General features: G+C 41.8%; 7 protein-coding genes and 1 long non-coding RNA gene across 17 annotated transcripts; 5 read left to right on the plus strand and 3 right to left on the minus strand.

Annotated features, from left to right (window-relative positions):
* Window positions 1-25,164: 25,164 nt before the first annotated feature.
* Window positions 25,165-50,930, plus strand: LOC124142300 (forkhead box protein K2-like). The gene is made up of 8 exons (XM_048392736.1): window positions 25,165-25,609; window positions 33,075-33,272; window positions 35,267-35,558; window positions 35,923-36,116; window positions 38,392-38,600; window positions 41,179-41,379; window positions 41,789-42,072; window positions 43,568-50,930. Exons 1-8 carry the CDS (start codon window positions 25,251-25,253, stop codon window positions 43,682-43,684), a joined length of 1,854 nt encoding a protein of 617 aa, XP_048248693.1. The 5' UTR covers window positions 25,165-25,250; the 3' UTR covers window positions 43,685-50,930.
* Window positions 50,931-55,465: 4,535 nt separating this feature from the next.
* LOC124142298 (coiled-coil domain-containing protein 33-like) lies at window positions 55,466-92,915 on the minus strand. Its single transcript, XM_048392737.1, has 22 exons — window positions 92,648-92,915; window positions 91,594-91,905; window positions 89,632-90,140; window positions 88,406-88,572; window positions 87,611-87,744; window positions 86,588-86,697; window positions 85,179-85,283; window positions 84,798-84,889; window positions 84,282-84,402; window positions 83,389-83,521; window positions 79,695-79,828; window positions 79,374-79,445; window positions 78,480-78,695; window positions 76,300-76,338; window positions 66,543-66,724; window positions 64,845-65,083; window positions 63,960-64,048; window positions 62,703-62,886; window positions 61,942-62,018; window positions 60,307-60,411; window positions 59,633-59,752; window positions 55,466-58,812 (listed from the first exon to the last, which is right to left on the minus strand). The coding sequence occupies exons 2-22, from the start codon at window positions 91,850-91,852 to the stop codon at window positions 58,762-58,764; spliced, it is 3,138 nt and encodes a 1,045-aa protein (XP_048248694.1). The 5' UTR covers window positions 91,853-91,905; window positions 92,648-92,915; the 3' UTR covers window positions 55,466-58,761.
* Window positions 92,916-96,908: 3,993 nt separating this feature from the next.
* On the minus strand, window positions 96,909-98,272 carry LOC124142297. The gene is made up of 2 exons (XR_007219992.1): window positions 97,321-98,272; window positions 96,909-97,245 (listed from the first exon to the last, which is right to left on the minus strand). It is a non-coding gene; the product is annotated as an uncharacterized LOC124142297 (long non-coding RNA).
* A 945-nt stretch (window positions 98,273-99,217) lies between these two features.
* LOC124142296 (tether containing UBX domain for GLUT4-like) lies at window positions 99,218-113,861 on the minus strand. Its single transcript, XM_046510695.2, has 18 exons — window positions 113,760-113,861; window positions 113,249-113,307; window positions 112,650-112,862; window positions 112,115-112,196; window positions 111,694-111,767; window positions 110,772-111,258; window positions 109,754-109,885; window positions 109,161-109,207; window positions 108,931-108,955; window positions 108,383-108,452; window positions 107,824-107,899; window positions 105,625-105,773; window positions 102,688-102,750; window positions 101,917-101,969; window positions 101,368-101,419; window positions 100,723-100,795; window positions 100,260-100,399; window positions 99,218-99,572 (listed from the first exon to the last, which is right to left on the minus strand). Exons 1-18 carry the CDS (start codon window positions 113,835-113,837, stop codon window positions 99,562-99,564), a joined length of 1,884 nt encoding a protein of 627 aa, XP_046366651.2. The 5' UTR covers window positions 113,838-113,861; the 3' UTR covers window positions 99,218-99,561.
* An 82-nt stretch (window positions 113,862-113,943) lies between these two features.
* Window positions 113,944-140,953, plus strand: LOC124142295 (centrosomal protein of 95 kDa-like). 5 transcript variants are annotated; one of them, XM_046510690.2, is made up of 24 exons: window positions 113,944-114,078; window positions 114,662-114,722; window positions 115,301-115,423; window positions 115,963-116,184; window positions 116,815-116,962; window positions 119,396-119,469; window positions 121,421-121,582; window positions 121,969-122,063; window positions 122,394-122,583; window positions 123,298-123,469; window positions 124,336-124,542; window positions 124,644-124,776; window positions 132,319-132,416; window positions 132,562-132,738; window positions 133,519-133,753; window positions 133,969-134,061; window positions 134,471-134,576; window positions 136,095-136,187; window positions 136,759-136,931; window positions 137,184-137,258; window positions 138,505-138,657; window positions 138,954-139,087; window positions 139,560-139,644; window positions 140,028-140,953. In XM_046510690.2, the coding sequence occupies exons 2-24, from the start codon at window positions 114,674-114,676 to the stop codon at window positions 140,190-140,192; spliced, it is 3,162 nt and encodes a 1,053-aa protein (XP_046366646.2). In that variant the 5' UTR covers window positions 113,944-114,078; window positions 114,662-114,673; the 3' UTR covers window positions 140,193-140,953. The 5 variants fall into 5 exon arrangements, with proteins under 5 accessions (XP_046366646.2, XP_046366650.2, XP_046366649.2 ...); XM_046510694.2 differs by having other exon boundaries at window positions 122,394-122,517; XM_046510693.2 differs by having other exon boundaries at window positions 121,466-121,582.
* Window positions 140,954-146,305: 5,352 nt separating this feature from the next.
* On the plus strand, window positions 146,306-176,213 carry LOC124142294 (DNA excision repair protein ERCC-6-like). The gene is made up of 22 exons (XM_046510689.2): window positions 146,306-146,440; window positions 146,863-147,151; window positions 147,603-147,702; window positions 147,820-147,943; window positions 148,106-148,211; window positions 148,494-148,946; window positions 149,996-150,164; window positions 150,577-150,723; window positions 150,901-151,053; window positions 151,324-151,459; window positions 151,746-151,916; window positions 152,290-152,466; window positions 163,630-163,746; window positions 163,895-163,990; window positions 164,606-164,821; window positions 166,442-166,552; window positions 167,649-167,863; window positions 168,088-168,587; window positions 169,532-169,651; window positions 169,954-170,140; window positions 172,428-172,515; window positions 173,106-176,213. The coding sequence occupies exons 2-22, from the start codon at window positions 146,914-146,916 to the stop codon at window positions 173,496-173,498; spliced, it is 4,017 nt and encodes a 1,338-aa protein (XP_046366645.2). The 5' UTR covers window positions 146,306-146,440; window positions 146,863-146,913; the 3' UTR covers window positions 173,499-176,213.
* A 3,777-nt stretch (window positions 176,214-179,990) lies between these two features.
* Window positions 179,991-195,661, plus strand: LOC124142293 (fidgetin-like protein 1). Of its 3 annotated transcripts, none has more exons than XM_048392738.1 (19): window positions 179,991-180,069; window positions 181,217-181,371; window positions 182,273-182,358; window positions 182,982-183,035; window positions 183,516-183,598; window positions 184,073-184,439; window positions 185,479-185,552; window positions 186,011-186,103; window positions 186,425-186,531; window positions 186,859-186,924; window positions 188,009-188,120; window positions 189,021-189,121; window positions 190,801-190,880; window positions 191,176-191,246; window positions 192,365-192,526; window positions 192,999-193,054; window positions 193,779-193,942; window positions 195,137-195,237; window positions 195,481-195,661. In XM_048392738.1, exons 2-19 carry the CDS (start codon window positions 181,217-181,219, stop codon window positions 195,604-195,606), a joined length of 2,058 nt encoding a protein of 685 aa, XP_048248695.1. In that variant the 5' UTR covers window positions 179,991-180,069; the 3' UTR covers window positions 195,607-195,661. The 3 variants fall into 3 exon arrangements, with proteins under 3 accessions (XP_048248695.1, XP_048248698.1, XP_048248697.1); XM_048392741.1 differs by having other exon boundaries at window positions 185,485-185,552; XM_048392740.1 differs by having other exon boundaries at window positions 180,012-180,080.
* Window positions 195,662-210,044: 14,383 nt separating this feature from the next.
* Window positions 210,045-236,419, plus strand: LOC124142291 (ethanolamine-phosphate phospho-lyase-like). 4 transcript variants are annotated; one of them, XM_046510680.2, is made up of 10 exons: window positions 210,045-210,200; window positions 226,458-226,576; window positions 227,055-227,214; window positions 228,866-229,040; window positions 230,315-230,523; window positions 232,046-232,140; window positions 232,506-232,630; window positions 233,602-233,756; window positions 234,409-234,498; window positions 234,998-236,419. In XM_046510680.2, exons 1-10 carry the CDS (start codon window positions 210,148-210,150, stop codon window positions 235,281-235,283), a joined length of 1,467 nt encoding a protein of 488 aa, XP_046366636.2. In that variant the 5' UTR covers window positions 210,045-210,147; the 3' UTR covers window positions 235,284-236,419. The 4 variants fall into 4 exon arrangements, with proteins under 4 accessions (XP_046366636.2, XP_046366638.2, XP_046366637.2 ...); XM_046510682.2 differs by lacking the exon at window positions 210,045-210,200 and adding an exon at window positions 224,420-224,500; XM_046510681.2 differs by lacking the exon at window positions 210,045-210,200 and adding an exon at window positions 224,524-224,820.
* The last annotated feature ends 5,594 nt before the right edge of the window (window positions 236,420-242,013 follow it).

Consider the following 242,013-nt stretch of genomic DNA (forward strand, 5'->3'; position numbering starts at 1 on the left):
ACGTTCTATTTCACGGACGTATTCTTCAGCCTTTTGCCATACCTCTGTGTGATTCTAGCATTAGCTGCATTGAACAACCCTTTAGCATGTGTGAGCCTGAATGTTTTGCTATGTCTTGCCACGAACCCTTTACAGTTACCCCAGCTAAGCTCAATAGGGTTGAGTCCAAAATGTCTGACTGGCGTACGTATACAACGACCATGTTGTGCCGCCAGGACATGTCTTGTACTTTACCGGTTTATTTATCAGGCGAATTTTCTCCATGAGTTGAACGTTCGCTTCAGATGGTCTGAAGTCGACATTGCAAGACGTCAGATATTCCTGCGTTGTCGCCTTCAGTTTACTCATGGTTGGCACGACAGTATCTATCTGGTTCAGGGGCGTTATGGTAACTGGTGTTATCCATGACAGTGGCACTAGGGTTGTTAAAGATTGAGCAGTAGCTGGTGTTCCAACCAGTCTCTGAACATATCACCGTTCATTTCCTTATGATAATCACCAGTTTTCTTTTCGCCTCGAAAACTAGTCCACATCCATCAATAAGCACCATGGATTCCGGTGTGCAAAACAATGACACGATTACTTTTGCCTGATGGTACCACGGGTGCTTTTCATCCATCTGACGGTTGCCACATGTACTCAGTGGAATGACTCTTATTCACCCCGGTTCCATCAAGGTAAATGATCTGGAAGCCCTGACTGCGGTAGTCGATTGGTACCTCGTAGACAGGATGGAATATTTTCCCCTGAAAACTTGCAGTGTCTCGAAATCAATAGTTAATGTAGTCCGGCAACATTAGTTGTGTCTTTAATTTCCTCCCGAATTCTACTACAATTCGGGGGTACATTCTGCTCACAATGCTTTCACACTTTACGCTAATCACCCCCCCCCCCCCCCCCCCCCCCCCCCCCCCCATGTAGGTTCATACCATAGGCGACTTGTCTCATCAAACAGTCCGTCAATAGCTCATGTAGGTTTATACCATAGGCGACTTGTCTTATCAAACAGTCCGTCAATAGCTCATGTAGGTTTATACCATAGGCGACTTGTCTTATCAAACAGTCCGTCAATAGCTCATTGTAGGTTCATACCATAGGCGACTTGTCTTATCAAACCAAAGGTTTATATCATAGAAGACTTCTCACACGCTTATGGCTTCATAAAACAGGCACACACCCAATAAACCGCCAGTAACAGCCTTTGTTTGTTTTGAAGGTCGCACTCAGCAATATGCCAGCTTTTTGTAGGCGGACTGTAAGCATCGATTTACGCAATTGGGATACCATGACATGCATCAGTCAAAGTGCATATCCAAATCAAATCAAATATATACATTAATCACGAAACAATTTCCTTGTAACCATGTCAGTTTTGTAAATAGTTACATGCACAATATGCAATACTTTGCACTTTAAAATGTCTATATCATCATTATTATTCCTTCCAAAACTGCAATGAATTTCTTTTGGGAAAAATTAACAATTTCAGAAGTAAAAACAGTAATGAAATTTTTCGCATCCTGTAGCAGAGTATGGCAATACAGTATCCTTATCAGACAAGTACTTGTGTGTTGTTTACATGAAGAGTATAATTGGCCCAACCAATGAAGGTTGTTGTTTTGGTTTGTTTTTTTTGGGGGGGTGGGGGGTTGTTGTTTAACGCCACACTCAGCAATATTCCAGCTATTTGACGGCGGTCTGTAAATAATCGAGTCTGGACCAGACAATCCAGTGATTGATATCATGAACATCGATCCACGCAATTGGGATCGATAACATGCATCAACCAAGTCAGCGAGCCTGACCACCCGGTCCCGTTAGTCGCCTTTTACGACAAGCATAGTCACCTTTTACGGCAAGCATGGGTTTCTGAAGACCTATTCTATCCAGAATCTTCACGGAAGAGTATAATTGGCCCCACCAGGGCAAATTTGTAATCCGTGCAGTGTCTACAAGTTCACAGGCCTTCCATTCTTTCAAGGTGAAAGAAGTGGCGGTTCAATATGTATGAATGTGTGCATCAATGGTTACGTGAATATGCCCATGTACATTTCGAGCAACACCTGTGTATACTGAAACTGTGCATAGTCGGTGCATAACACACTGGTGAATAAGATGGACTCCTGTTTAAGCCAGTTGTCACCTGGCGTGTGTGCATGTATGCCTGACCCGTGAAGATCCAGGTTAGAATAGGTCTTCAGCAAACCATGCTTGTCGTAAGAGGCGACTAACGGGATCGGGTGGCCAGGCTCGCTGACTTGGTTGATGCATGCCATCGAAGCTCGTGATGATGATCACTGGAGTGTCTGGTCCAGACTCGATTATTTACAGACCGCCGTCATGTAGTTGGAATATTGCTGAGAGCGACGTTAAAAAACAAATAACTGCATCTGTAAGTCTATATATTGCTGGCCACAGACATCTGCATCTATAAGTCTATATATTGCTGGCCACAGACAACTGCATCTATAAGTCTATATGTTGCTGACCGCAGACAACTGCTGCATCTATAAGTCTATATATTGCTGACCACAGATAACTGCATCTGTAAGTATATATTGCGCACCACGGACAACTGCTGCATCTATAAGTCTTTATATTGCTGACCACAGACAACTGCATCTATAAGTCTATATATTGCTGACCACAGACAACTGCATCTATAAGTCTGTATATTGCTTGCCACACACAACTGCATCTACAAGTCTTTATATTGCTGACCACAGACAACTGCATCTATAAGTCTATATATTGCTGACCACAGACAGCTGCTGCATCTATAAGTCTATATATTGCTGACCACTGACAACTGCTGCATCTATAAGTCTATATATTGCTGACCACAGATAACTGCATCTATAAGTCTATATATCGCTGACCACAGAAAACTGCATCTATAAGTCTATATATTGCTGACCACAGAAAACTGCATCTATAAGTCTATATATTGCTGACCACAGACAGCTGCTGCATATATAAGTCTATATATTGCTGACCACAGACAGCTGCTGCATCTATAAGTCTATATATTGCTGACCACAGACAACTGCTGCATCTATAAGTCTATATATTGCTGACCACAGACAACTGCATCTATAAGTCTATATATTGCTGACCACAGATAACTGCATCTGTAAGTATATATTGCGCACCACAGACAACTGCTGCATCTATAAGTCTTTATATTGCTGACCACAGACAACTGCATCTATAAGTCTATATATTGCTGACCACAGAAAACTGCATCTGTAAGTCTATATATTGCTGACCACAGATAACTGCATCTATAAGTCTATATATTGCTGACCACAGACAGCTGCTGCATATATAAGTCTATATATTGCTGACCACAGACAACTGCTGCATCTATAAGTGTATATATTGCTGACCACAGAAAACTGCATCTGTAAGTCTATATATTGCTGACCACAGACAACTGCATCTATAAGTCTATATATTGCTGACCACAAACAACTGCATCTATAAGTCTATATATTGCTGACCACAGACAACTGCATCTACAAGTCTATATATTGCTGGCCACAGACAACTGCATCTATAAGTCTATATATTGCTGACCACAGACAACTGCTGCATCTATAAGTCTATATATTGCTGACCACAGACAACTGCTGCATCTATAAGTCTATATATTGCTGACCACAGACAACTGCTGCATCTATAAGTCTATAATAACAAACAAACAAACGAACGAAAGCATGTATGCCTACGTGAATGCGTCCAGGGACCCCTTCCACAAAGCGATCTTATCACTCAGGCGATGCTAATTACCAAACTGTGTCACAGACTTGTCCCAATCATAGGCGCACGCTCCCTTTGTGGAATGGGTCCCATAGTGTACCAGGTATATATGAACATCATATCCACTTTGTGCAGATGGCATGCATGTGGGTAAGTCGGTCGGCAGGAAGGGTACGCCTCGTGAATGTTGTAATAGCCCAGTACAAGTTTGATCGGCAGGTTTCAGTGTGTGACGTTGATGGTCGTGTAAATATAATTGCCATCTTTCCGAGGCAAGGAAGTTTTCTGACTGTAAAAGTCCAGTTTCCACCCTTGCCGAACTAAGCTGGAATTATGGAGTAATATTTTGGCTTGATTAACGAGTCTATGTATAGTCCAATCAAAATCGCGTTACGAAATCGACATCCGGTTCGAAAACAACAAGGATTGCAGCGTGCAGATTTCGGTCGACTGCATGATTTGCCAAGCATGTGTACCGCCAACTTAGCGTCAACATATATTTTCCAAATCTTTTCATGTTTTTAATCAAGGTGCTCACGTGATATGATGCACTTCGCAAAGTAAGACCGGTTTTATTACAAAATAAATCTTGATTATCGATCAGATCGTCTTCACTGGCGACACCATTTTATTTCAAACAAATACAAGTGATACATGAGAGGTGGAATCTGACTGGTCAATAGGAGAGACATATAAGGGACATGACTCAATCGTAATAGCCACTGGTGGCGCTACGACCGAGTCCAGAAATTCCAGCCTAGTTCGGTAAGGGTGGAAACTGAACTCTTACAGTCAGTTACTTCCTTTGCGTCTGGAAGATGCATTATTGCTCGAGCTGTTACCCACTGTTTCTGGCCCAGGGATATCTACCGGCCGAGGTCAATAGCTGGACTATTGCCGACTAAATCAGCATTCACTTGTGCTGTTATTTGAAGAGGATTGACTTATCGCCATAATGAGATTCCTATCTTCAGATTATCGCCCGAAAATGGTGACAATGGCCTGCAAATGAGTATGAGCGGAGTTACCTCCCTTCCTCCATGCCCGATTTCTCCAGCATTGCTTCCAACACATTATTTGGCCGCCTTCCCTTCAGTGTCTGTACCCACCGGTAATAAATGTAATATTATGATATGTTGCCAAGTGAGTGCGCCCTCGTGTGTTAACACAGTGTCAGATAGCCTGAAAACACTGCAAGGGGAATACAATGCGTTCATTGCAGCGAGGACCAGGCAGACGCACAACATCTCATGTTGAATAACTATAATACAAGATCGCAAACAGACCTTGGAAAAGCGCCAGTGAATTGAGGATTATAAATGTATGCTTTCCTTTTGTGTGAATGGTTTATGGAGGATCAGTTTTCACCTTGAACAACTAAATGTTGGTGGTATTGAATAAAAATATAGTATATAAAAAAAAGTATATAATATACATGTTTTGATGCGTTGTGACGGTTGGTCAGTAAAAAGTATGTCTAATAATGAAATACGAACAAGTGGTAGAACGAGGACAGGTAAAACCTGTGCATGCTCTCCAGATTATATTTTAAGCAGTAATAATTATAAACCTTACAAACAAGTTGGATTTGGCCTAAAATGGTGGCCAGATTTAACTTACAGCTGTGACATAAGCACGTGACCCGCCATCTTTTGCATGTTGCAGGTGCTTTGTTGATGCATGTCGTGTTCTGCACGCACCTGTTTGACATGAGAAAATACAGCAGTTTGTCTTAGTTAAAGCTTGGGTCAAAGACTGTGTATGTTTGAAAAATATTTCCTCAAAACGCCTAGAGGGAGCACGGGTGGCTCAGTCGCTGTGCAAAGTTGCGTCCCTTGGGCACAGCAGAAACCTATGATTGTAGGTTCGAATCCCGGTTCGCCCCGATTATGTTTCTAGGTTTGTCAGCACCATACTCGTGCTCGTGGGTTTCACCGTAGTGGTAAACGTCTGCATCAATTCGGGCTTTCCTCCCACATAAAGCTAACACGCCGTGATATAACTGGAATACTGTTAAAAGCGATGTTATACCCAACTCACTCACTCACTCAAAACTTGAATATCTGGAGTAGAAAAGGTCTTCAGCAACCCATGTATGCCGTAAAAGGCGACCATGCTTGTAAGCGGCGACTAACGGGATCGGGTGGTCAGGCTCGCTGACTTGGTTGATGCATGTCATCGTATCCCCATTGCGTGGATCGATGCTCATGAACAAATAAACATACAATGGTGCGAGAAAGGCACTTAATACACACCGCCCTCTCGCGGACAGGCCAGGTATAACCTGTAATATGTCTGTATCTCTTCCCATGAACGTGACCAACAGATGGGGCGATAACTTTACTTACACTATGACGCATCGATTTGTTAATTGTGTGATGAGTGACCGATTTCCAACTTCTAAGTTCTTACTTGGATATACATTTCTCAACCATTTGAGCTGCAAGCATTTAATTTTCCTACTTCCTACTTGTCATTCACTGGGATTGTTCAGACAAAGCTTGTAGCTTCAGGTACTTTCTTCTTTTTTTCATTTAAGCGTTAAAGTTTCAGACGAGTGGAATAGTCCTGTGGTTCAAGCTTTGGCTAGTCACGCTTTAGCTCTGGGTTCGATTCCCAACATGGGTACAGTTCCCATTCACCTCTGTCTTGCTATGTGATGGAATATTACCAATACGTTCTCCAACAAGGACCTGCGCGTCTACCGACTCCAGTGGGGCTGTTGCTGGTATAAAGGGAGCGGCTCACAGTTTGGCAATTAATTCTAGTAACTGGAACATTGGCTGTATGATAGGCATCAAACGACGAGATCATCGAACAAAGATGGGTCCCCTCAACCCCTAAATAAGTAATCCTTGCATCGTGGGATTTGTCGAAAGCTCTGAAAATTCTTGAAAAACATAATTATGCTTCAGACCTTGGAAAAACAAAATTATCTGCCACCAAAATAACATTGTTGCCAGTTTTTTTCTTTTTAAAAAATCAGGATCATAATTTTGAATTTAAAAAATATATCTGGTTTTGTAGCTGAAGTTGAATATTTAACTTCAATACAAAAACCGTTTTTTAAACCAGCATTATATAGACTTATAGACGCAGCAGTTGTTTGTGGTCAGCAATATATACACTTATAGATGCAGCAGTTGTCTGTGGTCAGCAATATATAGACTTATAGATGCAGTTGTTTGTGGTCAGCAATATATAGACTTATAGATGGAGTTGTCTGTGGTCAGCAATAGGTAGACTTATAGATGCAGCAGTTGCTTGTGGTCAGCAATATATAGACTTATAGATGCAGCAGTTGTCTGTGGTCAGCAACATATAGACTTACAGATGCAGCAGTTGTCTGTGGTCAGCAATATATAGACTTATAGATGGAGTTGTCTGTGGTCAGCAATATATAGACTTATAGATGCAGCAGTTGTCTGTGGTCAGCAATATATAGACTTATAGATGGAGTTGGCTGTGGTCAGCAATATATAGACTTATAGATGCAGTTGTCTGTGGTCAGCAATATATAGACTTATAGATGCAGCAGATGCCTGTGGTCAGCAATATATAGACTTATAGATGCAGCAGTTGTCTGTGGTCAGCAATATATGGACTTATAGATGCAGCAGTTGTCTGTGGTCAGCAATATATAGACTTATAGATGCAGTTGTCTGTGGTCAGCAATATGTAGACTTATAGATGCAGCAGTTGTCTGTGGTCAGCAATATATAGACTTACAGATGCAGCAGTTGTCTGTGGTCAGCAATATATAGACTTATAGATGGAGTTGTCTGTGGTCAGCAATATATAGACTTATAGATGCAGCAGTTGTCTGTGGTCAGCAATATATAGACTTACAGATGCAGTTGTCTGTGGTCAGCAATATATAGACTTATAGATGCAGTTGTCTGTGGTCAGCAATATATAGACTTATAGATGCAGCAGTTGCCTGTGGTCAGCAATATATAGACTTATAGATGCAGTTGTCTGTGGTCAGCAATATATACACTTATAGATGCAGCAGTCGTCTGTGGTCAGCAATATATAGACTTATAGATGCAGCAGTTGCCTGTGGTCAGCAATATATAGACTTATAGATGCAGCAGTTGCCTGTGGTCAGCAATATATAGACTTATAGATGCAGTTGTCTGTGGTCAGCAATATGTAGACTTATAGATGCAGCAGTTGTCTGTGGTCAGCAATATATGGACTTATAGATGCAGCAGTTGTCTGTGGTCAGCAATATATAGACTTATAGATGCAGTTGTCTGTGGTCAGCAATATGTAGACTTATAGATGCAGCAGTTGTCTGTGGTCAGCAATATATAGACTTACAGATGTAGCAGTTGTCTGTGGTCAGCAATATATAGACTTATAGATGCAGTTGTCTGTGGCCAGCAATATATAGACTTATAGATGCAGTTGCCTGTGGTCAGCAATATATAGACTTATAGATGCAGTTGTCTGTGGTCAGCAAGATATAGACTTATAGATGCAGCAGTTGTCTGTGGTCAGCAATATATAGACTTACAGATGGAGTTGTCTGTGGTCAGCAATATATAGACTTATAGATGCAGTTGTCTGTGGTCAGCAATATATAGACTTATAGATGCAACAGTTGACTGTGGTCAGCAATATAGAGACTTACAGATGCAGTTGTCTGTGGCCAGCAATATATACACTTATAGATGCAGCAGTCGTCTGTGGTCAGCAATATATAGACTTATAGATGCAGCAGTTGTCTGTGGTCAGCAATATATAGACTCACAGATGCAGCAGTTGTCTGTGGTCAGCAATATATAGACTTATAGATGCAGTTGTCTGTGGTCAGCAATATATAGACTTATAGATGCAGCAGTTGCCTGTGGTCAGCAATATATAGACTTATAGATGCAGTTGTCTGTGGTCAGCAATATATAGACTTATAGATGCAGCAGTTGTCTGTGGTCAGCAATATATAGACTTATAGATGCAGCAGTTGTCTGTGGTCAGCAATATATAGACTTATAGATGCAGCAGTTGTCTGTGGTCAGCAATATATAGACTTATAGATGCAGCAGTTGTCTGTGGTCAGCAATATATAGACTTATAGATGCAGCAGTTGTCTGTGGTCAGCAATATATATACTTATAGATGCAGCAGTTGTCTGTGGTCAGCAACATATAGACTAATAGATGCAGTAGTTGTCTGTGGTCAGCAATATATAGACTTATAGAAGCAGTTGTCTGTGGTCAGCAATATATAGACTTAAAGGTGCAGCAGTTGTTTGTGGTCAGCAATATATAGACTTATAGATGCAGTTGTCTGTGGTCAGCAATATATAGACTTATAGACGCAGTTGTCTGTGGTCAGCAATATATAGACTTATAGATGCAGCAGTTGTCTGTGGTCAGCAATATATAGACTTATAGATGCAGTTGTCTGTGGTCAGCAATATATAGACTTATAGATGCAGCAGTTGTCTGTGGTCAGCAATATATAGACTTATAGATGCAGCAGTTGTCTGTGGTCAGCAACATATAGACTTATAGATGCAGTAGTTGTCTGTGGTCAGCAATATATAGACTTATAGATGCAGTTGTCTGTGGTCAGCAATATATAGACTTATAGATGCAGTTGTCTGTGGTCTGCAATATGTAGACTTATAGATGCAGTTGTCTGTGGTCAGCAATATGTAGACTTATAGATGCAGCAGTTGTCTGTGGTCAGCAATATATAGACTTATAGATGCAGTTGTCTGTGGTCAGCAATATATAGACTTATAGATGCAGCAGTTGTCTGTGGTCAGCAATATATAGACTTATAGATGCAGCAGTTGTTTGTGGCTAGCAATATATAGACTTATAGATGCAGTTGTCTGTGGTCAGCAATATATAGACTTATAGATGCAGTTGTCTGTGTCAGCAATATATAGACTTATAGATGCAGTTGTCTGTGTCAGCAATATATAGACTTACAGATGCTGTTGTCTGTGGTCAGCAATATATAGACTTATAGATGCAGCAGTTGTCTGTGGTCAGCAATATATAGACTTATAGATGCAGCAGTCGTCTGTGGTCAGCAATATATAGACTTATAGATGCAGCAGTTGTCTGTGGTCAGCAATATATAGACTTATAGATGCAGCAGTTGCCTGTGGTCAGCAATATATAGACTTATAGATGCAGTTGTCTGTGGTCAGCAATATATAGACTTATAGATGCAGTTGTCTGTGGTCAGCAATATATAGACTTATAGATGCAGTTGTCTGTGGTCAGCAATATATAGACTTATAGATGCAGCAGTTGCCTGTGGTCAGCAATATATAGACTTAAAGATGCAGGAGTTGTCTGTGGTCAGCAATATATAGACTTACAGATGCAGTTGTCTGTGGTCAGCAATATATAGATTTACAGATGCAGTTGTCTGTGGTCAGCAATATATACACTTATAGATGCAGCAGTTGTCTGTGGTCAGCAATATATACACTTATAGATGCAGTTGTCTGTGGTCAGCAATATATAGACTTACAGATGCAGCAGTTGTCTGTGGTCAGCAATATATAGACTTATAGATGCAGTTGTCTGTGGTCAGCAATATATAGACTTATAGATGCAGCAATTGTCTGTGGTCAACAATATATAGACTTATAGATGCAGTTGTCTGTGGTCAGCAATATATAGACTTATAGATGCAGTTGTCTGTGGTCAGCAATATATAGACTTATAGATGCAGTTGTCTGTGGTCAGCAATATATAGACTTATAGATGCAATTGTCTGTGGTCAGCAATATATAGACTTATAGATGCAGCAGTTGTCTGTGGTCAGCAATATATAGACTTATAGATGCAGTTGTCTGTGGTCAGCAATATATAGACTTATAGATGCAACAGTTGACTGTGGTCAGCAATATAGAGACTTACAGATGCAGTTGTCTGTGGCCAGCAATATATACACTTATAGATGCAGCAGTCGTCTGTGGTCAGCAATATATAGACTTATAGATGCAGCAGTTGCCTGTGGTCAGCAATATATAGACTCACAGATGCAGCAGTTGCCTGTGGTCAGCAATATATAGACTTATATATGCAGCAGTTGTTTGTGGCTAGCAATATATAGACTTATAGATGCAGTTGTCTGTGGTCAGCAATATATAGACTTATAGATGCAGTTGTCTGTGTCAGCAATATATAGACTTACAGATGCTGTTGTCTGTGGTCAGCAATATATAGACTTATAGATGCAGTTGCCTGTGGTCAGCAATATATAGACTTATAGATGCAGCAGTCGTCTGTGGTCAGCAATATATAGACTTATAGATGCAGCAGTTGCCTGTGGTCAGCAATATATAGACTTATAGATGCAGCAGTTGTCTGTGGTCAGCAATATATAGACTTATAGATGCAGTTGTCTGTGGTCAGCAATATATAGACTTATAGATGCAGCAGTTGTCTGTGGTCAGCAATATATAGACTTACAGATGCAGTTGTTTGTGGTCAGCAATATATAGACTTATAGATGCAGTTGTCTGTGGCCAGCAATATATAGACTTATAGATGCAGCAGTCGTCTGTGGTCAGCAATATATAGACTTATAGATGCAGCAGTTGCCTGTGGTCAGCAATATATAGACTTATAGATGCAGCAGTTGTCTGTGGTCAGCAATATATAGAATTATAGATGCAGTTGTCTGTGGTCAGCAATATATAGACTTATAGATGCAGTTGTCTGTGGTCAGCAATATATAGACTTATAGATGCAGTTGTCTGTGGTCTGCAATATGTAGACTTATAGATGCAGTTGTCTGTGGTCAGCAATATGTAGACTTATAGATGCAGCAGTTGTCTGTGGTCAGCAATATATAGACTTATAGATGCAGTTGTCTGTGGTCAGCAATATATAGACTTATAGATGCAGCAGTTGTCTGTGGTCAGCAATATATAGACTTATAGATGCAGCAGTTGTTTGTGGCTAGCAATATATAGACTTATAGATGCAGTTGTCTGTGGTCAGCAATATATAGACTTATAGATGCAGTTGTCTGTGTCAGCAATATATAGACTTATAGATGCAGTTGTCTGTGTCAGCAATATATAGACTTACAGATGCTGTTGTCTGTGGTCAGCAATATATAGACTTATAGATGCAGTTGTCTGTGGTCAGCAATATATAGACTTATAGATGCAGCAGTCGTCTGTGGTCAGCAATATATAGACTTATAGATGCAGCAGTTGTCTGTGGTCAGCAATATATAGACTTATAGATGCAGCAGTTGCCTGTGGTCAGCAATATATAGACTTATAGATGCAGTTGTCTGTGGTCAGCAATATATAGACTTATAGATGCAGTTGTCTGTGGTCAGCAATATATAGACTTATAGATGCAGTTGTCTGTGGTCAGCAATATATAGACTTATAGATGCAGCAGTTGCCTGTGGTCAGCAATATATAGACTCACAGATGCAGCAGTTGCCTGTGGTCAGCAATATATAGACTTATATATGCAGCAGTTGTTTGTGGCTAGCAATATATAGACTTATAGATGCAGTTGTCTGTGGTCAGCAATATATAGACTTATAGATGCAGTTGTCTGTGTCAGCAATATATAGACTTACAGATGCTGTTGTCTGTGGTCAGCAATATATAGACTTATAGATGCAGTTGCCTGTGGTCAGCAATATATAGACTTATAGATGCAGCAGTCGTCTGTGGTCAGCAATATATAGACTTATAGATGCAGCAGTTGCCTGTGGTCAGCAATATATAGACTTATAGATGCAGCAGTTGTCTGTGGTCAGCAATATATAGACTTACAGATGCAGTTGTCTGTGGCCAGCAATATATACACTTATAGATGCAGCAGTCGTCTGTGGTCAGCAATATATAGACTTATAGATGCAGCAGTTGTCTGTGGTCAGCAATATATAGACTCACAGATGCAGCAGTTGTCTGTGGTCAGCAATATATAGACTTATAGATGCAGTTGTCTGTGGTCAGCAATATATAGACTTATAGATGCAGCAGTTGCCTGTGGTCAGCAATATATAGACTTATAGATGCAGTTGTCTGTGGTCAGCAATATATAGACTTATAGATGCAGCAGTTGTCTGTGGTCAGCAATATATAGACTTATAGATGCAGCAGTTGTCTGTGGTCAGCAATATATAGACTTATAGATGCAGCAGTTGTCTGTGGTCAGCAATATATAGACTTATAGATGCAGCAGTTGTCTGTGGTCAGCAATATATAGACTTATAGATGCAGCAGTTGTCTGTGGTCAGCAATATATATACTTATAGATGCAGCAGTTGTCTGTGGTCAGCAACATATAGACTAATAGATGCAGTAGTTGTCTGTGGTCAGCAATATATAGACTTATAGAAGCAGTTGTCTGTGGTCAGCAATATATAGACTTAAAGGTGCAGCAGTTGTTTGTGGTCAGCAATATATAGACTTATAGATGCAGTTGTCTGTGGTCAGCAATATATAGACTTATAGACGCAGTTGTCTGTGGTCAGCAATATATAGACTTATAGATGCAGCAGTTGTCTGTGGTCAGCAATATATAGACTTATAGATGCAGTTGTCTGTGGTCAGCAATATATAGACTTATAGATGCAGCAGTTGTCTGTGGTCAGCAATATATAGACTTATAGATGCAGCAGTTGTCTGTGGTCAGCAACATATAGACTTATAGATGCAGTAGTTGTCTGTGGTCAGCAATATATAGACTTATAGATGCAGTTGTCTGTGGTCAGCAATATATAGACTTATAGATGCAGTTGTCTGTGGTCTGCAATATGTAGACTTATAGATGCAGTTGTCTGTGGTCAGCAATATGTAGACTTATAGATGCAGCAGTTGTCTGTGGTCAGCAATATATAGACTTATAGATGCAGTTGTCTGTGGTCAGCAATATATAGACTTATAGATGCAGCAGTTGTCTGTGGTCAGCAATATATAGACTTATAGATGCAGCAGTTGTTTGTGGCTAGCAATATATAGACTTATAGATGCAGTTGTCTGTGGTCAGCAATATATAGACTTATAGATGCAGTTGTCTGTGTCAGCAATATATAGACTTATAGATGCAGTTGTCTGTGTCAGCAATATATAGACTTACAGATGCTGTTGTCTGTGGTCAGCAATATATAGACTTATAGATGCAGCAGTTGTCTGTGGTCAGCAATATATAGACTTATAGATGCAGCAGTCGTCTGTGGTCAGCAATATATAGACTTATAGATGCAGCAGTTGTCTGTGGTCAGCAATATATAGACTTATAGATGCAGCAGTTGCCTGTGGTCAGCAATATATAGACTTATAGATGCAGTTGTCTGTGGTCAGCAATATATAGACTTATAGATGCAGTTGTCTGTGGTCAGCAATATATAGACTTATAGATGCAGTTGTCTGTGGTCAGCAATATATAGACTTATAGATGCAGCAGTTGCCTGTGGTCAGCAATATATAGACTTAAAGATGCAGGAGTTGTCTGTGGTCAGCAATATATAGACTTACAGATGCAGTTGTCTGTGGTCAGCAATATATAGATTTACAGATGCAGTTGTCTGTGGTCAGCAATATATACACTTATAGATGCAGCAGTTGTCTGTGGTCAGCAATATATACACTTATAGATGCAGTTGTCTGTGGTCAGCAATATATAGACTTACAGATGCAGCAGTTGTCTGTGGTCAGCAATATATAGACTTATAGATGCAGTTGTCTGTGGTCAGCAATATATAGACTTATAGATGCAGCAATTGTCTGTGGTCAACAATATATAGACTTATAGATGCAGTTGTCTGTGGTCAGCAATATATAGACTTATAGATGCAGTTGTCTGTGGTCAGCAATATATAGACTTATAGATGCAGTTGTCTGTGGTCAGCAATATATAGACTTATAGATGCAATTGTCTGTGGTCAGCAATATATAGACTTATAGATGCAGCAGTTGTCTGTGGTCAGCAATATATAGACTTATAGATGCAGTTGTCTGTGGTCAGCAATATATAGACTTATAGATGCAACAGTTGACTGTGGTCAGCAATATAGAGACTTACAGATGCAGTTGTCTGTGGCCAGCAATATATACACTTATAGATGCAGCAGTCGTCTGTGGTCAGCAATATATAGACTTATAGATGCAGCAGTTGCCTGTGGTCAGCAATATATAGACTCACAGATGCAGCAGTTGCCTGTGGTCAGCAATATATAGACTTATATATGCAGCAGTTGTTTGTGGCTAGCAATATATAGACTTATAGATGCAGTTGTCTGTGGTCAGCAATATATAGACTTATAGATGCAGTTGTCTGTGTCAGCAATATATAGACTTACAGATGCTGTTGTCTGTGGTCAGCAATATATAGACTTATAGATGCAGTTGCCTGTGGTCAGCAATATATAGACTTATAGATGCAGCAGTCGTCTGTGGTCAGCAATATATAGACTTATAGATGCAGCAGTTGCCTGTGGTCAGCAATATATAGACTTATAGATGCAGCAGTTGTCTGTGGTCAGCAATATATAGACTTATAGATGCAGTTGTCTGTGGTCAGCAATATATAGACTTATAGATGCAGCAGTTGTCTGTGGTCAGCAATATATAGACTTACAGATGCAGTTGTTTGTGGTCAGCAATATATAGACTTATAGATGCAGTTGTCTGTGGCCAGCAATATATAGACTTATAGATGCAGCAGTCGTCTGTGGTCAGCAATATATAGACTTATAGATGCAGCAGTTGCCTGTGGTCAGCAATATATAGACTTATAGATGCAGCAGTTGTCTGTGGTCAGCAATATATAGAATTATAGATGCAGTTGTCTGTGGTCAGCAATATATAGACTTATAGATGCAGTTGTCTGTGGTCAGCAATATATAGACTTATAGATGCAGTTGTCTGTGGTCTGCAATATGTAGACTTATAGATGCAGTTGTCTGTGGTCAGCAATATGTAGACTTATAGATGCAGCAGTTGTCTGTGGTCAGCAATATATAGACTTATAGATGCAGTTGTCTGTGGTCAGCAATATATAGACTTATAGATGCAGCAGTTGTCTGTGGTCAGCAATATATAGACTTATAGATGCAGCAGTTGTTTGTGGCTAGCAATATATAGACTTATAGATGCAGTTGTCTGTGGTCAGCAATATATAGACTTATAGATGCAGTTGTCTGTGTCAGCAATATATAGACTTATAGATGCAGTTGTCTGTGTCAGCAATATATAGACTTACAGATGCTGTTGTCTGTGGTCAGCAATATATAGACTTATAGATGCAGTTGTCTGTGGTCAGCAATATATAGACTTATAGATGCAGCAGTCGTCTGTGGTCAGCAATATATAGACTTATAGATGCAGCAGTTGTCTGTGGTCAGCAATATATAGACTTATAGATGCAGCAGTTGCCTGTGGTCAGCAATATATAGACTTATAGATGCAGTTGTCTGTGGTCAGCAATATATAGACTTATAGATGCAGTTGTCTGTGGTCAGCAATATATAGACTTATAGATGCAGTTGTCTGTGGTCAGCAATATATAGACTTATAGATGCAGCAGTTGCCTGTGGTCAGCAATATATAGACTCACAGATGCAGCAGTTGCCTGTGGTCAGCAATATATAGACTTATATATGCAGCAGTTGTTTGTGGCTAGCAATATATAGACTTATAGATGCAGTTGTCTGTGGTCAGCAATATATAGACTTATAGATGCAGTTGTCTGTGTCAGCAATATATAGACTTACAGATGCTGTTGTCTGTGGTCAGCAATATATAGACTTATAGATGCAGTTGCCTGTGGTCAGCAATATATAGACTTATAGATGCAGCAGTCGTCTGTGGTCAGCAATATATAGACTTATAGATGCAGCAGTTGCCTGTGGTCAGCAATATATAGACTTATAGATGCAGCAGTTGTCTGTGGTCAGCAATATATAGACTTATAGATGCAGTTGTCTGTGGCCAGCAATATATAGACTTATAGATGCAGCAGTCGTCTGTGGTCAGCAATATATAGACTTATAGATGCAGCAGTTGTCTGTGGTCAGCAATATATAGACTTATAGATGCAGCAGTTGTCTGTGGTCAGCAATATATAGAATTATAGATGCAGTTGTCTGTGGTCAGCAATATATAGACTTATAGATGCAGCAGTTGCCTGTGGTCAGCAATATATAGACTTATAGATGCAGCAGTTGCCTGTGGTCAGCAATATATAGACTTATAGATGCAGCAGTTGTCTGTGGTCAGCAATATATAGTTTTATAGATGCAGCAGTTGCTTGTGGTCAGCAATATATAGACTTATAGATGCAGCAGTTGCCTGTGGTCAGCAATATATAGACTTATAGATGCAGCAGTTGCCTGTGGTCAGCAATATATAGACTTATATATGCAGCAGTTGTTTGTGGCTAGCAATATATAGACTTATAGATGCAGTTGTCTGAGTCAGCAATATATAGACTTATAGATGCAGTTGTCTGTGGTCAGCAATATATAGACTTATAGATGCTGTTGTCTGTGGTCAGCAATATATAGACTTATAGATGCAGCAGTTGCCTGTGGTCAGCAATATATAGACTTATAGATGCAGCAGTTGTTTGTGGCTAGCAATATATAGACTTATAGATGCAGCAGTTGCCTGTGGTCAGCAATATATAGACTTATAGATGCAGCAGTTGTTTGTGGCTAGCAATATATAGACTTATAGATGCAGCAGTTGTTTGTGGCTAGCAATATATGGACTTATAGATGCAGCAGTTGTTTGTGGTCAGCAATATATAGACTTATAGATGCAGCAGTTGCCTGTGGTCAGCAATATATAGACTTATATATGCAGCAGTTGTTTGTGGCTAGCAATATATAGACTTATAGATGCAGCAGTTGCCTGTGGTCAGCAATATATAGACTTATAGATGCAGCAGTTGTTTGTGGCTAGCAATATATAGACTTATAGATGCAGCAGTTGCCTGTGGTCAGCAATATATAGACTTATAGATGCAGCAGTTGTTTGTGGCTAGCAATATATAGACTTATAGATGCAGTTGTCTGAGTCAGCAATATATAGACTTATAGATGCAGTTGTCTGTGTCAGCAATATATAGACTTACAGATGCTGTTGTCTGTGGTCAGCAATATATAGACTTTTAGATGGAGTTGTCTGTGTCAGCAATATATAGACTTATAGATGCAATTGCCTGTGGTCAGCAATATATAGACTTATAGATGCAGCAGTCGTCTGTGGTCAGCAATATATAGACTTATAGATGCAGTTGCCTGTGGCCAGCAATATATACACTTATAGATGCAGCAGTCGTCTGTAGTCAGCAATATATAGACTTATAGATGCAGCAGTTGTCTGTGGTCAGCAATATATAGACTTATAGATGCAGCAGTCGTCTGTGGTCAGCAATATATAGACTTATATATGCAGCAGTTGTTTGTGGCTAGCAATATATAGACTTATAGATGCAGTTGTCTGAGTCAGCAATATATAGACTTATAGATGCAGTTGTCTGTGTCAGCAATATATAGACTTACAGATGCTGTTGTCTGTGGTCAGCAATATATAGACTTTTAGATGGAGTTGTCTGTGGTCAGCAATATATAGACTTATAGATGCAGCAGTTGTCTGTGGTCAGCAATATATAGACTTATAGATGCAGCAGTCGTCTGTGGTCAGCAATATATAGACTTATAGATGCAGTAGTTGTCTGTGGCCAGCAATATATAGAATTATAGATGCAGTTGTCTGTGGTCAGCAATATACAGACTTATAGATGGAGTTATTTGTTGTTTAACGCCGCAATATTCCAGCCATATGACGGCGGTCTGTAAATAATCGAGTCCATGCAATTGCGTCTCGTGCAGAGTTGCGTCCCTTAGCTGTCGGGATCCGCTAGTGAGAGGTCTGGATAGGGGATTCGTCCAGATTATAATCCCGTTCTCGTGGGTTTCACCAAAAGTATTAAACATATATACGATCTATGTCAGTTCTGGCTTTAATCTCACGCTAATCTGAAACTGAAATACTGTTCAAAGCGCCGTGAAGTGTAACTCAGTCGTCCAAAAGGTGTGTGAGGGTTCGAGCAGGCAAACAGGGGGTCGATGGTATCAGCATGAATGGGAATCAACCCACACCACCACGGTACAAGCACAGGTCCGTTCAGCGTCCAGTCCCACTAGGGTTGTCCTTGACAAACTTTATACTGGTGGTCATTTTAAAAATAAATAGAGTACACACGTGATTCCTTTGAAGTTGAATTTATTCCGCCATTAATCACAAATGCCGCAGCTACACGTGATTATGTACTTGACGTTATCCAAAACCGGGATGTTCCAGAGCGTTAAGATTAAAAGGAGTATTTTAAAGGTTGAAGATTATTATTTGCAGAAGTTATGAATCATAACGAGAATTGTCACTCACAAAACGTGATTGATAACTGATTTAGGTTCCATGCATAAGTCAGTGTTGGTTCGAGTCTGGACCAGACAAACCACTTGGCTATGAGCAACGATCCTCGTCGTCGGGGCATGATGACACACAATCAACGTGTTTCATGCATCTATACATAAACAACTATTTGAGGTGGTTCCGAATATATGCCAAACTCTGTAGCAGGTATAAGGTCGGGAACACCTCTTTGTAACATGTGTATACGAAGTCGAACCGACCAAGCTTCATTAATGCTCTAATAATACCCATTGAGAGAGTTTGGAATCATTAGGAATGTCCTAACTCGACATTCACCACCTGATGCACTATTTATAATACTGGCATGGCAATATTGTACACTAATCACCCTCTTGAGCAACTATACCTACTGCCCGGGGGTGACTTCGCCGGGCTGTGGGTGGCCACGTAGTTGCAACATGTATCTCATGGGTCTACCGTGTCTGTTCGCCTCTGTATAAACGTACACAATATACACAATCTCCACTTTCGTAATAAAGTCGACCCCCTAAAAAGCATTGCCCTACTAATCAGGTGCGTGTGCGCTTATATCTTTCTTCCCAGCTAAAAAGGGTCGCATTTGTCATCGCTGGTTCCCCTCTCGCGTCGTGGCCTTGTTCAAATACCATGGTAGTGACGTTGAAAGCATGGTTAATACGCCGCATAATACTCTTACAGTTAGCTGTTTATTGCCACGCCCTATAAAGTGTGTTGTTGTTGTTGTTGTTTTTAACGCTTCACTCAGCAATATTACATCTATATGAATATATATATGACGGCTGTATGTAAAATATTGAGTCTGGACCACACACTCCAGTGATTGATATGTGGATCGATCTACGCAATTTGGATACAATAACAGGAAATCAACCAGGCCACCGAGCATGGCCACACGACCCGTAAAGATCCGGGGTAGAATAGATCTTCAGTAACCCATGCTTGCCGTAAAAAGGTGACTATGCTTGTCATAAGAGACAACTAACGGGATCGGGCGACCAGGCTTGCTGACTTGGTTGATGCATGTCATCGTATCCCAATTGCGTGGATCGATGTCAATCATAATGTCAATCACTGGATTGTCTGGTCCAGATTCGATTATTTACACACCACCGTCATATAGCTGGAATATTGCTGAGTGCGGCGTTAAACAACAAACAAACAAAGCATGACCACACGATCCATTAGTCGCCTCTTACGATGACCATAGGTTGTAGGGGCCTATATTCTTACACGGAAACGCACGGGTAATATATGGAGCAGGCAACCCTTTGGTTGACATACGAGGGGTGGATGAAAAGTTGACTGTGATGGACTGCGTTGGTAGACTTGGTTGCTAATTATTTGTGAACACAGTCCCCTCCAAGGTCCACACACTTCTGCCAACGATGCTGGGCTGCCTGGATCCCTCTGTGGAAGACTTCCTCGGTCCATAGCAGAAATGACGTCCATGGGCTTAAATTTAGTTGAAAAATTGATTGATCTGCCATACTGGATGTTCTTCAATATGTGGTGCAGCACGCTTCTATGTGGGTCCCACTGCAGAAGACCTCCTCGGTGCAAAGTAGAGTTGAGGTGAAATGGGGTTTAACGTCGCGTCAAAGAGTATTGCACTTATATAGCGACGAGCATGTACATGTGCGTGGCTGCTTGACTAGTCAGGACTGATGCCGATATATAGTGCTAACACTCTGAGATACCATGCCGCAGTTTAACATGAACACTCCATTCAGACACAGTATACTGACTCCGAGCCGACCAGCCCCTTAATGCCGAGCGCCGCACAGGGTAACAACAAGTACCATCTCTAAACGTATTTTGGTATAACGCGGCCGGGGATTGAACCCTGGACCTTCCGTTCTGCAGGCGGACGCTCTACCACTACACCAGAAAGCGGTCTGTCTAAGGCAGAAATGACGTCCATGCGTGGGCTTAAATTAAGTTGAAAAAGTTGCCTTACCGGATGTTCTTCAATAACATGTGTTGCAGCACGCTTCTATATGGCCAGTTATCACCCATATTGCACCTTAAGTGCTGTTAAAGGTTTCCAAATTTACAAGCCACATTGGACCCCTAACCTCGGTGATATTCAGGACACGCAGTGTGACAGTTTAAACGCACATGACAGACACGCATAACTGCGATATTGATTTGTTGTTACTTTTTTCAGAGCTGTCATTTCAAGTTTGAACGTGTTCTTGGCTCAATATATCTAAGTTGAAAAAGAATATCATGACTTATGTTGAAATATTGCTCTCTCATTCCGTTTGTGAGTGTTGTTTCATTAAACTTCGTATATTCATTCTTCCTGTCATGATTTGGTCCTTTTTCGTAAATGAAGCCCTGTTCTTAAATTTGGACTGCTGCTTAGTTAAAATAGGTAAATCTGTAAATAAGTCCAAGGCTTAAAACGTGCAATCCATGTAGGTTACAACAACCTATAACCAAACAGATTGGGCTATAAATATAATTGGAAACAAAACCCCTTCGAAATGGCCAGGATCAAATATACTGCGTCTTGGTTGTTACATGTTGGCATACGTTTGTTCACTCACCTACTCGCCATTATGACCATCTGTGTAAATACACGTCCGGGCAAAAGAAGGTATACACCCATGTTGGGGGTGGCTAAAAATAGAACAAACAAAAAATGGTTCTTAGATGGTGATGTATTTGATACGGGTATCACAGTCGTGTTTTGGGCCTTACGTTTCCAGTGTTTCGCCGACTGTTTTCTGTCTGTAGTAACGTTTTGATTGCGTTTGTAATTCTTTGGTAAAATCTTTTGTCCGGCTGTTTATGTGCGCAAGGAAGGCCTAACATATGAGGGCGAATATAGGTGCACCGGAAGCGTTCATTACATCCCCAACATCATCATCACATCACAGTCACATCGAAACATCACCCCCAGCATGCAGTATACCCAGTCATAGATCACAAATATGTACATAGATATAAAGCCCCACAGTGAGTGAGTATGGTTTTACGCCGCTTTTAGCAGTATTCCAGCTTAATAACGGCGGGGGACACCAGAAAGGAGCTTCACGCATTATATCCATGTCGGGAGACGAACCAGGGTCTTCGGCGTGACGAGCAAACGATTTAACCACTAGGTTCCCCAGCCGCGCTCTAAAGCCCCAGAGGGTAGGTGAAGTGAAATATGTGTGCGTGCGTGCGTGCGTGCGTGCGTGTGTGTGTGTGTGTGTGTGTTCGAGTGTGTGGCTATTGTACTAGTCAAGGCTTATGCCAGTTTTAGTGCTAGCTCACTATTGTTTGTTTGTTTGTTTGTTGTCAAGTTCATGGGAAGAAATACCGACATATTACAGGATACTCCAGGCCTGTCAACGAGACGGCCCTTCTCGCACTATTATATGTTTGTGTTTTGTTTGTTTATTATTTTGTTTGTTGTTTAACGCCGCACTCAGCATTAGTCCAGCTATATGACGGCTGTCTAAATAATCGAGTCTGGACCAGACAATCCAGTGATTGAAATCGTGAGCATCTATCCACGCAATTGGGATACGATGACATGCATCAACCAAGTCAGCGAGCATGACCACCCGTTAGTGGCCTCTTACGACAAGCATAATCGCCTTTTACGGCAAGCATGGATTGCTGAAGACCTATTCTACCCCGGATCTTCTCGGTTCTTCTAGCTCACCGAGATACAATGCCGCAAATCAACACCGATACCCCACTCAGACAAAGTATATGAGGACGGACTTTGAGCCGACCAGTTCTTGATTTATCAATACCGAGCGCGAGGCATGCAGTACCATCTTCTTGTTACTTCTTTTGGGGGGTCGATCCCCGGCCGCGTCATACCAAAAGGGGGCGGTCGGGTAGCCCAGTGGTTCAAGCGTCCGCTCCTCACGCCGAAGACCCGGGTTCGATTCCCGACATAGTTACAACGTGTGAAGCCCATTTCTGGTGTTCACCGCCGTAATATTGCTGAAATGATGCTAAAAGTGGCGTAAAATCAAAATCACTCACTCATACCAACAGACGTTAGAAGATGGTACTTTTTGTTACCCTGGCTGGCGCATGCATGCACGTCATGTTCATGTAACAATCAATTAACAGAATGGTTAAAAACACCTTTCCACATTTCCTCCGGAACGAAGATTTTTTCCAACCCCAATTAACGCAGCTAAAAAATATTGAAAATTATCGTATTTATCGTAATTTGTTAATTGTAGATCTAGTTAAGTATTTAATGATGAAAGTAATGTGACAAATGTGAAACTGTCAAACAGTTCTGTCGCGTGCAAATGTCATTCTGCGGTACACCACTCTATCTTTACTCTGCAAACTTTGTCGGCATGACCATCTTATATGCATCCAGCGGTGAAAAGTCATTATCTCAATGCACTCTGAATACAAATAGATTCCCCTTTATATGGACAACCTTTCCCAATTTATTCCATTAGAAGATGTCAGGTAACTAGGTAACTGTGTTCACATTCACTGCAGTTATTATGTTCCACAATTAATCCTTTACATCGAGAGGCTCACATCGGCAACGCACAGCGGTTACACTGGCCTCGGCTTGTAAACAAACATAAACCTCAGCTGTATATTTATAAGTAGGTCAAAGATGTATCTGGGTCACGGACTGGCTGAGACCCGGCGATCGAATGTGTACTGTTGTCCACGCGACATATTTTTACTTCCGAATAATGCACAGGTTCGGGAGTGATTATTTTCGCTGTATGATATTCGCTTGAAATGGTATCATGTAATCTTTCTTCGTCTTTTCGAGAAAATCAATTATCAATTAAAAAATAGCATTCTGTAGACAAACGTACTTAACATGATTGACACCAAGTAAATCTATTATGTGTAAAAATAATGTAAAATGTCACAAAACACAATTATAAATTAAAAAAAGAAGAGAAATGCAATGACAGAATATTCCACTTTACATTTAAAACATCACCAATTGTAAACGCTTTCACAGTCTAAAACCGGCATCATGTCAATACATGTAGTTTGGTGCAAATGACCTGAGCATGCGCAAATCTATCTTGCGGCTGGGGTGGCATATAGCACACATATTATCTCCCGGTGGCGATGACCCGCTTCTTATACAACGCGATCATGTCGCATTGCTACATTTACAGCGTGTGTTTGGATTAAAGATAATAGACACATCAGAAAATGGTTTATCGTCTATATTTAGGCAGAGTTCTTCGGGAACTAGCGTGGTTAAGGGAAGCACTCGTATAATACCAAGTTGATTCTTCCATGCAAGACAGGTCATAAAGAACCTACATATAAAATTATATATTCGGTCAGTAGGACATATGCTAGGATATACGTAAACCACAAACCCGGTTATCTGCTGCTAAATATTAGATGTTTTCACGATAGGAATCAGAAAGATCCTATGATTGTAACAATTTGTCCTGTTTAAGAAATTTCTTATACGTGATTTCATTTCTTATAAGTTCTAATCCAAGTGCCTACGCATTGCCAATTCAATAACTAATATAGTTTAAATATTTAATCGGTTTGTTGATACGCTTCGTGATTTCAATAGATCGACATTGTGTTCAAATAATTAGTTTTCAAAAAGTTACATTTTCGACAAGATGTATTTGGGTGTGTATTCTGTCAAACAATACGATTTAATACCAAGCTCTATGAAAATAATTGAAACGATTTGGGCGTCGACTGTAAATTGTAAAAAAAATTCATTTTCAATTTATTATGAATATCAAAGGTACCTGAATATCGATCAATTATTGTAAGAGACATGAATTTGAATAATAATCTATAATATGATTAAAAGTAATGATAATAAAAAGTGTTTGTTCAAATAATGTAATTCTGGGTGTTTGTGTTTATTCGTTTTGCTTTTAAGATAATGCGACTCAGTCAGCACGCAGTGACTTTACCGCTGACAAGTAAGTTGAATAACAGTAGTGTTGAAAATAGCATTATGTTCTCCCATGCCGTGGCCACGCTTTCGAGGTGCATTGTGGGTGTAGTTCTTGATGTAAACAGGCAAGTTGTTTTCCTCCATTTTGGTGTTGGAAAACACGAGTCATTCACAATGTCTACGTATAGTCAACCGTCGGATAACGACGCATATGCCTTATTGGCCCTCAAGTCAGCCCCGGCAAGTCCATCCAAAATTTCATGGACCCCAGAATCGAAGGGAACCGCCATCGCGCGGTTAGAAGGCAGGGACTTCGAATACATGATGCGGGGAAATCGCATCACCATTGGTCGCAATAGCAGTAAAGGCGAAGTGGATGTCAATATGGGACATTCGAGCTTCATATCCAGGGTGCATCTTGAAATATTCTATGATCAGCCTAATTTCTACATGAAATGCAACGGGAAAAACGGCGTGTTTATAGATGGCATTTTCCAGCGGAAAGGGGCACCCCCGTTGCAACTTCCTCGATCGTAAGTTGTTTTGTTTTGCAAGTGCCCGCCTCAACTGCCGGCATGTCTGTGCCGCGAGCGGTATCTGACATGTTATCGTCGCTTGATTCGTCATTCTTATGGTAGCTTAAATGTCAGGTCAATTATATTCATCAATGTCTAAACGAAATCATGTACCTTTATTTCGTTTTAGACATTTTACTTCGCCGTGTTGATAACCTTGTTACCATGTGCTCGATTCATCATGGCGGCTATGTAAACAAAAATAGAAGATACCGGTGTCTGGTCTTGCATTGATTTTAATGACTGGAGTCTCGCATCACTACACCAAACAACTATGTGTTTGTTGGATCTTTTATTAAGGATATGGCTAATGGCAGGTGGCAATGATATGATTATCGGATGCATAATAGATGGTAGAAAAGGATGTATGTATTTTGACAGTTGGAAACTGGTCCTCATGAGGTCACCTTAGCTTGTGTATTTGCATTCCAATCTTTATTTAAGAGTTATCGTGTTTCTTAGCGGCCACACTAAACAAAATTATATGAATTGTTTTTAGTGATTTTTCGCCAAACTTAATATTGATGTGGCCATGAATTATGGACCAGTTTCGGAAGGATGTAAGGCTATACTTTGTTTATAAACATGGAAGACCTTGGGACATGTAAATATGCGGATAATAAATACAAATTGTGTAGTGAGAATCAATTTTCAAAATGAAATGTAATTATTATGTTTCTGCTTCATTGAGAAATTGTCTCTTTATTCTTGTGTAAGTTTACATAATGCCATATATCAACATAGTCTGATCATATCCAGCAAGGCAGTATAAACAAATCATCTGGTCACACCATTGTGAGTAATTCTGAGTAATACTGCAAATGAACCTAATAACACATTTACAGTGTATGTGACATCACTGTCTGTTATCAGTCCCTTTGACTTGATTGGCCAGTTGTTGTTGTTTTTATATGAATCACTGTTAAATCAGGTTGAAAGAAAAACTTGAACATTAGGCCTGTTATTTATTGTTAAGGTATTATTCCATGTATGATATGCTTAGATTCTAAATAAAGTACTTTTCAGTTGCTTAAAGGAAAAAATACTTTGTCAAACTGAGTAAGTGTTCTCTCCAATTATGCATTAAACAGAAGAATTTTTTTCTGCATTTGTAAAGTGGGAGAATGTGATTGCCATTGGAAATAATTAACACCTACATTTTTCCTATTGGCATTGTAATCATGGTCTATACGGTAGTTATATATTTCATGATTACATGTATTTGATTTGACATTGAAGATAAACATTAGTGACCAGTCTGACTCTCATGCAGGTCTGAAGCCCTAATCTGGTACAATTTCCTTTGGGTGAGCTTATAGAATTTTGTTTTTTGTTATCTACAGAAATTAACTATACTTATTTTATGAATCCCCACAAATCAAATAAACTTCTTTTGCCATCACTTCAGAATTATCAGATTTTGACATGTACTCTTGTTTTTCCATGCATTGATGTATGATTTACCTAGTGTTTGCATGGTTTAGTTTGTGGTTTACAAATTACAACTATGAATAATTTAATATTATAAGGATAAATTGAATTGTTTTGATCATATTGACTTGAGGGATGGGAAGATAAGAATGATAAAAGCTATAATCCAGTCATATGGGACACCAGGACAGATTTTATCCAAATACTTTGTCATGTTTATCTGTGCAATATATTTGTTTTGTGATAGATTCTTTTCATGTTGTAAACGTTCAATCTTGGGATTTCTATCTGACCTTAGCTGATAACAGACTAACAGTATAAGCCCATGTGAGATTTTGCCATAGTCTGTTTTGTTCATTGCCATGTTTCAACAAGCTGACATTGGGCAAAGGTGACTCTACCAAGGATGATAGTAGGTACCAGAGATAGTTTGTTTGGTTTGGAGCTATTTGTAATTGGTTTGTCTGGTCAACTAGGACTGCTTGATCATGTTGATGAATTGAACTAAAGCCTTCTGTTGGTTTTCCTTACCACAAAGGGACACATGTTCATTAGGTCTTCCTTATTGTTATACATGTTAAGAAACTGAAATATAATAAGCCAAATTATCTTCTCACAAATCATAGTTCATGTCTCATGAATGGTTATATAAATGCCACAGAGAAGTAGAATTATATTTCTTTCATGATTTGCTTATATAATGTTCAGGCACTAAGTGGGGGTTTTACCATCTTTTTCATTTTCTTCTCAACACTTGCATGATGGGTTAAGTTGAAAGTTTAGGCATGATATTCCTCACTATAAGCATCATCTGGAGACTGACACTTGAAGTGCTACTTAAACAATGTTAGGCTTTTCTGTGCCAGTTACCCATTAAATTAATTTCATTTTCTAAACTGTCGGGTTTAATATGCAAATGGTTTAATATGCAAATAAGAATAAGTTTTGGGCAGATCAGGTTTCTCGTTGCATGGGTTTACAGATAAATATACTTATATCAGGTGAACTTTTAACCATGTTAACCTGAGTAGGTTAAACATATTCATGTAACCAATTTGCACTTAATGCTCAAGCATGTGACACATGTTACAGCCAGGTTTTGGTTTTGTATTGTGAACATCATATAAAAGTCATCCCTTTTTTGCACTCTCGTGCCAGTTTTTAATACAAATATGTGATTGTCTAGTTACTGAACTGTCCATTTACAGGTTTTTATATATTATCATTATCAATGTATAACTTGTGCAAGACACAGTATGGCTGATGTGTCTTAAAATATTAACTCACACACTGCATAAGAACAGCGTTTCAACAAATATTGGGTGAGCTTGAAAAAAATGTTTTGTGCTGGTCCATGTACATATTCATGTTGAGATAAGTGAAAAACATGTAATTAAATCTTAAAACAGCTTTGTGATTGAAGATGGCTATGAGCATGATCATGGCTTTAAGCTTCCCTTTATTTGTTCAAGGCAGCATGATTGGCATTTGGCTGTTGTTGACAAGATTTACATGGTTTGTGCACGTGCAGGGTGCAAAAGTGCAGTTGGTTAAATATTCCACAAACAGACTTATAAATATCACTTGCTTTAAATTTATACCATGTATACCATGTCTAAACAAATTGACATACAATTTCTTTAATTTCACACAATGTTCCTGTTCAAGTACACTACAAATCGCTATTCTTAGCTATTAACATGTTAGCCAACCAAATACCTCATCGTGTTTAATTTGCATACACATAAATTTCTGTAAGAATTTCAGAAAAGGCCGTCCAATCACTCAGTTTACTCTCAAGGCTATAAGGAAGAAGGTGGATATAGTCTGGTTTCCAAGGGTTACAGAACATCATGGAGGTCTTCATGCCATATCAGTTTATGTCCTCATGGCAGCGTCTTGAAAGTTTTGACCATAAATACAAGCATAAAGATTTTGGAAAACTGCCATCATTTTTCCATTCAGAAACATGAAATCGGAAACTGCCCATCCTGCCCAACATGATCGAAGTTGACAAATGTAAAACATGAGGACATCATCTGATCATACTGTTACTGATGTGCAAACAGACAATTTAGATGTGCAAATCTACCCAACATAAGCCATCGTGTAGTAGGACATTTGCACAGACATCTACAGATTTAACCATATGGCATACATTTTTCGATCTGCATGAGGCGCATGATTGGTCAACTCTGAACGAAGAAGGTGTGTTGGTGTAGTGTAAGTTAGGACAAAGTGGGAGGATGATTGCATTTTTGGTCAAACTTACAACCTTTGATTGTGAGATTATCATGATTTACTATATGTGTGTGTGTCTCTCTCTTCTTCAAAATTTCATGTTTCTATGGAAACAATTTCGACTTGGTTGTAAATGAGGGTAGGGTTCGTTTCCGGACCATAACTTGAAAACCTTTCAACATTTTTCAATGAAGGTTAGCATATGCATTGTTCATCAGCTGAACTGGTGCCTTTTGCTATTTTTCTAAATTATATTTTGTTAAGTTTCCATGGAAACAATTTGTACTTAGTCTCAAACAAAGCCAGGCTTCGTTTCTGAACCAGATAATATTTTTTCATGAAACTATCCATGTACAATGACCACATGCTCAACTGTTGCCTTTTCATATTTTTCAATTGCTTTTACTTCTTGTGTTTCCATGGAAACAATTTGGAAATTTGTAAGAGTATTTCTACTAAGCATAAAGCCAATGATTGTTAGTTATTGGTACATCTACTTGCACTTACAATCTATCATCCAACCTGCTGTTACAAGTTCAATAGTGTTATCTGTCATAAAGTGTCAACAAGGCATCAGCTGTAGTGTTGCTTCATTAACCAGAATCTTTTTTTCGGGTTTGCAAGCACATTTGTAGTAACAACTAAAACTAATGTATCAACAAAAGGAGGGGGAGACATATGTTTTTAGAGTAGAACACATTCCAGTTGTCACATGGTAGTCATCATGAGGTGATTATGATCGTGTGTCACAGTAATGTTGAAATGTAAATGTACTGACCCAGGACAGTCACTGCTTAGTGTAATATTATAAAATTGTGTCGTATGATGAGCAAACAAACATTATCTGAGATTTGATCATGTCGGTTTTAAAAAATAATTTTCCAGTAGACATGGTCAAGTGAGTGGTGCAGGCAGTTTACCTGTTGTGTAGTCACTTCTTAACTGCAGCATGCACTAGGAGCAACTGAACAGAACTCTGAACACCCTGACAAGTTGAATTAGTATTTTATTTTCTTAAGCCAAATGTGCTGAGCCTTGACATGGACATTTGTTGCCACGAGGGGATTTACTGATGTAAAGGCTGTAATTCAACCTTTGTATGGGAGTTGTCACCACATCCAATTACTGACATGTTTAGCTGAACATGTTTAAAGCCAAGAATCTGATTTCATCAATTGTAATTCTCATTCTAGGGTGAGGCAATTACAAATGCTTCTTCATGCTCAGTCACCATTTATCATTGTTTATGACACACGCCTGTTTTTGCTGTATTGCAGTTATCATGGTTATGTTGACACTGAGAATGGGGTTGTTCAAATAAGGCTGTTTGGAAATCAAACACTGTTTTTTAATACAAAACCGTAAAAGGCGACCTAATGGGGTGGTCAGGCTCTCTGACATGGTTGAAGCATGTCATTGTATCCCAATTGCATAGATCAATGTTCATGCTGTCAATCACTGGATTGCCCGAAAAATTGTGAGGAGTACAAAACACTCTCTAATCATGTGTATAACTGTTGCCACGGTTTTCTGTGCAGTCTTCAAGGTTGATTCCACCAGTGTGACGTCATCTGCCATTATCTATTAGCTCATAGATTTACCCCACAACCTTATTTTGTTTGGTAGACAACAACTCAGCAGTCAGAGTCACGTCTTTGCTAAAGGGATTCTTATTAAATTCACTGTTCAACAATTAGATTAAATAGCAGGGTCATTCACAGAGCTACAGATAAGCAGCATATTTGCATAAAAATATAAAAACCCTCAAATGTATAAAAACAGCATGCATAAATTAAATACTCAATGCGTACAAAGAGGTTACATCTAAAACATTATTTCATTATTTTTTTGTAAATGTTCTCTCTTTTGGGGAAATACCCATAAGAGTGATGAATAGATGAGTGAATAAATATTGGTAACCCAATGAAAAATGTAATAACCCAATTAGAATAGAAACCCAAGATTAAAAACTCAATTGCTCAAAATGTTATGTGGAGCTCTGCGTTCTTCGTTGATACATATTAGCCAATCAAATAAAAGAAAGTACAAAAGCTGTTTAACAATTGGCCATACATTCAGAATTCACATTTGAATCCCCATACATATTGATTTTTACCTTTCCTGTGTAATAAGATCACGGAAGTATATTTTGAAGACCGATATCATTCTGTAAACATGAATGATATGGAGTAAGAATTAGAACATATTTACTCATTTATTATATGTTTATTGAATCACCGGTAGATTGGGAGGAAACGTGTGCACAGCTGATTGCTATTTCCGGCTTAGTTTAGGAGAAAATACACACGGTAACCTTAATCTCTGCATATAAAACAATGCCTTTGAGAGCAGGAAATACATTTTAAATGGTAAAATCATCATTTTTAGTGATGTTTTATGTCAAATTTCATACTTTTATTGACCGAAGTCGTTGAAGGGATATGATAACACTCATCAATTATTTGGACCCTGAAGGTAGCGTTGTTTTGTTTTTTTAAATGTCCGGAGATTCCCAATCAGACATGTCCGGCGCATATGACCGTTTCCGGACCCCTGGTTTATTAATGTATTAGTACACTTTTGATCTGTAGTATTTCTAGCCATACATTTACCGATCTGGAGCAAAGAATAGTGGTCAGTGGTAATGAGCTTAAAAATGGAAAATCCCACACTCAAGATAAGCTGCGTATTAGCGTGAAATACACATTATAGATCACAAGGACCCCATTACTTTTGAGTTGCTTGCATACAAATACGCATGATATTATTTTGAGAAAATCAATAGTTTTAAGTAAACAGTGCGTAACTACAGAATGTAGCCTTTTAAAGTTACATAAAAACTGTGTTTTAGAAGAGTAAACAAGAAATATACATTATTTTCCATATCAGTCAACAGGTTTCAAAATTCCTTGCATTAGAGTGCCAAGTTACTGCCAACAACAGTTTAAATCATAATGGCACAGTTAAAATAAGCTCCAGGTAGGTACCTGATGCACACCCAGAAATCATACTTGATTAAGCAAAATGATTTGTGGCATACTTTATTATATGTAGCCAGTGTAACCAGCTCAAAAGTGCTAGGGACCTTCTCCGTGGTCTAGTGGTAGAGCGTTCGCGCGGAGAGCGGAAGGTCTGGGGTTCGATCCTTGTTGTTACCCTGTCTGGCGCTCGGCATTAAGGGGCTAAAACAAGGACTGGTCGGCTCGGAGTCAGTATACTGTGTCTGAGTGGGGTATCCATGTTAAACATGTTATCTCAGTGAGCTAGCACTATAAATCGGCATCAGTCCGGACTAGTACAAGCAGCCACACAAACACATACACGTACATGCACATCGCTATATAAGTGCAATGATCTTGGATGCGACGTTAAACCCCATTTCACCTCACCTCAAAAGTGCTAGGTCCCGCTTGTCATGCTTATTGCCAGTGACACGTGTGTCGCTGTTGTGAGCTTACTTGACACTTGGGGCAACACATGAACAGAAGAAATCAGATGCTACAGGAAACCGCATATAAAGCAGAATTAAGTTTCAAAATGCCTTCTCATTGGTTTATGACTACCCGGATGGCTGGATCCAAGGGAGTAAAATATTTTGAATATGCGAAGAAAAGTAATATTACCCTATGTGATTGACGACATGTGAGTAAATACTTTATGGCTTAAAATCATATGGAGCCCTGAAACAACAGCAACATATCACTGTAGATGCAGCATTATGTGTCATTGTTTTCATCTTTTGTTTTTTCAGATGCATTCTTCGCTTCCCAAGTACCAATATCAAAATAGTATTCCATTCTCTGGTAGAAGAAACCCCTCCACCACCTACACAAAGCCCAGGGAATGCCTCTCCTAAGAAGAAGACAGCGTTGGCTCCCCTGAGGATTGACATACCGAAAGTGGAGCATGTTGCTAGCAGCCCCTGCCCCTCTCCCACAGGCACAATAAGGTAAAACACACATTATTGATATTGCAGAATATAAGGAAATAACACTTTGTGCAGTTTGCAAACAAAACTTGTTTTTTACTTCTCCAAGTTCAGCATTGTCTGTTGTACAGACGTAGCCAGAAAACCCTAGCTGTTTGTGCTGTATATTCTGTCTTGTATGTAGGCAATCAAATTATTATAAAAAATATATTTCAATTGAACTTGTAGTCTGTGGATTATTTTTTATCATTAAATAACGAGGTTGGTCAGTAAGTTTAAGAAAAGAACACTCATATTCAAATTGATATGTTACATGATTTAGTGGATATGTTTTACTGTTTATTTTTCTATATTTTTATTGTTCTATATTTTTATTGTTTTGAGTGCTTAGCCGTGTTGACTAAGAACACTAGAGGGCAAACATGAGTTTAGTCAGTTTGGGGCCTTCCTGGTGTGTGGGTCACCAAACTGCATTTGCTGTTACAGGACTTGAAAAGGACTTAAGTCGACATTTGCTTAGAACAACCTTGAAAATAAACAATACAACTTGAAAAGACCTTGAATTACACCCTAGCTAGACCATCAATATTTTAATGCAGTTTATATACGACATACAAACATGCTTGTGAGTGTCCACAAACATATATACAGTCAAGTCTAGTTAATCGGACAATCAGCTTTATCCGACCCTAATGATGGGAACCGATTAAATCAGTGCTGTTTAGACCCGTTAATCCGACAGTCTCGCACTCCGACTCTGACACACCTAATTTGCAACGAATCACCAAAATCACTCATTAATCAGTCTCGTTAAACAGACACATTGATCAGCGTACTCCGGGGTCATCTGCCCACCAGTACACAGCCCGTGTTTTGATGCGAGAAGAGTTGGCTGGTAGCTGCATATTTCAATGGCTGCAGAGATAAACTAGGTTAACAATAAACAATAAATGCTTTAAATAAAAAGAAAACAGGATAAATCACATGCTTAGATTACCTCAATCTTATTAAAATCAGATACAAGTTCTCGCTCTCGATGAGGACATCCAATTACAGATCACGTCAGAACAACCTTTGCGAACTATGACCTACCAATGAAATGACCAACAGGAAGTCGACGTTAGCCACTTAGGAAGCAGCTTTCTTAAGCTTTTAGGTACCAGTTTCAAAGTTGCGACTTCCATTCCAGACTATGCTTTTTAAAGTCATACAGTCCGTAACAGTTGTTTTGTGTTAAACTTTAAAGGTTGCATGAACAGAAAACATATTCCGCCAACAATGTAACATAACAATATGAAAATTTATTTTATAATTTATTACATGTTTGAATCCTTATATCTAGCAAGTAGTTGTCCGATTTTCGATCACAAACGTTGATACTACTTAATTTTGTTTATCCGACATACTCATTAATCCGACGTAATCATATGCAACCATCGATGTCGGATTAACGGGACTTGACTGTACAATACTGCATGATGACGCGTTATAAAACTCTGCTGATAAAATGTGTTAAATCATGAAATTTAATATCTTGTTTGTGTTATTTATTTGCATTGAATTTGACTAAAGAAGTTTTTAAAAAGCCTTGAATATGTTGAGGACATCTGTACCAACCCTGTGTAAACTTATGCTTTGTTATTGGTCATGTTTTCTGAATCTGTGAAGATCCAGGGTAGAATAGGTCTTCAGCAACCCATGCTTGCTGTAAAAGGCGACAATGCTTGTCGTAAGAGGCGACTAACGGGATCAGGTGGTCAGGCTCGCTGACTTAGTTGATGCATGCCATCGTATCCCAATTGCGTGGATCGATGCTCGTGATGCCAATCACTTGATTGTCTGGTCCAGACTCTTATTTACAGACCCCTGTCATATAGCTGGAATATTGCTGAGTACGGTGTTGACCAACAAACATCATCATCATCATCGTTATCCATTGCGTGGAATTGAGTATAAATGTTGTTGAATTTATAACTGGTTCTATATTCTTATGCCTTTGGTCTGTATGGTTTCAGTGCGGCCAACTCCTGTCCTACCAGTCCTCGAGGAGGAGCTAGTCATCGTAGTTTTGTTCCTGATTTAAATGCTGTGTTTGCTGCAGCTGATCCTAAGGACGACAAAGACGCTCAAGTAGTTTCTGCCTGTGGGGACGGGCCGAAGGATGAGTCCAAGCCACCATATTCATATGCCCAGCTAATAGTGCAAGCCATTACATCGGCAGTTGATAAGCAACTGACTCTTAGTGGAATTTATGCTTTTATTACCAAAAATTATCCATATTATAGAACAGCTGACAAGGGCTGGCAGGTGAGACTCTTCATTCATATTCAGGTTAATGGGGTTAGCTAGTATTTTAAAAGTTAAATGTTTTTTTTGTTTTTGTATTTTTATTAGTTAATAACATTGACTGTGTGCTCTTGTTAACTTTATAACAAAGCTCCAAAGCGATCATTCATTGATGCCGAAGTTGTGGAATGAGTATGTTTGGCACCTGTGTCTGTCACATGTACAGTGTTGCCATTGTTCTAAAACTTATTATTCTTGCAAATTGGTGAACTTTATTGAGCCATGCACCCAGTTAAAAATTATGTTTGGATGCTGTGTGATATTAAATTGCTTTTACTTCAATAAACAGTATGGTTCAATAATAGTATATATTTCATTATTTCAGAACTCAATCCGTCATAATCTTTCTTTGAACCGCTACTTTGTGAAAGTTCCAAGATCACAAGAAGAACCTGGTAAAGGATCGTTTTGGAGGATTGACCCAGCATCTGAAGCTAAATTAACTGCACAAGCATTTAGGAGACGGAGACAGAGGCATGTGCCTTGCTTCCGAACACCGTTTGGAGGACTCTCAACACGGTCAGTAATGCGGAACATCCCCTTCTCTTTCAGTGTTCAGTGTCTTGTAGACAGTGGTAGAAAGGACATCAGTATGTGTTTACACAATATGTCTGCTCTTGTCAAAGCCATGAAGAACCTCCATGTCTGTGGCTGGTTTCTCACTGTGACCTCATCTGTTATTGAATCACAGTTATATTTCACATGCTGGTCATGTAATTTCTCACATGTCCATGTGTTAGAGTGGTAGGGTATTCAAATGGGGAAAACTGCCCTCATGGAGAAACCCGGGTTTGATCCCACACCTAGCTCATTGATTTTCCCTGTTGTTGGAACATTGCCAAACACCATAAAACTATATGCACTCATTCCAATACAATGAATCCTCTTGATCCGGACAGTACTGGTCCAAGAGAGATCTGCTCCAGACTACTGGTCTAAGATAGATGTTCTGGTCTGGACAGTACTGGTCCCATGAGAGATCTGCTCCAGACAACACTGGTGTAAGAGATCTTCCTGTTTGGACAGTACTGTTCCCAGAGAGACCTTCCTGTCTGGATAGTACTGGTCCTAGAGAGATCTTCTAGTTCAGACAGTACTGGTTCCAGGGAGATCTTGTTCAGACAGTACTGGTTCCAGGGAGATCTTCTGGTTCAGACAGTACTGGTCCTAGAGAGATCTTTTGGTTCAGACAGTACTGGTCCTAGAGAGATCTTTTGGTTAAGACAGTACTGGTTCCAGGGAGATCTTTTGGTCAAGACAGTACTGGTCCTAGAGATATCTTTTGGTTCAGACAGTACTGGTCCTAGAGATATCTTCTGGTTCAGACAGTACTGGTCCTAGAGAGATCTTCTGGTTCAGACAGTACTGGTCCCAGGGAGATCTTCTGGTTCAGACAGTACTGGTCCTAGAGAGATCTTCTGGTTCAGACAGTACTGGTTCCAGGGAGATCTTCTGGTTCAGACAGTACTGGTCCTAGAGAGATTTTCTAGTTCAAACAGTACTGGTTCCAGGGAGATCTGCTCCAGACAACACTGGTGTAAGAGATCTTCCTGTTTGGACAGTACTGTTCCCAGAGAGATCTTCTTCCTGTCTGGACAGTACTGGCCCCAGTGAGATCTGCTACAGACAAGACTGGTCCAAGAGAGATATTCAGGTTAAGACAGTACTGGTCCTAGAGAGATCTTCTAGTTCAGACATTAGTGGTTCCAGGGAGATCTTCTAGTTCAGACAGTACTGGTGCCAGAGAGATCTTCTGGTTCAGACAGTACTGGTGCCAGAGAGATCTTCTGGTTCAGACAGTACTGGTCCCAGAGCAATCTTCTAGTTCAGACAGTACTGGTCCCAGAGCAATCTTCTAGTTCAGACAGTACTGGTCCCAAAGCAATCTTCTAGTTCAGACAGTACTGGTCCCAGAGCAATCTTCTAGTTCAGACAGTACCGGTCCCAGAGAGATCTGCTACAGACAGTACTGGTCCAAGAGAGAGCTACCAAATTGGTAAATTTTAATTATGATAATGTCACGTTATGGCTGTTGCTGTTGAATCTGAGCTAGGAGTTCATTTGACATTAAGAGTGTGCATTGTAACAAGTAAAACTTTTGGAAATTGGAAATTATTATAGAGGAGAAATTATGGAGAAATAAAAGATCAACCATAGATCAACCATAACATGGTTATGGAAGACAAGGGATTCCGGAGTAACAAGGACTGAACAAACAGGATTTCACTGTATATTAATACCATTTTGTAACCTTAGAAAATCCTTTTAATTTTAAGACTAGTCCAGAGGACTAGTGTAAACCTTATGTCCACAGAGTTTGTACCTAGTCCTGCTTGAACGAGAGTGGAAATGTTTGCTGTTTCCATTATCCATCAGTTTTCAGGTCCAATTTTTAGCAAAATTGAAGTATTGAGAACTGGTTCAGAATTATAGCCTGCAAATGCTTTTAGTCAGTGGACAGATCATTGGATTTCTACTTGACCTCAGCACAATTTAGTAGTCTTGCAGACTAGCATGAATTTCAAAGGCTGTTTTGACTGTCGGAGTTGCCACATGGGAATTGTAGGTCTTGACAGTACCCGAGTGTCTCCTACTTGTTATTAGAGATGCCTAATGATGGTTGGGTGGTTACAATGTGTGGCCTGGCTGACTGTCTTCATCTCTGACAGCATGGGGTATTTCTCTCGCTGCTGACAGTGATCTGCTGCATCCAGCCTTGGTTATTTACAGAAATGAAAACTTTCTGACTGCAGAATAAACCAGCATTCGCTCACTGCCTCATTCACATTTCCAGGTCAGCACCAGCCTCGCCTAGCCACATGTCCGGTGCGTTCACACCTGACTCCATGTCTCGGGAAGGTAGTCCAATACCTGAGGCAGCATCGGAAGCAGAAGTGGCTCAGTCAAGTCATCTCCAACCACCTCATCAGCTGCAGCAGCCAAATCTTCAGTCCATCGCTGCCGAACTTAGATTTACTCAGTCAGCACCTGGCTCTCCTGCAGGTATGTACACAAGTCAGGTGTAGGATAAAAAAAATGTTTCCTAAAGTATCGACACATGACTCCCACCCACCCATCAAACTGAATTGTCCTGAGATTATCCTGCTTGATAATGATTTAGCTGGCGTTGCATCAGTGCTACCTACCTATATGTCCAGGTGACTGCTCCGTCACCCAAGTCTCCTGGGGTGGAGATGTCGCTTCAATGGAAAAGTTGTCAATGAGAGCTGTTATTGTTGGACTTAAGTAGCAAATTTCATGAAATGTTTATTTTGTCAGATGGAAACTTGCGGACCTATGCTTGTTTCCAATAAGAACTGAGTTGATACATTGAGGCCCTGTTCAATGCATACGTATGTAGGAAGATGACAAGATACAGTCTTCCCGTTGGCTTTTGAAACTGGCAACTCTAAAAACTACCAGTGCCCCCCTAATTTTTGCCAGTCCCAACTCTCAAAAATAAAAAAACCGTATGAAATTATTTGGTTTTAATTCTCTCAACATCATGTTCAGTGCAAAGATGTCATCCCTGAAGTAACTTTCTTAGATCTATGTCATTCACACAGGCTTCAGTCGCAACAAATGGATATTTAACCTAGAAATAGACAAGGGGAAACCCTGAAGTAACTTTCTTAGATCTATGTCATTCACACAGACTTCAGTCACAACAAATGGATATTTAACCTAGAAATAGACAAGGGGAAACCCTGAAGTAACTTTCTTAGATCTATGTCATTCACACAGGCTTCAGTCACAACAAATGGATATTTAACCTAGAAATAGACAAGGGGAAACCCTGAAGTAACTTTCTTAGATCTATGTCATTCACACAGGCTTCAGTCACAACAAATGGATATTTAACCTAGAAATAGACAAGGGGAAACCCTGAAGTAACTTTCTTAGATCTATGTCATTCACACAGACTTCAGTCACAACAAATGGATATTTAACCTAGAAATAGACAAGGGGAAACCCTGAAGTAACTTTCTTAGATCTATGTCATTCACACAGGCTTCAGTCACAACAAATGGATATTTAACCTAGAAATAGACAAGGGGAAACCCTGAAGTAACTTTCTTAGATCTATGTCATTCACACAGGCTTCAGTCACAACAAATGGATATTTAACCTAGAAATAGACAAGGGGAAACCCTGAAGTAACTTTCTTAGATCTATGTCATTCACACAGGCTTCAGTCACAACAAATGGATATTTAACCTAGAAATAGACAAGGGGAAACCCTGAAGTTACTTTCTTAGATCTATGTCATTCACACAGACTTCAGTCACAACAAATGGATATTTAACCTAGAAATAGACAAGGGGAAACCCTGAAGTAACTTTCTTAGATCTATGTCATTCACACAGGCTTCAGTCACAACAAATGGATATTTAACCTAGAAATAGACAAGGGGAAACCCTGAAGTAACTTTCTTAGATCTATGTCATTCACACAGGCTTCAGTCACAACAAATGGATATTTAACCTAGAAATAGACAAGGGGAAACCCTGAAGTAACTTTCTTAGATCTATGTCATTCACACAGGCTTCAGTCACAACAAATGGATATTTAACCTAGAAATAGACAAGGGAAACCCTGAAGGTAACAGACAAGCTGACTTTGTTTGAAAAATGTACTTATATGAATATCACCAATGTTTCCATCCACAACAAAGATTTATAAGGTACTTTATTTGCCGGTCCACAGGGACTGGCAGTCACATGAGTGAATGGTCCAAGCCTAATTTTACCAGTAAAAACCTGGTAATTACCGGTAAACTGGAACGCTGAAGATAGTATACAGATCATGTCAGAATTGTATTGCGAGAGCGAGGGTGGTACAGGAATATTTACACAAGTTTCATAAAATCTTCTTTAATTTTATTACCCATTATTTCTTAATCCTTATAAGCTCCCCTTTAGAAAAATGCACTGATCATGACCGATGTCTTAGGAAACCTCAATTGTTGAATGACGTCAACAGTCTTCAGCTATGACGTCATTTCTAGTGGGATGTCATTGCAACCTTACATCACAAGAAGATTCAAATGACACCAACAGTGCTGTCTTGATGACAAACAATACACTGGTGCACGACAAGTGATATTTGCACCAGTGCACACATGACTTATATGGACTTGATAATTTCTGACCCTATGGATAATAGATGAAGACACTTACCGTCATTTTGTACATGTAAAGAATCTAGCAGAGGTTCAGTCAAAACCATATTTATATAAATTTGAGTCTGAATAAGAACTATTACTTGTGAACTCATAGCTTTAACAGTTCATTTTCATGTCATTTAATAACATCTACACGTCTTTTATGAAAAGTTAAGCATGCTTGAATCGCTTTGCTTGGTATATGACCCGTGATACAGTGCTTCCATCCCAGTGCATTGTATTGCAGTGCAACAAAACCTCAGTGAATCTTTGCACCCTTGCACCTGGTACTGCTTTTGGTTGCAATTAACTTCATTGACGCCCTATGTATAAGAGATTGACGCCCTATGTATAAGAGATTGACGCCCTATGTATAAGAGATTGACGCCCTATGTATAAGAGAGTGTTTGTTTTCAGGGTCGCGGGTGCTGTCGCCAGTGACAGTGACAGCCAGCAATGGCACAGCCATTCACCAGCTGCCTCCCATCATCACCAAACCTCAGATCATTGTCTCCAACCCTGGACAAGTTATCCTTAATGGCCCTGCCATTGCAGGCACCACCTTAACAAACGGGACACACTTAGAAATCAAGAAAGAAAATGCTGACTTTTCTCAGGGTAAGTATGTCTGGTATTTGGAACATTACTCCAATAATTGTTCATAAATATATACAAACAGATGGATATTGTCAAAGTTAGAGAATGTTTTGTAAGTGTTAGATAAGTTATGAGTTTTGGACTTTATGACATGATCAATTATAGGCTAGAAAGTCATGAGGGAAGCCCATTTGTCCATTTGCACTTATACCTGGAATTGTCAGTGAAGTGTTAAGGTCTATTCATGGTATATCCAACCATTATGTATTTTGGGGATTTTGATTAGAGAAATAATCTTTTGTGAAAAGTTTCACTGGTAAAGAGGAAATTCAACATTGACGCCCTATTATAGTATGTCAGTGTTCCTGCTCTTGTCAAAGAGGCATGGCATGGTCCTATGTTCACTTCACGATTTCTTCCTACTTCCCAGGTGCAACAAAGGCAGCATCGCTGGTGACACCCCAGTACGCAGCTGCTCTGAAACCCGTGAAGGTAATGGCTGGTCAGGTGGTCACAACTGGTCAGTCTGGGGTGGCCATAGCACCAGTGTCTCAGGCTACGTCGGCAGCCACGTTGATGTCCACTCAGCCACTCACCCTGATATCCCAGCCCGCAGTGCAGCTGGTTCAACCAGTCACAATGCAGGCCATGCAGGCACAGGGCAACTACGCAGCGGGGGCACTCGCCACCGAGGTCAAACCGGGACAATATGTGGTAGGTTGCAAACAGGCTGCTAGTGCAGGCTAGATAGTTTGTTGAAAGCTTTTTAGCTCACCTGACTTACTTACTGAGGCACCTGGACAATATGTGGTAGGTTGCAAACAGCCTGCTAGTGCAGGCTAGATATTTTGTTGATAGCTTTTTAGCTAACCTGACTTACTTAATGAGGCACCTGGACAATATGTGGTAGGTTGCAAACAGCCTGCTAGTGCAGGCTAGATATTTTGTTGATAGCTTTTTAGCTAACCTGACTTACTTAATGAGGCACCTGGACAATATGTGGTAGGTTGCAAACAGCCTGCTAGTGCAGGCTAGATATTTTGTTGATAGCTTTTTAGCTCACCTGACTTACTTAATAAGGCACCTGGACAATATGTGGTAGGTTGCAAACAGCCTGCTAGTGCAGGCTAGATAGTTTGTTGATAGCTTTTTAGCTAACCTGACTTACTTACTGAGGCACCTGGACAATATGTGGTAGGTTGCAAACAGCCTGCTAGTGCAGGCTAGATATTTTGTTGATAGCTTTTTAGCTCACCTGACTTAATGAGGCAAGTGAGCTCACACTGTATACGCTGTAATGTAGAATGTGCCTATGGCCTATGCTAAGATTATTGCCTTATGGCATGTCTGCCTTCCAGTGAGTGAGTGAGTGAGTGAGTTTGTTTTTACATTGCTTTTAGCAATATTCCAGACATATCCCAACTTGGGACACCAGAAATGGGCTTCACACATTGTACCAGTGTGGGGTATCAAACTCAGGTCTTCTTTGTGGCAAGCGAATGCTTTGACCACTAGACTGCCCCTCTGCCATCCATCTTGTCCCTCCATCGTTTACTGTTGCACTTTCAACTTCCCCTTTGGAACTTCCAGGTGTATGAAGCTGGAACTTTGCATCAGTCCTCCCAGCTATGGTATCTCTAAAAACACAGAAAATTGCAATCAGATTAGGAATATAGCTGTTGTTGCAGCAGCATTTTTTCCCGTTAATGCACTTCTCCATGTATCATTATGAAAATTGATATGCAACTAATGTGTAGAATGCAAAGTGACATGTTGTTTTTGTTGTTACATGTTTCGATTTTTTTATGCCATCTACGACCTATCCGACTGTTTCTCAAGTGTTTGTTTCCCTGCAATTGTTGGGCGGTCGGGTAGCCTAGTGGTTAGAGTGTTTGCTTCTTATGCCGAAGACCCGGGTTAGATTCCCGACATGGGTACAATGTGTGAAGCCCGTTTCTGGTGTCCCCCACCGTTATATTGCTGTAATATTGCAAAAAGCGGCATAAAATCAAACTCACTCACTCACTCTGTAATTGTCAATTATTAATTCTCTCTTTTATCAAACTCTCTCACTCACTCTATAATTATTAATTATTAATTCTCTCTTTTATCAAACTCACTCACTCTGTAATTGTTAATTATTAATTCTCTTTTTTATCAAACTTACTCACTCTGTAATTGTTAATTATTAATTCTCTCTTTTTTCCAGGTAACTAATGTTGCCCAAGGAGCTCGAGCTGTGAAGCGAGAATCAGAATCAGCTGACGGGAAATCTGAAGATAATGAAATTAAACGAGTTAAGATTGAGACCAGCGAAGCAAGCTAATAGAATAATCACAGCTGTTGATTGAACTGTTTTACTGCTGGAAGTGGTGTTGAGGGAAATAGGATGAAAGCGATGCCATAGTTGAAGTTGTGCTTTTTGTTGGACTTGTGATCGGGACACTGGTTGAACTGTGCAGTCATGACTAGACAGTGTCCTTTAAACAAACGTTTAGGCTAGGACAGGTTTTACTGTTGGGAAAGTCCACATCTTAATGAGATATGACTGAGAGGCTATTTTAATATGTTGAACAAGTTTGTAGGAATCAAGTGTTTAATAAGAAGAAGACGACAGTATGATGACTGACTAGATTATCATCCAATCATGAAAACTACGCCAAGAGTGGACAATAAAGTTGAAATATTGGACAATCATAGTAATAAAGATCCAAAAGCTCCTACTAGAAAAAGACAATTTGGTTGTGTACAGGGCTTGAAATTAGTGGTAGCAAAAATGCCATCGCAAAGTATGTTTTGCTGCTGGATAGATAGGGTGACCATTGAGGCAAATTCCTGCTAGCATTTCTTTGACTCAACTGATATTTGTTAAGATTTGATTTTATTTGTACTACACACTTATCCATAGCTTTATTTTATCAAACTTGTTATGGCATGTTGGGGTTTTGGCACCAGAGAAATAAAAATGCCCTCTGGAGCAAGTTATTGCTTATTTACAAAAAAGAATAATTTTTTGCCCTGGTACAATTTGAGGCTCTACAGTCAAGGTTGCTCAGAAGTAGTCAGTCATTAACCATGCATTAGTTATGGTATATATAGCTTTTGAAGCTGTGATAATGCTTTAATACTAAGTTGAAATGGCATTTATGATTTGTTAGTTTGTTGTTAGGACTGTTGAGAATAAGGTGTAGTAATAAACAGGTGTTTTGCCATTACCGCCATCACCCATCTGCATTGGTCATGTATCATGAGAACTATATAAATATATACATACATATATATATATATATCATACCATGTGTGAACACATAATCCGTGTACTCATCTCTCAACATTATTTTCAGTTGACAGGGAAATGCTCTTCTTGTTAAAGGATCAAGACGGAGATGTTATCCTAAACAAATCTAAGACAAAACACTTAGTTGGACTAGCAATGTAGTTGGAGAGTGAGTTGAAGAGAGCTCTGCCTTCCCAAGTATTCCATAACTTAATTCTATTAATGTCTTTGTTGCCTGTTGATATTTGTTTTAGTGTCATTTTCTCCTTCCAGAAATGTCACTTTAAATTGTAAATTTTTTATCCTTAATCTCACTTTTGGTTGTTGTTTGCGCATGTAGTTTTTGTAAATAAGACATATTACATGACAAATAACAACTAATTGTTTTCTGTGAATTTATGACTAGACGTATGTATTGGTTTTGTTACCCACTGGTCAGTGCCTGGTGTTGAAGGAGCATTATTTTATAGTGAATTTCAGTTATGAAGCTACTGACGATAGGTATTTTAATGAATTTAAGATGGAAATAAACCAGTAAACTGACAAATGTCCTATTTTGTCAATAGTCTGTCAGCAACCAGCATCAGGCCCCCTTGTCATGGGGATGTTAGTGTTACAACTATCGTAGCTCATGTAAAAACAGAAACTTACAATAGTCGTAGCACCAACATCACCTTGTGCAGGTGGATCCAGAAAAGAATGATGACAGCAAAGATTAACGATTTGTCTTGCCTGAAAGAAATGAGCGATAACAATATGTCAAGATGATATTGGATATGGTTACACATTTTTCATTCAGCTCTCATTTCACTTATTTCATGTTCATGTTGCAAGTCGTACACACACATCACAGTTCATTGTGGAACTGTGTTGAGAATTAGAATAATCAATTCATTATTGGGCGTCACTCATTCCCACTGTCCATGAGACTAGTGGCCCCCATGACGTGTCAGTTCTCAACTGAAAGTCCTTATTGTTTGGCCTTGCGTCAAATGATTTTGTGAAGTGCTATTATGGTGTTAGAACTATTGTAGTTATATGTAGTGTAGAATTTCCTTTGTTTATATTTGCCACTTAATTACCTGTCCAAGAACCTGGTATCACAAGCACCTGTTGTTGTGACCTGTGTAGACAGCAACGTCTAACAAGCTTCTGTAGTTTCCTGCTTTAAACAGAAAGTTCAGTGTAGCTGTTGACCATTGAAAACAGCAAAATGTATGTGCCATTCTGTGAGAACATTTTTTAGAACATGGCTACTAACAACTTCTGTTACGTCATCTACTGTACTAAGGTTTGATGTTAGCAATAAGAGAAAAATACCAAGTTTATTTCTTAGGGGAATTCTGTTTTAATTGTTTTGGGTTTTTTAAAGACTAATAAAGATGAATAAGAGTCATGTCTGACATTGTGTTTGTTAGTGCATGGTTTTTGTATGGGGTTTGTATCAGTTGTACCTGAAATAGTGTGAGATGATATTTCCACACTGTTCTTTGGAGAATTTTAACTTGTCCCGTAGATATTTCAACATCAATCATACATGTGCTCAAAATCAGCATGTGTTTTTCTTTGGTGATCGAATTTGTGTTTTGGAAATATCAACAGTTTTTGCTTTGTTTTCTCAGGAAATTATTAATCCTTGAAATGGTTTGTCTCATTTTAAATGAAGTTCTGTCTTATCTGATTCAAAATTGATGTGAAATAAACAGATTGTCAGCTGTATTTTTTACGAAATCCTAACATGTTCCAGAATTAGTGTTTTATTGTATTTTCATTATATTGTTACCTGATGTGACATTCATGTGTCTCAGATCAAAATTGTCCACACCTGTCAAGTATGGTTTTAGTACGAACTATATGTGTATTTATGTAGACACGATGTACCTGCTTATACAGTGGAACCTAGTTATCTGGACACCTGTTATGTGCAAGTCTGTAATTAAATATCCAGTTGTCATGTAAGTTGACGGTTATTACAAGACAATTGATGACATTCTCTCAATGTTAATTCCATGGCATGGCTTTAGTTAGCATTAACTTCAACTGACTTCATTTATATTAAATTTAGTTAAATATGACAGTCCAAATACTCTCTCTCAACCCAGTAGATTAATGAATAACTGTTCCTCCTTTGTGGGGTGCCTTGTTTTGGCCTATACAATCATCAATATGCATATGATTGTCCCGGTTATTTTATACAAATTTTATGTATATTAAGCCAATTTGGTCGGTCTTTAGACTGGATTTTCTGATTATGAAAATTTTCATATACAATAGTATATGTAATGTTAGGTAAAATAATTTGTAAACAAAGATTGTCCAGAATGGGAGTTTCTGGATAAGTAAGGTCTCACTGTATTAAGCATCTCCATGTTGTATTCACACCTGAGTACATGTTTTAACATGTGTTTTCTACCTGGTAGAGGCAGTATCCAACCAATAATGAAGTAGCTAGTAGTCTTCAGATTAAGTCATCGTGGGTAAATTGTTAGGTATAGATCTGCATTAGGGATTTCTTCATATCCTTTGGTAACCCAGTATTTTAGAACCATGAAAAACTTTATTGGTATTCAGACATTGTTCATCAAAAAAGGCCTGGTATGATGAAATTGTATTTGACAGAGTAACCAAATAAAAAACAGTTCTTACAACAGGCATGTTCTTTATTGAGGAAGGTTAACGTAAGCTGTGTATGATGCTAGAAGATATATATTCAAATGTGAGGAGTCTAGGAGAGGGTCGATCATTGTGTGAAAGAGGACATCTTTTTGTTACAACCCTGCTGGTGTGTAAAATCTGAAACTTTGTTATTGACTGTTGAGTGTGTAACCCCTTGTTGAATATATGGCATAATATTACTGGTCATCTGTGTCACCGTCATTGTGTACAATTTAAAATGACTTCGTCACATGGTGAGTTGAGAGATTCCTTACTGGATTAATTCTAAGCGTCCGTCTCCTTTTTATGATGGTGATCGTAGGGACACTCCTGGGCGGCTTTCAACAACCCAATCTTGGCGCTAAGACTGTGGTTCTCCCATGCTTAATATGGACTTCCAACTGTCGTAGTACTAAGATGGGCTTGTGGAGCTTGGCATTGGTATTGTAACTACAGATCGAAGCTGCAAAACGTTTTGTTTCATGTTCGTATGTCAGTATGATTGGAAACATTCATCCACAGAACACAACACATCCATTATTATTCTGTTGAAACTGGTGAAGTAACTCGGTGTTTAATGTCAGGCAATATATTTATTTCATGCTTTTAGAACACTGACTTTTTTTCTATTTGAAATATGGACAAACTAGGAAGATTGGGGTTTGCTCAGAATTTGGCATAATTGCAGTGATAAGAATGTGTATGCAACTGTGCTTTGTTTTCAATTTACATATATTACAAGCACTAACACACGCACCAGAACTGTTTACAGGAATTACAAGCATTAACACACCCACCAGAACTGTTTACATATATTACAAGCATTAACACACCCACCAGAACTGTTTACATATATTACAAGCATTAACACACGCACCAGAACTGTTTACAGGAATAACACACACTTACACACATACCGGAACAGTTTACAGGAATTACACACATTTACACACGTACCAGAACTGTATACATATATTACAAGCATTAACACCCCCACCAGAACTGTTTACATATATTACAAGCATTAACACACGCACCAGAACTGTTTACATATATTACAAGCATTAACACACGCACCAGAACTGTTTACAGGAATAACACACACTTACACACATACCGGAACAGTTTACAGGAATTACACACATTTACACACGTACCAGAACTGTATACATATATTACAAGCATTAACACACTCACTAGAACTGTTTACAGGAATAACACACATTTACACGCGTACCAGAACTGTTTACGTATATTACAAGCATTAACACTCACTAGAACTGTTTACAGGAATTACAAGCATTTACCCATACAAGAACTGTTTACAGGAATTACACACATTTACACACGTACCAGAACTGTTTACGTATATTACAAGCATTAACACACTCACTAGAACTGTTTACAGGAATTACAAGCATTTACCCATACAAGAACTGTTTACAGGAATTACACACATTTACACACGTACCAGAACTGTTTACGTATATTACAAGCATTAACACACGCACCAGAACTGTTTACAGGAATTACAAGCATTTACCCATACAAGAACTGTTTACAGGAATTACATTTACACACACACACCAGAACTGTTTATAGGAATTACACACCCATCAGAACTGTTTACAGGCATTACACACATTTACATGCACACCAGAACTGTTTACATGCACACCGGAACTGTTTACAGGAATTACACACATTTACATGCACACCAGAACTGTTTACAGGAATTACACACATTTACATGCACACCAGAACTGTTTACAGGAATTACACACATTTACATGCACACCAGAACTGTTTACAGGAATTACACACATTTACATGCACACCAGAACTGTTTACAGGAATTACACACATTTACATGCACACCAGAACTGTTTACAGGAATTACACACATTTACATGCACACCAGAACTGTTTACAGGAATTACACACATTTACATGCACACCAGAACTGTTTACAGGAATTACACACACACACCAGAACTATTTACATAATTACACACATTTCCTCACACATCAGAACTGTTTTAGACTCCTTGTTTGTTGGGTGTGTATTATCTATGAAATTTGTTGATACATTGTGTAACTCATCCTGTCTCGTTCAGTGTAGTATGGTGGCCTTCCAAGCACAGTTCTTGTGGAGTTACAATTGTTGCAGTTTTTGTTGTTGCATTATGAACCAAATGCAATAGATAATTGGATAGATACAATTGTCTTTGATGTTGTCTCGCAAACCCTTGCCTTGATGCGGTCTCAGCAGGGGAGATCACTCATGCCCCACAAGGGGAATTCATTGATTGTAGTTGCTATTATCAAAGTTCACGCTATTGCATAGAACAGCAGGTGTTACAACTGATGACAGGAGCACTTGATATATCAATGTATCTGATGTTTGGCGGAGTAGGCTTCTTTGGGATAATGTTCTGTTCAGGTAATCAGATTATGATAGAATCAAGAGCTTTTTCTTTCTTTTTTTCAAAGTGTCCAAATCAAAACAGTAGGGAAATGAATGTGTGTTTTGTAGGATGGTCTTTAAGGGGCTAGTCTTGTTTGTTCCACACTACATGTTAATAGTAGTTTGAATTCATTTTGGTATTAAAATAATATGAACAAGCTGGATAATGTGCGCCAATTATGCAAAAACATATTGCCTTTGTATTCGAGGAGTTGTTTGGAACAGAAATAGCTTTGATATTATGGTCTCTGCTTCATGAGATAGGTTTGAATGATATAAACATTAGGAGCTTGTCGCCACACACAAACAAGTTGCCATGGAGCTTTGTCTGCCATTGGGTATGTCAAGACCGCTGAGTCATGAATTGTGTTCAGTGTGTGTTGTGTTCACGTCACATGTACAAGTGATTTAGAAACAATGTTGCCCATCAGCCTCCCACTTTGTAAAGGTGAAACGTCCAGACAGTGATAGGGTCCTTACAGACAGGGAATAACTGGGAATATTGTCACCATTTGATGAATAATTTATTCAACTCTGACCATGAGAGTAGATCATGTTAATATTCCATAAGCTGATGTTTCGCTTTCAGTGGGACATTTTAATGTGATTTAATTCTCACATTGGAGTCATATGGGAATGTTTTAGATATGGAAAATGATACTTATCTGGAATCATGTACACATATTCATTATCATTTCGTTTTCACATTTTGTACGAGGTCATTACAATTGGCCTATAATGTTTTCATTTATTATTTTCTGTCAATCTGTGATTTAGTGGCTGCGAATGGTTATTGATCACAAAAATGACCTTGTTGAATGTTGTAAGTGTTAACCAGCTGCCTGCCCTCAGTTTCCAATGTGTATAATGCAGATAGACTGTACATGATCTTTGTGTTCCAACTTCATGTGGGGAGATTTTGAAATTGTTCTAAATTTTCTACTACATCTGTGGCTATAATGTGTGTCAGCCATAGTCTTTCTGTAATTTGCTTTCATGTACATAGACCTAACGCAGTCTTTGCATGTAGTTCCAGAGCACCCTCATGCTGATATGTTCAATACTGTATGTGTTTTCTGTTGCAAGTATGTGGAAAGTCAACTTAGCCATTTATTCAGAGCTGCCTTCTCACAGGTGGCTTGTATAAATAAAAGTGTATTGTTTTAAAGTCCATACGCTCGTTGTGTTCTTATTTTGGAGGTGTCCATACGCTCGTTGTGTTCTTATTTTGGAGGTGTCCATACGCTCGTTGTGTTCTTATTTTGGAGGTGTATTGTTTTAAAGTCCATACGCTCGTCGTGTTCTTATTTTGGAGGTGTATTGTTTTAAAGTCCATACGCTCGTTGTGTTCTTATTTTGGAGGTGTCCATACACTCGTCGTGTTCTTATTTTGGAGGTGTATTGTTTTAAAGTCCATACGCTCGTTGTGTTCTTATTTTGGAGGTGTATTGTTTTAAAGTCCATACGCTGGTTGTGTTCTTATTTTGGAGGTGTCCATACGCTCGTTGTGTTCTTATTTTGGAGGTGTATTGTTTTAAAGTCCGTACACTCGTCGTGTTCTTATTTTGGAGGTGTATTGTTTTAAAGTTCCATACGCTCGTTGTGTTCTTATTTTGGAGGTGTATTGTTTTAAGGTCCGTACACTCGTCGTGTTCTTATTTTGGAGGTGTATTGTTTTAAAGTCCATATGCTCGTTGTGTTCTTATTTTGGAGGTGTATTGTTTTAAAGTCCATACGCTCGTTGTGTTCTTATTTTGGAGGTGTATTGTTTTAAAGTCCGTACACTCGTTGTGTTCTTATTTTGGAGGTGTATTGTTTTAAAGTCCATACGCTCGTTGTGTTCTTATTTTGGAGGTGTATTGTTTTAAAGTCCGTACACTCGTCGTGTTCTTATTTTGGAGGTGTATTGTTTTAAAGTCCGTACACTCGTCGTGTTCTTATTTTGGAGGTGTATTGTTTTAAAGTCCATACGCTTGTTGTGTTCTTATTTTGGAGGTGTATTGTTTTAAAGTCCATACACTCGTCGTGTTCTTATATTGGAGGTGTATTGTTTTAAAGTCCATTGCTCGTTGTGTTCTTATTTTAGAGGTGTATTGTTTTAAAGTCCATACACTCGTCGTGTTCTTATTTTGGAGGTGTATTGTTTTAAAGTCCATACATTCGTTGTGTTCTTATTTTGGAGGTGGATTGTTTTAAAGTCCATACACTTGTTGTGTTCTTATTTTGGAGGTGTATTGTTTTAAAGTCCATACACTTGTTGTGTTCTTATTTTGGAGGTGTGTTGTTTTAAAGTCCGTACACTCGTCGTGTTCTTATTTTGGAGGTGTATTGTTTTAAAGTCCATACACTCATCGTGTTCTTATTTTGGAGATGTCCATACACTCGTCGTGTTCTTATTTTGGAGGTGTATTGTTTTAAAGTCCATACACTCGTCGTGTTCTTATTTTGGAGATGTCCATACACTTGTCGTGTTCTTATTTTGGAGGTGTATTGTTTTAAAGTCCATACACTTGTTGTGTTCTTATTTTGGAGGTGTCCATACACTCGTCGTGTTCTTATTTTGGAGGTGTATTGTTTTAAAGTCCATACACTTGTTGTGTTCTTATTTTGGAGGTGTGTTGTTTTAAAGTCCATACACTCGTCGTGTTCTCATTTTGGAAGAACTCCATCGTGTCGTTGGAGGACTCGTGCTGATTTCTGGGATGGTTGCCATGTGACCTGGCAGATGCCGAAGAGTACCCTGATACAGCAACAAGTTCATCCTGATGGAGTGACAGCACAAGGGTTAAGTCTTAGACCAGCCTATACAACATTCTTAGGTAATGAGACAACCTGAAATATTCTGGACATGCTCTGATAATGACATCTTTGGTTGGTCATATCAAACCCATGTTAACATGCCCTTCATTCAAGGTTCCCATGGCAATCTGTTGCTGGTCGTAAGAGGCAACCAAAATAGGTAGGGTAACCAAACTCTCGTCCTTGTGTTTTGATGTTCATTGTTGCTCATGCTTGCAGTCTTTGACTTGCTTGGTCCTCCACACTGTAGTATTACAGACCACCATGACATTAAACTACAGTCACTTACTCCATTTTATGTGCCCTCGGCAGATGGTGTTTAGAATAAACCCCTTCTCCAGAAGTGCATATATATCTACCTAGACCTAGCCAATATTGTAATGTTTGTTTCATGAGGATCATCAAGGTCAGCTATTGACAACAGATCAACATCATCAGCAAACAAAACTCTTTAATCTCCCGCTAGGTTAGACTTTGTTTCATGATATGCTGTGTAGAATGCCATTGGGTCATAATACATTAGGACCCTCTGTGGTCTAGAAGTAGAGAGTCTGCCCGGAGAGCAGAAAGTCGGGGCTTCCATATCCCTGGCTGCCTCATACCAAAAGATGGTAAAACAAGACTGATTGGCTCAGGTCAGTATATTGCATCTGTGGGGTATTCATGTTAAACTGTGGCATGGTATCTCAGTGGGCTAGCACTATAAAATCAACATTAGTCTTGACAAGTACAAGCATGCCGACAGACACACATGCATACTCTTTGCTATGTAAGTGCAATAATCTTGAACGCGATGTTAAACCCCATTTCACCTCATAATGTCATCTTCCCAAAGCAAGGGAGTGAACTGACTATAAAAGTCCACCCTTGCCAAACTAAAATTTCCAGGCTCAATCATAGCACCACCAGTGGCGGGTATGAGTTATGTCCCTTCTATGTACCTACTACATCTACCCGAGGCAAGAGAGTTCACTGACTTTAAAAGTCCAGTTTTCACCCTTGCCGAACTAGACTGTAATTCCTGTGCTCGATTGTAGCGCCACCAGTGGCTATTACGAGTTATGTCCCTTCTAAGCCTCTCCTATGGACCAGTCAGATTACACCTCTTGTATCACTTGCATTTGCTTCAAACAAAATGGCTGCATCCAGTCAGAACGTTCTGATCTATAATAAAGATCTATATTGTGATAAAACGGGTCACGAAATGCACCAAATCACGTGAGCACCTTGATAAAAAACATGAAAAGATTTGGAAAATATCTGTTGACGAGTTGGCGGTGCACATGCTTTGCAAATCCTGCAATCGACTGAAATCTGCATGACAGTTTAAGAACTGGATTTCGATTTCGTCACACGATTTTCATTGGACTACACATAGACTCGTTAATCCAGCCAAAATGTAACTCTGTAATTCCAGCCTAGTTCAGCAAGAGTGGAAACTGGACTTTTATAGTGAGTTACCTCCCTTGCCTTCCCTTGTATATTGTAAGAGGCCATATGTTTTGATTTATCTGTTGTAAAATTTGGTCAGTTGGTCGAAATATTAAATCAAATGCTTCTCAATGGGATTTTTTAAGGGCTGTAAGATTAAATTGGAGCAGTAGGTGGAAATTGAAAAACAGGTGGATGTGAATTTTTGAAAAGGAGGGTTGCACATAACACCTAAGTCACACTATGACTAGGCCCAGAGCACAGTTTACATGTGAGGTGTCTGAAAATGGGGACAGTGTAGGGGTGTGAAAATGTCTGGCCTCATTGGTTGTAAAATAACATCTTGAATTTAAGAGTTTTAATTTTTTTTGTTCCTGTTCTAAAGAATTAAGAAATGTACTCCAGACAGTATTTTATAGTTGCATTTCAATTGATGCAAAATAATCTGAGCTTGGGTTTGTTAAAACAATTTTTACTGTTGGCAGCTTAAAAAATTACTTGCAATGCGCATTTCATCTCTTCACCAAGTTTATATTTTTAATCAAGTAAAAGTGATCTATTTTATCTTGCCAAGGCTCACCTGATTGTCTTCTGGTTGGCCTAGTTTGGAAAGTTAATGTGTGAAATATATCAAGTCGAATAATTTATTAATAGCCATCAAGAAGAAATGCATGCCATTGAAATGCGATATCTGCCGGTAATCTATTGAAATAAGACTGACACATGTTAAACTGATGCCGTATGCTGCTAAGTTGGCTATGTACGAAAGAGCATGTGGTTACTTCGTTGTGAACCAAGGACAAATCTACCGTTTTCGATTTCAAATTAAATGAGTTACACATAAACAATTGATTCATGATGCAGTGGAACCCATAGTATAAGAAATCATTGTTTCACAAGAACATGAGTTAATATAGGTGACCATTGCTGTGCTTGGTCTCTTGTAGTATTGCCTTATATATGTTACAGACAATGGCTAAATTTAGCCAATTTGTAAAATCAATAAAAATCTCACTCAATATATACAGGGGCACGGGTGGCCGAGTCGTCTAAGGTGCTGCAAATTGCTTTGCAGAGTTGCGTCCCTTGGGCACGCCAGAAACCTAAGATTGTGGGTTCGAATCCCTGTTTGCCCCGATTATGTTTCTAGGTTTGTCAGCACCATAGCCGTGCTCGTGGGTTTCACCGAAGTGGTAAACGTCTAAGACCTGCATCACTTCGGGCTTTCCTCCTTAAGCTGACACGCCGTGATATAACTGGACTACTGTTCAAAGCGGCAATAAACATAACTTACTCACTCACTCAATATACAAATTGCTTGATTCACAGTTACTCCTCACTACAACTGCCCATTCACCACTATCTGTAATGACTACCCCTTCCCCCCAAGTCTGTGTTCCACAAACACCCAGCATTCAGAATCTTGTCCTCTACATCTTCACCTCTGCAGCATCAACTGACAAATCAGGACAAATACATCATAAAAATAATTTATTTGAACATTGTATATAGTGTTTGATACAAAATGTATTGTTTAAAATATCTGCAGTTTGACATGCTCGACGACATCGGGACAGCCTTTCAGCCAACAAGGCGCCACCCTTTACAATTATTGGATGTTTGATATGTAAATATATCTCTTCTTGCTGTCTGGTCTAAGGAGATTCGCAAAGGATATGACACAATTGGAATAAGCTACACACATTTATATCATGAACAATATTCATTAACAGATACAAACTTCCTTACCCAGCCTTACAGTCATTGTCAACTGGCTTAACTCGTCAGCCATGTAGAAACTGTGAGGTCTATATGATTAACACTATCCTCTCATAGTAACAACAACCACTAAACAACGTCCTGCAAACACAATATCCCAAATTCCATCGGATACATCCAACAATAAAACATCCTTTGCAATGTCATACATTTATCAAAGTAAACATGCTTTCAAATCAATTTGTTAAATTTCCAAAACTTTGTAGAATGACCAATGCTTTCAATAAGTCAGATTGGTCACTTATATGCCATCAATTCTTGTTCATTATTCAGTTAACTGCATATTGTCATAGAGGAATGTAAGAGAAACATCTATACACTACAGATGATAAAGCTATGCAGTAGAACCAGGGCAGAAACAGGTTCAGCTGTGAGCCTGATCTCTACATATGTACAGGAACATCTACATGAAGTGTACTAGCATGTGCTCTTCATCATGCATGGCGATACCGTATTACCAGTAAAAAGCGGGACATACAATCATAGAAATACTAACATTAACAAAACACATTCTTAAAATGATTCTCCAAAATGTCTTAAGAAATAAAGTATGCTACCACTATGTTTGTTCCAGAATAATAACTTTTCCCGTGAACTATTACTGGGCAAGTGACTACTTCGTGTGATCGCTACCTCGACCTGGGCTGCTGGTTTGACAGTTGGCTTCTCTGTTGTCACTAAATATAATAAATATATTAATAAGTCGACGCCATGATCTGCCACAATTGTTTCAAGTGGGAAACTAGCAAAATTTGAAACAGAGAAACAGTGGTTATACTGCAAGAAGTATTTTAGAACAGCTGTTAATCTGCCCTTTAGCTATGACGACTGGCAAATGGCTACTATCTACACGGCATGTCACAACACACGACACATATGAGTTGTTAGATACTCTCGGTGTCACACAATGTTTCTCACAGCACAGCATTCTCACTCCTCACACATGGAGCAGCATAAGATTATATAGCCATGTGTTTCTTTGTTTGTTGTTTAATGCCACCAGTGATCGGTTTTCAGAGTTTAAGAGTTTAACAGCAGTATATAGGCTTATAGATGCAGTTCTTTGTTTGTTGTTTAACATCGCACTCAGCAATATCTCATCTATATGATGGCTGTCTGTAAATAATCGAGTCTGGACCAGACAATCCAGTGATTGCTATCATAAGCATTGATCCACGCAATTGGGATACAATCAACGATTTGTATCAACCAAGTCAGCAAGCATGAACATCCAATCCCGTTAGTCGCCTCTTACGACAAGCATAGTCCTCGTTTACGGCAAGCATGGGTTGCTGAAGACCTATTCTAACCCAGACCTTCACGGGTCATATAGTCATGTGACTAGGAGAGACATCACAGATTTCTTGTATTTTGATTGGACACTATTCACATTATCGCCACATCGCCAACACCAATGAGTCACTGACGTGTACAACTTGCCGGTCTGAACAGACTCAAGCTGATTCTTCAAGTCTTTCAAGTCCTATTATCTTTTCACATATTACGCATTAGATATGAGAGGTGGCTTATATTTCAAACTGTTTGTCAATAGCAACAAAAATACTTCTGATTATATCTACACTCATAACAGTTTGGGGTTAGGCCTACACCTTCACACAGTTAGTCGGTGTAGGTTGTATTGACACATGGACATGTACTTGACATATGGACACCCAGGGACCAACCCACACACATTGGGAATATCTGGACGCCGGGGCAGAATATATGAAATCATTGGACCCTCATGTAAACAAGCAAACAGTGCTATCACTATTCCCCGCCATGGGGCACATTAGAGTTTTGTTTGTTCATATGGTAGTGAATATAAACTATTAAAAGAGAGTCCTATAAAGCCTTGAGAAGAGATAGGGACATGGGTCACTTTATGTCATCAGAAAAACTTATTAAATGTGAAATTGATACACACAACAGACCCCTTCTCTGGAAAAAATGAATTTAAGACACCAATTTTCGAACTCATTTAAGATCATGACCAGTAACACCAGTAATATTAGTAGACGGACAGACGAACTCCGCTCCTATATCCCCTCCCCCGCTTGGTTGCGGGGGGTAATAATGTCGTCCTGTGTGTCCATCAGTGACACTCAGCTGCCTTCAGCCACCCGAGCTACACTCTGGGAGAGAAGCACAAAGTACCTGCAGAACACAGGTTATCAAGTGGACACATAGGAGTCATGTGAAGACAGATCAACCAGGACAGCTTCTTCATACTTCTGTACCAGCCAAACATCATCTCCACTTGTGTCATTGACACATGCACTGTTCAATGTGATAATCACGTGGGGTCATTGACACATGGACTGTTCAGTGTTATAACAGTATCTTTACTTGGGGTCACTGACACATGCACTGTTCAATGTGATAATCATGTGAGGTCATTGACACATGGACTGTTCAGTGTTATAACAGTATCTTTACTTGGGGTCACTGACACATGCACTGTTCAATGATATAATCACGTGGGGTCATTGACACATGGACTGTTCAGTGTTATAACAGTATCTTGACTTGGGGTCATTGACACATGCACTTTTCAATATTATAACTGCAACACAGCTCTATCCGCCGAGACAAATCCCTGTATCAGTACGTCCTATTTGACCGTACATATGTGGCACAGATGACAGCAAGTGTCTAGAGATGGAGGATACAAAATAGCACTGTAATGATAATATGTTTGTATGGTGCTATATGAAACAGGTCGCTCTCCTCCTCAGAGGTCGAGGTCTTCTCAACTGCATAGGGAGAGTACACAGGGATGCTATGTCCTTGCACCAGATAACTCCGATGTCCTCACCAGTAAATCATCTACATGGTATCTCTGCTGAATTGTCTCCAGCTCTTACTCATAGCTACAAATCAAGGGAAAGACTCAGTAAACTGTTGAAATGAGATGAAGGAATCCGTTGAGCTGGGTGTGCCACCGAGACACCATGTGCATCTACACTGTACCCTCTACTGGGACGGCCTGGATTCACCTCAGGAGCGGTTCCAACCGGAGTGTACGCTGCAACCGCAGTTCATCCTAGACAAAGAAACCAAGCTTCATATATAGGTAATACCAGGTAAGACAGGTGAGACAGGTAAGACAGGTACAGCAGGAAGACCGGTGAGACATGTAAGAGAGGAGAGACCGATAAGACAGGTGAGACAGGTATACAGGTGAGACAGGTGAGACATGTAAGACAAGTAACACAGGTAAGACTGGTAAGACAGGTAGACAGGTAAGACAAGTAACACAGGTAAGACTGGTAAGACAGGTGAGATAGGTAAGACAGGAGAGACGGATGACAGGTAAGACAGGTACAGCAGGTAGACCGGTGAGACATGTAAGAGAGGAGAGACAGATAAGACAGGTGAGACATGTAAGACAAGTAACACAGGTAAGACTGGTAAGACAGGTAGACAGGTAAGACAAGTAACACAGGTAAGACTGGTAAGACAGGTAACAGCAAGCGTTTTACATCCATTATTACAGTAGAACCTCAGCATTAGGGGACTTATAGATCAAGAATTATGTTACTGTTACTACAGTTCCAGCACATATGTACAATATGGAGTATCAATACACCATGACCAAGATGTAACACAGTCTAAGTATTGCCCAATGACTCCCAGTAAAGTGAGTGAGTAACAGTTTACGCCACTTTTAGCAATATTCAAGCAATAGACAGCAGGACTGACGAGAAAAGGGGCTTCACACACTGTACCAATGGGTGGAATCAAACCCAGGCCTTTGACATAATGAGTAAATGCTTTAACCACGAGGCTACCCTTCTGCCCTGTTTGTGTGTCAACACTTCCAGGATTGACTGAATCTGAGATATTGCGTAAGATGAACGTACGAGAGTGGGGTATTCATGAGAGGCCATTGTAGCATTCCTCCCCAGGCCATGCTCCGCCTCATTCAGTCGAATAGAAATGTCAGCTCGTTCCCTTCCCCAGTTCCGAGAATTTTCTGACAGCTGTAACAAAAAAACAAAAGCCAAGAATAACTCAGGACCACAGCATGGTGACTTCTTGCACTTACCGGGTATTCCAATTACTGGGACTATGAAAAAGAATGATACAGACAACATAGTAGTTAATATTTCATTTATCCTAGTTTATTAAATTAGGCTTGTATCAAGTCTGCATATTGCATCCTTCTGTACTGAAACACAATGAAAACACAAAATCAGCTCGAAATCAGAAAAGATTTCGGCGCTCAAGACCATCTCCAAACACACAGAATGAAATTCGAACGCCAACAACGACATTGTCGTGTTTGATTATCGCATGCCTAAATGTCCAGAACAACTTAATTAGATTTTTGTGGTCATATGCAAAATATTACAAAAATTGGAATATGTGTTTTCAAAGTGACTCAGTATAGGAGGATGTGACCGGGGTGCCATTGTACAAAGGGATCTTAGTGCATAGGTGATCGTATCTCCAATACTGGACAAAAGCTTACGATCATCGTAGCACTAAGGTTGTTTTGTACGACGGCACCCAGCTCTCAGCTGCAAGGCCTTACCTGCTTCTCGAGCGCCATGATGCGAGCCTCGGCCCGCTCCAGAGCCTGGTACAGCTCCAGCTTCTCCAGGTCATCCCCGCCACGCCCCGAGTTCTTCAGCTGCTCCTGGAGTAGAACACGTGCAGGGTAGACATCAATGTCTGACATGAACATCATGGGGAACTTTCTCAAGCATCCAATGTGCTTGGAACACTGGACATGTGGTTGGGGGAAGATGAAGATATCCTCACTATATACAAGATATTTCCAGCACGTTAACTATGTGTAGGATAAAGCACGTCTGAGTGTTTTTATTATATTTTAAACCTGCATCCGTGGGATAAAGGTTTTAATATCATAAAAACCCGAGGGGAAGTGTTTTATCTTACTGACCAGTCACCGTCAAGGCTCCCGCGCACGTGATTGCGAGAACTACGTGTTAACATAGAATCGTCAAACTATAACAAATATGACTTTTAACGAGTCAAAGTATGGCATTTATGATATATGTATCCGTCAACTAAAGTTCTTTTCAAGGCGTCAATAGCGGTAATCTGACCATGGTTGCTGTTAATAATGGTGAGTTGTGCGATCTTCTGATCGCTTCAGACACGATTTCGCCAAAATTAATTAAAACAATATTACAAGGAATTTTGAATAAAATTAATGAAATAAGTTACAAACATAAATCCAGATATACAAAGAACACTTTTTATAGCCAGACAGTGTAATTACATGATTAATTTGTGTACTTCAGTATGGATTTGTTGACATGGTATTTCCGGTGTTACGTGCTCACGGTAATGTCTTTCCATGGGTAAAAAACATCAAAACTCATTATTTCATGTATAATGCGCACCCCCTTCTACACAGCTGTGTTTTTTTGAAAAAAAGTGTGCACTATACTCAAGAAAATATGGTATAAACCGAAAAAAGAAACTTAAAACAACATTTATCAACACTTAAATTATCTGTTGCTATCGTACGGTTCTTGAAAAAGACCTTCTAAAAAGCATTGCGATTTATCAGCGCCTCTGGGCTACAGATACGAAGGTTGTGTGTTCGATCCTCCGGAATATAAATAAAACATTTGTCATTTGATTTTACATTTCACTACATGTTACAATCGGAACGGAAGTTGTATTAATAAAATTAATAAAATTCCCGGGATATTATATATTATAGAGGAATATGACGGAATATCCTATAAAATCCTGGGGATATTATATAATATCCCGCGGACATAACAACATCCCTGTATATCAGAATTAACTTGACTGGAGAACAATAGGATGTGTCACTGGAGGTATATAGGTTCAGGTAACCTGTAAAGTCTGGATCGGACAAACCAGCCATCACTGAGACACTTGCTTTCATCCAGGGCACGTCAGGGCTTTGCTCACCCATAAACATACCAGCCCTACTCAGCAGCCATTGTGTACACCCAATCCCCGGGACTGGCTGCAACCATGTGGTCAATAGCATGAGCATTAATACACAACATTTGATGACCCACAACCAGATCACAAGGTGTGACCTCCTCATCCCAAATGTGGTTGGCGTTTATGAAAAGCTGGGTTTACTGGGGACCTATCCTGACCTGGAATCCCCACAAGGCTTAGGCATGAGGAACATACATAGGAGTTTTGTACAAACCTGCAGATCAATGATTTGTTGTCTCAGCCTCCGATTCTCCTCCGCCATTGCACTGTTGAAGTCACCAGATACACCCTCTGGTTGGGGAAGAACAAAACAAGAGTTGGAAAGTCAAGAGTAATGTCCCTTGTTGGTTCTAGTGATCCTTTGATAATTCATCAGTTTGAAATTTCTGATGTTCCCCCAACTAGCCATGCTACTGGATTATAGCATTCAACATGAAATAGTGATCCACTGTTCAGGTTATTACAAAATATCATTGTTGAATTGTCAGAACAAAAGGTTGCATAAGGGAGACAACTCAAACATAACTAAGTTTGTCTTCAGGGAAGCATTATGGGTACCATTTTTGCCATATTAAGTGCCCCCCTGAACAACTTCGAGGCCAATTTGTAAGGAAAAATTATAAGCGCCCCCTATTAGGACTGAATATTTACATGACAGTCCATATTTTCTTTTTTTTTAACAGAAAACAGAAGTGCAGAAGAGGTATAACATTACCCAGTAGCTATTATTTAAAAATATCAGTTTCATTGACATTTGAATAAAGTTTGTTCCCTACCACTCACTCTCTGAAAGCAAATTTATCTTGTGGTTTTAATAGGTGCCCTTCTGTCAATTTTCTAAATGCTAAATGCTGGTGTTCCAAGCTCACCCAATTTAAATTACACACTGACTGTTTTAATCAGAGTTTCCATTCAAATGCTTACCAACAACTGATCATAACCTCTGGTAGCTTGTGCTAACTGATGACTACATACCTCCTTTATTGTTCTTGAGCTTGTATATGATGCGTTCCAGCTTCTCGATGACGCGTTCCTGCTTGCGAACGGTCTCCTCCAGTTTCTGCAGCTTGAGGATCTTCTCCTGCAGCCTCTGCAGCAGCTCCTGCTGCCCCGAGTGAGCCTGCGACATCCGCAAGTACTCCTTCTCTCGGTCATTTTTCTACAACACACCCAACCACGTCAAGGTTCCACCCACCATCTCAGCAATAAGGCGACTTCACTTTCAGGTTATGCTCAGGACAGGTTCATCAAAGGGATGTTTTTGTCGGGAATCTTTCACCAACATGATCTTACTATGAGGGAATATGTCAGTGATAAGGCCAAGTTAATGTTATGTGCAAGAGTCTATTTAGTCTGAGCAGTTGATTGTCATCATTTAAAAGAGCAACCATCAAAGTGATCTTAGCAGTAAGGTTCATCCTCAGTTCATGTTTTGGTTCCATTCATCTTAGTAATATGAGTGTCTGTCTTAGTGATAAGACAATAATAACTTGGTATATGTGCAGTGTCATGCTCTAACATCATCTTAGCGCTATGACATCCAATGTCTAATGTGAAGTATCGGAGTATGTAGTATGTCTTACATGATGCATCTTAGAGCTGAGTCTATCCTCACTCCAATATACATAATCATTTTGTGAAAGGGGCCCCTTGTTTCATGATACCAGTAGTGCTTAGCAGAGTTTGTGTGATGATCACAAGCTGTAGCGGAGATAAGGAGACGTTAGCCAGCTCTCAGGTTCTACTACACCAAATCAGAATCAGTCGTTTGACGAGCAGTTTTCGTAGAGAGCCTTCAGTGCAGACTGAATCATCTTGCAGCTGTGATTGGATGATTTTGTGTAAGATTTTTTTTTTTTTTTTAAAATGAACATCCATCAAGTAATTAAAACTGACCATGTTTTTCAATTTTTAGTGCTGTCTTTTTTGAACATGATGACCACAGATGCGGTCAGTTGGTGCGGAACTGGGGGTGGTGTGTTTAGCTTCCTGTACACGGAAAAGGAGCTGGCTAAGCTAGTCAGGTTTTTGGTTTTTATTGCTGCTTTAAGGCCAGACTGTGTACACATGTACATGTAATAGCTGTTGAATGCTTAGATATTTATAAAATATAACATTCCTATAGAAGCCTATGGGAAAACATTTGGTTGTGTGTAACCACCGAGTCTCAGTCACAACAAAGACCAGTCCTACAGAAGAAGACAACCACTGCGTGTGTGTGGTACAACTCACCTTGATGAGTTCGTTCTGCAGCCTCTGTACCTTGTCCTTGTAGCTCTTCACAGTGGACATCTGCGACACAAACTTCTCCCTCAGCGATGCTGCCAACATCAAACAACCCCATTCAACCAACTACACACACAATCACAACATGTTGGTTACATACAGTCAACTTTAACTTTGGAAACTCAACCTCGTGATCTTTCATAATTATTAGTCTAAAAATAAACAAACAAAATGTTTCTCGCACATAGGCGTGTCACTTAAATCATGTGCCGTCAGTTATGCCTATTGCCAATAAATATTTTTCAAATTAAATAAATTTAAAAAAATATTTTTCAAATTTCCTGCGTCATATGAAACATACTCTGTTCTCAAAAAAATAAACTTCTTGACATCCTACAATGTGATAAGGAGCCGAGTTCAAAGTGTGCTCAGTTGTGTTTGTTCATATTCTTGGTGGGAAACAAGTAAAACATCAAAATAAATGTCCTACCGCCCTTTTCACTATGCAGAATAAAATGCCTGGGAAATAATATTTTTTTTAATTCTGCCTTTAAACTATAGGTGTCACTTGTTGAGCACATTCAAATACAAAAGTCTTGTTGGTATGAACGATAGTTGTTTGAGCATGTGGTCAGATGAGCAGTTACTGACACCCTCGCAGCACTGGGCGGAAATAAACATATCACTGATAAATCGAGGCATTTTCTTATCCGAATTTTAGAGAAGGCTGAACCCTAAAAATTGATTTGGCCTAAATTAGCAAATAATCCACAAGCTAGCCACATCACTGTCAACAACTTAGAAATATCAGTACTTGAAGGAGTTGTTTTGAAAGAGTGACAATGAGTATTTATTATTTATTTAAGTCCGCTCCACCAAGATCCCCCTCACCATATCGCGATGCAAGGTCAGTTTTGCTGAGGCTTTCCGTCTCCGTGGAGTCGATGATGAGGGCTGTGGCGTCATTGTAGCCCCTGCCACGGAGCTGACTGTTCTCATTCTCAAGAGACCGCACGGTGTTCCGTAGAGTCACAATGTCGTGCCCCATGCGTGTCACTGCGGACCGATAGTTGTCCGTCTCCCGCATCTGTGCATCTATCACCATCACAGATGGGTCATAGTCATTGCGCCTATTTCAAAGAGAGAAAAGGGACATTTACACATTATATCGCTCCAATTATTTATCCTTATACCCAATTTACAAATACTTGGGAATTGTTTTTATACAAAATGTCTTTGAACAATGAAAAATATGGCATAAAACAACAATTACTGGTAGGCCAGATTAAAAAAAATATTTGGGTTGAAGATATTTGCTTATTGTAAGCTTGATAAACAAAAACGTATCTCAATATTTTCCATATCTTTTTTAACTGATCAGTCAGTTAGAAAAGTTGCTTCTACAAAGCATGGCAACATGAATTCAAAATATGATGGGGAAGGAAATTTGTTGAGTAAGCAGGGTTTCCACACTAACAGGGTTTGACTGTAGGCAGGGTTTCCACACTTACAGGGTTGACTGTAGGCAGGGTTTCCACACTAGCAGGGTTTGCCTTTAGGCAGGGTTTCCACAATTACAGGGTTTGACTGTAGGCAGGGTTTCCACACTAACATGGTTTGACTGTAGGCAGGGTTTACAAACTAACAGGGTTTGACTGTAGGCAGGGTTTACATACTAACAGGGATGACTGTAGGCAGGGTTTCCACACTAGCAGGGTTTGACTGTAGGCAGGGTTGCCACACTAACAGTGTTGACTGTAGGCAGGGTTTCCACACTAGCAGGGTTTGGATGTAGACAGAGTGTCCACACTAACAGAGTTTGACCGTAGACAGGGGGTCCACACTAACAGGGTTTGAGTGTAGGCAGGGTGTCCACACTAACAGGGTTTGAGTGTAGGCATGGTTTCCACACTAGCAGGGTTTGAGTGTAGGCAGGGTTTCCACACTAACAGGGTTTGTCTGTAGGCAGGGTTTCCACACTAGCAGGGTTTGACTTTTGGAAGGGTTTCCACAATTACAGGGTTTGACTGTAGGCAGGGTTTCCACACTTACATGGTTTGAGTGTAGGCAGAGTTTACACACTTACAGGGTTTGAATGTAGACAGGGTGTCTACACTAACAGGGTTTTAGTGTAGGCAGGGTGTCCACACTAACAGGGTTTGACTGTAGGCAGGGTGTCTACAATAACAAGGTTTGAGTGTAGACAGGGTGTCCACACTAACAGGGTTTGACTGTAGACAGGGTGTCTACAATAACAGGGTTTGAGTGTAGGCAGGGTGTCCACACTAACAGGGTTTTAGTGTAGGCAGGGTGTCCACACTAACAGGGTTTTAGTGTAGGCAGGGTGTCCACACTAACAGGGTTTGAGTGTAGACAGGGTGTCTACAATAACAAGGTTTGAGTGTAGACAGGGTGTCCACACTAACAGGGTTTGTCTGTAGACAGGGTGTCTACAATAACAGGGTTTTAGCGTAGACAGGGTGTCTACAATAACAGGGTTTGAGTGTAGGCAGGGTGTCCACACTAACAGGGTTTGAGTGTAGACAGGGTGTCTACAATAACAGGGTTTGAGTGTAAGCAGACACACACCTGCTGGGTCCCACAGTTACTGTTGTGCGCTGAGTGTGATGCTGGGTCCGATTAGACTGCGGATCTTTGCGATATGTACGGGATGTCTTCTCAGTAGTCTCACCCTCCTTGAAGATATATTCATACTCTGGCAGAATGGTTTCCATGGCTTCATAGGGGGGCAACTCACCATCACGGATTGGCTGGCAGGAAATAGAAAGCACCTTATGTTCACTTTGTATTAGTGGCAGTGAAGAATGATGTGATGTGACTACAAACAGCAGTAATTACTTTCTGCACTATTACTCCACACTGCCTCATTACTAGTACCACTTTAAGAAATAGTGCCTAGATTCCCGCTAAAAGTGCCTAGGTTCCCGCTAGAAGTGTCCATGTTCCTGCAATAGAGCCTCGGCTCCTGCTAATAGTGCCAAGTAGCCTACTAATTGTGCAGTACTCCCATTAATAGTGCCTTATTTCCTTCGCATAGTGCCCATGTTCCAGCAATAGAGCCTTGATTCCTGCAAATAGCAATAGAGCATTGATTCCTGCTAATAGTGCCTAGATTCCTGCTAATAGTGCCTAGATTCCTGCTATTAATGCACATGGTTCCTGCTAGAAGTGTCCTTCATCATTAGATACATGTTACTGCTACTTGATGTGCGTCTTAGTGCCAACACATTAACCTGTGATCTCTGCTGTGGTTTAATCCACAGCCCCATAAACTACCTATGTCCCTGATACACGATACAGAGTAGATACATAACCTACCCAGATAACACTGTAGGGAGAGGACAAACGGAAGAGGTTCACATTCAATAAGCAATTTAATCTCTTCATGCATCCACAGACAACATAAATCTATTTCTCCATTCATATTCTCCAATATGGGGACTGTGGGAGCCTAATATGCCTTTGTTCTTTCCATGAAGTCCCCTCCAATGAGGTGATACATCAAGTGTTGCAATAACACCTGGCACCTACCCACAATACCCTATCAGCAGCAGCAGCATAACTTGTGTTTATTCCCTACTTCTCCAGCAGTGAGTGGCTGGGTGTGATATGATCAATATCTCCCTGGTGTAACAGAGCTCGTAATTCCCCACTGCCCTGCCAAGTCATGTGTTTCCAATCATGGTGAGGCTTATTGCAGCTACATTGCGTGATGTACCGCTTCAGGCACAATAGAGCAGTCACTAGGAATGTTATTAGAAATCTTATTGCCAGTGTTAACGAGCTAATCAATGACGCTAGCTGATGTGCATAATTAATCTTTCATTAACACTTTATTACTTGAAGAACTGTGTCTTGAAATTGTTCTCTGAGAGCACATTAACTTGTGTTTTCTAAAAATAACCTTCAGAAAATAAAAAATAATTGTGGAATGTATCTCGAACTGTTTCCGGGATGAAAGCATGTTGATATTTCAGATTCAGAACTTTGGAAGTTTATTAAATGGACATAGGTTATTTATATAAACTTTATTGAAAGTTGATATTTTGCCATCTATCAATGCCTCTCTGAATTAATCAATTCATCAATTAAAAAGAATTCACTGAAAAGTAATACCAATTGTCAACAGCTTCATGTTTGTTATAACTGTCTATATAAGTGATAACGCTAGTCTTACTGCATGATCTTACATGTAATACACACAGGTGCTGGAACTACCTGTGTAATAAATGGTATAATAATTCCTTTTCAGCAAAGTAAACTGAACACCACTTGAAACAGAAGAGTCATTTTGTAATCCTAATCTACCCAAACAACTCATTTAATCTATTGTACAAACACTTTAAACTGTCATGTCCATGAACTTCCTCTTAATTGTATAACATCAGTCTTGTTGTAACTGGCTTTACTTATGTAAATCTAATTATAACTGTGTTCAATCGTATGTATATGTCATGTTTCCCTTCCTGTCGTCCACCTGATGAAGGGGCAGGAAGTCCCCCTCAAACATTGTGTGTGTAATACAGAAGTTACAGAATATCAAGAATACTCCTTGTCATGATCACATCCAGCTTCTAAATGCCTGCTATGACTCTCATTATTTGACATACTTACACATGTAATACTGCTATAAAATAATTAAGAGGATGATAAAAGGTTTGCAATATCACTTTGTTTGTTTCTTGTTTAACGCGGCACTCAGCAATATTCCAGCTATATGATGGCGGTCTGTAAATAATCAAATCTGGACCAGACAATCCAGGGATTGATATCATGAGCATCGATCAACGCACTTGGGATATGATGACAAGCATCAACCAAGTCAGCGAGTCTGACCACCTGATCCTGTTAGTCGCCTCTTACAACAAGCATAGTTGCCTATTATGGCAAGCATGAGTTGCTGGAGACCTATTTTGACCCGGATCTTCACGGGTGCTTACACATGACCAAGTAATATTGTAACATGATTAATCCCCTTATCAGCTTAATACTGTTTCTTACAGTATCCGGTATGTAGGCCATCACCAGCATGTTTACACCACACACACAGCCACCTACTGCTCCTCATAGGGCTGGCATAACATTATGGGTTTTTATGTTGATACATATTTCAAGTGGTTTGGACTGAAGCTGAATCTAAGTTGGTAAATTGTCCATGCAATAGAAACAAAACCATGTAATGATGGCACTTTGCCCCGACTACAGAAGCACAGCAATTTGATAGCAGATATTCATGATAAACATTAGATGTGGTAGAGTGCTTTGAAACAAAAACAGCTTCATATGGTTTTATTCCTTAAAGAGAATCACCAAATAGATAGACATCTTTTCATTTTCTTTTAACAAGACTGTAGAAATATATTCAGGGCATATTTTTATCTGTCAATATGGAAATTCTGCACATAAATATGTAAAGACATGTTTAAAAGCAGGCTGCTTAGAATGCAATAGAAATAGACCTACAACTTCAGCCTAAAAGTTTCAAACAGCATTCTTAAAGGAACAAATCTCTAGAACAGTTTAAGGTGAAAACCATCTCATATGTTTCCAGAATGATAGATAAGCGGTGGACAAGAACACTCCTGGAGAGACTTACCTCTGCTGTGTACGGTCTATAATACATGGTAGCCATATTGCCTACGGTTGGTTACTGTCACTACACAAACACAACCCCCGTCTCCCTCCCTCTCTGCTGCCGGATCGCTGTTTTACTGTTTTACTGTCACAGTAGCAGAGGAACACAATGGTGGAAACACTACCTCACATGTTGCTCTACACTACAATACCTGCTTTCCACAAACAATTCATTGATTGCAGCGCAGTTCGCCTAATCTTTAATTAGATCTCTTCATGACCCATGAACTCTGGATTTGTTTATCCATTGCCCCTGACAACCACCAGCCCCCACTACCCATGCAACAGGTCGCGTGTTGGCTCAGTTCTGACTGAGTACAATGGAGGAGGGTAGGACACTGACTGGGTTGTTAGTACAGGGGGTACATGGTGACAGCTATAGGCAGTAACCAGAGGGAGCTTTGTTGGGGGACAAGGAATGCGTGTTTGTGGGTCGTGAAAACACTCAGGTGGAGTACAACGTGTACTCATTCATGCATCCGAGTGCCAGTGTATTCATTTAATATCAATGTTACAATCCTGGAACAGAAATGTTTATTACATAAAGGTTTTGTCATGAACCTGTCAGTCATGGAGTATCATATAATAAACAGTATCTGTGGGCACATTAAGCTCTATGTGTTAATGAATAATAAGTGCCTGACAAAAGATTTGCAATGTCACTTACTGCTATGCAAGTATCAATGTCATAATCCTGGATTAAAAATGTTTATTACATAAATGTTTTGTCATGAATTTGTCGAGCATGAGTATTATATACTAGCAGAAAAAAATTAATCACTGACCATAATGGCAAGTGTATAATTATATGCAAAAAAAGAACGATTTTACATCAGACCTACATATTGATGTCCATGAAACATGAATTCATCATGACAGTGTCAACAGATGTCCTCTTTAAATGTCATCTCAGGCTGAAGGTGTCAGTTCTGAAGTCAGTATCGAGTATGACCACCATTAGCTAGACACAGCACTTCATTGACGACACAAGATGGTTGAGGAAGTTGTGAGATGTCAATCCAGATCTGGACCAACATTGCCTGTTGGTTTTGAGGTCGGTGTTAACACCGCTTCATTTCATCAAACAATATTCAATCGGCGGTAAATCTGTCCAAACAGCAGGCCAAGGGACACTCTCCTACCCAGAGTTCCACCTGGCCAGTATAGTACCTCTGCCACACGCCAGCACCATGTGACAATTCGTCACATCTTACACAGTCCATTAAAGATATTGCATCTGTTTTTCATCTGTTTTATTTTTGACAAGTCTACACTAGATAAATGATGTTATAGAATGGTTAACTTTTATTGAGAAAATATCCTAAAATGTGAAAAACTATTTCCATTTGCGTAGTTATCCTTTGTTTACATTGGTTGTGTGGCTACACATGCTGTCATCGAAGCCCTATGGAGAGCCAGCCATACGTCCACTTTGGTGTATAAAGATATGCTCTCATGCACCTCAATGTCGCAGTGGTAGTAGCATATCTATAAAATTACATGTAAAACGCCCTAAAAGGCTAGAATAAGGCCAATCAAGAGAAAAGTCTGGTCACATGATATGCAGATTAGCCTGTGGCAGTGGGTGTTATGCTAAGTCACCAATGCATGGGAGTGTGGCCAAGGGAGTGAGGGGATGTTATGTGGCCATGAAGTCTGCGACCACACATGCAGTATGAGCGTGCGCATTTGCCTGCTGTAGGTGATGTGACGTCCATACGTCTGAAGGAAGATGAGGACAGATAACTTCCATCACGGTATCATACATGTGTCAAAATGCCATCGATGACCACAAGAGGGGTCCTGTAATGTACAGTGATGCCTCCCCACACTATTACACTCCCACCACCGAATGCAGAACGTTGAACAACACAGACGTAAGCATAAGGTTCAACCAATATTCACAAACACGCCAACGGCTATCACTGCTGTCAAGATGAAACCTGGACTCATCTGTGAGGAGGACGAACCTCCAGTCCTGGAACCTCAACCTCAGATGTCTGTCAAAGCTGCAGTTTCAAACCCATTTTGCAGGTGATCCAGACGGATATGACTATCTTGTCAACGTGACGTTACTTGTGTTTGGTCAGTCCCTGGGGTTGCCAGTCTGTAGCTACAGACCCCAAAGTGACTGTATGGTGTTACAAGGAACACCAAAAGACCCAGCAACAATGTCTTGTGCCATTCTGGTCTCAAGCATTCCAGTTACATGCAACCGCTTATTTTCTGAAAGGTTTGACCATCAACAAAGTTGTTTTTCACAGTTTAAACACTTCAATGATTTACTCTATGTTTGAATTGCCTCGGTCCCACATGTCTTGTGAATGTGTGATGAATTTCTTACTCATGGGATTTTTAGCATACAATGACAGGGATGCACCTTTAGATTCAGGGTCATCAGGACAATGTGTTTGTACATGTGATTATCATGCATGATTCTGAAAAATCCATGGCAATTATTATATTTTAATGTGATGTTTTTCCTCCTAGTATATAATAAACAGTACAGGAATCTGTGCAACATAACAGATTTATGTGTTATTAGACAACAAGTGAATGATAAATTTTTTGCAGTATCACTAATTGCTGCGCTAATATCAATGTTTTGATCCTGGAATAAACATGTTTATTAAATAAATTATATTATCATTATATATATTATATGATGAACAATACCGTTATAGTGAGTGAGTGAGTTGGGTTTAACGCCGTTTTTAACTGTATTCCAGTTATGTTGCGGCGTGTCAGCTTAATGAGGGAGGAAAACCCAAAGTGGTCTCAGACCTTTACCACTTCGGTGAAACCCACAAGCAGGGGTATGGTGCTGACAAACCTAGAAACATAATCGGGTTAACCAGGGGATTCGAACCCACAATCATAGGTTTTTGGCGTGCCCAAGGGATGCAACTCTGCACAGCGAATCGCGGCTCCTTAGACGATTGGGCTACCCGTGCCCCCCAACACCGCCATAAAATAATAAAGAAGTTGATAAAAGGTTTGCAATATCACTGTGTTTGTTTGTTTGTTTGTTGTTTAATGCCGAACTCCGTAATATTCCAGCTATATGACTGCGGTCTGTAAATAATCAAGGCTGGACCAGACAATCCAGTGATTAACATCATGAGCATCGATCTATACACAATTGGGATACGATGACATGCATCAACCAAGCCAGTGAGTCTGACCACCCGATCCCGTTAGTCGCTTCTTACGACAAGCAAAGTCGCCTTTTACGGCAAGCATGGGTTGCTGAAGACTAATATCACTGTGAAGTTGGAAAGGTCTTGCATACATAAACTGTGGTTATTATTAACTGACAAAGTCTGTGGTTTGATGCTTACCCTGCCGTATTTAAAACCCTTTCGAAAACATTACAAATACAACTATAAAATTCAAGCAGACAATATCACGTGAAAGTAACCAGACATGCAGAGGGTAGTCAATAAAATCAGTAAAACACACTTTTCAAGTTAATCAACTCCTTGTACAGATACACCTGACACATCAAGGTCATACGGGTAGCCTGATTGTTACTGTCTCGAACACACCTATATTCTCTATACACAAGAAGTGTAGTCAACACATCTCACGAGAAAGCCAGCTGGTAAAGAACATTTCTGTTTCAGCGGTGATTGTTTTTTCCCTGTACTGGCAGCTGTGTGCAGTGAGTTAGCTATTCACATGAACAGCCGAGTACAAAGCCTGCACGGATTGTGTTTTAGGTTGTTAATCATCTAGACCTTTCTCATATCCTGGGATCACTGCAGGATACTAAAATGTTCAGTTTGAACAGGTACTACCAGGGTCTGTGATTATCAATAAATATCTTGCAGTGTCTGAAGGCACTGTGGTGGATAGAGGTTCAGTGCAGTGTATTGCAGTGACAGGCATACAAGGTTGTGTGGTAGGTTATGTGATAGGCAAAGTTGTATGGTGAGTTATGTGATAGACAAAGTTGTGTGGTGAGTTATGTGAAGGACAAAGTTGTATGGTGAGATATGTGATAGAAAAAGTTGTGTGGTGAGTTATGTGATAGACAAAGTTGTGTGGTAAGTTATGTGATAGACAATGTTGTGTGGTGAGTTATGTGATAGACAAAGTTGTGTGGTGAGTTATGTGATAGACACAAAGTTGTGTGGTGAGGTATGTGATAGACAACATTGTGTGGTGAGTTATGTGATAGACACAAAGTTGTGTGGTGAGTTATGTGATAGACACAAAGTTTAGTGGTGAGTTATGTGATAGACACAAAGTTGTGTAGTGAGTTATGTGATAAACAAAGTTGTGTGGTGAGTTATGTGATAGACAAAGTTGTCTTTTGAGTTATGTGATAGACAACGTTGTGTAATGAGTTATAATAACAAAGTTGTGTGGTGAGTTATGTGATAGACAACGTTGTGTGGTGAGTTATGTGATAGACAAAGTTGTGTGGTGAGTTATGTGATAGACAAAGTTGTGTAGTGAGTTATGTGATAGACAACGTTGTGTGGTGAGTTATGTGATAGACAAAGTTGTGTGGTGAGTTATGTGATAGACAACGTTGTGTGGTGAGTTATGTGATAGACAAAGTTGTGTGGTGAGTTATGCGATAGACAAAGTTGTGTGGTGAGTTATGGGATAGACACCGAGTTGTGAGAGTGACAAGTGATTGACAGACATAGCACCACTCTGTGACAAATGATTGACAGACATACCACCACACTGTGACAAGTGATTGACAGACATACCACCACCCTCTGTGACAAGTGATTGACAGACATACCACCACACCGTGACAAGTGATTGACAGACATACCACCACACCGTGACAAGTGATTGACAGACATACCACCACCACCTTTCCTTGACAAGTGATTGACAGACAGACCACTACACTGTGACAAGTGATTGACAGACATACTACAACCCTCTGTGACAAGTGATTGACAGACATACCACCACCCTCTGTGACAAGTGATTGACAGACATACCACCACCCTCTGTGACAAGTGATTGACAGACATACCACCACACCGTGACAAGTGATTGACAGACATACCACCACACCATGACAAGTGATTGACAGACAGACCACCACACCGTGACAAGTGATTGACAGACATACCACCACACAGCGACAAGTGATTGACAGACATACTACCACCCTCTGTGACAAGTGATTGACAGACATACCACCACCCTCTGTGACAAGTGATTGACAGACATACCACCACACCGTGACAAGTGATTGACAGACATACCACCACACCGTGACAAGTGATTGACAGACATACCACCACCACCTTCTGTGACAAGTGATTGACAGACATACCACCACACCGTGACAAGTGATTGACAGACATACCACCACACCGTGACAAGTGATTGACAGACAGACCACCACACCGTGACAAGTGATTGACAGACATACCACCACACAGCGACAATGATTGACAGACATACCACCAGCCTCTGTGACAAGTGATTGACAGACATACCACCACACCGTGACAAGTGATTGACAGACATACCACCACACAGCGACAAGTGATTGACAGACAGACCACCACCATCCAGTGTGACACGTGATTGACAGACATACCACCACTTTCTGTGACAAGTGATTCACAGACATACCGCCCCCCTCTTTGACAAGTAATCGACAGACATACCACCACCCTCTGCGTCAAGTGATTCACAGACATACCACCACCATCCAGTGTGACAAGTGACTGACAGATAACCACCACACCGTGACAAGTGACTGACAGATAACCACTACACCATGACAAGTGACTGACAGACATACCACCACCATCCAGTATGACAAGTGACTGACAGACATACCACCACCCTCTGTGACAAGTGACTGACAGACATACAACCACCCTCTGTGACAAGTGACTGACAGACATACCACCACCCTCTGTGACAAGTGATTGACAGACATACCACCACACCGTGACAAGTGACTGACAGACATACCACCACCATCCAGTGTGACAAGTGACTGACAGACATACCACCACCATCCAGTGTGACAAGTGACTGACAGACATACCACCACACCGTGACAAGTGATTGACAGACATACCACCACCCTCTGTGACAAGTGATTGACAGACATACCACCACCATCCAGTGTGACAAGTGACTGACAGACATACCACCACATCGTGACAAATGACGGACAGACATACCACCACACCGTGACAAGTGACTGACAGACATACCACCACCATCCAGTGTGACAAAAGATTGACAGACATACCACCACCATCCAGTGTGACAAGTGATTGACAGACATACCACCACCCTCTGTGACAAGTGACTGACAGACATACCACCACACCGTGACAAATGACGGACAGACATACCACCACACCGTGACAAGTGACTGACAGACATACCACCACCATCCAGTGTGACAAGTGATTGACAGACATACCACCACCATCCAGTGTGACAAGTGACTGACAGACATACCACCACACCGTGACAAGTGATTGACAGACATACCACCACCCTCTGTGACAAGTGACTGACAGACATACCACCACACCATGACAAGTGATTGACAGACATACCACCACCATCCAGTGTGACAAGTGACTGACAGACAGACCACTACCATCCAGTGTGATAAGTCTTGACAGAAATATCACCATGTAATGGGATTAATCTTGTGTCAGAGATACAGAATTATACTTACAAGTGTTTTGATTGTTTTACCACCTTCCTTTTTCACCTTCTACAGACACATTATCGATGTCAACAATGAAATTGCTACATTAAACAGAACTCAAGACGAGAAGCCGACATCCATATTTACGTAGACAATGAACCAAACTCCCAGTGTGCACTGGGGCTTTCAGACATGTTGAAGAACATGTTGCTTGATAAAACAAATTGTAATATATATGTAGAGACTGTATATCAACTTCAACTCGAAAGATTAGAAAACAATTTTATAAATATTTAGTAAATATTTACTTGCATGACAAAAAAAAATGACTGTTTGACAAAATGACCTTGTTGTGTATGATTGTCTCATGCCTTAATACACAGAACAACTTAATTTTATTCTTGTGGCTATTTTGTCAAATATTTAAAAAAATTGAATACCGTATTTGACGTAATAAGCGCCCCACTCTAATAAGCGCCCACGGCGATATTTGCTAACATATTGGCTAGTAAACAATCCCAATTAGCACCCCTTCCGATTGATCAATGTACACAAAACATATTTATTCGCATATAATACGCACTCGTGTGTTATATGCACCCTTAATCATGGGCAATTAAATTCTTGAAAAATATATCTGTCGTGTATAAACATTTCAGGCTGTCAGCATAAACCACGAAATTTATCCTTTAACTCTGATTTTTTCACCAAAATAATATTCTCATAAGAGCTCCCTATTTCTAATTTTGAGAGCGCCCTGGGCGCTTATTACGTCGAATACGGTATGCTTTTTCAAAGTATTTCGGTATACATGCAGGTCGTCCAGTTATAACATTAGTAATACATTTGAGCAAGAAACTAGAAAATTGAAAACAATTATTGAATATTTATGTTTCACAATATTGTTTTTGTACCTTTTAAAAAAAGCAAGCGAAACACCAAAATCAGTCATGAGTGAGTGAGCTGGGTTTAACACCGCTTTTAACATTATTCCAGTTATATCACGGCGTGTCAGCTTAATGTGGGAGGAAAGCCCGAAGTGATGCAGGTCTCAGATGTTTACCACTTCGGTGAAACCCATGAGCACAGGTATGGTGCTGACAAACCTAGAAACATAATCAGAGCGAACCGGGATTTGAACCCACAATCATAGGTTTTCTGGCGTGCCCAAGGGACGCAACTATGCAGCAAATCGCGGTGCCTTGGACGACTGGGCCACTCGTGCCCCAAAGTCAGTCATGAACTGACCAGCTTAAGTTCCTTGTCATATGACCCATAACACTGGTCATCACATGACCCTCAGTACTGGTCATCACATGACCCTCAGTACTGGTCATCACATGGCCTTCAGCACTGGTCATCACATGACCCTCAGTACTGGTCATCACATGGTCTTCAGTACTGGTCATCACATGGCCTTCAGTACTGGTCATCACATGGCCTTCAGTACTGGTCATCACATGACCCTCAGTACAGGTCATCACATGGCCTTCAGCACTGGTCATCACATGACCCTCAGTACTGGTCATCACATGGCCTTCAGAACTGGTCATCACATGGCCTTCAGTACTGGTCATCACATGTCCTCAGTCCTGGTCATCACTTGGCCTTCAGTACTGGTCATAAGATAACCCTCAGTACTGGTCATCACATGGCCTTCAGTACTGGTCAACTCATGACCTTCAGTACTGGTCATCACATTACCCTCAGTCCTGGTCATCACATGGCCTTCAGTACTGGTCAACACATGGCCATCAGTACTTGTCAACACATGGCCTTCAGTGCTGGTCATCACCTGACCCTGACTACTGGTCAACACATGGCCTTCAGTACTGGTCATCACATGGCTTTCAGTACTGGTCATCACCTGACCCTAAGTACTGGTCAACACATGGCCTCCAGTACTGGTCATCACATGACCCTCAGTACTGGTCATCACATGACCCTCAGTACTGGTCATCACATGACCCTCAGTACTGGTCAACACATGGCCTTCAGTACTGGTCATCACTTGGCCTTCAGTACTGGTAAACACATGACCCTCAGTACTGGTCAACACATGGCCCTCAGTACTGGTCAACACATGGCCCTCAGTACTGGTCATCACATGGCCCTCAGTATTGGTCATCAGAAGGTTTCAGTACTTCAAGTGCCATGCTACCTGCTGTAATGGGCCTTGTCACATGGTATCTGTATCTGGGACTTACCAGTATAGACTTGAGAGGCCTCCGCCGCAGCACCCACTCGCCATTAGGCCCCCTTTCCTCCTCCTCCTCCTCGTCATCCATGTTGTCAGGGGATTCTGGGAGGTCCAGCTTCAGCTCATCGGGGGAGTGTCGGTAGTAGGTCATGGTCTCCGTGGGATGCAGGTCAATCTCCGGCAGAGTGTTGATGTTGCTGTATGACCCCATGGAGTCAGGATGCTGCAGGGACATATTGTCATCATATCATCACCAAGGTGGAGAATATATTTCCAAGGCATTACTGTTGCTGTCATCTGACACTATTTTGGCAGATAAGAGTCACATGGCTCTCAGTACTGTTCATGTTTGTTTGTTGTTTAACGCCGCACTCAGCAATATTCAAGCTATATGACGGCGGTCTGTAAATAATCAAATCTGGACCAGACAATCCAGTGATTGACGTCATGATCATCGGTCTACGCAATTGGGATACAATGACATGCATCAACCAAGTCAGGGAGTCTGACCATTGATCCAATTAGTCGCCTCTTACCACAAGTATAGTCACCTTTTACAGCAAGCATGGGTTGCTGAAGACCAATTCTAACCCAGATCTTCACGGGACGTACTGTTTATGGCCTTCAGTACTGGTCATGACACAACCTCTTTATTATATCATCACCATGGTGAAGAATACACTTACAAAGGATTACTGTTGTTCTCAACTGACACTGTTTTGGCAGATAAGTTTTCCAATACATGCCAACTATATCTAAAGAAAAGAAATTAAATACTTTAATGTGATGCAAATAATTTTAATGCCTGGTTCTGATCACCACAAGACATGTTAATCCACTGGTTACTGCCCAAGGAGTGGGACACCTACTCCTGCTTGCCTCCCATCAGCTATGCACTTACATCAGTTGTAATCAGCTTCAGGATAAGGCCGACAGTTGGCGCTCTTCCATCTTCTGTTAACATGTCAGTGCCCTGGAAATAAACGGAAAAAATATATAATTTCTTTGCCAGTTAAGTCTCAGGCAATCAGATGTGAAAATTGGAGATTGTTTTTCCCTGTAGATGTGTTCCATCTGAGGGTTCTTTTTTTCTTGGTTTAAATACAAGTTGGTCCTAAACTGAATTATTATTTAAAGGACAAGAACAAGTTACTATTGTTGCTAGTTTGCCTGTATGTATTAATTATTTAGTGCTGCCATGGTTGCAGGGTAACATGAGCACCTGTATTGGGAGTCCTTCTATGCGAAGCCCGTTCTTGGCCCGGTCTGCAGTGAGGTGTGTGTACATCTGCTGGTCCAGCAGCAGAGAGGAAAAGCCGATTGGTGACTGAATCTTCCAGTAGTCATCATTCATAGCTGGAATACAAACACACTGTCGTGAAGACTCATCACTCAACACACTGTCGTGAAGACACATCACTCAACACACTGTCGTCAAGACACATCACTGAACACACTGTCGTCAAGACACATCACTCAACACACTGTCGTCAAGACACATCACTCAACACACTGTCGTCAAGACACATCACTCAACACACTGTCGTCAAGACACATCACTCAACACACTGTCGTCAAGACACATCACTCAACACACTGTCGTCAAGACACATCACTCAACACACTGTCGTCAAGCCACATCACTCAGCACACTGTCGTCAAGACACATCACTCAACACACTGTCGTCAAGACACATCACTCAGCACACTGTCGTCAAGACACATCACTCAACACACTGTCGTCAAGACACATCACTCAACACACTGTCGTCAAGACACATCACTCAACACACTGTCGTCAAGACACATCACTCAACACACTGTCGTCAAGACACACTGTCGTGAAGACACATCACTCAACACACTGTCGTGAAGACACATCACTCAACACACTGTCGTCAAGACACATCACTCAACACACTGTCGTCAAGACACATCACTCAACACACTGTCGTCAAGACACATCACTCAACACACTGTCGTCAAGACACATCACTGAACACACTGTCGTCAAGACACATCACTCAACACACTGTCGTCAAGACACATCACTCAACACACTGTCGTAAAGACACATCACTCAGCACACTGTCGTCAAGACACATCACTCAACACACTGTCGTCAAGACACATCACTCAACACACTGTCGTCAAGACACATCACTCAACACACTGTCGTCAAGACACATCACTCAACACACTGTCGTGAAGACACATCACTCAACACACTGTCGTCAAGACACATCACTCAACACACTGTCGTGAAGACACATCACTCAGCACACTGTCGTCAAGACACATCACTCAGCACACTGTCGTGAAGACACATCACTCAACACACTGTCGTGAAGACACATCACTCAACACACTGTCGCAAGGACACATCACTCAACACACTGTCGTGAAGACACATCACTCAACACACTGTCGTGAAGACACATCACTCAACACACTGTCGTCAAGACACATCACTCAACACACTGTCGTCAAGACACATCACTCAACACACTGTTGTGAAGACACATCACTCAACACACTGTCGTCAAGACACATCACTCAACACACTGTCGTCAAGACACATCACTCAACACACTGTCGTCAAGACACATCACTCAACACACTGTCGTCAAGACACACTGTCTTGAAGACACATCACTCAACACACTGTCGTCAAGACACATCACTCAACACACTGTCGTCAAGACACATCACTCAACACACTGTCGTCAAGACACATCACTCAACACACTGTCGTGAAGACACATCACTCAACACACTGTCGTCAAGACACATCACTCAACACACTGTCGTCAAGACACATCACTCAACACACTGTCGTCAAGACACATCACTCAACACACTGTCGTAAAGACACATCACTCAGCACACTGTCGTCAAGACACATCACTCAACACACTGTCGTCAAGACACATCACTCAACACACTGTCGTCAAGACACATCACTCAACACACTGTCGTCAAGACAATTCACTCAACACACTGTCGTGAAGACACATCACTCAACACACTGTCGTCAAGACACATCACTCAGCACACTGTCGTGAAGACACATCACTCAGCACACTGTCGTCAAGACACATCACTCAGCACACTGTCGTGAAGACACATCACTCAACACACTGTCGTGAAGACACATCACTCAAAACACTGTCGTCAAGACACATCACTCAACACACTGTCGTCAAGACACATCACTCAACACACTGTCGTCAAGACACATCACTCAACACACTGTCGTCAAGACACATCACTCAACACACTGTCGTCAAGCCACATCACTCAGCACACTGTCGTCAAGACACATCACTCAACACACTGTCGTCAAGACACATCACTCAGCACACTGTCGTCAAGACACACTGTCGTCAAGACACATCACTCAACACACTGTCGTGGAGACACATCACTCAACACACTGTCGTCAAGACACATCACTCAACACACTGTCGCGAAGACACATCACTCAACACACTGTCGTGAAGACACATCACTCAACACACTGTCATGAAGACAGATCACTCAACACACTATTCATCATTCTGTACACACCATAAACAGTCTGCAAATCATATGAAAAAATAAGAGTATCATCATATGGTCTTCAGTACTCATAGAGTGATCGGGAGGGTTTTGTAAAAAACACTCCCTACTTCACAGAAACTCACATCCCGATCATGATCAGAGCCAAGTGTACCAAACACACCCTGCCTCGCAGAAAGCACATGCTTTCCGTGACGACCTTGTTAATGATTGGGACATGGGAGTTTCTGAGAGTGAGTTAGACAAGTGAGTGAGTGAGTGAGTTTGGTATCACGCCACTTTTAACAGTATTCCAGTTATATCGCGGCGTGTCAGCTTAATGTGGGAGGAAAGCCCAAAGTGATGCAGGTCACAGACGTTTACCACTTCGGTGAAACCCACGGGCACGGGTATGGTGCTGACAAACCTAGAAACATAATCGGGGCAAACCGGGATTCGAACCCACAATCATAGATTTCTGGCGTGCCCAAGGGACGCAACTCTGCACAGCGAATCGCGGCGCCTAAGACGACTGGGCCACCCGTGCCCCCAGTTAGACAAGTGAGTTTGGACAGTAAACAGGTGTCGTTGGATACTCTCACAATAAGAGTACATCTTATATTACATTGTTTGCAGTTCATTGTGCAACCTGCACATGAGAAATGTAATGTAACAGTAGTTTGTGTTATTTATACAAAGTTTGGGTAAAATAAATGGGCTGAATTTCCATTGTTGGTTTTTCGTTCAATATTTTGGATTTTCCTTAATATCATAGAGGATATGGACATATAAAACTATACATCACATTCAACCTTGAATTTTCATGGTCATGCACATTATAACAAAACTATTTCAATAACAATGACTTTGACCTTTCAGTCAGCTATTCATATTAAGGATGACAGAAAAATTACATCTAAAAGATGTCCAACCATCAGATGCAGATTTGAGGTCGAGGTCTAGGCTTTATTATTACTGCCATTGACATTTTTTAACGTAATTATGAAAATAATTAATTTTTAGATTGATAAACATCATAATGATAAAGTTGTAATCAGATCAAAAGTTGCTATCAGATCAAAAGTTGTAATTAGATCAAAATGCTCAACTCAGTGACCAACACAAAGAATCAGTGAGTGGAGAAGAAAACACAGATGACAACTCACTTGTGTCAGCAACGTAGTATTCTATGACAACTCACTTGTGTCAGCAACGTAGTATTCTATGACAACTCACTTGTGTCAGCAACGTAGTATTCTATGACAACTCACTTGTGTCAGCAACGTAGTATTCTATGACAACTCACTTGTGTCAGCAACGTAGTATTCTATGACAACTCACTTGTGTCAGCAACGTAGTATTCTATGACAACTCACTTGTGTCAGCAACGTAGTATTCTATGACAAGAGCAGCAGATGGTGTAAACATGGTGGCTTTGTCCTTCTCGGCAGAGAACAAGTAGGGCTGGTTCCACGTCGGTTGTTTCTCCGGGTGCCCCGGGAGGCTCACCTGAAGCAAGGTCAAGAATCATCCTGCTGGTGACTAGAAAGTTTTTAAATGCCCAAGTGAAAGTGCATGATAATCACACGCTCCGTAATCTGCTTCACAACCTCTTTGGGGCCATGGCCTTAGGGTACCGGGACAGTGGTGACAACTGTTTTCATTGGTTGTTACGTTTGCCGCGTTTATCTATCTCGTGATTCTTAGCCGTTACACATATATTGTTTCTGCTATTTCTGTTAATCCTACAAAAATATCAAATATTGCGTACATTGTTGAATGTGTGAAACGACCCTTGATCTTGACATTGTGAACATTTAAGATAACAATTAACAATCAGTAACTCGCATTTTATTAATAACATCCTGCAAAGATGCTATGTTGACTTCAAGGTCCAAAACACAACCATGATGCCCGTACTAAATACCATCACCATCGAATAACCATTTCTTCTTTGTTTCATTATTAGCCATCATTAAACATGGGTTCCCAGCAGTTCATACTGGAACCATTCTGATGTATTTATAGCCGATACTTGAGTTGGGAGAGCACTTGCCTTTAACTTTCAATATCATCATCACACAGTGCAGCGTAATTCATAGCTTGAAGTTGAATTTGATTATCCAAATCAAGTAGAGCTCGGATACAAAAACAAAATTTAAAACCAAGAACACCTGCAGCTCACCTGACCTGACCGTCTGCTGTGACAAGCAAAGACAATCAGACACTGTAACTATGTGACAGAAATGGCCAAGTGACCTGAGCTGACCTGTGGGTATCCATGCTTGGACCTGGGGACCACGCTGAAGGACGACGGATGAGGAGACGGAAAGGTCACGCTCGTCATAGTCACGCCAGCCGTCCGAGGGTGGGACATCAAGTTGTCAGCTCTGGAAACCAATCAAAACTAATATCTATGAGAAACATTCACCAATGCCAAATTCTAAAATGTTCAGTGTTCTTATTTAGTAAAGTTATGATAGTCACAGACAAGTTACAAATAGGGTCATTAAAGTAACATTTTGCATTACCTGGAGAAATAAAGGCCTGCATTTCTGTTTGGAAGGAAAAATACTTATATTCATTAGGGAAGCCGTTCATTTATTTAACCATGTTCATCTGTAGCTCTTGTACAGTGTAAGGGCTGGACCAATAGCAACAGACCATGCTGTTTTAACCCACATTTCAGGAGCAGATGTTTCCATGTGATTATCCCAGCAAACAATACTGACATCATGCTAGGGGTCTAGTTCCTCCCTGTTTAACTATGGAAGCTGAGACTCACTTGTAGTTATAGTAGTCAGGCACAATCCGGGCCACCGCGACCAGGGGACCGGGGGGGTTCTGCAGTGACCTCTGAACTGATCGCAGATACACCTGTAATAAATATACCACATACCATGTAGAATCCAGTATACAGCCAAAATGAATACATTAAATAATCAATCATTGAAATAAATCTCATCAAAAGCAGAAGCGATATCTATGATTACAGAATTGACTATATCCTGTATCATATTACTGACTTTTGCTACAGACTTTGGACCCAATATTGGCCTCTCAGCAGGTATAGGTAGATCCCTGTGAGGGGATTGTTTCAGGCCTATTCCCTCAAGCTTTATCTGACAGGATGTTGTGAGTGTGCTGCTGCCCTCCCTCCCCTCACCTCCAGGCCGTGGTAGTTGGGGGACGACATCTCCTTGGGCAGTTTACTCAGTTTCCTCATCACAGACGCATACATCCTCACACCACTCGGGCTGTCTTTAGATGGCTGGAAGAGGGAATCATAGATTGCATTGTGTGAGTACAAGAAAACTGTAGAAGATCTGAGCTCATGCTGATTACCTGATATGATGAATGTATCTACATTTTTTTCCAAGGGTTATAGACATTGAGATACTGAGGTGGGCTCATGCTAGGCCCACATACACAGCGTTGCAGTCCTGTACATCTGGGATAGGTATGGGACAGGTGTGGGACAGGGTTCTCTCAAACTCAGGCTCATGTCTTAGTCTCCTAGGGCAGGGACAGACTGTGCATCCCCATGGCCTGTCCACTGGGCTCGATTTAAGGAACTTGATTTAACTTGCACCCCAAGACAAAACCAGATTGCACCCTGATCCCAAACATATATTAAAGTTGAACCATAGGCCACTCTGCTGCCAGTGTCACATAGATTAATGATGTATTGCTGTGAAGTATAACAGGAATATGTGCACATAATCTAATGTCAAGCCCACGAAAGCATTACAAATTACCCATACACAGAGGTTATTGATATAGAATGGTAAATAAACCCCAGATGTATTGAATGTGTTCAAGATGTTTGATGACAAGCAAGGGTTAGGCAGACACAATTTTTTTAAAAATTTTAACATGCACTTAGCGGGTTCAATTTTCAATAATAGGTTGCACTGGTACTTGTCTTATACAGCTAAATCGAGCCCCGGTGTCAGAAGTCATAATGTGTCGCGTTACAATTATAGATGACAATGGCACTGACAACAATGAGTGATTGAATGCTGTTTTAACACTGCAGTGATCAATATTCTAGATACATGGCAGTGGCCTGTAGATAATGGAGTCTGGCCCAGGCAAACCAGTGACTACGTTTATGAACAATGATCTGTTACATGACATGCAGTCATCCATTATTGTCAACTACTACAAGCACAGGTTACAGGGGAGCAATTCTACCCTGGAGTTCCCACAGTGGAATGAAGTGGAATCAATGGTTAGGTGCACTGAGTGGAGGGATGAGTGAGTGAGTGAGTTGGGTTTAACGCCGCTTTTAACAGTATTCCAGTTATATCGAGGCGTGTGGGAGGAAAGCCCGAAGTGATGCAGGTCTCAGACGTTTACCACTTCGGTGAAACCCACGAGCACGGGTATGGTGCTGACAAACCTAGAAACATAATCGGGGCAAACCGGGATTTGAACCCACAATCATAGATTTCTGGCGTGCCCAAGGGATGCAACTCTACACAGCGAATCGCGGCGCCTTAGACGACTTGGCCACCCGTGCCCCCAGTGGAGGGATGAGACATGGAAACGGTGCTCGCTACTGCCACTCACCACCACCATCTCCATGTGGTACTGATGGAAGGGCTGCAGGTGACCCACGGGGATCTTGTAGTTGACCAGGGTCTGCTTGCTGACACTGTCGCCCACCGTCAACACCATGGCTAAAACAAACCACAACAGTCAGCCTCGGTCATGTCAACTAACTGTGTTGAGGAAAAGTAAACACCAAGTATTGTAGTCTTCATTGACCAGTAGCATCTGAGGGCTAAAATTCTGAACCAGTTCTCACTCCTTCAATTTTCCAGATAATTGAAATTGAATAAAACATTGTAAACATTTTCGTCTTGTTCAAGCAGGACTAGCTACAATCTCTGAGGACAAGTGAAATAAGGTTTACACTAGTACTGTGGAATAGCATAAATAATAATGTCTAAGGATGTCTACTGACAGTAACTTGAGAAAATGGTGCATTCTTGTCAAATCAGCATAACAGGAGTTGTGTAAGCCCTGGCATAGAGATTTATGTATGTTTACATATATCACAGCAGGCTGTAAATAATCAAGTCTGGGACAGACAAAGCAGGGACTGTTGTTATGGGCGGCATGCCACGTTGTCAGGATATGATGACTAAAATATAACCAAATCATTGAGAACACCCAATCATATTTGTGGCCTCTCAGGGTTGGTTAGTTGGTTTGTTTGTTGTTTAACGCCGCACTCAGCAATATTCCAGCTATATGACGGCGGTCTGTAAATAATCGAGTCTGGACCAGACAATCAAGTGATTAATGTCATGAGCATCAATCCATGCAATTGAGATCGATGACATGCATCAACAAAGTTGGCGAACCTGACCACCCAATCCCGTTAGTCGCCTCTTACGATAAGCATAGTCGCCTTTTACGGCAAGCATGGATTCTGAAGACCTATTCTATCCCTGATCTTCACGGGTCGGCCTGTAAGGGCAAGCACAGTTCACACGGCACCTATTCTAACCAAGAATCCTGACGGGGGAAAAAGGTATCAGTTCAAGAGGCATCCCAGCCTCTTCACCCTGCACTTCATGGACCTACTTTCATCTGGAGCCTTGTTCTCATCCAGCTCTAGAGAGAGACGTTCCTCCCATGTTGGGGCACTGGTGGGACGGATGGTGGCATGGGTTCTGCCCTGGCCTCGGACATGACGGTCATCTTCAGATTTGGTCTTACTGGAAAACAAGTACATCATTGTGGCTTGCAAGGTGTTTCTGGACATGCACATGGACATCCACACAAGAATAGACAAATCAGTACATTTATAAGGAAACATGAGAGATGGTATTCTAAGGGAGCGGCCAATTTATTTAAGCATTTAAGCACAAATATTCTGCAGCCATATTGGCTATTTTCATTTTCTTCAAAAACTGGAATAACTCCAGCTTGATAATGGTGTATGAATCTACATTGAAACGTTGCTTTATGCAATAAACCAGAAGTTGTTGTCCATAAAGTTGTGTGTTTTCTTACTCTAACTGGTATGGGACTCTAGAGGCCAACATTGCCTATTATGCCACAGAAAGTCTACAATAAAAGCACATTGAGGCACAAGGCTGTACTCACATTGAGACACAAGGCACAACACAGCTGTACTCACATTGAGACATAAGGCACAACATGGCTGTACTCACATTGAGACATAAGACACAACACAGCTGTACTCACATTGAGACATAAGGCACACCATGGCTGTACTCACATTGAGACATAATATGCAACACAGCTATACTCACATTGAGACAAGGCACATCATGGCTGTACTCACATTGAGACATAAGGCACATCATGGCTGTACTCACAATGAGACATAAGGCACAACACAGCTATACTCACATTGAGACATAAGGCACCGGCCGGTTGCCCTTGTTTGTTGGGGGGACACTGGAAGCCCCATGGAGGATTACATCAATCTGCTCCTTGCCGGTCTGAGACACGTGGCGCCACCCTGGTCCCATGCTAAACGTACTCTGGTCTCGGTTAGGCAGGGGGGATTCAGCCATCTGGGGAGTATTAGCTGTTGTCAATATTTGTACTTCACACCAAATATGCTTTATAGTTTGGGTGCCCTGTGAAATCTGGCAATATTTTCTATGGAAGCTAATATATACATTCAATTCCAGTACTGCAACATTCTTTAGACCATTGAAAAATAGATTGCTGAAAATAAATTCAGTCTCATGAAAACCCATGATCTACTCATTCACGTTAATGTATCCAAACACAATCAGTAATGTTGTCATTACATTCTTAGATTTAGTCATCACCTTATTCAAGGACAGTCAAAGTACACTGTGTATGTAACTATGTACCTGTTACAGTACTACAGTACTAACAGTTAAAGAAAATGGTCAATAGCAAAACAGTTTGGGATACAAGCAATTGTTTGACAGGTATTACTTAGAAGTTGACGGATGACAAAGTAGACACAATTTATGGATAAAAACTTCTTCATTACTGTAAAAGCGACGTTTCGGTATAGATCCTTGTACCTCTGTCAAGCAAGACAGTGAAGACAGTAAATAAAGAAGTTGTTATCCAGAAATTGTGTCTACTTTGTTGAGACATCCAGGCTAACATGTTCCACTTCTTCAGTGACTGGATTTGTTACATCTTGGAATGGGTTTAAATACAAAATAATTCAAACTCAAACAAGCAACGCACTTGGACAGTCAATCAGTAGATATAGTACAACATAATTACCACCCTCCCCTAATAACCAGCCAAAATACTTCAATATCAAAATATGAGCACTATCCCCTACACTCATACCCAAGCAGAAACTAGTGTTGATGTGGATACTCTTTGACAACTGAATTCTATACTGAATGCCATGTAAATGTGTTTTTGCATAAGGTAGTCCTCCAGCACTAAAACTCAGGAGTTTTTCTGATGTATAACCCTGTAAAAAAGTTGTCAGTATTGGAGACAAATTGGCAATGTGGAAATTGTGTTGGTAATAATCATTGTAGAAGGTATCTCAATAAGAGGCTGTTTGTCATCAATAATGCCAGTTATAGTAATTTATTACCTGCTGTTAACCGTGACTAAGTGAAACTCACCTGTCTTCCATCAGAGAGAGGTGGGGGAGGAGGAGACGCGGGTAGTGTGATGTTGAGAGATAGATTGTCCCCCCAGGAACTGACAGGGGAGGCACGACGTGGAGGGGGTGGGGGCGGTGTTTCAACTTTCACTGGTCGAGGAGAAGGTCTGACTACAGGTTGGGGGCGAGGGGTAGGCCGGGGTGTGGGGGTAGGTTCCGGCGACGGTCGTCTATCTTCTCTTTTTGGTGTCGTCACCGACTCCTTCAGTGCAAATGTGCATCGTAATCTTCCACAATGCATCTGTATATTGTCTGTTTTGACGGTTCGGAGGAGTGACACAATATCTGTATAATTGTACATATCCTGACCAGTTTTGACATTGAGATTGATCCGAGGAGCATTAGTTCGAGGGTAGATGGCAAACTTTCCCTCCCCAACCTTCTTTCCCATGTCATTGTCTTTCTCGGGTAGACTGAACGCCTCAATGAGCAGATACACATCATGGTTCTTATCATTCTTACAGAAACCTAAAGAAATGAAAATAAGAGAAGTGAATTAAAAATTAATAGCATAACTTAACAATCATACATGAACTTCTGAAATGTTATTGAGTTAAAGAAACATTTATGACTCTCTTCTAGAAAAGAGCAGGGTTAATTTTGGACTGGTTCCATCATAATGTTTTATCAAATTTATTATATTTAGGAAAAAATAACCCTGAGATGGGAAACTAGTACTGGTATTTGGCTTGTGGCTTACACAATGCGGGGTTTTGTGTTATTGGAAGTGAGGATAATAAAACTTGATGTTAATATTTGAATTATACCATATGAACTGACGGACAAAAGAAAGTATACTCTTGAAAATTGGATTCAACAAAACAATTACAAACATGATCAAAACATTACAAGGCTGAAAACAATCTCTAAAAACACTGCAAACTTCAGGTTCAAAACACAACTATGATACCTGTATCAACTACATCACCATTGAATAACCATTTCTTGCAACTATGATACCTGTATCAACTACAACACCATTGAATAACCATTTCTTTCTTGTAAAAATTTTAACAACTATTAAAACCATGGAGGTATGAATGAAGTTTCATTAATACAATGTAAGACAGAAAAGATCTTTCCAATTGAATAACACATACAAAATATAATGTAGTTGTCTTATCTAAACTACATCCAGACAAGGAGAATGGAGTTATAAGTGTTTTTATTAACTTCAGTAGTCAGCGATTCAAATTCCCTTTGACCACACAGTAACTAACAATGAAGCTCTCAAACACCATAACTCATGATGTTTACCTGGCTCTCAAGCTGTTCAACTGAATGCCTTTTGTGATCTATCACTGGGTGGATGTCAAGAGTATATCCAACTCACACAGTCAAATACAAGCACAGCTTTAAGTCAATATTTATTGCCAATAGCTCCCAGCATAAAGAGGAATGATAACCACTCATGGCCATACTTTGTTTCAGAGGTGCTCACAACACTCATGAACAGCATTTATTTCATAGATTGTAAACTTATACAGAAATTACCCTTTTTCAAAAACATATTAAAAAAAATATGTTCTGCATGTGATTGTCTATGAACTTGATTATATATGAGACTTTAAGATAATTCAACAAGTGCATTGTTTTTCTTCTCTGTATTTTAAAGTAAACAAATGTAATTGCCTAGTCTCAGTTACACTTTTAACAAAGGATGTCTTAAAAATCAAACCATGGGTGATAAATATGCTCAAAACACCCCAACACATTAACAATTCTTTCCAAAAAGATTGTATCAAAATATTTTGTAAAAATATAATCTAAGATGTATTATAACACCATGGCTCCTATATCACTGTATATGTTTAGGCTGGCGAATAGGAAATGTTTCTTCTGTTGGTCAAAAGGATATAACAGAGGTCTTTCACTATATTATAACTGTATTGTATGACTATTCAGAGAACATAACACTCACCTTTAGGAAGTTTGAATGAGAAGAATCTGTCATGGAATGTACAGAGTTCTGCATCTGCCGTCTGCTGGACCACATCTGTTAAACCTTCGTTATCATAAGCATAGTCATCATATGGTGGCTTCTTGATACGGATCTGGCTAAAGTTATGTGTATGAAGACTCTGAATTCTCAACTTGAGGAAATATTTGCCCATATGATTGAACTGGGCATCATGAATCTCCACATCAAATGTCAACTTCTTCTGCTCAATAGTTGCCATCTTGTTCCTTGTTTTCACTATCCAATATTCAGAACTCAGCACTCGTCATTGTACTAGAAATGATAACAAAAGCGATGGTAAAAGACGTCGACCTTCCCTATGTCAAACCGAGGCATGACGAACTCGAACCCGTCTCTATGCACATACATATTCCGTCATAAACACAGACTGGCCTATGTAAACGTCAGTGAAGAACGCTCGTTTTTCAAACAGATACCATTGAATGGTTCGGTAGGTCTAGCCCCTACTCTGGCATACAAATATAGTTATCAGTTCGACTGCCTTATAATTCACATATATTGCAACGAGCCTATCAGATTGGGTTTCTCAACACCATAGAAAGTTAAGTGAATGCAGACAATAGCTGGTGCTCAATAGCAGCCTGTTGTAGGCATGGAGCCCAATCATTCAGATCACTGTCAATATAGCCCCACCTATTCATCAGAAAAAATAAACCATAAAACATATTGTAGGGTTTGTAGGGCCTTCTTCATGGTTCAATGTTTATCTCCACAAGGCGCGTATTGAATCTTCAATCAAAGTCAACAACGTTATCGACAGTGATCCATAGGCACAGCACGTCCCCCGTAACTTCGATCGTGAAAGGGAAGCTCAGTCATTCTCGGACTGACGACAAGACGACACGCTTGGTTCCGGATATAATGCCATCATCATACAACAAACTCATTTATCAACTAATTCGGTTATGGTGACATGAGGCTCATTAAAACAAATATATTTTGTATCAACAAATCAATATACAATTCGTGTACATATTAACCCGAAAACACTTACCAAATAGTGTTGTTCACTCCATACAAATCAAGTTTTCAGCAGTGCACATAGACGTCATTGTGACATATTCTTCGATTTGCGGTTTACATGCGTTTAGTTTTCCATGAAACTGTGCAAAGCCAGCAGGAGTTTCTGAAAATACAGACTTTTTCTAATTTCAAAGATGAAATATGTCAATGTATATTACTTTCAAACATATAAAGATCACGGGACATGAGTAACGTCAACGGACAGAGTTGACGCCCCAAAACAAAAGTTCGGTGGCGCGCCATTTTGAATAAGTCAGGTGACTATCACGTGTTACTACCGTCATAGGGAAAGCTCATCTGACATTGTTCTTACTGTTTTCATAGGCAAGATAAGATGTGAAGTAAAGTGAAATGGAGTCCATGTATGTGTGTGCGTGCGTGCGTGCGTGCGTGCGTGTGTGCCTACTTGTCTGCTGGTACTAGTCAGGACTAATGCCGGTTTTGTGTGTGGGTGTGCGTGCGTGCGTGCGTGCGTGCGTGTGTGTGGCTGATTGTACAAGTCAGGACTAATGCCGGTTTTATATTGCTAGTCCACTGAGATACCATACCGCAGTTTAACATGAATACCCAACTCAGACACAGTATACCGACTCCGAGCCTACCAGCTCTTTTTACGTCTTTCGGTATGACGTGTCCCGTGTCGAACCACCGACCTTCCGCTCTCCGGACAGACGCCCCATCTGTACTAGAGCGTGGGGGCGGTCGGAAAAGTAACAGTTACACTGGGAGTAACATGTTCTTCTCTTGATCTGGCCTGCTGTGCACCATATGATAAAGAAATACATCGTCTACTGACCTAATTGTCTCACGACTAAAGTATGCTTAACGTGTTTAAAGAGGGAGGCAGAAGGTGATGAAAATGCATGTTGAAACCTAACCATAACTCTCAACAAGGAAATGGCGATGCAGAGCATCAACATCTAGCCGCAACTAGGCTCCCGTATATTTATGATGTCAAAAATGTTTGGAACACAGCACGATGTCCCATTATTTTCCACTACTCTGTACCTCCAGCTGGTTAATGACGCTCCACACTTATACAAGAGGGTGTCTAAATCGTAGCGAAATGATGAAGGCGATTTGAATTGGCCAACATTACCAAAACAATGATAGGCACTCTACTAGTTTGAAGTCGAGTCTGAAACTGGGGGAATCATCAAAACCCAATACATACATGTTTGAGAACAATACTCTTGAAACAAAACCTTTCTCGCGTTTACACTTTTCCCCAGCTCTCAAAGTGTGAAGGTATACACTAACTGAGCTCACATATCTTAAAGAAGTACTAATAGGTTTATATAAAATCTGTCACTGGACACAAACCCCGACTTCAGTTGAAATATCTCCCATGCAGGGAAAAGCGGAAAACGAACGTTTTTCTTCAGCTATATTACTTCCAACCCATGCTAGCCGTAAATGGCGACTATGCTTGTCGTAAGAGGCGACTAACGGGATCGGGTGGTCAGGCTCGCTGACTTGGTTGATGCATGTCATCGATCCCCATTGCGTGGATCGATGCTCATGATATTAATCACTGGATTGTCTGGTCCAGACTCGATTATTTACAGACCGCCGTCATATAGCTGGAATATTGCTGAGTGCGGCGTTAAATAACAAACCAAACCAAACCAAACCAAATCCTGTATAGGAAAGGCACAAGTTCTGCAGTTGCCTGATTTATATGCAAAGTTCTTTGAACAGAACCGTTTATATGATTTATGTTCCGGAAAGGAACCCTGCCTACATTTGAACGAAGTCCAATTCATATGGGAGGAAACACACAATTTCAAAATATATTTAAAATAGAACGAATAACAAGTCACAAGGTCAATATGTGTCTGATTTTTATGCAAACTTCCTCAATGACACTGTACATCTTATGAGGTAAGCGAACCAGGGAACGAACCCTGCCTTGTTTAACCTACTGAATCTTGGAATACACGCCGGTTCACCCAACGCAACGTAGAGACACCTAGGAGCGACATTTGAGACAATATTTGAGAAGAAAAGGTTGATTTATTTGTTTGTTGTTTAAACGCCGCGCACTCAGCAATATTCCAGCTATATCTGGACCAGACAATCCAGTGATTGACATCATGACATTACGGCAGGCATGGGTTGCTGACAATCTCATTAAAATCAGATCTTTGTTCTCGCTATCGCAAAACAACGGCAGCGAAAACTAAGATCTGATTTTAATGAGATTGGGGTTGCTGAAGACCTATTCTAGATGTACACGGGTCCAAAACAGCGAATTATCGTTGGGTCAAAGGACCTCCCGACATACATAGTCCTGTAGTTTCAGGACCAAAACGCAGTGTGGAGTCTGGACAACATTTGGTCAACCTAGGAGAGACAGAGTGAGAAATTCCATAGAGAGTCCGTGTTCGTCGCGAAGCATATCCTAGGGGCTGTTCCACAAAGCGATCTTAGTGCTATGATTGTCGTAAGCCTATGTTAAAGTATGGGGGTTACGATCATCTTAGCGCTAAGATCGCTTTGTGGAACGGGGCCCAGGTATCCCCTGTGGTGGTTTTACGAGAATATTGACAAGAGAGTGAAAACCATACTCACTCACTAACTCCCCTTCAATAGTCACTAAAGCGTTTGTAAAATATACTCAAGAATTCTTTTGCAAGAAGTGGCTGTAAGAAGGCATGTTTTCCTCTCATTATTGTAGCGAAATGTCTTCGAGAAATACTGGCGTCTATAAAACTTCAAGATGTATTTATACATCCACTTGAAGGTTTTCTTTAATAGACGTCACGTTAAATGAACAGATAAGAAAAAACAACACATTTTGATCATGACTGCATGTATTTATTTCCCAGTCCATTACCGGTAAGTCCAGTAGTCCCAAATTATCATCACCAACTATCGGCCCTCTTCAGACGCCTAGTGAATCAGCATACCGCATGAAGCAACACTTAGATTACTGGAATTTGCAAATAAGTTATCTTCAAATAGCATGCACGATGCAGTATACGGGACACTTTCCGCCACTTTGGTATCCTACCCCATTTTTGTCGCCCGCTTAAATAACAGGGCTTTGCGGGGCTTTGATATTCAATTTCAAGGTGTAATCATAATAAATTTTACCAATGCAAGAGGGGTATTTTTTCCGGTTATCGCCCTATTTTTCAATTAGTAATGCTGTCGCGTTCCAAAATCCAAATAGGTGCAGCGGGTGTTTACGTTGAGACACTGAATGGGGAGAAGTTAATCTTTGTTGCTTCACTGCTCTCAAACCGACACCATGAGTCCTACGTTCACACCTGATAGGGATACTGTGCTGGCTCACACTCTTACGAAAGCGGGAGACAACAATGTCTATACATGCCTACTTATTTTTATAATTAAATGAAGCTGAACATGCATCAGTTCCATGTCCATTTCAAATCCTATTCGTACATCTCCCAGATTTATCCCCAACCTGGACACTCAAATAGTTGTAGTTTATTTCTGGAAGAAGAATGCTCTTAACCTTGAAGACAGATGCTTAGTGTTGAATATTCTTGATCTTGATTAACAGGATCTTGTATTCGACCCTCCCTGAGACTGGTAACGAAAGGAGGCAAATCAAGACTGGTGAGAAGTGGGAGTTTTGCTGTTCTGTTGATTGTATTTCCGAAAAGACTTTTACAGTCGTCAAATGGAACAGCACCATTGATCTCATATTGATGGGTTGCCTCAGATGTCCAGAAGTGGGCACATTAGTGATGTTCCTCACATAACATGTTCTACATGGATTGATTACATCGGTTCCCACTGAAAGGCTTGGATCCATGTACTCTCCTATACGTTTCACTCACAGGAACTCGTTATTGGTCAGTAAATAAAAATATATATACCCCCTATATGTAAGTAGAGAATTACATATTGAGGGTATATATTTTATTTACTGACCGATAACGAATTCCTGTGGTTTCACTGTAGCCCTGAAAGCGTCCACATTAACTTTAACTTGATTTGCAGATGAACCAGCCAACAAAATGTCAGTCTTCTCGTCATTCAGTTCGAATTTGCTTACACATCTATACACAAAATTCCAATTTGAATTTCTATTACTAGTTACACAACATTGTATGGTGCATACTTCATGGTGTGGTGGGATTAGTCCCAGATTCATACCAAACAAGTCCAGTGCAATGATAGTAACACACACATTACTTCGGATCTAACCGAGGCTTCAGAACTACTTGCTGGGAGTAATCAATAGCAATACCTCACAGTATCATGATAACATTTATTAACAAATAGGGTTTCGTACATGACGTCAATACCACAAGAATGTTTTATCATGTTGCAGCGCATCCTATATCATATGACATCACCCTGGTCAACCAATCATAGAGCCACGTGGTACAGGCACACATTCTTATTTCCCAGGTCAACCACCCATGTACAGACACACATTCTCTAGGGTTGTCCCCAGGGCCAGCATCCCTTCTGAAACATCCACTTTCTCCATATGTCCACCATGACAACCTGTCTGAACTCAGGTATCCAGGACAACTGTTTCCCACAAACATCAAGTGTACACCCAAGCTGCCCCTAGCTACATTTAACCTGTTTATCCCTAGCTACGTGTAACCTGTTTATCCCTAGCTCCATGTAACCTGTTTATCCCTAGCTATGTGTAACCTGTTTATCCCTAGCTACGTGTAACCTGTTTATCCCTAGCTCCATGTAACCTGTTTATCCCTAGCTATGTGTAACCTGTTTATCCCTAGCTACATGTAACCTGTTTATCTCTAGCTACATGTAACCTGTCTATCCATAACTACATGTAACCTGTTTATCCCTAGCTCCATGTAACCTGTTTATCCCTAGCTATGTGTAACCTGTTTATCCCTAGCTACATGTAACCTGTTTATCTCTAGCTACATGTAACCTGTCTATCCATAACTACATGTAACCTGTTTATCACTAGCTACGTGTAACCTCTTTATCTCTAGCTACCTGTAACCTGTCTATCCATAACTACATGTAAACTGTTTATCCCTAGCTACGTGTAACCTGTTTATCCCTAGCTACGTGTAACCTGTTTATCCTTAACTACATGTAACCTGTTTATCCCTAGCTACGTGTAACCTGTTTATCCCTACATACTTCCCACTTGCCCCCCAAAATAACCTAGTTTCCCCAAAGTAGTATTTAGACGCCCCAATATAGCCTTGCTGCCCCTGTCCTAACTTTCCCCTACATATACCTAGTCCACATAAAACGTTACCCCAAAGTATATTAACTCCTGTGTATAATCCCTAGGTATAACCCAGATACATCTATACACAATCTCATTAAAATCAGATCTTAGTTCTCGCTACTGCCAAACAAAGATCTGAGGACATCCCATTACGGGTCACGACAGACCGACTTTTCGCGAACTTTGATTGACCAATGGAATGACTGATAAGAAGTCAACATTAGCCAATCAGAAGGCAGATTAATCAAGCTTTACAGCACGAGGTTCAAACTGGCGACTACGCTTTGAAACATATTTTGCCATATACTTGCTTAAAAAATTAAAAACTGAACAAAAGAACATTCTGGAATGGCTAATAGATGGTCTAGATTGTATGAATACAGTCATAAAGCCCATACCCCTGCTCGTGGGTGCTTACAGTGGTAAACATCTGACACCTGCATCACTTTGGGCTTTCCTCCCACATTAAGCTGACAGGCTGTGATATAACTGGAACCCAACTCACTCAATTACTTGATGTAATGAAATCTGCTGAAAATCTATTTATATCATTACCAAAGGTCAGACTTTATTCACATCTTCACATCATACTAGAATTGTTGCAAATGATATTTTCAAAGGAAACTTAAAAGTTTGTTATTCTTATTCATTGAGGCTTCTTATCAAATTATTTTAACTCAAATCAAATTATTTAAACACATCTCCTGCAACCAATAACAGGCTATCCACATGCTGGTTAATTAAAACCTGTTACACTTGTGTACTACCTCCATGTTGAAATGGGAAGCTATTATCTGAATACCTTTTCATTAAGGAATGTCATGATGGCCGACTTGGAACATTATCATGCAGTTGGTGATTAGGTAAGTTCCATATGCAGCATGCCATATATGAGCACCTGTTTTACCAAAACCATGGTAAACATCTTTGTCATGAGAATCACAAAACGCTAAGCGATAGCAGAAAGGTACCTTTCTCAAGAATTGACTTCAATATTTGTTTGCATTTATGGAGTTATATACATAAACACCAGTGTGGACATGGAGTAAACCCGGATAGCAGTCTGCACACCAGCTTCTATATTTATACCTTAATAAACGCAAACATATATTAAAATAAATTCTTATAAATCAATCAAAAGTAACAATGTTTCTCACTGCTTATTACGGCATTACAATCTGTAGACAGCACACAAAATCAGTAACATCGTTCAGCACAATAATGCAACACGAGCCCCACCCACTCTATTATGAGCACATAAGGAAACAGTGGTCTGGTAGTGGGCGTGACCTTTGTTTTTTCAGTTTATGGAAACATAAATACAAAAAATATTGCTTGTTTGGCCAATCAAATGCCTTGGAATCACTTGCATTTTATTCATACTGAAATGATGTGCATCATATTATGGTTGAAAATGGAAGCTTCTGAACTCGTTCAAATATTCTGCAATATCACATAAAGCATATGGTGACTGTCAAAAGTCTACTGCAAAACAACAGTCTGGAACAAGGCATCATACACGGTACGATTTACTGCAGTGTTTCACGGAACTGATGATATAGCACTGTGTCCAGCATGGTTGAGGTGACCCCCAATGTAAGCACTGACGTCACAGACAGGAGAATCTGTAACCATCACAGACTGTAGACAGGATGGAGGCATGGCAACTATTACCATGGTTACTTCTTGCCTGGAACACAAAATGTTACTTTGTTACCAAACACTGTATGAAGTTCTAATCAAATTAATTAATACGAAATTTTCAAGTGTCATTTGACATTCATACAAAACATGATGACATCATGTTACACACGCTAAGAACATCAGCTCAAAGTGAGTGACTGAGTATGGTTTTACACCGCTTTCAGAAATATTCCAGCAATATCACGGCAGGGGACACCAGAAATGGGCTTCACACATTGTACCCATGTCGGGAATCGAACCAGGGTCTTCGGCATGATGGCGAACGCTTTAACCACTAGGCTACCTGACCGCCCCCACCCCACATCAGCATAAAGGTGAATACTGAAGACCAAAATGGAACAACTTGTCCTGATCCTCTTTCCACCCTCACCGAAGTGAGTGAGTGAGTGAGTGAGTGAGTGAGTGAGTATGGTTTTACACCGCTTTTAGCAATATTCCAGCAATATCACGGCGGGGGACACCAGAAATTAGCTTCACACATTGTACCCATGTCGGGAATCAAACCGGGGTCTTCGGCTAACGAGCGAACACTCTAACCACTAGGCTACCTGACCGCCCCTTCCAAAGTCATTGTCACAATAGTTCAGTAGTTGAACACATTGAATCAACAGCCTGTTAATCATCAGTGGGAATCACTCTATAACCAACAGCAGTGTTGACCAGTGCCACTGACCAAGTTTGAGCCACTTGGGTGCTTTCCCTCCGGACTGTGCCCCCGACGATGACCCTGCTCTTGATGACTCCGTCCTTGATGTTGATGCCGCTGACTCTGGTCCTGCTGTTTCCGAGGAACTTGACTCGACGCTTGGAAGGCTGAAACAGGATAAGGACAACCATGTCTTGTCATGTTCTTAGCTGTCCCATTTTGGTACCACCATTTCTTCTTATCTTATTTCCGTACCTCACAAACATTGTACACTCCCATCCTTTATCTCAAAGCTAAATCAAACGTAAACTACAACAGGATATCACTTTGTATCTATCATCAACATTTCAAACCCACTCTAAACAACCTCTTTTGGAAATCACACTTTCATTGTTGCTTTATTCATTTTTAAATTTAGAAATTACAATGTTGTCCCATGTCCCTTCATTCCAGGTACTTGGAGCTGAACAGAGTTATCTGCCCATTTTACCTCTTGAATGCCAGTTGTTCTGCCTGTGTTCGTGTGGAGATCTCAGCCCTCACAGCTTCAGAGAGATGGTGGTCTACAGACAGTACATACCCCTGATCACACATCTAATATCATCAGTAGCATACATGTAGTAGTATTAGAAATCCAGGGATTTATCTAGATCTGCTCAAGAGCCCCCAAGTCAGCAGTTATATAAATATCAGAAACAAATCCCAAATTGGAAATACAAATTTCCAAATCATGTTATTAAAGTTATAACTAATGACTCTTGTCATGTGACTTGTATTTCACCATTAACCGGACCAATAAAGAAGAACAGGCTTGAATGTTCAGTTTGGCATTACTGCATTCAATGCTTGAGAAAATACTTGTGAATTTAAGAAAATAAGAATCTCAAAAATAATCCAAAATCAAACAAAATAAATTTCTACATGTATTCACAATTTCAACTTTCTTTGAAGATAAATCCCTGCTGACACAACATTAATTCTGTTTATATCCGATGTTAATCAAATCATATTTACCTAGCCACTATACTCTAGTATAGAAATATTTGCCCTTTTCAAGTTGTAGTTATAATGGTTCAAGAGCTTAAAACAAATAGTTTATCCCTTTCCAGATGTCAAACATATATTAAATATGTACCTTTGGCAACCTCACAGCCGAAGTAGATACGTGTAGCGGGGACTAGATGAGCCTGCAGGAACAGAGCATGCAGTGACCAGATAGAGAGGCATTACACAGTTCTCTCCCCTGACCTCGCGTCTACGTAATAATCATAGTAATCGTGGCTGGCTTGACAATTAAAGATGGGTATACAATATCAAGCATGATGACACATTTATTTTCTTAATGTAGAATTTTGATTCCAACAAATCTGACAAAGCATACACATAGATCTGTATACAGTAAAAGCAGGCCCTGTGTCCAGCTACTCTGCTTTCTGATCAGTTACTGTTTGGAATGTCTATATAGAATCTAAATTTACCAGATACTTATGACTTGCCAATCCAGAAATTTGTATACTTTAATGATTTTACTTGGAATTTTATTTGCCGAGGTCCCAATACTTTAAAACAGACTTACAACAATGGTCGCACTAACATAGCTTCATGGAACAGACCCCAGATCAACGGGGTTCAATCTGTTACATCATTACCCATGCTGCAAGGCTATCCCTACGTGATACCTCACCTCAATGAGAGTGGAGCTCCTGTCTTTGAGAACACACTTGGGTGGTGTGGTATCTGTAAACAATGTCACATGATCATAATGATGAAAGAAATAGTTCAAATTTTGCATCCCCCCCTAATTTGGCTGTGTCTACCACCCCAATACCCAATACCAAATGATCAGTCCCTCATTATAAACAATGTCACATGATCATAATGATAGAAATAGTTCATGTCATAAAACACTGATGATTGTGTAGTTTGTTCATCGCCCTCCCCTAAACGTGTAGTTACACAAGAAGATAATGATCAGCATTACACAAGTATCAATAACATTTCAACCATGACACAACTGTATATGTTGTTGATTTTTACACATAATTGTGAAGTTATTTTCAACATGTTCCAGACAAAAGAAATTGTCATGTGTGGAGTTATCGTCCTCATGATCCCCAGACAAACTAAGTCATTTTCAGGGTGCTTCAATCAACTTCTATCATAAGAGGCTTGTTTTTTTTATGGTTGTAATTAACATAGTGAAATAAATTATTATTTCAATAAAGATGAACTTATTGATGTTATTTGGCAAGTGCGTGCGTGCGTGCGTGCATGCATGCGTGCATGTCTGTCTGTGTCTGTGTGTCTGTGTGTGAAAGAGATTGGTCTTAGGACTGTATCATATCTTCATGACGCCCATATTTTACTTAACAGTGTTCATGTTCACATTTAATAAATGACCAGTCCCTCAAGATTTTGTGATGGTGAAGGAGCACCTGTTATGGTGTTCACTTACAGAGGTAGAACGGGGTTGTCTTGTCCTGTAGATGTTCTTTAACAAACTTCTGAACAGCAAACACTGCAAGAACATAAAACATGTCACAACGTACAACAAGTCTAGGGTTGTGGATCCTGTATCAGGGGTTGTTTGGTTGGTTGGTTGTTGTTGTTTAACGCCACACTCAGCAGTATTCCAGAGGTCTATAAATAATCTAATCTGGACCAGACAATCCAGTGATTGGCATCAAAAGCATTGTTCCAATCAATTGGGATATGATGACATGCATCAAACCAAGTCAGCGAGTCTGATCACCCGATCTCGACAAGCATAGTCGCCTTTTACGGCTGTGTTGCTGAAGACCTATTCTACCACGGATGTACACGGGCCCAAAACAGCGAATTATTGCTGGGTCAAAGGACTTTTCAACATAAACAATCCTGTAGTTTCAGGACCAAAACGCAGTGTGGAGTCCAATAATGTTGTGTTCCTGACAGTTACCAACCTTACACTCCCACCAGGACATCTACAGACATACTGCAAAGAACGTCAGTGCTTGATTTATCACCATGGTGATATGAAATGAACATGACATTAATTTTTCGCGTCATTCCAATATAGATTCCACAATAGCAGATATTCAAGGGTTACAGGAACCAAAACAGCAAGCGAAGTGTGAATGTTAAACATTTCTATGATAACTCTGAACAACCCCTGGCCAACAGACAAGTCCTTTCCAACCAACTGATCCCCAAGTCCTATCCAACCAACTGATCCCCAAGTCCTATCCAACCAACTGACCACCAAGTCCTATCCAACCAACTGATCCCCAAGTCCTATCCACCCAACTGACCACCAAGTCCTATCCAACCAACTGACCACCAAGTCCTATCCAACCAACTGACCACCCAGTCCTATCCACCCAACTGACCACCAAGTCCTATCCAACCAACTGACCACCAAGTCCTATCTAAACAACTGATCCCCAAGTCCTATCCAACCAACTGACCACCAAGTCCCATCCAACCAACTGACCACCAAGTCCTATCCAACCAACTGACCCCCCAGTCCTATCCACCCAACTGACCACCAAGTCCTATCCAACCAACTGACCCCCAAGTCCTATCCACCCAACTGACCACCAAGTCCTATCCAACCAACTGACCACCAAGTCCTATCTAAACAACTGATCCCCAAGTCCTATCCAACCAACTGACCACCAAGTCCTATCCAACCAACTGACCACCAAGTCCTATCTAAACAACTGATCCCCAAGTCCTATCCACCCAACTGACCACCAAGTCCTATCCACCCAACTGACCACCAAGTCCTATCCACCCAACTGACCACCAAGTCCTATCCAACCAACTGACCACTAAGTCCTATCCACCCAACTGACCCCCAAGTCCTATCCAACCAACTGACCACCAAGTCCTATCTAACCAACTGACCACCAAGTCCTATCCAACCAACTGACCACCAAGTCCTATCCAACCAACTGACCACCAAGTCCTATCTAAACAACTGATCCCCAAGTCCTATCCAACCAACTGGCCACAGGTCCTATCCAACCAACTGACCCCCAAGTCCTATCCACCCAACTGACCACCAAGTCCTATCCAACCAACTGACCACCAAGTCCTATCTAAACAACTGATCCCCAAGTCCTATCCAACCAACTGGCCACAAGTCCTATCCACCCAACTGACCACCAAGTCCCATCCAACCAACTGACCACCAAGTCCTATCCAACCAACTGACCCCCAAATCCTATCCACCCAACTGACCACCAAGTCCTATCCAACCAACTGACCACCAAGTCCTATCTAAACAACTGATCCCCAAGTCCTATCCAACCAACTGGCCACAAGTCCTATCCACCCAACTGACCACCAAGTCCCATCCAACCAACTGACCACCAAGTCCTATCCACCCAACTGACCACCAAGTCCTATCCAACCAACTGATCCCCAAGTCATATCTAAACAACTGATCCCCAAGTCCTATCCACCCAACTGACCACCAAGTCCTATCCACCCAACTGACCACCAAGTCCTATCTAAACAACTGATCCCCAAGTCCTATCCAACCAACTGATCCCCAAGTCCTATCCAACCAACTGATCCCCAAGTCCTATCCAACCAACTGACCACCAAGTCCTATCTAAACAACTGATCCCCAAGTCCTATCCAACCAACTGATCCCCAAGTCCTATCCAACCAACTGACCACAAAGTCCTATCCAACCAACTGACCACCAAGTCCTATCCAACCAACTGACCACCAAGTCCTATCCAACCAACTGACCACCAAGTCCTATCCAACCAACTGATCCCCAAGTCCTATCTAAACAACTGACCACCAAGTCCTATCTAAACAACTGACCACCAAGTCCTATCCAACCAACTGACCACCAAGTCCTATCCAACCAACTGACCACCAAGTCCTATCTAAACAACTGATCCCCAAGTCCTATCCAACCAACTGACCACCAAGTCCTATCTAAACAACTGACCACCAAGTCCTATCCAACCAACTGATCCCCAAGTCCTATCCAACCAACTGATCCCCAAGTCCTATCCAACCAACTGACCACCAAGTCCTATCCACCCAACTGACCACCAAGTCCTATCTAAACAACTGATCCCCAAGTCCTATCCAACCAACTGGCCACAAGTCCTATCCAACCAACTGATCCCCAAGTCCTATCCAACCAACTGACCACCAAGTCCTATCCACCCAACTGACCACCAAGTCCTATCTAAACAACTGATCCCCAAGTCCTATCCAACCAACTGACCACCAAGTCCTATCCAACCAACTGACCACCAAGTCCTATCCAACCAACTGACCACCAAGTCCTAGCCAACCAACTGACCACCAAGTCCTATCCAACCAACTGACCACCAAGTCCTATCCAACCAACTGACCACCAAGTCCTATCCAACCAACTGACCAGTTTCCCTGGGTCTGAACATCCCCTGAAGCACCAGTTTGTCCGGAAACTGGACCCGGATGACCACCTTCTTGTACTTGCTGTATCTCTCCTCCAGCCTGGCCTGCCGCATGGCCTGTGTCATCAGGGGGGCGTCGGCCTGGCAGTCCCTGCAACACAGGATCATCTGATGAACAATCTCATCTCAATCCAAAACCACAGGAGGTATTTCTTTCATGGTTACTTGGCATGACATTACCGACAATATCTTATGCAACAACCTGTTAAGTATATGGCCAGAACTACAAGTAGTCGATCAAACCATACGCTAAAAGTTACACAAAGGGGTTGTTTGTAATGCATTGGTATATATACTTCTCAACTCCTTCACAAAACTGAGTGAGTGAATGTTGTTTCATGCCACAGTCAGTTTTATTCCAGCTACAGATTTATTACTGTGTCCAAGACCACCACATTCATAGTCCAGGCAGGACACAGCAAACGTGGTGAATCCAAGTCTGCTCTTACAGGCATGAGGAAACCTACCCGGGACAGGGAACCCCACAATCCTAAATTTGGCCTCTTAAGGAGGAACTGTAGAAGAACAAGAGTTTGCAACTAACGTGGCTATATCCCCCACCCCTGTTGCAGAATTTATGACATAATTAAGTCTAAACAAACCCTAACCTTTTTTAACCGAGGTGGAACTTGTCATGGACATTGTAAAAAAAAGAAGAATTTGGAACCTAAGTCCATCTTGTTGCCATGGAAACGTAAAAAATAAAAATTTCTAAAATTTCTAAATAGCAAACGGCACCAGTTCAGCATGTACTTGACAGACCTGCAAAGTTTCATGAAAAAATATTGAACGGTTTCTGAGTTATGCTCCGGAAACGAAACGTGACGGACGGACGGACGGATGGACGGACGGATGGAGCCCGTTACTATATCCCCCACCAACTTTGTTGGGCGGGGGATAATTAGGAAACATTATTGGATTGTCACTGATTATAGTCATGTAGTCAAAGTTTGATGGGCTCTTGAGAGGGCCTGGGGTCTACGGCCTGGTGCCTGTCTCCAGTCTAGTTCAAGATGCTGTAGTACCATGTGTAGAACGGAGACAATTTTTATAATTATGGTGATCATTAACTGTTACATTGATTTATCATCTAAAACTGGTCCCAACAGGAGGTATTGCTTCAGTGAAATTGCATCACAATGCTTTGCAGACCATTGGGACATCATCGGTTACCATTTCATCACAATGAAATGACATCACTATAATCTCTCTGCAACAGAAGCTGGTTAGCAGTACTTTTTACACTTAGGTACTACATATTACGGTTTACAACCTGAAACATGACGAAGAATGTTGGATGGTAAAAAGACTCTCACGCTCTTGTCTTTTGATATCAACACTTTAACAGTTCAAACTCTTCTGCAACCTCAGAGTTTTCCAAATTTTTATTGATCTGTGTAGATATATTTGATATCAAAAGACACTAGGGTGACATTTTCTATTTACAAAATAGGAGTCAGAATATACTCTGAGATGCTGTTAGGCTAGCCACACTAAAGAAAACTGACATCAATAAAACTTGCCAAGCAAAGAGCCAGGTAAAAAACATTTCATTTCACAATATATTTATTACTCAAGAGAAGTTAGAGAACACCTTGATTCTTTCATATTACAATACAGTGGTCCCTCGCTATTGTGCTCTTCAATATAGCGATAACATGGTTATAGCCCGCAGTAATGCATCATGATGCATGGCTCCTAATATTTACTTACATTTTTAATAAATTCAAGTTTTCCAATGACACAGAGTTTTCCCCTTCTCAAAAAACATCATCAGCTGATCACAACAATCATGTAACACCGGAAATACCTGTCACAAATCTAAACTGAATTACGTAATTTAATCCCATTATTATACTATCTGGTTATAAAAAGGTGTTCATTTTTTATCTGGACTTATGTTTGTAATGTATTACATTAATTTTAGTCAAAATTTCATTGTAGTTAATTGGGTGTTCTTTGACATCTTTTGAGTAGCACAGATGCAGTAATACATAAACGACAGAATGAATAGATTAGCACACAGGCCAACACAAATTACTTTGAATTCCATTCCAGAACGTAAACGTTCACAGCAACAATTCTGCAAAAATATACAAAGGCATTTTCTTGACTTTAGATAACAATAGACAGTAACTTACACATTTTTCTGGAGGTCGACCATCATTTTCCGAACATCTGCATCGGTGACATCAAAGAAGTCATCAGGCAGATCAGCTGTGAAAGGAGTCTAATTTCTGTAACTTGTTACCATGGCAACATCACCAACAGTCAACTCTTCAATTCCTTAGTTATTGTTGCACATGCCAATTAGCATTTGATAGGCTTAAAATGGACGACAAGCCAGGTTTTTGACAACAAGGTTGTTAATTAGATTGTTTTGACAACAAATCTGTTGGATTATCTTGGTTTGACAACACATATTCTTGTTGGCATTTATACACTACAAACATGTCGATTAACAAGACAAAGAAGTCTCTACCAATGTCAAAGACAATCTGTTATATCAGCCATTGTAATTAGTAGTTTTCAGCCACTGTATTGTTTTCTAATACATCATACTGAACATTTTTGGCTGCAAATGCCTGAGTCTTGCAGAAGATTTTTTAGGGTGTTTGTTTTAAAGACAATTATTTGTCAAAATTACTACAGAACACCAACAATAAGTTTATGTTTACACAGATACAGAGCCCCACGTACCATCTGTCCCAGGCTGAGAACTAGCAACAGGCACATCCAAGTCAAACAACACAGTTTCTCTGTCACAAGGCTGAAACACATCAGCAGAAAGTTGATGCTGGTTGAGAAAACAAATACTCTTCTGTCCATATCCTTTCATGTTTTCGTGTATTAATAAAATATGCATATAGGAGTTCAGATGCATCCACAACCATCTAGTGTATCATATTTCCATTCTAAAGAGGGATGGGGAGACTGAGGTATGCATTGAGGCGAGGCATAAGTTCTTATTTCCACGTGTAATGTCATTCGAAAAAGGTTTAAAACATTTATAGGGTGGGAAATAGGTCTACAGTGTTCCGATGAATACAGCAAAACTCGTTTCTCTATGTACATAACAAATATATAACCTTCTTATCCACTACACATTTATTAGACATTTCAAATATCTTTCCTTTGTCACAATTTCCTGATACGACCTACAACTTAAAAATTTCAAGACAAATCAAAAGATATCCATGACCGTTATCAAAATGTGGACAACATTTACGTGAAGAATGTGAACATACCTTGAATTCCTCTCGGTTCACATCACTGAAAGATAAAATATAACAATCTTTGTCACAAACAGCCTAGTCTTTGATTAGCATCAGCTAGCCTCAGAATAGATGGAAGTACAGCGATCTTCACATTTCCAAGGTTTGTTAGCATTATTATATACAGAGTCAGCATAGACATGCTAAAAAACATGACTGAGTTTTTTTCTAAGATTTGAAACGCATGATACACCTGACAATACCTTAGTTCATTGGAGTAGACAGATTTCCCCTTGGAAGACTCTGGGAACTGGAATTATACCACATTGAAAAAGGATGAATACAGTCAAAATGTGATACCCCTGTCATCCAATTCTGAAATTATGCTAGATATTAAGATCACATACCGTATTCGACGTAATAAGTGCCCAGGGCGCTCTCAAAATTAGAAATAGGGGGCTCTAATTAGATTATTATTTTGGGGAAAAAATCAGAGTTATAAGATAGTAGATTTCGTGGTTTATGCTGACAGCCTGAAATGTTTATATACGACAGATAGATTTTTCCAGGACTTAAATGCCCATAATTAAGGGTACATATAACACACGAGTGCGTATTATACACGAATAAATAAGTCTTGTGTACATTGATCAATCGGAAGGGGTGCTAATTGAGATTGTTCACTAGCCAATATATTAGCAAATATCGCCATGGGCGCTTATTACGTCGAATACGGTATATGATATATATACAGGAAAAGCAGTGGAAGACTCTGCAAGTTATTCTGAGTAACTGGGTAACTGATCTGATGTTGATCGTTATTGTAAAGAGGGACAAATGACAATAGATGGGTGACCTTGAAGTCTGTGAATTGTGGTTGTGGCAGTGCTTGTCTGGGTCTTGCGGCTGCAGCATTCTGACTGGACGGCATCTGTACTGACCCCCCAATGAGACGCTGCATCATCCGCTGAGCAAGGGCGCGGGCCAACTGGAGAGAAACATGTAGCCATGCTGTATACACTATCAAACTGCAGCTGGTAGAATTGTAGTTGAAGTGAGCGAGTTTTGTTTTACGCTGCTTTTAGCAATATTCCAGCAATATCATGGCGGGGACACCAGAAATAGACTTCAAACATTGTACCCAAGTGGAGAATCAAACCCGGGTCTTCGGCGTGACAAGCCAGCGCTTTAACCACTAGGCTACCTGACCTCCCCAATTGTAGTTGAAGACATTCACACAAGATGCAACATGTTACATGCAGTCAGCATTATATTACTACTAGAATTATCACAGCACAAGCCCGTAATAAAGTGTGCATGTGTCTGGTGTACTAGTTCGTACCAATGACCAGTCCTTGTTTTATCCCCTTAATGCCGAGTGTCAGGCAGGGTAAAAATAAGTAAAATCTTTAAGGCTAAAAAAAATAATTGTCTTGGTTCTCAGGCACCACCTGCATCATCATAAAGTCTGCCGCATGTTTTGTTTTGTTTCCATTTTTAAATTTTTTTAAAAAGTCCTTAATCTTAATCACAATGAAAACAAAAAATTGAAAATGGACACAAAAAGGAAACGTGCAATGAACTTTATGATGATGTGGGCAGTGCCTGAAAACCAAGACTATTATTTTTTTTAGCCTTAATGTCTTTTGGTATGACGCAGCCAGGGATCAAACCCAACCTTCCAATCCAATCATACATACCTTATTGTTGTCCTGCAACTGGCATTAGCATAATGATTATGATATATTCAAAATCACATTTCACACACAAAATTCTGCTGTCTAAGATACTTGAAACTTGAACAATTATGGACCATATGAATGTGTCCATTTCTTGAATAAGAAACAGTGAGTATAACTGTCAACATGATTTACCCGTTGTTGATCTGGTGGCAGATCATTGAAATCATCCGGTGTGAAGATCTCCACACCTGGTATGTTCATACTCCGCAGCTGCTCAATGCTACTCTGTCCATTGGCAGGTACTTGATTCTGGCTCCGTACACTGCTCTGTCCACTGTTACATATCGCATTGGAATCACTAGCATCCCCAGTGGACACAGACATCACAGATGCAGCAGTGTCTACCTCCATTGCTTCCTGACCAGACAAACTTGTTTCACTCCTTGTCTCCTTGTTATCACAAATGTCTGCCTCCATATTGGTTTCCAGTCTCTCTGGGATCACCCTGCTACTGCCACCAGATGGCGCTGCTGCCTGACTCTCCAATGATGAACTTTCCTGCATTTCAGCATGTTTCCTTGCTGCAATTTCTCTAAGACGAGCCTCCTTTACTTTCTCCTTGTCTGCTTTGGCTATTAATCCTGCTATAACAGAGTCTTCAACTGGGCGATGGACAAGTCTACAAAAGTAACGTTCCAAAGTCAAGTGACCGGTCACTTAAGGGACTGGTTATTTATTATAGGGGTGGGTGGGCGGCTGGGATTGGTCTTTTGACCATATCATATTTTGCTGACACCCCCCGCTCCCTCCCAATTCACCCCATTTAATATTTCATGTAACATTTATATTTCCTCCACCCCCCAATCCCTAATCTCACACCATCACCCCCAATAATAAATGTCCAGTCCCTAAACAGTCTTGCATTTTCTTTCAAAGATGCGTTGAATAAACCCACACCAATGCAGAAAACCCATACAGAATATTAATGTCTTTATCATCCCCAACAGTGTTTGTTCCACACAACACCCACTGCCAGAACTCCAGGTAATTTGTCTCAGTCTTTTACATATACTTAATTTTCAGTACAACAATTTGGTTTGAATCATTACCCCACCTTATGACAGCCTTGCCTCCTGTAAGTCCAAGTTTGCGTAACGTTGTGGATTGCAGAGCGCACTCACCAATCACCTAGATCAGAAAAATAGCATCATAACGCAAACCACAAAAGGATACCCCTGGTTCCATCTACTCAACAGAAAGACTTTTTTTAAGTATATGTGCTACCTGTAACAATTATGGACAAAAAATCCTTGGGTTCCACTCATGTTTCTTAGCAACATGGGTTATTATGAGCACTATCATAACAATAGTGCAGAAAAAGAGAGCATTTTTGACAATTTCCCAACTTTGTGTGGATGAACAGAGGATCAGATACCATATATCTGTATGAGTTTTAAGTTCATACCAACCTCATCTCTCCTTTTATCAAGAATTCACTTTGTATAACATTTTTTATGATAAACAGCTGTACTGACCTCTTCCGTCATGTAGATACACACTGGATGAGTTGGTGGTGTCTGACTAGTGTCAACAACTGTCAGCTTGCCTGCATGCTCTCTGAAATCGTGGATAGTTAACCAAATAATAAATTTCAAGCGAAGTACCCAGACATCAATATCTGCAACATTTGCATATTTTCATACTTTTATGTAGTCATAATCATAAATGTTTATTTTATCAAAAAAATGTACAACCTAAACACACTTACCCACATATACAAAATAACCTAACTTTGATCATTGACTTAATAACAATAGATAATTTCTTTTACTGAGACTGATACTACTGAGATCGCTCCATTACTGAACTTTCCCTATCCTGCATCGTCCAGTCTCCAACAAAGCAACCTTACGGCTATAATTATCAAAAGTCTGTGTTAAAGTATGGGAATCACAAAAGTTGTAACTCAATTATCACTTCATAGAATGATGTTAAGGACAACTCGACGAAACAAGCACTGCGTCACACCCAGCGTCTTCAAGTTGTTAGCCCTCCATGTCATCTACTCACCCAGACTGTGCCTCCCAGTGCTGAAGAATATCCCACAGGCTTGTACCGGGAAGAAACGAATGCTGCAGCCTCTGACCTGATTTAAGCTGAAGAGCAATTCCAACATTTTCCTCTGCCCTAGACTTTTCCAGTTTTTGAAGTTCCAACTTTGCGTTGTTTGGAAGGTTTGCATATCGAAAAGAGAGGCTCAAATCAAGATCCTTCCTGCCATGGCTGTCAAAGAAGTTATCAAAATGTGAAAATGTCACATTGCATACAAACATATGCAAATTGATAACAAACTAACACTATGTTTCACTATATCCATCTTTGTAACTTAAAGAATGTTAATTTCCTAAAGTGATTGTATGATGATATATGTGTGTTTTGTCAGCTGTGATATTTCCACAGACCATTTTACATAAAAATTGATATATATCAACTACTTTTTCCACAATCAGGTGACCAAGTACAATCTACTGGGGAAATAGTTTGTGTTCCTTGTGTGAATTATTATTTTGTCTTCAATCAACAGGAAACGATTGCTTTTTTGACAAGATGTAATCAAACTGGAGTCATATATATCCAATTGTTTAAAACAAGTTATGCTATGAACTTACACAAGTTTATAGTCTTCTGCTGGAATGAAGCCTTGCTTCTTGCACACTTCTTCAAGTACCTTGTGTTGGCAAAAATCTTATTAATGTGTTATCAATAGATATTGTACGATTCGTCACAAATATATTCAATATAATTAATTTAATTGCATATTATTGTGTAATAAAACAATGACCAATACAGTTGTGTTTTGACTGCATACATTTGAATACATGACAAAATATGGTAATTTAAAAAATCATGTCATCAGTTAACATTCCTGTTTTTGAGCATATACTCTGTACCAGTGATGTTCTGCTACGTCTTTCTGCTACGTTTGACATTTCTTCCGGAAATTTACATAAGTAAAAGTAATTTATTTTCAAAATCATCTCCGGGTCCAATCTTTGTTGTTCTAAAATCACGGAAACGTGACTTTGCAGAAATAAACTTTGACAGGGTTTGTTGATTATGTCGCTTAGACAACAGTGGTGTGTGTGGTCAGAAAATTTTAGACTACGGTGTTTAACTCACTTGTAAAAGTTTTGAATTAGGTGTTATTTTAACATTTTGACGTCGCCCATTCGGGCAAAGCACTTGCACCGTCGCCATTACTTTTCTTAGAGTTATCTGCCCTTCCTCCTGGTTTGTTACACGTACATTTATTGGCCAATCGATTTATCAGACCCAATGAAATGTCTCGAGTTATAAAGCTTTAAACAAATCGTAAACACGACAGAAGCGGTAGAGTTCGAGTTTGTGACCACAGACTTCTGCATGTTTTTTGTTGGAAAAGTGCTATTTTCGTGAACCATCGAACGCATTTAGATTGAACGCCCACCTTTGGAAGAGGGTAATTGAACAGATATGCTTATAGGATAACTCTGTGGAAGGATTAAGTAAATACCGTTTTCGTTTAGTCCTCGACATGTGTCGACTTGCTAACTAACCATGATTTTCAGTGTATCCAACGTCGTTCGATGACGCTTCCGTGCTCGCCTCGTGGATTAAACTAAACAGTTTGCTTTGAATTACGTATTCACATGGTAATACCATCTTCTGGCTTTTATCATCAGTAAGACAATATATTCCAAGAAGTATTTCATTTTGATATCGACATTGAAACAGTTTTTTAGAATACCTTTCCCACATCAACAACTTCAATAGACCCGTGAGCGGCTTTGATTGCTTGACATGAGCTACATGCCTGGGGACGAACAGCCATTTCATATGCCATTGTAGAGTTGAATTTGTACCTGTAATTTGTTTAATAATGTGATGTAGCAATTAGGATGCATGCTGTTCTAGCCTAGTCATATGGTTCTTGACATTGAATGCTTCTACCGAGCAGCTCTTGACTGATGTTGTCATTAGAATTAACCATCTACATGGAGCCTTTGATTCGAACCATACCTTGATTTGTTTATATGTTTCAGTGAACCAAAGCTATGGACAGCTTTCGAGGTTCTCCCAGTGAATTGACGGAAGCAGGTACCGGTATGTATTATATATCTATACTCGTAGTAACATTAACAAGTCTTCACTTTCATGTTCAAACACACATTTACATAATCTATGGGACCACCTCCATGGTCTGTGGTAGAGCGTCTGTCCAGAGAGCAGAAGATCCCCGTCCGGGTCATGTCAAAAGACGTTAAAAGATTCTACTTGTTACCCTGCCTGGCACTAGACCTTTAAGGAGTAAAAAACAAGGAGTGGTCATCTCAGAGTCAGTATACTGTGTCTGAGTGGGGTATCCATGTTAAACTGAAGCATGGTATCTCAATGGGCTAGCACTATAAAATCGGCATTAGCCCGGACTAGTACAAGCAGCCCCACACACAGATGTATGCACTTCGCAATATAAGTGCAACAATCTTGAACACGGCGTTAAACACCATTTCACCACACCTTACATAATCTATGCATTAAAATATGTAATACATATACATGGTACAGGAGGTACCTTGCTGCTGTATGCTAGGTTGGAGGTAAAAGTATTGAAGACTTGACCATGTTGATTATATGTTTCTAGTTGGATAGCTTTATGACATGTCAGAATGTTTCTTTTTCAGTGTCTCTTGCCAACAGGCTGCTTAGGCAGTGTAACAGTTCAAGGGTAGTTAGATGTGTGGAAGACATTACTTCGTCAGTCCTGGTTGATCTGTTCACAGGGTTCCTTGCGGAATCACCCAAAGGTAAATGTGCTGTCTGGTCCCAGCTTTATAAACCATAACATAAACATGATAAATATGATAAGAAGGGTTGAACAGCAAGAGTCGTAAGTTCTATAGTTGCCGTGAATGAAGAATAAAATAACAGCTGTATTTGAGGCTTGTATTAAGCATGTTAAGTGACTACCAACATCTGTTTCCAATTGGAGTTTTCTAGTTTTGTCCTTAAGGCAATGTCAGGAAGAATGTTTAAAAATTCTTCAAATTTTCAGGATATTACAATGCTGCCCCTCTAACACTAGTAACATCATGATATAGTATCATAAATGGTAAACAGCATTTGCATTTCAGCCGTTGGAAGTAAATGAAATAAATGGTAGATAATTTGTTTTACTTTTAGTCATAGTGAGAACCAGCATCATTATTTATTAGCATGTGATCAGGAGTATTTTAGTTTTGTATTTCCACAGCTGGTAAAACATCTCAAGATGAAAGTTTTCAGATTCTTAAAATTGTCAGCATTGTACAATTGGCGCTGAATTAGACATTTACTTCTTATGTAGGGCTCATCACCAGCCCCATCACTCAAGAAGATGAGACCCACAACTGTCAGGTGATCATTGATCAGCTGGCTGTCAACCTCCACACCTCACTGTCACACATCCGCGGACGCAGCATTGTGGACGGGGATGCGGTTGTCATACAGAATCTCCTGGAGATCATCGCGATGCTCGCAGACATCATTCTCAACAAAATAGACAGCGACTTCTCCACTGACCTGGATGGTAAACACCATTATCCTCTCCATTCCCATCATTCATTGAACATAACTGTTTCAAGAGGGACAAGACCCTGACTGTTTGATTCAGGTCACTTAAACCCCACTTTGTGTGTCTGCTGATCTTATGTTTTATTAAATGGATTCAGCTGTTAATGATTTCCATCACTCTACACAGATGCAGTGTCTCAAGTCAGACATGGCACTAATTACATCTAGCCTAAGATTGTATGAGCAGTGAGCACAGGGCCATAGAATTCCCCCTAATTAAATGTAAGAACTTAGGTTTCATGTGTCACTGTCAGTCCACGTTTATGATTACTATTAGCATTCTACCTCATTTACTATCTTTTCGACAATTGTAACTGGATTTATCATGATAAGTGTTCCTTTCCATCATTCCTGAGGAAGTTGTACTTATACAACGAAGTGCATGCATGTGTGTGTGTGTGGTCAGTGTACTTGTACTAGTTCGGACTAATGCCGACTCTATAGTGCTAGCCCACTGAGATACCATGTTGCAGTTTAACATGAATACCCAACTCAGACGCAGTATACTGACTGAGACGACCAGTCCTTTTAGCCCCTTAGGGCTGAGCGCCGTGCATGGTATTAATGTAATGTTTGTTGTTGACAGATACACGCAACTCTGGCCTCTTTGTGCCCTCCCATGATGTGACTGATGAGCTATCAAGTCGTGAAGTGAGATGGGATAGGCCCTACGGCCCCACAAATGGAAACCTACCTACAGATAAGCCAGCAAAAATAACAGACTTTTATTCAAGGTAAATTTGTTTTCATAATGAACTTAACAATAGTGGTTTTCTATTAATTTTGATAAACACTATTTGACAATCCAATCATAATAAAAAGATGAAGACAGAAACAAGTATATTTTTAAAATTATCCTGTGCTTTTCTTCTTCTTTTGATCCTGGTGTGGAAACGTCTACCACTGTTACTGTACATGGCTTGCATTAGTACATCACGCTTAATCCACATGATATTTCTACAAGAGTACTATCGCCCTAACCAGTGTATTGTTCAGCCTACGTTAAGTGAGTGAGTGAGTTGGGTTTAACGCCGTTTTTAACAGTATTCCAGTTATATCGCGGTGTGTCAGCTTCATGTGGGAGGAAAGCCCGAAGTGATGCAGGTCTCAGACGTTTACTACTTGGGTGAAACCCATGAGCACGGGTATGGTGCTGACAAACCTAGAAACATAATTGGAGCCAACCCGGGTTCGAACCCACAGTCAAAGGTTTCTGGTGTACCCAAGGGACGCAACTCTGCACAGCAAATCGCAGCACCTTAAACGACTGGGCCACCCGTGCCCCTCAGCCTACGTTAAACCTAGAAGGATTTGTGGGAGCTTTCGTTGAACCCTCACCATGAGGTTCGACAGAGATGCAACTTTTATGAACAGGATTATCACCGGTCTTAAGATTGACAGACACCCTTGTCTTAGCAGGGAAGATCACATCAACATAAGAATGGTCATTAGAGGATCGACAGAGTCATCATGGGTTACCCAGATCGCGCTGGATTGTCACATTATGGGTATTTGTGTGTGTGGAGCATTGACAATGTGTTCAGCAAGACTGCTGTATTTCCTGTTCCTTTGCAAGGGTGATCAACATATAATGTGTCAAGATTTCTCAGTTTTGTAAACAAGACCGATTATGCTGGAATGTACAGTAGTACTTCTATGACTGCACGTGGAGTCATTCACACCTACTTTCGTCGTCACCTTGATACAAGAATGGGGAGCACATCTATACGGCACACAGGGGATGGAATCCATCGCCTCTTCCACCAGAACTACACATCGGCATACAGACGATCAACTTGGATAGACAAGTCATCCCACACTTATTGACGATTGGTAGTTGGTGAATATAGACATATTGATTTGACATTTGCTCCCAATGATCTCTACGTTCCTTCAAGGCACAGTTTCTGGTGACACTGCAGCACTTCCGCATGGTCTCGATCACCCTGCTTCGTGGATCATTTGACTGGAGAATTATAAATTAAGCCTCAATCTACAAGATGCAGCTTTGATTTTTTTTAAACTTTCCACGAAGATTCCGTCAATGCCACACAATTGGTTGGGGAGCTCACTTATGAGATCTACGTGTGATCGGGCGTTGGTGTGCAGACAAAGTCATCTACATGTCAACAAATCAAAGATCAAAAGCAGCTGTGTTAGTGATTACATATTAAACGACCTCTTCACAACCCAATTCAACCCGTCAGCAGACATGCTTCATCTTTGCGTTTGGCACATCTGCAGAAATCACTTATTGCCAAGGGTTATTCTCGGAATGTGGCTCAAACTATCATTCAAGCGCACAGCACTTCCACTATACCTCTGTACAGTTACAAGTGGAAGACGTTTGAAGGCTATTGTTCACCTCGAGATGTATCACCTCTGTGTCACCTCCACAAATAGCTGAATACTTCAACATTTACATACTACTTCCTCTAAATCATCATATGACAACAAGTGGAAAACCTTGGAAGTATATTGTAAAGCCATCACTATCCCGAGTCTGACCACTCCGTCACCTTAACAAATTGCTGAGTATCTTCAGCACTTGCATTCTACAAGGAAGCTCAAGGGATCGGCATTGGCTACTTATCTAGCAGCTATTAACTCATTGCTACCACTACGGTTTCTTATATTTCCACGGTAGCTGAAATTGCAGGCTTTCTCTGGATCTAAAAAACTTGCTGATCAATCTTCCCAATTTTGACCTCTCAATGTCAACAGAGTCCAGTGCGAGAAGCAACGTCATAGGAAAGTCATTCCCAGCTACACCAGCCTCGCCACTGGCAGGGTATGTCGGTGATCAGGTCGCTTTAGGTCGGATTGCACAGGAATGCAGTGGTGCATGACCCATTGTTTAGGTGGTGACCAGGGGAAGGCTGTGATGTGTTCGGGTGAAATGTCTTTTGAAGCTGGTAACTTTGTTTCAGGATGTTCGAAAAAAGAAGGAAGAAATGCTTAGTGTGAGATAGGATAGGCATTTAAATATACAATTTATTGTAAAATTTTCAATTTAGTATAAGTAAGCTTGAGCAAATGTTGAACACCTATATTACTTTGTCATTTATATGTTATGATCATGATGATGGATAGCCAGGAAATAGTTGTGAATAATACAAGATGTATCCAATGTTTGTCTGTATACACTGTTAATGTCACCTCTTCAGACACTCACCTACGGATGATGAGATTGCTTCCATTCCGACAAGATCTCCCAAACCCCTGGTCTCACAGGGTACAGGTGAGGATTGTAGAGTAGATGAATCTCACATAGGAGAATAAGCCACTGGCACGCCCTGCATAGTTGTCTGCTTTGTCTTCTTGAATAAATAAGAATGGGAAAAGAATGTTTCTGTTACACCAGGTGTTACACTGAAGGCATGGGGGTCAAGGGAAAAGAATGTTTCTGTTACCCCAGATGTTACACTGAAGGCATGGGGGTCAAGGGAAAAGAATGTTTCTGTTACACCAGGTGTTACACTGAAGGCATGGGGGTCAAGGGAAAAGAATGTTTCTGTTACACCAGGTGTTACACTGAAGGCATGGGGGTCAAGGGGGGTCAAGGGAAAAGAGTGTTTCTGTTACACCAATGTTACACTGAAGGCATGGGGGTCAAGGGAAAAGAATGTTTCTGTTACACCAATGTTACACTGAAGGCATGGGGGTCAAGGGAAAAGAATGTTTCTGTTACACCAGGTGTTACACTGAAGGCATGGGGGTCAAGGGGGGTCAAGGGAAAAGAGTGTTTCTGTTACACCAATGTTACACTGAAGGCATGGGGGTCAAGGGAAAAGAATGTTTCTGTTACACCAATGTTACACTGAAGGCATGGGGGTCAAGGGGGGTCAAGGGAAAAGAGTGTTTCTGTTACACCAATGTTACACTGAAGGCATGGGGGTCAAGGGGGGTCAAGGGAAAAGAATGTTTCTGTTACACCAATGTTACACTGAAGGCATGGGGGTCAAGGGAAAAGAGTGTTTCTGTTACACCAATGTTACACTGAAGAAGGGGGGTCAAGGGAAAAGAGTGTTTCTGTTACACCAATGTTACACTGAAGGCATGGGGGTCAAGGGGGGTCAAGGGAAAAGAATGTTTCTGTTACACCAATGTTACACTGAAGGCATGGGGGTCAAGGGAAAAGAGTGTTTCTGTTACACCAATGTTACACTGAAGAATGGGGGTCAAGGGGGGTCAAGGGAAAAGAATGTTTCTGTTACACCAATGTTACACTGAAGGCATGGGGGTCAAGGGGGGTCAAGGGAAAAGAATGTTTCTGTTACACCAATGTTACACTGAAGGCATGGGGGTCAAGGGAAAAGAGTGTTTCTGTTACACCAATGTTACACTGAAGAATGGGGGTCAAGGGGGGCCAAGGGAATTTTTATTTCTGTTACACCAGATGTTACACTGAAGGCATGGGGGTCAAGGGAAGTCAAGGGAAAAGAGTGTTTCTGTTACACCAATGTTACACTGAAGGCATGGGGGTCAAGGGGAAATACCAAAGTAGGCACAACTTATGGATAACAACTTCTGTAATTACTGTAAAGGTGACATTTTGGTATAGATCCTTGTACCCTTGTCAAGCAAGGCTGAGACAACTCAGTCCTTATTGACAACAGTATAAAGATCTATACCGATACATCGCCTTTACAGTACTAAAGAAGTTGTTATCCATAAATTGTGCCTACTTTGTCGACATCAGTCAACCTAAGAAATGCCTTTCAAACAATTAGCCCAGTACTCTACATCATTTCTTACATTGTGTACAATGAATTCTCCTTCCTTCTGTCATATCATGTTACTTTTGTAGATATAAAAGCTTGCTTGTTTTGCTATAATTGTTGTTCCTGCACCATAGCATGTATTCGCTTGACAGCCCTAGAAAGTAGATAGCATAGACTAGAATCCTTGCACTGTGCAGCATGTATTCGCTTGACAGCCCTAGAAAGTAGATAGCATAGACTAGAATCCTTGCACTGTGCAGCATGTATTCGCTTGACAGCCCTGAAAGTAGATAGCATAGACTAGAATCCTTGCACTGTGCAGCATGTATTTGCTTGACAGCCCTAGAAAGTAGATAGCATAGACTAGAATCCTTGCACTGTGCAGCATGTATTCTGTGATGTGCAACTGTACATGAAGGCGCCTGATTACAACAAATACGGTTACAGTGTGAAGTATTCTCTTGTCAGGGCCAATGTCTAAGAAGCTGTATGACAAAACCTCTGACCTTCTAGAGAGAGCAAACAATTTACTGCTACGAAGTCAGGAGCTGAACCTAGCCCACGGAGCCTCATCCCGCCGACTGTCCCCACCTCCTACCCATGTCAAGCAGAACACATGGGTATCGCCAGGTCAGTACCACTGGTGTCTGTGGCTGTCTAGAAGTTGCGTTTGTAACTCTATCTAAATTCTGGATACCAGTATGTGACGAGATTAAACTTGAGAGTATCACATCTGAAGTAGACATGTTAAAAACATTGTAAAATGGATCATCCAGTCGTATCATAACTGCATTAAACATGGTAAGGAATTAAGAATGTTGTAATATTGTGTCAGCCAGTCACAGATCTACTTGTATCTGGCTGTTTCCAGACCAAACTGTGAAGAATGTCTGTGGTCTCAGTGTTCCTCCTGTATGTTCGGTTACCAAATCTAAGGCAGTAAGGAAGCTAAGCAATCATTTCACAATGATTGACATTCAAAATATTTCATCACTGTTCATGTGTTCATTGTTTAGGCCGACTTGATTCGACTGAGGAGCTTGTGCAAGATGCACACAGAATACAACAGCGTCTTGATGATACAGATGGACCATTGCACAAGCTGTATTCTGTAAGTCATCATGTAAGACTTCAAGTTGAATTGCAGTTCCTCTAGGAGTTCTGGCTTCCTAGGGGGCAGTAGGTTAGCCTAGTGGCTAAGGCGTTCGCTTGTCACACCGGAGACCCGGGTTATCCTCATGGGTGTCCCCTGCTGGGATATTTCTGGAATAATGCTAAAAGCTGTATAAAACCATGCTCACTCACACTGGCTTCCCAGACTTTTCAAACAAATGCCGTCTTTCAGGCACATCAATGTATTTGACGCTTTGTATATTGTGTTCTGTTTGCTCCTGGCCATGTTAGTGACAGACCATGGCTGACTGTTTCTGTTGATCCACAGAGGCCACATGCTGACCTTGCATCCAGCAGCACCACCGGCACCTTCGACCACCTCGGGGTGCGTCCCAAGAGGAGGCAGGATGGCCCCAGCACGACAGTGGAGGCGTCTAAAGATAAATCCAGTGGTACTGTGGCTCAGCATCGTACCATCACGCATCATTTGTACCATCATTACCCATCTTATGTGTCAGGTGTGCTCAACATGTCTCGCTTTTGTGGATGTCCTTTATCGTTGCTTTTCCGTCTTGTGTTGTGTCTCCTTTTGTGTCCTATTCTTTAGTGAGTCAATGTCTCATGCTCAAGACCTGGGTTAGATTACACATAGGGACTCATCGGGAAACGGTTTATATCACAGGCATAAGTTTGTGTACCTCTTGACTGTAAATGTGTCATGTGACAAGGAAACCCAGGTCTTTAGTGTGCCAGGGAAATGATAAAACTATTAGAAACTATTGATGTTATAATGTCCAGATAATATTTATTTATTTACTAAATTGTGACCATCCGTTAGGATTCCCGGTAAGAATTGGTCCCTCGTGACTTAACGGACTTGGTTGATCGTACCCCAGTGGCATGGAATTTTGCTCACGCTATCAATCACTGGCTTGTCTTGTCCGGACTCGGTTATTTACAAGAGGCCATCATACAACTGGAATATAACTGATTGCAGCATTAAACAGCACACACTCAAACAAACAAACAAAACTGTGACCATGTATGTATGTTTCCTGCAGAAATTCTGTAAATATCTGGTTGCTGTGATCATGTCAGTTTCTTTACATATTTTAATAATATCTCAACATCTTCATACAACTCTCGTACCTGTCTGAGCTGATATTTGACTGTCGCTGGGACAAAAGTTTGAAACAAGATTTCAGCTGTTACCCATGATCCTCTCTGTGTAGATTTCTCTGCGTCTGCTCCACTGCCAAGTAAGCACCAGACTCCAGAGAAAGATCGGCTCCGGGCAACAGTTGGACCTGTGGATTACACAGACAGGCAAACACAAGCCAGGGCGACGTCAGGTGTGACAAAAACGACAACTACATCTTCGTCAGCTACTGCTGGAACACTCAGGTCAGGAACATACTTACTGTTACTTCAGCAATTTTCAAAAAATATATCGTATCAGTAGGGCATGGTTGACTTTGTTTCACTATTTTGACCGAGTTAGGATTCCAAGATAGAATAGGTCTCCAGTTTCCCTTGCTTGGTGACCACAACTGCTGCTGAGGGCCAATATGAATGTACCTGACAACCAGAGAAGATTTACTCTCTGCATAATAATACCCCACCAGCATTGCCGACCATGGTTTGTCTGGTCCAGACCTGACTACTCATATACTGTCCTGGTATGTTGCACCATGCTCTCACTCCCTCACAGTGGAAGGTTGACATAGGCCAGAGAAGGACTTCAAATCGGCGGTCTGTCATTGAAAAGGCTTTAAATATTAATTTGCGTTGAAAAGGCCTTGAATTTGACAACAATGTTTTCATACCAACCTGCCCAACAAGTGCTTTAGGAGAAGGCTGTAATAAGTGCTGCACTTGTGCCCAATCCCTTTGTCTTTTTGGACAATAAAATATGTTTAATAATAAGTGCTTCAACCCCTCCTTTTCTGACTGGGGGTCAAGCGTTCGTGAGGACCAATCAGACATAGCCCCCGCCCCTGCCTCCTGTGTCAGGGTGTGTAAACCCCCTCCCCCTGGTAGATTGCAGCCATCCAGAACTTTGAGGGCATCATCTGTATAAACAGCTTGACGGGGACCTGCCCCAGATTCCCCCTTTTGTTGGGACCATGAGTGTGTTATTTGCTGATCTCTGAGCCCCCTCCCCAGCTCGGCCATCTCACAGTTTTCTGAAATAAGAAATAGTGTTGTGTAAGAATATCTCAAATATTTTACCTCAGTCCTTTGTCATGTGTATACATTGTCTCCTCCAGTTCCCGTCCTCTGGCTGCCAAGGGTCTAGCCTCCTCCTATACAGACCTCCACAGTCTGGTGTCGCAGACGGCAGCTTACGTCCGTGCTGCAGTTCGAACCAGCCCGATCAGATCCAGATTAGAGCGAGATGCTCTTACAGACTACCAGACACCCCTAGATAGAGACTTGGTTCGAGACTATCCTACAACTAGCAGACTTGGCTATGGGTACGTATCAATATGGTAATCATAGTATATGTTGACACATTTTTCCCACTGATATGTCAATGTACATTTCACTGTGACACGTTATGAATTGTTTCCTTCAGGGACCCAATTACGTCGACAGCCCCAGAAGCAGAGGACCGTCACCTTGCACACGACCTTAATGCTGCTCCTAAAGATGTCGCTGCAACAAGACGAACAGAAGATGTCATTCGCTCAAGGCTGGACTACAGTGCAGTGAGTCACATTGGCTAGATTCCCACTAGTGAACTTGTTACAGCATGCTGACAGTTGGCTAGATTCCCACTAGTGAACTTGTTACAGCATGCTGACAGTTGGCTCGATTCCCACTAGTGAACTTGTTACAGCATGCTGACAGTTGGCTAGATTCCCACTAGTGAGCGTGTTACAGCATGCTAAACAGTTGTCTAGATTCCCACTAGTGAGCGTGTTACAGCATGCTGACAGTTGGCTAGATTCCCACTAGTGAGCGTGTTACAGCATGCTGACAGTTGGCTAGATTTCCACTAGTGAACTTGTTACAGCATGCTGACAGTTGGCTAGATTCCCACTAGTGAACTTGTTACAGCATGCTGACAGTTGGCTAGATTCCCACTAGTGAACTTGTTACAGCATGCTGACAGTTGTCTAGATTCCCACTAGTGAGCGTGTTACAGCATGCTGACAGTTGGCTAGATTCCCACTAGTGAGTGTGTTACAGCATGCTGACAGTTGGCTAGATTCCCACTAGTCAACTTGTTACAGCATGCTGACAGTTGGCTAGATTCCCACTAGTGAGCGTGTTACAGCATGCTGACAGTTGGCTAGATTCCCACTAGTGAACTTGTTACAGCATGCTGACAGTTGGCTAGATTCCCACTAGTGAACTTGTTACAGCATGCTGACAGTTGGCTAGATTCCCACTAGTGAACTTGTTACAGCATGCTGACAGTTGTCTAGATTCCCACTAGTCAACTTGTTACAGCATGCTGACAGTTGGCTAGATTCCCACTAGTGAGTGTGTTACAGCATGCTGACAGTTGGCTAGATTCCCACTAGTCAACTTGTTACAGCATGCTGACAGTTGTCTAGATTCCCACTAGTGAGTGTGTTACAGCATGCTGACAGTTGGCTAGATTCCCACTAGTGAACTTGTTACAGCATGCTGACAGTTGGCTAGATTCCCACTAGTGAACTTGTTACAGCATGCTGACAGTTGGCTAGATTCCCACTAGTGAGCGTGTTACAGCATGCTGACAGTTGGCTAGATTCCCACTAGTGAGCGTGTTACAGCATGCTGATAGTCGGCTAGATTCCCACTAGTGAACTTGTTACAGCATGCTGACAGTTGGCTAGATTCCCACTAGTGAGCGTGTTACAGCATGCTGAAAGTTGGCTAGATTCCCACTAGTGAGCGTGTTACAGCATGCTGACAGTTGGCTAGATTCCCACTAGTGAACTTGTTACAGCATGCTGACAGTTGGCTAGATTCCCACTAGTGAGCGTGTTACAGCATGCTGACAGTTGGCTAGATTCCCACTAGTGAACTTGTTACAGCATGCTGACAGTTGGCTAGATTCCCACTAGTGAACTTGTTACAGCATGCTGACAGTTGGCTAGATTCCCACTAGCGAGCGTGTTACAGCATGCTGACAGTTGGCTAGATTCCCACTAGTGAACTTGTTACAGCATGCTGACAGTTGGCTAGATTCCCACTAGTGAGCGTGTTACAGCATGCTGACAGTTGGCTAGATTCCCACTAGTGAACTTGTTACAGCATGCTGACAGTTGGCTAGATTCCCACTAGTGAGCGTGTTACAGCATGCTGACAGTTGGCTAGATTCCCTCTAGTGAACTTGTTACAGCATGCTGACAGTTGGCTAGATTCCCACTAGTGAGCGTGTTACAGCATGCTGACAGTTGGCTAGATTCCCACTAGTGAACTTGTTACAGCATGCTGACAGTTGGCTAGATTCCCACTTGTGAACTTGTTACAGCATGCTGACAGTTGGCTAGATTCCCACTAGTGAGCGTGTTACAGCATGCTGACAGTTGGCTAGTTTCCCACTAGTGAACTTGTTACAGCATGCTGACAGTTGGCTAGATTCCCACTAGTGAGCGTGTTACAGCATGCTGACAGTTGGCTAGATTCCCACTAGTGAACTTGTTACAGCATGCTGACAGTTGGCTAGATTCCCACTAGTGAACTTGTTACAGCATGCTGACAGTTGTCTAGATTCCCACTAGTGAACTTGTTACAGCATGCTGACAGTTGGCTAGATTCCCACTAGTGAGTGTGTTACAGCATGCTGACAGTTGGCTAGATTCCCACTAGTCAACTTGTTACAGCATGCTGACAGTTGGCTAGATTCCCACTAGTGAGCGTGTTACAGCATGCTGACAGTTGGCTAGATTCCCACTAGTGAACTTGTTACAGCATGCTGACAGTTGGCTAGATTCCCACTAGTGAACTTGTTACAGCATGCTGACAGTTGGCTAGATTCCCACTAGTGAACTTGTTACAGCATGCTGACAGTTGTCTAGATTCCCACTAGTGAACTTGTTACAGCATGCTGACAGTTGGCTAGATTCCCACTAGTGAGTGTGTTACAGCATGCTGACAGTTGGCTAGATTCCCACTAGTCAACTTGTTACAGCATGCTGACAGTTGGCTAGATTCCCACTAGTGAGTGTGTTACAGCATGCTGACAGTTGGCTAGATTCCCACTAGTGAACTTGTTACAGCATGCTGACAGTTGGCTAGATTCCCACTAGTGAACTTGTTACAGCATGCTGACAGTTGGCTAGATTCCCACTAGTGAGCGTGTTACAGCATGCTGACAGTTGGCTAGATTCCCACTAGTGAGCGTGTTACAGCATGCTGATAGTCGGCTAGATTCCCACTAGTGAACTTGTTACAGCATACTGACAGTTGGCTAGATTCCCACTAGTGAGCGTGTTACAGCATGCTGAAAGTTGGCTAGATTCCCACTAGTGAGCGTGTTACAGCATGCTGACAGTTGGCTAGATTCCCACTAGTGAACTTGTTACAGCATGCTGACAGTTGGCTAGATTCCCACTAGTCAACTTGTTACAGCATGCTGACAGTTGGCTAGATTCCCACTAGTCAACTTGTTACAGCATGCTGACAGTTGGCTAGATTCCCACTAGTGAACTTGTTACAGCATGCTGACAGTTGGCTAGATTCCCACTAGCGAGCGTGTTACAGCATGCTGACAGTTGGCTAGATTCCCACTAGTGAACTTGTTACAGCATGCTGACAGTTGGCTAGATTCCCACTAGTGAGCGTGTTACAGCATGCTGACAGTTGGCTAGATTCCCACTAGTGAACTTGTTACAGCATGCTGACAGTTGGCTAGATTCCCACTAGTGAGCGTGTTACAGCATGCTGACAGTTGGCTAGATTCCCTCTAGTGAACTTGTTACAGCATGCTGACAGTTGGCTAGATTCCCACTAGTGAGCGTGTTACAGCATGCTGACAGTTGGCTAGATTCCCACTAGTGAACTTGTTACAGCATGCTGACAGTTGGCTAGATTCCCACTAGTGAACTTGTTACAGCATGCTGACAGTTGGCTAGATTCCCACTAGTGAACTTGTTACAGCATGCTGACAGTTGTCTAGATTCCCACTAGTCAACTTGTTACAGCATGCTGACAGTTGGCTAGATTCCCACTAGTGAGTGTGTTACAGCATGCTGACAGTTGGCTAGATTCCCACTAGTCAACTTGTTACAGCATGCTGACAGTTGTCTAGATTCCCACTAGTGAGTGTGTTACAGCATGCTGACAGTTGGCTAGATTCCCACTAGTGAACTTGTTACAGCATGCTGACAGTTGGCTAGATTCCCACTAGTGAACTTGTTACAGCATGCTGACAGTTGGCTAGATTCCCACTAGTGAGCGTGTTACAGCATGCTGACAGTTGGCTAGATTCCCACTAGTGAGCGTGTTACAGCATGCTGATAGTCGGCTAGATTCCCACTAGTGAACTTGTTACAGCATGCTGACAGTTGGCTAGATTCCCACTAGTGAGCGTGTTACAGCATGCTGAAAGTTGGCTAGATTCCCACTAGTGAGCGTGTTACAGCATGCTGACAGTTGGCTAGATTCCCACTAGTGAACTTGTTACAGCATGCTGACAGTTGGCTAGATTCCCACTAGTGAGCGTGTTACAGCATGCTGACAGTTGGCTAGATTCCCACTAGTGAACTTGTTACAGCATGCTGACAGTTGGCTAGATTCCCACTAGTGAACTTGTTACAGCATGCTGACAGTTGGCTAGATTCCCACTAGTGAGTGTGTTACAGCATGCTGACAGTTGGCTAGATTCCCACTAGTGAGTGTGTTACAGCATGCTGACAGTTGGCTAGATTCCCACTAGTCAACTTGTTACAGCATGCTGACAGTTGTCTAGATTCCCACTAGTGAGTGTGTTACAGCATGCTGACAGTTGGCTAGATTCCCACTAGTGAACTTGTTACAGCATGCTGACAGTTGGCTAGATTCCCACTAGTGAGCGTGTTACAGCATGCTGACAGTTGGCTAGATTCCCACTAGTGAGCGTGTTACAGCATGCTGATAGTCGGCTAGATTCCCACTAGTGAACTTGTTACAGCATGCTGACAGTTGGCTAGATTCCCACTAGTGAGCGTGTTACAGCATGCTGAAAGTTGGCTAGATTCCCACTAGTGAGCGTGTTACAGCATGCTGACAGTTGGCTAGATTCCCACTAGTGAACTTGTTACAGCATGCTGACAGTTGGCTAGATTCCCACTAGTGAGCGTGTTACAGCATGCTGACAGTTGGCTAGATTCCCACTAGTGAACTTGTTACAGCATGCTGACAGTTGGCTAGATTCCCACTAGTGAACTTGTTACAGCATGCTGACAGTTGGCTAGATTCCCACTAGCGAGCGTGTTACAGCATGCTGACAGTTGGCTAGATTCCCACTAGTGAACTTGTTACAGCATGCTGACAGTTGGCTAGATTCCCACTAGTGAGCGTGTTACAGCATGCTGACAGTTGGCTAGATTCCCACTAGTGAACTTGTTACAGCATGCTGACAGTTGGCTAGATTCCCACTAGTGAGCGTGTTACAGCATGCTGACAGTTGGCTAGATTCCCTCTAGTGAACTTGTTACAGCATGCTGACAGTTGGCTAGATTCCCACTAGTGAGCGTGTTACAGCATGCTGACAGTTGGCTAGATTCCCACTAGTGAACTTGTTACAGCATGCTGACAGTTGGCTAGATTCCCACTTGTGAACTTGTTACAGCATGCTGACAGTTGGCTAGATTCCCACTAGTGAGCGTGTTACAGCATGCTGACAGTTGGCTAGTTTCCCACTAGTGAACTTGTTACAGCATGCTGACAGTTGGCTAGATTCCCACTAGTGAGCGTGTTACAGCATGCTGACAGTTGGCTAGATTCCCACTAGTGAACTTGTTACAGCATGCTGACAGTTGGCTAGATTCCCACTAGTGAACTTGTTACAGCATGCTGACAGTTGTCTAGATTCCCACTAGTGAACTTGTTACAGCATGCTGACAGTTGGCTAGATTCCCACTAGTGAGTGTGTTACAGCATGCTGACAGTTGGCTAGATTCCCACTAGTCAACTTGTTACAGCATGCTGACAGTTGGCTAGATTCCCACTAGTGAGCGTGTTACAGCATGCTGACAGTTGGCTAGATTCCCACTAGTGAACTTGTTACAGCATGCTGACAGTTGGCTAGATTCCCACTAGTGAACTTGTTACAGCATGCTGACAGTTGGCTAGATTCCCACTAGTGAACTTGTTACAGCATGCTGACAGTTGTCTAGATTCCCACTAGTGAACTTGTTACAGCATGCTGACAGTTGGCTAGATTCCCACTAGTGAGTGTGTTACAGCATGCTGACAGTTGGCTAGATTCCCACTAGTCAACTTGTTACAGCATGCTGACAGTTGGCTAGATTCCCACTAGTGAGTGTGTTACAGCATGCTGACAGTTGGCTAGATTCCCACTAGTGAACTTGTTACAGCATGCTGACAGTTGGCTAGATTCCCACTAGTGAACTTGTTACAGCATGCTGACAGTTGGCTAGATTCCCACTAGTGAGCGTGTTACAGCATGCTGACAGTTGGCTAGATTCCCACTAGTGAGCGTGTTACAGCATGCTGATAGTCGGCTAGATTCCCACTAGTGAACTTGTTACAGCATACTGACAGTTGGCTAGATTCCCACTAGTGAGCGTGTTACAGCATGCTGAAAGTTGGCTAGATTCCCACTAGTGAGCGTGTTACAGCATGCTGACAGTTGGCTAGATTCCCACTAGTGAACTTGTTACAGCATGCTGACAGTTGGCTAGATTCCCACTAGTCAACTTGTTACAGCATGCTGACAGTTGGCTAGATTCCCACTAGTCAACTTGTTACAGCATGCTGACAGTTGGCTAGATTCCCACTAGTGAACTTGTTACAGCATGCTGACAGTTGGCTAGATTCCCACTAGCGAGCGTGTTACAGCATGCTGACAGTTGGCTAGATTCCCACTAGTGAACTTGTTACAGCATGCTGACAGTTGGCTAGATTCCCACTAGTGAGCGTGTTACAGCATGCTGACAGTTGGCTAGATTCCCACTAGTGAACTTGTTACAGCATGCTGACAGTTGGCTAGATTCCCACTAGTGAGCGTGTTACAGCATGCTGACAGTTGGCTAGATTCCCTCTAGTGAACTTGTTACAGCATGCTGACAGTTGGCTAGATTCCCACTAGTGAGCGTGTTACAGCATGCTGACAGTTGGCTAGATTCCCACTAGTGAACTTGTTACAGCATGCTGACAGTTGGCTAGATTCCCACTTGTGAACTTGTTACAGCATGCTGACAGTTGGCTAGATTCCCACTAGTGAGCGTGTTACAGCATGCTGACAGTTGGCTAGATTCCCACTAGTGAACTTGTTACAGCATGCTGACAGTTGGCTAGATTCCCACTAGTGAGCGTGTTACAGCATGCTGACAGTTGGCTAGATTCCCACTAGTGAACTTGTTACAGCATGCTGACAGTTGGCTAGATTCCCACTAGTGAACTTGTTACAGCATGCTGACAGTTGGCTAGATTCCCACTAGTGAGCGTGTTACAGCATGCTGACAGTTGGCTAGATTCCCACTAGTGAGCGTGTTACAGCATGCTGACAGTTGGCTAGATTCCCACTAGTGAACTTGTTACAGCATGCTGACAGTTGGCTAGATTCCCACTAGTGAGCGTGTTCCAGCATGCTGACAGTTGGCTAGATTCCCACTAGTGAACTTGTTACAGCATGCTGACAGTTGGCTAGATTCCCACTAGTGAACTTGTTACAGCATGCTGACAGTTGGCTAGATTCCCACTAGTGAGCGTGTTACAGCATGCTGACAGTTGGCTAGATTCCCACTAGTGAACTTGTTACAGCATGCTGACAGTTGGTTCTCGGGTCTTCCAGCATTGGGATGTGACACCTGCCTGCATCAACCTGCACTTCTGACATGAAGTTGTGGTGTTTTTCAAAATGGAAAACAATAGACCACCATTGGAGACCTATTTTAAAAGCCATTGTTAGGTTTTGCTACATCTAGGTCTGCTTGCTCAAAGCGATCTTAGCACTAAGATCATCGTAACTCCCATACTTAACATAGACTTACAATAGTAGATTGCTTTGTGCAGGTGGTCCCTGGACTGTACATGTGGATAATGTATTCCCCATACATTGTACATCTATTTCCACACTTTGTGTTTAGGTTTCACCGGGTGCTGCTAGCAGGAAAGTGTCCTTCCTAGATGACCGATCCTACAACAGTAGCGATGTCAGTCGTGAGAAACCCTCCAGAAGCACACGGTAAATACTACTGGAAGTAGCTTTTGCATGTGAAGTTTAATTCAGCGGTGATAAATGCTGTTGGTACTGCTGTCAAAACCAGATCACTAATCATATTTTTACCATTTAATATCAACTGAACAGGAATTTGTCTTTATTCATCCAGGGGTCAAAGTGATGATATAGGTACGATTCGCGTTGACATTCAGCCTAAACGCCGTCCAGCGAAGTCATCGACTGTCCCAACTCGGGCTGGGGAGAAATATGGCAGCTACACTGACCTTGGCTACCTTAGTGACACAGAGCTGGAGAACGGCAAACAGGATGATCGCCTCAGGAGGAGGTGAGGTCTTCACTCTCTGTGCTCAGATCATGTCATGTGTTACATTACTGTTTTCTGGCCATTGAGGGGGCGGCCTGGTGGCCTAATGGTTAAAGCGTTTGCTCGTCACGCTGGAGATCCGGGTTTGAGTCCTGACATGGGTACAATGTGTGAAGTCCATTTCTGGTGTCCTCTGCCGTGATATTGCTGGAATATTGCCAAAAGTGGTGTAAAGCCATACTCACTCAGTCACTCTGGCTATTGAGGTGTACTGTATTGCACAACATTAAGAAGCAAAGATGAATACCGATAGATTCTGGTGTCACCTGAGTTTGTCAGAATGATTACAGGGGGTCACAGGTAGCCCAGTCGTCTAGGCACACTAACTTGTTGTGCAGAGTTGCAACCTCTGAGCACGAAACCTATGATCGTGGGTTTGAATCCTGGTTCACCCCGATTATGTTTCTAGATTTGTCAGCACCATACCTGTGCTCATGCAAAGTGGTAAATGTCTGAGACCTGCATCACTTAAGGCTTTCCTCCCACGTTAAGCTGATATAACTGGAATACCTTTCGTAGTGGCGTTAAACCAAGTGCACTCACTCATTCAAAATGGTTCAAGACACGTCTCTGGTGAGAAAGGTTTGGGGCGTTCAAGAAAGGGTGGGTGCTTTCTCTGTTTGTAGTATGTAATGTTTCGTGGTATGATCTCAGTTTGTTAATTCAGATCAAAATGTTATTGGTTGAATCTTTTATGACATTATGAATGTATTTGAAATGAGACTGGCAACATTGTTGCAGGTTCCATAGAATGATTGACAGTGCTCTGACTGGGGAGGGCAGAAAGCCGTCTGTCAGCAACAGGAAGGCCAAGTCTGTCAGCAAGCAGGTGCGCTTCCAGGGGGGGAAGCAAAAGACCGCATCTTCCAGCATATTGTCACAACCTAGCAAACCCAAAAAACAAACACGAGGGGTACTTTTGGACACAAGAAAACATTTATTGAAAGAAAACAAGACTCAGAAGAAGAAAACTCAGGTTTGTTGATATGTTTGATAGTAAGTAGTAGGTGCTGCCAAAGGAAAATCGAACATAAGCATTAACATACTAAACTTGAAATATTTTGTCTTTTGATAATAAAAATACTATCCGAATCAAGCCTTAAAATATTTTGGCTGTGAAACTTGGTCAGAAGACTTGCAAGGGGCACACAGTGTAGATGACTGTGACAGGTGTGAATGTGTGTCCTGCAGATCCTCAAGCAGATGTATGAGGAAGACCTGGAGGACCTAGAGGAGGAGTTCCAGGAGCAGGCGGCCCGCGGCAGGAAGGAAGCCAAGGAGACTGTACGTTCCACCCACATTATCTCCTTTAATGCGTGTGTAGTCCCACTGAAACATATGTAACATTTCCCATATTTCCTCAAGTTAGCATTGTCATGTGTGTTATAAAGATTGTGTTAGATAGCAAAAAAAATCTCTAACCAGGGACATTCTATGGAATAGACCTGGACAGAGGGATATTCTATAAAATATTCCTGAAACAGAGGGATATTCTGTTGAAGGTCCTTGCCAGGAGGTTATTCTACGTAAGGAAGGCCCTGTAAAAACGAAAAGATGTAGTTATTAGAGGTTTGTAAGGGCATTCGTACCAATCCTCACCCCTCAACTGTTCAACGTGCGAAACCCAAATGGCTCTCTGTGCTGATTTTCCTGTTACCTTCTGCTTTGTTATGGAACTCTGTTAATATTTCAGGAGAATGATTTTAAGAAGAAAGTGCTGAAGAAAAATAAAGTTGGAGATACCCGAAGACCAAGGGTACAACAAGCAATACCAAAAAGATCGGAGGTGACAATAAAAGGTGAGGCATTATGCAACTCCCTGTGTGTGATCACTTTGTCCTACATCCCTGTGTGTGATCACTTTGTCCTACATCCCTGTGTGTGATCACTTTGTCCTACATCCCTGTGTGTGATCACTTTGTCCTACATCCCTGTGTGTGATCACTTTGTCCTACATCCCGGTGTGTGATCACTTTGTCCTACATCCCTGTGTGTGATCACTTTGTCCTACATCCCTGTGTGTGATCACTTTGTCCTACATCCCTGTGTGTGATCACTTTGTCCTACATCCCTGTGTGTGATCACTTTGTCCTACATCCCTGTGTGTGATCACTTTGTCCTACATCCCGGTGTGTGATCACTTTGTCCTACATCCCTGTGTGTGATCACTTTGTCCTACATCCCTGTGTGTGATCACTTTGTCCTACATCCCTGTGTGTGATCACTTTGTCCTACATCCCTGTGTGTGATCACTTTGTCCTACATCCCTGTGTGTGATCACTTTGTCCTACATCCCGGTGTGTGATCACTTTGTCCTACATCCCTGTGTGTGATCACTTTGTCCTACATCCCGGTGTGTGATCACTTTGTCCTACATCCCTGTGTGTGATCACTTTGTACTGACGTCGGTAGCTGATCACTTTGTACTGACGTCGGTAGCTGATCACTTTGTACTGACGTCGGTAGCTGATCACTTTGTACTGACGTCGGTAGCTGATTACTTTGTACTGACGTCGGTATCTAATCACTTTGTACTGACGTCGGTATCTGATCACTTTGTACTGACGTCGGTATCTGATCACTTTGTACTGACGTCGGTATCTGATCACTTTGTACTGACGTCGGTAGCTGATCACTTTGTACTGACGTCGGTAGCTGATCACTTTGTACTGACGTCGGTAGCTGATCACTTTGTACTGACGTCGGTATCTGATCACTTTGTACTGACGTCGGTATCTGATCACTTTGTACTGACGTCGGTATCTGATCACTTTGTACTGACGTCGGTAGCTGATCACTTTGTACTGACGTCGGTAGCTGATCACTTTGTACTGACGTCGGTAGCTGATCACTTTGTACTGACGTCGGTAGCTGATCACTTTGTACTGACGTCGGTATCTGATTACTTTGTACTGACGTCGGTATCTAATCACTTTGTACTGACGTCGGTAGCTGATTACTTTGTCCTACATCCCTGGGTGGTGGGGTAGCCTAGTAGTTAAAGTGTTGGTTCATCACTCTGAAGGCCTAGGTTCAATTCCCCACATGGGTACAATGTTTGAAGCCCATTTCTGGTGTCCCCCACCATGATGTTGCTGGAATATTGCTAAAACAGTGTAAAACCATTCTCCCTTCCTGATGTATGTGATAAGGACAATGATATGCTCTGGTGGCACAGTGTGTTAATCTAGTGGCACAGTGTGTTAATCTAGTGGCACAGTGTGTTAATCTAGTGGCACAGTATGTTAATCTAGTGGCACAGTGTGTTAATCTAGTGGCACAGTGTGTTAACTGTATGTCACTGCTCTCTCCCACAGTGGTGCCCACCAAGAAGCCCCGGACCCACAAGCCAGCTGTCAGCACCAAAGTGAGGAGACACAGCTCCGGGGCGGGGACGGCCAAGAGGGCGAGTAAGTTGGTATAGATGAAGATAATCCTTGTATTTCTTTGCTTTTTGAAACAGAAATACTTGAAACATCGAGTCATTCTTCTCTGGGGTGACTCATTGCATTTAACTTCTTAAATTCTATCCTTGTGACAGATCTGTATCAGTAGTGTTATTAGTAAAAAGATTAAAAAGGAAACAAAAAAAACATTGTGGCACTATCATCGAATATCCCTGCATGTGCACTGACCTACTACTACTTGAGCTCACACCCTACTCCGCAGAGGTAAGGCCAACCTTCCAGGTCGACTAGGGGTAGGGGTTTCTTTCCCTACCCAGCCCCATCCCTTTGAACCTGTGGGTTGTAGGTAGGGTACCTCGTGGTTAAAACGTTTGTTCGTTCGTCACGCTGAAGACCCGGGTTTGATTCCCGACATGGGTACAATGTGTGAAGCCCATTTCTAATGTCCCCCACGATGTTGCTGGAATATTGCTAAAAGCGGCATAAAACCATACTCACACAATCACTGTTCAAAACTGTCACTTGATTCGCTGGTTTGTGGATAGCGTCTGAGTTTGTCGTTGGTTGTCTCCAGTGAGTCTAACGGAGGATGAAGACTTGATGCCGGTGCTGCTGGAGGAGTTCCCTCACCTGTACCTGTCCGAGCACACCTGGCATGAACTGTGGAGGCGGGGCATCTCTCAGATCGAACAACTCACTCGCACATATGAGGAAAACAAACGCAAGAAGAGTCTGGCTCAAGAACAGGTTTGTGTTTCTAGATGTCCTTTGTCAAGAAATGTTGGTAGCATGTCGTATGCTACTTTCAATTTTGATATAACATATATAACATATAACATTGTTTATTCACAATATATATGTCTAAAATTAAACATTTTGAGGCATTATGTGTGTTTGGCACAACCAATATGAAACAGTTTAATTGATATTTACCTCTACCATAGACAGTCTTGAATGATCACCTTGCAGACATGAAGGTAACGTCTGTGTGTTGTGCAGGTGGAGGGTGCAGAGAAGAGACATGAAATCCTGACGAGGATGGTGCAGAAACAGCTGGAACACTCCAAGCGTCTGGTCAGTCCAATATTATTACCTACAACCCACACCAAGCGTCTGGTCAGTCCAATATTATCACATACAACCCACACCAAGCGTCTGGTCAGTCCAATATTATCACATACAACCCACACCAAGCGTCTGGTCAGTCCAATATTATCACATACAACCCACACCAAGCGTCTGGTCAGTCCAATATTATCACATACAACCCACACCAAGCGTCTGGTCAGTCCAATATTATCACATACAACCCACACCAAGCGTCTGGTCAGTCCAATATTATTACATACAACCCACACCAAGCGTCTGGGTCAGTCCAATATTATTACATACAACCCACACCAAGCATCTGGGTCAGTCCAATATTATCACATACAACCCACACCAAACATCTGGTCAGTCCAATGTTATCACATACAACCCACACTTCCTGCAGAAAATTCATCAACCTAATGGTATACTGTACATTATCATACCTCCATGTCAGAATGATAAGATCTGATTAGTCCACGTGATCTTGATAATATACTGTGTTTCACGCTCAGCAGGGGAATAAATCTCTTATACCCCGCCATGAGCATGTTAGGCTGCATGTGGATCTCTGAGAAATAAATAAATCCCTTATACCCTGCTTTAAAGCAAAAAGCTGCACGCATTTTCCAAGTCAGTGGAAGTCGCATGACATAACGCAAGCTAACCATAGCTGAAATGAACAGCTGTTTTCTATCAATTTTGTATTTGTTTGATTTCTTTTTTGATGCCATATTAAAACATGTCGGTAAGATAAATTTGTTGAAGATGTATCATGAGGGGTACATGGGGTTTTATGCATCCCACGTGTTCATACCAGATTAGGATAGAAGACATTTTTTACTTGTTTAAAGTGTAACTTCATAATTTCATGCAAGTAAGCGCTATATCAGTGACTGTTTATTGCTTGTTTACCTGACCCATGAAGATCCAGGTTAGAATAGGTCTTCAGCAACCCATGCTTGCTGTTAAAGGCTACTATGTCTGTCTTGAGAGGCGACTAATGGGATTGGGTGGTCAGGCTCGCTGACTTGGTTGATGCATGCCATCATATCCTAATTGCTTAGATCGATGCTCATGATATCAATCACTGGCTTGTTTGGTCCAGACTCTATTATTTACAGACTGCCATCATATATCTGGAATATTGCCGAGTGCAGCATTAAACAACAAACAAACAAACAAACAAAGCTTATTTAGCCGCATGTTGTAACTTATTCCCTCATTGTAGCAAGACATTAAAGACCAGCGCAGTCAATCTGCATCAGTAAAGAACAAGATGCACGAGAAGCGTATGCAGTCTGCACGTGCCCGCAAGTACTACAATGAATATCAGGTCCGCATGAGATCCAAGATGTTGAAGAGAAGGACAAAAGAAGAAATGGTATGTTCAGGAATTGTGCTTTATTTTACAATTTCCTCCCAGTGTTAATGTTTCTTGTGTCCAACTTATTAAGCTTGGCTATCAGTCAGCAGTGCTGCAGTATGCATTGAGGAGATTTGTTTGGGAATCAGTTAGGTTTCATCCTTTGAAACACAATTTGTTAAATCCATTCTTATTTTCCACCTGCCATTAAGCAGTCTCATGTATTATTTTACCATGTATAGTCACATCAATTCATTCATAAATGCTTCAATGAGCGTAGTAGGTTTCAATCTTATGTGTACGTGATGTTACAGATCTTCAAGAAGCTGTTTGACGAGTGCCTGGCCATTCAGAAGGAGCGGATCCAGGAAGTGCGGCGATACGCCCGTGAGCAGCGCTCTAACCACGCAGAGCAGCGCAGCAACGAGATCCAGTCCATGGAGAACTAGTATCCTTGACCTCATCATGTTGCTTGTTGTTCTTACTGCAGCTGTACAGGAACTGACTCCATCACATTATGTCTTAAAGAATTCAGTCTAGAAAAATAAAGCATGCAGTTGATCATTCAACTTAAAGCATGAATTCAGATGCTACAGCTTGTAGGGTTGATTATGACATATAACTAACCAATGCAGCATTAGAAAATTGACACTAGTCCTGTAGTCCTTGCCAAACTGCCCAATAGTTAAGGTATCATAATTTGCCTTTTTTACAGGGGCACAGGGGCTTCAGTGGTCTGTCTGCTAGTTGTGGGAGCAAATCCCAGAATAGAGCCAGTTAAAATCATTGGTCTATCATCACCTTTATGTATTACTTGTCCTCATGGGATCAAAGTGTCACTTAGATCTTTGTTCCCACAGCTGTTGTGCTGTGATATTAGTGGAGCTATGTTATGGGTTATCCGCCCTTGACTGTGGCAGCTACCAGGACCAGTTCTCCCTGTTGGCGGAGAGAGTTGCCCGGGAGAGGACGGAGACGGAAATCAGAGAGAAGGCTCAACAGAAGGTGAGGAGGGAGAGGCAGCTTCTGTTGGTCATTTGTGAATTGTGTTATCTGTATAACAGTGGGGATTTCAGGGTAGGATTGGTCCCCAGCAACCCATGCTGGTCGCAAGAGGCATCAAAATGTTCCGGCTCCATGACTTGGTGGATATAGTGTCTTAGTACCCCAAATGCTTGGATCCCTGGATTGTCTGGTCCAGCCTTGATTACTTACTGGCCACTGCCATACAAGTGGAATATTGCTAATTGCAATGTTAAACAAGAACCTTTATGACATATTCAATGAGACTGTCCTCTCTCATTTTAATAACTGACATACTGATCGTTTAGTGAGTAAATTGTTACCTTAAGCATACTTCTCAAGGATGCATATTCTTCCTTTTGCAGGTGCTTGGTGACATGAAGAAGGAATTGCGGCGCCGTATGGAACGAGAGATAAAAGATTATCAGGAACAAATGTTCCGAGATGAAGATGATGCATATTTCCGTCAGTTGGACGCAGACCGACTGCGGCATGGGCTTCACCTGGCCAAGTTCCAGGCTCGGGTCTGAGATCTGCTGCTGCTGATGTGCAACTGCTGAAACAAGTGCTGGCCTACCTCTGTACCTTTTGGTTCTATGTCTGTGATGGGTGCCAATTGTCTCAAATATGGCGAATCAGTATTAAAGCTCATGATCACTCCAGAATACAAACTGAACAGACTTGATATATTCAACTCATGGTCTGTATTATAAACATAAACATTTCTAGATGCTAACATATGTGATAGTTGTCGAGAAGCATCTGATCTGTGGTAGTTTCATGATCATCTGGTTATGGGTGATAAAAGAGATCCTTGAAATGACAAGCAGCCCGCTCCCAGGAAGATGCCCGTCATCTTTGAAGGAAAGTCACATGTCAACCATCCTCATGCTCACCCATGGCCTGTGTTGTCTAGCTTTGACTGTGGTCTTGGTACCATGGACTATTGTTTGTGAATCTTAATAGAAAATTTATATATAGTTTTATCCATGAACATCACTGTAGAGCTCAACGGCCAATGTCTGCAGTAGGCTCAAACAGTCATGACATCCTACTGCATTATTTTTCTGTGATATTTTCCATCCCTCTTTTGTAAGCTATATTTGTACAGTTAATCCGCTAGTACACTGTGTTCAGTTTATTGTATACATTGTCAGTCTTTGAATGCATAATAATCCCATGAAATATTATTGATACACTGAAATTTGGGTGTCTGTAGTTCATTGTAAATTTAGCAAAACTATTTATTTGTAAATATTTCCGTAATAAAAACTAAAATAATTGTATAAAGGACAATATGTTTCTGTTGTTTTTGAATCCACAGGCATGGGGTAGTGTGGGTGAGTTGAATGGTAGGGTAGAGTTGAGTTTAACACGGCTTTGAACAGTATTTCAGTTATATCAGGGTATGTCAGATTCATGTGGGAGGAGAGCCCGAAGTGATGCAGTTCTCGGAGTCGTTTCCCACTTGGTGAAAACCACCAGCTTCAGTATGGTGGTGACAAACCTAGAAACAAAATCTGGGAAAACCAGGATTCAAACTCATATCTTTGGTTTCTGGCATGCCAAAGGGACACAACTCTGCACAACGAATTGTGAATTGGTGCACCCCAGACTCCACCTGTGCCGCATACTCGGAAAACCATGGACCATGAAATATACTCTGCTAAAAAATACAAGCAAAAATTGAAAAAATCGCAAATATCTGACCACCATACAATAATAATACCTAAAAATCCATTTCTGCATGGATTGGGATTTATTTGTGTGGAAAGAATGTTACTGAAGAAATATGGTGAAAACACAACCACATCAGAGCCTGGGGCTGAAACACACCAACATGACATGCATGTGCAACATCACTTGTTGGACTAGAAAAACATTCGCCATGACTGGGAAGCCCACCCCAACAACCCATCAGGTGACTGCTAACCCTAACAGGAGAATCATTTTTGGCCATAGATAACCATTACAAGACTGGACCCCTTAGACACACGGGACACCACGTGACCTTCCCAGATCCGTTGGACCATGTATCACTACTAGCACAGGACAGATTCATAGGCTACGTCACCTGAAAGAACCACCACCGCTACCTCTACAACTACTAATAAGGTGAGGTGAGGAACCGTTTACCCGCTGAAGGTATTCGCGCTAGAGGACCAGATCGAGATGTCATTTTGCCGGACCTGCACCGTTGGATGCGACGTCAGTGGTGTCAAGGTCACTGAGTATGGCCACAACTGCGATTAGTGACGAGTCACGTTTTATGCTTCGCAGTGCTTATGTTTGACGTCGTGTTTACAGGCGTCTCAGGGAGCATTATGCACGAATTAACTGCATACAGGAAGTGGACAGATTTGGTGGTGGCAGTGTGGTCATGTGGGCTGCCACCTCATACACTGGTAGGAAAGATTTAGTCAAAGTCATAGGGAATTTAACAGCACGTTACACTGATGAGATTCTCCGGCCACACGCCCTTCACATAAAACAACAAGCGAACGTCATTTTCCAACAAGACAACGCCCGGGGATTTATGAGATGCACTGGATCAAGACTGCAGGCCTGTCAGCAACAACCACGGAAACTCAGACAGTTGACACAAGCACTGCAGGCAGAGTGCGTGAACATTCCCCAGGCCACAATTCGGGATCTGATTGCTTCCATGGGATGACGATGACAGAAAGTTTTGGACTCTAATAGTGGCCATACAAGATATTGAGAACAGATGACCTTCACCTTGAAAATCTACTGTTCCATGTGTGCCATATGGAACCTGGGCCAATGGCAATGATTTTGAACACTCGATTACCATCTGTTGATTATTCATATTATATATAAAATATACATGAAAAATCAATTTTGCGTTTCCTTTTTTGTGTGGAGAATATGTTACAAAATAGAACCGTGGTCTTTGAAGCCCTTGCGACTCAACATGATAAGTCATAATAAGCTCACTCACTCACTCACTCACTCATTACAGTACCAATACCTACATGGATGAAGATGCGACCCGTGAATATCCGGGTAGAGAATAGGTCTTCAGCAACCCAACCTTGCCGTAACAGGCGACTAACGGGATCGGGTGGTCAGGCTTGCTGATTTGGTTGGATCGTTGTTCACAATATCATTCACTGGATTGTGTGGTCCATGGTCCAGACACCGTAATATAGGCCGCCGTAATATAGTTGGAATATTGCGGAGCAAACAGCAAACTATCAAGACTATTGTTATAGGTGATCGGGTGAACCTTTACAAACATTATACTTATTTGGGGATATGTTTTCAATAAAAAATCACTTGACTGCTTCGCGGATTATTTGCCTGTATTGAACACTTTTGTGTTAACATTCACAAACTGCACCCAATCTGTCCCTAAAAGCTGTCTCCGTGCTCACCAATAGAATGTATGTGAACACTTCAGGCACCATCGCCTTCATGCTCCTGTGCTCCCTGTAGGGGCCTGTTGAGAATGGTTCCTCTGCAGCCACAATCGACAAGAAAAAATTTGATCACTTCCTGGAGAAATCATGAAATAATTTCCCTTACTATAATCACCTTTGAATAAAAATTAACAGACGAAAACGTGAATATGTCCTCTTTCTGTGGGCTTGTTTGTGATTGTCGTATATCAGTGTTGGGGAAATTGACAAGAAACACAAGTAAAGGTAGATACAATCAAAAGATTATCAATTTTAATCTAAAATAACGTATACCGTTATGATCATTATGTAAAATTGGCAATGCTTGTTATCTCTATATAATTCGATCAAGTGCATTTGATGACCATATGACGTATTAATACAATGTAATCATTAAATATATAGTATGTACTGATGTTGTACTCCCAGCTAAAACATGGAATTGGAAATCCACCAGCCACTTGAAAGTGATCATGACATCCGAATTCCATTTTGAAAAATATCCGCAGTTTATCAACACTAGCCGCCCGTGTCCGACACATCCTTCCGGATGGGAGGAAGAACCCTCTTCCTCAATAGTCCCAGCTCCCTCTTCCTGTTCTCTACGGCCGCCATCTTCCTGTAGAGCTTCTCCGACCGGTTCAACTGACGCAGGATCTGCTGCTGGCTCTTCCTCTCAGCCGCTCGTCGCCTCTTCTCCTCCTCCTTCCGAGCGGTCTTCCTCCGGAGATCCAGGTGTTCCTCCTTGTGTATGCCAGCAATAATCATCTTCTCCTCTCGAGACCACAGGCTCTTCTTGTGAGAGCTGAACAGAACGCGACGTCGGGCTTGTCCCCTCGGTTTGTCGGCGACTAGAGGGACCTCGAATGCCACGCCCCCCTGTCTTCGAAGTGTCGGAATTATTCCCTCCTCTTGCAACTGTTTCATGACTTCCTCTTCGGTAGCGCGTGGAGCTTTGAGAAATCCCTGTAAAATTATCTTTTCTAGTTTGTCGTCCATGTTGGGAGCTGTCTTATTCTTTCTGGGTCGGTTTAGAAGAGCTGAGAATTTAGCGCCCATTGATGAAGACACCAGTGCCTGTTACAAGCACGTCATCCTCGTGTGGCACCAACATGAAACTGGGGAGTACCGTGACGTAACAGTAGTATGACGTCATCCTTCTGTGTCCCGCTTTGATTGGTATCTGGTTGTATTAATTTATTCATAAACGTAAGCGTAGACGAATATCAGCCTTTCAAAACAAAACATGCATTTTTTTCTAATGTGTTGCATGAATGTAAAATGATATCATGTAATAGAAATAGAAATCCCGCATTTAGTAATTTCGTGAGGGCGATCACGAACGTTACACTAGACCACCCGACATTTTATTTAATTATGTTTGCAGTTTTCTCCCCTTCAAGTGTAATATAATGTAAGGATATAATCGGGGGGAAAATGGTTTAACTCATAACTGAAATTAGGACGGTGATGTTTGGAACGTTGGCGGTGATATTTATCACAAACGAGACCACGCGGCATTGCATTTGATTATGTTTGCAGTTATCTCCCCTCAAAGTGTAATATAATGTAAGGTATTTATAATGTAAGGAAAGAAAAAAAGAAAAAATGGTTTCACTTGTAACTGAAATTAAGGCGGTAATATTTGGATCGTAAAACATTTACATAGTCTGACCGAATTCAAGTTATTGCCCGACTGTTTTGGTGGAGAGAATTTGATGAAACGTAACATTGACACACTGCAAGTACGCGTGAATGTGCGGAGAACGCTTGATATACTCAGAAGACGACTAACACATCTCACGAACAAAATAACGCCGCCATAGAAAAACGGAAAAGAAAGTTATCTGCTTGTTTATAAAATAAACAATATTGCCTGGTTAAAATATAGAGTTGGAGCATTTGATTTCTCTATTTTCACGGTGCCGTGGCCTCGATCTCATGCCAGTATCAAGACCATTGGTGGACACTGCATACGTCCACCGCTGAACCTATGACATCCAATTGACAAAAAAATTAGGTTGAGTGCCAAAATTTGTATTAAAGCAGTACTTAACAAATGGTGTCTAATATGTTATACAGAATATATACAATACACAACAGAATCAGGAATGGACAGGCAAGTATATAAGGTGTGCGCGCTCGCGTGCGTGCATGCGTGCGCGCACACACACACACCCGCCCGCATGCACACACACCTCTGTGTATACAAACAGCCATATCCATGATCAATCTCACAAGGTCACTTATTTAATTGTTCCCTACGGCACAGACACAATTTCTGCGTCAGACCTTGCTTCGTCAGCACATCATTAGTTCACAACATGAAGATATGGGATGGTTTCTTTATTCGGTATTGAGAAAAGCAATCCTCATGAGAGTTTACAAAATGTCGCCACAAGAAGCCAAACACACGTCCTGGTGCCGATGTTCTTCAGTATTGTCGGACTAATCCAATTTCTTCATTACTCGGCGCTTATTAGACTGATATAATTTTAGTCTGGGAAAGGAAAATATTTTTTAAAGTATTAGAATGTTTTAAATATATAATCATGATAATATAAATGGGTTTGAATATTTATGTTTTCTGGTTTGTACGAGAGACTGCATACATGAGTTGTTTGATTTCTGCTTTCAGACAACAAAATCATATATAATATAGATACCTATATCTGTGCTGCACCCTCGATTATATCGAGTGCATAATACGTGCATCATAATAGAACGTATGGAGATGTCCACAGCAACCTCTATGTGCATTTCGTAAGAGGCGACTAAATGGTCGACCATGCTCGTTGACTTCGTTGATGCATGTCATCGTATCCAATTTGTTGCGTGGAACGATGCTTATGTAATCAATCGCTAGATTGTCTGGTCCAGACTCGATTATTTTGCAGGCCGTAGTCATTATAGATGGATTTTTCCGAGTGCGCCGTTAAAAACAACCACATCAAACATATTTCAATCCGCATAACTCCTTTAGACTCGTAAAATTTATACAGAATAAACGAGAGCTTTTGTCTCGTCACAAAACGTGTTTCAATCAATTATATATTCCTGTATTTCCTATTTGGAACCTAAAATTCCTTATTTCGCTTTGTCATTTGGTTCAGCAAGTCCTTTGCGGAATCGTTCTAAAATTAGACATTAGAAATGTCGTAGTCACGTGATAGTTACTAAATATAGTCCTCAACAAGGCTTCCCCAGTAAATACAAAGATGGCGAAGTGCGAGGTTAGCACTTCTCATCACGGGAGATAGTTTTGCTTTTACGTGACGTTACACATGTGTTGGCCAAGCATTTCTGTTTCCCAATCGCGTCGTCCTGAATTTAGGAACCCCAGTCAGACCTAATTGGTAATTTTGATCATGTTTACTGTAATAAAATGAAGGCCAAAGGCAAAGTTTGACATGTTTATTTGTTTACGTCCGACCCAAACAACAGAACAGCAATTCAGCAAAAGTATGAATCAGAGTGTGCGTGTCGGACGTAGCCCTCATGTCATTATGTTTTTCGATGTGATATTTTTATCAGAGTATTGACTAGATAATACATTTCTTCAATAAATACAGAATGAAAATAATAAGTTGGCTTTCAATGGGCAACGCGAAGCTGTAAAATAAGACCCGTTGTGTAGCAGTCATCCTGACAAGACATTGATTATGATGGCAATACTATTTACTTAATTTGAAAGCAGATGTTTTAATATATCTAACATGATTAATAGCATTAAAATGTCAATGTTGAATGTTACTATTTTCCGTTCTTTATGTTCTAGATGAGAAATAAAAAGGTGGACTTACTTTAATCGGAAGAAAGCAGTGACACAATGATGGCATCCGCGGCAACAGGACTAGGTGCTCAGAGATCTGCCATTTTGATTGAAGCTGAACCCATAGCAGGACCATCCAGTATGGATGATGATATGGAAGAAGGGGAGGTGGCCGAGGAGAAGAAGGCAGGCTTCCATGTCAACACAAGACTCATCCCCAAGGCTCTGCTCGAAGAACACTCAGAGCTAGAAGGTCTGGGACTTGGTGTCTTCAACCAGCAGGATTTCGAAGATGGTAGGTGGACATTAGTATTAAAGGATATACAAAACCAGGTGACTCTGTATTGTGGTATAAACCAAAGTGTGTTAACACATGATAAAAAGAGCATGATGTTATTGGAACACTGGGAAGAGATGACATTTATGATAAGATAACTACTTACATTGCTTACTAGTGTTGATTTTTATCCCTCATATTGTTAACTTTATTCATTTAATCGTGGTTATAATTTTCAAAAGCAATTTGTGAGACACAACCTTTCTGCAAACCAATTACATGAATTCCAGCAAATCGTGTCAATGACTACAAGTAAAATTGTACTGTAACCTAATAATTAGAAGTTACTCAAAGAAACTGAGTGATACTAATTTGAGTCATCAGTACGGAAAGTGCAAACTCTTTGAGGAGTATATACGCATGATGAGCTAATATCGTCCCATGTAATGATGCTTCTGTCTGTATGCAGGTGTGATGGCCCAGGCGGACCAGGCTATGGCGTTGCAGGAAGAGGAGAGGTTACGTCGAATTCTTACGAAAGAGATGACAGCCGTTGAGGACGACTTCAAGTGAGTGCTGTGTTTTGTATTGTTTTATTCTTTTTTTACATTATTTTCATCACTGAAATTGATGCTGTGGATGAAAATTATAAATATGAATAACTTATGATTTTGACATGATTCCAGAATGGCCAATCAGGAATTGACTCACATCAATAAAGTGATGGAATCAATGCCTCAGTCCATTGAGGGAGTCAGTCGAGATGTGAGGCACACAATAGAAGCTATTAAGAAACAGAGAGACAATAAGGTAAAATGTCCCTTTTCAATAGCATTGTCTTGAGAGATAACTTCTTAACATGCTTAAAGCCAGGAAGTAATCTCTGTCTTGGTATGTAAAAGGATATTACATAGGATGATAGCTGGATGTAAATCTCACATTGTAATGCATATTTTGTTTTCATGGTGATAGCTGAAGCATCTGAAAAAGTTGGAATCAAGGAAGAGCGTATTGCAGACTAAGATGGACAATGTCAAGATTGATGCAGGTGTGCTGGTAGCGCCACTCGGACAACAAGGTAGCTGGTTATCACACTGTGGCAATGGTTTAATGAAATAGCTGGAAGCTGCTGAAACCAGTGGTAGAATAAAACTCAACTCACTGACCTGAGCATTCTGTTTTGGGATTGAGTTTAAGAAAGAATATCTCCTTGGTTATGGACACAGGCTATGGATGTTAACTTGGTTAATTCTCTTTGGTGAAACCAATCAGCATCGGTAAAGGAAAAGGACATTCTCGTGCATCTTCATTGATTTTAAGAAAAACTAACCATATTTCAATGTTGTATTGGCTCTTTCAGGAGAAGATCTTGAAGCAGGTTTGACATCTGGAAAAAAGAGAGAATCGGAGAGAGACAGGATGATAAGACTTGGTCACATGACTCCCTTTGGAACAATTATCAAGAACAAGAAACAAGCCAAACCTAAACAGCGAACAACCACTTCAAAGGATGGTGCAAGCAAGACAAAACATAAACTGTCTGCCAATGGTAAATCAGGTGTGAACCACAGTGTTGACGGTCAGTCTCCTGTGAAGAAGAGGAAGAGTGAGAAGTCTAACCTGTTTGATGCGAGGGACCATAAGTTGTATGATCGGGAGACTGACTACACTCAAGCAAGGTACCAACGTCGAGGGAGAAGGAGTTATGGGAATGGAGAAGCATCATTTGGAGATGAAGAGAGTGACCGGGATGGCAGCGGTGATGAATGGCAGCCATCAGAGCAGGCCATTGAGGAGGAGGATGATGCACTAGGTAGTGTATGAAATGTCAAAAGCAATATGATAGTGAAACCTTTTGGACTGTCCATTTTAATTTGCTTTTAAGATACATAAATCAGATATGCTGCTCTGAGTTCTTTGCTTGCTTGCACAAAGAATTTAGAAACCTCGATGCTGATTGGTTAATCATAAAGTTCACCTGACCCTGTGGAGGGTGTGTAAGACTTCAGCATGTTGTGGTTGTGTTATTTGAATACCTACATACGACAACTGATGACAATCTTGGGGTATAAGGACTAGGCCATGGGGATTTGATTATTTAAAGCTGTGTTGCATTAGACATGTGTTTTTCCAAACTGTAAGTGATATATTTTTACCCAAAGTGCATATTGGTTGCTTATTAAGGTTTGCCTTTCTTCATTATATTAACTGGACATGCTAGAGGCAGGATACTTCAATCTGGTCTGAGGTTGTAGTTAGCACGTATTTCATGTAATTTCGCCAAGTTTCACCTGTGGAGGAATGTAATGATTTCTTGGGCCTTCTGGGAGTGGTGAAGGGGCTGATTCTGTTTGTACTTTTCAAGTACTCACAAATTCTAATCTACTTTTCATCTCACTTCACTTTTCCAAGAAACTGGGCAGCAGCAGTAGTACTTTAACAGACGCTTCTCAGAGGGGTGATGGGAACTTGGATATAACGTCACATTCCAAGATTATTGGACTTGCATGTGTGTGTGGGGCTTGTACTACTTGGGACTAAAGCTAGTTTTATAGTGCTAGCCCACTGAGATACCATGCCACAGTTTAACACGAATTATCCACTCAGACACAGTAGTCTGACTCCAAGCAGACTGGTCCTTGTTTCACCACCTTAATGCTGAGCTCCAGGCAGGGTGACAAGTACTATCGTTTAATGTCTTTTGGTATGACTCGACCAGGGGTCGAACCACTCGAGCCACCAACCTTCCATCTGACCATGGAGACAGTCTTCTTCTCAAATAGGATACTGTACATGGGTTGAGTATAACCTTGTCAACAGTTTTCTTACAGTGTTTTATGGTTTCTAAACTGCTTGTTGCAGAGCTATTAGAGAGGAGGAAGGAACGGAAGGCGTTTCTACCAGAGAGGCATGTTCCCCCGGCATATGTTGATGGTGTCGCGAAGCGGCAGATAATGAAGGTGAAGAAAGACACCAGCATCCACAAGGCCAAGGATGATGGGGATGAGAGATTCTACCAGAGGAGACTGAAGTATGTGTGTTTATCTCACTGTATATGTTAAAACTTTGAGTCCAGTTTTGTTTCCAATTCTTTTGACAGGTGGCTTCGCGTGTTAGAAGATAATTAATGATGTGCAGTGAGTCAACCGTTACAAGCAAAGTTTGAAACAAACTTGCAAATCCTTGAAAAATCCATAGAATATTCTTTATGCTGGAAATGACAGTAAAAGGAAGAAGATCTGAGCTGATTTTGTCATAGTCTGAAGTCTGAACAGGGAATACCAGAGGACTCTAGTATGGCTTGGTATAGTACACATGTAGAGGTTGACGCATTTATTCATTCACTGATGTGTGAACAAGGAATACCAGAGGACTCTAGTATGGTTTGGTATAGTACACATGTAGAGGTTGACGCATTTATTCATTCACTGATTTCTGAACAGGGAATACCAGAGGACTGAGCTGCTGAAGAAGTTTGAGCGCGAGTCAAAGATGGATGCGAGAGGGGACGATGACAATGACTCGGAGGAGGACGAGGAATTTGAGGGAGGACTCCAAGTGCCAGGATGTATCTGGAAAAACCTCTACCAGTACGTTAATAAATGTTTTTGGACTTCTGTTACAGGAATAACATGTGGAATATTTCACTAGATCAAGTATATTTACAAAAATATTTTCTTATGTCATTTAGAAATCAGTTTTCAATTCTTTCATTTATTGAGTTTTGTGTGGCTTGTGTAGTTATGCTTTGACTCTGACTCTCCCAGGTACCAGAGAGTGGGGGTGCGATGGTTGTGGGAGCTCCACTGCCAGGAGGCTGGTGGTATTGTTGGCGATGAGATGGGACTTGGCAAAACCATTCAGACTATTGCATTCCTGGCAGCTCTCAAATACAGCAAACTGCGCAACAAAAACTTTCCGTAAGTGAATGTCGGATAATCAACCCTGAATTTAACGAAGACAGTTGTAGCAAATAGTCAGAAAGGACCCTCCAATAATTATCATTGTAACATATATTGATGACGTGAGTGATGACAAATACTATTTTTCATGTGAATTATGAACATAGGGCATAACATGCTGATATTGAGGGCCCAGTGGAGACTGCTGATCAGTACGGAGGCTACATGCTGTCACAGTATCCTCATTTATGTCGAATGTGCTGTATGACCAACTGGTTCTGCCTGCAGATATTCGGGCCTGGGACCATGTGTGATTGTATGTCCAGCGACTGTGATGCATCAGTGGGTGAAGGAGTTTCACAAATGGTGGCCTCCATTCCGGGTGGCAATTCTGCACTCATCTGGTTCGTACAGTGGCAAGGAGGTGAGTACACACAGTAGGACATTGTGATACCATTTCATGAACTTCAATAGTTCAAATTCAGTCACCCCACCCCAGAATCCCTTCTTAACACTTGGCAAGCATTAACTAATTCAGAATGAACAGTTGTACATCAGGAATAAGACTACTGGAAAAGTGTTTATGATATATTTCAAGAAAAAACATTGTACATAAGTAACATATCAATAAACAGAGTGAATGACTAGTGAATTGTGTTATGCTCAATAGAACTGTCTATTTATTGTCTGACAAATGTTTTGTGTGGCAGCGTGACTTGGTGTACGGGGTGGTGCGGAACCAGGGGGTGCTGGTCACCTCCTTCAGCACCCTGGTCATCCACCAGGACGTCGTCCTGCCCTACAACTGGCACTACGTCTTCCTGGACGAGGGACACAAGATACGCAACCCAGATGCTCAGATCACGCTCGCCTGTAAACAGGTGGGGCAACAGTTTGGATAAACCAGGGATCAGCTTGAGTTTGATACCAGGGAAATATATAGAGGATCAGTAGCTATTTCCTCAAGTCTAGTTACTATGCATTGAAGTCTAAACTAAATGGCCTGGTGACTAGTGGGATTTCATACCTGGTATCCATCCAGGAATAAACAGATGAACAATTTACACGCCGTCCCAAACGTGACCAGTTCAGGACTATAATGATATTATATAGGAATAATGGCAATCTTACTTTTAGACATCTTTTTTTAATTGAGTCAAGAACTGTTTTGAAAATTATGATGTTAAACTTGAAGATTAATATTGCTTGATTGTGCGGGACTGAATTGTTTACTCTGGCGTGTGTTTCATCTAGTTCCGCACGCCGCACCGAGTCATCCTCTCCGGCTCCCCCATACAGAACCACTTGAAGGAGCTGTGGTCACTGTTTGACTTCATCTTCCCCGGCAAGCTGGGCATGCTCCCCGACTTCTTGCAGCACTTCTCCGTGCCCATAGTGCAGGGAGGCTATGCCAACGCCACCCAGGTCCAGGTAACAGCAGTCTTGGGTTTAAGGACATACTTGTATTCATGGCTAGGACTGCACGGTATGACCGGTGTACTGCTTCACTCAATACGCCTTTCAAACGCTACTTATGGCAATGTGTCCTGGGATCTGGGTACCAATTGGGTAAATGAAATCTAACAAGTTTTGTTTTATTTGTATATTTTGACTGAAATATTCATTAAAAAACGATGTTTCCCTTCAAAAGTGATTGCCAAAACAAATTGATTTTTCTTTCACATTGTTATATTTTCTGTATCCATGGTTACAAAATGGCTGCAACTGACCATGCTGACTTTGACATCATTGGCACCACTTTGGTTTACAATAAACGTAAATAGCTCTCAATATATAGCAACACAGATACTTGAAGCTTATGAGCAAGAGAAGAGCAAGGGAAACTTGTGCTAAATTAGTGATGTCACTAGGTAATTACATTAAGTAATACGTTACCACTGTTATACCGAGGCTGTTGTCTCCCACAACTGCTGCTATAGCGAAATCTACCACAGAGATCTCAATTACCTCATGCAGCATGTGCGTAGCCACCTAGCTGCCATGTGACACCCTTCGCTCTTGTCTCCTTCGTCTGCTTAGCAAGACGTGTTTTCTCCTGCTGAAGCGTTCCTTGAAGATTTGGTGATATTTATTATAGTTTATTCTCTAATAAACTGTGCTTTTATGGGGCGTTGCGGTAGCTACGCTTGGTTATAATTTTCCCGGCAAACGGAAAAAATTTCCCGCCCTTTTTTCTATATATCGCGGTACTTGTCATGTACGCTGAACGGAACAAAATGCACTCACTAACCTTTATGATTATTCGTGTTCTCTATATCAGATGTCATTTATTCTATCTAACAATGCATATTTTACTGATAAAAGTTCGTTATTTACATTAGTAGCGCCGAGTAAAAGCCGGGCCTCGCGCTCTGTTTGACAAGGGAGAGAACTCCATCGTATCGCGGTACAGAGAAAAGTTGTTTATGGAGGTCCGAATTGGACAAAAAGAGGACATAATTCTACCAACCACTTGGTATGATCATGACAGACATCAGTGATTTGTCCAGACAAGTGCAAAGACAGCACAAGTAAAATTCTAAATGTGTTATCAGCAATAGGTATTCAATGCATATTTACCGAAAAGTAAGAGAAAAATATTTTCATAAGTCAACATCATAATATCAGAAATGATATTTTAAGATTGTTTAAAAAAACTTGGATGACAATAATTTGTCACAAAATGGAAAAATGTTAAAAGTCAACAATAAATATATAAAAAGCACTCCTAGTATGCCCAAAGTATGTATTTATGTTTTGGTTACTAGTGAAGAACGTATTTCTAAGTTTGGCATTATGGCCCTTATGATCTCCCAATAGATTCTGGGCACAGAGCGGGAATAAATGTGCGGACTACGTAACTTCCGTTACCTCATTAGTCGCCATGAATATGCAGATGATCTAGTTCAGGTCGATAGAGAAAGTTTACTTGGGGAACTGCGGGTTGTATCGTTGGCCATTGATAGATGGGGGTAAGGCAATATTACAACAGATGCCAGAAATATGTATCAACGGATTAATAACTCCTTACTTACAGCAGACGGAACATTCCGAGGAAATTGAAATTGTTTACGAAGTGAGCACTTCCTGGTTACTGATTTGCATTAATAGACAGCCGCTAAGAGGCGTGTCCCGCGTGAACTATCGGAAATCACAAATGCCGCGATACGATGAATGCCGCGGTACCATGGGGTCCGAGTATACTTGCGGGGTTCGCGTATGCACGTTGTGTTTTACGTTTCCCCTGTTCTTGTATGTTTTGGGGGTTAACATAACTTATGTTTTAGTCTGTTTTCAGTCGTACAATTGGGTATCTCATACCTCTAGTCGCACGTTAAAAGGAAGCCAGAAGCTGGAATGTAAACAATAAACTTGTTTCCGTCCGGTTGCGCACGCACCTCCCGATGACATGCCACAAATCTCTCAGCGCGCCTCTGAGCTGGTCGCTCGAGAAGGACTTTCGCGATAGACTGCTAGTTTGTATTCTACTAGTACTTATCGTGTGTTTACAGTTGTTGTTCTAATACAGTAATAATAATATGTCTTACCTGTAGACTCCTGGAATGTAATCCTTGGTAATCCATTGTTTGGGTTCAACACGTGTTTCACTTGATTATACACGTGGCAACATGTCGGGCATTTGTGCCTCGTGTCAAGGAAAACTGTCTATAGTAGATCCTCACAAGTATTGTCCTTCCTGCATAAATAAGGACGGGTTTTCAACGTGTTCGTGGAATAAACGTTGTAAAGAATGTGAGCATTTGTCAACTTTAACTTGTATCTTCGTGCGTTGGCGAAGCGGGCTACTGACCAGCGCTACAAGCAGAGGAGGTCATCGGGTGGATCCTTGGACTCTGCACCCCCTACATCTGGCCCTGGGGGTGGCGCGTCGGCCACACCCAAGAAATCAGTTGAAAAAGACCCGCCTCAGTCAACTTATGTTTTCGACAAGACACGTGACCGTTCGCCTGCTGATGTTACTACCCGCACGACTGATCTTCGTCAATCGGTTGATCGAGAGCGTCACTCAGCCACCCCCGTTACGACGGGACCGGGTGGTGACGAGGACCACGAGGGGACTACGGTCCCAAGTCGGTCCGTCTCTCGTCCTACCTACGACGTGCGGGTCGACAGTGAACACAGATCCCTCTCTAGAAGTCGTTCCCGTTCACGGGACGACAGGTCGAGTGCCTCGTCGAGAGACAGTAAACGACACGAGGACGTTCGTCGCCTTCGAGGTCGTCGGGAGTTCGATTCGGACGATAACTACGATGGGGATCGTAGTACTTCTACAGTTGGAGATCGTAGCCCTCGCCCCCACGGGGACGTGCGACGCTCTCGAAGGGAGTTTTTGGGAGATCAGCGTCGTAGAGATAATGATCGATCGTCACCCTCGTCTCACTTTCATATCGACCCGGCTTTGATAGGCCAGATGACGGCGGCGGTACTCGCCTTGACGGCGTCGACCGAGAAGGGTTCGACTACGTCGGAGGTCCATGGACCATCGTCCTGTACACCGGTTCCTTCATCTATGCCTACACATTCGACGTCGACGATGGATTGTGACGACAGCGTCGTAGAGATAATGACCGATCGGCACCCTCGTCTCACTTTCATATCGACCCGGCTTTGATAGCCCAGATCACGACGGCGGTACTCGCCTCGACAGCGTCGACCAAGAAGGATTCGACTACGTCGGAGGTCCATGGACCATCGACCAGTACACCAGTACCTTCATCTACATCCACACAATCGACGTCTCCTCCCGATGTCTTCAGAGCCATGGCTCACGATATGGACCAGAACTTGCCTCTGCTCTGCCGGGGCAGAGTTTCAGCAAACCACCTGTTCGATCGCGTTACCCGATCTCTGGCATGCCGTTTTCGTCACTCATGAGAAGGGACTTGGATTGGGGGCTACTCTTCAAGAAACTAGCGCCCTCCAAGATTCTTGTAGTAGACAGGCATTGGGGATCCATGGACACTGCTGTTCGTCTCCAGCTACAACCGCTTGCTATGCTGTCGACAGCGAGCCAGCGGGGGAGGTAGTGAGGTCCCTTTTCCCCGCCGTCACCGTCGTCGGAGCCTACTACCTTTAGACGAGCTACCGGTAGGGGGAAGACTTCATCACACGGATCATGAAGACGGTCGTAGAATGGCTCCATCGGCAGGCGATCAGGGTCGCCTTCTACCTAGACGAGCCGTCTCCTACGGGCGACAGGCTCACTAAAATACCGGAATTGCAGAAAATTCTACGTGTCTTCATGGTTGAAGATGAGTCACATTAATTCCGACTGCCGGCCTGGGACCTCGATATCGTTCTGCGCTACCTGTCTAGTTAGACTTACGAGCCTCTCGATCAGGTCGCCTTCGACATTGTCTCAGACAAGAAGTACTGCTCGTATTTTTTAGTTACCTTGTATACTGCGAGTTGCTCTGTAACTAAATTATATACCGTCCACACTTCGATCGCAATTCAACTGTCGTGTGCAGTTGTCATGTCGCATCGATAATTTGTTGTGTGTCGAAGAGCATTAACCATGCTGTTTTAGTTACCTTGTATACTGCGAGTTGCTTTGTAACTAAACTATACGTCGACCACTTTGATCTCAGTTCAACTGACGCGTGCAGTTGTCCTGTCGCATCGATAATTAGTAGTGTGTCGAAGAGCATTAAACATGCTGTTTTAGTTACCTTGCCTACGACGAGTCGTTCTGTAACTACATTATAAGCCGACCACGTTTCGATCGCACCTCAACTGACGTGTGCAGTTGTCCTGTCGCATCGATACTTACTTGTGGGTCGAAGAGCATTAAACATGTTGTTTTAGTTACCTTGTATACTGCGAGTTGCTCTGTAACTAAACTATACGTCGACCACTTCGATCTCAGTTCAACTGACGCGTGCAGTTGTCCTGTCGCATCGATAATTAGTAGTGTGTCGAAGAGCATTAAACATGCTGTTTTAGTTACCTTGCCTACGACGAGTCGTTCTGTAACTACATTATAAGCCGACCACGTTTCGATCGCACCTCAACTGAAGTGTGCAGTTGTCCTGTCGCATCGATACTTACTTGTGGGTCGAAGAGCATTAAACATGCTGTTTTAGTTACCTTGTATACTGCGAGTTGCTCTGTAACTAAACTATACGTCGACCACTTCGATCGCAGTTCAACTGACGCGTGCAGTTGTCCTGTCGCATCGATAACTAGTTGTGTGTCGATGAGCATTAACCATGCTGTGCGTTCGTGATAAACAATTTGTCTCGTCCGTGCATCTGGTCGAATGTTCTATTGTCACTACAGGGGTGAGGAACTTGGTACATTCGACGTGACAGAGGTCACTTCTGGATTACTTTCCCGACCCTCCTTCCAGTGTTCCGTCGAATTCTACCCAATTGTATGACTGAAAACAGACTAAAACATGGGTTTTTCAGATTAAAAACGATGTTTTATTGGTCTGTTTTCAGTCGTACGTTCCCACCCAGCCATCCCCACTGGAAAGTAATCCAGTCCAGTCCTGCTTGATGGCTTATTCTTCGAGATTTGTGGCATGTCATCGGGAGGTGCGCGCGCAACCAGACGGAAACAAGTTTATTGTTTACATTCCAGCTTCTGGCTTCCTTTTAACGTGCGACTAGAGGTATGAGATACCCAATTGTACGACTGAAAACAGACCAATAAAACATCGTTTTTAATCTGAAAAACCCATTTCTTTAATAAAAGTTATATGTGTATGTTATATGTTCACATTGCTCGTTTATTTTCTTGTGAAAATGCTTGTTTGTGAATCATTGTGGTGCGTGCGTTGTAACCATGTTTTGTTCTTTGTTTATAGCAAACAATCAATGTCTGACATGTCTGACAGTCTCCACCCCCTCTACCCCTGCTCCTCGGAGTTGTGGGGTGTGCAGAAAGTTTTTGTCGTCCCGGGATCCCCACGATCGTTGCCTGCGGTGCAGGGTTCCTTGCGGGGACACCCGGTGCACCCTGTGCGAAGGTCTGGGGCCTGCGGAGTTTGAGCGGCATGTACGTACAGTCCGTCTCCACCCCTGTGGTGGCCGGTTCGTCCGGTCGGGGTCCCCGTGCGGGTACCACCTCCTCGGCTGCGGCAGATCCCCTTGCGGCCCTCGGGCTTTCTGGGGATTCTGTCGCCGCATTGTTGTCGAAACTTGTGGACTCCAAGCTGGCGGCCTTATAGCAAGATAGGCCACTGGCTGTTCCGTCCCCGGCCTCTTCGGTGGCCGCGGGTTCGGACGCGGGGTCCACCGGTACGGCGGCGGCTGCCGTGGTTACCGGTCCTTCCCCCGAACCGTTGCTTCCGCTATCGGTTAAGGACCGCGTGGCCATGGTGTATGACCTCTTCGACGACATGCCAAAGCCCCTGCCGATACCGCGGGGAATCCACGGTTCCGTGGGTCTGAGGTATACGACGAGACGTCTGACAAGGCTTTCCCGGCATCAACCTTGCTGCGCGGGATTAAGCCTTCTTTGGAGAAGGCCTTCACGGCTGCCTCCGGTCGGGGTCTCCCGTTACCTCCCCCGTCGTGGAGAAAAGGGTCTTCCCCAGTACATGACCTTGCCTTTCCCGAGGCTGGTCCTTCTGCGGAAGCCCATGTGGAGCGTTTGGGGGTCCGTGCCCTACCGGTTGCCACGGTACCACAAGGTACCTTGCAACAGCTGGACACCCTCACTCGACACTCCATGCTGGCAACACATACCTGGCTGCAGCGGCCAGTCTGGTCGAAGGTTCTCCTATGGACCGAGACCAGCGCATTTACAACTGCTTGCTCGGTTTGAATGCTTCCCTGGAGTACGTTGCCGGGGCTTCGGCCTTTGTTTCCGTCACGTGCCATTTTCTTCGGCGCCAGTCGTATCTGGTTGCTTCAGGGTTGGACGCTGCCAATCAGGAGGTGCTCCTTTCGCAGCCTTGGTCTGCTCGGACCCTGTTTAATAACAAGATCCCTGGGGTTCTGAAGGAACAACAGGCCGCTGTGTCTGCCGAGGCCTCTCGGCACACACTGGATCTTGTGGGGTCCTTGCATAGGCGCCTGGGTGCCGCTCCGAAGCGGAGCACGCCCCAGGATGCTGCGTCCGGCAGGCCTAAGGGGTCGGGTCCTTCTTCCTCCGGGAAGAAGCCCCGCTCTGAGGGCTCCGGTAAGGGTTCTCAGCAGCCCTTTCGCGGGAAGAAGGGGAACTGGGGGAAGCCCAAGTCGTCTAAGGACGGCAAGGGCCCCTCCAGGTGACTCTCATTGGAGGGGTTCGTATGCCGACAGCGCCAACTTCGGTTGGCCCGTAGGCGAACCCGAGTCACTTGGCCCTGGACAGTTGCGCCTGTCGCAGCCTGTCCGGCCCCCCTCTCTTTCCCCAGTGGGAGCCAGACTCCAGACTTACTGGGAGAATTGGGAACAAGTGTTCGACGACCCGTGGGTGGTCAACACGATTCGGTACGGCTATCGGCTCGATCTCAAAGCGAATCCGCCGCTCACCGTTGCCCCGTCGGCAGGTTTCTATTCGGAAACCGATCTTCCCTTCCTCGCCGATGCCATCGGCAGGTTGGTGGAGAAGAGGGCAGTTCGGGAGTTAGCTCTACCAGAAACAACACCGGGGTTTTACTCCAGGATATTTCTCGTTCCCAAGAAGGACAGTGCCGAACTCAGAATGATTCACAACTTGAAATCGTTCAACGAGTTCTACCTGCGCAAGCCGCCCAAGTTCAGAATGTTGAGCTTGACGGACCTGAAAGCACTGATCATGCCGGCCGACTGGCTAGCTTCATTCGACCTGAAGGATGCTTATCTGCATGTTCCGATTCACTCGGATCATCACAAGTATCTCAGGTTTGTCTTTCAAGGCAGGCACTACGAGTGGGTTGTACTCCCATTCGGTCTTTCATCCGCTCCCTGGCTGTTCACCCGGTTAACCACCCCCATAGTGGGGTTCCTCCACCGGAGGGGTGTCCGGTACTTCGCGTACCTGGACGACTCGCTAGTAGCAAATCGAATGAGGGACACCCTGTCACGCCATCTCGTTTTCGCACGTCGGCTCTTGGAGCAATTGGGGTGGATTGTCAATCTCCCCAAGAGCGAGTTAACCTCTTCTCAGAACTTGCAGTTCATCGGAGGTTGGTTCAACACGGTGTCCCATCGCCTATTTGTCCCCCCAGACCGGTGGCACAAAATTCAGGCGATGATTGCCAAAGTCTTAGCGGTGCAACAGACTGTTCACTTTTGGGAACAGCTGTTAGGGCTACTTGTATCAGCCCAGGACTGCACCGAACGGGGTCGTCTCAAACTCCGTCCGCTGCAACGTTTTTTAATCCAGTTGTTAGCAACGGAGGTGAACAGTGCGACCGTCGCCCTCCCGGATCGGCTCCGACCGCATCTGGAGTGGTGGACGCTCCCTTACAATGTCTTATCAGGAGTCTCTATGCGGCCCTACTGGGCCACCTTGAACCTGTATACAGAGGCCTCTCTAGTGGGCTTTGGCGCCCATCTAGAGGGGGAGGTGAGCTCGGGGCTGTGGTGCGTAGACGAACTAGGTCTTCACATCAATTGTCTCGAGTTCAAGGCAGTGATCAACGCAGTCAATCACTGGAAGCATCGTCTCGTCGACGCCCGGCTCATGCTGGCGACCGACAACACGACGGTAGCGTCCTATGTGAACACGTTCACTTTGAGTTTTCCGCTCTGGTGGACAGTGTCCCGTGCCAGATACGCGCCCGTCACATCCCAGGTGTGCGGAACGTACTGGCCGATGCTCTATCGAGGCCTCAGGATCCGAGCCCCACAGAGTGGATGCTGAACCCAGTAGTGTTTCAGTGGCTGTGCGAACGTTTGGGTCGTCCGATGGTCGACCTGTTCGCAAAACGGTTCAACAATCAACTCCCGTTGTTTGTATCACCAGTCCCGGACCCGAGGGCCATCGATCACGATGCTCTCGCATTAGACTGGACGGGCTTGGACGCTTATGCTTACCCGCCGACAGCGTTGATACCACACATTCTAAGCCGGCTTCGAGGAGTTCGCTGTCGAATGTTACTGATCGCGCCCATGTGGCCGAACAGATCGTGGTACCCCGACTTGCTGACCCAGGTCACGCAGTCGCCACTCCCACTGCCTGTGAGACCGGATCTCTTGATCCACCCTCACACCCGTCAGCTTCATCCAAACGCAGGGCAGTTCAATCTGCACGCGTGGATGTTGTCACCGAGCGTCTGAGGTTTTTCTCGCCGGGCGTCTCGGGCATACGTTAGTATGCATCGTGATTCTACCCAGAAGGTGTATAATGCACGTTGGGTTATTTTCACGAAGTGGTGTTGTAAACATCACATTCATTCGCCAGATAAGGTATCTGTGCAGGATATTGCTCGTTTCATGTCTCACTTGCGAGAGACCCGGAAACTCTCCGGGGGTTCCATTGCCAACTATGTCTCGTCCGTTGCTACGGTACGGGACGTTGCTATGGGTACCAGACTCTCCAAAGAGCTGGTGATACGGGGTATTATCAAGGGTTTCAAACAGCACGATCTTAAGAAGGGCCGCCTTCGGGCACCGGCCTGGGATCTTTCCCTAGTGTTGCAATCACTTACGGAAGCTCCGTATGAACCCTTGCATAGTGCTTCGTTCCGGCATGTGACTTGGAAAACAGCATTTCTCCTCTCCTTTGCCACGGCGGCACGTGTATTCATGCACTCGATGTCGCCAAGGTACGATTCGATAGGGGTGACGAAGGAGCGGTCCGCCTTGGCCTGCTCATGGGCTTCGTCGCCAAGAATCAGAGAGTCGGGCAAACGGAGAGAGAATTCACTGTAAGATCCCTCAAAGAAATCTTACCATCCTGCTGATACTGAGGACAGAGCGCTGTGTCCGGTTAGGGCCCTTAAGTATTATCTTAAGGCTTCGAATGAACGTAGACAAGGGCGTGACCGTCTGTTCATATCCTGTAACCCTAATCGCACGGTTGACATAACTCGCAACTCAATTGTGGCTTCGTTCTGTCATCAATCTGGCGTACCGGTCTCGGGGGTTACCGGTAGCGGGGTCAAACCCGCACGAGATCAGGGCGCTAGCGGCAACATTTGCCCTACACTCGAATATCTCTGTTCACAGAATATTACGAGGTTGTTACTGGCGTTCTGACTCGGTTTTTGCCAATCATTACCTCAGAAAGGTTTCTGATGAAGACGTGGAGGGGGTGCACCGTCTTGGGCCGCTGATCGCGGCACAAGCGGTCATCTAGGGGGTGTGTCCAGTGCAATTCTAAATTCCGCAGTCGTCAGTCCTTGCACGGTGGTCAATCTGGGTCGTCTCCAATGTTCCCACGCCGTGGGTACAGGAGTGGGGGTCCTGCAAACCAGCGCACTCACACCACAGGTGAGGCGGCTTTTTGTGTGTTTTGTCCTTATTTGTATTTTGACAATTATGCATTTAATTGTCTGTCGTGTATTCCAACCTTGCGATACATGCTTACGAATACTGGAATTAGGTCACGCGCCTAATGCATACTTTAAGTAGGCTTGCTCTGGGATATACGGTCTGAAGGAAATTAATTTCCCTCTTTTCGACTGTTTAACCTGATCTATGATTTAGCTCACGCGGATACAGTGTTCTCATCCGCTGCGGCGATGAAATACCTATCCAGTGGGGCCGTTTGGAGTCACCAATCATTTTGGCAATGACGATTGAGCCTTACGGTATGCGCTTGACAGTGCTTTGGTATTCCTATAGGGTAACGCCTAGCTAGGTGCATGCGCATGGAGTGCTTCCGCTAGCAGTCAGGATTCGGGTTGTAGGTGCTCCCCACCGCCTACTGTGGTAGTCAGCCTCGGTATAACAGTGGTAACGTATTACTTAATGTAATTTGTAGAATTTTCCTATTCGGAATATTTTATAAGTGATACGTTACCACTGGGCTGCTGCCCGCCCGTCCGTCCCCCGAGCACTTGCTCTCGCAGTAGACAAGAGTGAAGGGTGTCACATGGCAGCTAGGTGGCTACGCACGTGCTGCATGAGGTAATTGAGATCTCTGTGGTAGATTTCGCTATAGCAGCAGTTGTGGGAGACAACAGTCTCAGTATAACAGTGGTAACGTTTTACTTATGGAATATTCCGAATAGGAAAATTCTACAAGATTATAACTATCTAAATAATGCTGTAATGGCACATGGGTCCAGGGTATATATATATATATACAAATGAAGCCTGTCGGCATGGCCAGGCTCCATACACAGGTAAAATATTGTTACTGCCACTGGGACCCGTGAAGATCCGGGGTAGATTAGGTCTTCAGCAACCCATGCATGTCGTATGAGGCGACAAACGAGATCGGGTGGTCAGACTCGCTGACTTGTTTGATGCATGTCATTGTATCCCAATTGCGTGGATTGATGCTCATAATATCAACCACTGGATTGCCTTGTCAAGACTCGATTATTTACAGACAGCCTTCATATAGCTGGAATATTGCTGAGTGCGGCATTAATCAACAAACAACAAACATTGCCTCTGGACCAACTTGTCAGGATTTCTTCAGCCCAAAATAGACTATGCGTTTTAACATTCTAGCGAACATGATACAGTTGTCCATCTGATACAGGTGGAGACCGCCTACAAGTGTGCCACCGTTTTGAGAGATACGATCAATCCGTTCCTGCTGCGCAGAATGAAAGCTGATGTCAAAGTAGGCCTGAATCTACCTCAGAAGAATGAACAGGTAATTGGGGCACTTTCAATGTTAAATACAGATCAGTATGATCAGACATGTTTGTGGTGGAGATTTTGCTGTTGCTAACGTTGCTGCTGCTGTTGTTCACGTTGCTGCTGCTGTTGTTCACGTTGCTGCTGCTGCTGTTGTTGCCCAGGTGCTGTTCTGCCGGCTGACGGAGGAGCAGAGGGAAGTGTATCAGGAGTACCTCGACTCCCGGGAATGTCAGGCCATCCTCTCCGGCAAGTACAAGGTCGGTCACAGTGCAGCTGCACTCAATCTACACACTGTTAGAAAGCAATTATAGTAACATGTAGTATTTTGTTTATCAAACTATCTTGAATGACTTGTTCACAAACAGCTTTTACAATTACAAGTACAGTCACTAAGCAAGACTGAGTCGTGTAAACTATAAATCAAGAAACTTACTCTAATACCTCAAACCATGGGACTCTAGTAACTCCATACATCAGGGTCCTGCTACTATATTTTATTCATCACTATTTGACCACACCAAGTCACATGAGTTGATCACTTAGATTCGGTCTTAAAAGCTCATTGTACAATAGTGAGTGAGTATGGTTTTACGCCACTTTCAGCAATATTACAGCGGGGAAAACAGAAATGGGCTTCACACATTGTACCCATGACGGGAATCGAACCCAGGTCTTGGCGTGACGAGCAAACGCTTTAACCACTAGGCTAATCGATCGCCCCCATTGTACAATAAGGACACAGCGTTTATGTTGTCAAGATTAAACGCACCCAATAGTGTCAGAATGCAGTCATGCTAATGATGGTATCATTACCCAAATGCAACCCTGTCATTCTCTTCTGTAAGTTTCATGTTTTCAGAACTTATTTTCAGATATTTGCTGGTCTGATCACACTGCGGAAGGTGTGTAATCATCCTGACCTGTCCACAGGTGGGCCCCGGATCCTGGTGGGCGAGGACACTCATGGGGATGAGACGCTGGACTATGGCTTCTACAAACGATCAGGGAAGATGATGGTGGTGGAGGCGCTTCTGAAGCTGTGGCAGAAGCAAGAACACAGGGTCTTGCTGTTCAGTCAGAGTAGAACGGTGGGTGGGACACAGTCTTGTTGTTCAGTCAGTGTAGAACGGTGGGTGGGACACAGTCTTGCTGTTCAGTCAGAGTAGAACGGTGGGTGGGACCCAGTCTTGCTGTTCAGTCAGTGTAGAACGGTGGGTGGGACTGTAGGCAGGGACACAGTCTTGTTGTTCAGTCAGAAGAATGGTGGGTTGGACTGGAGGCAGGGACACAGTCTTGCTGTTCAGTCAGTAGAACGGTGGGTGGAACACAGTCTTGCTGTTCAGTCAGTAGAACACTGGGCGGGACTGGAGGCAGGGACACAGTCTTGCTGTTCAGTCAGTAGAACGGTGGGTGGGACACAGTCTTGCTGTTCAGTCAGTAGAACGGTGGGTGGGACACAGTCTTGCTGTTCAGTCAGAGTAGAACGGTGGGTGGGACCCAGTCTTGCTGTTCAGTCAGTGTAGAACGGTGGGTGGGACTGTAGGCAGGGACACAGTCTTGTTGTTCAGTCAGTAGAATGGTGGGTGGGACTGGAGGCAGGGACACAGTCTTGCTGTTCAGTCAATAGAACGGTGAGTGGGATACAGTCTTGCTGTTCAGTCAGTAGAACACTGGGTGGGACTGGAGGCAGGGACACAGTCTTGCTGTTCAGTCAGTAGAATGGTGGGTGGGACACAGTCTTGCTGTTCAGTCAGTAGAACGGTGGGTTGGACTGGAGGTAGGGTCACAGTCTTGCTGTTCAGTCTGTAGAACGGTGGGTGGGACACAGTCTTGCTGCTCAGTCAGTGTAGAACGGTGGTTGGGACTGGAGGCAGGGACACAGTCTTGTTGTTCAGTCAGTAGAACGGTGGGTGGGACACAGTCTTGCTGTTCAGTCTTTAGAACGGTGGGTTGGACACAGTCTTTCTGTTCAGTCAGTAGATCGGTGGGTAGGACCCAGTCTTGCTGTTCAGTCAGTAGAACGGTGGGTGGGACTGGAGGCAGGGACACAGTCTTGCTGTTCAGTCAGTAGAATGGTTGGTGGGACTGGAGGCAGGGACACAGTCTTGCTGTTCAGTCAGTAGAACGGTGGATGGGACTGGAGGCAGGGACACAGTCTTGCTGTTCAGTCAGTAGAATGGTTGGTGGGACTGGAGGCAGGGACACAGTCTTGCTGTTCAGTCAGTAGAACGGTGGGTGGGACACAGTCTTGCTGTTCAGTCAGTAGAACGGTTGGTTGGACTGGAGGCAGGGACACAGTCTTGCTGTTCAGTCAGTAGAATGGTTGGTGGGACTGGAGGCAGGGACACAGTCTTGCTGTTCAGTCAGTAGAACGGTGGATGGGACTGGAGGCAGGGACACAGTCTTGCTGTTCAGTCAGTATAAGGATGGGTGGGACTGTATGTCAGGGGAGCATTATGGTATGCAGAATCCCTGATATCAGGCTGAGAGAGAACTGGACTGTTATTTTTACGTTACGTTGGGGATTTAAGAGGTGCAGACTGAATAATAGGATATATATCCCTGATACTTTCTTAGTTTGTAATATTCTGTTTCTACCATGTGTTTTGATAAATGTGCAGCATGTGTCATCACTGACCTCTGATGTGGACACATGTATGTTGTTCAGTTGCAGAGTTTGTTATGCTGAAGTAAGTTCTTATGTTTAGATGCTGGACATCATGGAGTTTTTTGTTCAGAAGCATATGTATTCCTACCTCCGTATGGATGGGACCACACCCATTTCTTCCCGGCAGCAGCTCATTGACCAGTTCAATAAGGTAGTTACGTCATGCAGTGAAACGCTGAACCTATAATGCCTGTCTGCGTGTGGAGTGTTCATGAACGAAGAATGCCTGTCTGTGTGTAGAGGGTGCATGAAAGATGAATGCGTGTGGAGGGTGCATGAACAAAGAATGAGTGTGGAGGGTGCATGAACGAAGAATGTCTGTCTGTGTGTGGAGGGTGCATGAACAAAGAATGCCTGTCTGCGTGCGGAGGGTGCATGAACGAAGAATGCCTGTCTGTGTGCGGAGGGTGCATGAACGAAGAATGCCTGTCTGTGTGTAGAGGGTGCATGAACGAAGAATGCCTGTCTGCGTGCGGAGGGTGCATGAACGAAGAATGCCTGTCTGCATGTGGAGGGTGCATGAACGAAGAATGCCTGTCTGTGTGCGGAGGGTGCATGAACGAAGAATGCCTGTCTGTGTGTAGAGGGTGCATGAACGAAGATTGCCTGTCTGCGTGCGGAGGGTGCATGAACGAAGAATGCCTGTCTGTGTGTAGAGGGTGCATGAACGAAGAATGCCTGTCTGCGTGCGGAGGGTGCATGAACGAAGAATGCCTGTCTGCATGTGGAGGGTGCATGAACGAAGAATGCCTGTCTGTGTGCGGAGGGTGCATGAACGAAGAATGCCTGTCTGTGTGTAGAGGGTGCATGAACGAAGAATGCCTGTCTGCGTGCGGAGGGTGCATGAACGAAGAATGCCTGTCTGCATGTGGAGGGTGCATGAACGAAGAATGCCTGTCTGCGTGTGGAGGGTGCATGAACAAGTGCCTGTCTGCGTGTGGAGGGTGCATGAACGACGAGTGCCTGTCTGTGTGTGGAGGGTGCATGAACGAACAGGCACATGTTCATATTTCTCAGTGGGCAGAATATTTTGACCCTTTCATAAATCGTAATGTTATTGTGCAAGAACAAGAATGAATCTGCACTCCCCGCCATAGAATGCTGGCAAGTTGTGTTTGGAGGAGAGGATGCCGACATTGCAAGTCACTTTTTTATCAGCACAAATACTTTGTTAAGAGACCTGTATGATAAAGCATTTTATGTATTTTTTTGTCAAACATAACAATTGCTTACTCTTGCCGTGCTAGGATCCATCCATCTATGTGTTTCTGCTGACAACGCGAGTCGGGGGTCTGGGTGTGAATTTGACTGGAGCGAACCGTGTGATAATCTTTGACCCGGACTGGAACCCCAGCACCGACACCCAGGCTCGTGAGAGGGCGTGGAGGATCGGACAGAAGAAGCAGGTCACCATCTACAGGCTTCTCACATCTGGCACCATCGAGGAGAAAATATACCACAGGTAAAGATGCACTGCTTGATGGGATTTTGTTAACATTAAGAAAAGTTTAACCATCAGTATCTTAAATAATGTTTACTCCCAACAAGTCGGGCGGACTGGTGCGTCATGAATGTAACTGGCCTACATCTTTAGCACACCTCGAAAAACCAGATGTCTTATTCCAAGCAGGTGTGTTGATGGGTCAGTATCTGGTTGTTGAGTCTCAAGTTGTTTCTTTGTTACAGGCAAATCTTCAAGCAGTTTCTAACAAACCGTGTGTTGAAAGATCCTAAACAACGTCGCTTCTTTAAATCCAATGACATCTATGAACTATTTACCTTGACTGATCTTGGAGATGGTGAGGGCACGGAGACCAGCGCCATCTTTGCTGGGACTGGGTCAGATGTCACGGTCCCAAGGCCAGTGAAGAAACAAGAGACAGCAAAGTCAAAAGTCAACAGGTTTGATGAAATGAAAAAGGAATCTAAATCCTCAAAAGAAGATTCGTTTGAAAATACTTTTGACACAGATGAGATTCAGCGTATGCGAGAGATGGCCAGGATGTTGAGTCAGAGGATGGAGAAGGATAAGAACAACACCAAGAGTGAGTCCGGTGGAGCCCTGAATGGGGCACATGCTGCCTCAAAGCGAGACAATGATCACAAAACACCCCTCGCAAAGGACACCCTCAGGGATGTGGATAGGAAGCAAAAGAAAAAAAAGAAGAAGAGGAAGAGAGATGCCAGTGAGTGATGAAGTGATTCTGTCACTGATGTTTAAGAGGACGTCATGTATTGTATGTTAATTAGTTTTCTCAAGAGTGTACATGTGATTACGTAGAAAGTGTTGTATGCAAGAGTGAGAGTGGCGTCATTCGATAATATGAACTATGTATGCATGAGAGAGAACTATTCATTCACATGTTTGATGTATGAATACAGATTACATGTATAGGATAAAACACGCCTCTGAGGTTTTAGTTGAAAATGTAAATCTGTGAGCGAGGGCTGAAGGCCAGAGGGCTTTTCCAGAGGTCAAGGTTTAACATTAACAAACAAAACCGAGGAAGCGTGTTTTATCCAACTTATGAACTGAATAAAATACAAGAAATACCAGAAAAAATAAGAAAACATCGACATACCGTTTTGTGAAACAATACAGTGTGTCGCAATATAAAAGGAATTCGTTCATGCATGCAAGAGAAAAACAACTTGCAATCATGGACTAGCTGGAGTCATGACATGATAAACATAACACCTCATCACCTGCCCTGGTAGCTCAGTGGGAAAACGATGGGTTACAAAACTTAACATGATATGTGAGGTTGCAGGTTCGATTCACCTCATGGAATTTTCATGTTAAAAAAAATTGTGACTTTTAACCAATTATCAAACACAATTGTGTTTACATCAAGAGGCAGGTTTATGAAACGTTATTTGTAAAACATGGGTATTACAACAGAAATGTATTCATCAGGTCCTGGGCATTCCACCGGAACGCCCCGGGCATTGTTGATATTGCCTGGCTTGGAAGTTTATCAACATTTAGAAGAACCTTCTGTTACTGTAGTGGGATGTCGTCAGAGGTTCCTAAGTCAATATATGGCCTTCAGAATGCTGTGTGCATTGTGACACACCCTGTCTAACATACGTTGGCTGGCTGTTCATGAGTCCCCATTGTGTTTTGCAGAGTTTGAGGGTGAACGGATCCCCCATCTCGACCGAAAAAGTGACTACAAGGACAAGGATGAGGATGCAGACCAGAAGAAGAACGACGACTACGTCTTGCAGGAACTCTTCAAGAAAACAGGTGACATAAATACTAATTCCATTGAGGTATTTCTGTGAACTTGGAGTCTCTATTCTAATTCTTATCAGAGTTACCTCAGTATCTATTTGTTTGTTTGTTTATTTGTTGTTGTTTAATGCTGCACCTAGCAATATTGATCATCTTTGGCCAGATTTATTTATGTATGTGTTAGTGTTATTTATTATGAAGATTTTTCTCACATCGTTTAGAATTTGGCACAGGCATTTGAATGAGTGATATATGCACAGATCAGGAGATATATGTGTTGGAAGATCCTGTACTGACTTGAGTTTTCCACCCAGGAATCCAGGGCGCACTGCAGCATGACAAGATCATGAGCTCCGGACGACCCGACTTTGCTCTGGTGGAGGCTGAGGCAGAGAAAGTGGCCAAACAGGCCGTGGCTGCACTGAAGAAGTCTCGATCTCACTGCTACTCCGCCCTGGACGGAATCCCAACATGGACGGGGCAGCACGGTGGGGGAGCCAAGTAAGTAGTGGGGGTGTTGAACGTGGTCCTGTGCACAGTGCACAGGGCACAAATCAGGTGATGTTAAACAATGTCGGTGGTGGAGAGTCCTTGGATGGGTGACTGTGTTTCGGCAGCTTGGCTCCTGATAGTTTCTTGGGCTTCGGTCCTGCCCCACAAAATGTGCCTCTGTTCACCCAGCAGTGGATGGGTACCCGGTAGGATGAGATGGCAATGTTAACATGATTATGAAAATATGCTACATCTGCAAGGGTGAAGAGTGGGGCAATATGTCAATACACATCAAAGTGACGGTATCACCAGCTCTATTTGGCTTTGAAGTCTGCATGTTGGGCTGTACAACCAATATCAACAAAGGATAAATATGAAATAGTTTTTAATGATTTAGGATACTTTCTCAATGAAAGTCCACCATTTCACGACATATGCTTATCTAAGTGTGTAGACTTTTAGTTCAATGTGTAATTTGTTGAACGGAGGACTGTGACCTGTGACAAAGGACTAGGTTGCCGAGGGTGACAGTAGGGAACTCTGGGTAGGAGAGTAAACTCACCACTAGGAAGCTGGTGTATCTGGGATACTCGACATCATAACTGACACTGGGATTGCAGTTTAGCAAATGTATCTGCATATTTGTGCTGCTGTTTGAATTTCATTTATTTCATGATGGGTCTGCTAATGTCAGAGGAAAGCCCTTGGAAATAGAGAACTGAGACATTTACTGCTTTGGTAAAACTAAGAAACTTGGGTATGGTGCTGGGTTTCAAACCTATCATTTGATTTCAGCATGGCTAAGGGAAGGAACTCTGTGTCCAAGAGTAGTTTATTTAAAAAAAAGATGGCTGCAAAATGCATTGATACCTTATATTCTGTTGGTACTGTTAAAATCATGAAATGAACTTTGAGTGGAAATCTGATGAGCTGATGTTTAGTTACTTACTCTTATGTTTTTAGTGTCTGCTTACTCTTATGTTGTTAGTGTCTGCTTACACTGATGTTGTTAGTGTCTGCTTACCCTTATGTTGTTAGTGTCTGCTTACTCTTATGTTGTTAGTGTCTGCTTACCCTTATGTTGTTAGTGTCTGCTTACTCTTATGTTGTTAGTGTCTGCTTACTCTTATGTTGTTAGTGTCTGCTTACCCTTATGTTGTTAGTGTCTGCTTACTCTGATGTTGTTAGTGTCTCCTTACTCTTATGTTGTTAGTGTCTGCTTACTCTGATGTTGTTAGTGTCTCCTTACTCTGATGTTGTTAGTGTCTGCTTACTCTTATGTTGTTAGTGTCTCCTTACTCTTATGTTGTTAGTGTCTGCTTACTCTTATGTTAGTGTCTGCTTACCCTTATGTTAGTGTCTGCTTACTCTTATGTTGTTAGTGTCTGCTTACCCTTTTGTTGTTAGTGTCTGCTTACTCTTATGTTGTTAGTGTCTGCTTACCCTTATGTTGTTAGTGTCTGCTTACTCTTATGTTGTTAGTGTCTGCTTACTCTTATGTTGTTAGTGTCTGCTTACTCTTATGTTAGTGTCTGCTTACTCTGATGTTGTTAGTGTCTGCTTACCCTTATGTTGTTAGTGTCTGCTTACTCTGATGTTGTTAGTGTCTCCTTACTCTGATGTTGTTAGTGTCTGCTTACCCTTATGTTGTTAGTGTCTGCTAACTCATATGTTGTTAGTGTCTGCTTACTCTGATGTTAGTGTCTGCTTACCCTTATGTTGTAAGTGTCTGCTAACTCTTATGTTGTTAGTGTCTGCTTACTCTTATGTTGTTAGTGTCTGCTTACTCTGATGTTGTTAGTGTCTGCTTACCCTTATGTTGTTAGTGTCTGCTTACTCTGATGTTGTTAGTGTCTCCTTACTCTGATGTTGTTAGTGTCTGCTTACCCTTATGTTGTAAGGGTCTGCTAACTCTTATGTTGTTAGTGTCTGCTTACTCTGATGTTAGTGTCTGCTTACTCTTATGTTGTTAGTGTCTGCTAACTCTTATGTTGTTAGTGTCTGCTTACTCTTATGTTAGTGTCTGCTTACTCTGATGTTGTTAGTGTCTGCTTACTCTTATGTTGTAAGTGTCTGCTTACTCTGATGTTGTTAGTGTCTCCTTACTCTGATGTTGTTAGTGTCTGCTTACTCTTATGTTGTAAGGGTCTGCTAACTCTTATGTTGTTAGTGTCTGCTTACTCTTATGTTGTTAGTGTCTGCTTACTCTTATGTTGTTAGTGTCTGCTTACACTGATGTTGTTAGTGTCTGAAGATCATGAGGTGAATTAATCAATATCTGAATCTGTGTTTTCAGACCTAAATTTGGAAAGAAGAAAAACAGCCTCCTTGCTGACAAGATCAAACCCACGACGCCACCACCACCATCTGCTACTGTATCTAAGGTGAGTTTGCCTTGTCCTTACTCCCTGTCAGATGGGATGGGGAGGATATCTCCCTAGCATTCAAGACTTGTAGTAAGAGATCACTGAATGGCTGTTAAGTTAGTATCAGTTGGATTGATAGTATAAAGCTAGCTCACATGCATTCTGAACATATCATCAATTTCTATTTCCCAGTGAAATCAATTAGGCTAAAAAAATAATAATCTTGGTTCTTAGGCCCGCCCGCATCATCATAAAGTTTGCCTCACATTTCATTTATATTTCCATATTAATTTATTTATTTTTAAATCCAGGTCCAGCAGTAGTCAAATACTGTATTTGGCCCTTTCCCAGGTTGACTGTACACAACTGTTTATTTGGTTACATATTAGTTTAAACAGCAACATTAAAAAGGGGGAAAAAAGGCACTGCCCGCCTGCACTATATTTTCAAAAACCATTGCCTGATGACAAATTCTTTTATTTTTTTAAGCCTTAGTCTTTTCAAAGACTATTTTTTGGACTTTGTAGTCTTGATTTCATAAGTCGAACTTTAGACAAGCAAGTGTATGTTCAAATGTGTTTTACAGTGTCTTCCTTCCTGTATTGCAGATGCCGGAGAAGTCTAACGAAGACAAGATGTTTGATGGAAGTATGTCCGGGGCAGTGGCCCTGACAGCCAATGCGGCAGTCATGTCGTCCGATGACCTCCTGTCAAAGATGAGGCGCAGACACAATCTGTCAAAGCAGGGGGATGAGGATATTGGCGGAAACCCTGACAAGGTTGACACAAAAGACCTTGACCTTATGACAGACATTCGGAACTATATTGCATTCCAGTGTCACATCGATGGACAGGCGGCAACGCGGGAACTACTCGATCAGTTTGGTCCTCGCTTGCCAAAAGGGGGCGCTGCATGCTTCAAGGCAATGCTCAATCAGATCTGTGACCTTGACAAGTCAAGTGGTGTTGGAATATGGAGACTGAGAACTGAGTTTAGATGATGATTATCTGGGGTTTTAATTTTGCTTGACAGGATTGAGATGAAGTTGGCCACAGACAGTGCAAACTGGAAGGACGACAAGTTGCACAGACTGAAATCTTCAGTTAATGTAATTCAGATAGTGGGTAAAGAACTGCACAGAAAATATGGACAAATTATACTGCTTAATGCATGAGTGGGTTCATGGAACTTTTGTATTGAAGCACATACACATACACACACACATACACTCACACACACACACACGCACACACAAACACAACGAAATGAAACATGGTCATAGAATTGGTCTCTGTGACACTGCTAGCATTTTATGAAAGAGAGCATTAAGGCTTAAAAAAAAAAAATTGGTTCTCAGGCAATGGCTTTTTTTCTTTTGGTGGTTCAAACTAGTATGAAACCAAATACTAGTTGTGGAACCAAATAAACAGTTGTGTACAATCAACCTGGAAAAGGGCCTCCCTACGTTAATGTATTCCTTGATGAGTTAAATACTGAAATACAGTTTTTGACTACAGTTGGACTGGGAATATTAAAGGATTTTTTTTGTTTTTTTCTATGGAAATAAAAACAATATGTGCGGCGAACTTTATGATGATGCAAGCGGTGCCTGAGAACCATGACTATAATTTTTATTTATATATGTTTACTTGTTAATGGTATACATGGGTGTATGCATCAAATATTTTGTTAGTTCTGCCAGTGACAACCTCAGGGGCATTATTAGTTACTTAGTTGGTTTATCATTGATGTTCACCTGTTAACAGTGTCCCAGGGATATTATTTGTTGGTTCCTCCTATGATTTACCTGTCCTTGATCAGGTAACAGAAAAAGTGTTATTGCTTTGCTGTCATATAACATGTGATTGTTCCCAGTTTCAGTGTTAACTTTAGAGAGAGTGATCACTAATCACAGAAACTCACAGTGAAACAAGCGTTACTGTCAAGTGTCATGTCACATCTCTGCTTCAACAGTTTCAAAAGAACTTTAAACCTAAATGTAATGCTTGTTTGTTCATTAACATCAAGATGGCAGATTGGGAGCCAGAGATTAAATAATTTTTTACACAGACCAGCTAATGACAGTGCTGCTGGATGACATGGATGCTACTCATGAGGCAACTCACCCTTCTGCTGGGGATGTCCCCTACACTGTCACATGACCATGGGCGCCATGGTTACCAGATCCACCACTGATGCAACTCACCCTTCTGCTGGGGATGTCCCCTACACTGTCACATGACCATGGGCACCACGGTTACTAGGCCCACCCTGGATGCAGCACATCCTTCTGCTGGGAATGTCCCCTACACTGTCACGTGACCATGGGTGCCATGGTTACCAGATCCACCACTGATGCAACTCACCCTTCTGCTGGGGATGTCGCCTACACTGTCACATGACCATGGGCACCACGGTTACTAGGCCCACCCTGGATGCAGCACATCCTTCTGCTGGGGATGCAAAATCAGGCAGCAAACGAGGAATAATAACAGGAAACTATCAGTTTCACCCACTCACTTGCTCTATCCCATTTGTCATCACTTTACTGCAACTTCAGGGAGCAATATAATATACTACGTCATGGTTGTAGTACCGTTGTAATACTTACAAAAATAAGAGTTCCTACTTGCACATGGGAAACTGTCCTACTATTGTAGATGTGGGCTAATCAGTGCAACCAGGGAAATGTTTTACCTTGGTAACTACTGCTCAGGATCCATCATTTATTGAGAAAGTCATGAACTGTTTCATGATAATGATCACAACCTCAGTAATTGTATATGTTGAGTTTCAGGAAAGGACAGGGTATGATAAGGAGATTTTTTGGCCCACAGGTTCTGTAAAATTTAAGAAATGAAACATTCAGATATTATGAAAGTTATCAGATATGTTCACATGAATGAGAACTAGACTTTGTTCACGTTTTGGACCTAGCACAACACTAAATGTGTACTCTAGGTTAAAGTGTGTCAAAAGGGATGATTTTGGTTGTTTTCAATTTGTATTTTTTGTGAGCAAGTGTTTGACCCAAGATCATTCTCCTGGGAGATGCAGATAAAGACAGTACAAACATACTGTAATAAGTTCATCTCGGGTCACAGACGTGCTCATAACTAGATTTCCTGTTGAAATAGGAGAAAAATAGGCCTTTTTTCTCATTGTAGCCATTCTTATGTATTTAATGATGCCAGAAGTGAAAAACTTACAAATCTCAGAATGAAAAAAGGCTAGTTGTCAACAATTTGAATATATGATTTACATAATAATGTTACAAAGTTTTCCGTATATAAAATTGGACATTTCCTTTAGGCTAGAAACATCTCTTATCCACCTCGTCCTTTTTGAGAGACCGAAAGCTGTTGTTTCATCTCATTAATGGCAGTTGATGATTGATTTTACATGGCTGGTTATGAGGGTTTGATGGTATTTTTCATATATTCAGATGTCTCACTCCGTGGATAAGACTTCCATTATTCTCTGTCATAAGATGTCGTCTTTTGAAATGTCCTACATCTTGTATACCAGCTTGCAGCAACACCCTCAGGGACCTGCAGCAACACGTCCGAGTGTGACCTTTCTAGTTCATCATACTTAATGTTGATTTATTACTGTGATATTTTCATAAACATTTATGTATATTTGAACATTTCATGAATCATGAATGTATTGCTGTGCAATCAGATCATCAAAAGAAATAAATTTTGTACATACAGAGTATGTAATTATTGTTTAAATGACTGACAGGAATATCTTCGTCTACAGCAGTGATGAAGCACCTGCGTAATGAGGGACACTGTGTGCTTCTTCGAGGATACACATGTTTGTTTGTTTGTTTGTTTAACGCCGCACTCAGCAATATTCCAGCTTTATGACAGTGGTCTGTAAATAATCGACTCTTGACCAGACAATCCACTGATTGATATCATGAGCATCGATCCACACAATTGCGATACGATGACATTCATCAACCAAGTCAGCGAGTCTGACTACCCAGTCCCCGTTAGTCAATACTTATGACAAGCATAGTTGCCTTTTACCCCAAGGGTAGGTTGCTGAAGACGTATTCTACCCTGGATGTTCATGGGTGAAACTGAAGCCTTGGGAGCATGGCAAACATGCTGAACAGAAAAAGTTAGAGATCATGAATATTTTGGGGGATAATATTTTGTAGTTCAGACTGAACACACAATTTCATAAAAATATCCAAAACTATTTTCATGATCCCTAATTTTTTCTGTTGCATTTATTAAGTTATCTGGGTTCAAGAAGGTGCAGGCCCCTGTCACAAAGCGTCTATTCTAACTCTGTTAAAGCATGGGAGTTACAGCCGTGGTAACACTAGGATTGCTTTGTGAAACCAGCTCCAAAGACCTTAAACCCAATTCTTTCATATTACTTTATATAGTTAATCTGTCACAGCATGACAGATTAACGATAGCATGCTAGTACCTTTGTCATGCAATATTACCGAAATTATTACTATAATTATTTTGTGTGCCTGCATGCGTGCGTGCGTGCGCTATACAACCCATTCAGTCTGTTCTTTTTATAACGAAAACACACATTTCCAAGATAACCTGTCAAGCAAAATACAACGAAGACTTACGAGGGGTGTTCATTAAAGATTACCCCTAAACCACTTATGGTTATCATATTTGGTTGAAATTTTACATGTGTAATAATACATGTATCAATGGGTTATGTCTGAATTTGCAGTACCGAACTATTAATCTTACCACTTTTACAGGTGTTATGATCGAGTAGGGTGTGACAATGGAGCCAGTAGAATACCGAGCAGCGATTAGGTTTTTATATTTGAAAGGTCGCACACCAAAAGAAACTTTCGATGAAATGAAAACAACTTATGGGGAAGATGCCCCATCATATGACGTTGTTAAACACTGGCATCGCCAGTTCAAGTGTGGTCGGACATCTGTGGAAACAGCTGCCATTCCTGGTCGCCCCCATTCAGCCATTGATGAGGACACTATCCATCAAGTGGAGACCGCCATTTTGGCAGACCGACGTATAACTGTTCGCCAGTTAGCACAAGATGTCAAGATCAGTGTAGGGCCTGTGGAAAAAATCATCCATGACAATTTGAACATGCATAAGGTGTCTGCACGATGGATTCCCAGGTTGCTCATACCTTTCCAAAAGCAGGAACGAGTCAATTGCTCAAAGGATCTTTTGGACATGTGCCAAAAAAAACCAGGCAAACTTTTTTGACAGACTTATCACACAGGATGAAACATGGGTCCATCACTATGTTCCTGAGACTAAGGTTCAGTCGATGCAATGGAAGCATGTGGAGTCACCACCGCCAAAGAAAGCACGTGTCCAACCCTCTGCAGACAAGGTCATGCTCACGGTGTTTTGGGCCAAGCACGGAGTAGTAATGATGGATTTCTTGGCACAGGGTACCACAATTACAGGAGCTTATTATGCTTCACTGCTGCGGAAATTGCGGGACGCTATCAAGCTTAAGAGGCGTGGCATGCTGGCCAAGGGCGTCCGTCTGCAAGACAATGCTCCAGTACACAACTCTCATGTTGCCCAGACAGAAGCGCGGTCCTGTGGCTATGAAATCCTTCCACATCCTCCAGACTCTCCTGACCTTGCACCATCTGACTTCCACCTCTTTCCAACCATGAAGTCATTTTTGAAGGGAAAACGTTTCACAGATGATGAAACACTTATTTCTGAAGTCAAGTCCTGGTTTGAGACGCAAAATGATGGCTTTTACAATCGAGGTCTCCATAGTTGCATAAAACAATGGGAGAAGTGTGTAACTCTTGGTGGTTCCTATGTGGAGAAAGGCTAATACCTACGCCAAGTTTCATTCCACTAGGTCCATCGGAAGTGGGTCAGGGGAAATCAGGGGAAATCTTTACACCCCTCGTATATTTATATCTAACAGTCGCGTGTCTCATGTGGTACAACAACGATTGTCCTTTCCGTAAGTTTTGTACTTCGTTGTTATTCGCATTTGCGTTTTCAACCACATCTGTGTCTGACTCAGTAGGCACTAGTACCATGGAGCCCACGGTCGGATTCCGGGTTAGAATAGGTTCATGTGCAAACTATGCTAAATAGATCAGGTGGACAGGCAGGTGTCAACATATCCGGACATTGATTATGAAGTATGATATCAATCACTTGTGTGTATGGACCAAATTTGATTATTGATAGGTTGCTGTCACATAGTATACAGACAGCGTTAAGTGCCTCGTTAAACAACAAAATTATTAAAAGATACCCCCCCCCCCAACAAAAGAACAACAACAAAAACATCACACAAAACAACAAAACAAAACAAATAAACAACATAAAGCAAAACCCCAAAACCCCAAAACTACCAGGCCGCTGTGATGCAGCTGTCTGACTGTGTCGTAAAAGTGAGGGTGAGGGAATGAGGTTGTAATCTCATTAAAATCAGATGTTAGTGGTCGCTACCGCTGCACAAGCTTTGATCCGAGTTTGTCCCACTCTTTAGTATTATTGCAGCCCTATGACCACGGGGATACCTTCTATGCCTTCCCACATTGTACCCATGTTGGGAGACAACACTTTAGTGCCTAGGCCTCACCTTCACTTAATCATCTTGTAGAACAATAGACGGGTCGGTGTAATCCAGTTACACTAATCACAAAAATTACGATTATTCTGTATACTAATTTATAGCAGAACTGTTCGTTTGTATATATGCTAAAATATATCCAGTTTTCACGAAACTGCGTTGACTGACAATCCAAATCGTGACAGTCCGACATCGTTACACACATTAAACCCACTGTACAAGAAAGAACAGTTCCTTTTACATTTAAGATGGAACCTGTTTGTCGTCCCTTATGCAAGTACCGTATTCGACGTAACAAGCGCCCCGCTCTAATAAGCGCCCACGGCGATAATTGCTAATATATTGGCAAATGAACAATCCCAATTAGCACCCTTAATTATTGGCAATTAAATTCTGGAAAAATATATCTGTCGTATATTAACAGTTCAGGCCGTCAGCATAAACCACGAAATGTATCTTTCAACTCTGTTTTTTTTTCACCAAAATAATATTCAAATAAGTGCCCCCTATTTCTAATTTTGAGTGCGCCCTGCGCGCTTATTACGTCGAATACGGTATTACCATCGAAAATTGTAGTAAGTAACACTATCACTTGTCATCATAAAAAGTATGTTCCTATTCTTTTCTCAATATGCCCGATTGACAAACCTTTTATGAGCAAAATGTGTAAAAAGACATGCAAACACAGACCATAAAATAATTTTATTTTATAATCTCTGATACAAATGATTTATCAATTTTTATATATTGACCATCAATCCAATGGATTTGGGGACTAAGCACGCATGTAGATCCCTTAAACACACGTCAACGAGATTAATTAAAAAGAACCCTTTCACTCAGGTGCGTTAGTGTTAACTGATATATATTATTTAGCGGTATATATATCGATAAGGCGGAGTGGTTTCCCTTATGCGGAAGTAACTTATGGCGGGAAAATTTGTTGTGATAATTTGTCAAGTCTGTTTGAGCTGTGATAAATAGTAGTGTGAGTTTCATGTGGGTGTTTTAGTTGTTTTATGCCAACCCATGATAAGCGATTGCATCTGGCTAATGTCAATAACCACATTAGATTTCAGATAGAGCGATCAAGGGATACTCACATGGGGATACCTTGACGCAGAGACCATATACCGGTATATGGTCTCTGCTTGACGTGATAACCCAGGAACAATTTGTCTATTTATACTTATATTGGCCTATTTTTTTGCAAAGTCTCTGTTAAGCATGATATATCACTCTTCTAATGAGCCTTCTAATGTTCGTGGATATAGAATAAACACAGTACGTAATACGTACTAGTCGACTACACAGATCCAACAGAATTTAAGTATATAGAAATATATGCACCTCCTGAATAGAAAGTCTGTTTGTCGCTTATGTTATTGTCAACACATCTTCCCTAGGAGATTCAAATGTACAGTATTTAGAAATATGTACCGAAGGTACCTTCTTGCTGACAATGACCAAATCACCTCTAAGTTTCAGTATATTATGTTTTTATTTATCTTAATTGACTTCCTCTTCAAAAGGTATAGAAATAAGCAATAGTTAACTTGAAATGGTCCTCAACATAATCATTATCCTCAGGTTGTGGTTCAGTGACCAGATAATTAATAGGAGCGATCTCAATATTAATAAATCACTCCTAATAGGACTGGGACGAGTCCAAATTTACTACCCGGGTACCCACCCCCCCAGCTATTACCCGGGTACCCACTGTAGGTCTCAGGAGATGTCTCAAAATGTCCGATTGGGAACATTTTTAGCATAGCCCTGGCAAATCGTATTTAGATAAACGTATTAAACAATCTGGTCATTCATACACTGAAGCTGAATTAAGTTATATCTTTATTCAACCATATGAAAAATCAGAAGGAATGGGTGCACAGTCAGAAAGAAATGTGAACATTAGTGACTTGTAGTGTAACCATAGAGTTCTAGATAATTTTTGTCATTAAACAATATATCACGTGACTAACCACGGGTCCGGGTAGTCCTGTGGGTACCCGGGTCCTACTCAGTACCCACCTGACCCAGGGACCCGTGTAACCCGTCCCAGCCCTTACTCCTAACATCGACAGAGTTAATGCCCTGTTAATTGAAATGGCTGCCGTTTCACCCTTTGTCATCAGATGATGGGGACTGCAGGATGTGAAGAAGATCAGTTTTTGTGCCGACTGCAGGAACTCCACTTTTCAATCCCATCATGCAATAGTTCTCCATCACTCCGAACAGACAGTCTGAGGAATATATCGGCTCACCTACGTCTGGCACAGACTCAGGGAATGTGGGTTGTCTTCTGTGTTCACAACTGTATCATACTATCTATTTAAGTTCAGACAACTCAACGATATTATGTCACATTGTTTCATTGTTGAGAACAGTATGATAGGGTGTCATCCATTGTTCATATCATAAAATTACATCACGTGAACAGTAGGTTGACTTCATTAAAGTTTCTCCGTAGTTAGTTCATATATTATGATGCATAGAATTACCTACTAAAAACTCAGAATTATGTATTAAACGTACCTCTTGAATGAGTGCTGAAACTGAAAGTCAGGTGCCAGTGTTCGGAGCTTTCAGCTTTCCTTTCTCGTAGTCCACTGGTTATTCACTAATTCTTATACTTCCAACATTCTCCAGTATATGCTTTATTAAATTGTAAACTAAATGTTACACATCGAGTAGATGAGTTCCTCATCATTTAGATGTAAATTCATTCTACTGCATACAGACCGGGGTAAGATAAAAGTTTGTTCTTTACTTGTATAATTTGTCCTACAGTCTTAACTCTCCAGGTTGTGCATATTGAAAATTAAATTTATCATTACGTAAGGTATAATATAATCCATCTCTCTGATTGGCTGTTGTGTAAAACTCCATACAATTCTGTTGGCTGGCCTGTTATTGATGTCTTAACGTCATAGTGTTTTATAGATGTCATCTCATTGTCACGTCATAATATTCACATTTTGAGTTGCTTACTGAGTGAGCCAAGACAAATCTGATATTGTAATACAAACTTATTTCACTGAGGAAGCTAGTGATTGCATAATGATAAATTTGTTATATGTGTCAATAACTGGGTGTATGGTTTACGAGCGAAATGGGATTGTACATCTCAAGACCAAACTGTAACACATGGTACAGCTGTTGACTGTTGTATGACTTATGGATGTGTTCAGATTACCTGTAGAAGCTGAGTCCTGTGTGGTGAAGGGGTTTGAAGACGACTATGGGACAGTTGTCGATTCCCTAGATGAAAAATCAGGTATTGCTGACATTATACACACACAACAAGCCTGATGAATTACTCATAGTTTGCCATAAGCTGCTTGTTGTTTACTCTTATTCACTGTGAAAGCAATTTGAAAAGTGTTCAGAAATGTGTGTCATAAAATAACATTCACTTAAACAAGGGATTTAGTTCTATGGATATACAACTACATGTACTTTATTACAATGACTGCAATGTTTTGGTGCAGATACTAACACTTGTCAAGCAAGTGATGAACAGAAATGTGAAGAAGGGAGGTTACATACATGTGGATATCCATAGTGCTATCGTCCTTGTTCATCATACCAAGTTCTAGATGGATCTGGGATGGTCGGGTAGCCTAGTGGTTAAATCGTTCGCTCGTCACGCCAAAGACCCGGGTTCGATTCCCGACATGGGTACAATGTGTGAAGCCCATTTCTGGTGTCCCCCGCCGTGATATTGCTGGAATATTGCTAAAAGCGGCGTAAAACCATACTCAGTCACTCACTCACTCTAGATGCAACTTGAAGAAGTTAACGTTCACCTCCTCTCTCAAGCTGGGAAAGCAGTCCCCCAACGTTCTCCTTCCTCATCAATCCACCTACCACTAACTGCAACACTCGTGTTCCTTGCAGGTCTGAATAACTTTGCAGAAGGAGCTCTCGCCATATGCAGCAAACACAAAAATGGTATTTGTTAAGTGTTTTCATTAATTATTGCAGATAAGTCTAATATCTTTTTCTCAAAGTAATTAAGGCACGTGTTGAAATATACCCAAAGTCAAAGAATGGTTATAGGGTTTGCTCTTATCACAATCTACCAGTTTTTGTCTAATGTAAGGTAATGTTGAAGCTTCTGGGAATTCTCCATCTTCAATTATCCCGTGCATTGTATCTCTACGTTTGTAATGATCAATACCTTGACCCCTGCACTCTCATAGCTTCGTTTTGAAAGTGACATCACCTCCTTTACTCCTATACCTATCACAGAGTTTATCTTCATTAGTTTTGTTTGATTTGGCGTCTATTTTCACCTTTTGACCTTTGTTCTCAAAATGTAGTTCTACATGTCAGTGTGACTTCCTGCCTGACATTCAGAACTGCATGGTTAGATTGGGCGTCAAAGTTGAACATGAGTGTGAATATCATGAAAACCAATTTTTATTTCAGAAAGTCAGAAATGGAAATCAACCCTTACACTAGATGCTCTGAAATCAAAAGATTTCTACCAGAAACTGAATTCACAAGCAATGGTACACATAGATTATTAGTTTGGAATATTATTTGTAAACACTGTTTACAAATCTGCTTACTCCCAAAATTGAAATGTGAAAAAAATGAAAAGCTGGCCAGAAATAGCTATTAATATGAATGAATTATTTAAAATACTTTATTTAAAACTTGTTGAAACTTTATGTACCAAGTTAACACATTCAGGAAATTTGAAAAAAATATTTGAATTTGAATATTTTATTTATATTTTTGGACCTACCGATCTGAAATTTGGGGTAAAAAAATCTGAAAACCAACATCAAAGTCTGGCCTTAGCAGCACCATTTATATCGTCTGTTTATTTACTGGAACTAATAAATGTTACATTTATTTACATCATTAACTTGAATTTTAGTTTGAATGGCTTGAATCAGTCTTGCTGTGACATTTATTTGGTCCGACTGTCACACTGTTGTGCCTAGTTTTAGTATTTGGTGTACATATCTACATTTCAGAGTATCTCCAAGAGTTATCTGCCCAAAGGAAGTGACAACGACACTGTTTTCAAGAAGACAGACAATAAGGAAAATAATACTGCTAGTTTAGACAAGAGTAGAAATCAGTCTAGCACCTCAGATACTCTGAGCAGACAATTTAACTTCCAACGACACAACACCTCACAAACTCAATGGAAGGACAGGCAGAAGAGTTGGGATAATCAACAACCAGAAAACGGCTCCACACATGGAGCCAGTATTGATGGAGCACACAGGACAGGCTCCCACCAAAGGCAGACCACTCCAGCGTGGACGTCCAGCAGTAACATGGACATTGAGAGCGGGGATACTTATTCCAGGAAAAGACCCTTGCTTTCTAACAATGGTTAGTTTCTGTCAAAGGGATATGTTTTGTATGTTAATGAAATCAATTATTATGCTTATGGGCCTACACAAATCAATAGGAGATGAACATACTGTTTTCTTTGCAGAACTTTCTTAATGGTAGAGTAGATGGAGCTAGTTTGAATTTGGAATCTAACTCGGATTCACAGCATGAGGTTTCAAATGTTAAGCTTAACACTGTGAAATCTACAGGTAACTGAGCTCTGTCAAATCTACAGGTAACATAGCTCTGTCAAATCTACAGGTAACATAGCTCTGTCAGATCTACAGGTAACATAGCTCTGTCAAATCTACAGGTAACATAGCTCTATATCAATGATGGAATGTATATCTCAATTCTATCATGCCACAGTAGTTGAAATGGTTTGAGTAAGTGGTTGATTTGAATTGATGGAACACTGATAATAGCCTTCAAACAAACCATTCGTTGTATATGCTCCTACGTTGTATATTGCAATGATATTCTGTATAGCACAACAATTTTGTAAGTCAACACTATGCAGTCACTCCTAATGAAAATAGATCAAATCTTACAAGTTTTGGTCCTAAAAAGTGCACACCACTATGAGGCGTGTCTGTTGTCCCTGAAACCGGAAATTCACACTTCATGTGTGCAAATTATTTGATAGGCAATACTTAGAAGTTGACGGATGACAAGATAGACACAATTTTATGGATAACAACTTCTTTAATACTGTGAAAAGCGACGTTTCGGTATGGATCCTTATACCGTTGTCAAGCAAGACTGTGTGCATTTTGTAATATTATAATTAAAAATTCCTACTGAAAATGATTAAGAAAGAGTACATTCTATAAATATTAGTTGTGCAGTGAACCTTAAATTGGGTGTTCAAACGTTCAATCAAAGGTAGTTATTGTGATTTGGAACCACTGATTGACCTATAAAAATTGAGTATTATGCAAATTCATGGCAGAGTGTTTGAAAATGTCGAAATAAAACTACAGTATGGAAAACATGTAAACAACCTTTCTATCTTGATTTGTGGATGTAACTTTAGTTGCAGGTGGGAGAAGTGGGCAGAGAAACTTTGGATCCTCTGGTGGGCAGCCATCTTTGTTTCCAAACAATGAGGTAGGTGTAGCTGAGATTCACTGAAACTTTCCACTTGATGGAGACGAGTTTAAAATGATCGACTACAACAATTGTCGACAACATCAAGTTGCATTGTCCTCAACGATACGTCAAATTAAGGGCGTCTCACTATGTGTTGTTTTGGGTGAATATCAATAAAAAAAACTGTCACTTAAATCGTTTCCCTCAATATTTTTGAATGAATTTATGAGAATTATTTGACTTTGATATATCTTGTAATCAATGTTTCTTGTGGGTAAAAAAGTCAGCATTTGCTTGACAAAGACAAGCCCCATGTTTGATTCTACACGTAGGGTCCATGTGCGACACCCATTCTTTTTGCCCCTTGCCGGGATATTGATGTGATATTGTTCAAATTGGCATAAAGTCATACTCATTCATACCTTACTAAAGTTAGGATGTAGCCGACTAACTCATTCTTATTTGGCCTCATTTAGCATCCAAGACGTGGACCTGACCCAGGAGTTGAGGAGGATGATGATGATGTGCCCCATCTGAACAACCCCTTTAAAACAGCCAAACAGCAGCTGGTGAGACATCCAACTGGTCACCACCACCTTTAGTCGCAGTATACACATTATTCACACATCCAGAACTAGTAAATTTCCCGATCAGAGCAAAAATCTGTCGACTAAGGGGAGATAACTCATCTGACGCTTATGACATCAGGGTTAAGAGTTAATGTGTTCGCCGAACTGACTCTTTTTAGTACGTTGGTTTTGCAAAATGAAAAAAATGTATAGAAGAGGATACATCTTGGGGGTGTCTTTGTTGTAGATTGTTGAATTATTTTTGCCAATAATGAAATGTTGATTACTAATTCAATAGTAAATTATTTTATTGATTTGAAGGCTATTGACCAGCAGAAGAAATATTCTCGAGGAGGAGGCGGTAATCATGGTCAAGGTCAACCGACAACGTCTGTGTATGGGACAGGAAAAAAATCCCTCGGAACAAGGTACCGACTACCTCTGTCCAGATAGCCTACATGTTATAGGTTTCAGAACATTAAATGTACTTCATGTCTGCTCTGATTTTGGGGTATTTCAGAATTCTCCATGTTTAATATAGGAACATGATCACAAGACAAAATGATACCTGCGAAACACCGTGCCTGGCACGACTCTTGTTGTCTGCATTAGGACTCCAGTGACTTATTATTTTCATATCAGGAGATTGTTTGGTGGAATAAAAAGATTAAGCGTATCAGTTTTGATTATATTTAGAATTGTCGTATCCCTATCATATTGTGAGATGAGAGTCTTCAGAATGTCTCCATTGATAGGCGCGGCCCATCGAGTAAGTTTGTCCCCCCAATTGCCGGTCGGGAGGAGAATGGGGGAGGAGGAAGGTAGGTTCTGTTACCTTATACTGTCTGTGCAGGATGTACATGGAATATCATATCTGCTCCCCGCCCAGCTTCCCACTCACCCACCATACTCACTCACTAACTTACCCCGGTGCTTGCCGTAAAAGGCGACAATGTTTGTCGTTAGAGGTGACTGACAGGATAGGGTGGTCAGGCTCGCTGACTTGGTTGATGCATGTAATCGATCCCAATTGAGTGGATCGATGCTCATGATGTCAATCACTGGATTGTCTGGTCCAGACTCAATTATTTACAGACCGCCCTCTTATAGCTGGAATATTGCTGAGTGCGGCGTTAAACAACAAACATAGAAACTCTACGTTTGCAATCATAAATATCCTGGATCAGTTTGTTTCGTATAGCTGTAATATTGTTGAATTTCTGTGTTACTCACTCACTCACTCACTCACTCACTCTCACTACCTCACTCTCACTACCTCATTCTCACTACCTCACTCACTCACTCACTCATTCACTCACTCTCACTACCTCACTCTCACTCACTCACTCACTCTCACTACCTCACTCTCACTCACTCACTCTCACTCACTCACTCACTCACTCACTACCTCACTCTCACTCACTCACTCTCACTCACTCACTCACTCACTCACTACCTCACTCTCACTCACTCACTCTCACTCACTCACTCACTCACTCACTCACTCACTCTCACTCACTCACTCACTCACCCACTCTCACTCACTCACTCACTCACTCACTCACTCCGGGGTTACAGCTGTGTATGGATTTCTGTTCAAGATTGCACCAACAATGTCATTATTGAAGGAAGCACTCATAATATTTTAGAAAAGTTATCTTTCAGCTTCATATCTTTAAGGTTTAAGTTTTGATTTTCTGTACTTCTGTACTTCTGTACTTCTGTACCTCTGATGGCTGGATCTTCTAGTTAAAAAGTAAGGAACCAAGGTACATCTTTAAGGTTTCACCTAGACCGAGTAAATGAGTTAAAATGATTCGTCACAAAATATCTCGGTCATATAGTGACTCACGTGAAAACGTGAAAAGTTAGCAAGCTAAAAATAATGTCTTCATGTTGCCATAGCAACCGATCTGGCAGCAGTGGTGGTGGTAAAGGCAGCAGTGAATGTGAGGAGCCGGTTGACGAACGACTGAAGGGCATCGAACCCAAGATGATCGAACTCATCATGAATGAGGTATGGCTCTGTTGGTGATTGGCTTGGGAGCCTGAAGAATATACTGAAAGAAAAAAATCTTATTTACATTCGACCCCCCAACGCAATTCTTTGTTCTAATTTTGAGGGTTAGGTTTGTTGCAATCATCCTCGGTCATCCAGGGTATTAAGTCTCTGTTAATCCCTGATAATACCCTGGAGCCTGATACACAATGCTAAAAATAGATGTCCAATACACCCATGTGCGATAGTCATTCTGTGCTAAGATCATGATAAGAGAAATGAGATTGGAACCCAGCTGTGGTGGTGAATGGTCCAGGGTACTTGTCATAATAGAATGGGTTTATAATACGCTGTATGACTCAGAGCTCCAGATAAGCTGCGTATCTGCGTGAAATACGCATCAGAAATGCAGAAGTACACTGTAAAATAAAATCCAAGCGTATCAAATACGCAACGAACATTACAGGTAAGCTACAAAAATAAAACTTGTGCGTATCATAAAAAAATTGTGAAGTAACCCTGCGTATTCGATTAGCAAATCAGCAACTTATTTTGAAATTATAAACGGGCATTCCGTCAACCTTGTTACATCACGATTATTTGCCATCACACTTTCTTGTGGAAGTTTCGTGGTATTTTTGAGTCCTATAAAGCTTTGAACCCAAGCGACACCAGTTTGCAGGGACTAGATGAATAGGGTTTTTAAATATTTAACTTAAATACCCACATGTGTAAAAGCTAGTGGGTAACAGAAATTTGAATACCCAGACAGAATTACTGATACCCAATGATTTTAAAATGCATGGGTAAAATCACCAACACTAAAAGCTTATCTGGAGCTCTGATGCCTGGAGATGGATGCAACCTCCTTTTTTTATTGTTTCTCTCAACAAAATTACTGAAGCTGACTATTTACAGGTGATGGATCATGGACCCCAGATGGACTGGAGTGATATAGCAGGTCTGGAGTTCGCCAAGAAAACAATAAAAGAGATTGTGGTGTGGCCCATGCTTCGACCGTAGGTTGTTATTTTTACTGTGGCCTATGATAACACAGCACTATGCTGTGTCATTACACAAACTAACTGTTTACACAGCTGTTAAAGGTGTTTTTGCTTGTTGTCCGAGGCGACTTACGGGATTGGGTGGTCAGGCTCGCCTGTCAGGCTGTGCTGTGTCATTACACAAACTAACTGTTTACACAGCTGTTAAAGGCGTTTTTGCTTGTTGTCCGAGGCGACTTACGGGATTGGGTGGTCAGGCTCGCTGACTTGGTTGATGCATGTCATTGTATTCCATTTGCGTGCAACGATGCTCATGATGTCAATCACTGGATTGTGTGGTTCAGACGCGATTATTTACAGACCTACGTCACATAGCTGGAATATTGCTGAGTACAGTGTTAAACAACAAACATTGTGTGGTATATACGATGGCCAAAGCATACACTTAATTTTTATATCTTCCTGTTGAGTGGCCTGTTTTCAGATCATATGGTTTTCTTTTGTCCTTGTGACATATATTCACAAGATTTTATGGATGTTTTTGCTAGTGGATGCGATTTCCGAGTTTGACTTAGTCTCCAGCAACATGTGCTTGTTGTAAGAAGTGATTTACTGGACCATGTGGTCAGTGACTTGGTGGATAGCCTGTCATTGTACAAGGTGGATAGCCTGTCATTGTACAAGGTGGATAGCCTGTCATTGTACAAGGTGGATAGCCTGTCACTGTACAAGATGGATAGCCTGTCACTGTACAAGGTGGATAGCCTGTCATTGTACAAGGTGGGTAGCCTGTCATTGTACAAGGTGTGTAGCCTGTCATTGTACAAGGTGTGTAGCCTGTCATTGTACAAGGTGTGTAGCCTGTCATTGTACAAGGTGGATAGCCTGTCATTGTACAAGGTGGATAGCCTGTCATTGTACAAGGTGGGTAGCCTGTCATTGTACAAGGTGAATAGCCTGTCATTGTACAAGGTGGATAGCCTGTCATTGTACAAGGTGGGTAGCCTGTCATTGTACAAGGTGTGTAGCCTGTCATTGTACAAGGTGGGTAGTCTGTCATTGTACAAGGTGGATAGTCTGTCAGTGTACAAGGTGGGTAGCCTGTCATTGTACAAGGTGGGTAGCCTGTCATTGTTCAAGGGGGGTAGCCTGTCATTGTACAAGGTGGATGGCCTGTCATTGTACAAGGTGGATAGTCTGTCAGTGTACAAGGTGGATGGCCTGTCATTGTACAAGGTGGATAGCCTGTTATTGTACAAGGTGGATAGCCTGTCATTGTACAAGGTGGATAGCCTGTCATTGTACAAGGTGGATGGCCTGTCATTGTACAAGGTGGATAGCCTGTCATTGTACAAGGTGGATAGCCTGTCATTGTACAAGGTGGATAGCCTGTCATTGTACAAGGTGGATAGCCTGTCATTGTACAAGGTGGGTATGGTTGGGTTTTGCTCTTAATGTCAATCAATGGATTGTCTGGTCCAGACTTTATTATTTATTAGCATTTAATGTTTGGAAATCACATGCAGCATATTGTGGTGAGAATAAAGACACTGTGGTAACACTTGACTGCTTGTTAGTTTTGTCATTAAGTTGTACACACTGGAAACATCTTGCTTCACTTTACATACGTCTCCATATGTTGCTATGGTTCGCGTTTCTTTTGGTGGTGGTGGTACATTTGTTTGGTGCTTCAGCGATATCTTCACTGGACTTCGAGGTCCACCGAAAGGCTTGCTGCTGTTCGGACCTCCGGGAACAGGGAAAACTCTCATAGGTCTGTGTCTGACTTTTGAGGTGTCAATTCTCATTTAATACCCATTCAATTGATTATTCCCGTTTTGATTAACTGTCTGTGTTATAAGCTTGATGTAGGCTACATGTAATAAAAGAAACTCTTTCATAGAATCAAATTATTGTAGTGCCTAGTTGCTGCTTAGATGTATATAGGGTTGATAAAGTCAATAGTTCTTAGTATTAGTGAGGTATAATTATTAATAAGAATATTACTGGGATTAAACAAATAATTCTGGCTAATGGAAAGATGATCTAACGACAAGCTCCTTTTGTAGGTAAATGTATAGCCAGTCAGTCCAAGTCTACCTTCTTCAGCATCAGCGCATCCTCGCTGACGTCAAAGTGGGTATGTATCTCATAGCAATGTGGCGAAGCTCTGTGTGCCTGGTGACGTGTCACGCCTCCCCACAGACACATCTCCCCTATCTACACCCATGTCTGCAGATGCTAGAAATGTCTGTCAGGTTTCAGAAACAAGGTGGCAATTTGCCTGAGTAACTGAGTTACCCCATCTGTTTGCCACAGTCATGTGTCTGGCTGATAACTGAGTTACCCCATCTGTTTGCCACAGTCATGTGTCTGTGTTTGCCAGTAATGTGTCTGGCTGATAACCTAGTTACCCCATCTGTTTGCCACAGTCATGTGTCTGGCTGATAACTGAGTTAGCCCATCTGTTTGCCACAGTCATGTGTCTGTGTTTGCCACAGTCATGTGTCTGGCTGATAACTGAGTTACCCCATCTGTTTGCCACAGTCATGTGTCTGGCTGATAACTGAGTTACCCCATCTGTTTGCCACAGTCATGTGTCTGTGTTTGCCACAGTCATGTGTCTGGCTGATAACTGAGTTACCCCATCTGTTTGCCACAGTCATGTGTCTGTGTTTGCCACAGTCATGTGTCTGGCTGATAACCTAGTTACCCCATCTGTTTGCCACAGTCATGTGTCTGGCTGATAACTGAGTTACCCCATCTGTTTGCCACAGTCATGTGTCTGTGTTTGCCACAGTCATGTGTCTGGCTGATAACTGAGTTACCCCATCTGTTTGCCACAGTCATGTGTCTGTGTTTGCCACAGTCATGTGTCTGTGTTTGCCACAGTCATGTGTCTGTGTTTGCCACAGTCATGTGTCTGTGTTTGCCACAGTCATGTGTCTGTGTTTTCCACAGTCATGTGTCTGGCTGATAACCTAGTTACCCCATCTGTTTGCCACAGTCATGTGTCTGGCTGATAACTGAGTTACCCCATCTGTTTGCCACAGTCATGTGTCTGGCTGATAACTGAGTTACCCCATCTGTTTGCCACAGTCATGTGTCTGTGTTTGCCACAGTCATGTGTCTGTGTTTGCCACAGTCATGTGTCTGGCTGATGACTGAGTTACCACATCTGTTTGCCACAGTCATGTGTCTGTGTTTGCCACAGTCATGTGTCTGGCTGATGACTGAGTTACCCTATCTGTCTGCCAGGTAGGAGAAGGGGAGAAGATGGTGCGAGCTCTGTTTGCCGTAGCCCGGTGTAACCAGCCCGCCGTGGTGTTTATTGACGAGATCGACTCCCTGTTGTCTCAGCGCTCAGACGGAGAACATGAAGCTTCGCGCAGAATCAAGACAGAGTTTCTTGTACAGCTGGTAGGTAAACAGTGTAGACGTGGGCGTCGTAAGTGTTCGGTCTGCACCACAGATCTTATGTCATAAAGGAACCCCAGAGGATATATGATAATTAATGTCTTCTTTCATCGGTTTCGTAACTTTGGAAATATAAGTGAGTAGATCAGCCTATAATATGAAACAGATGAAATATGTACCCACAATATTAACCACACAACCTGGGCCATCAGTTGCATCATGCTGCTGATAATAGCTGTGCTCTACTTGAATATGTTTTGATGCTTTTGACAATTTTGTAGGCAGTGCATTTTGGTCATTTGGTTTTTAGTCACACATACACACAATTTGTTTTCGCAAGTAGTTTGAGGCACAAGGTCGTTGAGGCAGCTCATACTGTCCTATAGGAAAAGAAGATGAAAGTATTCTTTGATGTAGCCTCTGCATGTTACCAGTGAACAGATGCTATGATATACTTGTACATGTCTGTGTTCAGGATGGGGCGGGCACACAGTCAGAAGACCGCATTCTGGTCATCGGGGCCACCAACAGGTGAGGTCGGGCGGTAGACACTGGTATACTCGTCCATCAAGCCATGGTTCTCATATAACTTGCTCAACCTGAACAGGTCTGTGGCAGTGCAAGGTGTAGGAGATCAGTCTTCCATGCTTGTCTTGTTCTATGTCAAGGGCAGTCAGGATTAATCTCTCCAGCCCTGGATTCAGCGGTCACAGGATTTGGGACTTAGTAAAACAATGACACTAGGACTTTTCTCAGCTGTTGTACAGAACACATACATGTCTAGGGTGAATAACAGATGTCAGACAAAACCCCTTTAGCTATGTGACTTATGTCATTCGGCATTCATTCAAGTCAATATGTTTCTGATGTTTGCAAGTCCTGGGGTTGTATTATGTCATGAGATGATGAATAGTGGGTATATGTTTGTATGAAATTGGATTAATGTGTTTACAGTGTGATGGAATGGGGATGCATAGTAGAAGTGCCACAGCAAGGACTGTTTCTTCAAGTCAACTTTTTGTAAAACAAAATAGTTAAGAATGGAATAGTTAAGACAAAATATGTTAAGTCCTACTTTGTTCTACATTTGTAGATATTTTGGTTGTTAAATCTGTAAACTATTTAATGCTAAATGCAAACAAAAAGTGACCAAATGTTGGCCGTTAGTTACCATATGTAATGTCCGTATTCAAGACTCTTTAAGTTGTTTGATGACATGTCCTCAGTCTCTGTAGCCATACTTGTTGACATCCAGGCCACAGGAAATTGACGAGGCAGCCAGGCGGCGCTTCGTGAAGCGACTGTACATCCCTCTCCCAGACACTGTTGCCCGGCAACACATCATTCAGAACCTCATGTCTAGTCAGAGCTTCCGGCTCTCCGATACAGACATCCAGACAATCTGCGAGACAACTGATGGTGAGGATATTGTCTGTCACGACTTTCACTGCAATGTTTGTTGAATTCATAAACAGTAATCCCTGGGAAATAAATTCCTGGTGCCAAGCTTAACATATTCATCTTATTTTCTAATATATGTATGAAAAATAAAAATATCGCCAAATAATTAAAAATAAAAATATGTTAAAAGAGAATTGCCGAGCAACCGTCCTGCTTGCCTGGTTGCATTTACTGCATGTTGCTGTTGCCTGATGATGCAGGATGACATTCCATTATGTCAGCCTGGCTGCTGCTGCTGGTATAAATGTCACCATGCATTGATTCAATGGACCACAGTTTGATGGAGATACTTATGGTTCGTGAACAGGATGCGGAAAGAAGTGGTTATTACCATATGAAATGACATTTAAATACGTTTCAGTTAGGAAGTATTATTTGTGTGTTATGGAGACTTGATAATGTAACAGTCATGTGTCTGCGTTTGCCACAGTGATGTAAGTGATATTGTAACACAACCATAGTTTGCTAAAAGCAATGTCCTCTCATGTGGTTGGATGACATTGAAGGTCAAGGTCACTCGGTGAACGTTAAGTATTCATGTGTAATGAGGACTTGAGTATTATTGATTGGAATTTGACATTACATAGTTTACAAGAGTCTAAGGTAGAGGTTTTGATCGCATAAATGTTGGCGCATGTCATTGGACAATGTTGACAGTCACTCCCAAAACGTTTGTGTATACACAATATCTTGAGTATTTTTGAGTATTTTTTTGATGAAACACTATGTTAATGATCTTTGTAGTTCATGGCTAAGATTGAAGGTCAAGGTCATTAAACTGAAAGTGCATATAATTTCCTATTAAGGTAGCTAAAGACATTATATTTTCTGTTTAAAAGTTGTTCTGCATTTGGCATGTGTTTTCACAAGAAGGAAGTGATGTCATAAAGCCGGAAGTGCTTCTTTCTTTCCTATTAATGTAGCTAGAGGCATGGACTTCTCTGTTTCAATGTTGTAGTAACTTGTACTGCATGGGGCATGTGTAAGGTCAGCTGTCACCTGGTGTCATACGCTCAAAATGGTTCGGGTTACAGGCTCCTGATGGGGAAGTTTGGGGGCATTCAGGAAATGATGGGCATGGGCGGCTTATGATTTTGCGTGTAATGCAAACACCTTTCTAGTTCAGTAAAAACTTCCACCTGTTCTGTGCAGGATATTCTGGTGCTGACATGGCAAACTTGTGCCGGGAAGCGGCTCTCGGACCTGTCCGCAGCATCCCCTTTGAACAGATCGAGACAATCACAGCAGACCAGGTACACAGCATCCCTTCTGATCAAATCTTCGGTCAAATATAGATTGCATTTGACAAATTTATGTCCAAAATATGAACTGATCAGATATGAAATGCATTAGTTAAGATTTTCATTTGTTTAGAGAATAGATTAATGTCCAATGTAGTTCTTATTAAAATAACCCTTTATTTTCAAAGTAACAAACTGAAATATTTAAGTTGATTGAACGGCTATACAATGAACTAAATAATGTGATGACTCCAGGTCCCACCGATAACGTTCCCAGACTTCCAGGAAGCGTTTCTGCAGGTGCGAGCAAGTGTCTCACAGAACGACCTGGATCTATACATCAACTGGAACAAACAGTTTGGAAGCTTTGGCAAGACGTAGATATCACAGTACTGCTGTATTTATTGTGATGAATAAATGTAGTTATTGCACACTATTAGAACTTGCCTGATACGTAAACACAGCAGTAGATTCACCTGGCTCATGGAAGTCGGGAGGGCAGATTCCCCCTGCCTGATAGAGGGACAGATTCCCCATGCCTGATAGAGGGACAGATTCCCCATGCCTGATAGAGGGACAGATTCCCCATGTCTGATAGAGGGACAGATTCCCCATGCCTGATAGAGGGGCTGATTCCCCATGCCTGATAGAGGGGCAGATTCCCCATGCCTGATAGAGGGACAGATTCCCCATGCCTGATAGAGGGGCAGATTCCCCATGCCTGATAGAGGGCCGATTCCCCATGCCTGATAGAGGGCCGATTCCCCATGCCTGATAGAGGGGCGATTCCCCATGCTTCATAGAGCGGCAGATTCTCCATGCCTGATAGAGGGGCCGATTCCCCATGCCTGATAGAGGGGCTGATTCCCCATGCCTGATAGAGGGGCAGATTCCCCATGCCTGATAGAGGGGCAGATTCCCCATGCTTCATAGAGGGGCCGATTCCCCATGCCTGATAGAGGGCCGATTCCCCATGCCTGATAGAGGGACAGATTCCCCATGCTTCATAGAGCGGCAGATTCTCCATGCCTGATAGAGGGGCCGATTCCCCATGCTTCATAGAGGGGCCGATTCCCCATGCCTGATAGAGTGACAGATTCCCCATGCCTGATAGAGGGGCTGATTCCCCATGCCTGATAGAGGGGCCGATTCCCCATGCCTGATAGAGGGGCAGATTCCCCATGCCTGATAGAGGGGCAGATTCCCCATGCCTGATAGAGGGGCCGATTCCCCATGCCTGATAGAGGGGCTGATTCCCCATGCCTGATAGAGGGGCAGATTCCCCCTGCCTGATAGAGGGGCCGATTCCCCATGCCTGATAGAGGGACAGATTCCCCATGCTTCATAGAGCGGCAGATTCTCCATGCCTGATAGAGGGGCCGATTCCCCATGCTTCATAGAGGGGCCGATTCCCCATGCCTGATAGAGTGACAGATTCCCCATGCCTGATAGAGGGGCTGATTCCCCATGCCTGATAGAGGGCCGATTCCCCATGCCTGATAGAGTGACAGATTCCCCATGCCTGATAGAGGGGCCGATTCCCCATGCCTGATAGAGGGCCGATTCCCCATGCCTGATAGAGGGACAGATTCCCCATGCCTGATAGAGGGGCAGATTCCCCATGCCTGATAGAGGGGCCGATTCCCCATGCTTCATAGAGGGGCAGATTCCCCATGCCTGATAGAGGGGCAGATTCCCCATGCTTCATAGAGCGGCAGATTCTCCATGCCTGATAGAGGGGCTGATTCCCCATGCTTCATAGAGCGGCAGATTCCCCATGCCTGATAGAGGGGCAGATTCTCCATGCCTGATAGAGGGCCGATTCCCCATGCCTGATAGAGGGACAGATTCCCCATGCCTGATAGAGGGGCAGATTCCCCATGCCTGATAGAGGGGCCGATTCCCCATGCTTCATAGAGGGGCAGATTCCCCATGCCTGATAGAGGGGCAGATTCCCCATGCTTCATAGAGCGGCAGATTCTCCATGCCTGATAGAGGGGCTGATTCCCCATGCTTCATAGAGCGGCAGATTCCCCATGCCTGATAGAGGGGCAGATTCTCCATGCCTGATAGAGGGGCCGATTCCCCATGCTTCATAGAGGGGCAGATTCCCCATGCCTGATAGAGGGGCAGATTCCCCATGCCTGATAGAGGGGCCGATTCCCCATGCTTCATAGAGGGGCAGATTCCCCATGCCTGATAGAGGGGCTGATTCCCCATGCCTGATAGAGGGGCGATTCCCCATGCTTCATAGAGCGGCAGATTCCCCATGCTTCATAGAGCGGTAGATTCCCCATGCCTGATAGAGGGGCAGATTCCCCATGCCTGATAGAGGGGTAGATTCCCCATGTCTGATAGAGGGACAGATTCCCCATGCCTGATAGAGGGGCTGATTCCCCATGCCTGATAGAGGGACAGATTCCCCATGCCTGATAGAGGGACAGATTCCCCATGCTTGATAGAGGGGCAGATTCCCCATGCCTGATAGAGGGACAGATTCCCCATGCCTGACAGAGGGTCAGATTCCCCATGCCTGATAGAGGGACTGATTCCCCATGCCTGATAGAGGGACAGATTCCCCATGCCTGACAGAGGGTCAGATTCCCCATGCCTGATAGAGGGGTAGATTCCCCATGCCTGATAGAGGGGCAGATTCCCCATGCCTGATAGAGGGGCAGATTCCCCATGCCTGATAGAGGGACAGATTCCCCATGCCTGACAGAGGGTCAGATTCCCCATGCCTGACAGAGGGTCAGATTCCCCATGCCTGATAGAGGGGCAGATTCCCCATGCCTGATAGAGGGTCAGATTCCCCATGCCTGATAGAGGGGTAGATTCCCCATGTCTGATAGAGGGTCAGATTCCCCATGCCTGATAGAGGGGCTGATTCCCCATGCCTGATAGAGGGTCAGATTCCCCATGCCTGATAGAGGGGCAGATTCCCCATGCCTGATAGAGGGACAGATTCCCCATGCTTCATAGAGGGGCTGATTCCCCATGCCTGATAGAGGGCAGATTCCCCATGCCTGATAGAGGGACAGATTCCCCATGCCTGATAGAGGGACAGATTCCCCATGCCTGATAGAGGGACAGATTCCCCATGCCTGATAGAGGGACAGATTCCCCATGCCTGATAGAGGGGTAGATTCCCCATGCCTGATAGAGGGGCTGATTCCCCATGCCTGATAGAGGGCCGATTCCCCATGCCTGATAGAGGGGCAGATTCCCCATGCTTCATAGAGCGGCAGATTCCCCATGCCTGATAGAGGGGCGATTCCCCATGCTTCATAGAGCGGTAGATTCCCCATGCCTGATAGAGGGGCAGATTCCCCATGCCTGATAGAGGGGCTGATTCCCCATGCTTCATAGAGGGGCCGATTCCCCATGCCTGATAGAGGGACAGATTCCCCATGCCTGATAGAGGGGCAGATTCTCCATGCCTGATAGAGGGGCAGATTCCCCATGCTTCATAGAGGGGCAGATTCCCCATGCCTGATAGAGGGGCAGATTCCCCATGCCTGATAGAGCTCTGTCAACCACTGCAACATCATGGATCACACGTGCTGCTGTAATGTTGCTGACTACACTGATACAAGTTCTTGAAAAGCATTTAGAAGTGATACATCTAAGGAAGAGAATTTGTGGATGTCAACTTCTTTATTATGAGAACACAACGTTTTGGAGTATATGCTAACTCCTTCCTCAGGTGAATAATCACTTCACATATTCGGAACAACACTGCGCACGTTCAGACCAACACTATACACGTTCAAACCAACACTGTACACATTCAAACCAACACTGCACACGTTCAGACCAACTCTGTACACGGTCAGACCAACACTGTAAACGTTCAAACCAACACTGCACACGTTCAGACCAACACTATACGTTCAGACCAACTCTGTACATGTTCAGACCAACACTAGATGTTCAGACCAACACTACACGTTCAGACCAACACTGCACACATTCAGACCAACACTGCACACGTTCAGACCAACACTATACGTTCAGACCAACTCTGTACATGTTCAGACCAACACTAGATGTTCAGACCAACACTACACGTTCAGACCAACACTGCAAACGTTCAGAACAACTCTGTACACGTTCAGACCAACACTGTACACGTTCAGACCATTCAGACCAACACTACACGTTCAGACCAACACTAATTATGTTCAGACCAACACTGCAAACGTTCAGACCAACACTATACGTTCAGACCAACTCTGTACACGTTCAAACCAACTCTGTACACGTTCAGACCAACACTGTAAACGTTAAGACCATTCAGACCAACACTACACGTTCAGACCAACACTAATTATGTTCAGACCAACACTGCAAACGTTCAGACCAACACTATACGTTCAGACCAACTCTGTACACGTTCAGACCAACTCTGTACACGTTCAGACCAACACTGCAAACGTTCAGACCAACACTATACGTTCAGACCAACTCTGTACACGTTCAGACCAACTCTGTACACGTTCAGACCAACTCTGTACACGTTCAGACCAACACTGCAAACGTTCAGACCAACTCTGTACACGTTCAAACCAACACTGCACACGTTCAGACCAACACTGTTCACGTTCAGACCAACACTGCACACGTTCAGACCAACTCTGTACACGTTCAAACCAACACTGCACACGTTCAGACCAACACTGTACACGTTCAGATCAACACTGCACACGTTCAGACCAACACTACACGTTCAGACCAACACTAAATATGTTCAGACCAACACTGCAAACGTTCAGACCAACACTAGATGTTCACACCAACACTATACGTTCAGACCAACTCTGTACACGTTCAGACCAACACTAAATATGTTCAGACCAACACTGCAAACTTTCAGACCAACACTATACGATAGACCAACACTAGATGTTCAGACCAACACTGTACACGTTCAAACTAACACTGAATATGTTCAGACCAAAACTGTACACGTTCAAACCAACACTGCACGTTCAGACCAACACTGTACACGTTCAAACCAACACTGCACGTTCAGACCAACACTGCACACTTTCAGACCAACACTGAATGGAGTTCAGACCAAAACTGCACACATTCAAACCAACACTGCACGTTCAGACCAACATTGCACGTTCAGACCAACATTGCACCCTTTCAAACCAACAGGGCATGTGCTCAGACCAACACTGCTCTGATTTCTCAAACCCAGCATGTTCGACTCTTTGCTCCCAGGGTTCTAGTCCCATATCATCCGAGCTGGTTTGTCTGTACCCACATTGGAGGGTTCAGCAAAAGAGAAGGCTAGGGTGAGATCACTTTGAGTTTGTTTCCCATAATACGCCGACAGGCCGTTTATATAACCGAATACTGTTCAAAACTGTAGACGGACCGCACTTTCCATCAGAATAGATTCAATGTGCATCTAAAACATCCCATTGGACAAGGTAGATGCAGGCTGAGGTCAACAGGTTGCCGAGTTTTACTGTCATGACCAGTAAAATGAAAGACATGGTGACATGTTCCCTGGGATCGCGATGTGTGACGAAATTATAGGGCAAAGCGGTACCGACCTTTGTGTGTGGTCATTCGGTAGAGGACATAACCCCTCCCTCATATTTGACCTGAACGCCATGTTCGTTGATGGGTAACCGACTTTCTGCCCGAGCGCGGCAGTTTAAGCCTTGGTCTGTCGGAGGACTGGTAGACTGACTATAGATGTTTCTATCAACGGAAGCAACAATGTATTCATTATGTGTTCTGCTATAACGACCCCGCACGCCTCCCGAGTTCAATATGCTTTGTTAATGCAGGCCATGATAGATGTGATTACTCAACCGTGCACTCACGTTATTCGCTAAATTACGCAGTTAACCACAGGTGTAGAGTGTGTAGGTATAAAAATAACGACACGAGCGTATGTTGCTCACCTTCTCTCCTGAAATATTGCAACATTATGCAGTGGTAGATACTAGCATTTTTGTCAAATAAGCCTTATAATGATATCATTTAGTACATATTTTACACAACGTGCACACTGCCGGATCTCGAGGGGTGGAGTGTGTCATTGGGGGTGGATGGTGTGTCCCTTTTCCAGACACTTTACGTGTTAACCGTGCCCTCGTCCAAGTCACTGGTAGAAAAGAATATGCTTTAAAAAGGCTTAATTGTGGTTCGGAATTATGAGTCGTATTTTCAGAGACACCTTTTCTGGGGCCACGCGCTACACTATGAACCGATGTCTTTAGAAGTAAAATACATGTGATAGCATTAGAGTCAATGGGGGGAGTTGGGCTTAACGCCGTAATACACGGTTATCCATTGGTGAAGCACACGAACGTGGCTAAGGAGCTTACAATAATATTCAGGGCATATATAAAAACACGCCTTGTATATGACTGTGTCCTCGTGTAACTTGTATTCACTGGCTATATGAAGGTCACTGGGCGTAAGGGTACACACTATGTTCATACGTTTTAATGTAATTCGAAACTGCATATTGAGTTAAACTTGGAACATGAATTAATTCTACTGGTTTCAATGTGGTTGCCTAGGCAACTATGTATGGTAAGATCGGAATATTCTCCATACAGATAGAACCTGTCGTAGCTTCTTGATGGGATGTTGAAATACCCATTATCATTTGGTGTTTTTTGTTCTGTTTTTGTTGTTGTTTAACGCCGCACTCAGCAATATTCCAGTTATATGACGGCGGTCTGTAAATAATCGAGTCTTGACCAGACAATCCAGTGATTGACATCATGTATGAGCATCGATCCACGCAATTGGGATCGATGACATGCATGAATCAAGTCAGGGAGCCTGACCACCCGATCCCGTTAGTCGCCTCTAACGACAAGCATAGTCCCCTTTTACGGCAAGCATGGGTTGCTGAAGACCTATTCTAACCCGGATCTCCATGCGTCACCCATTATGATATAGGTTTCATTAACCCATGGCACTTTATTGTACGTGAAAGTCAAAGTTTGCTAAAATGAAACATGTTGCTGCGAGCTACATGCATAAGAATGCCTGTAACAGCTTCACGTTGCGTTTTCAATATGCATGGCGTTCATGTTTCCATATCTAGGTCACTCTCTATCACATGATATAAGTGGTAAAACAACCCAACCCATGCACGGGGTCGATGTACGGGGGGAACAGTGGAGTCGATAGCTTGTAGTTTATATACATGTTAGCTTTATACATATATACTCACCAACAAAAGAAACATGAATACCATACATGTTGATTAATATATGAAGTATTACTCATATTCAAGAGATATTTCATTGGTTTAACGCACAAACGAACATACTGTGTTATGTTGTGTGAACCAACGCTCATGAGCGCATGACATGTGACGTCACAGATCCATGACTCGAGATGCACCATTTGTCTCGAGCATGCAGGATTAGTGGGTAAAGTTTGGAAATCACGTGCAGCATATCCTGGTAACACTTGACTGATTGTAAGTTTTGTCATTAAGTGGTACACATTTGAACGCCAATATTTCTCTATATGGTTCTCATCACTTCGGGCCTTCCTCCCACATTAAGCTGACACGCCGTGATATAACTGGAATACTGTTAAAAGCGGCGTTACTCACTCACTCTATATGGTTCTATGGTTCGCGTTTCTTTTGGCGGTCAGTATATATACTTGTATGAAGCAATCATGTATATATACTACAAGCTATTGACTCCACTGTTGTCACAGGACACGGATTAAGGTATAAATATAAACATCAAAATAATAACAGTGACAGAGTTGCACAGCTCGTTCAGGATGGCTGACAGTCAATGTACAAAGAGTGGGGACTAACAATTGGGATGGACATCATATAAGTAATGGTAATTAAGTGATTTTAGACATACATTCAACTGATGAAGGAGTTAGTATATACTCCGAAGCTGACATCCATATATTCTCTTCCTTATGTGTGTCACTTCATTCAAAGACTTGATATAATGCCATGGCTCCAGGGCAATGAACATTTTTAATTAAATGTTTGTCACACAAAGGTTGTCACAGATCGGTCATTATGACAATACCATAGACCTATGGCCTCCTCGCACCATTAATAGAGATTAATTGATTGCCTGGGATCAGATGAACAAAACATTCGACTTAATAAACCCGGTGGTGAAAGAGGAAATATCGAATATGCGACATGGGTATATTTATGGGACGGTGTAAGGTGGTAGGAAGGGTAACACAACACAAAACAACATGGTACACATGCATTGTACATAAATTGAATTTTCAATATGACAACCATATTCGGACTTCTGATCATCATCATCATCATCATCATCATTATTATTATTATTTTAATTATTATTATTATCCATGCAGATTGGTATTAACATAAGTCAGATGACTTGTTTACCAATCCAGATTCATTTATTGAATAAAAATATGTTTAAATCATTACCCATGCACAGTTTTCGCATCACAGGTTGTGTGTTGCCTGAGTGTCTATGAAAATTCACAATGCGCTGTGACACGGTGGAAGTTACTTGTCTATACGTAATTTTCTCTTATTGTAAAACATGAAAAAACAGCCAAAGCCTTATACATAAAACATTATGCTATCACTAAAAAGGCATTTATGTCTGAGCTCAAAACAAAGAGTAAATGCACATACATTTTCATCTGCAGTTGATCTGGAAAGCCCATCACTGAGATTGGTACCATCCGGATCAACTAATCATGAAAACAGTTTTATGATGATTTTCTTCGTACGCAATATATAATTATCTAGGATGCGTTTCTCTTGCTGAGTGCGGCCTTAAACCACAAACAAACAATAAACAAACTAACGTGGCACCAAAAATGGCAAAACTTGTCCTGTTATCAACCCGGATTCTGAATTCAAATCTAACCTCTAGCTAAAAGGTACCGCACAAAACCTTTTGAGGAAGTATCATGTGAAACTAAAAACGTCATGTACGGCATTGAATTCACCCTTTGTGGATTGGTTTTGGGGTCACAACTGAAATTATAGACACGAGTCAGCCAGCATAGATCGGACATCAACAGAAATGTTTCCAAATGTGTCAACCAAAATTTCAATTCTGAAAATCACTCCATGCTTTGCATGAAAGTTAGGATATTAGAGAAAATAAGCCATCTTATATGCAGTTGGCGTTATAAGGAAATCATTGGATTCGACTGTTTGTATACAGCAATGCCTTGTCGAGGTAATGACAAAGTAAAAGACACTGGCAGTCTTTCTAAATAGAAGCGACAAAATCCTTTCGATATTCCCGTCAGTGTGAACACATGTAAAAACACTCAGGAAAGTTGTATAATTGACATACGTTGTTGGATGTCAGCAAACTATTTGAAGTTGAACGATGATAAGATAGAGTTCTTCATTCTAGGAACTCATCAGCGGCTCCTGAAAGTTCAACAATTATCACCGGAGGTTGGTGATTCATCTGTTCTACCTTCTGATCAACCTCGCTATCTGGCAGTCATCTTTGAGAAGACAATGTCTTCAGAGGAACAAGCTCTCACTATCGCTAGATCAAATGATCAGTCTTCAGTCGCCAGATCAACTTCTATTCACCTGAGGAACGATGGAAACATCCGTCTATATCTTGGTGCTGGAACCACAAACATACTTGTCCACAGCAATGATCTGTCTAGGCAAGACCATTGTAACGCTTTGTCACACTGTGTATCTGTAATTACCCCTTGCAGGTGTGCAGAACCCTGCCGCCCGTATCGTTACCGGAATTAATTCTACAGCGCACATCACACCCGTGCTGCAGTCTTCATTGGTTGCCAGTTAAACAACGGATAAAGTTCAAGCAGCTTAACACCTTCAAACTCTAATTTCAATTCACAAGCCCAGTCGCAACATATACGCTCAAATGTACTTAACTGAACAGACACCAAAACAAAATTGGGTGAAAAATCTTTCCCAGTCGCTTCTCCCACTTAACGTAATCCAGTACAAAAGAGCAATGGACATGTCTTCAGGTTTTAGAGAATAGATTTTGAAACATATAACGTCCACGCGAGAGAATAAAAAACATCGATTGTCGGACCATTGGGCGTAAAAGGCAAATTAACGGTGAATATTATAAGAATGGATCACCGAAAATCAGTGAAGACTCCATGCAGGTCTTCGTGAAAAGGTAGGCATGTCCCGCCCTGCCGTAGCACACGCCACTCACACTCTGCATCAACAATACGTGCTTTTTCCCTCACATCGCACTTCTGTACTCACGCCATGCGATGTAGGAATGTTTAAATAAACATTAAACGAACTCAAAACTTTCAATCCATCCATCCATCCATACAGATTATACATACTGACGACTTTCGTGTCTTGTATATATATATATGCATCCATCCATACTGATCATATATACAGACGACTTTCGTGTCTTGTATATATATATGCATCCATCCATACAGGTTATATATACAGACGACTTTCGTGTCTTGTATATATATATATGCATCCATACGTACAGATTATATATACTGACGACTTTCGTGTCTTGTATATATATATGCATCCATACGTACAGATTATATAAACAGCCCTATATATATATATGCATACGCACGAACAGATTATATACTTTGTCTATGCGTCCATACATAGAGATGACAATTTCCAATAGATTTGTTATAAGTCTGTCAACAATAGGCGGTTTTTAAATTGATTGTCTTGGAAGCATTTCACTGACAAATGGCGATCTGTGAAACTGTAAGCCGCGGCGTTCGACACTGTTTTGTCCAAGCTGCCCGAGTCCACGGCAGAGGTAGAGAAGTAGGGCATACCATATCTTCCTTGTATTATTTTCACGATCTACAAACAAACCAGTGTGCAAATTGGAGTGTTTTCCTAACCACGTCTGATGTAGGGAGTTATACGACCGTCTGAGCTGAGTTCGCTTTGTGGAGCTGGACCCTGTGGCTATGTACATATGCTCATGCACACGCTATGTGTGTGTGTGTGTGTTCATGTATGTGTGTGTGTGTGTGTGTGTGCGTGCGTGTGTACATGTATGTGTGTATTTGTGTGTGTACGTGTGTGTGTGCGTGCATGTATGTAGTGTGTTCATGTAGTAGGGTTAGAAATGATTCTTCACACAGGTCCAGATCTGTTATTTGTGCCATAACACTAAGACATTGTATTTGTGTAAATACGGTAATCGTTTATGACTGATTTGATACTTTGAGAAAGACAGCCTCCGTGGTCTCTAGTGGATAGAGCGCCCATCCGGAGAGCGACAGGGTGGTAGTTCGACCCCAGGCTGTGTCATGTCGTTAAAGACGTCAGAAACGTTAAAAGATGGTACTTGTTGCTACCCTTCCTGGCATTAAGGGGATGAAACAAGGACAGGCTGTCTCGGACAGGTTGTCAGTTTTAGTCTGGACTAGTACAAGCAGGAACGCGCGCGCGCACACACACACGCACATACACACACACACACATCGATATAAATAAGAGCATTAATCTTGAAAGCGGCGTTGTACACCTAACCTCATCTGATACATTGAGACATTGCATTTGTGTGTACACGATCGAACTCTTTAAAGACAATCTGGTCATGTTTTGCTCACATGTCTAAATACACAACTGATAATCACAAAAGCACTTATAATTATATTGTGTTCACCATCCAGAAATAGACTTGAAAACACTCCCTACAGCATGCATGCCACCTGCGTGAAGCAAATATAAAGAAATGACATCTTGGGTTTGTGATTTCAGGTTACAAGGACATCAGTATCACGCTTGGTACAGGAAACAACTGGTGCCATCCAGTTTGCGGCTGATGTGGCCGGAGAAAACTTGATACGCACAGTTTGGTATCTCTATGCTCCAAATTACTGGAACATTGTACGTATGCTACATGTATGGAGACATGACCCAGATCTGCTGTAGCAAAGACGTACGAGGATATATATACGTCCGTGGCTGTAGCAGGAGGGCGTGCATTGTGTTTCTTTAGAAAATATGACCATGCATTTTTTTAAACAATATTTATATTTAGTGCCAGAATGTTGTGCCCTTTTCTTCTACACTCCCCATTCATTGGGGTACAAGTCGACATTCCTAAAAATATCGACAGTAACGAGTTGATAAGTAGGACTTGGTGCGAGGACACGCCACTGACAGACAGGATTAATTAAAAGTTGCCCCTGAGTTTTAATCTCTTATCAACGCGGGACACACAGTGCACGGGAACCCGTTTGAAAACAGCGTTTGTCCTTTCCTTATCTGTGGGTCTCCTTCCACCGAGAGGTTTTGCACTCATGTTGTATCATGTGTCCGACTTTCATTTGTGCGGGAGATATGTTGTTGAAGATATACCACTTATGTAGCCTAATGTAGAAGACAAGATATATTAGTGTTGTAAAAGCACGGACTACAGGTCGGTGGTAAAACTGTACAATTGTATGTACTGTGATCGCATATCAGCATACTGAATTTTAATAACAGCAGTTACATATGTATATCATTCTAAATTCTTGATTTGATATTGAGCGCACAATTCACGCCGAGATATAAGGAAGGAGACGGAACCGGCTGGTATAATTGAAATATCGCACGTTAGCTTGGATGGTTTCTCCTTATCCATTTGCCAGCGTTCACAAAAACGTTTGGCCTGTCCATCTATACACATGAAAGAAGCTCGAAGGTAGAATGATAGAAACAATCTGCGCCGCTCTATGTAATATATTATAGCCTGTACGTCTTCGGGAAACATTATTAATATAATTAGTAATATCAAATGAATAGCTATGCATGGTGGAATACCGTCACCTGACTTTCTGAACCAAGAAAATGGCTGTTCATAGTGCCTCAAACACGATTCTGTAGCGACTCATTTGAAGCTTAGGGGCGGACCATTGGATTTTTAGTGGGGTTGGGAAGTGTCATGCTTTTTTCTTCATTTTTAGAGTGTTAACTTTTTCTCACAGTTCACTAAAACTGTACAGCTGTAGGTGATTTTAATTTAAAATAGCAGTATAATAGTTAGAGCATTTTTACATAACGAATGACAATTTTTACACCACCATTTGTTGCTAAATCCCAGGGTGCAGCTTTCTTCAAATTGAGAGAAATCTGATCAATTTGACATGTTTGTACCCACAACTGCTGGGGTAAAAATGTAAACTGACGAACAAAAGAAACGTATTCACAAAATAGTTGAGATCAATCGCACAAACACAACCAAAACAATTTGCTGAGTAATGCACGTGCTACATGATCAGTGGTACTTGAGTTTGGAGTGTAACTGTTGCTGCACTTACAGCATGGCAACCTTCAACGATGTAGATATAAAAGGAACATGTAATGTTCATTCACACCAAAACCGTTGGACAGTGACTATCAACTGACAAACTAAGATTAACGCTACAACAGAGGACAAGCATGCAATTGGTGCGAAACATCAAGGAACAACGCATGACCACGTCGCAAGGAGTTTGGGCTGTTGCCGAATGACAAATACCAGGTACATGGCCTGTTTCACGCAGACAGCATGGATGGAAGAGTGACAGGCCTTGGAGTGGCAGACCTCCTCCCCCCACAGATCTGGGGATTTTGGAAGGAAACATGACGGGACAGCGTTACATTGACCAGTATCTCCACCCTGTTGTACTAGCGTTCCTGCAACAGAACACCCGGACCCTGTTTCAACAAGATAACACAGAGGCCCTATTCAACATCTTGTCTTGCCTTGGCCAGCAAAATCACCAGACTTATCACCTATGGAACACTTGTGGGATCGCCTTGACCGTCAATTTACAGCACGACCAGGTCGTCCTTACAACCAGGATTAGGTAGCACAGTGAGAAGAATGGCGTTATTCACTTTGTGAAAGTGACTCAAAAACACATGCTCATGCATGATATAGTCGGAATCGCACAATTGACTCTATATCTATTGAACATGGAAATCACATGCGGGGATGAGATTTCAAGCAGATGGAGGCTTAGTTTTTGTATTTACACAAAATTATGAGCTGACTACCCCCCCCCCCCCCCCCCCCCCTCGACACACACACGCACGCACACACACAATGAAATGTTCCACCTTTAAATTACAGAACAGAATTTGTTTGAACACCTGCTACACCTGCTTATGAAAATATAAACATTTTGTAATTTTGTCTACGACAGCTGGAGTGACTGTTGAGACATAGATTTGGATAGATCTGTGTAGTTTAAATTAATGACAACATATCTATGTCAACAGTAATTAAGTAGATCACCGTTTGTTGTTATGCATCCTTGTAAAACAACTACCCACAGAGACATATGGTATAGTTGAGCGATGTACCGTTTTTCCTCCATTAGGAGCTGGTCTCACGAGAGCAGTTTCCTATTTTATACTATGATATTTTGGTGATTAATAATGACCGTTCCTGCGAATGTACCCTTTGCACAACTGTAAAATTGGGGATTCGGTACGGTAGCGAGTTGCCACTGTGCCAGCATTAAACAGAAGTGACGCCGGACCTCTATAAAATACACACCGAGTGGACGGCATATGCTCGAAATTTATAGAGGAATATGTACGGTAATTCACATACTTATAAATACGTCGAACCAAAGACGTATATACGTCCGTGGTCGAACCCATCGTGTAAACTATTTGCATAATATTATGTATATATGCACACAATACTTGATAAATCCTAAGGTATAAGTGTTTATCATGTAATATCCTGTTGATTCGCGTGAACTTCTCTGGTAGCGAATTCTTGCCAAGTTAATGTGTTAGTGGGAATTCCCTGTTACTGCCATAAATAGCTCGGTGCGGGGAAACGTCACGCGCACCAACCAATGGAGTGTGATCGAAGGTACTACGTCACGTGTTTATGTCTGAACGCTCGTGGGGCTCCGAGATAGCACCGTCAGAACCTCTGTCTGCTCTCCACAACGATGGAGAACTTCTCTAAAAAACAAACTCTACAACTCCGTGAGAAGCATATAGGGTAAGTGCAACCAGATATGACCAGTGTAGAAGATCCGTTAGTGTATGACTAGATCTATTAGAATACTGTCAGCATAGTTCTAGGACTAAATAAAGCATTGCACTGCAGCACGAATTTCGCTTAGCTGGTTTGTCATGAACTCGAATAGTGACGAGCGAGGCTGACATCTGACCGATGCTGTAACCTAATGTAAGTTCTAAAGTCCGGGGTCATATTACAAGTATTTCATCTAGATGGCAGCCGCTGTGAAAATGTGTTCGTAGCACAACGGACATTTGAGGTTGTTCAAATAAATATCCAGAGGTAGGTCTACTTGGAGCTACCTGTTGACTTAACGTTGAAACGCCGACATATTTCTGTACCATCCGTAGTGAAGGGGACTGAACACTGTTTTCTGCCGCAGCCTATGTCTGACTGGCGAATGTTAACGAGACGACCTCGGATAGTATTCTGTTTGGGCATAAGATGAAACTCAAGCACCTCTTCACGGTTGTCTCTTTCCACCACCACCACCCCCTCCCCCCCCCTTCTGGGATTGAGGAGGTCACATGCATTCGGGTCTCAATGCTTCATTATTCTTGCACCATATAAAACGCAGTTATTATTGCCAATCATCGCCTGACTTTCATCACAATAATATCACTTTCTTTCAAATATTGGCCACAGTATATTGTCTCATCTCGACATCTGTCCACGCCACGCTTTTCTTTCTGTTCACCTTCCCGATGACTATTTCCCTTTAAATTTTGCCCTGATAATATTCTTCAAATGCAACTCCCGCTAAACAGGTCATCACAGACAGATTGGTTCCTCTACAAATTAATTTCATGTGTACTTTTGTCCCTTTTCTGTTTTTTTTTACCACCTTGAACAGTGCTGTACTGTCACTGTCTGTCAATGATTTTTGTCTTGCATTTCGTATGATGCTTTCTACTGAACCTGTGCAACAAAATTTTCCTACAGTGCTACTCACAGTTGTGTAAAGTATGCAGTTTGTGACTTAAGCCACTAGTCTAAAGCTGAAGTCTTGTAAGATTTCTTCTAGCCTTGTTAGATCACACTCCAGTCCATAAACCAAGACTACAATATACTGAAAAGAATGCCAAATTACATGGGATAGTAGACTCAAAAGTCTGGGTACCGTATTTGACATAATAAGCGCCCAGGGCGCTCTCAAAATTAGACATGGGGGGCTCTTATTAGAATATTGTTTTGGTGAAAAACAACAGAGTTGAGAGATCATACATTTCGTGGTTTATGCTGACAGCCTGAAATGTTTACATACGACAGATATATTTTTCCAGAATTTAATTTCCCATAATTAAGGATGCACATAACATACGTATTATACAAGAATAAATAAGTCTTGTGTACATTGATCAATCGGAAGGGGTGCTAATTGGGATTGTTCATTAGCCAATATATTTATATAAATTTAGCAAATATCGCCATGGGCGCTTATTAGAGGAGGGCTCTTATTACGTCGAATATGGTATGCCCAATATTCCTCAGATACATTTATGACTGTTACCTTCTGGCAATTTTGTTACCAACTCCTTCACATTGGTACTCAATATGCTTGATCACCGATCCATGTTCATTCCTTGATCATTCAGTATTGAAAGAAGAGCAGACAAGTTCGATGACATCTGTGATAGATGTGTTACGAAACTTATGCCATGCCAAATCTGAAAGCGAGACAAGCCACTTTTAACGCAAGACCAATCACTAAATGCGATTTATTAGCTGCCACCTAAAAGCGTGAATGGTAAAACTATAACTGGCACGGATGTGGACCATGGGTACTACACTGACTTACCACAAATAGCCTTGAATCAGACGGGAAAGGGTTCAGGATAATTACGTTACTCAGCCAGTTACATCACTGATTCCTTACTAGTTTACTGGCGGGTGCACAGTGGGCTCGGGCTGGGGTCATTGCAGATCAGGGTATTGGCAGGGTATCCGAAGTATATTATTGTTTATATAGCATACCCAATTGGCATATGACAACAACGCATTTCATTGTGAATGATGCATATTGTGTATACTATAATTAATTTATAATTATCTTGTGCAGGGAATTATCTAGACATGTTCAGAGGCCGACTTACAGCCTCAACTCTCCAGCCAATGCCAGTAAAAATTCCCAATTTGGAATAATGAATTTCCCAGTTCATGTTAAAACTGATAACTAATTTTTACCTGCCACTTGTAACAGGACCAAGAGGAAGGGGTTTTAATGCTTTGTTTCATATTATTGTGCTGAATGTAACCTAATTCCATTTTTAATCAAGATATTGATTTTTTAACCAAATCGCCTGCCAGAGCCACTTAATTTAGAATCCCAGATACATCCGTGATTGTGATGATGTATGTTATGTGACGCCAGTGATAAGTTAATGTTACTTTCACAGTTGTCTAAATAGAGTACCATGTTTAATGCACGGTAAGAGTCAAGAAATAAACCGGGGATACAGAATTTGAAACAGATATTATAGAAGTCTCAATGAAAAGGAAGGATGGAGACTTTCTGAATGACAACTGTGACAACCTCTTATTATCTCGCCCTTGATGAAATGAATGTGGATAAAAAGTATTCTACTTGATGGCACATTTCCAATCCAAAGGACACAAAACATGTTTGTTAGTGCCATGTGCCACACTTGAAAAAATCATTACTGTGAAGTAATGATAGACAAACATGGCTGACATATATGTCGGAACTGTGACAACAATAGCATGGATCTTGATAGTCCCACACAGCTGGTCATGGTCTGACAGATCTAGACAGACCATCTTTCAAGCTAAATCGTTCGGGCCTAAACAAATTTTCGATCACATCAACCGAATTATTGGAAATAATTTTTTTCAACTGAATCTATTAATGATAATAATAAGATTAATAATGATGATGAAAATAATAATAAGATATAATGAAAGAAGTATGAATTTCCATGCAACTGACAATTTATGTTTTTAATTCTCATCACTAATACAACTTTTAGTTATGCCCCAAACATGAAATGTTTACTGGTTTTCAAATGTCACCTATTGCATCACCACTCACAGGTCTTGAGGATACACAATATAACTCAGGCTCATGGTATAAAACCTATCACGGGACGCATAAAACCCCATGTACCCCTCGTGAAACTGCTACAACAAATTTATCATACCGACATGGTTTTATTTGACATTGTCAAAAAATTCAAAATAAATTCAAAATTGATAGAAAACAGCTGCTTGATTGACATGATGACATGTGACATCCACTGGCTCGGAAAAAGCCTGTGGCTTTGCTTTGAAGCGTGGTATAAAGGATTTATTCTGTCTCTCAGAAACGCACATGCAGCCTGTAGTGCTCATGGTGGGGTATAAGAAATTTATTTCCTGTTGAGAAACTTATTTTCCTCGAAGGCGGGTCACACAGTATTTTATCAAGATCACGTGGACCAATCAGATCTCGTCATTCTGACATGGTGGTATGATAATGATCTGTGTGTACTCATGCATATCCAGGGACAATGGGGTAGCCCCATGGTTAAAGCATTAAAGCATTGTCAAAGCATGCCGAAGACACAGGTTTGATTCCCAACATCTCAGCAATATGTATTGAAACCAATTTTGTGGCTGGCATATTGCTAAAAACAGTGTAAAACAAAACATACTCCTTCCTGTGCAAATGCTGTCTAGCCCTCCTTTCCTGTACAAATATCCACAATATAAATATCACTGTATGCCTGTGTACATCCTTGATTTTCCAGCATGTCGTATCTCCATTTTAATATGATAAATATCCAGGACTTATTCACCACCATAATGTCATTCTGGAAATGAGGTCACCAGCTTCATCAACTTTGAACAGAATTTCTCTCACTCTTGAGCTTGAGATTAACGACCAATCAAATTGCTCTTCTGAACACAAGTGTGGCGTAGATTTACATTTGACATCATAGCTTCGCACGAGCAATCCCTCAATATTTTTAATTATGAAATCAGAAGACTTTTAATACTGAATTTCTATCTGGAAAAGATGTTTTCGTGAGTACTAGTGAGTGAGTATGGTTTTATGCCGCTTTTAGCAATATTCATGGCGGGGTACGCCAGAATTGGGTTTCACACATTGTACCCATGTCGGGAATCAAACCTGGGTCTTCGGCGTGACGAGCAAACGCTTTAACCTCTAGGCTACCCGACCGCCCTCGTGAGTACTAAGACAGGGAGGGAAGTGTTTTTGCTACAAGTAGTTCTGGGTGTATTTAAGATGGCATGTAAAAGTAGAGTATGTCCTGATATATCGTAAAAGAATGTAGATTTGATACACTGCGTAATAGAGTATGATGTGTGTAATTCGCGCGTTACGTCTGTCACGGATCTGCCTTGGACTGGAGTACAGTGTGTGAGTATTGTTGACATATTTGTACCTGTGACACTGACAGTAACTCGTTACAGGTGATGACCTGGGTTACCTATCCGTCACTCCTCCACTAGCAGTGCAGTTTACCATGCTGTGATACTCTTACTTGGGGATCATCTCAAAAGCTACAATGAAGTGTTACGTAAGGGTGGTCCTGGGTCCACTAATCCACCTCCTTCTTTGATCAACTGGCCACAAGAAGTGTGTAGAGGATTCCATGAAGATGAATAGGCTCTGAATATGAATCTTAAAAAATTTAAGTGAATATTGAACATCGAAAATCTTGATTTTTAAACATTTTTTTGAGTGTTTTAGTTATGATTGACAAATTCATCATTTGCCTGATGATAGCACCCAGTGGGAAGGAATCAATTATAGGGAATTACCAAACTTTGTGTGATAGTCATTGTCCCCACAGCCAAACACCAAAGAAAGCATCCAGAAGTTGTAGGGGGCACAGGTGGCCCAGTCGTCTAAGGCGCCGCGATTCGCTGTGCAGAGTTGCATCCCTTGGACACGCCAGAAACCTATGGTTGTGGGTTCGAATCCCGGTTCACCCCGATTATGTTTCTAGGTTTGTCAGCACCATACCTGTGCTCAAGGGTTTCACCAAATTGGTAAACGTCTGAGACCTGCATCACTTCGGGCTTTCCTCCCACATTAAGCTGACACACCGTGATATAACTGGAATACTGTTAAAAGCGGCGTTAAAGCCAACTCACTCACTCACTCACACCAGAAGTTGTGAAATATTTGTGAAAAGTTATATCTGGAAAACAGTGTTCTGTCTGACAAAAAACACTTTGTGGTCGTGTTCGAAATAATTTTAAGACCCAACAGTCTGGCAGGTGATTCGTAAGTGTTGCCTGCCCATCTTCAAAGTTACCTGCCCGCATTCAGGCATTATAAATATTGAAAAATTGCAAAAACTAAGAAACGAATCACTTCTTGATTCAGTTGAAATAATGCAAACAATTACTTAAGAACCTACAAGGATTTATGATAAAACTGAATACATATGTAATCTTAAAATTATCTACCAGCTAGTCTGGCAGGTGGAGAAATATTTCATGCAGACCAACAGAAAAATTACCAGCCAGAGGCAGGCGAGCAGGCAGTTATTTCAGACACTTGTTTGTGCAAATGCTTGATTAGTTCCTCAACCTGGTGACTGTTTCATCTAGTGGTCAACTGGAAGCCCCAGTATTATCTTATCATGACAATTTAATACAGAAATAACAAGATACTATCACCGTGAATTGTCATAAGATCGAAAAGGGCCCCACTCCCAGATTATTTTGGGAGTGAATGTTGTCAAGTGCTATACACAGCACTTACCCAGTTATATCACACCTGTCTGTGTATAATCAAGACTTGGCCAGAGAAACTAGTGGTTGATATGACCAATATGTAACGCCATCAGAGACAGTTGGTACAATGACATGCAGTCAACCCAGTCTACATTAAGTTGAAACAGATGTGGAAGGACACTTTGGGACTAGTCAAGGCTTTAGGTCAGGGTTTGAAATCACTTTCATTAGAGAGCTTATGGCACAGTTGAAGTTGTAATGGAATGGTTAAAATAATGCATGAAAGTCACACTAAGAAATCATATTTTTTAACAAAATTGCTTATTATATGCAGGTGTTGATTTAACTGCTGGCCCATTGGCCCATGGCCAGTTAAAATTACAAAGGGATGAACGGTAAAGTAGGTAGCCCGTCTGGCTGATGAAAATTTACCCCTTCTCCGTGTATGTTTAATATTTTTAAGTTGATCATCTCAGTAGAATGACAACTAGGTGCCATTTTGTAATGTTGTGTACAACAACTTCTCTATTTGCTCATAAATTGCCATGAAATGGAAGCCAAGATTTAAGCTTCAAGTTCAGCGTTTTAGGGGTGAGGAGTCCTGAAGTTTTCAGAGCCAGGCTAGGTAGCTACATCACCTCAGGTTCGGCCACTTCACGACCTCCACCATTCAGTTGTAGGCCAGTTAGTTTGGAGAAGGGCCAGTAACATTTAAGAGGAGCAGGCTCTGCTGGCTACATACGTGTTGGTTGTTAAGTCTACGCCTGTATATGCAAAGTTGGTGATAAATGTACTTTCTCCCAAGTGAATAGGACGAACACATGGGGAATGAACATATGAATATTATTAACAAACAATATTATTCACACGATCATCTTTGGGATTCAGAAACTGTAGGGGTTAATAAATCTCAAAAGGAAAAGGGGACGAACATTATCCAGGTCTTGGTGAAGTGACATTCCCCAAGATGAAGACAAGTTCTTGATGGCAAAGCTATACTTCAAAGGTGACACCTAAACTGTGGCACACTTGAAAGACTCTTTGTGGTGGAAGTGTTTCAGAAGCCTGCTGTGAGGGACTTAGGTACAGGACGCCTGGGGTCCAAACTGCCTTCTATGACATACCAGTGTGGTACAGTAAACATTCTTGCACATGTCTGAGCCTACCGATTAGTTTTAAAATAAAAGAACTTAAAATGATTTCAGGTAAACTATTAAAAGTGAATTAGTGTGATAATAACATGATATTTTGAAATACCAGTTGAATATGAGCTAGATGATACATTTTCCTCAAAATTCTAATTGACATGAAAATTAAAAAACAGTAGTCAGCAGTTAACAAGAAGTTTGACTAAAAAGGTAACTCAAAAGATAAATATGTTTGAAAAGAATAGTGCAGATTATATCCTGAAAACATGGAAAATTTAGTCAGACCTTGTCAGTAATATGCAGACCATGAAGACAAAGAAATAATCTTCCTGTACCTTTCGTTTTGCACTTTAACATATTTTAGGCCAGACAAATCACATGACCAGTGAACCTGCAAAGTCAGACTTGCTCCACTACCATCATGTGCCTGGTCAACCTGCAAGGTCAGCCTTGCTCCACTACCATCACGTGCCTGGTCAACCTGCAAAGTCAGCCTTGCTCCACTACCATCACGTGCCTGGTCAACCTGCAAGGTCAGCCTTGCTCCACTACCATCACGTGCCTGGTCAGCCTGCAAAGTCAGCCTTGCTCCACTACCATCACGTGCCTGGTCAACCTGCAAGGTCGACCTTGTTCCACTACCATCACATGCCTAGTGAACCTGCAAGGTCGACCTTGTTCCACTACCATCACGTGCCTGGTCAACCTGCAAGGTCAGCCTTGCTCCACTACCATCACGTGCCTGGTCAACCTGCAAAGTCAGCCTTGTTCCACTACCATCACGTGCCTAGTCAACCTGCAAGGTCAGCCTTGCTCCACTACCATCACGTGCCTGGTCAACCTGCAAGGTCAGCCTTGCTCCACTACCATCACGTGCCTGGTAAACCTGCAAGGTAGACCTTGTTCCACTACCATCACATGCCTGGTGAACCTGAAAGGTCAGCCTTGCTCCACTACCATCACGTGCCTGGTGAACCTGCAAGGTCGACCTTGTTCCACTACCATCACATGCCTGGTGAACCTGAAAGGTCAGCCTTGCTCCACTACCATCACGTGCCTGGTCAACCTGCAAGGTCGACCTTGTTCCACTACCATCACGTGCCTGGTCAACCTGCAAAGTCAGCCTTGTTCCACTACCATCACGTGCCTGGTCAACCTGCAAGGTCGACCTTGTTCCACTACCATCACGTGCCTGGTCAACCTGCAAGGTCGACCTTGTTCCACTACCATCACGTGCCTGGTGAACCTGCAAGGTCAGCCTTGCTCCACTACCATCACGTGCCTGGTCAACCTGCAAGGTCGACCTTGTTCCACTACCATCACGTGCCTGGTGAACCTGCAAGGTCAGCCTTGCTCCACTACCATCACGTGCCTAGTAAACCTTCAAGGTCGACATTGCTCCATGACCATCACATGCCTAGTGAACCTGCATGGTCGACATTGCTCCATGACCGTCACATGCCTAGTGAAAATGCATGGTCGACATTGCTCCATGACGCTCACATGCCTAGTGAATCTGCATGGTTGACCTTGCTCCATGACCATCACATGCCTAGTGAACCTGCATGGTTGACCCTGCTCCATGACCATCACATGCCTAGTGAACCTGCAAGGTCAACCTTGCTCCATGACCATCACATGCCTAGTGAACCTGCAAGGTCGACCTTGCTCCATGACCGTCACATGCCTAGTAAACCTTCAAGGTCGACATTGCTCCATGACCATCACATGCCTAGTGAACCTGCAAGGTCGACATTGCTCCATGACCGTCACATGCCTAGTAAACCTTCAAGGTCGACATTGCTCCATGACCGTCACATGCCTAGTGAACCTGCATGGTCGACATTGCTCCATGACCGTCACATGCCTAGTGAACCTGCAAGGTCGACAGTGCTCCATGACCATCACATGCCTAGTGAACCTGCATGGTCGACATTGCTCCATGACCATCACATCACTATTAGGGTATTCATCGTGATTATAACCAAAACATTTAAAACAGTAACTTAAATTTCAATTTAACGTAGTCCATTCCTTGTTTACAAGTTTAGCCAAATGCTTAATGGTGCACACAACTACTGTATGTAGTTGGATATTGGTTGTGTATCAGTCTGGTGGCCTTTTACTAGTGTACTTCAGTCATGTGACCGTTGTATCATACTGGGAACACAACATCAATTACAGACAACAAAGTAATAATGACAGTCACAGTCACTGAAAAGTGTCCCCTTAATGTGGTCGCTGTCAGCGTTGTTTTGACTTCTGCTGTTCCCGTACTGCTGTCACAACTCAGTTTTGGGTTGTGTGTCATCGTGATGATTGAGCTTGTTCAATTTCGCTGTTTATGCTTTCAATAACAGTGTAGGGGGCACGGGTGGCCCAGTTGTCTAAGGTGCCATGATTCGCTGTGCAGAGTTGTGTCCCTTGGGCATGCCAGAAACCTTTGATTGTGGGTTCGAATCCTGGTTCGCCCCAATTATGTTTCTAGGTTTGTCAGCACCTTACCCATGCTTGTGGGTTTCACTGAAGTAGTAAACGTCTGAGACCTGCATCACTTCGGGCTTTCCTCCCACATTAAGCTGACATGCCGCGATATAACTGGAATACTGTTAAAAGTGGCGTTAAACCCAACTCACTCACTCACTCCAATAGCAGTGTAGCAACTTTCCCGATACAAACAATTGGCAAGTCAATAGTAACGTCTTTTATGTTCAATTTAGCATTTTTGTTTTTTATCCTTTTGCTATTAATGATAATTTTAGTATTTGAGTTCTGCTACACATTTTACATTTTATGGGTCTGCTGCTTCTACTAAAAAGCAGCCGGTCCAGAAATAATTAAACATAAAAATATTTATTTCACAACTCTCATGCTAGTTATATAGACCCTCTTATACAATCAATATGTTATACATAAATTCTATGTCTCCGTCACTATCAGTGATTCAAGAAGCCAGCTGCAGTTTTAATTCCATGGTAGAATGATTTTCATATAAATAAATAATTGACATAGCTATATATTATTATTTTTATTTTTACTGACCTTGTATGGAAAAGCTGGAATAAATCAGTGAAACATAAAATAAAAAAAATTGTAATGTAAAGCAACAGAGTGAAGTAAAGAAAAATGATGATGATTAATCTACTTAGCATGTGACTATGTATTTATGAATGTGGGCCTGCTACTTGCAAGATCGGCAGGCTACGGTTATGTGTCATCATCCTGCATGGCTTGTTGCACAGACAATTTATTTCAGATGCTGTATGTGGGGTCAGGTTAGTGGAGCCCTTCTGGCTGCATGTCAGACTGACATAGCAAACTGCCAGAACACTAGCTCATTATGTATCAACAGGCTTCACATACTGTATACAATATAAGTAAACGTGACAAATATGCCACAAACTTTCACTTCAGTTTTCAATATTTTTGTGACATGTTTCTGTTTCTGTAAGTGGACTTGAAAATATTGAATATGTTCTGCGCAGCCCGGCGTTATTAATTGGTATTCATAAAGGAACTCTATGCACAAGTTGTCGTGGTAACCATTTATCTCATGTGTCCCAAAGCTTAATAAATTACCCAGTAGCCATGCCATGTTAGAATTATTGTGGTTATTGTATGTAGTATGTCACATTGTGGTAATTGTATGTAGTATGTCACATTGTGGTAATTGTATGTAGTATGTCACATTGTGGTTATTGTATGTAGTATGTCACATTGTGGTTATTGTATGTAGCATGTCACATTGTGGTTATTGTATGTAGCATGTCACATTGTGGTTATTGTATGTAGTATGTCACATTGTGGTTATTGTATGTAGTATGTCACATTGTGGTTATTGTATGTAGTATGTCACATTGTGGTTATTGTATGTAGCATGTCACATTGTGGTTATTGTATGTAGTATGTCACATTGTGGTTATTGTATGTAGTATGTCACATTGTGGTTATTGTATGTAGTATGTCACATTGTGGTTATTATATGTAGTATTTATGTGTCACATTGTGGTTATTGTATGTAGCATGTCACATTGTGGTTATTGTATGTAGTATGTCACATTATGGTTATTGTATGTAGTATGTCACATTGTGGTAATTGTATGTAGTATGTCACATTGTGGTTATTGTATGTAGTATTTATGTGTCACATTGTGGTTATTGTATGTAGTATGTCACATTGTGGTTATTGTATGTAGTATGTCACATTGTGGTTATTGTATGTAGTATGTCACATTGTGGTTATTGTATGTAGTATTTATGTGTCACATTGTGGTTATTGTATGTAGTATGTCACATGGTGGTTATTATATATAGTATTGACGTGTCACATTGTGGTTATTGTCCCCTCCACTTAGTGGGTCAGGGGCTACATCATGGGAGTTTGTCCGTCCATAATACAAGTATCTGTTGTCCCTCTGTCTTCCCTTCTGCTTCTTAACGGGGACAATTGTCTCAAAAAATATTTAAGTAAGAGAAATGAAATTTTACACACTGATGTAACTGGTCACAACAGAGTTATGGCCCTTGCTCCATGCTTTTCATCTTGTTGCATTCTGCATGAAAGAGGGACAATTTTTCTCAGAAGCTAATGAAGTTACATGAATGAAAAGTTTGCATGCGTACCTAAGACCTGTCATGACTGAGTTAACAAATTAGTGCCGTCATTTTTCCCCACAGTTACAGCCCTTGATCGAGCCCAGGTGCTGTTGTACAAAATTTTCTTAGCGCTAAGGTGATCGTAACTCCAATACCTACGTCATTCATAGCAATGCGGTTGTTTCGTACAACGAAACCCAGGGCAGTCCAACAATACAGTATCAATAAATGGTTGTTACCATATTTGTCTCCTGACATATGAGGGGCGGTGGGGTAGCCTAGTGGTTAAAGTGTTCGCTCGTCACGCTGAAGACTGGGTTGGATTCCCCACATGGGCACAATGTGTGAAGCCTATTTCTGGTGTCCCCGGCTGTGATATTGCTGGAATATTGTTAAAAGCGACGTAAACCAAACTCACTCACTCACGACATAAAAAGCACTAACTAACAATGATGGAGACTAATCATGACAAACCAACAAGTATATATTTTGTTTTAAATTCAGGTACACAATATAGTCACAAAATAATCCATGAATTATCAATATAAAGTATGTAGGAAATGGGAAACTAGCCACACAGGATAGTAAAAGTAAAGATTACTTGTCTGCATTAAATAGTACTCATAGGCAGCAATTCTGGATGTGTTTCTCTGAGACTTCTCTTTAGCTTATCAGATGATAGACCAGAACAGACATTCTGCTTGGTGTGTAATGAGAGATTTTATGAGAGCTTCAAAAGGATGTTACACTAAGGAATTGAATACACACTGTATATGGATGTCAACTTCTTTATTATGAGGAACACAGTTGTGTTCCTCATAATAAAGAAGTTGACATCCATATATTCTCTTCCTTATGTGTATCACTTCTAAATGCCTTTCAAAGATGTTACACTAGTGCATCATTACTGCATCCAACGAATGCCGCCCATCTGTCTTGTTATGTCCTGTACTGTCATTTTTATTTTCTGGTTAACTGGAAAAGATCTTGACAGGTGTCAACCAATTTTGGTAAGTGGACTGTCCCTCATGAAAATATGCTTGTTACTAAGGAAGCCTTTGTTCTCAAAATAGCACATATACTAGTACAAGACTAATACCTTACCAAAATGGCGGAAGGTACATTTGTACCCGGTATACCATGGCATCTTGTTAACATTTCTTGCACTTGTGACAGTGACATCATCAAGGTGTTTTGCGTCTGATTGTGTACTGCTGGAAAGCCCCTTGTGATGATGATACAGTTTTGTCTTATCTTAAACAAAGTCTCAACATGAGGGGGCTAGAAACTTGGGACACTCACATTTAGGTTTGAGGATTGTCACTCTCACTCAACATTGTGTCAGATTTCTTGTGTTTTCTGTATGGTCTTGGTCAATATTCCAAACTGAAGGGCACATTGTACAGTTTTAAGAAAAGCAAGGTTATGGTTAGTTTCTAAAAAGATTTCTTTGGATATGACAAGATACATTTACTGAATCAAATTAAAAACTGTTCAAAATTAATCAAATTTTCAATTTAAAAAATCTTCTTGTTTTCACTTCTAAAACATTTAGAGAAGACACACCTATATGACATGAGAAGCCGTTGATCTGCCCCATGCATACATATGTATATGTCTGTTGTACCACAAAGCAGAGGCCTGAACTCCTGACCCCATCCCATGCAGGGTATCCCTTCATAAACAGTGCTCCTATTACATTCCTTCAGTTGGAGTGTAGATAACGAAGCCAGAAAATTCACATGGAGTGTGGATAAAGAGTTATATGGCTTTATTCTATGCATTTGGTATGAGTCGTATGACTAACATTTTTTGTAGTCTCTTTGTAGACTTTGATCTATGATAATAAATATTTACTATCGAAATAAAAGTCCATGGCTAGCAACATAATTTTATGAGAAACATTTAGTTTCTTTCTTTTGTTAAAATATTCACATTTCTTTTTATTATATTGATGTGTTGTGTAGAGATTCTGATGTACAGAATAAGAAAATTAAGCAAAGATTCTGCAAGGTTTGAAATGAGAGGCCTATTCTGTGTTAGCTATAGAGGTAAATGTTTTGTTTGGATATTTTACTTAAAATCTTTAGAGTTAAGGTTTTTTTCATGTCCTGCCTTGAACAACCCTATAATAGTTTATGGCAGTTTATGATAGTGTCCCTCCTGACAACAATGTCAGAACTCAAATTATTTCTTCCCTCAACATTGTATCACCACTCATTCATGATATAGCCCCTTCTGACAACAATGTGTCACAACTATTGTCTCTCTTGACAACAATGCGTGACAAATCATATAGCTTCTCCTGACATCTTGTCAAACTCATTAGAAGAATGAAGAAAATAACCTCTTTCTTAATAAGGAATAGAAATTTGTTGCTACCCAAAAAATATTGTATGTGAATCTAACACTTCTAGGATGTTACCGATCTATATTTAAACATTGACATTTTAAATCCATGAAGTAATTGATGCAAGAATAGTCATGATAATGGTGAAGAAGTCCTTGAAAGGAAGGTTGCACACTCAGCCACATAATGAGCTGTTTGGTTGTAAATGCTGTTTTTCTCTGTGTTTTTTTATATAGAAATGAGGACAAGGACAATTGCTATATCTTTGTGGGTCAGTCTAACCTCATGTCAGCCATTTCTCTGTCACTAATGATCTTAGAAGGCTTTGGAGGCCATAATGATCAGTGTTCACATTGTGAAGGATTTAGCAACAAATCACTAGGGTCAGTGTGACCTGGAGACGGGTTCAAGGCTAAATGTATTTACAGTGTGAAGACAGTGAGAAGTGTCTGCCGTGTGAACACTGCAGCTCTAGAGTGAGTAATCTGCCACTGGATGATGCCACAGTCATTAATACTGGGCTGTAAGAAGTGGTAGTGTTCAGTGGGTGGAGACAGCAGTCACAACAAACTATCCTGTTGTTATCTGCATTATCTTAGTGAGGTCACACACAAGCTGGATGTGAGTCTGGCCTGTGGAGGATTACCTGTTTGCACTCGGAAGCTGCTGCTTTGTCAGGCTATACACATTAACTTTTCGTATCGCCGCAGTTATGTTTTTGATGACAGTGTAATGTAACTTGTGTGAGAAGTTCCCTGCTTTATCCAGCACCCTGTAGAATGTGGATGCCGAGCAGGTAATAAGCTCTTCCACATGTTACGCCGACAGAACCATGCTTGATCTACCTGCACTGACAAAACAACATTTGATCTATCTGCACTGACTGACAGGTGCTTGTTAGTTGGATAAACAGGGCTACGTGATACCAAGCTGGGTGACTGTACAGGTAGATAGCCAGATGTAGGCGAATCTGCTGAGGGATGTGGGGGGGGGCCATGAAGATTTTTGCTGTGAACATGGTTGTGGTACATGTCCTTGGTGCTGTTGTTCAAAGTGATCTTAGCGCTAAGGTGATCATAACTCCCATAGTTTGACATGGACTTGCGACAGCCGTAGCAGTAAGCTTGTTTTAAACAATGGCACCCTGGTAATTCGTGACAGGGCGTGGACATGGAGGTCCCAGGCTTGCGACATGTGGCAGCATTTCCAACAGTTCTTCTGATCATATCACTGCATGTGCCCAGAAGCCTCCAGCCTATCATGAATGAGGTTTTCAGTGTTTAGTAGATTGAAAAAGTTCAACCACTGACACTAAACTTTGAATGTAAACCTTACCAGAGTAGATATGTCAGTTAAATGTAGCATTCAATCTACAATATTAGTTCTATGTGGTTCAGACTTTCTATAAATTACCATATATTGAAATGTTTGCTGTGACCTATACATGATACAAGAATTAATAATTTGAAGACTAGTACCACAGTCTATTAATACAAAAATTGGCTTACCAGATGCCACATATTGCATCTTATATGCTTACAAATTGTGAATGGATGCAAATAATTATGTTTTTGTTTGTTTTTCATTTTTCAAAAGTAAAATCACAGTTATTTGCATCATTGCTAGTTAAATTACTAACAAACATTGTGTTGACACCAGCACAAAAATGGATAATTTGAGATTCTTACCCTGTAAATACGTGTTATTTAATAGGAGAAAAACCTGCTTTGTATACTTGTGTTATTAGCAGGATTAGGGTAGGACAAACATGTTTTTATGTCATTAACCGAGTTGATGGAGAAATGGTTTAGTTCAGTGATAAATCACCTTTATGCCTGACATGTTCATTTATGGAGGATTTTACAAGTATGCTGTCCAAGTACCCTTCTCCTAGTGGTGTTCACTCTGTGACACGTGCAGATACTGGCTGGGCTGATGCAGCACCACAACTTAGGATCATGCACTGTCTGATGTCAGGAAAAGGTTTCCTTGGTTACATGTGCAGCCATAGTTACCTAGGACAGGAAGTGGATTTGTTCACTTATATCAAAATAATGTGCATTGTCAAGGCTTCATATTGGACAAAATGTGTATACTTCCATGTATGATTAAGAACCATCTTGATACCAGTCTGCTGGTAACCATGGTAACATTTCAAACTATTTTGGTTCAAAGGAGGCCCCAGCATCCAGATGTGTGACAGTCTGGGGAGGCACTTAACTGATAATACTGATAATGTCAGACAACTTATTCCAGATCAGTGCTGAAACTGATTTGCCTGATACAAACTTCAAAATGACAAATAACACAAAGCTCATACTATTTGTCACAAAGTGTAACTCGCAAAACACCTCCATTCTCAGTGCAGATAATACTGAGATTTTTTATGTTATACTGCCATGTTTTTAATGTGTTTATGGTTTGACATTTCAGTGGAAACTGTGCGTTGTTCTTCCCCTCGGACCCCCTGAAGATAGTGAGGGCCTCTGGCCAGTATATGTACGATGAGTCGGGGAAACAGTACCTGGACTGCATCAACAATGTCTGCCATGGTGAGTCAGGCTGTCAGGACTGCAGAGTTGACAACACACAAGTTTACATTTGAATTTTGACAAGTACTGAAGAGCACTTTGAACAATACTTTAATGATAACAGGGATGAGATTCTTCTGCAGATCAGGGAATTTCCGCGAATTTTAGTGACCACAAATTTGTTAAAATCTGTTGGCTTCCCCCATAAACACCCCCAAATTATGGACCATGCTCCATTGCAAAGATGTTCCAGCTGAAACGGAAAATATCCATCCTCATCCCTGTGATGAGATCACAGTAAATTAAGATTTTATCTGAAACATTCGACAGTGTGAGATGAGAGGTATGTGTGTGGGGTACCTTATGTGTGCGTGTGCGTGCACATGCATGTGTGAAAAGTAACATTGATGTTTCACTGTGCACATGTGTTGAGATCTGTGCTAGAGATATTGATCACACTACTGATAACATCATAATCAATGCAACGTGTCTATTTTAGTTGGCCATTGTAACCCGAAGGTGGTGGAGGCTGGAGCCAATCAGATGAAGGTTCTCAACACTAACTCCCGCTTTCTGCATGATAACATCGTCATGCTCGCTAAGCGCATCACAAGCACGTTACCCAAGGGTCTGTCAGTTGTCTACTTCACCAACTCGGGGTAAGGAGTGAGAAGTGTTTGAGGATTTGTCATAGCATATCATCATACCCTGACTGTATAGACTGTTATCCCTCCGGGCATATAATGCTGGGGGATATAGTTGTTACCTCTTCTGTCCGTCCGTCCGTAATCATTTCGTTTCCAGAGCACAACTTGAAAACTGTTCAATATATTTCAACACAACTTGGCAGATATATCAAACAGATCCTGAAGTGGTGCCTTGTGCTATTTCCGGATTTTCGGCCTTTTTATTTTTCTCTATTTCCATGGAAACAATTTGTGCTTAGTCTCATAAGGGGGGCGGTCGGGTAGCCTAGTGGTTAAAGTGTTCCCTCGTCACGCCGAAGACCCGGGTTCGATTCGGTACAATGTGTGAAGCCCATTTCTGGTGTCCCCCGCCGTGATATTGCTGGAATATTGCTAAAAGCGGCGTAAAACCATACTCACTCACTCATAAGGGGTTGGATTTTCACAATTCAAAAAACGTTCAGTATCTTTCAACAAAATTTGGCAGATATATCAAACAGATCCTAAAGTGGTGACTCTTGCTATTTGCAGATTTGTTGCTTTTATATTTTTCTTGATTTCCATGGAAATATTTTGCAGTTAGTCTCAAAAGGGGTAGGTTGATTTTGTTGTCGGAGCACAACTTGAAAACTGTGAAAGACTTTTCATCCAATTCTGGTCCATGTATTAACCAAGGGATGAAGTGGTGCCTTTTGCTATTTAGGGATTTTTCAAAATTTGTTTTTTCCCTGTCTTCATGGAAACAAGTTAGATTTAGTTGAAACAGAGGTAGGTGTCGTTTCTGGAGCAGAACTAAATCTCTATTCCACAGTTTTCATCCAAACTTGGTACATGTATTAATCAAGGGCTTTGCCTTTTGCTATTTAGGAATTTCAAAGAAACAATTTTTCCCCCTGTTTCCATGGCAACAAGTTTGACTTTGACTCTGTTCATAAGTGGTGTGTTTGTGCGGACCATATCTCTAAAAGTAATAGGTATTTTTTTTTATGAAACTGTGCATACACAAAGACCAGGTTGTCATCTGGTGCCTTTTGCTACTTAGTGATTTTTAGAATATATATCTTTTTCCATTTTCATGGCAACAAGTTTGACTTATCACTCTGTTCATATTGGTGTGTACCTGACATACAAAGTTCTGAATCCCAGTTCCATGGTATAGTTTTGATAGCTTAATGACTACTCTTGTATACTGACAGACAGATTAGACAGACATTCTCTCTTCAAGTTGGACTTAAACTAACAGTCAGATGACTTGTTCTTGCAAATTTGTGGGGGCCGGGGCATTTGTCATCTTCTGATGACTCTTGCAACTCATAATATCAATCACAGGATTGTGTGTGATCGTCCACACTCGATTATATAGGTTGCTGTTATTTAGCTAGAATATTGCTGAGTGTGCATTAAACATCAAACAATCAATCAATGGAACACTGCTATTAGTCTCTTTGGTGAAGGTTGCCTGTATGGTGCTGGCAGCATCATAGTCATAGCAGGCACTCAAGACTTGAGGATCCAGATATATCGGTAAGGGATGCAGCTGTGCAAGGTGAGTTATGGTGATTAAAAACAGACTGGTTTCTTGAAAATCCTTGTTTTTTAAATTAATGGGAATGGTATGTTGCAGGTCTGAGGCCAATGACCTTGCATTGCAACTGTCGCGATACCACACGAAGGCCAAGGAAATCATAGCCTTGGAACGAGCGTACCATGGTCATGTGATCTCCCTCATGAGCCTCAGCACCTACAAGATGGACCAGTTGCAAGATGGAGCGAGCATGATCCCCGACTTTGTGCATGTGGTGAGTCAAAACTGTTCACTTGTCAAGCCAGCGCACATGACAGCCTTCTTTCAAGTCATACTTTATCAATGCTCAAAACTTGTCTGAAAATACAGAAGATCCAGAAAATATTACCAGTCATGCTGAAAATGTATAATGGTAGGTTCACTTCAAATCTTATTTCATATGCCAGATAGTCCCTGCCCAGACATGCCTGCTAGGCTCTTTACATATCTCTGCCTCTGGCTCATGTTCGGCACACCCACAGTTATCCTAATTATGCCTCTGATATCCTGGGCTGGCTTGGTTGCCCAGTCCCCGGGGTGCAGCGATGTATAGAGGTGTCAATCAGCTCATCCTCATCCTCGGTTGGTCATCTTGTACTCGTGGGTTTCAAGTGTTACATCTCAACATCTCCACAACATGGAGGATAGTGTTCTTTGTCATGCAAATCTGGCTTAAACAGCAGATAACGTTTGGATGTAACACTTGGTGAGATCAAGCGATCATCTTTCATGGCATGCTCCCACTTGGCTGGGTCCATGTCCTGGGAGGTAGCACTGCAATGAAATTGCATCACAATGCTTTGAAGACCATTGTGATGTCATTGGTTACCATGATGTCACAATTAGGGCTGTAACAATTCACTGATACCTACGATATCATCGATACTTAAGTACACACAATACCTGAATCATCAATTTGTGATATCGCGATAATCTATAAATACAACAGAAGCCAGTAGAGTTACCTCCCATATTGGCAGTGAAGCCACCTGTAAGCATGGCAGAACACAAGAACGTAGTACCTGAGGAAGCGCTGACTAACTGTTACATTTAATAACCATCCCTTCATTAAAAACTATTTTGTTGTTGTTATTTTCTTAAACTTTGTTTTGAGATAACAATAAATAAATGTATAAGGAAAGAGGGTTTAGAGCTGTGTTTCAGTTATTTCATCATTTCTTACAATTTGATATCTTGTATTGTGATGCCAGTAGTATCGTTAGTCTTTATCGTGATACAAATCATATCGCAAGATAACAGGCGATACTCATCTCTAGTCACAATCAAATGACATGACAAATCTCTCTACCTCTTATAAGCGGCTTAAAACCATACTCACTCACTCTACCTCTTATGCTTTTGACACTGCTTATTACTGATTACAAACTGAAAAAGTTGGAAGAAGGATGTTGGATGATGAATGGAATCTCACCCTTGTGTCTTTGTTATCAAATATATCAACATGAGTCAATAAGAATTTTAAAAATCCGAGGCTCTTTATGCACACAGGCGTCCTGTCCAGACACATTCCGAGGGAAGTACCGAGACTGTGACTACAGCATGGAGGAGCTGGGGCAGAAGTATGCAGACGACATCAAGGACATCATTGACGACATCCACAAAGATGGCAAGAATGTCAGCTGCTATTTGGCGGAGTCCATACAGAGTTGTGGTGGCCAGGTCATATACCCTCCAGGATACCTCAAGAAAGTCTTTCAGTGAGTTTCACCCAAATGTATTTCACTTATTTGTTAACTTATTCTGCATTTCTCCTTAATGCATTTACTTCTGTAAAGCTCAGTGAGGTCCAGCTGAAAAAGAAGTTGTTCCAACTAGTTGTGTAGCTAATTCCCTCACACAGCGCCTATGTCAATCACACAGCGCCTATGTCAATCACACAGCGCCTATGTCCATCACACAGCACCTATGTCAATCACACAGCGCCTGTGTCCATCACACAGCACCTATGTCCATCACACAGCGCCTGTGTCCATCACACAGCACCTATGTCCATCACACAGCGCCTATGTCCATCACACAGCGCCTATGTCCATCACACAGCGCCTATGTCCATCACACAGCACCTATGTCCATCACACAGCGCCTATGTCCATCACACAGCGCCTATGTCCCTCACACAGTGCCTATGTCCCTCACACAGCGCCTGTGTCCCTTACACAGCGCCTGTGTCCCTCACACAGCGCCTGTGTCCCTCACACAGCGCCTGTGTCCATCACACAGCGCCTGTGTCCATCACACAGCGCCTATGTCCATCACACTGCTTGTCAACCAGACTGACAGGTCCTTTGTTCTACTGGCATCCTTTTTCTTGTTTGTTATTTCAGCATTCATTTGGATTTATATCATTCATTGGTTTGTGACTTTACGTCATATTTTTTCCATGGCATTAATATATTGGGAATGATGGTGGCTTCAAGTCACTGTAAAAATCATTGCTTCGTTGTTCCAGTTAGCCATTTTGAATTTCCCATGTGGTCATGTTCTTGTGTCATACGTCCTTTATTCTTAGTTGTTGCTTGGTAATTCTTTTATATTGTCTTACCTAATGCTTCCCGTTTGGACATTTAAATGTTTCTCACTATTATGTTGTGTAATTTTATCCTCTAACCGCCATGTTTCTGATTATAACCTCTGCTGCATTGCAGATTTATGCCTGTTGTAATCACTGCCATGGTATCAAGTCTAGCAGGGATCCCCACCCCTTATATCTAGGCTGTACCAACCCTTCCTTTGTGGCTAAGTGAAACTTCTGCTCACCCCTCTCTGGGGTTCTCCAAGTACCTCCAGGTATCTTGGAAGCTGCCACACCTAGTGTTGTATCCATGTTATCCTCTTCTGGCTGGAAGCCATCCTCGTCTTCTACTCCTAAGAGCACTACCTCTCCTTCGCCTGCCTGCAGAGGTCAATGAGAGTAGAGACATCAACAGTAGGAGAGTAGCAAGGCCTAAAACTCATCGACCTCTCACAGCAACCCATACCACAAACTGCCCTATGTTTATAAAATATATTGAAGGATATTATGAAAGCGTCAATATTGATAATATACGACTCAAAAGAATTTATAGAACACCTGATTATTTAGTATTACTACAGTAATGTAAAATAAATCAGGTGTTCTTTAACAAATTTTGAGTGGCATATATTAACTACTACACATTATATCATCATGTGTTTTTGTGCATCGATCTGTGCTCCTATCCTTCAACTATTCCCATGCAGGTATGTTCGGGAGGCTGGAGGGGTGTGTATTGCAGACGAGGTTCAGGTGGGCTTCGGTCGTGCAGGCTCCCACTTCTGGGCGTTCGAGACACAAGGTAGGGAGGGGGTGAAGGTGAAATTGGGTTTAATATCGTGTTCAAGATTATTGCACTTATATAGTCAATTATATCAATTCAAGTGCACTTGCATCAACTCCTCGACCCTCACTCAAGTATAGGAATGCTGGTTTCCCTCCCTCCCCCTGTAACACACACATATATCTATTAGCTTTGTTGACTAAACTAAGCAGACATGTGTCTCTTTTATTTAATCCAAGATCTATTCAATACATTTCTCCCCATAATCTTCACTAATGGTTTGTTTCCTCAAGGCGTGTTCCCGAAAGTGAGTTGAGAAAGTTGAAGAGTGTTTGGACAGCTTGCATCAGTGGTAACCCTCATTGATGTGCATGTTGTTGCAGATGTCGTTCCTGATATTGTGACGATGGGAAAACCGATGGGTAACGGCCACCCCATTGCTGCAGTGGTCACTACGCCTGAAATTGCAGCCAGCTTTATGTCAGCAGGAGTGGAATACTTCAACACAGTAAGGAGAAGTGGGGACATTGTGCATCACTAATACCATCAACACTGTGTATGTTTCTAACACTGACTGGGTTGTATAATACTTATATCATCCCTATCATGCACAGAACAAAGTATGTGATGTAATGAAATCTACAGCAATGAATGTAATGTAGAACATTTGAAAGGAGTGAACTGGTGTATAACACCTGTATTATCCCTACCATGATGGATAGAAATGTGAAACATTTTAAGGGTTGACTGTTACTAACACATATGTAATACCAGCCAAGGATGGAACGTAAGGTAGAACACTTGTAAGGGTTAACTGTTATATAACACTCACATAGTACCTGCCAAGAATGTAATGTAGAACACTTGTAAGGGTTGACTGTTATATAACACTCACATAGTACCTGCCGAGAACGTAATGTAGAACACTTGTAAGGGTTGACTGTTGTATAAAACTCGCATAGTACCTGCCAAGAACGTAATGTAGAACACTTGTAAGGGTTGACTGTTATATAACACTCGCATAGTACCTGCCAAGAACGTAATGTAGAACACTTGTAAGGGTTGACTGTTATATAAAGCTCGCATAGTACCTGCCAAGAACGTAATGTAGAACACTTGTAAGGGTTGACTGTTATATAACGCTTGCATAGTACCTGCCAAGAACGTAATGAAGAACACTTGTAAGGGTTGACTGTTATATAACACTCGCATAGTACCTGCCAAGAACGTAATGTAGAACACTTGTAAGGGTTGACTGTTACATAATGCTCACATAGTACCTGCCAAGAATGTAATGTAGAACAATTGTAAGGGTTGACTGTTACATAATGCTCACATAGTACCTGCCAAGAATGTAATGTAGAACAATTGTTCAGGTAGACTTTTGCTTAACACATATATCAAATTGAACACTGTCGTAGCATATTTTATTAAAATGTTTTTGTTTCCATGGTAATGTTATGCTGGGTGCTGCTTCAGTTTGCTGGTAACCCAGTTTCCTGTGCAATCTCACTGGCCGTACTAGATGTTATCCAGGAAGACAAGCTTCAGGAAAATGCAGTCAAGGTTGGAGGTTATTACCTGGACAAGCTCAAGAAAATGAAACCATGCTACAACATCATTGGCGATGTCAGGTATTGTTATAGGACGTCATGTGTGATAAACAATCAGGCTTTAACAGAGTAGCGCCAATATTACTGTCAAGTGTAATATGCTGTTCATATTGGGTGAGGCAATGTCCATATTACTACATAAGCTCTTGCTAGCACATAGACATCAATGTCAGTGATGATAATATATGATATAACATTCAAGGTAATCATATACCAAGCAATAGTCACACTGTGTTTGAAGTAATATGCACATATGTCACAAAAGTAGCAATTTTGCCTTGATAAGGCTTAAGAAAATAAAAGAATTTGTTCTCAGGCAATGGTTTTTAAAATGTAGTGCAGGCGGTCGGTCTCTTTTTTTCTTTTTTGGGGGGTTGTTCAAACTAGTATGTAACCAAATAAACAATTATGTACAATCAACCAGGGAAAGGCCCTCCCTACATAAATGTATTCCTTGATGAGTAAAATACTGGAATACAGTATGTGACTACAGTTGGACTTGGAATACACTGTATTTAAGGATTTAAAAAAAAATCGAAATAAAAACAAAATGTGCGGTGATTTTTATGATGTGGGCGGTGCCTGAGAACCAAAACTATAATTTCTTTTAGCCTAATGATTGTTCAGCATCTATATTGATGTGTGAAGTTGTGACCTTGTTGAAACGTTGCAGGGGAGTGGGCATGTTTGTTGGGATCGACCTGGTGAAGGACCACAAAACAAGAGAAGCGGCCACGAAGGAGGCAGAATATGCCATTACAAGGTAAGAACACTAACTTCCATTCCCCCGTGGGGTTTCCAGGTTAGACAAAGTCCTGAGCTGGTTGTAAGAATTGACAATGGATCGGGTGGTCAGACTCAGTGACTTGGTTGATTGTGTGTCAGCATGCCCAGACAGCGTGGATCATTGCTCATGTCAATCACTTGATTGTCTGGTTCAGACTTGTATACTTACGGGCTTCCATCATGTAGCTGGAATATTGGTGTGTGGCTTTACACAACAAACAAACAAACATCTGTTTCAGTGAATCAGTGTTTTCTTCTCACCCAGCATTGCACTATTGTGTATTAAGTAGTACGTATCACTGCAATGAGGTATTCAGCAAGAAAGTCCCTTCCATGAAGGCTGAACACATGCACACTCCAAACATTCATGAAGGTGGATTATTGTAATTGTTTAATTGTTTAAGAACAAAGTAGTCCATATATATCTTATTGCAATAAAACTGTTGTGACTCCGTATCTACTGATATGTTTGGCAGGTTGAAGGAGAAAGGCATCCTGTACAGCCGGGATGGGCCAGATAGAAACGTCCTCAAGTTTAAGCCGCCCATGTGTTTCACCACGGAGGATGTAGACAACCTCTGTACTGCTCTCTCAGAGGTGTTCGAGGAGATGGAGAAGGGCCTCCACGTCACCAACTCCTCCAACAACGCTGATGGGGAGGAGGAGGCACGCCCGGTGAAGCGCATGTGTGTGGAAGTCAATCGCTCAGATTCAGACTCGGGTGTTGAGAGATGTTCACCTCATACAGCCAAAGTGCATTAATTCCAGGAGAGAAGAACACAAGATGATGTGCAGCTATGCAAATGTTCTGCAGTATGTCGCAGAATTCATTTCAATAGCTGGTAAAGCAGGGCCATGTTCACAAAGCTGTCTTAGTGTGTGTGTTAAACTAGGACAACTGTCTACTACTGATACACGGTGTAGGATCCTGCTGCGGAAACAGGCTCTGGATCACCAAAGATACACAAGCCAAAGTGTCTGTGGGGAGTCCTCAGAAGTTGCTTTAAATAAATTGATGAGACCCTGCACCAAGTCTAGATGTACAGCTAATCCTATTGGTGCAGATGCCCATTTTCCAAGTAATAATAGTTGACACCCTCTATACAGTAATGCCCTGTTAGTACAGACCCCTGATTTCCATGTGATTACAGTTGAGACCCTCTATAAAGTTATAGCTTGTTATTCTGGACCCCAACCACTATTCAATGATACCCCGTTTTTCTAGCAAGGAAATAATTTTTGTCACCACAATTACAGTTTGGAAGGTCTGTTTACAAAGTGACATAATTCTTTTGCCATGATGCATATTTCTGAAAATTTGTTCTCTGAGCATTTTGACTGGAAACAGTCTACTAACAGGGCTTGCTGTCCACAGACCCATGTGAATATGTTAGACTGCCAAAAACGCTCCACACTTAGATGAAAACTTACGTCTGAATATTATATAATACACATGTTATTGATTGATAGACTTGACGTGTTGACTATTAATTTTGAATGACATATACTTTGCAGTGTGCACCAAAGTGTGTCAATATTATATCTAATTGTATTTTGTATTACTTTACCTTTGGACTAGGTCCCGACTTGTACTGAGAATGTTATTCAAAGTCACCATAGGATTTTATATATATATACAGCCCCTCAAGTTTTATCCCTTGCAGTGTTTTATTGTTGACAAACAATGACAATAAGTTGTTTAGTTTTTTTTCTTATATGAGATATCAACATTATGTACAGCCTCTTATTCCTGCGAATATCCTACCTCTATTACATCATAGCCACAAATTCCCATTTTGGCAATAATCACACTATAAAATCTTTAGATTTTTCGACAGACGTCCTCTTCACTGCCAATTATCCCATAGTCTTGAGGTAAACCCTATCCCTTGTCAAACTGCATCTGCGCATGCGCAAGGCAGGAAAACATCACTTCTTTCCAGTGTGTGTTGGATCAACAAGCAAAGTTTTTGCTCATCAATCCAAACACATTTTTCGGTTAATAATTCACAGCTAGTATAAATCTAAAAGATTACAATAGTCAACCAACGATCATCATTGGATATAGCAGACAATCTACGATCGTCAAGTTTTGCAGCAGACGACCTTCGTCAGTCAAGATTGCTGAAACGGTGGTATAAGAAGGAAGATCGTTGACGTAAGTAGGTAGATTTAGTTTACGTATTGTGGGGTATGGATGCCTCCCCACTACCGTCATCTGGAGTCTGCACGGGGTGTGGAATTGATCAAGCGATCGGGAACCCTCACCCTAGATGTAGTAGTGCACTCCAAGATCAAGATGCACGTACTGCAAGGACTTGTCAAAAGAAAAATTTGACAAGCTTTATAAAGCCTTAAATTGTCCCAAATCAAAATCCAGGAGGAAGACAAGATCATCGGACAAAAAGTATGCATCGTTCTCTCCCAAAACCAAAACTAAATCTAAATCAAATGTGGAAAAGTGTTGTGTCTCAGGTAAATTGACTTCCTTACAGAAACACAGGGCTCAAAAGAGGTGTTGAATAAAGAGAACCCGTTTTTTTGCTTTTGAGGGAAAATCACGTTGCTCAACCCACCCGCCCAAAACTAAGGAGCAGGCATCTAGCTCTGGTCTTGGGACCGCAGCCTTATGCCCGGGTGCTACGGGTAGTTTGGTCACTCATGGGTTTAAAGAAACATTGGAGCCCAAATCTATTCCGTTCTCCCCCTTGAGTATGACTGAATGGTCTAAATCGCTGACAACATCCATGTCCGAAATGTTTGACAAACGTTTCCAAGCGATATCACAGGATATAAATAAACTAAAACAACATGCAGATCTGAAAAATACGACAAGATCTAGGTCACATGATTCAGATAGCCATCAAAAGTCCTATTTACATCGTCACAGGTCAGAAAGTTCACAGGAAAAAAGACACGTTGCATCTAGGGAAAGTAGTCACGATAGCACTATCTCATCCCGTGCTGCTCGGGAAAAGAAACCTGTAGCACGAGAATCTCACAGAAATAAACACCATTCTTCCAGGTGGACATATCAATCTTACACGCCCTACAGTGAGGAAAAGCGTGCTAAGCGTTCCTATTATACAAAGCGTGCTCCTTCAGCTACAGTCTCACGCGAGAATCGCGTCTATAGCTCGGACAGTTATGCATCACCTAGCTATGCTAGTTATACAGCAAAATCCTCATGCAGCTCGAGTCAGAAATCGCAGCAGAGAGATAGCCATACACCACGGGATGCCGTTTCACCCCAGTGGCAAGAGCCCGGGGGTACGACCGAGAGGATATTACTAGCGCTTCTCAAGATTGTACGTACGCTTCTCAAGGGGATACTTATAGTACGCTCACGTTCAAACCAAACGACTACTCGTTTAGAGATATCATCTATGAAATCCATCAATTGATCCCATCTGTAAAGCCCCCAAGCAAGGAGGCAGAGGATCCGGTGCTTATTGAAAGGGCTGGTTATGAAAATCCTGTTGAAAAGGGGGAAGGTTTTCATACATTTCCATGTCCATCTTTCACTGAAAATGTGGTCACAAAATGAATGCGGATTTAAATGCCTCTACCAGTAGAGCTTTTAGCATGCCTGTTCCTCACAAAGGGAGACATTGTTATAAAACTCACAATTGTCCATACCCCTCATCTCCTACCATTAATGATGAATATTTTGAACTGGTCAGAGACCCTAAACCCAGGATGAATGTTGAGATGAGCAAATTCAAAGATTTTGACAGTGTTAACAAGCAGATGTTAAATATTAGTACATATATGAACTGGTTTGCAGCAGGCATCAGACATGTACTTTCCCCTGTTAATTGTGAGGAATTGTAACACAAAAGTTGAGAGATATTTGGAACAAGTTGGTTTCATTCATAGTGCGCTGGATAACATACTGAAGATGCACGAAGATCTGCAATCTGCACAGGTATGGATGTCCACACAATTCCTGCTTACTCAACGGAATCATCTTATTCAACAGGTTAGACACAATATTTCAGATCCACTAAGACGAAGTTTGATGTCTCAGTCGATATTGGCGCCCCAGTTCTTCAACAGCAGACTAACCTCTGTGATCGATGAAATTTCAGGCACAACTAATCAGAGATTCCAAAACTCCACTATATCATTGGCATCTAAGCTTAATGTAAAGCGGTCGGCCAACACCCAGAGTCACACGGATCCACCTAAACGCAGACGTGTTATGTCAGGACGTGAGTCTTTTTGTGCCTCCACTTGGGAAAACTCAACCCGTTCCAGACCAAGACGAGGGAGACATGAGTCCCAAAGAAACAGAGGTCGTGGTCTATCCTATACCAGAGGTAGAGGTAACCGCCATTCGTGACTCTCTACACCCAAAAATCTCTCAGCCAAACCCTGTCGAAGTCAATTACGGACGACCCATGGCTGATCGAAGTGATAAAAAGAGAGTACAAACTCCATTTCCAACAGCGGAGATTACCTAGTACGTCCACCAAAGTTTCAAATGGAATCAGTAAAGAAGTTACATAATTCCCTCAAACTAGGAGACTGGCTAGTTAGTCTGGACCTACAGGATGCCTACCTGCATGTACCTATTCACGCGAGTTGTCGACCCTACCTACGCTTTGCAGTAAACGGTCAAAGGTTCGAATTCAACGTACTTCCATTCGGAATATCAATAGCACCATGGTTTTTTACTCGGATTATCACCCCCATCATTGGCTTCGCTCATCTAAATCTTGTAAGACTCCATGGCTATATAGATGATTTCCTCCCAGCCGATCAAGATCTATTGCAGATAAAGCAGAACGCAATATTTCTGATCCAACTTCTATCTCACCTGGGTTTCCTGGTACATCCTGTCAAGTCAGAATTAATGCCAACCCAAGATATTGTGTACATAGGGGTGAGGTTTCAATTTTCAAAAGGCATTTTACAACCTCCGGAGGACAGATATCTGAGAGCTATAGAAAAGATTCAGAGTGCTCTCGACCAACCCAGCAGGTCACATCGTTGGTAGATGTCTTGCCGAGGCACACTGACATCAATCCAAGATCTTACTTACAGAGGGAGACTCCAGTTACGTCCACTACAAGCGTGGATGAACACCACCAGAAATATGGACAATTCAACCTCCTCACAGTCAACTATCGGAACTACAGTGGAGGTTTCGGCGTCAAAACGTTATGCTAGGCATCCCTCTCATGTTCCCCCCACCGTTACACCACCTATATACAGACACATCAGGCGAAGGTTGGGGCACACAAATGGACGACGTCACAATCCAAGGAATGTGGTCAGATCAAGACAAAAAATTACACATAAATTGCCTGGAAATGAGATCCACATATTGTCCAAGCAATGAAGGCATGGGCCTACCTACTACACCACTCGTCGGTACTGATAGCTACAGACAACACCAGGTGGTAGCGTACATACAACATTAAGGGGGCACGAGATCAGCACTTTTGTTGAAGGAGGTTACGCTTTTATTTGCTTTGGCAGACTCGGTGAGTTGCAGGATAGAAGCACGGCACATACCGGGAAAAGTGAACATACTGGCAGACTGCCTATCCCGGAAAAACAAGATTGTACCCATGGAATGGACTCTCCACCCAGAGGTATTCAAGTGGATAACCTCGACGTGGGATACCCCTCACCTGGATTTGTTTGCCACATGCCTAAACCATCGACTTCCTGTTTACGTCAGCCCAGTCCCAGATCCATTAGCCCTTCAGGTCGACGCCCTATCCATGAGTTGGCAAGGGATGTTCACCTACGCTTTCCCTCCTTGGTCTCTCCTGGACAGAGTAATAAGGAAGATCGAGGACACAAATTGCGTCATAATTCTGATAGCCCCATCGTGGCCCAACAGCGTGGTATCCAAGACTTATTCCACTTCTCACAGAAGTGCCGCTCAAACTGCCAGGATGTCACGATCTCCTCCGCCAACCAAAATCGGACATATTTTACGGCAACCTGACAAATCTCCACCTTCACGCCTGGAAACTATCGCGAAAAAGATGCAAGTTTCCAGTTTTCTAAATCAGCTTCAGACGCGGTGGCTAGCTCATGGAGACCAGCTTCCTCAGCTATCTATAACGTCAGATGGAGAAAGTTCTGCCAGTGGCGAATAGAAAGGGGGTTGCGTGACAAAAATATAACAATACCTATAGTGGCTGATTTTCTTCTTCACCTGAGAAAAGAGAAAGGGTTCAGACATGGTACAATTGAAGGGTATAGATCAGCATTAGCCTCAGTTCTACAACAAGATGGTTTATCCATAGGATCTCACCCAGTATTAAATCGACTCATGAAATCGTTTTCACTGGAAGACATTAAAATCCCACACACTTTCCCTAAATGGAATTTATCCATCGTTCTGTCTGCACTGATGGAAGCACTATATGAACCAATGGCAGAGGCTACACTTTTAACAGTTTCCAAAATGACTGCCTTCCTCTTAGCGTTAGCTACAGCTGCTAGAGTGTCTGAGCTTTACCCTATTGATATCTCATCTATTACGCATTCACAAGATTGGAGCAAAATATCTTTCAGATCACTACCAGAATTTATCACCAAAAACCAGGCATCAGCGTTTGGACCTATAGGACATAGACAAATACTCTATCCCATCATTGAGTAAAACAGTTGATCATCCAGATAGACTATTATGCCCCATCAGAGCTCTGAGATACTACATTTTAGCTACTCAGAACCACAGGAAGAAAAGAAAACGGCTCTTTATCTCTTGCAAGCCTTCGTCAGAAAAGGACATTACTAAGGCTACTGTGGCAGGATGGCTTAAGAACACTATATCTAATAGTTATCGTCAAGCCCAGCTCTCTACACCAAAATGGGGAAGTTGCAAGGCTCATGAAATCCGTGCTCTAGCAACAAGTCTGGCCTCATGGAATTCAGTTTCCATCGAACAAGTGGTATCAAGCTGTCAATGGAGATCCCACAATATGTTGACTCATTTCTACCTACGAGACGTACAACATGATCTAGAGGGGCTATACTCCCTGGGGGCCTTGGTGGGGCCCAGGCTATAGTCACTCAGTAGCCTGTCCACCCCCTGTTCTGTGGAAGTTAGGGGGGGGGAGGCTGAAGATCCCCAGAAGTTCCTCAGAATAAGGTAAGTTAGCCTTTACAATATGTCAACTGGGTTGGACAGATCATTGGCTAACATCTGGGATCATAGATCATAAGGTAATAGGGTTATTACATTGTTAGTCGCTCGGCGTAACATGTATGGTTTTGTCGGGGAAGACTTCAGAACCGGAATTACGTAAAAGGGTACGTTTTATCACCAATATATAAAGGGAAACACGTCATCAGCGTTAAAGTACATCATCATACCTGAGGTGAGATAAGTATATATGCTTGTTGGCTATAGAGCAACAAGTATATAGATACGTCACAATGACAAATGAACTGGAAGTGACGTCATAGATGACCTCAGAACCGGAAGTGACGTCATAACGACCCAAGTGATGTCACAGGAGAA

This window comes from Haliotis rufescens, unplaced genomic scaffold, assembly GCF_023055435.1.
Source record: "Haliotis rufescens isolate VD_foot unplaced genomic scaffold, xgHalRufe1.0.p SCAF_11, whole genome shotgun sequence".
NCBI lineage: Eukaryota > Metazoa > Mollusca > Gastropoda > Lepetellida > Haliotidae > Haliotis > Haliotis rufescens.

Coding starts and splice junctions, on each gene's coding strand:
- LOC124142296 (XM_046510695.2), bottom strand. CDS start 113,837: ATGGCGACGGTGCAAGTGCTTTGCCCGAATGGGCGACGTCAAAATGTT. Junction 111,259..111,693: donor GGAGGCAAGGCTGTCATAAG/GTGGGGTAATGA, acceptor TTACTTTTGTAG/ACTTGTCCATCGCCCAGTTG. Junction 108,956..109,160: donor GTCTACTCCAATGAACTAAG/GTATTGTCAGGT, acceptor TTTATCTTTCAG/TGATGTGAACCGAGAGGAAT.
- LOC124142295 (XM_046510690.2), top strand. CDS start 114,674: ATGGACAGCTTTCGAGGTTCTCCCAGTGAATTGACGGAAGCAGGTACC. Junction 116,963..119,395: donor ATAACAGACTTTTATTCAAG/GTAAATTTGTTT, acceptor TCACCTCTTCAG/ACACTCACCTACGGATGATG. Junction 123,470..124,335: donor GCTACTGCTGGAACACTCAG/GTCAGGAACATA, acceptor TGTCTCCTCCAG/TTCCCGTCCTCTGGCTGCCA.
- LOC124142291 (XM_046510680.2), top strand. CDS start 210,148: ATGGAGAACTTCTCTAAAAAACAAACTCTACAACTCCGTGAGAAGCAT. Junction 227,215..228,865: donor GTCTACTTCACCAACTCGGG/GTAAGGAGTGAG, acceptor GGTATGTTGCAG/GTCTGAGGCCAATGACCTTG. Junction 230,524..232,045: donor TACCTCAAGAAAGTCTTTCA/GTGAGTTTCACC, acceptor ATTCCCATGCAG/GTATGTTCGGGAGGCTGGAG.
- LOC124142300 (XM_048392736.1), top strand. CDS start 25,251: ATGTCTACGTATAGTCAACCGTCGGATAACGACGCATATGCCTTATTG. Junction 36,117..38,391: donor TTTGGAGGACTCTCAACACG/GTCAGTAATGCG, acceptor TCACATTTCCAG/GTCAGCACCAGCCTCGCCTA. Junction 38,601..41,178: donor AGCACCTGGCTCTCCTGCAG/GTATGTACACAA, acceptor GTTTGTTTTCAG/GGTCGCGGGTGCTGTCGCCA.
- LOC124142294 (XM_046510689.2), top strand. CDS start 146,914: ATGATGGCATCCGCGGCAACAGGACTAGGTGCTCAGAGATCTGCCATT. Junction 147,944..148,105: donor AGAAACAGAGAGACAATAAG/GTAAAATGTCCC, acceptor TCATGGTGATAG/CTGAAGCATCTGAAAAAGTT. Junction 164,822..166,441: donor TGTTCAGTCAGAGTAGAACG/GTGGGTGGGACA, acceptor TCTTATGTTTAG/ATGCTGGACATCATGGAGTT.
- LOC124142293 (XM_048392738.1), top strand. CDS start 181,217: ATGATGGGGACTGCAGGATGTGAAGAAGATCAGTTTTTGTGCCGACTG. Junction 181,372..182,272: donor CTGGCACAGACTCAGGGAAT/GTGGGTTGTCTT, acceptor GGATGTGTTCAG/ATTACCTGTAGAAGCTGAGT. Junction 182,359..182,981: donor TTCCCTAGATGAAAAATCAG/GTATTGCTGACA, acceptor TGTTCCTTGCAG/GTCTGAATAACTTTGCAGAA.
- LOC124142298 (XM_048392737.1), bottom strand. CDS start 91,852: ATGGCAACTATTGAGCAGAAGAAGTTGACATTTGATGTGGAGATTCAT. Junction 79,446..79,694: donor TAGAAGGACTCCCAATACAG/GTGCTCATGTTA, acceptor GTTTATTTCCAG/GGCACTGACATGTTAACAGA. Junction 62,887..63,959: donor TGCAGAACGAACTCATCAAG/GTGAGTTGTACC, acceptor GGTGTGTTGTAG/AAAAATGACCGAGAGAAGGA.